The sequence below is a fragment of the Anolis carolinensis genome, chromosome 6, assembly GCF_035594765.1.
Source record: "Anolis carolinensis isolate JA03-04 chromosome 6, rAnoCar3.1.pri, whole genome shotgun sequence".
Taxonomy (NCBI): Eukaryota; Metazoa; Chordata; class Lepidosauria; order Squamata; family Dactyloidae; genus Anolis; species Anolis carolinensis.
The window spans coordinates 84,293,778-84,577,130 of NC_085846.1; the positions used below are offsets into that span (position 1 = coordinate 84,293,778).

At 39.3% G+C, this 283,353-nt stretch overlaps 1 protein-coding gene across 1 annotated transcript; it reads left to right on the plus strand.

Moving 5' to 3' along the window:
• The first annotated feature begins 68,227 nt into the window (after nucleotides 1-68,227).
• rapgef5 (Rap guanine nucleotide exchange factor 5) lies at nucleotides 68,228-232,634 on the plus strand. The gene is made up of 26 exons (XM_003222147.4): nucleotides 68,228-68,597; nucleotides 100,812-100,862; nucleotides 101,189-101,295; nucleotides 103,912-104,033; nucleotides 106,113-106,281; nucleotides 108,292-108,358; nucleotides 120,254-120,302; nucleotides 129,204-129,280; nucleotides 133,332-133,457; nucleotides 161,381-161,499; nucleotides 161,888-161,976; nucleotides 199,480-199,558; nucleotides 199,958-200,102; nucleotides 202,320-202,417; nucleotides 204,238-204,268; nucleotides 204,977-205,055; nucleotides 207,350-207,499; nucleotides 209,886-209,983; nucleotides 210,949-211,071; nucleotides 212,138-212,316; nucleotides 217,538-217,628; nucleotides 218,898-218,948; nucleotides 219,226-219,313; nucleotides 224,566-224,630; nucleotides 226,618-226,672; nucleotides 227,732-232,634. The coding sequence occupies exons 1-26, from the start codon at nucleotides 68,442-68,444 to the stop codon at nucleotides 227,848-227,850; spliced, it is 2,583 nt and encodes an 860-aa protein (XP_003222195.2). The 5' UTR covers nucleotides 68,228-68,441; the 3' UTR covers nucleotides 227,851-232,634.
• The last annotated feature ends 50,719 nt before the right edge of the window (nucleotides 232,635-283,353 follow it).

Consider the following 283,353-nt stretch of genomic DNA (forward strand, 5'->3'; position numbering starts at 1 on the left):
CCAAAGGCATTGTGCAGCTGCTTTTAAAATTTCCCAGTTTATCTCTCCTCATATTAGATGTATTTACACTGTAGAATTATGCAGTTTTTAGTTTGATACCTCTTTAACTGCTGTGGCTCAATGCTATGGAATCCTGGAAGTTATAATTTTAGAAGTCTTTGGTCTTCACTGTTGCAGACTGTTGGTGCCTCACCAAATTGCAGTTCTTAGGATACCATAGCAATGGGTCGTGGCAGTGAAAGTATGGTCAAACTGCATTAATTTTACAGTATTGAGAGGCACCCTGAGTCAGAGTATTCCCACTGAAATCAATATGACATCAGTTGCGCTTGTCTCAGTCAGTTCAATGGGTCTTCTCTCAGTATAATCAAGCATGGATTCAGTCCTCATGAATATGAATATTATCATTGCAAAGTCCATTCAGTGAGCTGAAACTGTTATACTGGCCAATGTAGGTAGAAATGGTTTCCCTTTACCTATGTTTATTGCTTTGTTGCCTGCCATGCTTAAATGAATAGCTTTCATTCATGTCATGATGTTTCCCCCCTTCATATTTGGCCATTTGATATAATCAAGAGATGGGATCAGAAAACTATCAACCAAACAAGCTCAATCCTCTGCATCATGGTAGAATCTTAACTCCTTACAGACCAGCCTATATGTTTATTCTATACATCTTTCAAATGGCCTTGCAGCTTTCAAAGCAGCCAGGCTTTGAAGCTGCAAGGCCATTCAATGCTAATCAAGGTGGCCAATTGCGACATTTACCCTTGCCTCCAACAGACAAGAGTTATTTCTCCCATCCTGGACATTCCACAGATATATGGATGAGTTTCCAACAGACCTCATGACCTCTGAGGATGCCTGCCATAGGTGTAGGCGAAGTGTCAGAAGAGAATGCTTCTGGAACATGGTCATACAGCCTGGAAAACTCACAGCAACCCAGTGATACGGCCATGAAAGCCATTGACAACACATCTTTCAATTCATTTTTCTTTTTCTCCTCCTCTGCTCTCCTTCTTGTATTTATAACCTTTTCCCTCCAGTATTGGGACCCAAAGCAGCTCGCAACTTAAAAGGCACTACTGTTAAAACACATGCAAAAGGTAAAATGTATTCAAATGGAGACTTCCATCCTAAGTGTGTTGTTTCTTTCTACTTTATTGTATTAAATACAGCATGTACTTTGCATGGCTTTCATTACATCATTATTTTAAGAAAGGGTTTGAATCAGGATTTCCCATGCCCAGATCCAACACACCAATATTCCTTCGTCATGCATCTGAGTTTTGATATTTCATCATTTCAATAGGAAGTGTAATTGTTAGTTGCTTCAAGTGCCCAGGCTAAAAATAGCCAGAGGCTCTTGTTTTGGGGAAAGTTACTGCTTTTCCTTCTTGTTATTATAGTTCCGAAAATAATTTCCCCAGAGGAAATCATTTTTTTAAATGACAAAAGATAAATGAGAATATGCTGATGAAAGAGAATGACAGCTAGTTGTTACAAATGCCCGACTTCCTCTGGGTAAGACATTTCAAGGCATCACTTTCATAGGGTTTGTGCATTGGGTTGTTGTGTGTTTTCCAGGTTGTATGGCCATGTTCCGGAAGTATTATCTCCTGATGTTTCCCCCACATCTATGGCAGGTATCCTTAGAGGTTTTGGGGAGGCCTTGCTCTCTGTACTGCCTCCTTCGCAGGTGCGACTGGCGGGGACGAGAAACAGGGCCTTCTTCGTGGTGGCACCTTGGCTGTAGAATTCCTTTCCCAGAGAAATTAGATCAAATCCCTCCCTCCTGACCATCAGAAAGAAACTGAAAACTTGGCTATGGGACCAAACCTTTGGAGAACAGCCAGTGCAATAGGCGGCAATGAAATAAGCGTAATACAGTTGGAATGGCCCCTAGACTATGACTTTGGATTCGTGTGATTTTAATAGCTGTTTTAATGTATTAATATAATGTTTTAATATGCTATGATTTTTAGTTTTAATGTTTTATATTTATGTATATTGTATCTGTTGTTGTATGGCATTGAATATTACCTACTTGAAAGCTACTCTGAATCCCCTTCGGGGTGAGAAGAGCAGGGTAAAAACATAGCAAATAAATAAATAATAAAATCTTTAGCCTTCTCTACCAAAAATTCTAGTGCCTCATCAAACTACAACTCCCATGATTCCTTAACACTGAATCATGGCGGTTAAAGTAGTGTCAAAATGCATTAATACTGCAGTGTAGATGCATCCTAGGTCTCTGAATAAGAAAACCCAGGATACCCATTGTGAATTCCTGTGTATCATGGAGATAGACAGTGGCAGATTCATGTTGCATCTGGGCCAGTGCGTAGCTGTAGAAGCTGAACAATGAAAAAAAAGTTCATTGGAAGAAATATAATGCTGAAGAAGGCTTCAGGGATACCATAGGTTACAAAACAACAACAACAACAACAACAACAACAACAACAACAGCAGCAACAAAATAGGTCCTAGAGCAAAGGAAGCATGAACTTTCCCTAGAAGCCAAGGTGTCGCATCTCAGGATAGCTTCACCTTGCTGTATACACCAAACTGCACACAGGTTGAAGTCTTTTTAGTTTATTAGAAAATAGAAGATAAAAACTTCTTTAAAAGAAAAAGTAAAGTTCCAAAAGATCGTTACAAAATAAAGCCTTAGAGCATAATTCAAGATATCACCAGAAATAAACAAAGTCCCAAGACATTAACACAAGAGCTGCAAGATAATCCAGGAAAATGAGAGCTTGCTTCTTGGTTGAACGAAAAGTTGCTTTGACAAAGGTTTGTCTCCAAACACATTGCTTTAATACCCTTTGCAAAACATGAAAGCATTTCTTTGGCCTCTGACCTCCTTCTTGTTTGCTATTCTCACACTCCTTGAAACTCTGAATTCCAAATGGTCAGCTCGATCTAAGGTTCCCGTTTCATCAAGGTCAGGCTGCTCGTTAGTGTCATCCTGCTTGCTATCAGATGGAGAACTGTCCTCCTTTTCTAAGTCAAGTTGCACCTGGCTAGTTTCAGTATCAACAACATCATTCCTTGCTGTGGGAAAATGAACTTGCACTCTATGTTCCTCATCTTCTACAACAGGGACATTTTGAACCTGAATCCCATCATCCTCATCAGAGTCAATCTGAGGTTCCAGCTGAGTCACAACACAAGGTGACGAAGCTGAGACCTTTGTACTTTGGCCATATCATGATGAACAGACATGACTTACTAAAAAAGACCATCATGCTTATTTTTTTTAATCGTGTCAGAAGCTACTTGAGAACATATGGTAAGTCACTTCTGGTGTTGCAAGCCATTGTTGTTCCCTAACAGTGTGAAAGAATTGGCCGTCTACAGAGACGTTGCCCAGGGGAAGCCTGGATGTGTTATCAAAGGCTTTTCTCATGTCCCCGCAAGCTAGAGCTGACAGACAGGAGCTCACCCCATCTCGAGTATTCGATCCGCCAACTTCTGGCCAGCAACCCAGCCTTCAGGTCAGCAGTTCAGCTGGCACAAGGGTTTAACCCATTGCGCCACTGTGCATCTCATGCATGGTAAGATGAAGGCAATAAGAAATGAGGAGGACCATATTCCAGATGAATAAATTCAACCCAGGAAGCCATGGCCCTGAGTTTGCAAGAACTGATCAGGGCTGTTGAAGATAGGATGACCTGGAAGTTTGGCGTTCATTGGGTTGTAGTAAGCAGAGCCGGCCCTAGGTATTTTTCAAGTGTAGGCGAACAGAAATTTCGCACCCCCCCCCAAACCAATCACTGAAAAATAAAAGCGTTGGATAAGCGAAAATGTTGGATAGTAAGGAGAGATCAAGGGAAAGCCTATTAAACATCAAATTACATTAAGATTTTACAAACTAATCACCAAAACATGTTTTACAACAAATCAACAGAAAAAGCAGTCTCGACTGCGCCCCCATATGTTTTGCACCACAGGCGACTGCCTAATTTGCCTCATTGTTGGACCGCCTCTGGTAGTAAGTTGAAGTCAACTTAACAGCAGTTCAATAAGCTTTCAACAACAACTTGACAGCAGTTAATAAAAATGTGTATACTGTAGTACGAAACCTGTTTCCAATTTCAATGTAGAGAAACGATTCAGAAAGAGAAACTGATAATAAATGCTTAGTGATTTATGCCATGACCTCTGAGCTATGTGCTCAATAGCATGAAATGTATCTTGGCATGTGACAAGCATCCCACTCATTCCAGGCCATTTTTGACGCAGATGATTCTTCCTTGTAAAAAGCAAAATAATGGCAATAGACATTAACATCAATGTGACATTTTATATTCTTGGAGCAAAAATAAACAAATAATATTATCTTGCTCTGATAGAGAGAGTAAGTAACAATGTTACTGTCCTCATTTCACTTGTTTTACCTTCAGATATTTAAGGAGAAGTAGCACAAATGCCATTGCTTAGATGTTATCATTTGCAGATCACAAGAAATTGAATCTGTCTGATCCTATTGTCTGGCCTGTTGCTTGATCTTATTAACCATCATGTATCTGGATCTTGTTTATGACTCTTGTCCATTCCTCATAACTCATTCCTGACGTTATAACATTAGCTTTTCCTTTATGGCAGTTTCATACAATGCAAGTGAATGAATCACTTTAAAATCTATTGATATACTGTACCTAATTTATTATAAACTATTGAATGCATATGAGATTAATATTTTGTTCTATATTAAAGATGTTTTAAACCAGATTTAGTTAGAAATCAGGCATGTGAAAAGCATCCGTGGGGGTGTATAATTTGCACAAAGTGAATTCTCACTACAGAATCCATATCCATGACGGATTCCAAAGGTCTACAAAAGATTTTGCTAAGACAGTATGACACCTGTGTGACTGTTAATGGGGTTTCATTTACCCAGATCTGACAAAATATGTAATCTCTAGGCATTTTCTAGGTCCCCTAGCTTGACTATTGGGCTAAAAGTCCTTCATTTCAGCAGGATTTTGCTATTGTCCATAGTTTCACGTATCCACATAAAGTTTTAGACGGTGTGTCCTGTGGATACAGGGATCATATCATATTATATGTTTATTATATTAAGCAATAAAACATTGTGTTTGAACATGTTAAAATGGTGTTCATTGTGATAAAGGTCTTGATTCTGTTTACTCTATTAATGACTTTTTTCAAGCTTTAGCAGCCATATCAGGAAGAAATGCTCACCTACAGGATATTGTTCTTCAGAAGGAATAATTGTTTTGAACAGATGCCATAGTTACTGAAGGGGAATTTGTTATTTAATAAAATATGACAGCTGCGATTGCAAAATTATGAAAAATCCAGAAAATGAATAGTGGTTTGATTTCCTGTCCCTCTTAACACTGGACTTCAGAAATTTACTCTTCCAGTGCTAGGACCAATGGAATATTTGCAACATAGCAGCATAAGACGTCACTAAAGGATAAGTGGATAGAATGTCAAAACCCCAAAGCATGGTGCAATGTAAATGTATTTTTCTTCTTTTCTCAACAGGAAGCTAAACATCTCAGATTCTAACTAAAAAAACCTAAAAATGATGGAGAGTTTTCTACCCTTTTTGATTTTATTAGTTGACTAGCTGTGCCTGGCCACATGTTGCTGTGGCTTATGGGAATCATTTGTTGGCCAGGTGGAATAGCAGTGAATAGCCTTGCAGCCTCAAAGCCTGGCCATTTTCTTCTTATAGGAATCCTTGTTTGATGAGCTGGAATACAATGGAATAGGCTTGCTACTTGGAAGCCTGGGTACTTGCATTCAAGGGAAATGGTTTTTTGGGCTGCTAGAATTGCAATGAATAGCCTCACTACTTCAAAGCCTGGCTGCTTGGTACCTAGGGGAATCTTTGGTTGGCCATCTTCACTATTGTAGAGTATCATCGCTGCTTCAAACCTGGCCACCTTCTACCAAGGTTAATCTTTTGTTAGTCTGGTTGAATTACAGCCTTGCAACTTCAATGCCTTGCTGTGTTATACCTAGGGGAATCCTTGTCTGGAGCTGGATTAGAACCCCCAATCAAAGAGCCGCTTTGAAGCCTGGCTGCTTCCTTTGTAGGGGAATCCTTGTTTGTCCAGCTTGAATTGCACTGAATAGTCTTACAGCTTAAAAGCCTGGCTGCTTTCTACATAGGGCATCCTTGCTAGGCCAGGCTGAATGGGATGGAGCAGCTTTGTGGCTTCAAAGCCTGGGAGTTTTCTACCTAGGGGAAATCTTGGTTGGCCAGGTTGAATAGCAATGAATAGTCTCGGTGCGACAAGAATGAATGCTGCAACAAGTCACCTTGAATAGCATTTAATGGCCTTGCAGCTTCAAAGCCTGGCTGCTTTGTCCCTGGGGAATCCTTTGTTGGGAGGTGTTAGCTGGCTCTGGTTGTTTCCTTTCTGGAATTCCCCTGTTTTCAGAGTGTTGCTCTTTATTTACTGTCCTGATTTTAGAGATTATATTATGCTGTGTTATTATACCACAGTAATTATTATATATTATATTTATAATCTTATATTATTGTCCTGTTTTGTCTTTCAAGAACAGTCTTAAAACACTGTGATAAGTAAATAAAAACTGTTTTACTTCAGCAAGACATAAAGTACAGCACACTCAGTGGAATAATGCAAAAGGAAGCAAGGAAGTCTTAGGGTATTTACAGTTCTTAGTCTCTGTTAAATTCCCAAATCAAATAGCAGTCTTACTTCAGACAAAGAAACAGCAATAAATCCTTAGGAGCAGTTTCCCAGATGCAGACTTGAAGCAGGCATAAGGGGAGCGAAGAGTCAATTTGTTACCAGCAAGAACTGGCTGCACTTGCTTCTGCTTTATAGCCCTGAGTGCCCTCACAGTTGCTAGGGCAGTTCCTAATTACTCAGCTGCATTTCTGGCAGCTATTCTAGCTGAACGACATTTCTGCTCTGTTTCCTTTTGCCTTTCCTGAAATGTGGGTACTTGCAAAATCTCCTCCTCAGATTCCAATACACCCTCAGATTCATGAACACTTTCCTGCTCCCCCTCCTCTTCTGAAGAAGAGGAATCCCTAACAATTATCTACTTAGAACTGGATTATATGAGGCCCCTTCTGCACAGCTGTATAAAATCCACACTGAACTGATTATATGGCAGTGTGGACTCAAGATAATCCAGTTCAAAGCAGATACTGTGGATTATGTGCCTTGGCATTCTGGGTTATATAGCTGTGTGGAAGGGCTTTGAGTCTACACTGCCATATAATCCAGTTCAAATCAGATAATTTGTATTTTATAGGCAGTGTGGAAGAGGCCTAAGTGAATCCTGTCTGTCCCCTGGTTGCCATTGTGGCTGAGGGGGTTGTTATGACACGAAGGTGGTGGGGCCTACCCTTCTGACTGGCAGCCAAGGGGAGAACGGCTCTTCCACATCCTTCCCCCTTCCCGCTTTCTAATTGGAGGTCTATGTGTTCCTGTGTGTGTGAGGAGGGAGGGAAGCCCCTTCAAGAAGAACAGCTGGCTCTCTCTCTACCTGCTCTTCTTCACCTGCTGGGCTCCCCCCCCCCCCAGCTGTAAACACAGTTGCCCCCCTCAGGGCAAGTGCGGAGAGTGAAAGGAAAAGAGGGGAGTGTACCATTTTGGCCAAAAAATGAGGGGGAAACGTGAAAAATAGGTATAGGCCAATCCAGGGGATTGGGGGGGGGGGCGTTGAGTGAAGGACATACCTTGGATGTGTTGATGTATTATAGCCAAATTTGGTGTGATTTGGCCCATTGGTTTTGTTGTTAACTCGGTCCTACTTATGCACATTACATTTTTATATATATAGATTGTGGGTTCTCCTTTTCCATCTGAAATTAATGGCTCAAAAATTCAAAGCTGCTGGAAAGAAAGATGAGCAAGGGCCAGAGAAAGCTTATTACTTAATTTTAATAGATAAAACTTACTATGGGGCCTACCTTTATGCAATGTAGGCATACTCACATAATTGATAGGGGTTGGGCAGGAAACAGCATAGATTAGGCCATTTGTAATTATTACATATACATGGAGCAAATTAGACTGCCAGTTTACTGGAATTTTCCTTGCTACTGCTTGGCTCTTAAAAGAAGTACAGCAGAGTCTCACTTATCCAACATTCGCTTATCCAACGTTCAGGATTATCCAACGTATTTTCGTAGTCAATGTTTTCAATACATTGTGATATTTTGGTGCTAAATTCGTAAATACAGTAATTACTACATAGCATTACTGCCTACTGAACTACTTTTTCTGTCAAATTTGTTGTATAACATGATGTTTTTGTACTTAATTTGTAAAATCATAACCTCTTTTGGTGTTTAATAGGCTTCTCCTTAATCTCTCCTTATTGTCCAACATATTCGCTTATCCAACATTCTGCTGGCCCGTTTATGTTGGATAAGTGAGACTCTACTGTAATTGGGAAATACAAGACAGAAAATAAACTCCTCTCTATGTTTCCTCTCTATAATCCTATATGTATGTAACCACAGAGTAAGAGCTATTTAACTCAGAAAAGTTTAATTCTGAATATACAGTAGAGTCTCATTTATCCAAGCTAAATGGGCCGGCAGAACCTTGGATAAGCGAATATCTTGGATAATAAGGAGGGATTAAGGAAAAGCCTATTAAACATCAAATTAGGTTATGATTTTACAAATTAAGCACCAAAACATCATGTTATACAACAAATTTGACAGAAAAGGTAGTTCAATATGCAGTAATGTTATATTGTAATTACTGTATTTACAAATTTAGCACCAAAATATCACGACATATTGAAAACATTGACTACAAAAATTCCTTGGATAATCCAGAACCTTGGATAAGTGAGACTCTACTGTACATGCATAGCAGGGAATTTGACTATATGCCCTTGTATTTGCCAAGATTCTATAATCTTTGAAGATTCAAAGGCTTGAAAACATTACTTTTTTCAACTATATCTCTGAACTAGCATGCCTAATGGTGAATTGGGGTATTGTAGTCCAAAACCAAAATTTTCCATGTTCTGATAGGATTAGGTGTAATTTGCCATATATTTCATTTGGTTTGTAGGTCAAAATAATTTTGCAATCCATACAAAGAGGTAACTTTTTGGAAATTCCATTATATTTAGTGTAATGTACCAGCAATAGTTTTGAATCAGAGTAATTTGGATCAACCTATGGGAGAAGAGGAATGCAGGGAGGAAATATAATGTCATAGGAATTACAGATTTGTGAGGGTTTTTTTGTCTTCCTATCTTTTCAGCAGTCATCAAAATACAATATTGTGTAGACAGCACTGAATGAGAATTGGCGTGTTTACTCATCTCAGACTGCCTTGCCCTGCTGTTGAACTGACACCTGATGCTCCATGTTGTGTTTAATAATTTATTTTTTTATCTATGAGTCATAATTTTATAATTTATTAGCAATGCCTTTTTCCATAGAAAAGATCTTCCCACAATGTCTCTCAGGATAAAGCATCTGAGAACTTCAGATAACACTTAATTAGTTGTGATTCAGATGTCCTTACTACTTCCTGCGAAATTTGTGAGTGATTGATTCTCTCCTGAGATGCCTTTCTATCAATTGCCCCATGTCAGTTTCTGTTTGGAGGGGAGGTTTTTTTCCTTAGTTTTATTTCTTGATTATTTTTTACAATTGCTAAAAATAGCACTTTTAACTTGCAAAACAGCATTTAAAAAAACAATATTTTGTGTATTTTCCAACATGTAACCCCCTTTCCCATCTGCCTTGCCTTCAAGCCCTGGAGTGCTGTGTCTGCTTTGGGGTTACACTAAAGGAAGGAGGGAGAAATTGCAAAAATAGGCTCCCTTCCTTTTTCTGTTTAAATAAATTTCTGCCAGACCAAAAAGCTGTTTGTCAGCAGACAGTCGTCAGCTAGATGTAACTTAAATTCCTTAGAATCTACAGAGCTAACCTATGTATTTACTTAGGTGATCCCTTGTAGCGTGAGGATAATGGTCCTCCAAGTGTAGTGTCTTGGCGGTGGATGCGTAAGTGGCTGTGGAGACCTTTTATTGACCTGCATATTCTTCCGCAATGAAGGCATAAGTTTCCAGACGGAAGGTGGTCCCAGTCAGAGGCGGTCCAACCATAAGGCGAAATAGGCATTTGCCTGTGGCGCCATCGTCCCGGGGGCACCATCGTCCTGGGAGGAGGGCACCACTCTCCACCTCCTTCTCTTTCGGGCCTTCCGGCCGGCGCAGACCCACCTTCGCACCACGCAAGCCCACCTTTGGGGCCTTCAGAGATTGTGAGGTCTGTAGGAACTTGGAAGCTAGGTATGTGGGGTTTATATATCTGTAGAAGGTCCAGGGTGGGAGAAAGAACTTTTCTTTGAAGCAGGTGTGAATGTTGTAATTAATCACCTTGATTAGCATTTAATGGCCCTGTGGCTTCAAGGCCTGGCTTCTTCTTGCCTGGGAGAATCTTTTTTTGGGAGGAGTTAGCTGTCCCTGATTGTTTACTGTCTGGATTTCTTCTGTTTTCAGAGTGTTGTTCTTTATTTATTGTCCTGATTTTAGAGTTTTTTTTTTTAATACTGAGGGCTATTTGGGTTATCTAAGTCCACACTGCCCTATATCCCTGTTCAATGTTTAGTGCTAAATTTGCAAATATAGTAATTCCTACATAACATTACCATGTATTGAACTGCTTTTTCTATTGATTTGTTGTAAAACATGATGTTTTGGTGCTTAATTTTTAAAATCATAATGTAATTTGATGTTTTATAGGCTTTTCCTTTATACTTCCTTATTATCCAACATTTTTGCTTATCCAACGCTTTTATTTTTCAGTGATTGGTTTGGGGGGGCGCCAAAATTCTGTTCGCCTACACTTGAAAAATACCTAGGGCTGGCTCTGGTCCCGGTCAGGGTTGGCTTGACGTGCCTTCCTCTTGGTACATTTCTACCTTAAGCCCTCTATTCGTGTCTCTTCGAATTCTGCAGCACTGCTGGTCTCAGCTGACCTCCAGTCAGAGAGCTCAGGGGCCAGGGCTTCCTAGTTCTCAGTGTCTATGCCACAATTTTTAAGGTTGGCTTTGAGCCCGTCTTTAAATCTCTTTTCATGTCCACCAACATTACGTTTCCTATTCTTGAATTGGGAGTATAGTAATTGCTTTGGGAGATGGTGACTAGGCATTTGGACAACGTGGCCAGTCCAGCGGAGGTGATGGCGTAGGAACATTGTTTTAGTGCTGGTGGTCTTTGCTTCTTCCAGCACACTGACATTTGTACACCTGTCTTCCCAACAGAGTTGCAGGATTTTTCGGAAGCAACGCTGATGGAATCTTCCCAGGAGTTGAGTAGACAGACCATGTTTCACAGGCATATAACAGGGTTGGGAGGATAATAGCTTTATAGACAAGCACCTTGGTCACCTTACAGATGTCCCAGTCCTCAAACACTCTCTGCTTTATTCGGAGAAATGCTGCACTTGCAGAGCTCATGCGATGTTATATTTCAGCATCAATGTTGACTTTTGTAGAGAGGTGGCTACCAAGGTAGCGGAAATGGTCAGACTGAAAGCCAAAACCAAGGTCACAACAATATCTGTTATATAACTCCAATATTAATATGAGAATATAGTCTATGCGCATTCAGAAGAAGATATACAAGCCACTTTAAACACCTTTGCAGACACATATGAGAAGCTTGGCCCCTCATTGAACATCGAGAAAACCAAAGTGCTCTTCCAGCAGTCATCAGCCAATCTCTCTGCAATGCCAGGAATACAGCTTAACTGTGTAAAATTAGAAAATGTTGACCATGTTAGAAAAAAACATATGCACATGCTGCACTGGTCCATAGTCTATAGTTTTGCTGCACTAGTTGTTGAATGCAGAATGTGTTGCTGCTGTAGCTGTTCTACTGATGAGGACACATTGATGAAATATCTATCTAGAAAAATGTTTTGTTATCAGGGTAAAAAGAAATTGTTGGATACTACTTCTGGGGATACATTCCAAAATATATCTCCCTTCTGTGCATACCTGAAATCTTGGATTATGGTGAACCCTATATTTTTACTATACTTGGGCTAGAGGCATATATATCATACAATCTCACTGTAGGAGCTAGAGAGCCTGCACACACTTTGGGAGTACTGTATATACTCGAGTATAAGCCAAGTTTTTCAGTCTTTTTTCAGCTGAAAAAGTCCCCCACGGCTTATACTTGAGTGAGGGTCCTGACCAGTTTATATTTGAGTCGACTTATATTCGAGTATATAGATTATCAGAGTTCGACAGTCTTATCTTATTAAAATCTTATTACTACCTTAAATTAAAGTTTATGTAAATATTCAAAAACATTTAACTTACGGATACCTCAATTAATGTAATTTTTTTGGGATCTATTTTTATTTTCATTTTTGAAGTTTACCAGTAGCTGCTGCATTTTCCACCTTTGTCTTACACTTGAGTCAATATGTTTTCCCAGTTTTTTGTGATCGGCTTATATTCAGGTCATCTTATACTCAAGTTTATATGGTATATTTATTGTAGTGTGGGTTACGTGAATCTACAGACATAAAACCTGTAGATAAATGGGCCAAATTGTATATAATGTATCAACTATTAGAGTATACAGGGAAGTTCATATTAATCTTCAGTTTTCACTGATTGTAGCTGTTATTCTAGCAATGTATTTAATATTATTGAAGAAGCAATAAAATATTGAGTTTCCCAAAGGCTTGTTTGATTCCAAAAATACTATTTTGGCAACACACAAAAAAAGATTGAAGTTCTCTTTCCAAGAAATTTATTCTTATTTCCATTTTTGTTCTGAGGAATGATTCATTATCTCAACTGACAAATCACTCATCTGTGTCACATGGTTTTAAAACCTTCAGGATGCTCTAAATATTATAGCTGTATTGGATCTTGCAAAATCTCAGAAAAAAGATATTTTAGCAAGATAACTACATATTGGAGAGTAAGATCCTCTGGAGAGGCCCTGCTCTCATTCCCACCTTCTTCACAGGTGAGGTTGGTGGGGACGAAAGACAGGGCTTTTCAGTGGTGGCTCCTCGGCTGTGGAACTCCCTCTCCAGTGATATTAGATAATAATAATAATAATAATAATAATAATAATAATAATAATAATCTTTATTTATACCCCGCCACCATCTCCCCAACTCAATCCCCTCTCTCCTGGACTTCAGAAAGAAAGTAAAAAAGTGGCTATGAGACCAAGCCTTCGGATAGAAACTGTAGTGCAATAAATGGATATGGAATATGTGCAATGACAACTGGAATGGCTCCGGACTACAATCTTGGACTGTGTGGTTTTAATAATTGGTGTAATGTTTACATGTTTTTAATTCTTTGGTTTTAATGTAAATGAAATGTTTGTTTTAATTGTATGTTGTTTCTATGGCATTGAATTGTTGCCTATGTTTAAGGCCGCTCTGAGTCCCCTTTGGGGTGAGAAGGGCGGGGTTTAAATGTGGTAAATAAATAAATAAATAAGCTGTTGTTGTTGTTGTTGTTGTTGTTGTTGTTGTTGTTGTATGTCTTCAGGTAATTTTCAAGTTATGGCAACCATAAGGTGAAACTGTCTGTTTCACCCAGGCAAGGAAGGGAAAGTTCCGGGAGAAACAGAAAAAGGCGGCATAGAGGAAGAAGAAAAAGAGTTGGGATCCACAAGATAAGTGATCTTGCAGCCATTCATGTGGCCTACTCCTACTCCTCCTTCTATCTGTGGTATGCTTCTGTTTTACCCAGTACCTCTTTTCCTTTGCCCAAGCAAATTAGACACTTACAACAGACTGGAAGTGGAGGTGGAGCAAGATGCATGTGCTACCTATTCCATGGATTCTGGCTCCTCCTTCCTGTGTGCTGCAAATGTCTGTTTCTCTTGGGAAAAAGAAGGGAAGTACTGGGGAAAACAGGAATGCACTGGCACAGGATGAAAAAAAGGAGCTGTGATACGCGGAGTAATTGAAATGGTAGCCACATGTGGGACATGTTCCTCCTGAGACCACGGAGACCACAGCAGTGGTGCCCTATTCTCCCTACCAATGAGAAATGTGTGTTTTTCTGCAAAAGCGGAGGGCTGACTATCTTCCATTTTTTGGAGATTAAAAAAATTACTTAGTGAAATACAGCCACTACTGGACAGTGAAGCAACAGCTCCCCCTGTGGCTGGAATCGTGAAGCTGGGAAAAAATGTTAAATGCCTCTGTGTCTGTCTATATATGTTGTTTGTCTGTTGGCATTGAATGTTTGCCATATATGTGTTCATTGTAATCCGCCCTGAGTCCCCTTCGGGGTGAGAAGGGCGGAATATAAATACTGTAAATAAATAATAATAATAATAATAAATAAATAAATATTCTGCATGATAGAAGCCCCCGATGGCATAATGGGTTAAATTGCTGAGCTGCTGAACTTCCTGACCAAAAGGTCAGCAGTTTGAATGCAGGAGCGGAGTGAGCTCACACTGTTAGTCCCAGCTTCTGCCAACCTAGCAATTCGAAAACATGCAAATGTGAGTAAATCAATAAGTACCGCTCTGGCGGGAAGATAACAGCGCTCCATGCAGTCATGCCGGCCACATGACCTTAGAGGCATCTATGGACAACGCTGGCTCTTCGGCTTAGAAATGGAGATGAGCACCAACCCTCAGAGTCAGACACAACTAGATCTAATGTCAGGGGAAAACCTTTACCTTAATATGTGGAATTCTCTTTAAAGTATGCAAACTTACCATAACAGTGGTAAGTACCTCTTCAGTGAAGCACAAATCCTTCAGCCAAATATCAGAGAGAAAAAAAATCTTTCATTTGAGATTGCACTGTATGTACAGTAGAGTCTCACTTATCCAACGTTCTGGATTATTCAATGCATTTTTGTAGTCAGTTTTTTCAAAACATTGTGATATTTTGGTGCTAAATTCGTAAATACAGTACTACATAGCATTACTGCGTATTAAACTACTTTTTCTGTCAAATTTGTTGTATAACATGATGTTTTGGTGCTTAATTTGTAAAATCATAACCTAATTTGATGTTTAATAGTCTTTTCCTTAATCCCTCCTTATTATCGAACATATTCACTTATCCAACGTTCTGCTGGCCCGTTTATGCTGGATAAGTGAGACTCTACTGTATATGAATGGTTGTGCATTAACTAAATGCATATTAGAAACTGTAGAATGTTACAGTGCGATGCATCAAGACATTATGTGCAACCATATGTTTCATGATTTGATGGATCATTTTTATATGCTCTACTGATTACAATATATACTTGCAATGAAACCAGAGGGAGCAATTTCAATACCTAAGGCTGTAGCTTGAGCATCTGTTCTGTAGGAAGTGCCATTTGGAACCTTGTGAGCAACACCAGCAACAAGCACAGCGCCAAACAACAAAAACAGGTCCAATGTAAACATTTGATTATCTAATAGTGGGAAAAATCTATGCCTGAGAATTCCGATATTTGAATTCACCAAAATGAACTCAGTTGAAAAAGCTGTTGGACAATGCAATATAGTATCAACGTCTGACAAAATATATTCTTTTAAAACATTTTCTCAGTATTTCAGCACGACTTTACGGAATTATTGAGCTAGAAGTCCTTCATTTTAGTTGGGTTCACTATTATCCATGGTTTCGGGTATCCACATGAAGTCTAGGACTGTATCATCCATGGATACAAGGGTCATACTGTACATATAAGCAATGCCAAAAGGAAATGATGAATAGGGAATTGATGTTAATCTGTGTGCCTGTTTCATCAGATGTGGTTGATCAACTGAAGGGGTTGCAAAAGCCATTTTTATATCATTATAAATTTGCAATTAGACAGTTGATACTGCATCATTCTTTGAGCACTGTGACAGGGCTATCATCAGGACATGTGCAGAAACAAGGGTGTTCAGAAACATAATCGTGTTGATCATGTAAAATATGCTCTTAAACCTAGGTAATATTAATACTGAAAATAAGGAAGTTCATTATATAGCCACAAAGGCTTGATACGCATATGAGCATTACAGATGTAACAAATTTACCACAAATTGTAAATGTTGGTGGTATCACTAAGCAGGATTTACATATATCTGGGAAGTAAAATATCAGAAACTATATCACTGTATGTATATGTCATAATTGCCACACAATCAAAATATAACTTTTTGAACCAGGACCAGCTTTTTACAGAAATTGAGCATGAAATCATGCTAACATCAAATAATGTGAAGCAAAATGCACAGTTAAATGGGAATTGTTGTGTGCCCTCAAGCTATTTCCAACTTTTAATGACCTTAAGGCAACCATGTCATGCATTTGTTTATAGAGGGAGATTGTTTTCACCTTCGTCTTAGGCTCCAAGAATAATTTGTCTAAGGTTACCCGAGATTTCCATGGGTGAATGAGGATTTGAACCCTGGTTCTCCAGAGTTAGAGTCCAATGCTCAAAACACATCATGCTCGCTCTCTTAAATGGAAATCAAAGCTATTATATATCGGGAATGAAATATACTGAAATCAAAGATAAGTAACTAAAAGTGGATAGAAGACTGCTGTAATTTTTTGAAGTCCTTCTACAGTTTCTCATTTATAAGCAAAAATAAGAGATCCTAGACATTGTATTCTATGGACAATATTTCAAAACAACTTCCTCACAAAAGCAACTTTTAAGTGGTACAGTATTTCCTATATTACAGAATGCAGTGAACGCCACAAGTTAATGCCAGTTTAAGGGGTGGTGACGGCGGCAGGAAATGTTGTAGTGAAGTGCATTTCTGTATCCAAGGCTCTGCGTGTGGGAAGCATTCTTTTATCATTTTGCTTTCATTCACAAATTCACATAGGGTCAGCTGCTCCCATTGCCCAATCATATTATGGTAGTTGTAAAGTGTTGCCACACCAATCTTATGTCATCTCCGGTTGTTTCGCTTTAACTAGAAGATAAAGGAAGCGTCACAGTTGTCTTCTGCTGACTTAACCTCTCTGGGCTTCCCTTTTTCAGGAGTGAGCACCATTAAGTCAATAGTATGTACTTGTATCTGAGTAGACACACTTAGAATGGCATTGCTATAGATTTATGCAAGTTGAGGATTTGATATTTTGAAAAATAGCCTGAACAGACATTTTTCTCCATTAATAAAGAGTGAGATACAAATATGAAGATGGTTAGATTGAATTTTTTTTAACCTTGCATACTCACTGCCTTTTTTTTAGAAAATAAAAAAAAAACTGTTCTCAGTTGGAGATCTGGTGTATGGGCCTTTCAAGGATTTGTCTCATCTTCTCAGCAGTTGAGAAAAGATTCTTAGAGATTGGAACAAGTCTTCTAGGTTAAGAACAGCCTAGCATGAATAGCCTAGCAGATTCCTTCCTCTTGTGGAGATTAGATCTATGATGGGTGTCCTAAGAGATGTCTAGAGTTAGACTATTCTGGTAAGGGGCTTATTTTTCTCCAGTGGGTTAAACCGCTGAGCTGCTGAACTTGATGACCGAAAGGTCAGCTGTTCGAATTTGAGGAGTGTGGTGAGCTGTCGCTATTAGCCCCAGCTCCTGCCAACCTAGCAGTTTGAAAACATGCAAAATGTGAGTAGTTCAATTGGTACTGCTCTGGTGGGAAGGCAATGGTGCTCCATGCAGTCATGCTGGCCACATGACCTTGGAGGCATCTATGGACAACACCAGCTCTTCAGCTTAGAAACTGAGATGAGCACCAACCCCCAGAGTTGGACTTGACTAGACTTATTGCCAGGGTAAAACCTTTACCTTTACCTTTCTAAGAAATGTGTTAACGGAGATGAGACATAAAGATATAAGCTACATATGAGATTTGCATATAAGGAAAACACTTTTTGTTATTCTCTATGGAAGGAATTGGCGACCTGGTTTGGATCGTGTCTTCGCACTCCTAGCCAACAAGTGACTACAAGACACTATTGTTGATTTAAAGCTAAGGAAGTACATTACATTGGAATTAAGCCCAATTGTATCTGGACTTCATGTTAGAGTAGATTGATTGAAATTAGTGGATTGACATAAGTAATGACTAACATAAGTCCCACTGGTTTTACTGGGTCTACTCTTAAATACGACTACATCCTCATCCAACTTAGTGAAACTTATTTCTCAGCATATATGTAAAGCATTGCCCTGTTAGAGCCTTATGCAAAATCACTCTTTTAAGATGGCTGAATCTTTTTAAAAATTGGATCCATTTTTAAACCCCTTAGAAGTCATTACATTTCTTCTTATATAAGTAGAATGCTTTCTATCAACTCATCAGGGTTTCCCCCCCCGATCAGTTGATAGAAACCCAAACTGTGGCATTCTTGGAGAGGTAAAATGAAAATGGAGAAAGCAGTCTCAAGCAAATCAAGCCCCTTGATAGTTCTTAGTCCATTATTTGCAAGTTGAGAGTTAATGGCTTGTAAAAAGTAAAAGTCTGATTCTCAAAAGAGGTGTTGCAAATAGGTGAGCGAATAGTGAACGAATCTAATCTTACATTCCCCTTGACTTTAAAGACTTTAAAAACAACCCTATTAATCCTGGAACAAATAGTTATGCCTTTAAGCGATACTAAATAGCCTCTAAGGGCTATTACTTCATGTACCGATTTAATGCCAAGAGCAAATGTATTGTCACAAAAGAAATTCACAGCACTGCTCAATTTGTGAAGAGTATGAGTTTAAAAATACAACTGCTCACATCTATGTAGCAAATGCCTCCTCCCACTGGGCCAATTGTTCCTTGCAAGCTTCACAGTATAATATCCATGCCTGATTCAGAGTGCACAGTATGGGTCCTTGTTACGACATCTTTCCTCATTTGCCCTGTGCTCTGAAGTTCCACAGATTACTCAAATGTGAGTCTGAGAAGCAAAATGTGCACCACAGAAGTACAGTATCACTGAACTACAGCCACTTTCTGGGAGAAAGCATGACAGCAATTTATCTAAGGATAGAATCTACTTTGGTTTTGTTTTTTCAGCTGTGTCCTTTTCAAAAAGATGAAGCATATATGTATATTTGAAATGCCCTTTCTGAAGAATTAATGAGAATTGCATGATTTAAGGCTAGTCAGAAAGCCTCAGGTCCTCCTTCACTCATGTGTGTTAAACATAAAGCAAGTGTTCAACCTGATTTTACGAGGGTTATCCAGAAAGTAGATTACGTTTTGGAATTAAAAATGAACAAAGTATAGGAGAAATCATTTACCATATGCAGTTGAAAGCCACACCCAAATACCACTTCTCAACATAATCGCCATTCAAATCTAGGCACTTATCATAGCGATGAATGAGCTTGGCAACTCCTTCCCCACAAAACTCTGCCACTTGCATCCTCAACCAGTCGGTCACCCCTTTCCGCAGCTGCGCATCATCTTCAAAATGCTGCATTGAGGACTCAAGCGGCAGAGTTTTGTGGGGAAGGAATTGCCAAGCTCATTCATCACTATGATAAGTGCCTAGATTTGAATGGCGACTATGTTGAAAAGTGGTATTTGGGTGTGACTTTCAACTGCATATGGTAAATATTTTCTCCTATACTTTGTTCATTTTTAATTCCAAAACGTAATCTACTTTCTGGATAACCTTCGTACATTTGAGACATGAGGGCTGCGTCTCTTGATGCCTTGTTGCTCTGCATATGTCAAAAGCAAACTCATTATGTGAGTCCTTGTATTACCAAAATAGCACTATTCATGCACAAGAGAGAAAGGTATCGACAATCTTGGGGAAAACTTCAATATTTGCAGAAGTAAAAAAAAAATATTTAGCAAAAAAAGCCCCAAGGGTAGGAGACTTTCCCTACTGGTAGATTCCCTTCTTTACAAGGATTTCCTGCCCCAGTCCCCTGAAATTCTGAAAATCTGCAACTTGTAAGATTACACTTTTAGACATAATGTAGGTCCACAAATGGACAAGCTGTGGCCTCTGGATCATTCATAGTCATTGCCTGAGGCCTGTTGCAAGTGTCAACTCCAGTAAATTCCCTTTAAAACACACGTTAAAGCTTCCATTTATCATCATCAATCCATAATAATTTCTGTCCTGGTCTGATCACCTGCTTGCGAAGTTCTAAGTCTTCCTGTCAAAACCCCATATCATTAGTCCAGGTTTTGAACACCCCACTCTAAACCCCACAGTGTTTTGGAATTGATTTCTCAAACACAGAAGTGACAGAATTAACAGTCTTTTGACATAACCTTAAAACATATTGAGTAGCTCAGTAATAATGCTGTCTTCCATATGGGTAATGTTTTAGTGAGAAACCACCATTTAACACATCTCCAAATATTTATATTTCAAAAGAAATTTATGGGACAGAGGTAAAGAAGAAACAGTATAAGTAAGGCACCAAATCACACCCAGAGACTTGCAAATTAAGTTTAATGGAATCAGCTTTAACTAAGGGTCCTTTAGAACTATATAATTATATAGCACTATGGTTTCACCTTAACTGCTATGGATGATTCATTTGGAATCCTGGGATATGTCATTTGAGGAAGCATGATTGGAGCTGTCCAGCTGAGATTCTGAATATGTACTTTTCCCTGAACTCCGGTCCACAGGATTCAGTGGGATATAACCATGACAAAATGGAATCATAGCGCCATAATTCGAAGCACTGCCATCTTCATCAGTGACTAAGGACCTAGTACCAACCTTTGAAGCTTTGGGGCTCTCATTACTCAAGACTCGCCCTACTCATCGGGCTGGTCACACTCTAGACTTGATTTTTAATATCGGAGTACAAACATCTCTATCCGCGGTAATTGATGTTCCCTGATCTGATCACGCTGTCCTGAAGGCCCGGATTGAGATTCCATCTCCTCCTCTCCATCTTGCCAAACCAATCTTTGCTCGGCCCAGGAAACTCATGGAACCTGCTAGGTTCTTGAATGCCCTTAAGGGCCTGGGAACTGCGTGCGCCACTTTCAATGAGCTAGTCGACAACTGGAATGTCAGTTTGTTGGCTACCTTGGATGAGATTGCCCCCAGACGCCTCCTTCGCCCTCGCCAGAATCGCTCCCCCTGGTACACTAACGAGCTACGGACGATGAAGCAAGCACGAAAGTGGCTGGAACATCGGTGGCGACGGAAATCCGATGAGGTGTCACTGTCCGCTTTCAAGGCTTTTTGCAGGTCCTACGAATCAGCCGTCAAGGACGCTAAAAAATCTTACAATTCCTCCTTAATAGCCTCTGCTAGATCGCGCCCAGCGCAAATATTCAAAATTGTTCGTGCTCTGACCACTCCGGCTCCCTTAGTCCAAAACCCAGCAACCACGGCTCTCACAGCAGTGGCATTCCAGAAGTTTTTCACTAGCAAAATCACCGTGCTTCGGCAAGAACTGCCCCCTACAGTTGATACCTTGAGAGAGCTCGAGACTTTGTGGCCGCTTAGTGGGCCTATCTTTGACCCATTTACTCCGCTTGACAGGGAAGATGTCGCTAGAATCCTGGCTGTTGCAAAACCAACCACCTGTTCCCTTGATCCGTGCCCCTCTTGTTTGGTGAAGAGCTGCCTGGAAGGTCTACTCGATCTGTTGAGTAATATAATCAATGGCTCTCTTGAACAGGGGGTCTTCCCGGACAACCTAAAAGAGGCAAGGGTTCGTCCCTTGCTAAAGAAGCCTAGCTTAGATCCCATGACCCTTGCCAACTATCGTCCTGTCTCCAACCTCCCATTCTTGGGTAAGATGATAGAGCGGGCTGTACTGGGACAATTGCAACAATTTCTGGATGATACAGCCGGCCTGGACCCTTTCCAGTCAGGCTTCCGCCCTGGCCATGGGACGGAGACAGTCCTGGTTGCCATCACAGATGAACTCCGTCGTCAGTCTGATAGCGGCGGATCAGCGCTTCTGGTACTTCTCGACCTTTCTGCAGCGTTTGACACCGTTGACTATGACCTAATGATTCACCATCTTGCCATGTCCGTAGTTTGCGGTCAGGCCCTCAATTGGTTCAAATCATTTCTTCGAAACCGGAGTCAATGTGTGAAGTATATGGATCAAGTCTCTGACAGATCTTCCCTCCTATGTGGGGTACCCCTAGGTGCAATTCTCTCCCCTCTTCTCTTCAACATCTACGTTAGACCCCTTGCTAGTTTGGCTCGGAGTTTCGGCCAAGATTGCTATCAATATGCGGACGACACCCAACTCCACCTTATGTCTGGAGGCTCTGTCGAACTGGCTACGTGCTAATAGACTGAAGGTGAACCCGGCGAAGACTGAGATTCTTTGGCATGGCCACTCGACTGGTCTGACCCACTTGCTACCCACCTTCGATGGTACTGCCTTATCTCCTTCGCCTACCGTTAAGAGCCTGGGTGTCGTTTTGGATTCGCAGCTGACAATGGAAGCTCAGGTCGCTGCTGCCAGCAAACAGGCCTTTTTCCATCTACGACAAGCGAGGCAACTGGCACCCTATCTATCTGATGAGACTCTGGCAACAGTCATCCATGCCACGGTCACGTCTAGGCTGGACTATTGCAACGCCCTGTATGTTGGCCTTCCAATGTCCACGACCCGAAAGCTCCGTATTGTTCAGAATGCGGCAGCCAGGCTACTCACAAGAACACCCATGAAATGCCACATAACACCAGTGTTGCAGCATCTGCATTGGCTTCCAACTGATTACCGTGGTCTATATAAGATGCTAGTTCTGACCTTTAAAATTCTTTACGGCCAGGGCCCATTGTACCTTAGGGACCGTCTCTCCTTCTCCCATCATCAGAGGTCGCAACGACCATCTCAACGCGACTTACTTTACATACCAGGTCCTAGGGAAGTGCACTTGGAAAGGACCAGATGCAGAGCTTTTTCTATCTCTGCCCCTGCCTTATGGAATGCCTTGCCGCCCTACATGAGAGCCATGCGTGAGTTAGGGCCTTTTACCCTTGCACTCAAGACCTGGCTCTTTACTAGAGCTTTTAATCTATGCTAATTTTATCAATATTTGTATGTATGTATTTTTATCCTTTACTATTTTATCTTGTAAATCGCCTAGAGCATCTTGGATGGAGGGCGATTAAAAAGTAATTAAATGATGATGATGATGATGATGATGATGATGATTCTGTAATTATTTAGTAGAGCTCTGGCACAATTCTCACAGAGTATGTGTAAGTGCCGTCAAGTTCCCTATTGACTTATAGCAACTACACAAATTTCATAGGGTTTTCTTAGGCAAAGTCCCTTCCTCTGAAATACAGCACAGATTATTCATTGGTGATCTTCTATCCAGAGACTAACCCAGGGCTGACATGATACAGGATATCTCTTGCAGAGCTTGCAAAGAGTACCTAAAGTGCAAATGTTATGGGAGAGGTTTTGCTTTTATTATAGCGTATCATTCATCACAATCTTTCATTCCTGCCCTCCCAACAGATCTTTGTGGTCATAGGGGGCTGCAGGCAGGAGAAAGAACAATAAAAAATGTGCCACGAATGGAGAATTCTAGTCTGTAAAGTTCTTCTCTGCCCAGATTTAGAGCCAAGTGATAGATTACCAGAAGAAATGCACCACTTTCTAGGGAACCATTTGTGTGTTCACTTAGGCAATCCAACACAGATGATTGCATTGATAAAAGGAACATTTAGCAACACATTATGAATTAAACATTCTTTATGACATATCAAGAATGAAGCAAATGTTATCCCTCCGATGCATCATACCTGATTCATGTTCTGAATACTGTACAGACATTTAGTTTCCCTCATGATTAGAGTAACAGTGCTTGTCCTGAGATGCTTTGTGTGTACAAAGGCAGTGTTTGTGTGAGCTGTAAACTCACATATTCCTATGAGTAGCTTTTAAAAAATATTTTAATTGATAGTATATTTTGTTTTGTGAGTATATTTGCACATTTAATACATACACATGGTTAATCTATAACCACATTTCTCCACTCTCTTCCATTCTATATTATCCGCTCACTTATCTAATATATCTTAGATCTATTTACTCTTTTGTTTTTTCCTTCCCTTTCCCCACAATTTACATTAAAATTTACACCCATGAGCTCAACTTTTCCCATCTCTGTGCAATATTTACATTGGCTTCGCCTCTTTTTATCCATTCCGAATATAGCAACCATTTCTCTTTAATTGTGCTTATTTTATCTTCCTTCTTATCCACACAGGTTACATTTGCAATAATTTCTGATTGGACCCGATCAAACAAATAATTGTTCTAAATTACCATATTTCCAGCTCCAGGCTATTGCGGCTTTCCTTGCAAGAATCATCATTTTGAATAAATCTTGATATTCTACATGATCTTATTGTGTCCTAATATTCCTGTAAACATCAATTCCATATTTACTTGAAGTGGTATTTAAAATATTTTCTCAATTTTTTCCATTATTTGTTCCCAAAATGTTTTTGCCTTTGGACATTCCCACCACATGTGAGCATACCATCCTTTGCTTAATCCACAATGCCAACATATTTATTCCTATGAGTAGCTTATCCTTAATTGAACTTAGTCAACTAGGACAGTATGTTATTGTTGTTTCTAAAATTCTTGCGCCTATTGTGCGACAGAGCTGATATTCTGGTATGAATGTTCTACTTTCTTTGGCCGCTTCCATACAGCGTCAAAACACGGGATGAAAAAGAGGGACCAAAAAACCCAGAACCTCAACAGGTCTCCACACAGACCTGCCGGTCATGAGATTTCTTCCTCCGCCATCCTCACTGGCTTCTCTTCTGTGTCTAGGGATAAATGGAGGGCAGACGAGGGACATGTGGTGGACTTTTAAAAAAATGCGCTGATCCGTATATGTGCACATGCACATATCAAAAATACAAGTAGATTCACATGTGTGCATATAAAGTTCAGCACGTAATATGGGGGCCCTGGTGGCACAGTGTGTTAAAGTGCTGAGCTGCTGAACTTGCGGACCAAAAGGGCCCAGGTTCAAATCCTGGGAGCGGAATGAGCGCCCGCTGTTAGCCCCAGCTCCTGCCAACCTAGCAGTTCAAAAACATGTAAATGTGAGTAGATCAATAGGTACTGCTCCGGCAGGAAGGTAATGACGTTCCATGCAGTCATGTCGGACACATGACTTTGGAGGTGTCTATGGACAACGCCGGTTCTTCGGCTTAGAAATGGAGATGAGCACCAACCCCCAGAGTCGGTCACGACTGGACTTAATGTCAGGGGAAACCTTTACCTTTTTTTTTACATAATAGAGTGAGTTAAAAAAAAGTCTGTTGGATTTCTCCCTTTCCTAATTATTTATTAAAGCTCTGTTTAATATTATGCAGTGTAAAATAAAGACTTTCAGAGAGTTCTAATGGTTCGCTGTTCGTGCTTCCTTTAAATCAGCTTTGCATCCATTTGACAGTCCAATCAGCTGATCAGCTTTTCTGGGCTTTTTAAAAGGGACAGACACCAGCTGGAATGATCTCCACAGGGGGAGAGAAGGAAAATAAGTGTTTTTTAGAATGCAGGGTCATACAGACTTACAGAGATGTGCATCTTTTAGCCAGAAACAGAATAAAAAAGGACCTCTTTATCCAGCGGTTTCCCTCCTTTGTAGCAATTCAGCATGTATTTAGTGCTGATGTTGTCTAGCCATCCTTATTGAAATGGGAACTCCCGTGTTTAAAGCCCAGTCTGGATGGGTCCACAGTTACATTAAGAAAGAACAGGTGTTAAGTCAGTTTATAATGGAGCTACTTTTAGCACTTAGACCCTAGCTAACTTTATGATCCCAGTAGCAATGTCTATACTAAGCTAGCAACATGGTATTTCTTTATATATTAGTCTATATCTCCTGTCATCACAGTCAGCAGTATTGAGAGCCGTAGCCCAACTCATCTGAAGACACCTAGATGGCAAAAGAAATTTAGTGACTAGAATTAGTGATGCAGAATAAAAAGAACCAACCTGATGCAGGGGTTTGAGCACTAAATTATGACTCTGGAGACCAGGGTTAAATCAGTCATGGAAACACACAGTACTGAATTGGTAGTGGGTATATTTGAGGAAGGGCTTCTTTGCGTAGATTGTGTGGGTCAGAATTCCCCCCCCCCCCCCCAATTTTATTCTCCCTCTCACTTATGTGTATTTAGCTTTCTAAGATGTATAGCAGCAAAGGAAAGCATGGAAAAACAACAGGGGAAAAAACATCCTTCAAAATCACGACCAAAATATTTTAACTAAAGACAATGCATATATGTGGAGCCCCCGGTGGCGTAGTGGATTAAAGCCTTGTGACTTGAAGGTTGGGTTGCTGATCTGAAAGCTGCCAGGTTCGAATCCCACCTGGGGAGAGCGCGGATGAGCTCCCTCTATCAGCTCCAGCTCCATGCAGGGACATGAGGGAAGCCTCCCTCAAGGATGACAAAAACATCAAAACATCCGGGCGTCCCCTGGGCAATGACCTTGCAAACGGCCAGTTCTCTCACACCAGAAGTGACTTGCAGTTTCTCAAGTCACTCCTGACATGAAAAAAATGCATATATAATAGACAACCTTACCAGAAAGCCCAGGCTAAGCATCCCACTTTGCAAGGCTTCCACCACGAAAGAGGGAGAAGCGGGGTGACACTGTCACCCCATGCACATCTGCTGTACAATTCACGTTATCAAAGCAGATAATCCACATTGTATGCTTTGAACTGGATTATATGAGTCTACATTGCCATATAATCCAGTTCAAAGCAGATTATTTGGATTTTATATGGCAGTATAGCAGGGGCTTCAGTGTGGTGTAGTGGGCTAAAAATTGGAATTTGACTCTGAAGACCAGGGTTCAAAATCAGTCATGGAAACCTGATGTTGGGTTACCTCGGACATGTCACACACTCTCAATTTAGGAGAAAACAAAGGCAAATCCCTTCTAAACCCTGTGATAGGTTCGTTACAGGGTCATCATAAGTAAAAAATGACTTGTAGGCATATAACACACACATGCAGATTAAAAAATGACGTGCAAGAAACCAGCACTGTTATCTTCATGTCAGTCAAGGCAAAACTTAGATAAGTTACTTTTAAAGATTACAATGGAAAAAATCATCCAGCTACCATTGTCTTCCAAAGCTCTGAAAGTGACAAGTGGATATATGATTGAATAATTAGAAATACTTGAATGACTATGGCTTGGATGGAAGCAAATATCTTCTCTCTCTCTTTCTCTTTCTCTCTCTCTCTCATGAGACAAAGCAGAAGGGGAGCAGCTGACACTGTAGAAAATCTGTGGCAAATACACTGTGGTAAGTTCCTTCACAGTGTTGATTATCCTAAAGCACTGCCTTTTTTGTGGCTGCATATTCAGATCTTGGCTAGGGGACTGCCCTGGGAAATACGGTCCAGACTGTTTGTTGATGAGATGAACTCATGCTGTTCAGTGGTCAGAAAAATGACTTGGTTTTGGGTTGACCTTTCATCAGACAAGATTAGAGTTATTCCAACAAACTTTGATTCACTTAATACTTCTCTGGGGACATGAATGTAGATCCTGTCCATTGAACTTGTGCAGTTATATGGCAACAGATTGAGATGAAGACTTGATATCGGGAGAGACTCTATTCAGCCCTTCATTTCCATACTATTTGCTTTCCTTCACTCCACCCCCTTGCAAAGAAAGTTTCCATTCTGGAAAAGAGCCAGAACATATAGGGACTACAATGAATTTCACTGCAATAAGGATAATATTTTTCAGGCTTGACATGTTGAGCTTAAATCAGTTGAGAAAAATATGTTGTTCCAAGAAGGCAACTTTAATGAATCCCTATCAATCATCTGCTTTTTGTTTCCGATCTACATGTATTTTTAGATAAGTCTTTTGTTATGTAGTCAGATTGCACTATTCACAAATTTGATGATGGTGGTGAGACGTCATCCGTAACCTTCCTGTATTTTCTTTTTTTGTCTTTTCTCCCTTTACGGGGGAAAGATTAGTACAGTAGAGTGTCACTTATCCAACACTCGCTTATCCAACATTCTGGATTATCCTCCCCCTCCTGGCCCCTCCTTCTCCCAGGCCATCTCCCTCCCGACTGGCACCACAATGTGGCCCCAAGGCAAAAAAGTTTGCCCATGCCTGGTATAGATTCTAGAAGCACCATTTGGCTCTGGACAACCCTCTCTATAAGTTGCAGCTCTGCTGGAAAAGTGACCCTTACTGTCGTTACAACATTCTCAAAATGTATTAATGCCATTACACCATTCAGTATGGTATAATAGGGAAAGTCCATAACCTATACTTGCATGCCTAGATTTGTATTTGTGTTTGTCATAAATAGAACCTAAGTGGCTAGTGGGTCAAAAGGTTTTAGAAATGCTGATCAGAGCTGTTTCTAGATTTTAAAGTACACCTATAACTCAGTTAACAATGCCTCTGGACAAAGAATATATATATTTTTACAAAGTCTCTTTTATGCCCAGTTTCTCTTTTTTGAGTTTTCTATCTAGGAGCCCTGATGGCGAAGTGTGTTAAAGCACTGAGCTGCCGAACTTGCAGACAGAAAGGTCCCAGGTTCAAACCCCGGGAGCAGCGTGAGCGGCCTCTGTTAGCTCCAGCTTCTGCCAACCTAGCAGTTCGAAAACATGCCAATGTGAGTAGATCAATAGGTACCGCTCCGGTGGGAAGGTAACAGAGCTCCATGCAGTCATGCTGGGGAAAGCTTTACCTTTTATCTAGTTGGAAGGTTTTGCAGCATTGGCATTAGGAGGATGGTAAAGGAGGGATGGAGAAACACAGATGGAGAAACAATGCTTGGTTGTAGCAGCATTGTCTGCCCTAAACAATGCAACAAGGTTTCTCTTGGGAAAGAATGGAATTCTCCTCTGAGTGATCTGACTGTAGCTGTATTTTTTAGAAACCAGCTCAAATCCACCCCCCCCCCCTTTCCCTACACTTCAGAGACAGTTTAGAGATGAAGCAGCATGGGTGAGAGGTGGAAGCCCCCTTGCGTTGTATGATGGAATTTGTGTTGCTTTGTCTATGAACTGTTTAAGAAGTGTGTGGAAATGGGGGAGATCTTGCATGTGATGAAGTCCTTAGAGTTGTTTGCAAACAGGGGTAACTTGCGATCTATGTATGTGTGTGCATGCATTTATGTGTAGATCTCATACTGAAATTGTGGAGAGAGGCACCTGTTTTCTCCGATGATGAACCAAAGCACCAGTGATTATAAGTAGATGAGTATAAAAATGACAATGACAAGCAAGACATGCAACAGAATAGTACAATGGAGTTCTCCCTCTTTAGTATCCTAATTTCTCCACTCTTTTCACTCTTCCCTGTTTTTTTCTGTTCAAAGCTGACCAACACCAAGCTTGCGCACCGAACATGCAAAATTATCCTTGGTCTGTTCTTCTTTTTATGTTTTAATGTCTCCCCCACCCATACTTTGGCAACAATGGGGTTCCCCTTATTTTGCTGATACTTCACTCTTGAGTGTGGATAGTGTTAGTTTTTCCAGTTGAAGAGAGATGATCATATTGAGTAAAGGGATATACCCAGATTGCCTTTATAGATACTCTAAGAATGAGTGACAGAGACAAAATTTCTTTTACCAGTTTTGGCAGATGCTTCTTGTTTGCATGTATGAAAAGTGTGACTGGGAACATACGTTGGTACAAAGATAACTTCCAAATGTTGATCCATGCCTTACAGCCTCTGAGGATGCCTGCCATAGATGTGGGCGAAACGTCAGGAGAGACTACTTCTGGAACATGGCCACACAGCCCGAAAGACATACAACAACCCTGTGATCCCAGCCATGAAAGCCTTCGACAACAGAATGCATTTTCTTGTTGGTTCAAATTTCTTTACATGTCCTCAACCCTTGCTACACTGAGTTTCACAACATTTTCTTTTTCTTTTTTTGAAAACTACTTCTTGCAAATGCTTTAGTGATTTGAGTGATGGCCTGGACTCGGGGGGGGGGGGGGGCAGAATCCAAATTCCTCTTGTATGGGTAAACCCACTGGGTGATTATGAGCAGGTCACATTCTCTCAGTTTAGACGGAGGTGCTGGTAAACCCCCTCTGAGCAAATTTCACAAAGAAAACCCATGTTAGTTTTGTCTTGTGATTGCCATAAGTCAAAAATGACTTAACAACCACCTTGAGAGAACAAGCCTTTCACACCCACTTACTGGGCATCCATCTTGTGCTGAAGTCACACAGTTTTAGGAATAGAATTCAGTGTGGCCAGTGACATTCTCATGTTCCTGAGGATGCCACATGAGACTTCTACACCATTACCTGAGGGTGGTTCCATGCAACGGAAAAGTCCATGCCGAACAGGGTTTAAAAAACCCTGAGTTGGAGTGGACTTTAATACTCACATCATCCCCAAAAGCCTGTGCTTTCCACACTGGATGTCTAGTAATCCTCTTGGTATCTTCCGGGAGAACACCCAGACACCCAAGAATCCGTATCTTGCACCAAGCTTTCCCAGCTTTTTAGATCTCACCAGAGCTGGTCTTACCACAAAGCCTGGTGAAACAAAACAAATGTGTTGCTGCTCTCCTAGGTTGCTATCACCTCTGCCCTCAAAGGTCCCATTTTGGTTTGGAGAGTTGCCACTATAGCTCTCCAAAGCTGCCAATATTTTGGAATAATTTGCTTCAACAAGAGCCAATAAATTATTGGGATGGTGAACTGGGAAATTGTATCTGCTACAGGATAGGCTTTGAGCCTCTTTGAGTCCCCTTCAGGGGAGATAAAGCAGGGTATAAATAAATAGAACAACAACAACAACGGGCAATTTACTGGTCACATCTCCTATTTCAACTGGTCTTTGTGTTGATGGGATACTGTTGTCTACTTCTCTGGCAATCTACACTAGCGCCTATGGAAACAGAGAAGGAGGAAGTAGTATGAAAAAACTCTGGAAATCTTTATATTGTGCTTTTTAAATGGGCCAAATAGCAGCAACCATGCACAGGGTGAAGGCATCTGCGTGTTGCTGAGGCTCAAGGGAGCTATCCAGTACTTGAAAAAATTGAGTGAAAAAAATCCCTTACTATAGCCATCAGGAGAAAGGGCTGATCATACTTGGTAGATATGGGTTGGAAAATGTGGGTAGGCGGAAAAAGGAGAACACAGGCTGGATCTATTTGGCCATACAATCCAGGTTGTCAAATCATAACAAATCACATAAACATAGTAGAACAACAGCTAAATTAAAATCAGGGTAAAAGCCAAACCAATTAAACAATTCAGAATACACTGTATTGTGACATTGGATGCCTTTACATTGTAGAATTAATGGCAGCTTGGCATCACTTTAACTGCTGTGGCTCAATGATATGGAATCCTGGGAGTTGTAATTTGATGAGATGCCAGAACACTTTGGCAGAGAAAGTCAAATAATTTGTAAAACTAAAAATCCCAGGATTCCATAGCATTAAGCCATGTCAAACTGCATTCATTCTGCAGTGTGTATGCACATTTTGTTTCAGTTTTGTAAGTTTAATCTCGTGTTTCTGAATTGACTTCAAAGTACTTCCCTGCCACAAAAAAGGAACCGAAATTATGGTATATCCTGCCTCTTGCATGTCACATTGCCAAAAGCAATGAATTCATTCATGTTCTCCCTTGCTGGAAATTATTCTTTGCCCATGTCTGCCCATTCAATTCCATTTGGCAGTTCCTGTTTTGGACAGTTAGGTTTGTACACAGTTGGGTAATAATGTGACTCAGCCATTCATTTGAAGCTACAAGTCATTCTCCTACTGCTCTCAGTACAGAGAATGGATTAGCAGTCAGCAGGTAGTGATGAGGAAATTAAAGCAGTTCCTAGAGCTAAAGATGAAAGAAACCGCTGGTAACCTCAAGGCTGCACTTCTGCAATGCACTATACATTGGACTTTCTCTCTACCAAGTCTGGAAACTCCAGTGGGTTTAAAACATGGCAGACAGATTGGTTACTGGTATATCTAGGAATGATCACATGACATGTATATTAAACCCATTCCATCAGCTGCCAATGAGTTTCCAGGCAAAGTGTTGATTATTATCTTTAAAGCCCTACATGGCTGGGTCCAGGTTACCTATGGGAGCAACTCCTCCCATATAACCCACTCTGTATAGTCAGATCCTTTAGGACGTGTTTGCTCAGTTCAGCCAAAACAAGGCAACAGTAATTCAGATGACTTTTTCTGTCTCTAGACTATGAAATGAGCTGCCTGAATAGATTGGATAGCTGAATATACTGTCTGAATAGGTAAAGGTAAAGGTTTTCCCCTGACATTAAGTCTAGTTGCGTCCGACTCTCAGGGTTGGTGTTCATCTCCATTTCTAAGCCGAACAGCCAGTGTTGTCCGTAGACACCTCCAAGGTCATGTGGCCGGCATGACTGCATTGAGCACCATTATCTTCCCGCCAGAGCAGTACCTATTGATCTACTCACATTTGCATGTTTTCGAATTGCTAGGTTGGCAGAAGCTAGGGCTAATAGTGGGAGCTTACCCTGCTTCCTGGATTTGAACTGCCAACCTTTTGGTCAGCAAGTTCAGCAGCTCAGCGGTTTAACCTGCTGCGCCATTGGGGGCTCCCTGTCTGAATAAAACAGTATTAAAAACCAGTCTTTTCTGGCAGGACTTTTCTGATATTAATAATTTAATACATAGTGATCTTACATGTACTTTTATAATAGAATAGCCTTATTTGTCATTGTGCTATTCCACAACGAAATCAGACACCTTCATCACCACCACACAACCCCCAATGCCACATCAACGTGAAACCACAGAGTTCAACATAGCCACAGCGCTAGGATAAAAACTATTCTTCAGTCTGTTTGTCCTTGTCTTTGTCACCCTGTACCGTCTGCCAGATACCAATAATTTTTTAAAAAGACTATGCCGGGTGAGATGGATACCCAAGAATGCTCTGAGCTTTCTTATGGCAGCAGAAATTATAAAGTTCTTTCAAGGAAGGGAGAGGGCAGCCTATGATTCGCTATGCAGAAGTGATGACCATTTGGAGCGCCTTCCTATCTGCCACTGTGCAGCTACCGAACCATGTGCAGATGCAGTAGGTTAGGATACTCTCTATAGAGTATAGCCCAGCAGTAGAAAGTCACCAGCAGTTTTTCATTCAGTTGGTAGTGCCTTAGGAGTCTTTGGTAGCACAGTCTGCTATATGATGCTGATGCTATATGTTTTAACTGGTTTATGTTAGCCTTGCATACTACATATGCTACTATGACTACTATTTATTATTATTATTATTATTATTATTATTATTATTATTATTATTATTATTAGTCCATTATTGAGACATAAACAGAAAGGAGCAATGGATCAACATGGGTACCTATCTTTTGGACTCTTCTTGTGGATTAATGTGATGAATACAGTCAGCCCTCCTTATCCACAGAGTCCGAATCCATGGACTCTACCATCCATGGCTTGAAATATCTATTTATCTACCCTGTTTCCCTGAAAATAAGACATCCCCAGAAAATAAGACTTAGTAGAGGTTTTGCTGAATTGCTAAATATAAGGCCTCCTCCGAAAGTAAGACCTAGTAAAGTTTTTGTTTGGAAGCATGCAGGATTGGTAAATGTACATACCATAGATTGTTGTACGTGGAAATAAAGATAGTAACAAGAAGTAATAATAATATTATAATAACATTATTCTTGTATCCCCAGGAGGGACTCAGGGCAGCTTACACAGGGACAAGCCCAACAACAACATACATTTACATACGAACAGAAACTTAAAACATAAATTTAAAAACAGTATAGCAATAAAATATAATATAGAAATTCTTGAAAGGATTCACAGTTTTGTTATGCTGGTTTGTGATGACAACTACTGTACAGTAAATAATAAATTTTCATTTTTTTAAAATTCAACCATAAATGTGAATTCTTCTTTGTGGAAAAATAAGGCATCCCCTGAAAATAAGACCTAGCGCATCTTTGAGAGCAAAAATTAATATAAGACACTGTCTTATTTTCGGTGAAACAGGGTATCTATCTCTATCTATAGATTTTTTCCCCCATTTTATATAAGGGACACTATTTTATTCTTCCATTTCATACAATGGGACTAGAGCATCCATGAATTTTGATGTCCGTGGGAGATCCTAGAATCAAACCCAGTAGATATCAATGGTTTACTCATTATATCTCACTTTCCCCTGCTTAATGGGAAAGTAAATGGACACTATGTTGGAATGCTTTTCCTTTTAGAATTTTAGATTGTACTGCGGAGGCTGTAGAAATTCCACACTGTTGTTGCTTCTGAACTGTGTGGCAGATCTGTCTCCTGGTGAAAGATGCAGCAATTCCTTCAATAAAACACCGACACTGTTGAGTGAACAAATAAGCACTGGGTCTATAAAGCTGCAGGCTAGACATCTTTTGTCCTGTGTTTTACCACAGTTCCAAGTGCTGTGTTTCTATGCTAGCTTTTATGCACATTCATTCCTCCATGAAGCTGTAAACCAGGCAGAACACTGGAAGATGTCACTGTGATATTCTCTCCAGATCAGTGAGTTGACTCAGAGGAAATACATTCCCTGAGTAATGCTGATTTTGTTCAAGGATATTCTACATAAAAAGGTATGTATGAGCAAGAGAAGGTAGGGGAGTGTTTTCTTGGGTAAAGAATGCCATACATATTTAATACCCAAATATTTAAGGCCATACATATTTAATACCCAGAGCACTACAAAATAAAAAAAGTAGAATACAAAAAATTGAACAAAATATAGGTTCTATTTTTGTACAATATATATATATTTATTTTTTTAAGTGGTAGTGCTGGCTTTAAGAAAAAAAATCAAAACTTTAATTATTCTATCATAGCTTTACTAGGGCAAACAAATAGGCTCCCATTAGTACAGTAGAGTCTCACTTATCCAACATAAAAGGGCTGGCAGAATGTTGGATAAGCGAATATGTTAGATAATAAGGAGAGATTAAGGAGAAGCCTATTAAACATCAAATTAGGTTATGATTTTACAAATTAAGCACCCAAACATCATGTTATACAACAAATTTGACAGAAAAAGTAGTTCAATACGCAGTCATGCTACTTAATAATTACTGTATTTACGAATTTAGCACCAAAATATCACGATGTATTGAAAACATTGACTACAAAAATGCGTTGGATAATCCAGAATGTTGGATAAGCGAATGTTGGATAAGTGAAACTCTACTGTATTTCACTTGGCGATTGTAAATGTTGATGATACCTGAACTGAAACTGAATATTTAGGGAAACAACATTGCAATGTTCACTCAGCATCAAAGAACCATTGACATCTACAGATCTTTTCCCAATTGTGCACACTAGATGGTGCTAGCTTCCTTGCTGCTCTTTCTTTGGAGGACAAAGAAGAGAAATAAAAGCTGGGAGAAGGCTGTTGAATAAAAGAGGAGCTTAAACTTGCTGCTATTCTTTTACATCCATGTGCCTGTCCTTCATGGCATTCAGATCCATAAAATCAAATTGATGTTAGAATTATTTGGGATATACACACTAGTTCTTATTGGTTAGGATTGTCTGACTCATATGTGGATAAAGATTTGTAGTATCTCCTTGTACACAGAGCCAGTGTGCGTAGTGGTCTGAGCATTGGACTATGGTTGGATCATAGAATCATAGAGTTGGAAGAGACCTCATGGGCAATCCAGGATAATGCGGGATAATCGCATTCAAAGCACCCCCGACAGATGTCCATACAGCTTGTGCTTTAAAGTCTCCAAAGAAGGAGCCTCCACCACACTCCGGGACAAAGAGTTCCAGTGCCGAACAGCTCTCACAGTGAGGAAGTTCTTCCTAATGTTCAGGTGGAATCTCCTTTCCTGTAGTTTAAAGCCATTGTTCTGTGTCCTAGTCTCCAGGGCAGCAGAAAACAAGCTTGCTCCCTCCTCCCTATGACTTCCCCTCACATATTTAAACTTGGCTATCATGTCTCCTCTCAGCCTTATCTTCTGCAGGCTAAACATGCCCAGATCTTTGAGCCGCTCCTCATAGGACTTGTTCTCCAGACCCTTGATCATTTTAGTCGCCCTCCTCTGAACACATTCCAACTTGTCAACATCTCCCTTAAACTGTGGTGCCCAGAATTGGACACAGTATTCCAGGTGTGGCCTGACCAAGGCAGAATAGAGGAGTAGCATAACTTCCCTGGATCTAGATACTATACTCCTGTTTATGCAGGCCAAAATCCCATTGGCCTTTTTTGCCGCTGCATCACATTGTAGGCTCATGTTTAACTTGTTCCCCACGAGGTCTCCAAGATCTTTTTCACACGTACTGCTGTCGAGCCAGGCGTCCCCCATTCTGTATCTTTGCATTTCATGTTTTCTGCCTAAGTGGAGTATCTTGCATTTGTCCCTGTTGAACTTCATTTTGTTAATTTCGGCCCATCATTCTAGTCTGTCAAGATCATTTAGAATTTTGCTCCTGTCTTCTGGAGTATTGGCTATCCCTCCCAATTTGGTGTCATCTGCAAACTTGATGACCGTGCCTTCTAGCTCTTCATCTAAGCAATGTGGGTTTCCACATTTTTGGCCTTCAACTCCCAGAAACCTCAACAGCTGGTAAACTGGCTGGGATTTCTGGGAGTTGTAGGCCAAAATACCTGGGGACCCATAGGTTGAGAACCACTGATCTAAGTAATTAATAAAGATGCTGAACAGAATCGGGCCCAGGACAGAACCATGTGGCACTCCACTTGTCACTTATTTCCAGGATGAAGAGGAAGCACTGGATTTCCGTTGTTGTTGTTGTTGTTGTTGTTGTTATTATTATTATTTATTAATGTATACACCGCTTAATCTCTCCCGAAGGATACGCAAAGCGTCTTAACATAAAAGCATTAGCATATAATTTAAAATATACAAATATGCAAACATTTAAACAGAATTAAATATAAACAGTATTTTAAAAATTCACAGTTAAAAACATTGCCCTATATCCCAGGATCTGATCCCAGTTTATCCGCTTATCCCAGATTATCTGACATTTTAGACTCATATAATCCAGTTCAAAGCAAATAATCTGGGATCGGATCCTGGGGTATAAGGCAGTGTAGATCCAGCCTTAGACTTTGGAAACTAGGGTTTGAGTCCCCATTCACCCATGGAAACCCACTGTTTGTTTTTTTTTAATGTCAGGAGTGACTTAAGAAAAAGCAAGTCGCTTCTGGTGTGAAATAATTGGCTATCTGCAAGGATGTTGCCCATGGGACTCCCGGATGTTTAATGTTTTACCATCCTGTGAGTGGCTTCTCTCATGTCCCCATATGAGGAGCTGGAGCTAACAGAGGGAGCTCACTGACTCTCCCCTGATTTGAACCACCAACCTTTCGATCAGCAGTCCTGCTGGCACAAAGATTTAACCTCTACTGGGGTAACCTTATACAAGTAATCCATTCTTAGCTCCAGAAAATGAATTATGTAGGCAACAGGTTCCAAAAACACGATTCGCCTTTTTAAAATCAGCACCCTTCCCACCTTTTATAGATAGAAGGCTTTTATCTGTTAGGGCAGGAAAAAACTATTTCCCCTGAAATCTGAAGTACCACACTAGTCAAAATTAGCAAGACTAAATTAGATCAACTAATTGTTTGACTCAGTTTAAGGCAACTTTCTAAGTTCATGTGCTTTCTATCCAAGGAGAGCTCGACCAGCCTTCTTATTCCCTTCTCATATAGGAGCCCTCTAGCTATCATACAGAAATGTGAGGCTAGTTGTAATGGAAAAGTAATCTGCATATTTTAACATTCATTATTTAGAAATATGTGTGATCTAAATGAGACAAGATCATCTATGGATAACAAAGGCAAAAGAAATCAGAGAAGATAACCAATGCAAAGAAAGTTTATTAATTAGAACACTCAGGAAGACATAGAAAATTATGTGGTAGAAGAAATGTGGAAACATTTTTGAATTAGTAATTTCTTTAACTTTGAACGTTGGTCATTAAAAAAAGGTAACTGTGGGAGGCTGGGGGCTGCATTAACCTTGAAGAAGAACTTGTGGGTCTTTAGCCCTCCACCACATGCCCTGAAACCCCTCCCAATTTTTACCCCCAATGTTGTTTAGGGGTCATTTTAATATAAAACATTTTTGCACCTAGGAGATGGATCCCCCAGTGGTGCAATGGGTTGAACCCTTGTGCCGGCGGGACTGCTGACCAGCAGGTCAGCGGTTCAAACATGGAGAGAGAGGGTTGAGCTCCCTCTGTCAGGTCTATCTCCCATGCCAAGACATGAGAAAAGCCTCCCACAAGGATGGTAAAATATCAAATATCTGGGCATCCCCTGGGCAACATCCTTGCAGGCAGCCAATTCTTTCACATCAGAAGTTACTTACAGTTTTACAAGTTGCTCCTGACATGAAAAAAAAAACTTAGGAGGTAAAGGTTTCCCCCTGACATTAAGTCTAGTTGTGTCCAACTCTGGGGGTTGGTGCTCATCTCCATTTCTAAGCCGAAGAGCCAGCGTTGTCCGCTGACACCTCCAAGATCATGTGGCCAGCATGACTGCATGGAGCACTGTTACCTTCCCACTGCAGCGGTACCTACTGATCTACTCACATTTGAATGTTTTTGAACTGCTAGGTTGGCAGATGCTGGGGCTAACAGCGGGAGCTTATCCCGCTCCCTGGATCCAAACTGCTAACCTTTCAGTCAGGAAGTTCAGCAGCTCAGCAGTTTAACCTGCTGTGCCACCACGGGGGCACAAAAATAGGCCTGGGCCCCCCACAAGCTGTCTGTGTAACCCACTTTGCCCACCCCTGCATTAAAACATTCCCTCAATAATCCTGGGATTTCAGTGAAGACAAAACTGAGAAAGGGTCTTTACAAGTAGGAATTGTGTAGCCCTGCAAATTTTGAATTGTAACTCCTAACATCCCTCAACATTGATTATGCTTCCTGGAATCGTTGAGAGTTGCAGTCTGATAGAATTTCAAGAGTCACCAATTTCACACCACAATTCCATAACCCAGCTAAGCATTATAAGTTCAAGTTGGAAAAACTATGATGTAAATGATCAGCTGCAAAACAGTTTAGCAGACGTGGTAGTAGTTGTGTTTAGCTTGAATTTATTGTTTCAAAACTCACCTTCTTCTCATATTAGGAGCTGGCAGGAGTCTTGGATTTTAATCAAAAACAAACAAACCCGGCAGGAAGAACATGGCTTATGCTGTGCAATTTTGATTTTCTGGTCGGCAAAGAGAATATTGTAATGACAGAGGCTGTATGGAACATCAGAACATATGTTTTGCCTGGAGGAAGTCTTAGGTTTGGTTGTAGCATATCCAACTTGAAAGGGTCTCATCTGATAGTCGGAGGATCTTGGAGACCTGCTGGCAGTTATAGCAAAGCTCTTTCTTTCTAATCACAACTGGCCACCACTAGTTATGTTGGCTGCAAGATTCTAGGAGGCCTAGTCCAACCTCTGAGTCAGAACTGTAGCTAGCAAAGTGGTAGATGAATTAACTACCTGGCAGTATGGTTGAAGTAAAGGTAAAGGCTGGTCATACCATTCAACATTGATTTTTTTTCAGACAGCAGATTTGGGATATCATAGAAGTACATTAGAGTATTAGTTATTTTGACACATCATTTCCTGCCATAGGATTTGATGCCATGTAGGAGAATGTACTTTGACTGAGTAATGAGTACGGTATATTTGTAGGGGCTCACATTGTGCTTTGCTTCTGGCAGAAAAATGTCTTGGGCCAGTTCTGCTTGTGCACATGTGTCCTAAAGACGTTGTTCTGAGGTGCATAGCCCAAATTCTTCAACATGACCCTATGGGCAGGATTTGGTTAAAGATTTAAGAGCCAATATAAGGACAGAAGGCTGAATTTATCACAGCAGTTACAAATATATAACCTAGATACGCATTTGAGGGTGTTTGTATCCACAATACCTATGTATTTGCTGCTTTGTGAAATAATAGTAAAGTTAAAGGTTTTCCCCTGACATTAAGTCTAGTCGTGTCCAACTCTGGGGATTGATGCTCATCTCCATTTCTACACCGAAGAGCCGGCATTATCCATAGACACCTCCAAGGTCATGTGGCCAGGATGACTGCATGGAGTGCCATTAATAATAGAAACTGTGAAAATCCCACAATCCTTAATTACTTGACAATGGCTGATGGGTGTGTGTGCCTGTTCCCATTGATCAGGAAGCAGCTGACTGATATTCCCACCCAACTCCTCATGCAAGTGATCTCTAGTGTGTGTGGGAATTACAACAATGACCCTCTGCTTCTTCCTGTAGCAACAGAGGTCACTCATAGGAAGGTGTGGTAATGTCAGTCAGCTGCTTCCCAATTGACAGGGGAAGAGACCCTTGTTGCAGTGGTTGTCGCCTGGTAAGCATGGATTGAGGAGCTGGGCCATCCCATGCTACATAGGTATGTAACTGCAGTGGTTTCATAACCACTATGGACTAATCTACACTGATTATTTGATGCAGATACAAACCGACTCAAAACTGTGATGGCCACAAAATGAATGCAGCCCATATGCACTGCAGCGTAGATTAAAGGATACACAGAGCATTCAAGAAAGTTGCAGGAAACTCTGAAATAACCCGTTTAATGCACTGTAGCAGATCCCAATATATCCCAGACTACAGGATAAAATCGGCTCCATAGAATGTGGAGCACAATCTAGAGACCTGTCTTTGCCAAAGCATTTTGTAGGATTTGGAACATGGAGCAATGGGGCTGCTAGAAATTCCCCCAAGGGTATGATCGGCTAGTATGTGTCTAACTGACCCCATGGGAGGGGAAATTGATTGCCTCCAATCTTGTCTCTTTCTCTTTTCCACTTCTGGAGCACTGGTGTGCAGCTCTCCAAGAAATGGGTGAAAAAAACCCACAGAATGGTTTGAGGCCAAGTTCTGTAGTTAATTGTCTTCCTGACCTCAAACCAGTTCTAGACTTGTCAATCAAATCATCTGCACAGTGAAACGGGTTTCTCCCAAACACATTCCAAGCCGCATTAGAGTGTCAGTATAGATGTGCCATATGTAGCTTATAAAGAATTCTAGTCATCAAAAGCTTCTCCAATATGTGTTAATGTGAGATGCTATTGTTGGGTTAGAATTACCTCTCACAATCATATTTATCAGATGATACCACTCTGATGGCTGAAAGTGAGGAGGAGCTGAGGAGCCTTATCACCAAGGGGAAAGAAGAAAGTGCAAAAGCTGGGTTGCAGTTAAACATCAAGAAAACCAAGATTATGGCAACCGGACTGAATAATAATAATAATAATAATAATAATAATAATAATAATAATAATACTTTATTTATATACCGCCTTATCTCCCGGATGGGACTCAGGGCAGTTTACAGTCATAAAAGCAAACACAAACATTACATAACATCATAATACACATTATTAAACAAAGTAAAACAATACAATTCAATTATAACAATAAATCACTGGCAAATAGAGGGAGAAAACTAGAGGCAGTGACAGACTTTGTATTTCTAGGCACGAAGATCACTGCAGATGCAGACTGCAGCCAGGAAATCAGAAGACGTTTACTTCTTGGGAGGAGAGCAATGGCCAACCTCGATAAAATACTGAAAAGCAGAGGCATCACACTGGCAACAAAGGTCCGCATAGTGAAAGGTATTCCCCATAGTAACCTATGGATGCGAGAGCTGGACCATAAGGAAGGCTGAGCGAAGGAAGATAGATGCTTTTGAACTTTGGTGCTGGAGGAAAATCCTGAGAGTGCCTTGGACCGCAAGAAGATCCAACCAGTCCATCCTCCAGGAAATAATGCCCGGCTGCTCACTGGAGGGAAGGATATTAGAGGCAAGGATAAAGTATTTTGGCCACATCATGAGAAGACAGGAAAGCTTGGAAAAGATCATGATGTTGGGGAAAATGGAAGGAAAAAGGAAGAGGGGCCGACCAAGGGCGAGATGTCTGGATGGGATCCTTGAAGTGACTGGCTTGACCTTGGGTGCGGCAACGGCCAACAGAGAGCTGTGGCATGGACTGGTCCATGAGGTCACAAAGAATCAGAAACAACTGAATGAATAAAGAAGGAAGAAGAAGAATAATCATATTTAGCCATACTAAATGGATAAACTATGCATTACTTTTCAAACCGTTACCTTTTCCAGTTCTGTATAGAGAGTTGCTGTATGTAATCAGATATGAAATGAGAGAGCTAAACTGAAGCAAATTTTGGATGGATAGTAAGGCTATCATTATGCTCCAGTCTGTAATTTAACCCAGTGGTTTTGATCCTGCTCCATTGTTAAATTAGCCATGTGCAAAAGACTGTTGTTGTGTTCTGTGATAATCTCTGAAATTAGACCTTTTCTTGAAGAGATTTCCCCCAACTATTCTATTCCTCAAGTAATTACTTTTGTCTGTCTCAGTGCTTGTGCCAATAATCCTCTCTTGTAAATTAAGCCTGAGGTAAGTAACACAGGACAAAGAAGCACACATTTCTTTCTCTGCATCAACACAATTTCCTGTTCTCCAAACATGCCTTTTTCTATTGTCTACTTATTTTGTTCCAAAGTTCCTGGAAGAAATCAAGGTACAAGGTTACAACAAATCCCAGGAACACCTCTTGGCTGTAACTGCTGAAATCTTCAGCCAGTTCAATCATGTTTGTTTGCTTCAGGTCATGGATTTTACGCTTCTGTTTAAAATGAATTGAATATCTGCAGGGATTAATGCCAGGCAGTATCGGGAATTCCTTCAGATCTTGAAATTTCTAGTGCTAGGGCTTCTCTGAAGCTACTACCAATGAAATAAAACCCTTGAAGATAATTATATTTTTACTCCGCAATAAAACTACTTCACCTCTCCTCTGTATTTTAGATCTGCTCTTGAAATGTGATTTTCCTTCAGGGAACGGTTCCAAAATTGAAATGGAAGTATTAATTTCCAACTTGGGTCCAATTCAAAGGACTATTTCTTCTTAACAACGTGCAGCCCTCATTTTAAGGAGTTTTCCAGCAAAGAGCTGCAGCCTTGGCACATGTCAGACTTGCTCACAAGACTTATCACCCAACCAAACACATCCTCTCAAAATGGGCTGGCTCTGTTGAAAATAAAAAGGGCCTCAAGCTTTAATTCACTAATCAGCACAATTAATCAACAGTGGCTGTGATCCAAAGAAGTGTTAAGATGATGCAGGGGAGAACCACACACAGAGCCAAAGTTGCTCTAGCTGTTTCCACTGGGAAAAGAAAAACTCTACTATTCAGTTTTACAAGCATCTTAGTGAAATCTGCTGCGATAGAAACATCAAGCAACGTTCTGGCTCTGCACAACTAAAGATAGTTGGTGAAGCCTTCCTGGTTTCTATCCAAAGTACAGAATGCTGTCCCCCAACAGAGTAGTCCCTGTAAATATACATTCCTGAATATATTTACTACTCCACTGGCCTCATCTACACTGTCAAATAATGCAGTTTGAAACTGGGCCGGGCTGTGGCGCAGGCTGTTGAGCAACCAGCTGCAGCCAGCTGCAACATATCACTCTGACCAAGAGGTCATGAGTTCGAGGCCAGTTCGGAGCCCTGCGTTTGTCTTGTCTTTGTTCTATGTTAAGGCATTGAATGTTTGCCTTATATGTGTAATGTGATCCGCCCTGAGTCCCCTTCGGGGTGAGAAGGGCGGAATATAAATACTGTAAATAAATAAATAAATAAATAAATAAATAAATAAATAAATTATATAGTTAGTAGGCTTATGCATTTGTATAGAATTGCTATCCATTTCTGTTTGTTTCATTTGTAAGCCCCTGTTTTTGTTTTCATGTGCTTCCCAAAAACGGGTGCCTTTCCAAATGGGCACTTTTGTTCCGCATCTGAAAAAACCATTTTTTGACCCATTGGCTACTATGGGCAGGCTTCCCTAGGCTCCCTTTCTCCTCAGTTTTAGGGCTAGAGGGGTGAAAATCACCACACATGGAGGGCCATCTACCACTTTTAGCCCACCAAGTTTTATAATGTTTGGGTCATCCCCTGATTTTTAGGGATTTTTTTTCTTTCTATGAATAAAATCTCCTTATAAACATTATTTCTTTCTCCCCTCTAACTTCTCCAGGAGCAGCAGGAGGAGGAAGGCAGGGCAGGGCACCATTCCTTCATGCCAAATGTCAAAGATGCTCCACACACGACACACACAGTCCAGTGCCCAGCCCCACAATTTCACTTCTTTAACTGACGGCAATGGAGGAGGGGAAATTCCCCTCCTCTTCCCATCATTTTTGACAATGGCATGGTTTGTCTTGGAGCTGCTGCCTTGGGTTCTTGCTTGCTTCTGCTGCTGCTGCCTAGCTGGGCACCTTCCTCTCCTCCTCCGCCATCTCTCATGCAAGGACGGCACATCTAGCCTCCCTCCTCTTCCTCCTTCATGCCTTTAGAGTAATAGGTGTGAATGAGGAAGAGTAGGGGGCTGGAGGCGCCTTCCTTGCATGAGAGATGGAGGAGGAGAAGGAGAGGAAGGTGCTCAGCCATGTAGCAGCAGCAACAACTCAAGGCGGCAGCTCCAAGAACTAGGGAGGAAGAGAGGACCTTGGTCACCATGTACTCTCCAAGAAATTTAAACAGGCTTCCCTCTTCCAGGTAAGGAAGAGTGATGACCTCCTGCAAGAGGAGAGTAAATGAAAGTTTACTTTTTGTTTGCTGGGGGATTAATAAAAAAGATTAACCATGCTCACAAAAAGCTCACACTTTTTTCCTTTTGAGCTAATTTTTGTTGGGGGGGGGGCGTTTCCATTTTGGGTAGAAGCCCGAAACAAAAGAAATGAAATGGGAGAAACAGGTACCACACACACCACTAATGGTTAACACATAAACTGCTTTTTCAATCATCTCTTGAGTTTATAACTCCAGATTCCAGACTCAGTGTAATAGGAAAATCTATAACTAATGAGATCTTCTGGGAATAACATGCACTGCTTGAAATTAACTTTTGCTGATATCTGGCTATGATGCTAGAGCTGGTTGGTGTAGGCCAAAACTACTTGTTGGACCATTATTATTCTTTCCTTCTATAGCTTCATACACTTTTCTGCCTCCTTTCCTATCAGACAGTATAATTGCATTGTTTTTTAATGCCTGCCAAGCAAAAATGCAACAAAAAACTACTCTGTTTACGTCATTCTTAAATATGCTTTTCTCGGTTTAGGAATTAGAATTACAGTATTAAAATACTTGATTACATGCCATTGTTTTCATCCAAAGATGTGCTTTTTGTGCAGTTTTACAATCTTTTCTAAGAAACAAGAATTTCCATAGTGCTATTCAATGCATGCAAGTTTAACTGCAGTATTGTTGACTTCAATCACTGCAATTGTCCATTTAGGCACTAACCTTAAATTACTCAGACAGAATGTACAAGAAATTGCCTTTGTTTGGTGGCAACTTTGTCTTGTCTGGGGCCTTGGGTTATAAATTCAGCTTTTAAAAGCGGTTCTTGCCTTTGTGAAATGTAGCTATGGCTAAAAATAAAAATGAAAAGGAAAATACAGCTTATGTCATGCACATCTTGTCACATCCAATAAAAGTAAATATGTCTATTAACCTTTTAGTGTGACTCCCCAGCTATTTGATTGTTTCTGCAGTCAAAAGCAAGAACCACAGTATGGAGCTTAATCAAGTCCATGGCAAGTCACCATAATCAAGTTCCTGATGAGCCATCTGATTGGTCACCATAGCTGATATGTCTCTGGTTATATATACCATAAGTTAGAAATCAGTTGTGATTTTTGAATCTATAGATATACCAGAACTATGGCAAAGTTGGCTCCTAAAAATGAGAATGAAAGCTATGCCAAGAGTAGGTCTGGGAGCTGTCTGCCCAAAAATGGTCCCAAACTTTAATTTCGGGTCCCTTTTATCATCACACAGATTCATTGATACTACCTGTGGTTGAAGTACATACACCAACAAAGTACAGGAAAACAACATGGCACGTTGAAGACCCACTATCCTGAAGGTGGAAAATGCATAATTTTAGGTGTTGTTCAAACTGTGTAGGCCACTGATCTACCACAAAAGGTTGTTGAGAAGATAAAGTGGCTCGTAAGAGATCCATGTATGTTTCCCTGAGGTCAGTGTAGGTGAGGTACATATGTAACTAACCAAATTGAGTTATACATTAGTTAGTTCACCTCTGACAAAGAAGCTCCTTTTAAAATAAAGTATTTTATGCCTCCTTGTCCTCTGCCTCCTTGTCCTAGAAGTTTTTAGCAGCATTGGCATTGGGAGATGAACTGTGACCATGTTGCCACCATTGCTGCTCCCAACTGGCCACAAAGCTCCATGCAAGCTGCTGGTTGTCACGAATACCCTGTTCTGACTTGTCGTATGTCAGCCACCCATGCAAACCATTTTGAAATTCAAAGGATTTTGGAATTACTGATAAGGGACACCCAACCTATATATACATGGTTTCATATTGTTCTAACTCAGTGGTTCTCCACTTGTGGGTCCCCAGGTGTTTTGGCCTACAGCTCCCAGAAATCCCAGCCAGTTTACCAGCTGTTGGGATTTCTGGGAGTTGAAGGCCAAAACATCTGGGGACCCACAGGTTGAGAACAACGGTTCTAACTTATTGACTTGCTTGATGTGTATTGGAAACTGTTTCCCAACAAAGCATTCTCTTTAGACTCCTCCACCTATTTGATATTAGTACAATGCCAATGAACATCTACTTCATACATGCTGCATCTAAAACCTTCTTCATTTACTCAATCATTCCGTGATAGATTTGTAACCAAACAACCATAATATGTGACCAGAAAATCTTTCAGGTGTGTTTGCAGGTTCATAAAAAACTCGTCCTTCTTTTCTCCTTCTCTTTGTTCCTCTCTCAAGAGCCTTTGAGAGTGAAAGCTCAAGAGATGCTCCTCTTCTTGACACTTTCCTGTAGTGAGCCAGGACTTAGGCACTATATGTATGTATGCTTGAATGTAGCTTTCAATGTAAACTTTTTAGTTATGAAATTTGCATGCTGTTTGCCTTACTTTACTTAATCGACTCTCAGAGATCCCTAAGAGGCTCAGTGTTTCCATTTGCTAAAGGAGACTGTGGGCCGGGGGCATATATGTGGTAGAAATAATGCAGTTGGATATCAATTTAACTGCTATTGCTAATGCTATGGAATTATGGGAGTTGTATTTAGGTGAGGTACCAGGACTCTTTGGCAGAGAAGACTCAAGATCTTGTAAAACTACAATTCTCATTTTTTTTCTGTCAGGAGTGATTTGAGAAACTGCAAGTCGCTTCTGGTGCGAGAGAATTGGCTGTCTGCAAGGACGTTGCCCAGGAGACGCTTGGATGTTTTACCATTCTGTGGGAAGGCTACTTTCATGTTCCCACATGGGAAGCTGGAGCTGACAGACAGGAGCTCACCCCGTTCTCTGAATTCAAATTGCTGACCTTTTGGTCAGCAGTCCTGTCGGCACAAGGTTTTAACCCATTGTGCCACTGGGGCTTCTACATCTCTCATAATCATATAGTATTGAACCATGGTGGTTAAAGTAAAATCAAATAGCCTTATGCAGATTGCCTTATGCAATGTAGAAGCACCTTCAGTCTTTTCAACTAGTTTCCTTCTTTTCCCAAAAAAGGGGGTTTTACCAGGGGAATCTACTTGTAATACAATGATCTGTTTTTCTAGAAATTGTAAATTATTTTGATTGTTCTAGATTCATGTATTATTACACAAATTAAATTGCTTATTTGGTTTTTGTTGCAAGCTGCCCAAAGATTTTGTAATATCGCAGCAGGTAGAAATATTTGAAATGCATACAATAATTAAGTCGCAGAGCCCAAAAGATAGCTTTTGTCTATTCCCACATTTCTTTGGTGACATGTTTGTCCATTTTATCTGATAGTTTTCCTGGGTAATTCTACTTTCATGTATATTATGGTATGAGATGCATATCTGAAAGTAATCCCTGTTGAATTCTGGCTTACTTGTGAATATACTGCATTAGATTTCACTGTCAACCTGTTACACAACTCTGTGTAAAATTTACACAGAAAATGTGCCAAAATGTGTGCAGTTATGCAAAACAATATAATATTGATTTTGGAAGTTCTGATCTGTCACATGAGAATAAGGATATTGTAGAGGGGGAACATATCTAGCCATTTCGGTTTGGCATCTGGTATAATTGCACAGATTTATCTTCATTATATAGCAAATAATAGCATAAACTGGGACTCTGATTCTAACTTTGTATGCATTTGTGGCTATGCATTTGTTTTCAGATTTCTATCTCAATTTACAGTCCAACAGTGAAATTCTGCACATGTCAGGTAGGAAGTAAGCATGACTTATTCTCAAGTCAGTTATCTATAGAACTACAATCAAAATCCATTCTGTGTCCAACCAGCAAATTGGCATCCATTGTCATGACATGCTATGTTGTTTACAAAACTGTGGAAAGTCACTTTTTTGAACTATAGTCACACAACCTCCAGTCAGTACAACCATAGGTCTTTCCAGCTGTGGATTCTTGGAGTTATAGTCTAAAAGTTACTTTTCCATACTGTGGTTGTCCATCAGTGCCTATTACAGATGAGGAAGATATTACTAATGGGTTGCACATTGACTGTAAAACTACACAAAACATAAAATAGCCTGCTTATTCAGCAGTTTAACAATTTCCTTCTATAACTACTCCAAAACAAGGGTGAAATAGATGAAAACAAACCTGAATAGGAACTGGAAGTGATATAATATCACTTGGTGACATATCCCACCAAGGGTATGCATTGACACATATTGGCATCTACTCCCCATGCAATGGCTCCTGCTCTCTGATAAAAGATGCGGAATATGATAAGAACCTCTCTGAAAGCACACTGTCCTTTAGAAGAATTGGAACCCATTGCTTACACAGGCTGTGGGCTGACATTTACCAGGTTCATCATGGGTAATTAATTCTGAATGAAGTATGCAGATAAGCTGTTATCTTTCCTTCCTAATGGCAGTTCCAAGGATGAGAGTCATATGCCAAAGGAGGAAGTCTAACACTCTGAAATGCATAACTGCAAGGTCACATATGCGCCTGTCATCCACCTGTGTGTTTGACCTATTTGGCTCCCTTTGTTTAAGCAGTTAGAACATTCGGCAAAGTGTCCACAATATTTCAGACTCTTGCAGGTGGTGGGAAGCAAGAATGGACAATGAAGCACACATGGGCAGAAAGTTCTTTCTCCTCCCTTCCTCTTCCTTTCCTTTCCCTTTTGAGGCTATAAGCCAAGTTCTATGATCCTTATCTGCAGCCTGCAGAGCCCTTTGAATGAGGTCATCCAGGATGTTTAATCAATCTTATATCATTGTCATCACATCCTAGACGTCTGTGTAGTCAAACTCTGCCTGCTACCATGATCTAATTTATAACACCAGCCAGCACATCTGTTAAAAACTTACAGTGTCCAGGCTCACAGGCCTCTCACACTGATATTGAAAAACATTAGCCACATGGAAGAGGAAAGGCTTTGCCTTGATTTTGGATTAGTGATGGGATCTGGAATGTGAAGAATGCGTGGAGCAATGTATACTAGCCTTTGATATGGCATACCAATATCCACTTTATAGGAGAGAATATTGACCTCATCAAGTCTTTTCTGCATTTACTCCCCATTTCTCTATGCTGCCAAAATTGAGTCCCACAAAGTCCATCACATGACGTAAGGCAACTTCCAGTAGGATTCCATGTGGCTTCATTTTGGCAGCATAGAGAAATGGAGTCCAGAGTGCCTTTTGAAGAGTTGGATGTTACCCCGCTCCTAATTGGAGAACATGGGGAGGAAGCGGAGAAAGGACAAGAAACAATGGGATGGGAGGCTATCCCAGAAGACAGGGAAATATGCTAGAGAATGAAGGGGGATGGCTCCCTTTGTTTCCTCCACTTTCCCCTGCCCATCTGATGAAGTCCTAAAACTCACATGCTTTACATCTAGGAGGTCCCACATTCAGTCACTGGCATCTCCAATGGAGATGCCAGAAAACAGGCAGGCAGAAAATAGTTTTGTCTACCTAAGATTTTGAAAATCAGACTAGATGGCCCAACCTAATATATGACACTGTTTCCTCAGTTCTACCTGGGCATCAGACAAGGCCTGAAGTTCCTATAGGAGTTATGAGCAATGTAGAAGGAACTTAGAAATGTCAAACGGCCATCCACTCAAGGATTCCTAAAATGGGCATCATGCATTCTTTCGGGATATTTCCACATTGCTGGGAATCATAGTTCAGAAAAATCTGAAGGGCTTCATGATTACTGATATTTTGATAACAACGATTGAGCAGCCCCTTTGTGTGACTTTCATGGTCTACCAAAAGGCTAGTATTAGTCTAAAGGTGGATTCAGCATTGCATTTATTTTGAAGACACTAATTTCATGCACAAACTAAGCTAACTGCATGGTAAAAGGAAATGCGGCACACACAGCACCTGGAAAGGGAATCCCTGATGGACAGATAGGTAGCAGCTTCTTCCAGAGAAAGAATCATTTGCCCAATGATGAAATGGGTATTAGTATTAGGATACTAGATCGTAAGCCTAATAAGGGAAGTGAACTGTTTCCTTGTCTTTTACTTGTAAGTAAAAGGTAAAGGTTTCCCCTGACGTTAAGTCCAGTCATGTCTGACTCTGGGGGTTGGTGCTCATCTCCATTTCTAAGCCGAAGAGCCGGCGTTGTCCATAGACATCTCCAAGGTCATGTGGCCGGCATGACTGCATGGAGTGCCGTTACCTTCCCACCAGAGCGGTACCTATTGATCTACTCACATTGGCATGTTTTCGAACTGCTAGGTTGGCAGGAGCTGGAGCTAACAGCGGCCGCTCACGCCGCTCCCAGGGCTTGAACCCAGCAGCTCAGTGCTTTAATGCACTTTGCACCCGGGCCATCTAAAATGATGCTGCTCTATAAATAAATGATAACAACATTTTAAATGACCCAGGGTATGCTAATTGGGAAATTCTAATAATTCTAATATTAATTCCCAGATAGTATAGTCAGTGCAATTTAAAGTGCTAGGACTGGTGAATGCTTTCTCCTACTTTTGGTAAACAGGTTTCTACAATGTGAGTTTAGCAGTGACATGACAAATGCCAAATTCCATTTGGAAAGGCTGAATGTCACCATGAGCAATGAACTTACAATGAGTAGAGATGCAGAAAGAAGTGGTTATCTTTGATGATGTAGGGATTCTAGTGTTGAAGCAGAGAGACCTACTATCAAATCTGCCCTCTGCCAGGAGACTCATTGAGTACTCCAGGACCACTTGTTCCCTCTCAGTCTAAGGACGTCATCACATTGAGGTTACAATTACGGGCAATAGCGGGGGGATTCGCCATGGATCGTGGTGAATCCGGCATAGGGGAATGGGGAACCCAGCACCCCCCACATTGTCCCTCACCTCATTCCACAGGGAGAAGCATCACTGCCCGGCTTTCCCCACTTCTTCTCTATGCAACATGGGAAGCCTCTCATGTTCTTGCTGATGCTTTTTATGGCAGTTTCACCTCATTTCAGCCATGGAGCACTGTTGGAAGTAGATCAACCTTGTGTGATGGGATCCATGCCTGAAGTTGGTTGAACTGTCCAAGGATGAGTAATTTTACCCATGTTATGAAGTTGTTAGTTAGCTGGGTGGTTAAAAAATTGGAGTCAAGAACCAACTATCCAAATCTGTCAGGGGCAGTCCCAATTAATCCTCTCTTATCCCACTTTTTTCAGCTGGTTTGTTTTAAAATTGTTCCTGTTTTTCTCATCTCCTCTACTTTCTCTCTTTGAGCCAGGGGACAACGTATGGAAATGATGCCACTATATAAACAAATTTAAAAAACAACACTTTTTAATTACACTTTAATAACTGTAATAATAATTCCTAGCTAGCATAGCCAGTGTTTTTGTCCTAGGGAGCAAAGTTGTTGGAACCCAGTTTGAAGTGCAAAAATTGGATTGCTTCTCAGGAAGAGAAGATGATGGGAGATGTAGCCCTTTCCATTAGCTTCAGAAAAAATCAAATTGCTGCAGATGTTCCTGATATGTTATTTGCCATTTTAACCATTTCCTGATGTTGCTTGGTCACATGGGGGGGGTGGTGGTCCTGATTTTAACCCATGAAATGCTGGAAGGTTTGGGAACCATATATATTGCCCTAAACAACATGAAAGAAGGGTTGATAAAAATATAAATAAGTGTTTGAATAATTATTATTCTTGCAATGTTGCATAGCCTGTTTTGCATGATGATGGATCCAAATATTCAAATTGTTTTGCTATAACTAGAATAAAAGTTTACCTTGATCCAAAAATAAGCCAGACATTGAGTTAAAAGTGAAATCAATATATATCCATAGCAAGAAAAGTAATAAAGAGGTGAGGAAAATCATTAGCCAAGGGCAAAAGGTTTATTTATATTTTTTTTATAAAAAGTTCTAGGGCTTAGGAGGTGCCTGTTTGCCATTGCACACCTGTCAGGTTTCTACAATTAGAGCTATGCATGCAAAATGTGTGTGCATTCAGCAAACTTGCCTTTATTGTGTGGGGAGCAGAAGGGCAGGGGAGGTCCTGCACCATCTTTTCATTTGTCACAGAGACTTGAAAGACCTATTGTTCCTTATGTTACTGCTTTGGTTTTACATTGAAATTAATCACCCAGGAGTGCCTGGGGCTCTGCTGGGCTGAATGTACGCTGCCTGCCCACAGTGGAAACACAAGTACCTTGCTGATTGGTGTGGTTTTAACAATTGCTGGATCGAGTGAGACTGACACAGCTGTCGGAAGCTGTCGGTGGGTTGTCTCCCAGTAAGCGTCTTTGACCTTGAAGGCTATTTGCATCCTGTTCTAGATTACTGCCCTAACTGGGTCATATTTAAACAGCCAGCATAGAACAGGAAATGCAACTTGACAGCCTTCTTCTGTGAATTGTTCCCGGTAAAGTTTTAATCTATTCAGAACTCCAGGCTACATTGTTGCTGCCGTTATCATCTACATTGTTCTCCTAATATGTAGCCAGAATGTGACAAAATACTGTAGATCATTCTGCTGAGAAGTGTATGTTTCACACAGAACTTGGAAAATTACTTTCGATCAGTAACCATTTGTTGCCGTTTCAAGGCCTCCCAAAGTCATCACCCTTATAGCAGCAATTTAGAAAACAAACTCTTTTATTAGTAAAAATCCTACACTGTTTCCTCATTATCATGTTACAAGCCAACAGCCTGTGATATAAAACACATATAAGTAATAAGGTCACAGATACTCTGTAGCCGCAAAAGTTACTAAAACAGCTACTTTCAATTGTATCTGACTTCTCACAAAAATACATTATTTATTTATTTATTTACAGCATTTATATTCCGCCCTTCTCACCCCGAAGGGGACTCAGGGCGGATCACATTACACATATAGGCAAACATTCAATGCCTTTTAACATAGAACAAAGACAAGACAAACATAGGCTCCGAGCGGGCCTCGAACTCATGACCTCCTGGTCAGAGTGATTCATTGCAGCTGGTTGCAGCTGGCTTGCTCTCCCGCCTGCACCACAGCCCGGGCCCTACTTAATTTGTTAAGTAGAATAATGTGTTTATATCATATAAATATGGCTTACAAGCTTTTAATGGCATCAAAAGTCTAATGCCATTTTTCACCTGTTTGTTTCCATTGTTTAATGAGAAAGGACCTGAAATTTCACATGGGTTTATAAATAAATGAGAGCTCATTGTCACAGTAAACTCAAATCACCTCTTGTTGTGTCTGAAACACAACAATAGTGGCTGGCGAGGTATATGTCTTTGGAGTGGTGAATCCATTGTGGGTCTTACTTCAGAGCATTATGCAAATACAGTAGAGTCTCACTTATCCAACATAAATGGGGTGGCAGAACGTTGGATAAGCGAATATGTTGGATAATAAGGAGGGATTAAGGAAAAGCCTATTAAACATCAAATTAGGCTATGATTTTACAAATTAAGCACCAAAACATCATGTTATACAACAAATTTGACAGAAAAAGTAGTTCAATACGCAGTAATGCTATTAGTAATTACTGTATTTACGAATTTAGCACCAAAATATCACGATGTATTGAAAACATTGGCTACAAAAATGCGTTGCATAATCCAGAATGTTGGATAAGTAAGACTCTACTGTATATGAATATACTCATTTCTATTTAATATCACTAACAGTTGAGTATTAGTGGACTGATGTAGATATGCAAGCTAACTATCAGACCAATCCAGAAGAGAATGGTCAATAGAAGTCAGTATGCCATCTATGGCTTTTTTATATAGTGTTATCCTATCACTCTTATCAGCCCTACCCAGCATAGCTAATGGTGAGGAAATATTTTATACAACCAGAGAATCATAAGTTGTTCTTCTTTGGTCTACATAGGCATTCCCTGAAATTCTTGCGTTGCTTAACAAACATTGCCCATTTGTATAGAAGCAAACAAGGTCCAAGGTCAAAGAGAATTTAATAGGCAAATTAATGCTCCAACATACCATCTTTTCACAATGGCTTGTGCATCATATCCAGTAATGCACATCATGAAAAATATGGAAGAGTAATTTGTAAGCCAAACATATATGTAAAGCATATGAAAGCATGAAAATTGGAGGAAGGAATAACAACACTTTCAGATGCAATTACAGATGACTCCATACTACTAGCTGAAAATAGCAAAGACAGGTTTACAGTTGACCATTAAGAAAACAAAAATCCATAGATGATTTGTTGTTGTTTATTTGTTCAGCTGCTTCCAACTCTTCATGACCTCATGGATCATTCCATGCCAGAGCTCCCTGTCAGCTGTCACCATCCCCAGCTCCTTCAAGGTCAAGCCAGTCACTTCAAAGATACCATCCATCCATCTTGCCCTTGGTCAGCCCCTCTTCCTTTTTCCTTCCATTTTCCTCAGTATCATTATCTTCTCCAAGCTTTCCTGTCTTCTTATTATGTGGCCAAAATACTTCATCTTTGCCTCTAATATCCTTCCTTCCAGTGAGCAGTCAGGCATTATTTCCCAGAGTGTGGACTGGTTGGATCTTCTTGCGGTCCAAGGCACTCTCAGAATTTTCCTCCAACACCACAGTTCAAAAGTGTCTATCTTCCTTTGCTTAGCCTTCCTTATGGCCCAGCTCTCACATCCATAGGTTACTATGGGGAATACCATTGCTTTAACTATGCGGACCTTTGTTGCCAGTGTGATGTCTCTACTCCTCACCATTTTATTGAGATTGGTCATGGCTCTCCTCCCAAGAAATAAACATCTTCTGATTTCCTGGCTGCAGCCTGCGTCTGCAGTAATCTTCGTGCCTAAAAATATAGTCTGTCACTGCCTCCACGTTTTCTCCTTCAGATGATTTACAGAACTGTAAAGACGACAGCATTGAAACTGGTCAACATGTTTCATACCTTGGCTCAGTCATTAATCAGAATTGACATTGTAGTTAAGAAATCAGAAAAAGACTAGGAATTGGAAGGACAGAAATGAAGGAACTAAACAAGATCCTGAAGTAGAAAGATTATATAATTGAATACTAAACTTGAATTATCCATGTCATTCTGTTTCCAATTTCTATGCATGGTTGTGAACACTGGGCGATGAAGAAAATTGGTAGAAAGAAGAACAACTTGTATGAAATGTGTTACTGGAGAAGAGTTCTGTGGATACCAAAACAAATAAATGGGTAGTGGTTTGACTAGGACTTCAGAGATCGGGGTTTGAATCAGCCATGCAAAACTACTGAGTGACTTTGGGCAAATCATATTTTCTCAGTCTCAGAAAAAGGCAAGCCCAATCTGACCAAATCTTTCCAAGAAAGCATAGTAGCAAGTTCACCTTAGAGTTGCTGTTAAGTCAAAACATGATTCGAAGACAAGCAATATCAAGAAAAGTAAATCAAGCCTGGACTCTTCCCTAGAAACCTAAATGTCTAAACTGAGATTGTTGTTCTTTAGCCATATCATAAGAAGACATTACTCACTGGGAAATACAATAATGTTTGGTAAAGTAGAAGACAGTAGGAAAAGAGGTGAGTAGGTAAGGTAGAAGGCATTCTGGATGAACTCAGTCAGGGAAGCTTTATCCCTGATTGTCCAAGATCTGGCTGTTGACAATAGAGTGACTTGGAAGTCCTTCATTCATAAGGTTGCCATGAATTGAATTTGACTTGATGGCAGTTAACAATAATAACAACGAAGTGAAAAAGCAAAACCAAGGAGTTCCAATTACACGAAGCAAGAGAAACTGGAGAGGAGGGGCAGCTGATGACTTGCATGTCAACAGGTGGCAAATTTGCTCCAGTTTTTTTTTGTTCAGAATTTAAAGGATCTGTTAGATGATGCTGAATTATAGACCCTACAAAGATAAAGTCTGGCTAAAACCCAAAGTGGTTTTATCACTCCATGATCAAGCAACTAGATACTAATGCTATTAGGGGAGGGGGTAGAGGCTGGAACCCAATTGTTTGGAATGCACATACACACTTATCTGCTTCTCCTTTTGACAAGGGAGGTAAGAAATACTACTTTAATACTGTTTCTATTCTTTGGTGAGGATGTGGAGAGGAAAACGTATTGGTTTATGTATAAACTAATTAGGTTTTGTAAAAGAAAGTAGATTTTAGAAAGAGAATTTAATGCACAATCACCATAATGCTTTTGGGACTTTACATCTTTGTAAGTAGATTTACTTGTGCAGGAATTAGAAACACACAGTTGCGTAACATTCAAAGCTTGTAGAGGACAACTATTACAATATTATATAGTAGAGCTGGCAAAGTGTCCTGTGTGCTTCAGTGTACAGTGGACATCCGTGCATGATGTGTATTTGTGCGCATCATGCACCAGGGTACATTATGCACTGGTGCACATTGGACTATCTTCCTGGTGTTCTGTTATGCTCCTTTGCAAATCAATATTGTGGATATATTTAAAGTTACTAGATATATGTAAAGTTATGCAATATACCAAATCATGTAGAATTCTGGCAGTCATTTTAAAAAAGCCAGGGAATCTGCCAAATGAAGGAATTGTCATAGTCGTGATTAAACAACAGAAGAGGGAAAGTTGAATAATTCTAGGGTGCCTGCAAGGCACAGTAGATTTTTGAAAAGTATCTTTTTATTACTGATGTCAAATCTGACGGAAGGAAATGAGATTTCACAACTTAGTCAAAAATAGCAAAGGTAAAAATAGACCATGAAGTTGGTTGGGAGACAGGAGGAACAAAGGCATTTACAGTTGCAGTTCTAGGCACACAAAAAAGGAATTCTCATTTAACCCAGTGCTTACTTTTGAGTAGACCTATACAAGATTGCCCCAGAAAATGTGGTTTACTCCTGACTCCTATAATGTATAACTGAAAATATTCACTCAGTTCCCAAATTATAAAAACAAAACATGGAAACTTCTTAAAATAATAAAACAGAATTAAAAAGAGACATTCCTCAGAATGCTGTAGATAATGGTCTTTCATTTACTAGAAATCCTAGTGAAATTCAACTTTTAAATGTTCTTGGAATTCATGTACTCATAGAAGTTCAAAAGGTCACATTTACTCTTCTTCAAATGGCAAAGAAATCTTGTATATTCCTAAACTAGATAACATACAATGAAAGATGACCTGCCCCACTGTCATGTGGCAAACAATCCCTACATTCGTGTTGGAATATAGGCTTTCCAGCTATTATAATATTGATGACCATTAGATTGATTGGTTTTAAAAGAGGATAAGACAAATGGAAGCAAGGTTTACCAATACGGGCAGTTACAAGATAGGTTCTATCTATATATATAAAAATGTAATGTTCGTTTTACTATGGAGTAAACAACAAAACCACTGAACTGAAACACACAAAATTTGGCCACAAAAGACATAGTAATAATAATAATAATAATAATAATAATAATAATAATAAAACTTTATTTATAACCCGCCACCATCTCCCCGATGGGGACTCGGGGCGGCTTATTTAGTCATCCAAAATATGTCTTTCAATTAAAAAAACCTAGAAAAATAGTCCAAATTACAGAGGACGAGGAAGAGCCTTTCTCCCCCTAGCTGCCAGTTAGAAAGGTAGGCTCTGCTGCCTTTAGCCCCCCCTCCCACTGCCTTTAGGCCCCACCCCCTTCATATCCTAGCAACTCCCTCAGCCAAAATGGCACCCAGGACACAGGCAGAGTGCACGTAGGCCTGATCCACACTGCTTATAAAATATAGATTATCTGATTTGAACTGGATTATATGGCATTGTATATGGCAAGGTTCTTCCACACAGCTATATTACCCATTTATAATCTTATATTATGTGTTTTGAACTGGATTGTCTTGAGTCCACACTGCCATATAATCCACTTCAGTGTGGATTTTATACAGCTGTGTAGAAGGGGCCTCATATAATCCAGTTCTAAGCAGATAATATAAGATTATAAATATAATATGAAATAATTACTGTGGTATAATAATACAGAAGAATATAATCTCTAAAACCAGGACAGTAAATAGAGAGCAACACTCTGAAAGCAGGGAAATTGGGAACTCCAGAAAGGAAACAATCAGGGCCAGCTAACACTTCCCAACAAAGGATTTCCCCAGGCAGGAAGCAGCCAGGCTTTGAAGCTGCAATGCCATTAAATGCTAATCAAGGTGGCTAATTGCAGCATTCATACCTGCCACACCGAGACTTTTAATTGATATTCAAACTGGCCAACCAAGGATTTTGCAAGGTAGAAAGCGGCCAGGCTTGCAAGCAGCAAAGCTATTCAGTGCTTTTCAACCTGGCCAACCAAGATTTCCCCTAGGTGAAAAATCCCCCGGCTTTGAAGCCACAAGGCTACTCTGTCCCATTCAACCTGACCTAGCAAAGATGCCCTATGTAGACAGCAGCAAGGCTTTTAAGCTGCAAGACTATTCAGTGCAATTCAATCTGGCCAAACAATGATTCCCCTACAAAGGAAGTCGCCAGGCTTCAAAGCGGCTCTTTGATTGAGGGTGCTACTCCAGCTACTCCAGAAAATGGCCAGGCTTTGAGGCTGCAAGGCTATTCACTGCCATTCCACCTGGCCAACAAATGATTCCCATAAGCCACAGCAACGCATGGCCGGGCAAAGCTAGTAGTTTTATATAGGCATTGAATGTTTGCATGTTGTGTTGGAAACTGTCCTGAGTCCCCACGGGGAGATAGGAAAGGATACAAATAAAGTTATGATTGTTTTTATTGTTATTATTATTTAGGTTTGTTCCCAAGTTGAATTTGTTTGTAAGTCGGAACATGTGCATTTTAAAGTGTAACTCCAGCCAGTGTGTGTGTGTGTGTGTGTGTGTGTGTGTGTGCATGTATGTATCTTGAGCTAGCATAGGGAGGAGTTAATTCCCTGTGGTGTTTGTTTTGCTGTCTGTGCCCCTGTTCAGAAGATTTCACCTCACTTTCTGTTCCTGTGATCACTGGATTTTGAAAATTTTGGCTTGTTGTGGAAACAAGAATTGGTGATAAAGCTTCAGTGGAGACACCTTTTCAGGAGTGGATTTCCCTTCTTAGGGGTAGATTTTTCTCATTTCCTGTGCCTTACCTCAATTCTTAACTATAAGCCATTCGTAAGTTAGATGTTTGTAATTCAAGGATTACCTGTAGAGGGAAATGTTTGCAATATAAGAAACAACATAATAGGTAATAATCAGTAGTATCTTGGTGTAACACCATTGTGTAAAAGACCTTATATTTGGGGCAACAGAGAAGGTAAACTGCATCAAGTGGGAAGGTATGGCTGAAAAAGTATGTGAAGTGGATCTTAACATTGATGTCTTTGGCCCTTTCAGCCCTAAATGTAAAAGTTGACCATCTCTCTCTGGTTAGCAAAATGGAAATTGTACAAGCAATAGAGACTGGTAAACGAAAAAGTTAGCCTTAGGTGTATTTGGAAGAAGGTCTTGAGAACAACCTCCAAAGGCCCAAACACTTTCATTCATTTATGCATGGCTTTTTTGACCTGTTAGTTTCATTTTCAGACATGGGTATTTTTGGATAAATGGTTTGCTGAAACATGTCGAATTTCTCTTCTCTTCTTTAGCACAGGAACCTATTTTATGATATTTCTGTCTGTGGTATCAAAGTTTCTATTAAAGAAGGGACACCCAGAAATGCATCTACTTCATTAACTGAATAATGTGCCTGAAATAAGAGAGCAGAAAGGTTTTTCCTATGATACTAAACAGCCGCAAGATGCAATACTTAGATGGGGAACTACGTGGGACTGCTACAAGCTACATTTTGAGGGCAGGAGCCAGAGGTCCTCACATGTACATGCTTGTCACGCAGTAATTCAGTCCCTAACATTTCCAATGACAAGTAATAGATTATGGGAAGGACCCCTTACCAAGAATCTTGGAAAAAAAAGAGAGCTGAGATTCAATAATAAGGAAGCCTTGTACTCTCATAAAACTCGAGCATATTTTTTCAGTCATACTCTCTCATAAATATTTTAGCAAACATACTTCTTAAGTGCTAAGTACTAAGGCAGCAGTTTTGAGATGGTAATTCTAGAAACCATAGTTGCCTTGTATTTAGCCTCATTCTGCTTCAGCAGATAAGCCCTATCATCAGGATAACACTACTCTTCTGTGAATCAGGTGTAGCACTGTACTACCTTTCAACTGTGAAGGTACTTTAAATACACTGTAGAAGTTACAGCATTTTTTTGTATCTGTGTGAACCCCGTTGTCCACTAAACAGGCTTGAGGGCTTCCACTTTGCAGGCATCCTCAGAGGTTGTGAGGTCTGTTGGAAACTAGGCAAGTGGAATCTGTGGAAGGTCCAGTGTGGGAGAAAGAACTCTTGTCTGCTTGAGGCAAGTGTGAATGTTGCAACTGGCTGCCTTGATAACATTTAATAGTATTGCAGCTTCAAAACCTGTCTGCTTCCTGCCTGGGGGAATCTTTTGTTGTGAGGTGTTAGCTGGCCCTGATTGTTTCCTACCTGGAATTCCTCTGTTTTCTGAGTGTTGTTCTTTATTTACTGTGCTGATTCTAGAGTTTTTAAATACTGGTAGCCAGATTTTGTTCGTTTTCATGGTTTCCTCCTTTTTGCTGAAATTGTCCACATGCTTGTGGATTTCAGTGGCTTCTCTGTGTAGTCTGACATAGTAGTTGTTGGAGTGGTCCAGCATGTATGTGTTCTGAAATAATATGCTGTGTCCAGGTTGGTTCACCAAGTACTCTGCCATGGCCGACTTCTCTGGCTGAATGAATCTGCAGTGCTTTTCATGTTCCTTGTTTTGTATTTGTGGGCTGGGTTTGGTGGTCCCTATGTAGACTTGTCCACAGCTGCATGGTATATGGTAGACCATACAGCATGGGATTCCAGACAGGAAACAATGTTGAGTTTAGGAAACAATCAGGGCCAGCTAACACCTCCCAAAAAAGCATTCCCCCAGGCAGGAAGCAGCCAGGCTTTGAAGCTGCAAGGCTATTGAATGCCAAGAATTAAATTATTAAAGCAATGGGTAATGTTAACACTAATAACATGTTCACTTTTTAATAATACAGTACTAATAAGCTCTGGTTTTTATTACCACTATGTAAGTATAAAGGGTCTCAATTGCTCACCTTGAAATAGAAGCAACCTGATATAGGTGAAAAATCGCCTATAGTTAGGCCCTCAAACTGTTTTCTGCTGTGAAAGATTTAAAACAGCATTTTAAAATTGGTTTCAAAATGAACTAGCAAACAGTGTAGTTGGCACAGAGGTGTTTGTGTGTTACACATGATCTAGCTGTCTATCTCTGCAGTGCACACCAAGTGAATTTTCTGGACTGTCTTTAAAAATGCAACACCTATGTCCTTTCCCTCTTGCATTGCTTCTTGTATAAAGGTGGTGAATTATTTGGGAATATCATAATTATTTACAAGAGCAGAGATACAAAGACAAAGCAAAAATATAGGCAGATGACGGAAGACTATTTGCACAGTGCCTGATTTGGATAGAAGGTGATAACACAAATATTTGGATAGAGCTTCTACAGCTTTTGTATTATTAAACACTGCTACCATTTAGGAAGGCTTCTCTCGCACATGCTTGAGCTACCTGAAATTCCCAGGGACTCCAGCTGAGTCTACTTCAATGCTTTCCTGAAGGCAGACTGTCAAATTGGAATCCTTCTAAACCAAGGAACGAGGTGTTAATGTACGGCTGAGAGAGGCATAAATTTATTTTGGGTTTTTTTTGCTTCAGGGAAGGTTAGTAGCACTAGCAAATATATCTAAATATTCTCCTTTTATGAGCTGCATTGCCAATAACTCTATTTAGGCCGTTTTAAACTGAGGCATGCATAGGGATACAAACATGACTTACTGCAAAATTGCAAGCAATTAAACACTAGTATAAATTTAAACAAAATTTATGCCAGCAACACAGAAAACTACACTACCTTTATCACTTTTGTTATGACCATGTATATTGTTGAGTTCTATTTCTTTAATCTAAAACAGAGAAGTTTCTAGCCACTATGTGTTGATTTATTGAAAATATGTCTATTTTTCCATTCATCATCTCCAGCACTAGTAAAAAAAAGGCTTTTTAAGCACCCATTTTTCTTTAAGGAACTTGAAAAAGAAACTGTAAAATTACAGTACATATAGAGCTAAACTCACTGTACTCTAGGTATGGAAATAACTTGGCTTTCAAGATGTTGCACTCCAATTCCCACCAACCCTAGACAGCATAGCCAATGGTAAGGAATGCTGGGAGCTGTACTCTAATTAACTCTATAGGATAAAGGTAAAGGTTTTCCCCTGACATTAAGTCTAGTTGTGTCCAATTCTGGGGGATGGTGCTCATCTCCATTTCTAAGCCGAAGAGCCGGCGTTGTCCGTAGACACCTCCAAGGTCATGTGGCCGGCATGACTGCATGGAGCGCCATTACCTTCCCGCCAGAGTGGTACCTACAGATCTACTCATATTCGCATGTTTTTGAACTCTTAGGTTGGCTGGAGCTGGGGCTAATAGCATGAGCTCACCCTGTTATCTGGATTTGAACCGCCGACCTTTCAGTCAGCAAGTTTAGCAGCTCAGCAGTTTAATCCACTGCACCACTGGGGGCTCCAATTAACTCTATAGGGCTGCATAATTTCTATCTCCATTGAACGCTATGGTCCAGATTATGGGCATCTGCATACATATGCATGCAAAGGCCACAATGGAAAAAAACCCCAGCCTTAATACTGCATTTCTGTTTCCTATATATTTGACATATGGACATGGGATCTTGCGTGTCATAAATCCTTGATTTATTTGTAAGCATTCTGTATATGTTGTTCATTGTACATTTTTTCTTAAAACAAATTGTGTTTGGAAAAGAAATGGTGAAAAATTGCCATCAACGCAATACTTTTCTGTAATTCAACCTTGATCTGCAGGGCAAGTGCAGTATATCAGCAGTGGCATTTTTATGACACAGAGGCAGAGACTCCCAATAAAATTGTTAACAGATTTAATTTCCCTGAAGGGTCATAACAACCCAAACCTCTTCCTCTAATATGTTAAAATGACAATATTATTGGTGGTATGAGCCAATATTTGTAGCTGAGGTATTGAAAATTGTGGTCCAAAGCAGTTTTCCTGTTTAGACCAATGTTTTAGATATATTGAAATACATGCACATTTCTGCAGCATGGTTAGTAGAGGTCAAGTGCTGTCAGTAACCCATTCTATACATTTTGACTAAATATTTCAGTTAAAAATTGCAGATAACCAATTAAAAGAAAACATTTAATAGGTTATTCTATATTCACAATATATGAGCCACGGTGGCGCAATGGGTTAAACCTTTGTGATGACTGAATTGCTGATCTCGCTGGTTCAAATCCACGAGATGGGGTGAGCTCCCGTCTGTCAGCTCTAGCCTGTGGGTACATGAGAGAAGCCTCCCAGCAACACATCCAGGCACACTTCTGGGCAACGTCTCTGTAGACAGCCAATTCTCTCACACCAGAAGTGACTTGCAGTATTCTCAACTTCTGACACGATAAAAAATTCACAATCTGTACACCAAAACTGATATAAATGTTATAGAAAATTATATCTGAGCTTCCACTAAATCCTACAGCCTTCAGATCTTCGTTGTTAGAATTGTCTCCTTTTCCTCCAACATATGAAAGGTCCTATAGATAAAGTTGTGTGTAAAGTCATCTGACAATTTAAGGTGACCCCATGAATTTCATAGTATTTTCTTAGGAAAGGAATACATCAAATACATTTTGCCAGTTCCTTTCTCATATATATATATATATATATATATATATATATATATATATATATATATATATTCATTCTACAGCACTTTGTGTTCACGGGCAGCCTTCCATCCAAGTACAGAGTTAAAACATCTGACTTACAAATTAATCATAGTTAAGAGAAGGGGTGAGACAACAAGAAGTGAGGGAAATCTACTCCGCTGAAGGGGAATTTACTCCTGGATGAGTAATCTTGGGGAAAAGTTGTCGCCACTGAAGTTTTATCACCAATTTATCAGGAGAAAACTGTTTTTGGTAACAATGCATACTTATGGCTGAACAAATCTGTGATAACATAAACATGCGAAATGGTCTTGAAGGCCTGTGGGAATTGCAGATATCGAGGATCCCATGAAAATCTCCTCCGCTTATATGTCTTACCAGCTAATAAGCCAAATCTGGTCTATGGATCATTATGGTCTTTGCTGGTTTCCAAAATAGCAGATAAGATAGCACATCAATTTCTGTTGTATGGGAAACCCAAGATTGCCACCACACTAAGAAGGAAACCCATAGTCAGACAACCAGATGATGAGAACAACAACCTTTGTGAACCTTTTACACCTACTGAATTGTAAATGGCTCCCAATAAATGTAAAAATGGCAAAGTAGCTGTTCTGGACGATCTACGGATGGAACAAATTAAGAATTTTGGTCCAAAGGAAAGTGGTGGCTGCTGAAGTTGATAAACAATTGCATTGCATCTTGTCAGATCCCCAAAATCTGGAGGAAAGCAAGAGTCATAGCCATTTTGAAACCAGGCATGATGATAATACAGTTGAGTCTCACTTATCCAACATAAACGGGCTGGCAGAACATTGGGTAAGCGAAAATGTTGGCTAATAAGGAGGGATTAAGGAAAAGCTTATTAAATGTCAAATTATGTTATGATTTTACAAATTAAGCACCAAAACATTGTTTTACAACAATTTGACAGAAAAAGCAGTTCAATACACAGTAACATTATGTAGTAATTACTGTATTTATGGATTTAGCACCAAAAAATCGCAATGTATTGAAAACATTGACTACAAATAAAGATAGAATTGCATGAAATGAACTTATAGTGACAACATTGTCGGAAATTATTAAATCCATAAAAAGTTTAATCCTTGCTGCCTAGAGAAACAGCTGCAGACTGCGTTGGATAATCCAGAACGTTGGATAAGTGAGATTCTACTGTAGTAGTAAGAACTCCCCCCAAAAATTGTCCTTTCCCAAATTGGAATGCCTAGAATACAAGATGGGCAACTCTTCTTTTTGGATACTAATCTTTATTTCTAACACTTCTTTTATTGGGTTGTTGTATGTTTTCTGGGCTGTATGGCCATGTTCCAGAAGTATTGCCATACAGCCCGGAAAACATACAACAACCCTGTGATCCCGGCCATGAAAGCCCTTGACAACACTTCTTTTATTCAACAATACAGAAGCCTGGTGTGCCATGTTGATTTGAAGCTTCTGTGTCTCAACAGAGAGAGAAAAGTGGGACAATAATAATACTACTTACAATGTTGGTGTGTTTTGACTGTGCTGTGACCCGCCTCCAGCCAGGAGGAGAGATGGGTAAAAAATAAAATTACAGTAGAGTCTCACTTATCCAAGATTCTGTATTATCCAAGGCAGTCTGCCTTTTAGTAGTCATTGTTTTAGTAGTAAATGTTGCTATGTTTTGGTGCTAAATTCGTAAATACAGTAATTACTACATAACATTACTGCGTATTGAACTGCTTTTTCTGTCAAATTTGTTGTATAACATGATGTTTTGGTGCTTAATTTGTAAAATCATAACCTAATTTGATGTTTAAAAGGCTTTTCCTTAATCCCTCCTTATTATCCAACATATTCGCTTATCCAACGTTCTGCCGGCCCGTTTATGTTGCATAAGTGAGACTCTACTGTATAATGATTCTGAGAATTCCAAATTATCAGTTGCAACATTACAATGCTTAGGATACAAGTGGGGAAATTCTTTCTGAAAACTCATTTTTTTAAAAAACACTTTTACTCAGTTTTTAAAAAACAATTCTGGAGGAAGGAGGTGAGCAGAGCTTCCCACCTGGGCAGGCTTTGGCTTTGTTTGTTTTGCAAACAGAGGCAGTGAAACAAAGTCAACTGCGAATGGAGGCGGGGAGGGAAGAAGGCAGGAAGCAGGGTTGTTGTATTTCTTTCGGGCTGTGTGGCCATGTTCCAGAAGTATTCTCTCCTGACGTTTCACCCACATCTATGGCAGGCATCCTTAGAGGTTGTGAGGTATGGATAAACTAAGTAAGGTAAGGAAAGAATATATATCTGTGTAGAGTCTGGGGTGTGGCAAGAGTCCTTTAATAATAATAATAATAATAATAATAACTTTATTTATATACCGCCCTATCTCCCGGATGGGACTCAGGGCGGTTTACAGTCATAAAAGCAAACACAAACATTACATAACAACATAATACACATTATTAAACAAAGTAAAATAATACAATTATAACAATAAATCACACTTACATGACCAGATCAAGGGAACGGGAACCATAAAACCAATATATTAAAATGTATCATTTTAGGCTACGGAAATCCTGTGCAATATATTCAGGCCCAGAAATCGGCGGTAGTCCAATGTAATTACTCAAAAACCTGCCGACACCACCAGGTCTTCAGTTCCTTACGGAAATTGGATAATGTAGGGGATTGCCTGGTCTCTTTTGGCAATGCATTCCAGAACCGGGGGGCCACTGCTGAGAAGGCTCGTCCCCTCGTCCCCACCAGCCGCACTTGAGACGGTGGTGGGAGCGAGAAGAGCCTCCCCGGAAGATCTCAAGGTCCGCACTGGCTCATAGGAGGAGATGCGATCACAGAGATAGGTAGGGCCCGAGCTGTATAGGGCTTTATAGGTCAAAACCTGCACCTTGAATTGGGCCCGGCAGTTTATCGGCAGCCAGAGGAGCTGCTTTAATAGGGGCATTGTGTGCTCCCTATAGCCGGCTTTCGTTAGAAATCTGGGAAGCCAGCATTAATGTTTCAGTTAATCACCCTAATTAGCACTGGAAAGGTTTTCCAGTGTCCTCTAGCCTCAGAGTGATGGTTCCCATCTACTGTTTTGATTTTAGAGTTTTTGTTAATACTGGTAGCCAGATTTTGTTCATTTTCATGGTTTCTTCCTTTCTGTCAAAGTTGTCTATTCTGCCTTGGTCAGACCACACCTGGAATACTGTGTCCAATTTTGGGCACCACAGTTGAAGGGAGATGTTGACAAGCTGGAAAGCGTCCAGAGGAGGGCGACTAAAATGATTAAGGGTCTGGAGAACAAGCCCTATGAGGAGCGGCTTAAAGAGCTGGGCATGTTTAGCCTGCAGAAGAGAAGGCTGAGAGGAGACATGATAGCCATGTCCAAATACGTGAAGGGAAGTCATAGGGAGGAGGGAGCAAGCTTGTTTTCTGCTGCCCTGCAGACTAGGACACGGAACAATGGCTTCAAACTACAGGAAGGGAGATTCCACCTGAACATCAGGAAGAACTTCCTCACTGTGAGGGCTGTTCGACAGTGGAACTCTCTCCCCGGGGCCGTGGTGGAGGCTCCTTCTTTGGAGACTTTTAAGCAGAGGCTGGATGGCCATCTGTCGGGGGTGCTTTGAAATGCGATTTCCTGCTTCTTAGCAGGGGGTTGGACTGGATGGCCCATGAGGTCTCTTCCAACACTACTATTCTATGATTCTACATGCTTGTGGATTTCAATGGCTTCTCTGTGTAGTCTGACCTGATAGGCAGGAAGGCTTCGAAGCCAATGGAGGATGCCTTCTGAAGTTCACCCTGCGTTTTTTTGTTGTCTCCCGCTCCTGAGGCGGGTTTGGCGCGCCGTGTGGCTTCGAGGCCTTTCTCTACTGAGGGAGAAGGAAAAGGTGGGGCGCACCTGTGGGAGGAACGCCTCTTTTCCTCTCAGGGAAAAGCAAGGCGGCGTTTTTTCCCCTCATAGTTGGCCCCTCCTCCCCGCGCAATTCCAACTCCGCGGTGCCCTCCCCTCGCTGTTTCCCTCAGAGGAAGGGAAGGAAGGTGGACGGCGGGAGAGGTGGGCCGTGGCCACTGCAGCAGGAGGAGAAAGAAGGCAAAGAAAAGGTGGCGAAGGAGGAGAGAGCTAGGGAAGGAGGAAGAGAAGGCATGCCCATGCCTTCCCTCCCGGAGGCTCCTCCGCCAAGATGCAGCCCGCGCTCCTCGCCCAGAGCCACGCCGGAGCCCGAGACCACGAACAACAGCAGCAGCAAGTGCAGCTGCGGCAGAAGCTGAGGGAATTGCCGGCGCTGCTCCGGAGCGGGCTCACTCTGCGGAGGAAAAACTCCACCGCCGGAGGACGGGTGAGTGAGTGAGGAAGGGAGAGGAAGGTGCATGGCGCAGGCCTACAGAGCTACGAAAAGCCGGAGAAATAGCCCCGGAGGGAGGGAAGAGAGGGTTGGGTCTTCAGGCAGGATGCGGGGAATAGGAACCGGAGCCTGGGAGCATCTCAGGCTGCATCTCCATTGCCACGTCATACAGGTGACTCTACACTGCCATATAATCCAGTTCAGTGCAGTCAGGACCTCATAGAACATGGGCCAACTTGGGCCCTCCTTCATTCCAAGTGTTTTGGACTTCAACTCCCAGCATTCCTCACAGCCTCAGGCCCCTTCCTTTTCCCCCTCAGCCGCTTAAGCGGCTGAGGGGGAAAAGGAAAGGGCCTGAGGCTGTGAGGAATGCTGGGAGTTGAAGTCCAAAACACCTGGAGGGAGAGCCCAAGTTGGCCCATACCTGTCATAGAATCATAGAGTTGCAAGAGGCCTTATGGGCCATCCAGTCCAACCCCCTTCCAGGAAGCAGGAAAATTGCATTCAAAGCACCCCCCCCCCCCATAGATAGCAATCCAGTCTCTACTTAAAGGCCTCCAAAGTAGGAGCCTCCACCACACTCCGGGGCAGAGAGTTCCACTGCTGAACAGCTGTCTCAGTTATTTATTTATCTCATTTCTACCCTGCCTTTCTCTATCCCGAGGGGGACTCGAGGCGGCTTACACATGGCAACCATTAGATGCCTTTAAAATGCATACATATTCAATATTAAAATCGCATTGTCTGAAAATCATAAATTCAAGGCCATTCCGTGTGAATTTTAAAATTCTGATTTAAAATACAAATCTAGAAAACACATATAAAGGTGGAGGCTGGGTGTAATGTACAAGACAAATTACTATTTAAGATATAAATCGGTAAGGTCAGCAGGCTTTAGATGGAAGTCGATATATATATGTACACTGGGGGGGTTAAGGTGTATGGTGTGACATATACATATATATATGTATACTAGCTGTGCCCGGCCACGCGTTGCTGTGGCGAAGTCTGGTGGTATGGGAAATAAAGTATTGAGGAATTGGTGGTAGTTAAGGTCAAGGGTAAACGTTTTCCCCTGACATTAAGTCCAGTCGTGTCTGATTCTGGGGGTTGGTGCTCATCTCCATTTCTAAGCCGAAGAGCCGGCGTTGTCCGTAGACTCCTCCAAGGTCATGTGGGATGACTACATGGAGCGGCGTTACCTTCCCGCCGGAGCAGTACCTATTGATGCACTCACATTTGCATGTTTTCGAACTTCTGGGTTGGCAGAAGCTGGGGCTAACAGTGGGGGCTCTCTCCGCTCCCCCAATTCAAACCTGTGGCCTTTCGGTCCAGAAGTTCAGCAGCTCAGCGCTTTAACACGCTGCGCCATCAGGGGATATTATTTCCTAAAGGTTGTGAATATACAATATTTCTGATTGGTTTTTTTTGTTTGTTGGAGGCAAGTATGAATGTTGCAATTAGGAAAAATGATTAGGATGTAATGGCCTTGCAGCTTTAAAGCCTGGCTGTTTCCTCCCTGAGTGATTTTTTTGTTGGGAGGTGTTAGCTGGCCCTGATTGTTTCCTGTCTGGAATTCCCTTGTTTTCAGAGTAGTGTTGTTTGCGATATTTTATATGCTTCTACTGTCTGTGGCCCTGAGAAAACAGGATTTGCCAGACTTTGATGATGGGAATACTTTGTTGGGAGGTGTTAGCTGGCCCCGATTGTTTCCTGTGTGGAATTCCCCTGTTTATTTACTGTACTGGTTTTAGAGATTATATTGTTCTGCATTATTCTATCCCAGTAATTATTTCATATTAAAGAAGAATCTCACTTATCCAACATTCGCTTATACAATGTTCTGGATTATCCAACGCAATCTGCCTTTTCATAATCAATGTTTTTGTAGTCAGTGTTTTAAATTCATTGTGATATTTTAGTGGTAAATTTGTAAATACAGTACAGTAGAGTCTCACTTATCCAACATAAACGGGCCGGCAGAACGTTGGATAAGCGAATATGTTGGATAAGGAGGAATTAAGGATAACCCTATTAAACATCAAATTAAGTTATCATTTTACAAATGAGGCACCAAAACATCATGTTAGACAACAAATTTGTCAGAAAAAGTAGTTCAATACACAGTAATGCTATATAGTAATTATTGTATTTATGAATTTAGCACCAAAATATCACGATATATTGAAAGCATTGACTACAAAAATGCGTTGGATAATCCAGAACGTTGGATAAGCGAGTGTTGGATAAGTGAGACTCTACTGTAAATACTATATAGCATTACTGCGCATGGAACTACTTTTTCTGTCAAATTTGTTGTATAATATGATGTTTTGGTGCTTAATTTGTATAACGATTACCTAATTTGATGTTTAATTGGCTTTTCCTGAATCCCTTCTTATTATCCAACATATTCACTTATCCTGCCGGCCTGTTTACGTTGGATAAGTGAGACTCTACTGTATATTGATAATCTTATATTATCTGCTTAGAACTGGATTATATGAGGCCCCTTCTTCACAGCTGTATAAAATGCACACTGAAGTGGATTATATGGCAGTGTGGAGTCAAGGTAATCCAGTGCAAAGCAGATAATATAAGATTATAAATGGGTTATATAGCTGTGTTGAAGGGCCTTGAGTCTACACTGCCATATAATCCAGTGCAAATTAGATAATCTGTGGAAGAAGTCTAAGTGAGGCCTAAATCTGCCTGTCCCCTAACTGAAACCTGGCTGTCCCTTGGTTGCTAGGCAACCAAGTGGGCAGAGATTAGCCCTCTAAACTGGCAGCAATTGGATAAAAAAAATTATTGCTCTCCCTCTAATTAGGACTTTATTTTTCTTTTCTTTTTGTTGTATCAACCTTGAGGCGTGGATGATGGGTTGTGTTGTCAAATTTTGAGGTTGGGGGGCCTGTACTTTTGTTGTTTTGTGAATTGCTGTGATGCCATCACTCTTTTATATATATAGATATACAGACATATAAAGGGTAATGAAATTTCGGTCTAGGACAAAAACAACAAAACTACACATTCCAGAAACTAAACTTGGCAGCACAACCCCTCATCCATGCCTCTACGTTCATACAACAAAAAGAAAAGAAAAATAAAGTCCTAATTAGAGGGAGAAGAATAATTGTCTTTATCCAATTATCCAATTTATCAGCCCAGGGGACAGGCAGAGTTAGGCCTCACTTAGGTCTCTTCCACACTGCCTATAAAATACAGATTATCTGATTTTAACTGGATTATATGGCAGTGTAGACTCAAGGCCCTTCCACACAGCTATATAACCCATTTATAATGGACTTAATGTCAGGAGAAAACCTTTACCCTTTACCTTAACTACCACCAATTGCTCAATACTTTATTCCCCATACCACCATACTTCGCCACAGCAACGCGTGGCCGGCAACAGCTAGTATATATATATATATATATTCACACATTTTCCATATATGTAGTCATGTGTTTCCATCCATTGTCTTGTTTTTCCTTTTTATTTTTATTTTTTTTCTCTTTTTTGTCCTTGGTTTGTTTCTTTTTGTTTTTTGTTTTGTTTTTCTATGGTTTAATTCACTGTGGAGAGCACGAAGTCTATGTCTGTTATTGTTTTTATGTGTATTCTTTATATTTTCAATTTTATTCGTGTGTCACTTTCCTGGAAAATCACTAATTAAAAAAATACATACAGCAGAAACTAAAAAAATCAATTAAAATTTAAAATTAATACATATTAATACAAGTCCAAAACATCTGAAGGCTGTTTGGGAACCACTGCACTAGAGAATGGATCCACTTTAAATCCAGTTGCTGCCTCCTGCAGAATTCTGGGATTTGTAGGTTAGTGGTGCCCAGGATTTATCTGGCTGAGCAGTTTAAAGGCCCCTTCCTAAACTACAAGCCCCAGAATTCTGCATGTGGCAGCAACTGAATTTAAAGTGTATCTGTGCTCTAGTGCAGGCATGGGCAAACTTCGGCCCTCCAGGTGTTTTGGATTTCAGCTTCCACTATTCCTAAGAGTCTACTGGCTCTAATGTGATGAGGTGGTCAGTCTGTATTTTGAAATTGTGTTACAAGCAGTCTGCTAGTTACCAACAAGATAGAATCTGTAGATTTGTTAAGTTGGATTTGAATGTAAGTCATTTCAGGTACATTTTTAAGTGTAACTCCAGCCAAATACACACACATATATCTACAGTAGAGTCTCGCTTATCCAACATAAATGAGTCGGCAGAACGTTGGATAAGTGAAAGTGTTGGATAATAAGGAGGGATTAAGGAAAAGCCTATTAAACGTCAAATTATGTTATGATTTTACAAATTAAACACCAAAACATTATATTTTACAACAAATCGACCGAAAAAGCAGTTCAATACACGGTAATGTTATGTACAGTATAATTACTGTATGAATTTAGCACCAAAACATCACAATGTATTAAAACATTGACTACTAAAAGGCAGATTGCATTGGATAATACAGAACTTTGGATGAGCAAAGGTTGGATAAGCGGGACTGTATCTATCTATAAATGGTTTGGACAGCTTAGGGAAGGGTTGACACCCCAATTGTGTTTGTTGTGCTCTCTGTGCCCCTGCTCAGAAGATTTCACCATACTTTCTGTCCCCGTGGCAATTGGATCTTGAAAATTTAGGTTTGTTGTGGAAACAAAGATTGGAGAGAAAGCTTCATTGAAGACACCTTTTCCTCATGTTAACCCTTTCAGGAGTTGATTTCCCTTCTCAAGGGTAGATTTCTCTCACTTGCTGTTGTCTCAATCCACCCCCCCCCCCCCCCCAGTTCGCAATGATGAGTCCTTTGTAAGTCAGGTTTCTGTAACTCAGGGGCTTCCTGTATATGGCAGTAGGGATCCAGCCACAGTCATCAGCCCCACATCCAGATTCATGGGCTCACCCCAACCCAACAGGAAAGTCACAAGGATAGTCAAAGAAGGTGATGTCCATGAGATCGTTGGAGAAAGATTCAGGTATTCCCTTATGCAAAGTGAGAACAGTGGTTCTCTGGCCTTGCTGTATGGATTTCCTGGTTCAGTGACTGTAAAAAGAAGGAAGCGGCTGATTTCCCTTAGGGCAATGGTGTCATTTTCATCAAGGGCTACATCAGCCATAGGGTTGCCTTTAAAGGGTTATTGAATCTGTGGATGGAGAATCCTTGAATGCGAAGGAGGGCCAACTATAATTTTTTAACATGGCGATTTGTTGCTCTTTAGTTTTTACCCAGTTTTGATCCCCAGATGTTATTGAATGACAACTCCCATCACTTTTGATTATCCACTATGTGGATTAGGACTGCAACTGAACAGCACTTGTGGCTCTGAGGTTGGGGAAAGGTGTAAGGACATCTTGAAGTCAAACATAATCCACAAACCCCACTATCCTGACTGAACAGAACAAACAGCAGCCTTACAGATGTTATTGCATCACAACTCCTATTAGCTGTAGTCATGTTGTCTAATGATAAGAAATATAGGAGTTGCAATCCAGCATTTGGAAGGCCATATAAAATGACATGGCGTACCTGATTTGGCCCATGAGCCTTGAATTTGACACATGTGTTTTAGGAAATGGTTTCTTGGAGAATAATGGGGCTTGCTGACCAGCCTTAGCCTTGTTTGCTGAGGAATAATGCGCAGAGATCAGTGAGGTTTTCAATGCCAGGTTCTGTAAGGTTATTTGAGAGGAAGGAACTGGCAAAACCATCTCTGTGGATTCCTTTCCTAGGAAAATCTTATGAAATCCGTGGGGTCATCATAGGTGGACAGTGAATAAGAAAAAAACTATTTGGTTTTGAGGCCTGCTGAAAGAGTGGCTTGGGGATACTTTCCTAAATGTTGTGGTACCGTGGAGACTTAGCAGTACAAGTTTTTGCTAGGCAATGTGTTTAATGTTGGCACATGCATCTGATGTATGTTTTTTTGCTCTATGCAACAAAATACTAGTTTGTTTATAGTAGGAGTGAATAACATTCAACTTACAGGCCACATACAAACTGAAACTCCTTTTTAAGGCTTCCAACTCTGCCATGACAGCCAAAGCCGCCAACCACCATTTTAAAAAAAAAACCTGGCAAAAAACTCTTCCTGAAAATTGTTTAAACCAAAAATGTACTGAAATGGTATAGTTTGATTTGTGTCTGCAGCTCACTAAAATGGATAAAATGTTTCAAAACCAAAAGTAAGCTAAATCAAAACTGTTGTGGCCTCATGGTTTCCATATGTGTGTGTAAACAAAAATCACCCAGTCTTAGTCTATAAGCATTTAATTAATTCTTCTGTAAATTAAAATAAATTTGAATTTATTTAAACAAACAAACAAACAAATGTACAAAAGTGTTTGTGGACCTCTTTAGACCCTCCCATGGTATCCTTCCAGCCCAAGTACACTCAACTATAGGGTTCACTGTTATCCACAGTTTCAGGTATCTATAGTGGATTCTTGGAATGTATCCTCCACAGATTTGAGGGTTGTATTGTACTCCCAGTCATTTTGTATGCATTTTCTGTACAATGTAATGCATCAGTTCTCATGTCTTGAAGTGCTGGACATTGTATCTGAATTTGTTACCATTGTCAGCCCCAAATCAAAGACTTGCAACAATAAAAACAGCCTGTACAGGCAGTCCCCAAGTTATGAACAAGATAGGTTCTGTAGGTTATATATATGCTTTGGATATCATAGGGAAGGGTTTGTAACTTGGGGATTACACTGTCTAGAGCACTGCTTCTTAAATTATTTGATGGAACAAACTGACAATTCCCACCCATCTCCCTTATTTCAAGAACTGGAACCATATTTATGCCCATTAACCACAACTATTTATTTTCTAGAAGGTCTCCATGGATCAGAACCCGGTAGCTCACAGACTGACACTACTTTGGGTAGCACTGCTTTAGACTCTATAGTGTAGTATTTAGTTGGAAGGTATCCCAAGGGTCTTCCAGCCCAGATCTCTACCATGCAGGAATACCCGATCAAAATATTTGCAAGAGATGGGCATCCAGTCTCTGTTTAAAAATCTCAAGAGAAGGCAACTCCTTCACAATGCAAGGCAGCATATTCATCTTTTGGACAGCTCTGAGTGTCATGGTTTCTTCCTAATACTTAGGTAGAATGCCTTGCTCTAGTCCAGTGGTTCTCAACCTGGGGTCCCAATATGCTATTGGCCTACAACTCCTAGAAATCCTAGCCAGTTTACCAGCTGTTAGAATTTCTGGGAGTTGAAGGCCCAAAACATCTGGGGACCCCATGTTGAGAATCACTGCTCTAGTCTCTAGAGCAGCAGAAAACATTCTTGCCCCCTTCTCAATGTGACACTCTTTCAAATATTTAAACATGGCTAACATGTCGGCTCATAAGGTTCTCTTCAAGGAACTTTCCAGGATAGCTGAGGCTGTTTGTCACTAATCCTTTGTTCTATCATATTTTCTTTGATTTGTGTGCAGTGTCTCTTCTACTGTTGAACTATAATCTGCTTGATTCCAGAAAGTGTAACTGTGTAAGTTTTAAATCCCATACATGGGAGCAAGAGTCTTCATCTCAGTGAGAGCTAATTCTTAATAGCCTTGTATAGGATTGCGCTGTTTATTAATCTTGCATAAGGTAACATGATTCTGAAACAAGAGGCACACTTGTTCCTAATAACGTACTCATGCACTGATGTCCTTTTAGTGGAGGAGACATTCTCATATCCTGTAAGGGAAATAAGAATATTTACAGTGTTTTGTATTTGTCATCTGTTTTTTTTAAACACTCGTATTTTTTAAAAAAAATGTGAAACCTTTTGGCTGCTCAAGAAATGGATGCCTCTATTTGTTTTAAAAATGGATTAGACACTCTAGTACAGGCATGGACAAACCGCAGCCCGCCAGGTGCTTTGGACTTCAACCCTCACAATTCCTAACAGCCAGTAGCATTATTAATAGTCCTGCTTTCTTTTGAGATCTTTAGATAGATCCATTGTTTTCAATCCTAACTAGAGGATTTGTTTTAGTGGTCTGCTGAACTAAAACAATTTGCTTTTCGAGGTACTGTGTAAATTCAGTGGTAGAAATTATCATGATTAATTTCAGAAACATTACAGAATGTTACAAAAGTGGAAAAGCTCATTGTTTTAAAACTCTGAGGATTGTTCACAGTTAAGCCTTGGGCTTGTGTCATTTGGGAACATATGAATAATGAATAAGATTGAAAATTAGATGCCTTACGGTAGCCTTCCCAAACCTATTGTCCTCAAATATTTTATTTAACCTACAGCTCCTATAATCCCTAGCCATTTGTCAGGGCTTGTAGGAGTTATAGTTCAAAATATCCAGAGAAAATCTTATGGGGATAAACAACATGTAGTGTTTAAATGCTGATGTAAGTAAGTGTCATCATTTTAATTCCCTCAAACATTCTGTGTCTTCCTAAACCTTTATACAAACAGTAATTAATTATGAAAATTATACTTGTATGGCATCAGGAAGCTTTGGAACTAGATTGCTCACAAATAAAACTTTTGCCAAGTCCTTGTTAAAGACAGTTGTTCATTAGTCTACGAGTTGTGAAATAGTAATTACTATTGTGCTAGTCTTATATTGCAACATGAGACAGACACATACAAAAACACAGAGGCATACATTCATGCACAAAGTCAGAAAAAGTGACACAACTGGAAATGTATCCCAACTTTCTTGCCTCCCAGTCATGTATTTCAGAAGGTAGTTATTAATTATTAGTCTTCTATTATGTGTATCTTAAACCTTGATGCAAATAGATTGTAAAATGGGAAGCTTGATATGTATAGGTGGTAGGGTTTGGTTTGTATTTGCAACATTAAATACATATTAATGGTATACACAGTTTACTTAATTCACTGGGCAATGAGTACCTTTGAAAGACTTGAATTGTCAGACTTAAGTTGCTGGACAGCAAATCAAGAACATGAATAATAAGTGAAAGTTAGTAGTAATGCAAAAATATCTTAATTTTACAATATATTTTTAAAAAAATCTGTATTCCAAGATTAAGGTCTTTTAGTGGGTATATATTTACGAGTTGTTTCCAGGAAGGGCACACCCTCATAGAGATCTCCTTATCATAATTATGTTTTGTTGAATGAAATTGTTATCTTGTGTAGGCATGTGCAGAAATGGCATTGTAAGTGCCGGGCAGGAAATAATGCAGCAATCCAAATGTTGTTGTGCTACAGCTCCCAGGATTCCTGCACATTAGGTTTGCTGGCTTTGGCTGTTAGGACCTTCTTTCCAGCAACATCTATAATATCATGTAATTCCTACTTTATTATGTCAAGAATTACAGGAAAGCCTGGCAACTTATTTAAATTGTTGTAATTGGAAGCTATCTGTAGCAGCAATACACCTTCTTGCTCTAAGAACATCCTTGGGGCATTGAATATATGGTTCCAGGCCAGCATCTCTGATGCAGGGGATGGTTAATGTGACCAGATTTCAAATACTTCTGTATATGATGGATTTCGATAAGTATAGCTTGCCATTTTGGTTTGTCTCATCATAGGACTTTAATGATAAAAGACTTTCAGAAATGTTTTACTGGTGTTACCTCCTGTAAAAGCTGGGTTATCGTTGAATGTGAAGGAAATGTAATTACCTCAGATGATTTATATGACTTTACAGTGGATGATGAAGACATCAGAACACTAAAAAGAATTTTTGTTCTTCGCTCAGCCATTAATTAAAATGGAGATGTAGCCAACAAATCAGGACTTTACACTTGGAAGAACTCCTGTGAGAGAAGTAAATAAGATACTGTACTCAGGTGTAAAGATATGTCAAGTCAGAATCATCCATACCATAGTATTTCTGATTATTTTGTGCAATTATGAAAGCTGCTGAGATGAATGGAATTGACAGGTAGACAATTAAGTTGTTTTAAATGTGATGTTGGAGAAGAGTTCTGTGGATACTATGGGCATATATAAGAGTCCAAGAACAAATCAAGCATGAACTCTCACTAGAAGCCAAAATTATCAAATTGAGACCATTCTACTTTGGGCATATCATGAGATGCCCTGACAACATTGCCTGGTAAAGTTGAAGGCAAGAACTGTTGAAGGTGGCATTACAGGTGGATAGATTCAAATGAGGAAGCCGTGGTCTTGACTCTGCAAGACTTGGCCAGGGTTGTTGAGGAACAGGATTCGTGGAGGTTTCTTATTAATAGGGTAACCAGGTATCAAAGCTGATAGGGAAGCAACACAAGTATAGCTTGGTTTACTAGCTGAAATTCCTTCCTTGATAATTCATTTATACTGTAATTCTTAGAGTTGTTAGACATGGTGTGGGAAGGAGTTGCTACTGAGTACAGGTGCCAAACTCTTGTAAAAAAAGATATAGGACAGATGGGATGCCAGCTTGTTCAGTAGTGGTGCAACTGTAGTATGACTGTACAATTTAATGATTTGGGAATGTAATCAGATGAGGCTTAATGGATAATAATGGCTCATAGATGGAATGCACAAAAATATTATTGTGATTGAATGTAACTAGCATGTTGTTATTGAAACGCCCTGGTTGTTATTGTTGTTATACCTTTAGTAACAATTGGCGATAATCCTAGATAGTATACAGCAAGTTTATTGTAACATTCCTACGAGAAATGCTGTCTAGTGACTACTCTCTCAAATTGTGTGAAAGTGAGAGATCATTATTCCTAAATTGTGGACAGTGCAGAGACACCTCTTCGTCTGTGCTGATGAGTTACTTTAACACTTGTATTTCACACTTCGAGCCTTAGTTTGTGTGTATAACTACAGTACATCAGCAGCAACTACAGTACACCTGAAACTACATGAAATAAAAAGTAGAAATAGCAGCAAAGGGGAAAATGTATTCTGTTCTTTGGTCTGCTATGACAGTTGCTATTTGACTAGAATCATAGAATTAGAGAGTTGGAAGAGACCTCATGGGCCATCCAGTCCAATCCCCTTCCAAAAAGCAAGAAAACTGCATTCAAAGCACCCTCGACAGACGGCCATTCAGCCTCTGCTTAAAAGCCTCCAAAGAAGAAGCCTCTACCACACTCCGGGGCAGAGAGTTCCACTGCTGAACAGCTCTCACAGTTAATTCTATTAATATTTGAAACTTGTGATATAGTTCAGAGTGCTTTCTTTAAAGCTTTGTAATGGTGACCTTTACTTGAGCCTGAGCATTTATTGCCATGGAGATTCAATTTCTATCATTTGTAGTAGGTGTCATTATGTGAATAAAAATAGACCAAGTATATAATGCTGAGATTTTCCTATTGTAATCCTCCACTTTTATACTCCACAAATAAAATATACGAAGATGAACATCTTTTACCTTTTCCTGCTTGTTTTCCTTTTCCTCCCAACTAGCCTATAAATGATCAAATATTATATATTTATTCACTGTTCAATAACTAAGCTGCCACCTACTGTTAAATATCTGTGGGTTTAACAAGCAGCAATATCCACATTTTAGGTGGTGGTTGTTTCTGTTGCCTTGTTAAGGGACTATCTGATTCTCATTGGTATCATGCTAGCGCTTAGCCTTTTAAGATGCATTGGGTTGTCTGTTGGCTGAGAAATGGTCTCTAATAGGGAAAATACAGCACAACCCACAAAATGTGCCAAAATGAAGAGACTTCATCACATAAGATTTTGAAGTTTTACTGCAGAGCTTTCCAAATTGTGTCAGGATAGACTAGTGTGACTCTTGCAGTCCCTAGGTGTGCCGCCTGAAAAATGCTCCCTCCCACTCCTGCCTCCACAAACAAAGGTCGAGCCAAGGAGAATGAGGAGGAAGAAAAAGGTGTCAGGGTTTCAAATGCATGAAGCTGATTGGCTGAGTTTATAAGGACCTGGGGAATTGGTTTGTAACTGTTGCTATCCTGCTGCTGGAGAACCAGTTTGAACAGGTTTCTCTGTGAGTGTGTGTGAGAGTTACTGGCTGGAAAGAAGATGGCTCTGTACTCAGAGAGGCCTGACTATTTCTGAGGCCTCATTTGCTGCTGATCTTCACTGAAGCAGATTAATGGGCAAAGAAAGGATTGCCTATGACTGCTGATTTCTGTAAGCAATCAGAGGGACTATTGTAAATATCAATGTTCTGTTGATCTCTTGAATTAAGCAAACGTTCCTGTGTTACTTCGTTCTGCAAAGCTGAGTAGTGCATCATTCTGCAGGGTTTCTCTGGGTCACTGGCACATGTAAGAGCTTCCATCTATCATCCACAATCCCCAACAGAAGGGACTCCCAAAGGCCATCTAGTCCAAACCGTTTCAGCCGGGAGGGAAGCCAGTCAAAGTCCTCCCAACAGACAACCATCCCACCTCAATTAAAAAACCTCAAGAGAAGGAGACTCAACAGGAAATGACCCCCAAAGGGCATCCAGCCCAACCCCATTCAGCCAGGCAGGAACACACAGTCAAAGCACCCCAACAGATGGCTATCCAGCCTTGGTTTAAAAACCCCCATAGAGTTCTAATCACTACATAAGTGGAGTGCTGATGTAGTTCAAGTGTAAGTACTGTTATAGCGTTTATAACTTGCACAATTTTATGATTGAATTGCAGTAATTACCACTAAAATTGATCAGTTTATAAGTAAGAAAAGAAAATATGTTGGCAGTGATGTCTGAAATGAACCACTTGGAGTGGCTATAGAGCAGTGGTTCTCAACCTGTGGGTCCTCAGGTGTTTTGGCCTACAACTCCCAGAAATCCCAGACAGTTAGGATTTCAGGCTGTTAGGATTTCTGGGAATTGAAGGCTAAAACATCTGGGGACCCACAGGTTGAGAACCACTGCTATAGAAGAACTAACACAAGAATTAACTGTAGGACATAAGACGTGTAAAGGAAAAAATCCAAACTTAATTTAAACAAAAAGGATTATATGATACACACACACACATATAATATGTTAAATATATTGTATGAAACTTTTATAAGGGGTTGGTTTTATCTCTGGCTTGCTAGTAAAATTGAATTACCATGTTACGATAGGATGCTTGGCTAAAAAGCATAGCAACATGAAAAGTTTGGAAAGCTCTGCTTTACTGGTCTCTTCCTCATTCTTCTTCGTATTCCTTTCTCATATTATATTGAGTCTTATTCTGTTTTTTAATAGTGAGGTGAATGAATTCTGCTGAAGGTCTTTAGGCTCATTTCCATCAATACCTGACACCAGAAACAGACAACCGCAGAAGCAGCCTGGGACATTTTGCTGCCTGGGGCAAAGGACATAATATCTTGCATTCCACTTTCTGACTGGACTGGCTGTTGAATCCTGTTTGAAAATTGGCAACCGGGCAGGGCTCCCACTGCATCCAGCAAGGGTCAGAGTTGTACATCCTTTAGATGTTGGTTGACTGGATCAGTGCTCTTGCTCTGATTTTTAAAAAGCAGGATAGGGCATGAACAACTCTTTACCTTTTGCACCAAATTCATTGTCTTTGCATGCAATGCTTCGTTTAGACTTGCTAAGCATTCACTCTACAGTGGCTTCAAGCTAATTCCCTGCTATCTCTGGTGCAAAGCGTAATGTGTATAATTTGATTTATTTGTGCTTCTGCAGTTGAGACATGATCTTTTGTTGGATTGGGATGTTACTTCAGTCATGCATTTTCAAAATTTGAGATAAGTCGTATTCACAGACATGGATAACCACAAGCTCTCCCTTCGTAATTATTAGCAAACAACAGTGGAGCAATTTGGCAGACTATGGCTGCGTGCCCAAACATACTTCAAAAACATAGAAAGTAAGGAATGCCTGCTTTAAAAAAAGCTCAAAACAATATGTTATGACACCAAATTTCCCTTTCTTTGTGGAAGCTTCAGACCTCTTGCAAATCTAATAGACATGCATATATTTCTTCCGGCTATGCTTTAATATACTTTTATGCATCCAGACACTAAACAAAATAGTATATGGTTTTGTAAATGTTCTTTACAACCCTATATATGCAATCATTCTTATTATTGGCATTATAATACATTTATGTAGCATTTTCATGCATTGAAGCACTTTGCACGTGTTGCCTGTTTTTACTCCTTGTAGCAGCTGTTCAAATATTATTACCCATATGGTGAAAGCTGGAAGAGAAACATGTGTTCCTCCAGATGTTGCAGGATTGCAAGTCACATCATTGAACACTTTTGGTTTTTCTGAATGCTGGGATATGCTGTTCAACAATATTTGGAGGATAAGAATATCATGACGAAGACAACCGTATGAATTCCCAGCAGACAGAAGATTCAAATTAGGGGCTTTCTGGTTTGTACATCAGGCTCATCACCACTCCAATTTCCTCAAATAGCATGGGGATTTCCTTTCTTCTTTTTCACTCTTAGTTAATGACATTGTTGTAGTGTTATATTGTCTTTTTATTAAATGTGGTCAAGATCCAAAAGGACTTTGGTATCCAGTGCTTCCAGAGTATGGGACTCTCTTTTCCACTCTGGTTACAATTTTCCTACTAAAATAATATTTTGCCAAGCCTCATTAAATAAATTAATATTTATCTCCAGGATTAGGTGTTGCTTCACACTCTGGGCATAATAGGAATGTAATGTTATAGTTTTGGTATGTCTCTTTGAAATAAAGGCTGCTTTCACACATATTAAACCCACATCTTATTTTAAGGATGAGCTGAAGTAAACCTTAGGCGTATGCATGACAGAGAGGAGGAGATTGAATACCACTTACAGTAGAGTCACACTTATCCAACACTCACTTATCCAACGTTCTGGATTATCCAACACATTTTTGTAGTCAATGTTTTCAACATATCGTGATATTTTGGTGCTAAATTCGTAAATACAGTACTTACTACATGGCATTACTGCGTATTGAACTACTTTTTCTGTCAAATTTGTTGTATAACATGATGTTTTGGTGCTTAATTTGTAAAATCAAAAACTAATTTGATGTTTAATAGGCTTTTCCTTAATGCCTCCTTATTATTCAACATATTCGCTTATCCAACGTTCTGCCGGCCCGTTTATGTTGGATAAGTGAGACTCTACTGTGTCTTTTTTTGTGGGAAATGTAAAGATTGTGTTTTATGATTTACTTTGTTATTAATGTATATTACTTCTGAAATCTATAGATAGAAAGAGTTTGTATAACTCACAATTAAACAAAAGGATTCAATGTTTATATTAGATTAATAGTGGCTAAGGGCATGTTTGAATCTAAACTGTAGCTAATCTTACACTGTATATGTTTTATTGAAGTAAATGCTGTTCATAACCAATGGTTTGAAGGTGGCTTTTTCTTATGAACATGAACCACAATTTGAATCACCAAATGGCTCATCTTTGTATCCAACTGCAGGGGAAAGCATAAGGAACACAAAACTTGCTGTGGCTTGGCCGCATAATGCTAGATAGTACTTGTTTATAACAATGAGGCTAATGTAGACATAGCAGTGTAACAGAATGATTGTATCCTAAAGAGAATGTTACGGGATGGGGCAAATATCTCATAGAAAATGAGGAAAGTAGCTCATTATAACTGAATTGTTTCCTCTTGTACCCTATATTGAAGGGGGAGACAATCTTTATTAATGTTATATAAAGAATTCTTAGTATTCTGTAAAGTATAAGAAGCAGTGTTTGAACATATCACAATCGATACAATGTGGAGAACATGATAAAAGAATATTAGCTTTAAAATGAGAGGTTCAAAAATGGTCAAGGCATTTTGAACAGAAGGGTTTTTTTAACCAAATAGTCCTGGCAGAATTCCAGGTTGAATAATTACATTTTCCTATGTAATATTTCCCTGGACATTTTAGACATAATGATGGCCATTTACAGACATAAATGTTAAACAGCTGCTTCAGTTCATCCTGTAAGTAGTTGCATTTCAGCACTTCATGAAATCATTTTTGGGTATCGGTTGTCATATGACATGAACACGTGCTCCTGGTTTCTTTGAATCACGTGCATTTTAAAACTCAGTGTAACAGTAAAAATAATATTAGTTATGTTGCTTAATGTTCATATGCAGTTTACCAAATAACACAATTTAAGGGCTAGGTTTATTAAGTGTGAAACAGTTGCTTTTTCATTAGGCTTCTCTTTACAACTCTGCCATCTCCAATTAATTTGATCTGTAAACCTTAGCATTGCCATGCTATAGGGCCATCCATACTGTTAGAAATAGGAGACATCCATCCCAGGCAGTAGATGCTAGCAGTTCTCAACCTGTGAGTCCCCAAATGTTTTGGCCTTCAACTCCCAGAAATCCTAACAGCTGGTAAACTGGCTGGGGTTTCCGGGAGTTGTAGGCCAAAACTCCCAGAAAGCCCTCCTGGGGACCCACAGGTTGAGAACCACTGTGCTAGAGAGATGGGAAAATGTAGTGAATTGTCAGAAAACAGAATTGGATGCATTGCATGCTCTAAAGCTAGGATGCTATCTGATGGAGTCACAAGCTGTCATCAGTGCTGAAGCTAGTTTGGTCAACTTCGGCATGCTATTTTGTGAACTTTGTTCCTTTCGTTTTTCTGAGCACTTTCCAAAGGTAGTCCCAAGTAGAGCACAGTACAGTAATCCACGTGGAATGTAACCAAAGCATGCTCAACAGTGGCTGATCTGACTTCTCCAGGAATGGTGCAGTTGTGTCCTAGTTACAGATTTGTGAAAATAATCCTGGGCATTGCTGAAAATGATTACTCCTCACTCAGAGCTGAATCCAGAAAAAACCTCAACTGTGAATCTGCATTTTCAACTCCATCTATCATTAGCTGAATCCCTGTTCCTAGTTCTGCCTTTTGAATGACCAGGAGTACCTCTGACTTGTCTGGATTTAGCTTCATTTCTCCATCCATCAAAGCTGCCAGGCACCAGGAATATATTCCATGGAATTAGGTGGAAAGGAGTGATAGCACTGGATATTATAGAGCATTGACAGCTGGGAGAAGATAAAACCTTGAGGTTCTCCATAACCCAACGGTCATGGTGTTGAGCAGAATCCTTAAGCATCACTCTCTGAGAGCACCCCTCCAGGAAAGAACAGAGCCAATGTAATACCTTCAAGCCCATCCCAGAGAAGTGCCTTTGAAGGATACCATTATTAATGATACCAGATGCCACTGAGAGGTCCCTTGGAACCAACAGAGGTCCCGTGGAACCACTCATCTATCCACTTGAAACAGCTTCACTGATAGTTCTGCGGGGGTGCGATAGTGTTAGCAGGAAGGCCTCTTTTGTTTCTCCACCATAGGCCTTTGGATAGATCTTAGCTTATTTTCAGCCAGACACACACTGAGATTTCTGCCATTCTCGTTCTCGCCTTCCATTTTTTATTTTGTTAATTCCAGCTCCTTAGAAGACCAAAAAGCTGGTTTAGTTTCACTCCATGAGAAGTTAGTGATTGTGTACACCACCTTGGCCAGCTCCCAATTCCAGAGATCAACCAGAGTGTTGGTAGGATTTCCTGCCAAGGCAGTAGGAAATTTCTCATGAGCTATCAGAAATCCATTCATAACCCTCCTGGGGCGGACAATCTCAATGTGTCTTCCACCTCTGCAGAGGCTCTAGGTTCTAGCAAGTCTAAACCTGGTTAAGAAGTTATCTATTCATGACAATGGAACAATAGAAAACTCATTCATTCCCATCATTCTCCCCACCTCCTGCCCATACAGAAAACAAGGTCTAGAAGAGTGCGCTTTGCATGAGTGAGGGCAGATTCCACTTGAGTCTCATGGAGAACGTGAATGGCCACTTTTGATAGGGAGCCTCAACATGGATGTTGAAATGCCCCAGCATCAGAAGTCCTGTATACATTCATTTTTCATGTCACCTCCTTTTGGCATCTGAGCATATGAAACCAATGGGAAGGAGATGAAAAGGTACAGCACCTGTAAGATATTCTAGAGTTGGCTCCTAAATTTCAGGTGTAGTAGGTAGCAATAACTTAGTTATTTGCTCTTTTGTACGGTTCCCAAAATCTCAGACCCATCTGATAGCGAGCGAATTCCATGATTGCTTAAGCAGTGTTCTCATAAGTTGAACTTGCCTTAATAACACATAGCAACAATAAACAGCAACAATGAAGCAAAGTATCCTGTTAAATACTAGCCTAGTTATAACTGAAGTTTTGACATTGTGTTTTTAAAATAATGAGTATTCCTCCCTGTTCTTTCAAAGAGGGGGATACAAATCACTGCCTTGAAAAGCACCAAAAAATGACAGCACGAAGGGGAAAGAAATGGATGGGTGCAACTGTTTTTGAAAGGGAAGTGTACAATAACAGTAATTAGGACTAGTATTCATATAGCGTTAGAGCAATTATTTCTTTTTTAAAAAGCCACTTGATAAAAGAAGTCACTTCCATTTGTGACAAAGAGCTCAAAATTTGAGACAATTTAATGTGCTTTCTTAATATCTGACCTGTTTCTTCCCTCCCTCCCTCCCTCTCTCTCATTCTGTGTTTGTGTGGTGTCAGCACTGAGGTTTATTGCAACTATATTAATATAAATACCTATTCTAGTCAATTTGCAAAGTTTTGTTGTAGAAAAGTGGTTATTGTATTCCTTAAAGTACAGTGACCCTAAGGTGAATTTATCATAGGATTTTCTTGGCAAGATTTATTCCTTCCTCAGAGGATGAGATATCTTGTCTTGCCCAAGATCACCCTGTGGATTTCCATGGTTGAGCTGCTATTTGAATGCTGGTCTCCAGAGTCATATCCAATGGTTCAACCACTACTCTGTGCTGGTTCCTTTAGCTTTAATGAAATAGTGACAAGTAACAGTTATATCAATTGCATCACATCTTTCCAGTGCTTAGAAAAAAATGTCCTACTTCTTAATACAAGAAACCAGTATTCAAGTTTCGCTTTTCTTCTATTTGTTAATCAAATATATACGGATAGAGCATAATTCATGGTAGTGTGGATACACAGATTAATTGTTTAGTTTGAATCTTATTGAAAAAGTTATTGCTGTTGAGATGACGTTTGCAAGTAAATGTGCAACAATCAATCTATTGTGTTCTCAGACATTCTTGTGACTGTCTGAATTGAACTCGTTTGAAGATACATTTTTCATTTATTACATGATGAAGGCATAATTATTTTGTTAGTCATCGTTTTGATTATATACTCCTTAGTGTTATTAATGTTGTCATCCTGTCATTATGGATATATAGATGGTACCTTTCAGCTTTTAGGTCACACATTAGGGGGGAACATAAATAAATCTCAGTATACAATGGAATGTAGTAACTGTCTTTACCTTTCCTTCTTGTCTGTGTAAGTGGTCATTGGTAGCCTTTTTAAAAATATGATCAATTTTGAATTATATTCTACAATCCTCTATCCCTGATACAGGAATTTTAAGAGCCGTGTGAGAGGTTGGGACTCCTCCTTTGAGGTTTCTCTCTAACTTCAGAGAAGAAGGAGGTGTTCAAGATTTCTCAAAATGTTACATTGTGGGGCACATAACTTTTCCACCATAGATACTCTTTAAAGATTTCTCATGCCTCATCACCATAAGTTTTATCAAAACTATATATTTTTGTTACACATCTATTTCATTTTCAGAGGCATACCCTACCTTTTAAAAATGGGAAGCAGATTGTAATTCATTAGTTAAGTTGGAGAACTAGATTTGTGTTTGAGTGCTTCAATATTTATAGAAAATATAAATAAATGTGTAACTTTGATTCACCTTCAAAACCTAGTAAATAGTTTTTGTTAAGTCAGGGTTTTTTGCTGGCTTCTCCCAGGATATCAAGGCTAGACAGGAATAGAATTTAATTTTAATAAGCTTTCACTCCCCAAAATACATACATTTCAAAGAATAGCTGACATAGTTGTTGCTTGTTAGTATTTCGTTAAAGCTAAAAGAATATAAATCATACTGAAAGTTAAAATCCTGGCCTAATTTAAAAATAAAACAAAATAATTAACTCTGTCAGTGTGAGTAATATTATCTGAAGTCTCACCTGCAATGTGTCAATATTAGGGAATATACTTATTATTAGTCGAATCAAGAGGTGTTGCTTGTTTATTGTGTATCAGATTATTCCCCCACCTGGAAATTGGATCGCTTTGAGCTCAAATGTCTTATTAACAATTGTCTACTGGGTTGCTGTGAGTTTTCCAGAAGCATTCTCTCCTGACATTTTGCCCACATCTATGGCCGGCATCCTCAGAGGTTGTGAGGTCTGTTGGAAACTAGGCAAGTGGGGTTTATATATCTGTGAAAAGTCCAAGTTGGGAGAAAGAAATCTTGTCTGTTTGAGGCAAGTGTGAATGTTGCAAATGTTTCTGGAACATGGCCATATAGCCCAGAAAACTCACAGCAACCCAGTGATTTCGGTCATGAAAGCCTTCGACAACAAATTCTCTATTGTTTCTATACTAGTATCTGGCTTATGTGTATTGGACTGTACCAATATGTCTCTTTTCAAGTGGTCTTCCCTTACATTTGAATGAGAGTATGGAATTGATGGTTTTTAATGTCGTTCGAATTCATTAGGATTTCAATATTTCTAAAACAAGATTGAAAAATCTTTTCAGTTCTTATCCAACTTCACTAATTTGTGTATGAGTTCTGAACAGAGCACAAGCAAGTTTCTATTTATTTGTTTTTTTAAAAATGTTATCTGTTTAATAACATTTAATAGTTTTAAATGCTTCCCTGGTTGCTTGGTAACCTTGAGTAAGCCACATTATCTCAGTCTCAGAGGAAGGCAAAAGCAAACTCTCTCTGAACAAATCTTGCCAAGAAAACCTCCTGATTGGCTTGTTTCATCACACAAAGAAGCTCATCACACTAGAGCAGGCATGAGCAAACTTCAGCGCTCCAGGTGTTTTGGACTTCAACTCCTACAATTTCTAGCAGCCTACCAGCTGTTAGGAATGGTGTGAGTTGAAGTCCGAAACACCTGGAGGGCTGAAGTTTGCCCATGCCTGCACTAGAGCATGGATCCACTTTAAATCCAGTTGCTGCCTTGTGAAGAATTCTAGGGTTTGTAGGTTAGTGGTGCCCAGGACCTGTCTGGCTTGAGCAGTTTAAAGGCTTCTCCCTAAACGACAAGCCCCAGAATTCTGCATGAGGCAGCAACTGGATTTAAAGTGGATCCATGCTCTAGTATGATGAAGTGTCGCCATAAGTTGGAAATGACATCAACAAAACTGTTCAGAATACATGTGAATGCATGATTGAATATGATGGCAATAGCATATTACATCTCCGTCCAATTGGTGTTAGTTGTGATCTAGGTTATGATTCTATGCAAGATTAATTGGAAGTGAAGCAAATCCCATTGAACCCATTGAGATATTATGACTGATTGGTACAAATGAATAGTTCTTGTGTTTTCAGGTTTCAGTAATATCTACTGAAAGATAAAATAAAGTTTGGTCTGTCATCTGAAAGGCAGAACAGTTATCTGTAATGCAGTGAAGGGACACAAAATATACATTATCTTTCAAGTTTTTGAAACTGTTTTCTGAAGCTTTTATATTATACTGCCAAAAGTTGTGCTTTGATCTGCTCAACTCCCTTCCAAACCTTAAAAGGCACAAAACAGTATTCAGATATGGGATAAAAACTGCAATTTTTTTACAGCACCCATTTATGTTTACATTTATGCCCACCTATACCTGACTGTGACACTTCTCTGCTTCTTTGAACTAAAATGCAAGGTCCTGGTTTCTTTAGCAGCTTCAGAAGCAAAGTGATATTGGGTTTTATCCAAGGGAATTGTCCATTTGGAAGCAGTTTGTTGAGATACACCATGTCAGATGCTTTTTTGTTTATTTCCAGTTCATTTGGGTTAAACGTTCAACAACAAATAATTAACAACTCTTATGTGATGAACATAGTAAACATTTTCTGAATACCAATTTTGTTATTATTTTCTATTTCATTTGGGAACTGTGAGGTACCGAGGTACCTTTTTGCATTTGCTGTTGTCTTATGTGAAATGGAATTCATTCAAAGGAGATAAAATAAGCAAGTACAACAGTACATTATCATAGATCCATGCCTGTATTGTGTGCAATGTAACATGCACAGATGTAAAAGATCAGGCAGAGCCTGTTAAAAACTCACAGATTGTGGTTCACAGGTGGGAATGGGAAGATGCCAGGACAGGGGAAATAATACTTGTATTTTGATTGCAAAATCTTGAAGATTGTATGTTGTTTTTTTCTCTCTTCATATATCACAATAAAAAATTACACAAAACCCCCAATTTGATTCATTTTGAGGAAGAAAAAATCATGCACAGATGATTGATGATGGAGTAATGAATTAACTATAGGAGACATGCCCTATACAGGATCCAAGTAGGAAAGTAGTTGTGTTGTGTATGTATACATATAGTCATGGTTCTGTAGAGAAGCAACAGGGGAAAACCTATGGAGGGCTGTCATGTTATGCTCAGCCTGTAAGGACAAAATTATGTAGAGGTTCAGAAGGGAAATGGAATTCTGGACTAAAAAAAAACAGTCTGTGCAGGCAAAAGGAAGATCAGGATCGAAGCAGACAGAAGGTACGTTGTGATTTACATACAGAATGTTATATAATTTGTAACAGATCGGGTGAGATTTTTGGTTTCTCAGTGTTAATTGATTAACATTAATTCCCCTGTTACCAGAAATTAGATTGCCAAAATGAAGTGGGAAATGACTGTGAACTCCCCCCTCCCAACAGTCGTGAGTTTCCATCTTTTTTCAGTAGTGCATTTCATAAATATGTGCTCTTGTCATACAACTGCACGGCAAGTCTGTAGTGATAACTATTATTTAAGAATGTGGAAGCCTTCTGAAATGGCATGCTTGTTATTCATATGACTAATAACTTCAGTGATTGAACTTATCTGCAATAAGCCCATGTATTATATTAGGGATCTGTTCCAGGCCCCTTCATGTAGTGCAATTTTTGTGTAATCTGGAACCCTTTTTTCTTACTTAAGCGTTGGCTTCCAGCTGAAGCATTACCACAAAATTGGTCTGGAGGACCCAGCAATGGCTAGAGAAATGTTCGCTCTGTACCTCCAACACAATTGCATGGTCAACTTAGTGGAATTCCAATGGAAATTGAGCATAGAATTGACGCTGAGACTTAAAGGGAACACTTGTCTAGGCATCGCCAAGTCCTCCAGAGGAATTCAGTGGTATTCAAACGTCTTTGTGTAGTAATGAAACCTGGCTCAATGAGCTCATGTAATAACTGGCCTGTTATGTTAACTGTCTCTTTATCAGGCAGTATTAGTGGATTTTTTTTAAAAAAAGGTTAGCAGACTATGAATGGAATGCATGTACCATATACATGAATCAGAACCAACAGAGTCTCTCATCAGTGACATGCTTAATTTTGCAATTTTAGTTCAAATAACATTTTAATGAAATAAGAGAATACACTACAATCCTTACATTGGATACATGGAATCTATTCCAAGGCTGCTGTGGATACATGAAAATACGGATAAATGAATCCTATGTTTTCACTATACTTAGATTGGAGGACATAGAAAAACCCACAAACAATCCTAGAGGTATGATGTATTTTTGGAGTGTAGATAAGTTAAACTGTGGATATTTAATCTGTGGACAAGGGAGTTATTTTTTATATCAAAGCAAAATGCTATCAAATTTTGGGTTGCATCAAAAAGAGTAACAGTGTTTAGGTCAAGGGAAGTCATGGTGGCTCTCTATTTTGCTTTGGTCAGACCTCACCTAAAAAAAGTTCTGAGCACCATAATTTAAATGAGATACAGTAGAGTCTCAGTTATCTGAGATAATGGCTTGGCTGAGGAAAACCCGTGGCACGCTCGTCTCTTGGAGGGACAGGTGTTTGCTGGAGAAAGGGCCTGTCCCTCTGAGAAATGCTCCACACGCCCCGGATCTCCCTCGGCCAGGCCCTTGCTGGAGGAAACTTTTTCCTCCAGCAAGGCCCTGGCCGAGGGAGATCTAGGGAGATGTCCCCACAATTGTGGGGTGCTTCTGGGGCACTTCCTCCTCCCTCTCCTTCGCTCAAGCTCCCTTCGCTCGAGAGAAGGAGAGGGAGAGGGAGGGGTGCCCCCGGCAGCCCCTCGGATGATATGGACGCTTGGTTAACTGGGGCTCGGTTAACCGATACTCTACTGTATTGGCAAGCTGGAAGGTGTCCAGAGGAGGGCAACTAAAATGATCAAAGGTCTAGAGACCATGCCTTGTGAGAAGCTGGGTATTTTTAGCCTGTAGAATAGAAGAGTGACATGATAGCCATGTATAAATATGTGAAAGGATGCCATAAAGAAAAGGGAGCAGGCTTTTTTTTCTGCTGCCCTGGAAACTAGGACTCGAAGCAATGGGTTCAAATTACATGAAAGGAAATTCAACCAGATCATTAGGAAGAACTTCCTGACTGTAAGAGATGTTCAGCAGTGGAACTCTTTGTCTTGGAGTGTGATGGAAGCTCCTTCCTTGGAAGCTTTTAAACAGAGGTTGAATGGCCATCTGTCAGGAGTACTGTGAATGTGATTTTCCTGCATGACAGGGGATTGGACTAGATGGCCCTCACAACTCTGTGATTCTATGAATACGTATTCTGTTGCCCACAGTACACTATGGGTTGCATTATAGATGCCAGTTTGCTTTCCCCTTTGGAACTGCAGAGGTCTCTGCTTCTTGCTCCTCATTTTTGTCTGCAAGTACAGATAGCATAGGGTTGCTTCCTACATCTCCCCTCCCCACTAACCTTCCAGTGAGCATCTAGTTCTAATATATTTTTTAAAAGACCCTTAGCACTCCACATTTTTCTTTGGCAGAGGTTTAGAAGTTTTTATTGCCATGGTTTTTAAATTAGATTGGTAAATGTAAAAATATTGCTGGTTCTTTTATCTCCATTTTGATTCTTCCAGTTAAAAGCTTTGGTGTACTTTATGAGGGATGTTACAATGGATTATTCTCTCTCCGGTTATGTTCTCATATTGTATTACAAAGGGTTTGTGAAAGTAATTCCCTGTGCAGTTTGCTGCAACTAATTTTTCTTTCTGTCAAAAGAATTGGATGAATTCACTCATAATAGAATGTAGAGAACATGATGTTAAAAATAGAGGTATTTCTGTACAAACCTTTGGAGGTCAGTTCTTAGCTCAATGCAATCTGACGTTCCTTTTGGTCTCTCCCTCCCTCCCTGCCTCCCTGATGTAGGCATTTCCTTCCAAAGTTTCCCTTGTTCTAGAAATGACTTCAATGTAATCTTGTAGGAAATAAGATAATGTAACTAATCCCTTCTTTCAATGATGTGTTGTGGCTCACACAAAGAATAAAGAACTTACTATTGTACTTTGGTATGCACTTCATTTTTTCAGTAATGTTTAAAAAATAGTTGTAACTATTTCGTTGATAACATTTTATGATTTGACGAATAACATCATGTCAACATGCATATTTGTAGTTTTACTATATGTAACAATATTTTTTGTAGAACCCATCATGGTGTACTGATTTGAACATAGGGCTATGATTGTGGAGACTGAATCTCTGCTTGACCATAGAAATTTGCTAGGTGACCTTGTACAAGTCACACTCTTTCAGCCTCAGAGGAAGGCAGTGGCAAACTCCTTCTGAACAAAACTTGCCAAGAAAACTCCCTGATGCCTTAAGGCAGTGGTTCTCAACCTATGGGTCCCCAGATGTTTTGACCTTCAACTCCCAGAAATGCTAACAGCTGGTAAACTGGCTAGGATTTCTGGGAGTTGTAGGCCAAAACACCTGGGAACCCACAGGTTGAGAACCACTTCCTTAGGGTCGCCAAAAGTCAGAGATGATTTGAGGGTACCTACTTTTCTCCCAAATAGCATTCAAGTGTTTGCACTATGAATTAAAATAGAGCAGTTAAAATAGTATGAAGTACAAATGTTTAAACAAGCATTAAAAAGTAGATTTAAACACTCTTTTGTAAACATTGAAATTCAAAACAATTTAACACCTAAAATTCACAATGCATATTAAAGCATCATACCTGTCTACACATCACTACATCCTGGCCAGCCAAGGCAGAAGGGCCTGCTTAAACAAGAAAGTCTTTGTCTGCTGGTGAAAAGACAGCAGTTTGACACTTACTCTGAAATCTAGCAGCCACTGAGAAGTTTCTCACCCATTTCTTTCTCTAAATAAAACTTGGGCAACTTGTATGGGGATGTACAGGCTTTTGAAATAGCTTGGGACAAAACTGTATAGGACTTTTATACCAGCCTGTTGTTCAGTCCAAAAGGAGGGTTCTTTCAGACTTCCATGGGGGGAGTTTGCAGGCCATGCAGGTGTTTGGAAGCCACCATTGTCATCTGCATAGCACAATATCTTCATCACAGATGTCTTCATGACATTTGTGTGCCCTGATCTCCAGGGGTTGGGGTGCCCAATTGGAGGAGTACATTTCTTCTCAGGTCCACCTGTAAAACATTTAACCAAGTAAATACTCCATCCTGTGAGGCATTCCAGTGTTGGCAGCCTTCCTGCCCACTTCCCATAGGCAGAGTTTACAAGGGTTTTCTTGTAATGATCATATTTCCCTTTGCTAATGCATCTTCAGTGGTTCGTAATTCAACTTGCCACTTCTCTCTCACAACCTCTGGGTTTTATGTGGTATGAGGTCAAGTTCCAGGTGCCAAGGATTCCAGTCCATGGGATCCCATTGTGGGACTTTGGCAGTGGAAATTTATAGGTAACATATTCCTTGATGGTGAAAGCACTCAGTCTCAAATGGAAGAAAACTACAAAGCGGCTACATATCTGAATGGCTTATGAATCGCCATGTCCTTCACTCATTCATAGTTTGTCCAGTATTGAAATCATTTGGTTCAGGCACTGGGCCCGTGCCTCATTCAATGCCAACCTATGTAGCTCAAACCAATGCAAAGTGTGTCCGTTTCCTGTCAGAATAAAACCTGTGTGGTGTATTTGTGTGTTAGGTGCAGCTTCCAACAGTCTTCACTAGCCTCTTGCCACTAGACCTGAACTGTAACTTTTAAGCCACCCTCAAGCACAGTCTCCCAGAGGCCATGTGGTTGTTGTGGTTGTGTGCCTTCAATACATTTCCAGTTGTGGTGACCCTATCATGGAGATTTCTTAGCAAGATTTGTTCACAGAGGTTTACTTTTACCTTCCTTTGAGGCTGAAACAATTTGACTTGTCCAAGGTCACCTAGTGGGTTTCTATGGCTGAGTGGGAATTTGAACTCTCTTCTCCAGAACTTTAGCAGCTTTGAGTCTCCTTTGTGGAGAGAAAAAAATGGGGTATAAATAAACCATCATCATCATCATCATCATCATCATCATCATCATCATCATCATCATCATCATCTTACTCCAGTGCTCAAACCACTACATGACACTGGCTCTAAACACATCATACTAGCCTAACTAGGAAGTTATTACTTTGTGAATTGTTGTAACTGTCCAGAAAAGATCATAGCTTGTGCACCAGTCAGAATTGGCATCAAGTTTTCCAAGCCACAGAACCTACATGGGCCTCTAGTGACAAGAAAGGGTACGGACTTGTAGCAGCTTTCCAGAGATTTATAATGGAGTCCAACTCTATGAGTATTTTCATATCTATGTTGGATATCAAACCAGGGACCTTTTGCATGTAAGTCACATGCTTTACTATTGAGTTATTTCTTTTGGTTCTGAGGTGAGGATGCTTGCTGGTGGCTGTAATCGTATTTACTAATGTAAGTAGTCGTTTATTTTTTTTATGTCAGGAGCGAATTGAGAAATTACAAGTTGCTTCTGGTGTGAGAGAATTGGTCGTCTGCAAGGACGTTGTCCAGGGGACACCCGAATGTTTTGATGTTTTACTATCTTTGTGAGAGGCTTCTTTCATGTCCCTACATCGGGAGTTGGTGCTTACATAGGGAGCTCATCCACACTCTCCTCGGATTTGAACTGGCAACCTTCAGGTCAGCAACCCAACCTTCAGATCAGCAGTCCTGCCAGCACAAGGGTTTAACCCATTGCGCCACCGGGGGTTAGTTTAGTTTAGTTTAGTTTATTTCGATAACATTAAAAGTTTATTTGGGAATCCTATATCAATTATTTATGAACCGTAGTCTATATCTTTATTTTGTCATATCATTAGTTTTCAATCTATCTTAGCAGCAGATCCTTTTTAAAAAGTTCATATGATTTGAATTACGCAGTATTTTGAAAATTGACTTTGAAGTACTAAAGCTGCTTGATTTAAATAAGTGCAGGCAAACAAAACTAAATGTTCATAAGTAGGATGGGTGGAGCTGCAAGTAATTGGGCTGCAGAAGCAGATGTGCTCCTTATAGTGTAGTTGAAAGGTATGTTCCTGTATTGCATGTTGAAACTTGGGTATTGATCTTTTTATTTGTTTCTCTGCTGCCGTTATAAATTGTGACTGTTCTGAAAATACTATTAGGCACAGGAAATATAAGAATGAATCACTGTGACCCATGAAAGTGGATCAAAGGGCAACTGCTAACGGGTTTTCAAAATGAATCCAGTATTTTATGCAGTGGGTGAATTTGCCTAGTTTGTATGATAATGTTGTTGGCTATAAAAGCACTTTGCCAAAGAAAAAACAAAAGGAAAGGAAGGTTCTTCTATATAATATATTGCCCCCCTTTTCATTCTTTAACTCTAAGAATATTGAGGCACTTGTACAAGCACAATTAGTGAATTGAGTAAGTAAATAAATAAACAAATTGGGTTAAAACAAAACAGAATACAAGAAAGAAATGTAGTAGTTTGGTTCATAGGTAGACTTTAAGTGTGTGAAGCAGTTCTTGTCTGATGTGATTATTGCCTATTGGGACCCAATTACATTTTCAAGTGGCATTCGTTCAAATACAGTTTAATGGGAGTTTTGACCCAATCGACCCATTTAGTTGCTTCTTCAGATGGCAAATTGTGCAGCCTCAGAATTTGGGAAAATATGTTGTCTTTGTTCTGCTACTCCCTGAACCCTCCATGCAGCGTTGTCAGTGGTGGTTGGTGGATTTTGGGTGCTGTTGTATTAAAAGTAACTTTCTCAAGCTCTGAGCATTCTAAAAGGTTCCAGGGATAATGTTTTATTGGCATGAATGAAACTGCTGCTACCGCAAGAAAAGTCATTTGGCATAATTGTGAATTATGTGACAGAAGAACAAAGGAAATCAGAAAGCAAAGCATACAGGGAGTAGGAGACTAGAGCTGGGTTAAAGGAAAGAGAATAAAATAATAAGAAGGAAAGAAAAAGCTAGAGCTGAATTTTGTGCTTTTCTTATCCATAAAAAGCGGACATGTTTATTAAGAGGAATTCAAAAAGTTGCAGAGATCTCGAAGTAGGTGTCCTCATGGTGGAGGCAAGTAGGTTAGCACAATGTTTTACTTTGATGTGGTAGTTTGGTTGGGTGTTGACACGCACACAAATTGTTAAAGGGACCAGACAAATGCCTCAAACCAGGTCATTCTGCACTGCACTGGTTTCACTTGGAGCATGGCATAGCCATCAAACAGGGCCATATATGCTCTCTTTTCTTGCCCAAAGGATGGACCTGCTTTGGGATAGTATGGCAAGACCAAAGCTTTGGGAGCCAAACAAGACATCATTCTAATAGTGCTGTTATCAACCAGATACGTTGCTGGGGCCACACTAAAAAGAGCAATGAGGTTTAACTCTTCGTATTCTAGCCATATTGACAAATATCTACTCCATGCAGCAATTAAGCATAGAAAGAGAGTTCCCTTTGATGTCAATGAAAAATGTATTGTCAAGTTTAGAAATGGATCTGCAAAAATTTGAACTAGTCATGATTAATATAAGATGTTAGTATTTATTATAATGCCCGTCATATGGTAGCATCCATAAATGAAAGTTGGTGTCAGTAATGGAAAAACTGGCATTCAAGGATAGAGGTATGAGTGGAGAAGAAGATGGTACTCGCAGACTCCTAAAAGATGGAAGCAGGGGTCTTAAACTGACTTGTTTATCTGTACAGTCATACCTCTGGATTTGATTATTCATGGACCTGATTAAATGTTATCTCTAGGTAACTCTAGGTCCTTTGGTGTGACTCTGTGCCCGTTCCTCAAGAAAGTTTTTTTTTAAAAAAAAAACCCTGAGAGAACACCTTTTGGTTTTTCAGTATACTACTCTCCCCACCACCCAGTTCATGTTGACGGGTGTCTGGACAAGATGGTTGTGAGGCCAAAGCAAATATACTTCAAATTGGCTCTATAAGAAATCCATTTGTAACAAATGACCAACAATAGACTGACTTAAAAAATGAATCATGACTTTTTTATAGCCAGCTATGTTCTTAGGCTAGTTTGCATAAAATGCATTTTCTTAACAAAAAAAGAAAAAGGGGAGAAAAGAAAAAAACATAAAAGAGATTTCCCCTGTTGCTTTGGTAATTTCCTGTGGCAATTATCTTCAGAAAACCTGCCAACTTCCATAAAAGGCTCGTAGCAGAACTGTTCTGTAAAATGTAAGTGTCATATCTCATCATAGTTCTAACCCTTCATCTGTTCATGCAGCATTCAGCAGAATAAAAAGTTCAAATATAAAAAGTATTTCCTATTTGATTTATATGCATATTCACTTTGAGGATTATTCTGCTGACAGTCTTATTTAACAACTCATTCTAAAAGTTGCCATGAGTTTTCTGGGCTGCATGGGCATTATTTTTCCGTGTCAGAAGCGACTTGAGAAACCGCAAGTCACTTCTGATGTGAGAGAATTGGCTGTCTGCAAGGATGTTGCCCAGGGGACGCCCGGATGTTTTGATGTTTTTTACCATCCTTGTGGAAAGCTTCTCTCATGTCCCCACATCGGGAGCTGGAGCTTACAGAGGGAGCTCATCCACGTTTTCCCCGGGTTGGATTAGAACCTGGCAGCCTTCAGATCAGCAACCCAACTTTCAAGTCACAACGGTTTAACCCACTGCGCTACCAGGGGCTCTTGCATGGGCATGATCCAGAGGTTGGAGTAAGCCTGCCATAGATGTGGGTGAAACATCAGGAGAGAATGCTTCTGGAACATGGCCATACAGCTTGGAAAACTCACAGCAACCCAGTGATTCCGGCCATGAAAGCTTTTGACAACACATTCTAAAGGTTTAATTTTTTTTAATTATTACTTTAAATATGTTGTGTCAATTTATAACTGCAAATATAATAGTTGTGTAAATCAATATAATCTACAGTAAAATGGTTTCTCCGTTTGTCCCATGCATTGTACATTCCACATATCTCTCCTATTGTTTTAGTTAAGGCAAAAGGAAAACATTTTAAAGCATCCTATTCACCTTCTAATGAGCAATTAGATGTTGGTGACTAAGAAAAGAGGTAGTAGATTCTGTCATTGGAGGGCCTGCACTTGCTCATTGCTCCCTGCAAAATCTTTAATTGGATCCCACCACTTATTTCAAAATTCAGTAGGCTTGTGGATATATATTTTAACACAAATATTACTTTGTTATAATTTTCTATGTAGTTAAAAGGTTTCTGGGCTACTTTAAGTTATTATTTAGTTTTACAGTTCTGAATGGCAAAAGTAGAGTAAGAGAACCTGGATTCCACAGTAGTTGAACTAAATTGAATGAAATCCTTCTTTTGCCAATCAGCTCATTAAATGATTGTCCCAGCAATGTATGCTTCTAGTGTAATTCCAGCTGCCCAAATTGTGTGAGACATAGGATGCATCTACGCAGACAATTGACCCCAAAGGCCAACTTTCACGCGTTCCTAAAGTATGGGGAACCTCCTGGGCATTCCCTGACTTTAACAAACACTGATCAAGACCATGTCAAGTTGTCTTTCCCGGCGTGTAGGACAAATCGGCTGTGTGTGTCATGTGTGCATCACCCCTTCCCTATTTTATTTGGCCCATGTAGATGGGACCCCTGCTATAAAATTTGAGCAATGCTGAGTGGGAAAGTTGGAAACAATACATTGACAATAGATCCAAGCATTTTTAAGGTAGATATGGAACTCTCCATGATTTATTATTTAGTATTTTAATTGCTGGGAATATTTCTGAAGAAAACTGTTTATATATTAACATCATCAAAAGAAATACATCATTCCATGCATAAAAATGCTAATAGCAGGAATTTAAATTCCCTTAGAAATGTCCAACAAGAATGATCTCTTAGTGCATTAGATGCTCGGCAACATCATTATGCTTCATTATAGTCAGGTTAAATAATAACAAGTAATGATAATGCATTTCTCTTGCAGATTGTATCAAGAAGGATTTCAAATCCATATCTGGAAAACCCTCCCAGCAAGGTATAGTTTTTCAAAAAAACATTTGACCCCATCCTGTAACTTATGTTTTATGTCTGCATCGTTTTGTGCTACTTTCCAAATGCTCCCTGAAGCAGAGAACATTTATTCATGTTTGAACTTATAGCAGTCATGCGGGTGAAGATTTTCTAAAGTAAATAGGTTGCAGTTTTTCTGATAGGAAATTCCATATTCATATACAAAAAGCTCAGCAAAATCATGCTGATACTTGTAGGCTGTGTTCTTGTAATTTTTATGTTGTACTAATGCTATAACCTTGTATGCTTGAATAATTTATTGTTTGCCCAATTTGTCTTTTTTTCCTTTAGATTTATGGAGAGGGTGCATCATGTGCTGCGAGAGCTCTCAGAAATGTTTTTGTTCTACAAGCTTCTGATCTGGTGAAAGACAGGATGTCTCTCATGGGGCTTTGCAGGTAACCATGTTCGCCTTGTTTTTAACAAAACTATTTCCATTTCTTCCTTCCCTCATGATGATGAGTAGGTTGACTACCACGTGTTTCTAATGTAGCAAATTTCTTTCTGGTGAGCAAAGAACAGCAAATCGTAATATTGTAAGCCATTTATTCATGAATTGATCTTATGTTCTACCGTCCTCTTTCTCGTGGCAGTTGTTGATATGATTGTATCCATATGGATTTCCTGTTTCTTATTAATTTCTTTCATTCTTGTTTTTTTGTCATTTTTTTCTGTGCTATAGTATTTATGGAAGCAACCTTTGGTCTGGTACAATAAATTATATTGACTCTAATATGCACACGTGTTTCCAAAAGATAAATATATGACAATTGAGTTGATCCTATCTCCTGTAAAATACTTTGTTAATTTGAAGAAGGAGTTTCCTGCATGTGTTATAGGATGCAGGACATGTTATAGGATTTCAGACACAGTTATTACATGTTATAGTAATAGCCATCAAAGTGAAAAGTAGCCACACAAATCTGCCCTCAGGGAGGCAGTATAGCAGTACATGTGGTTATATGCTTCTTATTGTATAAATGTTGTTACCATTTATCCTAGTTTATAACATTTTGTGTACGTCTCTTGCACAGTAATCTGAACAGAGATTTAGTTGCAAAGTATAGAATCTGAGAGCAAAACTATAGATAGCTCTATCAAATTAGACTACTTTTTAAGTATAGGAAAAATGCTCTTAAGTTTGTAAACATGTTTTCCCTTTAACTGTGAATTAGCTGCAGTTATAATAGCATGCAGATTCACTGCTCTTTCAAAATGGGGAAAACCCCCACATATTGTGACATGTCAGTTCCATGGACTGATTCAACATGTCCTAACAAAAAGAAAAGATTGGCATTTTCTGATTTACTACTTGCAGATTTCTTACGCCTTTAAAACACAGGCTATTGTGTGCTTAACTAAAAAATAATTCATTGTGTTATATGACATATCCTCAAAACACATCAGTCCTATATTAAATATCCCATTTCCCCCTAAAACCACAGTTTCTTTATGGTTCATAATCCACCCAGTCTAATAAAGGAGATTGTGGTTAATGTGTGAAAACTAGAGCTTAAAGCTAGGAGACATTAATCGGTTTGGGGCATAGTGTATGTGTCTGTGTATATGAGAGAGAGAGAAAGATGAAATAAAAGAAAAAAGTCAAATTATCTATACAGATCAGACAAAAAAGGCAGGTAGAATGTAGCCTGAGGGGAATGATTTATATACTTGAGATAATGAGGATAAGGCAAGCATTGAAGGGCTGCATGCAAGCTATTGAACCATAAGGTTAATCTTGTGTTTGAAACCTCAGCATCAGGTTTATTGAAATATACTTTCTTCTTTCTTCATAAATAGCATTGAGACTTAAGTGACATGGAGTGTCTTTCAGTTATGACTGGGAAACAAGCTACAGCTTGAGTAGAAATTGTCTTTCATTGTTGCCCGTATTCTGATAACCTTCCATTTAGATTGCGATTTACTGCAAGACTTGCCTTTGAAGATAGTTCAGAAGAATTCATAGGGCAGTTGTTTGTAATGTATTATTCAGACCATATTTCACCAGTCCTAAGTGGATCACCAAGCACTTGCTGCTAGTTTGCCTTTTGACAGATGTCTCTTCAGAGTGCTGATGTTTACCATTTAAACCAGTGGTCCCCAAGAACTAAAATATGGTCCGTGGCCTCACAGTTACTACACCATTGCAATGAAAACAACTGGTTTCACAAAATCCTTTTATAGTGCTGAAGCAATGGGGATGTCGGGAGGGGAGAGGTTGACTACCCACAAAAGGTGCGACAACAAGCCTTCTGACTGCTGCTTCTCCTCCTTCCTCCCTCTGAGTGGAACAGTTCCATGTGACGCCTGGAAATAGGGGCACCTTGGTGTTTTTGTTTTTAAGCTCGTTCCTGGGGTTATTTGGGATGTTGATTCTGAAAATTGCATTGGATAGACCACATCAGCTCTAGATTATTGAATATGGTTTCTGTGGGTGAGCAGATTGCGACTGCCGGATGGCATATGTTCTGTAACAGAAACTAGAGCTGATGTGGTCTATCCAATGCAATTTTCTGAATCAGCACCCCAAATAACTAAACTTATTGTAAAGTTCACCAGAAACTGATTCCCTAACATTTTTGGTACTAATGTTGGGAGAGTGGTCCCTGGTCAAAGTGGTCTCTGTTCAAAAAAAGGTTGGCAACCACTGACTTAAACCAATGAACATCTTACATTCCAAGTATTTAATGGATACATCATTATCATCTTGCCTCCATTAAGGAGGTCATCTACCGAGGTCCAGTGCTATATCCCTATACCATCTGAAGTTGTACATTGACTCAATACATCTGTATGTTTCAAACTTTTTCTCACTGTCAGAAAAAAATACAATTGTGATCTATAGCTCCATTAATTTTGAGAGTCTTTTTCTGGGGCTTTTATTTTATGTAGTATTCATCATTGCATTTCTGTATATGTTTATTCAAAAGTGGGTACTGAGATTTACTCTCATTTTAAACATGTTTGTGATTAGAACCTCCCTAGTCTTTACTTGTGTCTTTTTTTTTTATCAGGCGAAGCTCCATTGGATCTGAACTTGTAGACTGGCTGCTAAAGCACTGTCCTTTCATTAAGGCTAGATCTGCAGCAGCGGGCATTTGGCAGCTCCTACTGAATATGGGAATTGTGTTATCAGGTCAGTTTTATGAAAATAAGTCCATCCTGTTTTAGGAAGGTCTTTAGATTCCCCTGGATTTTTTTTTATATAAAAGATGGAAGTATGTGTTGTTCTAAAGGTAGGCTGCCCCATAATTGCTTTCATTCATAGTTATCTTTCAAAGGTTTGCCTTCCATTTTACTGTTTTCAGCAAATGGGCCTTTAATGGTGCAGCTATCGGGTATTTTTAGTATATGAATTGCATATTGTTCTCCTTTTTACAACTCTTTCCACTGCCATTGCTTTCTTTTGTTGTTCTTCTGTGTCAAATTCTGTGTTACACCTTCTGCAGAGCAGACAAGGTGCCCCACACTTTGATCGTATCTTATTTAGAAATACATTGGTTCCTGATAAATGCATTGCAGGATGGCTTTGATAAAGGCCTTGCTTCAGCTTTGTCCTTTCTCTTGCTATCTCCCATCTTCATAATCATTTATATATCCAGATCTTAACAATGGCCAAGTCCTGCCTTGTCATTGCTTTGACAAGCTGCAGGCCTTCATTTGCTGCAGAATCTCTCAGTAATCTCTCTTCTATGTTATTGTAGTCCTTTTAATGTTAGGTCTCCCTTTGGACATACATCTTGTCTTCAGACAACTCGGAATGACCTGCTTAATGTAATCTTTTGCTTTCATTTCAGTGACTATGTCTGTTCCATTCCTAAAGGCTTTGTGTAATTTCTGCATTAGATTCAATTTTCTTGGACTTTTATTTATGGCATCCTATATCTCCACCACTGATTTGTACATAACCTTAGCTGTCTGAAAATGCAGTTTATGAAGATTGCTCCTCTGATAAACTGTTTGTGTGGAATGCATTTGTGTGGTTATAATCATGCTACAGTGGTACAGTAGAGTCTCACTTATCCAAGCTTCACTTATCCAATGTTTTGTATTATCCAACACAGTCTGCCTTTTAGTATTCAATGTTTTTGTAGTAAATGTTGCAATGTTTTGGTGCTAAATTCGTAAATACAGTAACTACTACATAACATTACTGTGTATTGAACTGCTTTTTCTGTCAATTTGTTGTAAAACATGATGTTTTGGTGCTTAATTTGTAAAATCATAATTTAATTTTATGTTTAATAGGCTTTTTCCTTAATCCCTCCTTATTATTCAACATTTTCGCTTATCCAATGTTCTGCTGGCCCGTTTATGTTGGATAAGTGAGACTCTACTGTACTTCTTTTGTTTTAACTGCTTACATTGGCATTGCTAAAGTTGCATATTATCTTGCCTGTGTGGGACATATCTCTAAATGCATTTGCAAAATGCCTTTCAGAATGCATGGAATAAGCCTTGCTTTGAATATTAAAAATTTAGACTGTAGCCCGACTATAAGAAAAGTTAAGTACTCCTTGCTTCTGATGGCTTATTAAAGGGTAATATACAATGAGGTGGAATAGATTAAAATGTCAGGAAGATTTGGCATAAGGATTTGTGTGGAATCAGAAGTAGCATGAATGAAAAATTCTGTACAGTCTTGCACTTTAAAAAATGTTCACATTGTGTAAATGGATGCTCTAGACCAGGCATGGGCAAACTTTGGCCCTCCAGGTGTTTGGACTTCAACTCCCATAATTCCTAACAGTCTACCAAAACACCTGGAGGGCCAAAGTTTGCCCATGCCTGCCCTAGACTGTACAGTCGGCCCTCTACATCCAGAGATTTGCACCCACAGATTCAATAATCCATAGCTTCAAAATATTAAAAAACCAGAAATTCAAAAATTTGTCATTTTATATAAGTGACATCATTTTACTCCAATATTGTACATCATGGGACTTGAGAATCCACAGATTTTGATATCCCCAGAGTGTCCAGCCGATACCAAAGACCCATTGTATCCACTTGTAGCCGTGGTGTGTTTTCTGCAATAAAAACAGGTGTTAGGAAGAAAACATAGCTAATTTGCATACTTGATGTAGTTTTTAACTGCAGATTGAAGTAATGAATCACTAAACATTACCTTCACAATTAACCTAGGGATTTTAACCTTTGCAATGAAAAAAATGTTGTACAGTTCACCAGTTTTTGTTTCCTTTCCTTTAAACAGTGGACAGACAGGTTTGCTTCCAGGACAAGTATGTTTTCTACCAGTTCTCAGTGGATGAGTGTACATATCTTTTCTGTGAATATGAAGGAGAAGATGGGTGGAAAAACGGTGTGAAGCTTTTACTGCAGCTAGTGCCTGTTATTCCTACAAGGATTAATACGTGTAATTTGTAAGTACATCATTTGTAATTACTGTTACTGTGTATTCTTCATTTAACATCCACCTGTCTTTGTTCATTACGTAGTTTATGGAGTAGGCAGTTGCCTATGAAATTTATTCATGTATTAGATCTTTCATTTTGTAGGAGGAATGGTGCTATTGTTGTTGATGTTTCTTATCCAAATCAGACTGGAAAGAAAGAGCTGTACCCATATTATCCGCAGGGAGCAAAATTCATGAAAGTCTGCTGTATATATTTGAGCAAAAATGAAACCTTGCAACATTGACAAATGAAAAAGCAAGGGCTTGAGTACACAATGTGCACACAGTGCACAAACAGGCACTGGAAATGGAAAGAAATTTCATGGTCTAACTACAGGAGCAGCTCAGCTGTTGATAGAAAATGTTCTCTCAGATGCTGTAGCTTTTGAAGTTCCTATATCAAGGGAGAATATGGCTGTGATGTACTTATATGATAAAAAAACAACAACAGCAATCCAGAAATCTTCTCAGATTTAGACCTGGAAGCCAAAAGATATTGAGAGGTGTACCTCTCACAAACCGGTATGAATGACTTGGCCAAATATACTATGTAAAGTGAAGATGTGGTGGTTAAACCCTTTTGCAAACTGAACTGCTGACCTGAAGGTTGCCAGTTCGAATCTGCGAGATGGGGTGAGCTTCCATCTGTCAGCTCTAGCTTGTGGGGACATGAGAGAAGCCTCCCAGCAGGATGATAACACGTCCGGGCATCCCCTGGGTAACGTCTCTGTAGACAGCCAATTATCTCACACTAGAAGCGACTTGCAGTATGTTCTCAAGTCGCTTCTGACAAGATTAAAAAAAACTATGTAAACAGGCTGTCAAGGCAAAAGTGAGGTTGGGCTGGGCCTTAATATGTTCTATTCTGTGTTTATCTGTTAGTCTTGAGATGGATCTGTTTTAGCTCAGGTATGATCACCAGTCATTAATTTTGTTCTTAAAAATAAAACATGAGCGGGCATGAGGTCGTCAATGGACTGCCCCTTCTCAAGGCATTTGATTATTTTGAGTACAATTTCCAAGGAAAGGCAGCTATACTGTCTTATTGCATGCGGCAGTAAATGATGTTAGTTAATAACCCAGGATAAGAGATGGTACTCTTTGGCTTTCAGGTTTATGTCTGGTTTTCTTCTTGATCTGGACATGACTGGATAAAGTAAAGGTGCTTATTTGTAGTAATATTGGAAACACTGTCTGTTGCCATGTCTTGGTTACAGTACGAAGATCTATGTAAGTGGTGTGTAAGCAGGATAAGATTAAGTCTGTTGAGGACCTAAACTGAGTACGGCCCCCATATCTGCAGGACAAGTACCTCTGGTTTCACCTACCTGCATTGGAGAAAATATGTCATATCTAGGAACTTTCTAAGTCTTTCAGGATGAATCTATGATAACTTCCTACGAAAGTCATTTTACATTGCTTCCTTTTTCCATGGTATGTTCCAGAATGTATCACGTGTGGATATGGGATTATACTGTATCTTAACTAGACCCTATAGCCAAAAATTGAATTACATTAATACAGTATATTATTTTATAAATAGCTAAAAAGTGCATGTAACATAACATTTATTCCTGGGTTACAAATGTCGTTTCCTAATAGAAACATGGAAAAAGTTTATTAAACTGCAGAAACTTTGTTCTGGAGTATAACAATTACTTTCAAAGTAAGTACCACACAATTAAATAGGAAATAACATTTGCAAACCAGGAACAGATTGTTTTTCAATTTTTCATTTTTTTTTCAATTTTTCATTTTTTCAGATTTTTTTTCACAGCAATTTTTCCTGTGTTTGCTATTTCTACTGTTGTTGTTGTTGTTGTTGTTGTTAAGGGGCTCCTATCACAGTCTCAGGCCAAAAAAATTAGCCTACTTACCTTGTACATGAATCTGTCATTAAACTGGAACAATTCTTCTTTGACTTCAGGCAGTTTTGAGGCATTTTATTTACATTTTAATCTCTTCCTCCTTCCCAAAGGAATAACAGAAAAATAGAAGACACCACTGAAACAAATGCTGAAATTCTTGCTCGCCTCACAGCTGCGGTATGTCTTTCATATGAATTTTTTTAGTCCATTTCAAATATTTATTAAGGATGGACTGGAGTTTCGTGTTTCCATTCCAGTATTTTGTATTTGCAGCAACTGAATGGAAGTAAATTAGTGCTAGTATATTTATATCCTGGCCTTAAACCACTAAAATACAGTTAAAGTTATAATTATATAATTAAGCATGTAGCTTCAGCCCCCCCCCCCCCCGGAAATTCTCAGGGTGGTCCGCGATAAGGCCTTATTGGTACGTAGCACGTGGTGCGTGTTTATTCATATCATGATCTGATCACCATGCTCAATATGGGGGTATTGGGATAACGATACAAAAGGTTTGCTAGGGTAGATTCTCTCTCACTCAGACTCAGCCCCCCCCCCCCCCCCCAGCGCGAATCAAAATCCTGGCTATGGGCCTGCTTTACATAGTATATTGAAAGATTGGTAGTTATTAAAACTATATAAATCTAAATTCAAAAAAATGTTTAAAACACATAGTACAAGCATCTAAGAAGTCTGGACAGTTTCTTGACTTGGCAGCAAATGATAAGAAAGTTGGCCACAAGGAATCTTGTTTCAAAGGATATTTATTGGACTCTGTGATGCCACTTCGGAAGATTTCTGGTTATTATCTGTCTTACCCCATAGTGCAGGAGACATGAAAAATAGGCTTCCATAGGGATGCTGTTGGTGGAATAATTTCTCCAGCATAGTGCTAAATTAACAGTAGAATCACTGCTGTTCAACAATAGAAATCACTGTTACTCATGTTGATTGTCTGGTGACAGGAAGATATCAGCGGGGAAATCTTTTATGGAGCCAAGTGACTGTAATTATGCATTCTTGAGATATGATTTTGATTTCTCTTATTCATTGAAATAATTTGATAAAGTACTGAGAAGTGGGTTGTGGGCCAAGAAATCTAATGAAGTGAAATCTTTCACAGCAAGTGGATCACGTGTAGAAACAGGTGTGCTACATATTGGAATCATATTTGTGGTGATGATGCTCTGAAATCAAAGATTAACATGGAGGTAGGTATGGAGCCTTGGTGGCGAAGTGTGTTAAAGCACTGGGCTGCTGAACTTGCAGACCGAAAGGTCCCAGGTTCAAATCCTGGGAGCGGAGTGAGCGCCCGTTGTTAGCTCCAGCTACTGCCAACCTAGCAGTTTGAAAACATGCAAATGAGAGTAGATTAATAGGTACCGCTCCGGTGGGAAGGTAACGGTACTCCATGCAGTCATGCTCGGAGGTGTCTAAGGACAACACCGGCTCTTCAGCTTAGAAATGGAGATGAGCACCACCTCCCAGCTTGGAGAATTGAGTATTAAGAGGGGATATTATAATCAAGTTGTTTTGAAAGGATGCCTTGTTGAGGAGCTTGTCTCAGACATAGAACAATTGATTCAAACAGCAGAAAAGGCCTCCTAAACATTAGGGAACCATTCTTGATGGTAAGAGCTGTTTGACAGTGGAATATGCTGCCTCAGTGTATGGTGAACTCCTCCTTTGGGGTTTTTTAAAGAGAGACTAGATGACCATCTCTTGGGAGTGCTTTGATTGTGAGTTCATGCATGGTAGGGGTTTGGACTGGGTGCCCTTTGTGGTCTCTTCCAACCTTATGATTCCAAAATGGTGGTCAAGTTTGCTGACAGTTACAGTATTTTGATTAGGTAGAGCCAGCATAGTGTAGTGGATTGGATACTGGATTTAGGACTCTTGGAGACCAAGGTTCAAATTCCTGACTGGCCATGGAAGCCTTGGGCAAATGATGTCACTTTCAGAGGAAATCAATGGCAAACCTTTGAAAAAAATACTGCTAAGAAAATTCCACCACAGAGTTTCTGTAAATCACAGTGACTTGGAAGGTGCACAACAACATTTAGATTAGTGCAAAAAGAAAAGAAAAGAAGTTTCCAGAAGAATGTCTTGGTGGAATAAGCCTTGTAATGGATGTAAAGAAGTATGAAATGCTGTACATCACAGCAGTTTTATATATAGGTAAAGATTTTTCCCTGACATTAAATCTAGTTGTGTCTGATACTGGGGTTGGTGCTCATCTCCCTTTCTAAGTTGAGTAGCCGCCGTTGTCTGTAGACACCTCCAAGGTCATATGGCCAGCATGACTGCATGGAGCACTGTTACCTTCCCGCCAGAGCAGTACCTAGTGATCGATTCACATTTAGATGTTTTCGAACTGCTAGGTTGGCAGCAGCTGGGGCTAACAGCGGGAGCTCACTCTGCTCCCTGTATTCTAACCACCAATCTTTTAGCCAGCAAGTTCAGCAGTTTAATCCACTGCACCACTGGGGGCTCCTAGTTTTATATATACTCTGATAGAAACTGACCAAAAGAAAGACCCAACTGAAGACAAGCTCATTAACTGTGATAAAATTTTGTAACAGCATTAATTTTTTGAACAGGCCTGTGTGATGACTAATTGATTTTATATGGCTTTCAGATAGGGTATTTGTTGAAGGTAAATTTTGAAATGTTCATTCATATTACTGTATGATTCACAGATGCCAGAAACATGTTGTAAGCAATATAGACCCTCCAGGATAGCTGCAGACAGAAAAGACACCATACTTACAGTTTTCTGGAGGATCAAGCAGCTTATTAGACAGATAGACCTAGAATAAGATTAGGGAAGGTGAGGATCTGGTTATTGCCTGAACAAAGACCGGGCGGTGTGATAACATTTATTGTTGGGTCAGGTGTTGTGTATGGGGAGAGGTGATAAAGTCATTTTGTGATTGAAGTTGCCTTTTTTTTATTGCTTCACCACAAAAGGTACAAATAAATCACAAGACTCCAAGACCTAAGGTCCCAGCTGATCTTGACAATTAATGTGGCAGTGTCATTGTTTATTGGGAAATGAAATTGGCATAATAATGATTAATTATCTATTTTGACTCCATGGATATGGATTTTTTGAGCAGAAGTTGTAACTCTATACAAAATGTCTAGAAAAAGGGGAGGAAAGTGTCAGTGTTGAAATGCACACACAAAGATAATTTGCTAAGTTAAATGGTGCAGGAATACTTGGCATATAAAGTCTGGATGAATAATATAGGCATACAAATATTAAGCTTCCTGAACTAATTATGCACACATCTTTAATACAGCATTATTGTCATGTGGCACTGCTTTTCATTGGCCTTTGCTCTGTTGGTTTCCCACATAGCTGCCATATCTATAATATAGTTTTGGGAAGGACTTTCTCAGAATAATAGTACGATTCTTTTTTTGTTGATGACTCAGACCAGAACTTGTTAGCAAAGGAAATGCATGCTTGTTACATACAATGGAAGGGCAAGAGAATTTTGAATGATAATAGTCATTACTGAAACGTGCCCAGTTTGTTGGATTGCAGGAAACAACTGTAAAGGGATTACTTTTGTTCAGAAGCATTACATTTTAATATCATAACATTATACTTAGTGCTGTGATTTTTCAGAAGTGACTTTGTTTCTAATGGTGCGTATATATATGTGTTATTTTTATAAAATCCTTTTTTGAAGTATATACTGGTATATACACCCGTTGCAAAATCAAAGTAATTAGTTCATAATACAGGTACAAGATTGCTAAAGGAGGAAGCATTGGAAATGTTCTGCTTTGGTGCTTTTTTCAGATGTAGTAGGAGCTAGTGTGTTTTTGGGGCTAATTTGTAGGAGCAGGTGACCTTAAGATTTAAATAATGTCAGGATGTACCTACATTGACTCAGTGCTCAGGTTTATTTCTGTGATGTGCAGCTAAAGGGGGAGCAATATGTTGCCGTGGACCAAAATGGTCTTTTCAATGATGGTGTTGCAATTCTGGAATCTTTATTTATTTTAATATTTATTAAACCATTTTTATCTCACACTTTGCCATGGGAACTCAAAAAGAAGCAGCTCCATGTTAAATACATGAATAATTTAATCAGCATAAATCATATTAAGCTAGCAACAGTTAAAACCACTTTAAAAATTGAATAAATTTAAAACCAAGTACAGTAAAAACCCGCTAAATCGAGCCCTGCTCGTCCCGAGCGTCCGGGCAATTCGAGCCAAATTCCTCCCCCCCCCCCCTCACTCACCTCACCAGATCCCAGTGCTGCCGGAATTCAGCTGGGTGAGTGAGTGAGCGAGAGGTGGAGGGTGGGCTCTCTCTCTCGCTCCTCCGCCATGCTGGGCACCAATGCTGCCGGCCCCCCCAGCATGGCGAAGGAGCCGAGGCATGGGCGGGTGGGAGAAGGAGGAGGGCCCCAAAAGTCCTCCTCGCTCACCCACTCACTCTCTCGCTCCTCCTCCATGCTGGGCGCCAGTGCTGCCGGCTCCAGCATGACAAGGGAGCCGAGGCATGGGCAGGTAGGTGGGTGAGTGAAGAGGACTTTTGGAGCCCTCCTCACTCACCCACTCGCTGCCTGGCTCCTCCTCCATGCTGGGCGCCAGTGCTGCCGGCTCCAGCATGCGAGGGAGCCGAGGCACGGGCGGGCGGGTGAGCGAGGAGGACTTTTGGGGCCCTCCTCGCTCACCTACCCGCTTGGCTCCCTCGCTTGCTGGAGCCGGCAGCACCAGTGTCCAGCATGGAGGAGGAGTGAGCGGGTGAGCGAGGAGGGCTCCAAAAGAGCCCTTCAGTCAATGTTTTTAAAGTTAATGTTTTCAATAAATTGCGATGTTTTGATGCTAAATTAATAAATACAGTAATTACTACATAACTTTACCGTGTATTGAACTGCTTTTTCTGTGGGTTTGTTGCAATACATTATGTTTTGGTGCTAAATTAATAAATACAGTAATTACTACATAACTTTGCTGTATATTGAACTGCTTTTTCTGTGTATTTATTGCAAAACATGATGTTTTGGTGCTTAATTTGGAAAATAATAACAAAATGTGACATTTAATAGGCTTTTCCTTAATCCCTCTTATAATCCAAGTTATTCGCTAATCCAAGCTTCTGCTGGCCCGTTTAGCTTGGATGAGTGAGACTCTACTGTACATGTATACTTTGAAATAGATTAAACCCCGAAGTATTTAATAATTTAATAATAAAAAGGTGATGTTTTGGCTGAATCCTGGAAAGAAACCAATGTTGATTCCAGTTGGACCAGAAATGTGAGGGCATTTCACAGTTAGGGAGTATAATTGCAAAAAAAGCACTTCTGGCACCCTTCTTCTGCCAGGGATACACACTATTTTTATGGTCTTTTGGTCTATTTTGCTAATCTACTTTAATATGTTTTGTAGCTGCTTCCCCCCCCCCCCCAAAAAAAAAGGTGCTTGTGTATATTAAAGGTGTGTTCTTGTTCCCTGCATTTTACATTTTCGATGGCAGTTTTTTTACTATCCTGGCAATTCTGAATGAATATATATATATTGAGATAATACAAGTAAGATTCAAATACACTGAGAGAATAAATATTAACGGAGTAACAGAGCATCGCATATTTGTATAGGTTGCAGGAGGGAAGATATGTCACTCCTATGCATGCACGCACATTGTTGGGAGTGGAAAGAGAAAGAAATTGAAACAAAAAACTCTAAAGTAACAAAAGTAACTGATGTACTCACATCCCCCTGAGCACCAGTGGTGACAAATAATTGAGGACTGTATGGTCTCAGTGCCCACATATAGAGGGAACAAATATGATAGCACCATATATCTTGTATCATGTTCTGCATGCAAGAAGGTGGCACCACAATGCTCCCACCCCACGAAATTCTTGTGGCACAGCTTGCAGTAAGTTTTCTACTGCAAGACCTCATCCCTCTTTCCAAATGAAGGTTCATATCATCCTGTACTCCTCAAAAACACTGTTCTGGGGCACAGTATATAAAAGAGGAGAAAGGATACTCCACAGAACATAGTACTGTTAAGATTCCTGTGAGTTTTTAATGTCTACAGCAGATATCTTCAAACGTTTTAAGTAGAGGGCCGGTTCACAGTCCCACAGACTGTTGGGGGCCCAGATTAATGTTTGGAAAAAAAATAAACTAATTCCTATTCGCACTGCACATATCTTATTTGTAGTGCAAAACATTGAAAGATCGATACAATATTTTAAACGAACAATTCTAATCAACATAAACTTACCAATATTTCAGTGGGAAGTGTGGACCTGCTTTTGGCTGATGGTATAGTCAAGCTAATTAAGATTGTTGTTGTGTGCCTTCAAGTTGTTTCAGACTTAGGACGACCCCAAGTGTAAAGTTTAGGACAGGGGCCAGATAAATGACCTTGGAGGGCCGCATCCAGCTCATGGGCCTTAATTTGGGGATCCTTGGAAAGCATGAGCAAACTTGGGTCCTTCTGGTGTTTTGGATTTCAACTCCCACAATTACTAACAGCTTCAGGCGCCTTCCTTTGCCCCCTTAAGCTTAAGGCTGTTAGGAATTGTGAGAGTTGAAGTCCAAAACACCTGAAGGACCCAAGTGTACCCATGCCTGCTCTAGAGAGAGCATAAAAAAGCCGATATAACAGCCGATATAGTGGGTAGAGTAGCTACAGAGGACACACTCAATCATTCTAAAAGCAAGGATTGGGAATGAAGGTGAACTTTTGTCAAAAGAGAAGAGAGAGGACATTTGACAAGGGTCAACTGCAGACATGTAAACATACTGGGCAGTTCTAAGTAGAGTGTGCCCACTGAATAAATTGTTGGCTGGTGAGTCAGTGCATGTGAATGGTGAGTCCTACTGATTCAGTGGATCTACTGTAGTTGGGACCAATCATTGCATTTGGGCCACTTACAACAGCAGCCTCTAGCACCGGAATGGGAGCAAAGTGCCCCATGCTTCATTATGCAACGAACTCCGCATATTCTGCCTCAAGGTAGAAAAGAGGGCTAAGAAGTGAACAAAATCCATATGCTTTCTGGAAGCTAGGACAGTTAAAAAAACAAGCAAAATTTTATAAAATAAATGTGGTTATCTCAGGAGCCCAGTAAGTGACAATAATATATGTCGCTCATTATCATGCTTCTTGCCCTCAGCCTAGTATTAGCTCTTAACGTCCTTAAAAAAACAAAACACAAAAACAACTCACACAAACATAAACTCTAATAGAGAAGCAGTTATATTAATGTTGCCTCCTATGGCACATTGCTTTGAGACCTCATATTTTTATAGTTGCCACTACTCTTTCTCAGATCTATTCAAAGACACTTCTCCATTTTTAGTACACAGATACCATGTAATTTTGTTCTTGATTGCTAGCAACCATGGCAGGCTCTCTGTGACTATGGCATCACTCCTGATGAAATATAATTTTGCACAAAGGAACTGATAAGGAAGCAGTTAATGCTGAACATGGTTAACATCTGCTTGCAGCAGCTTTCTTTAGCTATGAAATATGAAAATGTGTATGCATGCGATTACAAGCACTGTAGAACTTGCTCTTTTCTTTCCTCCCCCTGCTGCCAATGTCCCTCCAAATCTATTCCAGATAATCCCCATCGTACTTAGTCAGATTTGCAAGAAGGCAGTCCATTCTGCAATCCATTTTGCCCATAGATACCAATATGTGATACAGTTCATGAGGTTATACAGTTTTAAGCCAATAAAAGAATTACAATATTGATTTATTATTTAACACCCCGAATGGCAACCCCCCCCCCCCCAATAAGCTAATATAAAACACACCAAAACAGTATTTTAAATGGTTTCGGTCTGTCATACACATACAATTAAAACAATTTCTATAGTTAATCTTGGTTTTGAGGACTAAAGACTATATAAAACAGTGCAATCTTGGTTACCAAGCAGGAAAGGACCTAGTTGTTTTTACAAAAGCATGTGTTGCCACCCTTCCTCCCATTTGATAGGGACAGGGTGCCAATGCATCTTGTCCTGTTCCCACCATATGAAGGGGGAAGATGGGAGGGTGCGTGGGGTGCCCCACTTCGCCCCACACACCTTCCCTTTTGCCAGCAACTGCTGGCAAAACGGCATGGCCCCAGGGACCATGTGAAGAGGTCCTAGACGTGTTATTTTAATTTCTGAGACAATTATTGTATTTGGACCACACAAGTCAGACTACCTTGTAATGAGACCAAATCAGCATGGCCCAAAGCTGTTTTCCACAACTGAATATAGTGTATTTTAGCAGCCATAACGTCTATACTTTGATTTGTTTCTTACTTAGTTTGCTTTAGTTTTTTTTATTGGTTTGGAGGGGGCAAATAGAGAATGTGAGATATATATCTCACAACCTCTGAGGATGCCTGCCATAGATGTGGGCGAAACGTCAGAAGAGAATACTTCTGGAACATGGCCATACAGCCCGGAAAATGGGATTATAATAACCAGCCATTGAATGAATATAAATGTTTAAACAGACATCTATATATATAAAAGAGTGATGGCATCAGGGCAGCGGACAAAACAACAAAACTACAGGCCCCCCAACCTTGAAATTTGACAACACAACCCACCATTCACGGCTCTAGGTTGATACAACAAAAAGGAAAGAAAAATAAAGTCCTAATTAGAGGGAGAGCAATAATAGTTTTTATCCAATTGCTGTCAGTTTGAAGGCTAAGCTCTGCCCACTTGGTCTCCTAGCAACCTACTCAGCCCAGGGGACAGGCACAGTTAGGCCTCACTTAGGCCTCTTCCACAGATTATCAGATTTGAACTGGATTATATGGCAGTGTAGACTCAAGGTCCTTCCAAACAGCTATATAACCCATTTAGAATCTTATATTATCTGCTTTGAACTGGATTATCTTGACTCCACACTGCCATATAATCCACTTCAGTGTGCATACTAAACATAAAGACAACCATACAACAGACATTCAATACCACCACTACCTCAACAATTTCTCACCAACACCACCAGACAACGCCACAGCAACGCGTGGCTGGCCACAGCTAGTAGTTATCTAAAATGGGATGTCATTTAGATGGCATATTTGCTTTCTCATGGCAAACCTCCATATCATAACAATGACACTTATTGGATAACGCTGATGTTATGAAAGCGTTTAATTTACATCTGAACTCAACATTTGGAATGAGACATTGATATAGCAGTCCTACTAACTAGACAGTTGCTTGAAATTTATAAGACAGAAATAGGAAACTGTATGAATAAATAGAAACCACAAATTGTAAGCTATTGAAATGTGGAAATGAAATTGAAAGTATTTTATTTGTGCTGGCTCTAAAGTGTATGCATATAGTGATCTTTAGAAAACTAGGTAGGACTGATCATAAAAAATAACTTCTTCATACAATATTTGGATACACAGACCTTTAGAAGCAAATCTACAAACAATTTGAATAAATATATTAACAGTACAGGATGCAAACAATGAACTCTTTGGGTTGCTGTGAGTGTTCAGAGCTGTATGACCATGTTCCAGAAGCATTTTCTCCTGTTGTTTCACCTGCATCTATGGCAGGCATCCAAGAGGTTGTGAGGTCTGTCGAAAACTATGCAAGAAGAGTTTATATATCTGTGGAATGTTCAGGACAGGATAAAGAACTCTTGTCTGTTTGAGGCAGGTGCGAATGTTTCAATTGGCCACCTTGATTAGCACTGAATAGCCATTCAGTTTCAAGGTCTGGTTGTTTACTGCCGGGGGATCCTTTGTTGGGAGGTGTTAGCTGGCCCGGATTGATTCATGTCTGGAATTCCTCTGTTTTCTGAAAATTGTTCTTTATTCACTGTCCTGAACTCTTTTCTTCACCAATCTGCTATACTTTCTCAACTGCCACCTCTAATATAATTTGATATCTAGAACAAAAGCCCATTTTTAGAACAAAAGCCAATTTCTGAAATTTCTGAATTGAATATTTGTTTCTATGTAGTTATTCATATCTTTCCAAAATAAAACAGACTTGTTCTTTAAATAGTATATCTGATATACTAAAGATTTGAAAACTACACATTTCACAAAATAGGATTTAAGTCACAAAATAGGAATTAAGTAACTGCAATCACGGAGAATATAGTTTCACATTTTCTGGTTGACCAAACACACATTTAATCTCTTATCCCTTAACTTCAAGTGGCTTACTGATGCAGGGACAGCCGTAAAAGTATTAATTGAACAGAAAACTGCTCGAGAGATAATTGATTTGGCAGTGATGTCTAATAAACCCAGCAGTCTCAAGATGAAACCTCTAGGATGTTTGATCTATAACATTAATCTTTGTTGTGTGCTCTAATACTCTAAGCATGGCATCTGACCTTTTCTACCTTGGTTATCCAGCCAGGTTTCAACTGTAGTATTTTAATTATTAAGGGGTTCATTATGATAATATCAAAGAAGTGATTTAGAGGACCAAGTAAAATATGGAAGGGCTCAACACTTGAGAGATCTGACATTAATCTCTATGTGTAAATTCCATTTTCTATAGTAAAAGGTAACATTTTGGGCTATCAAATATATTTCTGGAAACTGCATTGTTTTGTGTAGGCATAGCGTAAAAGGACCAGGGTAAAAGCACACAAAAAGTTTCCTCTCATCTTTGAATTCGCAGATTTTGATTAGAAACAAATCCCCAGCATATTCAGTAAGAATTTATGATTTATGTTGGTTTGATTTCGAGATATCAAAGTTGGGAGAAATATCATCTAAAAAAAACCCTGAAGACATTTCAAATACATTTTTTACATTTGTTTATTACAGAATTATCTTTTTTTTCCAGCTGAGGAAATTGTGAGAGTGGGGGGTTTAAGGGGGGGGGGAATCAGCATCAAACAGGATTTTGCACCATTGGATAACCAGGACTCCTTTCCTGCCACGACAGCAGCCTGGGGGCCAACCATACTGACTTTCTTGGGATAGATCCATACATTAGCCACTGGGTAAAGTGTCCCATGTAGGTGCAGCCATGGAGCCCCCCTCCAATTTGTATTGCCACAATCTCCATGCTGGCCAGCATGTTTGGCTGGTTTGGTTGTGCTCCGTGAGAGGAAACATTCAGGAGCGACTGTGTCCACTACCCTGGCCATTTCCCCATTTCAAAGGTGTGTTGAAATGCCTCTCATCTATTGACATCCAGATCAATATACTGACAGAAGATTTCATCCAACTCCTTAAATATCTGAAATATAAAGATTGTTATTGGTAAGGAAGCCAATACTTGTGCTGTGGGACATTAAACAAAAATCCTTATCTATATTGTGTTAGGTAAGCCTCCAGTTCTTCTCCTTAAACTTTTTGAGGATTGAGTAGGAAATAGTTTTACTTCTGGAACTAAATTTATTTATTATTTATTATTATGTTTGTTTATATCCCACTTTTTATGTCCATACGGAGACTCAAAGCTGCTCACAGTTAAAAGCATTAGAATATAACTTAAAATATACAAATATACGACTATTAAACAGTATTAAACATCACAACCTCTGAGGATGCCTGCCATAGATATGGGCGAAATGTCAGGAGAGAATACTTCTGCAACGTGGCCACACAGCCCAAAAGACATACAACAACCCTGTGATCCCGGCCATGAAAGCTTTCGACAACAGTATTAAACATCATTAATATTTTAAACAATTCAGGTTAAATCCAGAAAAACATATAAAATCACAGCAGATAGAATAGTTCTAAGTGGGTTCACCTGAAAAAAGCTGTCTTTGCTTTTGGCAATACAGCTGAATTTATGGCACTGATCATAGCAAAAAAATTGTGAAGATAATGTAATAACATGATTCTGTGCATATTCACTAAGATGTATTCTCTACTACTGCATTCAGTAAGATATGCATCCTGACAAATCAGTGTGAGATTTTAGCTTAATTCAATTTGAGAGTGAAATCTGCCCAGATTGTGAGTAATGTTAGTTCTTCTCGAGTACCTATATATAGTTTTAAAAGTTAGACTGCATCCATTGCAATATTTTGTTTTATCAGAACCAATGTAACACTTTATCTTTTTGGTATATTAGGTGCAGAGAGAATTGGCTACAGTTCTTGCTATGAAGGCAAGAAAATCAGGTGAGTACTCTAAACATTTGATTTGGCATTTTCTTATTGTACTATGTACAGTGCACAGACACAGAAAATAAAAAGCAAATTGAAAGTAACAGATATTTACTTTCATGCTGTTCTTCTGTCTTATTTTTCTTTTTGTATTATCTCAGTTAATGTATTGATGACGTATAAGCATAATGGAGTTGTTTGCACCAACTTCTTATACAGATCAACTGTTCCGTTTACTTCCCTTTTTGAATATGTATTCTCTCTAGTTGAAATATGTTGGTTGTGATTTTGAAGATCATTTTTTCATTGTTTTAAAGAGTCTGTGTAACCAGTGAGCTTTTGAATTATGTTTTCCAACAGTGCCAAAGGATTCCATTAAAATAAATCTTAGACGATAAAATGCAGACAACAGTTGTCAAGCTTCTATTAGCCAGATCTTTTTTCATAACACTAAATTGATATAGGGTATATTTGAGGAAGAGACACCAAGTATAAATTGTGTGGAATATACAAAGGTTCAGCTTTTCTTCTTTCCTTTCTGTTTTTGCATACATTTACACCACTTCTGCACATTGTTTTCTGATATTTATATATGCATGTAGCAAGACCATGCATATATAATTTGTGGCCACCTTCACATTAAGCAGCACCTATCATGGAACCCTGTAAAAAGTTTACTTTGTGCTATTTGTACTTAGAAAACCATTATTTCCAAAGTAAGGTGGTTGCCCTTACAATTAGTGAACAGCAACGCTAAAATGGCTGAGTTCTGTGTTGGTACAGGAATTAGAGCAGTAGGCAAAGTGTGGAGAGCCAGTGTAATCTAGTGGTTTGAGTGTTGAATGATGACTCTGGAGATGAGATTTTGAAACCTTTGGACAGTAAGAGCTTTTTGACAGTGGAAAATGCTGGCTTGCGTGTGGTAGAGCCTCATTTTCCGGAGGCTTTAAAACAGAGTTTGGATGACCATCTATCAAGAGTGTTTTGTTTGTGTATTCCCGCATGGCTGGGGGTTGGACTTGATGGCTCTTGTGGTCTCTCCAACTTTACGATTTTATGATGACCATTCCATGTGATATTGTACAGTATATATGCACAACCGATTGTCATAATGGGTTCTTACACATTTAACTATGGAAATCATCAATAATCATCTAAGCTAGCTCCAGGCAATAAATGTAAAATCCATGGAAGTCAGAACATTTTCTAGATAATAATCCAGTATATAAAAGTATTATACTTCCAGCTATCTAATATAGGCCTGGTTTCTGGTGCTTAATTTTGTGGCTCATCTCTCTTGAGGTCAATTAACAAGAATATAGAAAATGAACACTAATTAACTATCCTTGTAGCACAGTCTAAATTTTTAAATTTTAATTGTTGGGAGCTTTAAAAAACATGGGAAGTCGCTATTCATAATGTTCTGCTGTAGCTGTAATAAAATGCTTATTTCTAAATACCACAAAGCGATAGGAAGGTGCAGGTGTGTTTTGCAGAGTTGTGGGAATGGGTAGATAAAATCCTATTTCCTATTTGATATCTGAGAAATGGATCCTTTGGGAATGGCTTTCTCTCTGGAAACCAAACTAGCATAATGAGTAGCCTTCTCTGCAAATTCAATATTAGCTTTACACCTCGGGTCAAAAGAAAGTTAATGACCATTTGCACACCAGAGATAGAAAATTGCATTGCATTTCGTAGTGTCAATTTAAAAATATAGCATTACACTGAAGTAATTTATATTTAAATTGATTTAAATTACACACCATGGTCACTGAGGATACTAGAGAACAAAGGTAGAAAAATGTCCTTGCTTTTGTCAACGTCATCAAAGCAGTTGTTGTAATATTTATCTCTATAGATAAAAGATACAGAGTTAGAGATGACAGACAAATAAAAAGAAATGATATGCCTGCTGGCAAAGAGCATGCAGAAGAGATGCATATATAGGTCCTAGCATTCGACAAGCTGTTTTTGAAACAGTAGAAGACCTTATCACAGTCTTTGCATTAGCAACACATTGAAGTAGTCTATGAAAGCTTATGCTATCAACTTCTTTCTCTCAGTCTCAGACGTGACACAAGATCCCTGTGCATATAGTTCCTATAAATATCACATCTATGAATCCAGAATGGTATTTCTTACTAAGTCATTTATGTACAAGTTTGCATTTAGATTTTAATTATATTGTACATTCAAAAGTACTAATTTTTGACCATTTAACCATAACCTTTTACAGTTGCTGTCATCTGTGTGTTTTGACAAATACACAATAAATGAGTGATCCATCTTTTAGTATTACCTATCCCTGGTTTGGTAATGATTTTAACTCAGCTGAAGACTTTCCCAGTGGCATGTGTGCTAGCTAGCAGAAGGAGGGTATTTTTTATGTTTATACAGTATTCCTTCACTTATTGCTGGGGTTAGGTTCCAGGAACACCTGCAATAAGTGAAAATCCGCGAATTAGGGACACTATATTTATTTTAATATTTATACATTATTTTAGTAGTTATAGACTATTTTAAGTCTTTATCAACCAATCGTGTGTTGATAAATCGCCTCCTTCTCCTTCCATTGCCACTTGGGCTCCTTTTTTCTCCCTTTGGCTTCTCCTTCCCCCCTTCCTTAGGCTGTAAATTGTAATTTTTTATTATTTATAATAGTCTTTTAGAGGTTATTGAAAAACCGCGAAACAGTGAATCCGCGAAAAGTGAACCGCGAAGTAGTGAGGGAACACTGTATTTCAAAATATATTCATAGCTGGAGCGAAAGGAGAATTCAACTGGAACTCGGACATCAGCAGTGCTGTGCTGATTCATTGACTTTGTACTTTTTTAAAAGATAGCAAATCATATGGAATCCCAGTTTTGGGAGAAAGGAAAGATACAACAACACTTCTTTTCTCTGTATTCACCATTTGAAAAAAAAAAGCCTGGCCCTTAAATTCCAGGTTGTTACTCCAGATCTAGGAGCCCCGGTGGCGAAGTGTGTTAAAGCACTGAGCTGCTGAACTTGCAGACCGAAAGGTCCCAGGTTCAAATCCCGGGAGTGGAGTGAGCGCCCGCTGTTAGCTCCAGCTTCTGCCAACCTAGCAGTTTGAAAACATGCCAATGTGAGTAGATCAATAGGTACCGCTCCGGCGGGAAGGTAACGGCACTCCATGCAGTCATGCCGGCCACATGACCTTGGAGAAATGGAGATGAGCACCAATCCCCAGAGCCAGACATGACTGGACTTAACGTCAGGGGAAACCTTTACCTTTTTAACTCCAGATCTGCCCCTTGGACAGCCGTTCTTAAGTTGTTGAGTCTATCTTTTTGTGCAGTTTTACAATCCTTGCTATAAAATGAATGAATGATATATCACCAGCAGCCTAATTTATTTTTGGTGTTATAAAATTTACTGACTTGTGTAATGTTAGCAGATATTTTAAACATCTGCCACGTCTGGTTAGAAATGAGATGCTTCCCCTTATCTTTATGCTGTGAGGCCCCACAGTCTGAGCGGTGGAGGAAAGAGCCGCCCACTGTCCATTGTCTTTGCTCCAAATCATTATAGCCTATTAGTCTTAAATGCTTTGAAATCCCTTCCCTGCAGTTTGACGAAATATTGCTGGTGTTTGTGTAGGTCAGTAGAACTGGGTGATCTTTTCACCGAGTAGCATTGTCAGCAAGGGAACTGCCTTGTGTTTTGTGTGTCAGCCGAATCATTCCACACAGAATGGTCAGTGTTAATTGTTAACACTCTATAAAGCTAAAGGGAGGAAGCTCACACCTTCCTGGGCTTTATTGTTCCAGATTGCTTGGCAGCACAATGTGTTGCCCATAATTTATTAGTTTATGTTGAGCAGTTTATCACTTCAGCCAGAGGTGGTAATTTTTTTAATTAATTTTTTTCTGTGCAGTGCAGTAGCACACCCAAATACCACAAGTTTTATGACTCTTTATTACATGGACTCAAAGATATATAGGTTAGATTGATTGTGTTAAAATCAACTCCATTTTCAATTCTATGTGGCACAAACAAGCATATACTGTAATACCAAGCTGCTGTTAGTACTCTGGAGAATGCAATATGTTGAAGAACTTTCAATGGAGAGAAAGCTGGATTACAAATAAGCATACATACTACTCATAAATGCATAGAAACAATAATAGTGTATTATCACAGATCATCAAACATCTGGGCGTCCCCTGGGCAACGTCCCAGACGGCCAATTCTTTCGCACCAGAAGCAACTTGCAGTTTCTCAAGTCGCTCCTGACATGAAAAAAAAATCAAATGTATTGTTGAGACCTTATAATTCAGCTTTTCAAACTATGTTATCAAACAGAAGGAATTTTAATGGATTTGTTTGATAATTCTTGTGCTACAATGTATGTTATATACACTGCTGTCATCACTATGCTCTAGCATTTCTGCTTTGCTGCTGTAAGTCTCCCTGGGAGGGGGCAACCAGATGAAAAACATCTAATATGCTGCGAATATCTTTTTTCAAAATTATTTTTATTGTGTTATTAGCTGTAAATACAGTGAAAGCGAGGAAAACAAATATATAAAGATAGTAAGAAAAAATGAGGAGAAATGAGAGAGAGAAGAGAAAAAAAATTTAAAAAAGGAAAAAAAAATTAAAAAAGGGGAAAAAAGCTGCGAATATCGTTTTAAATTATTATTATTCTAGGCTGTTATATATTGTTGGGGTCTGCTTATGGCTCGAATGAACCATAACTCAATAGGAAAGATTATAATGCCTGGAAAGTGCAAAACGGTTGAAAAGGGGAAGGACTGTATCTCAATTGCATAGATTCAGTCAAGGCAGCCATAACCTGAGCTGGCAAGGCTTATCAAGACTGTTAATTGTAGCCTATTAATGGAAATTTGTCATCTACAGGTTCACCATAAGCTGAAGCTAACTTGAGGACAATTAACAACAACAGCAAAGTGGCTGAAGCATTTGGAATAATAATGATGATGATGATTATGATAATAATTCTATTGATGCTAAATTATAATTTATTTAGTTTTAGTCACGTGTTTGGCATACACCAATATATCAGCCCATGCTGTTCTCTCATAGCCTCCTGAAATCTATCAGGAAACTATGTGCTGTTCCTATTTGCTGGACTACAGTTGAGAAACTGGACAAGTGTAGATTAACAGATAGTAGGAAATAATGGCGAAAACTGTGGACCAGACTTATTGTTAGTTATAAGAAATGATTTTTTTACTGTCCATCTTAAATGAATGTTCCATTAAGGTTAGAATAGGTTATTTTGTCTCTAAGGAACCTCTGACATAATTTAATAAGCTTTTTGTGTATGGCTAGAACAGTAATCCCCTTTGGGTATAAATATATGCAGTCCCTCTGCTGGAGCAAGTCTCTATTTTATTATTGGTTTTATAGAGAATCTTGAAAGAAAAAAATCCTTCCTGTTGCCCACAAGGGAGTAAGAAAATTAAATCAAGGCATAGCCTCCTGATTTTTAAGTGACCATTTAAAAATCGACATCCTGAACTCTTTAGGCTCATTTGCAGATGGGCACATTTGGAATTGCACTTCAGCAAGCTAATGCTCATTTAAGATCCTTGCATTCTTTTATTCGTGGTGACCTTTTAAATGATTAAAACAGGAGAAACAGTATAGAAAGGGTGTGTGGTAGAAATTATCTGGACTGTCGTCTTTGCACTCCGCTTGCATTGTATGTGCCACATTAAACAGATTTGTGGTACTAATGAGCATAGCCTTTTGGTTTAAGTAATAAAAGTGTTGCCCTTTGTTTTAATATTGAGAATGAATAGAGGAAGACTGTTGATGTTGGCATGGTTAGTAGAAATTTCTACTGCTCAGCCTGCTACCTACCACCCAAAGATTGTAAGTTATGATGAATTTGAGGAAACGACTAGCATTTTCTCATCCCACCCTTTTATACAACTTGGAATCTATAAGTCAAGAACAAACACTGGTTTATGATCCCAGCTCTCAAGAAGTACAAGAAAGAGGATGCAAGGCTTAGACTATGTGCTAAATCAATTGCTTTGGCTTTGTTTTATGATTTTTTTTGTTGTGAATGCCGCATACATTGGTTCTTCTGTTATTAGGTGTTACATTTTTTGTTTTGTTTTAAGGAAACAAAAACAGAAGAGTGGGCAAGGAAACTGAAGAAATAATCCCCTTCCACCTTGAAATGCCTCTTTATATGCAGTAGAGTCTCACTTATCCAACTTTGGCTCATCCGACATTCTGTATTATCCAGCGCAGTCTGCCTCCCTCCCGGATCCACAGCTGTTTCTCTAGGCAGCAATGCAAAGCGGACCAACACGCCCAACAACAAAAGTGCAGCGACACTCCCAAAGAAGTGGAAGACTTGTTGTAAAACATAATGTTTCGGTGCTTAACTTGTAAAATCATAACATAATTTGATGTTTAATTGGCTTTTGCTTAATTCCTCCTTATTATCCAACTTTTTGCTTATCTAACGTTCTACCGGCTGGTTTATGTTGGATAAGCGAGACTCTACTGTAAATGTATGCAAAGACCCCCACAGGGGCCATTCAATGGTTTCAGTTGTATTGTTTATAGTAGCCTTTCTTTACTACTCTTACCTTGAAAAAGGTTTCTTTGGAGCCATAGTAATAAAGGAAGGTGTCTACCTGCTCCTACAGTAGCTCGCAAAACAGCGCAAGTTTTTTCAGTACTTTAAGTACCAGCAGCTGCAAAATAAAGTATTGATCTATAAATTAAGGGCTGGCAATGATCTATCCCTGAATTACAAATCCTAGGTAGATCTGACCTGTATAGCTAATGATGAGGAATAATAGGGATTGCAGTGCAACAACATTAGAAGGACTAAATGGTTCTCAAGCCTGAACTTGAATATGAAAGAAAAAGCAAAACTTGGGCCGGGCTGTGGCGCAGGCTGTTGAGCAACCAGCTGCAGCCAGCTGCAATGAATCACTCTGACCAGGGGGTCATGAGTTCGAGGCCAGCTCGGAGCCCCGTGTTTGTCTTGTCTTTGTTCTATGTTAAGGTATTGAATGTTTGCCTTATATGTGTAATGTGATCCGCCCTGAGTCCCCTTCGGGGTGAGAAGGGCGGAATATAAATACTGGAAATAAAATAAATAATAATAAATAACTGCAGTTTGAAAGCAGAAGAAATTAGACCTATAGTTGCACTAAGGCAGGCATGGGCAAACTTTGGCCCTCCAGGTGTTTTGGATGTCAACTCCCACAATTCCTAACAGCCAGGCTGGAGGGCCAAAGTTTGTCCATGCCTGCACTAAGATGATTATTAGACCAATATCTCAGTTTAATACTCTTTTTATATCCATCCTGTTTTCACCCATCTCCATTCTATTTCGACTACAGTCCTTCTTTTCTGTCCAGACCCCTGCCAAGCTACAGTGGAAACACCCCAATGGACTCCAGTCAAAAACACTCACCATATAAAGCTTTTCCCTCTGATTTGAATTTTCTCACGGCTGTAACTGAGGCTTTTAGAACATTGCAATGTGTGTTGTCTCCGTTCTACAGTATCTATACCACACAGAGTGTTCCCAGAAGTGTTTGTTGGAACTTGCGTAATTCCTTGTGCAACCAGAGGAATTCATGGCTGCCCCGACTGCGATATATATGAAAAGAGCAAAGGCGCTTAAGAAAGCTTTCTCACACAAACTTTTTCATGTATCTATGCAAATGTAGAGACAGGCATGTGTATGCACACAATAAAACCTGGGAACTGGTAGAAGTGAAAAGCACTATAATTACTTGTTAATATTTTAGGAAATACGTTTGATTTGTCTGACTTGATGCACATTGACAATTTGATAACATTAATTCTCTATTTAATGACCTAGCTAGGCACTGATATACCGTAGTTCTCAGTGCTACTTGTTTTTAATATTCTTCCTTTTCCAGTAAAAAAACATACATATTTCTTTTCACAAATGATTTTCTCCATAATACCCTTTGTGCACTTGAGATAGAGCTGTCTATCTGAGATAGATTGGAGTAGTTGTTTACAGTATACAGCAAGGATGAGATTTCCTATAGAATGCAGCTTCAAGCACTTTAGCCAACATATGTACCAGAAATAATGAGTGCTGCACTTCATTGATATGTGTACAGCCTCCTCTAATGTAGAGTGTTGGATTACAGTCAAAGAGATCTTTCTTCTGCTTTTGGAGACCATGGTGACATCACTTGCTTGATTTCGATAGTTAAAGCTTCTAAGGCTATCTGATGAGGAGAGGAGGCGGTAGTTATTTTTTTTTCCAATGTGCCATGGGCCAGCATTATGTTTGTTCCTATTAAGATTTTGGTTTCTTTCCATGAAATTTGCCAGAAACCAACAAGGATAGGCATCTGTCCAGGGGGCATTTATTAGATCTAATCTATCACAGGTAGCTGTGGTGAAGATAAAAGGAGAAAGGGCTTCTCTATATCCCTTTCTGAATTATTTGGAGGAATGGTGACATATAAATGCAATAAATTACAGAAATTTAAATATTACAAAGAATTATTTTTTATTTGAAAATGGTAAGTATTTGTAAATCATTGCAGGTGCAAGCATTTCAGAGTGAAGACCTGGAGTGAGCAAACCAAGGTCTTTTAGACATGGCTGTACTGCAAATTGGGAGATCTGATGGGAGTGGCAGTCCAGCACACTCTTTAGAGCCACAGTTTCCTAATGAGTGTGACAAGCTTCTTGCTAAAATAGATGCATGGACTCTGACTTTTGTTGAATATGGGGGGATTTGATAAAATCCCATTTAAAGTTAGTAATGCTCATACATGCCTAACTAGCTGCAGAACTTTAACCAGTGAATTTTATTCCAGGAAAAAACTGATTGTGTTTTGTGTCACTGTTGTGTTTTGAAGCCCAACTTATAAATGTTCCTAATTTCTTCTAACTAGCAATGAGTCATAACGATGAACATGGCAGTGAAGAAGCAGCCCGGCAAGAAGATCAGAAGAATGTCCATGATGCAGAGGTAGAAGATAATACTAATAAAATATTGAGATCCTTGGACCTTCTTTTGTAATAAAACATGTGCCAAAACTTGATTGTGAAGATTGCTTGGCCATGCATTAGTAACTCCATGTCTGGAGTATAAATATTCCTCAATTAACAAGGTAGATGTGTTCCCAGGTATTACTTCTTTAATAGAAATGTTGGTACTAGAGGTAGAAATAGCATGGAAAGAAGAGAATTGGGTTCCTTTGTCAAACAAAAAAGAAGAAAACGGTTCAGCATGTTTTACCAGACTAACAATATGTGTCGTGAACCAACCAAGGTGGTAAACCTTGTAAAAGTAAACAGAACTTTTTGAACCTTCTAGAGACCTCTTGAAAGTTTATTTCAAAATACATCCAGGAATGGTTTGATTTTCTTTCATAACCTCCATTTATTGTATGATTTCCATGTTGGTATTCAAGCTTATTGATCTATGCTTTCTTAATAAAACAGTGATGAGGCAGGCTTATCTGCTGCCCACTTTTCTCTCTTTTGTGCTATTCATGCCTGTTCAGTAAGGGATTTGGGAGGCAACTGCTGCTTTCCATTCCTCTGTCACCATTATCCAATGCTCCTAAACATTTGGGGAGAGAAAATGAGGAGGAAAGAGGATGAGGATGTGGCTAAAAAAGACTGTAAAAAAAGAGATGCTTTGTCAGAGGCTTTGTTGAATGAGGTATATTTGTACTGTATGACTCCCAATATACATAGGGGACCCGAAAATCACGGAAACATGAAACTATTGATATTAGTGAGCCCTACTGAAGCAAATGACATCCACCAGAAGTTATCACAGAGGTGCCCAGAAGGACCTAGATGACTCTCTTGATTTCCATCCTTTTCCTAGCAAAGCCATATTTTGTTGCATCCTGGTACTGTATATGAAACAGCAGGTAACACTCTTATGGAAACATGGATTGTAGTGAAGTACAGGCAGTCCCAAGTTATGAACAAGATAGGTTCTGTAGGTTCTTAAGTTGAATATAAGTCAGAACAGGTACATTTTAAAGTGTGATTCCAGCCACACACAAACAAGCTTTGGATAGCATAGGGAAGGGTTAACACCTGTGTGGTGTTTGTTTTGCTGTCTATGCCCCTGTTCAGATTTCATTTGGCTTGTTGTAGAAACAAAGATTGGCAATAAAGCCTCCGTTGAGAAACCTTTCCCCCATGATAACTCTTTCAGGAGTGAACTTCCCTTCCTGGGAGACAATTTATCTCACTTCTTGTTGTCTCACCCCGTACTACACCCCATAGTGTATATTTTCTTTTATTGTTGTTGTTTTATTGTTGTTTAATGTGCTATGATTTGTTGTTTTATTATATTTTGTTATATTGTATTGTTCTGGGCATGGCCCCATGTAAGCCGCCCCGAGTCCCCGTTGGGGAGATGGTGGCGGGGTATAAATAAAGATTATTATTATTATTATTATTATTATTATTATTATTATTATTATTATTATTATTATCCATGAATCATTTGTAAGTTGGATGTTTGTAACTCAGGGACTACCTGAATATTGTACATTACTATTTTTGAAATTGGTTAAAAAAAACTGCATCAAGTACAGAATGCAGTAGCCAAGGTGTCTGTCAAACATCTGGCAGCACAAATTTCACCTTCCTTGAAATAACTGTACTACCTGTTAGCTAATGAATGAAGATTATGGTGGAAAGAAATCCTACTTATTCTAGAAACTATAGACTGTCATCTAGGATCAATTTGTATACAATAGTATATTGGACACCTTTTTATACAAACTTCAAAAAATGAGCTGATTCAAAAGAGAGCCAAAATTAACTGAACTTAAACATGTCATAATAAAACCCTAAAATAAGTAGTAGTCACCACCCCAATGACAAGGATGCTATTTCATCCACAAGCAAACTGAACATACTGCATCTAAATGTTTTTAGCAGAGAACAGTTGAAATAACCAATGGGGGTTTTTTGCATTTAACATCTGTAAATATTGCCATCAGGCTGGTTCTGCTTCCTATCACAATTAGTTTATATGAATGTTCAAAGTTTTGTTGTTCAAGATTTGAAGACAAAAGAATTAATTAAGTATTCATCTGCTCTAATAAGCAGCATGCTAATAAGATTATATTGACGGAATAGGGAAAACAACAGTAATTTAATTTCACTGAATCCAGACATTCAATTTGTCTGGAAGCTACTTTGACAATTTTACAAATATTGTTGCCCTTATCTCGCTCATTGACTTCATGGAAATAATTTAGGGTATTTAAATGGAACAAAAAAGATGGCCCAGGATAATACTATATATTTGCTCATTTCTTAGTGCTAATAGAAGTTTTTCTTCTCCCTTGAAGACAAAACTTTTGATGAATATTGATGGCCATTTACCAAATGGTAACTCAGTAAGTGTGTGCAGGAAGCCAGTCAGCAGTATTTCCAAATGTGAAACAGTTTTCTGCTTCCCTGGATTTCTGATCAGGTGCCAAAATGTAAAATGATCCTGTTCCACTTAATCGTCAGATACAAATGACTGTCTTACCAAGTGTTTTTATGTATACTTGTTAAGTTAATTGTACACTTGTCACAGTTGTACACATGATCAATGGTCATCTATAGGCTAGTCAACGAATACAAAATTTAAGTTTATGGAAGCGCAGATAATTGTATTCACTCTAACAGTCAGCAGGAGTTTCTCAGAGCTAGAATATCTCTGAGACTAAATCTTGTTTGGCATTATTTTGAGCTGAATGTGATGATAGTCAGTTGCTCTCTATTTCCCAAAGGATCCACTATTTCACCTCCATGTCATTGTTAACTTATTTTTACATCAGTGTGATGGCTTTCCTCTAGGGATGTCTTTTCCAGGACTGGCTTTACAGCTAGAAGTGAATTGTCCGTGTTGTGGACCACAAGTACTTTAAATACGAAAGGAGCAAGTAGTTTTTTCCCCCCTGTAGTGTTCTGAGTGTTTCAGTACAGTTTGTTTATAAGAACACGTATTTTTTGCAGCCCACACAATGGCTGTGTATAACTTCTGCTACTTCACCATATAGAGAAGAAGATGATTTTTTTAAAAAAAAAAGCTGTCTTAAATCACAGTAGCAAAATTAGTCTGGCAGTAATTTTTATACCTCATTAGATGGACAGGTATCTTGATTCTTTTCTCTGTAATCCCCTTCTCGTATTTGAATCTATGAGTAAGACAAATAACTCTGCTTTAAATGAAGGGTAGAAGAGAGGAGGCCTTCTGTGCATAATGTTATAGGTATGATCGAGACATTAAAATTTATGGAGAAGCTATGTAGGTTAACCATTTTGCAAGTCCAGTAGATTTACCTCTTCTCTATTTGTGACTTTTTGTAGCCTAGACAAAGGTTGAACTTGCTGGTCATTCTGTCGTTTATTTACATTTATGGTAGTGTGTGCACAGGATTTTTAAAAATCACAATGTTATATTGGTTCTCTTGCTTGATATATCAACAAAACAAAACATTCACTGATGTATTTCCCAGCTCTGTGATGCATCTAAAGCAATGTGATATGTATGTTTCTTCCGATGTTTGTATTTAACATATTTCAGTGACTATATTCCCTGCATACAAAGAAGGGTGGAGTGTGAGAAACAGAAGTTTGTGCTGTTATTTTTAGGGATGACTCTCTTGCTCTCCATCCTTTTCCAGGGCTGTTCTTGGCTAACTTTCCCATGGATTTCTAACCTCTTGCTATGGCTCTCTTATGTAACAGGAAATAGGTTGACGGGAACAAACACAGAGTTAGCATATCAGCTGCACCCATAATAGTAGCTGTTTTAGTTCATGTTGTTCTCATTTTGCAAAGCAGATAGACTAGCATTAAAAAGTGGGATCTCTGAGAACATTTGTTACCATATTCCTGAAGAAACAGCTAACATTCTGTTCAGCACAAAACTGCAGAATTAAGGCAGAACGATGGAGAAAATATTTTCATTTTAAAGTTACAAGTTGGTGAATGTCATGTCCTGGGATTGTGGATTTAAGTATCTCTTCACTTTCCCTCCAACTCTCAAGGCAGGAGTTATGTGCAAGCTTCAAGAACGAGAGGATATTGGGCGTCTTGAACTTGTCCAGAAACTGGCAAATGAAAATGGCCATCTTCTATATACAGACAAAAAAGAACCAAAGAAGACAGACCAGGTAGGATATTTTTCCAGTTTGATTTTTCAATAAAGTCATTGGATGTAATCCTGCAAAGTATATCATGACTGGTTCCCATCCAGTCCATGAAATTTAATTCACAGTGAAGTCTTCTGCATGTTTATTAGGAAGTAAAATTGTTTTGCATTCAGTGAGCTTTCTTCTACTTATATTTATGCAACTGCATAAATCATATTCCTATACTCTATACCCAAAGCTTTTAATTGGCCAGTCATTACTTAAATTTTCCTGGATGTTGCCCTAGGCATCAGATTCATCCTTCTCAAAATGAAAATGCATTTCAATATAGTTTAAAAACACAAACAGAATTATCAGCAATTTCCATGAAATCCTAAAGGAGTTGCCTTCGGTTTTAAAACAACCAGCTGTGGTTTAATCACTCTGGTTATTTAAGACTTATCTGACAAATTAGCAAAAATTAAACTTCTAAAGATTCAGAGATGGACTTCTTTGAGAAAACATTATTGAAAGTTGAACACTCTTGTAAAATATAATTGTTTAAGCCTCTAAGCTAATGAGCTTGTTGTGAACTTCATCGTTGTAAGTTTTTTAAAAAACCCAATCTGAACTATTTAGTTTCATTGCTCTTCAAGGTCATTCTGAGATTAATTGGTGGTTCCTCTCTTCTCCAGCATTTTCAAATTCTTTAAAAATTTGAAAATTAATTTAGAAAAGTAACACGTTTAATTTAAGTTAATTGAAATGAGAAGGAAAATGAATGACCAATCACCTACATTAATTGGATGGTATTACCTCTTCACTTACTTCTCAAAATAAGGAGGGAGAAAACTTAACATTATATCTGTATTATAAAGTTATATTTACATCTATTTATGCCACTTCAAGAACTGTTGCTGATTCTTGCTTATTACATTTTAAAAAAGAAAAAAAGAAGTAAGTTTTAAAGAGAAAGAATACTATCAGAAGGTGACAGATTTTACCCTTGGTACAAAACTTTGCTCCAGGTGTTCTTTACCTTGATGCAGGTCTGTGTACTCTCATTGTGAAGCTTGCAACAATAATTTTTGGTTCCATGTTTATGCTTAATTAATTGATTTCCCCTCTAGAGGTGTATCTACACTGTAGATAAACTGCTATTTGATGAGTCACTAGCATTCTCAGAAAGAGAATACTAAAGACCTTGTAAAACTACAACTCCCATGAATCCATTGTATTGAGATATGACAGTTAAAATAATTATCAAACTATATTTATTTTACAGTGAATATAGTGTAGATGCACCCTACCTGAAAGGATGCTGAATAGTCTTATCATTAACAGACCGCTCACTCTGCAGTAGCTATGCATCCTAAAAATAATATGGAGTTTTGGCTGACCCGACACTGACCCTAGTAAGTAAGTGGCAGTGCAAATCACCCTCTTCCTCAGAGAGGTAATTTCTGCTGGATCCCACTTGTACAAGTGACAAGAGTCCTTCTGTTCCTAAAGATCTAACTTTGGACCCAGAACCTACTCAGTGAGGGTTGCCTAGTTGTTAAGCACAATTAACATTGTAGGGTCTAATATAATAGTTGTTGTATCCAAGAGTATCTATACAGCAGTTATTGCTTCCAGATTAAAAAATAAATAAACTCTACATGATGGAATGACTGGTTTGTAAATCTGTGGCCTCATTCCAGAAAAATCAGAGCCTGGTCCTCTTAATGTTTCTTTCTTGCTGGGAGGAAATCATACTGGTGTATTGGCTGTCCTATTAATCCTTGCTGGCTCATTCAGTTGGGCAGGAGTGTGAAAGGTGATGGGATGGGAGGAACGGGAGGAGGATGGGTGTCTATGGGGCAGATGGAGGGAGCAAAATGGGTTGGAGCAAGTAGGAGAAAGCCACTGATGTAGCCCCTTCCTGTTTCCCTTGCAGTGTTGGCCTTGATAGGTCTGGCCTTAATAGAGGTCTATTAGGCCCAGACCCAATGAGACCAGTGCTGGAAAGGAAACAGGAAAGGGTTGTGGTCCATCCTCCCTTGCAAACACTTGTTAAAGTCAAGCCCTGAAGGGAGCAGATGGGTGATCACTTTACAAATGGAAAACATCATTGAAAGGCTACTGAAATGGAGGTGTCTATATATTTGAATCAGTGCAGATCTGCTTATACACATACTCTGAACTTAGAAAAATCTATCTGTCACAATGACACTTGCTGGCTGGATGCCAAGGTAGACCTCTTTAGGACCCTTCCCGCCATGAACTTTGCACACTTCCTACCACCAAATACATTGAATGTTCTGAAAAGCAGCCTTAGTTTGTTTATTCAAGTATGCAATTATATGCATTAACACACAGAACATTTTAAAAAATGATGACATCACTCTTGCTGGACAAGGTTACCATCTTCAAACCACCCTGTTTCCATCCCAATTCTGGAATGTAAGACATTGTTTTCTTTTAAAATTCTCCTTTGGTTTCTGAAAGCAGTGTTTTCACTTCAAAACCAGGGAAACATCATGTGTTCATACAGGATCTGGATCTATATAAGGTTGGATTATTTTGCAGGTGAGGCTTCAGCCTCAGTTATCATGAAAGACAGTTATGTACTTCTTGTTTCCAAAGAAATATTAATATAAGCCCTTAATGTTTGTTTATATAAGAACTGGGGATTTTTCTTCTTTTTTCTTAGTGAAGGAAACAAAATGGAAATGAAAGTTGCATTATCATGTTTGCTTGAGGAAAGAGCATGTTGTCCTAAGTATAGCATCTATTCAAACTGTAATTATATAAAAGACTTGCTTTGTTAGATAACTTGTTTTGTCTCTTCTCAAATGTTTATGAAAGTTTTTGGATGGGAAAATTGAAAGTTATTTTTCTTAGCTGCATGATACTTTAGATCTCCAACTCTCACCACCTGGGAACAAACAAAATACAAAGTCTGTTTGAATTTTGGAATGCAATATGTGTAATTGAATATGTGCAATGTAAGTAATGTTCAGCAATATTTGCTTTAAGCCAGTCTAGTCTTAGGGAGTTCTTGTGGCAAGCTGGAAAAATAATTCTCTGAACAAAACTGTTTAGTTTTTCTACAAATAAAGTAAACATTGTTTAAGAGCTCTACAATAATATGTTCAAAAGCTTTTGTATGGAAGATGCATATAAGATGGAAGAAATTAGCCAGGCCATGTCTTCGCAACAGCTTCTTTCCGGAGCCATTGAAATTAGTTTTCATGTCAGAAGTTTTTAACATCTGTAAAATCCTTATGAATAGGAAATGGATAGATAATTATGAGATTAACTTGCCACCAAAACAGTAAAATTGCAAACCATGCAGAGTTAAGTATGATCTGTCCTGTGTTGCCTGCCTCTTACAAAGTATGTGTAAAGACGGAGGCATGATGAGAAGGATTATTTTCTTTTTATGTAATAACATGTATTTCTCCTGGTAATTTCATGTGCTTTTATTTATCCTTGAGTATGCCTTCTCTATGTCTACACACAAACAAGAGTCAAGTCAATTAGAATATTTGTTTTGTGCCTTCAATTTGTTTCAGACAGTGGCATATGCTGCCTCAGAGTCTGGTGGAGTCTCTGTCTCTGGAGGTTTTTCAGCAGAGGCACCATGGCCATCTGTTGGGAATGGCTTTGATTGTGGTGTTGTGGGGGGGGGGGAGGACTAAAAGTTGCCACCTGCCTCTTCTCTTTTCTTTACAAGGGAGGAGCTGTAGCAGAGGTAAAAACACAAGGCGGTGACGCGGGGCGGAGAAGGAGAGGAGGGAATATTTGTACATTATATGAGTGCTTTAAGTCTCCTTAAGGTGATATTACTAACGTAATTCAAGTTGTGAATCACAGAAGAATACACTGAAAGACACTGCAAAGACCATTTTGATGAAGCCCCTGCAACACAGAAAATGTTGTTTTAAGTGCACTCCTAGGTGGTAATGATATGCTGGAAGGATGGTCACTTAAATACTGATACAAAAAGAAAATGCACTGGTATAAATATGCAAAACACACTACTTTGCATAAAATGTCACGTGATCATTTGTATGTATAAACTTTTCAAAATTATTAAAATTAAAGTAGAAATAATCTCATCATAGTGGGGAAGACTAAGCAAATGATTTCTGTTCTATTCGTTCTACTGTGGAGGTGCTAACTGTTAGTGGGCAGTTTTTAAGGTCCCATCTCTCCTTTCATATGATTCTTTATGTCAATCTATAGGGGTTAAATATCCTAAAGTTGCCTGATCCTGCCTGATCTTGAAATCTAAGCAGGGTCAGCCCTGTTTAGTACTTGGATGGAAAACCACCAATGAATACCACGTGCCGCAGGGAGGAACTGCCTCCTTGGCCAAAAAAAATTAATTTATGGGACCATAGTACATTGACAGGGGATGTAAAGGCACATAAAGACCCATATATCTCAGTCCAGACCTGAACTAGAATGCCCTTAATATGGAGGATGCCTTCAGACAAAGAACTGGCCCCAGATGGGTCATTCAAGCAGACAACTACCTTCTATAATTCAAATATATGACCTTTCTGCAAGCTAGAAGGGAACACCAGAGAGTGAAGCTTGTACTAGCATGATAAATGCTGGCAATTCATGCATAACAGTGCCTTCCAACAAAATGTTAACCATGCAGATCTGATGTGATAGAAGTACTTAGTGGAAACATTTAAAAAAGTAATACGTTAAGCTTTGCAAGCAGAGTAATTTATGCAGTATAGTAATATGGATGCACTTCTATTTAATTTACATGATTACGTCTAGTCATGGAATTTGAGTTTCTCTGGCACAGGATGCCAGTCTTTGGCACAATAGCTTTACCTGCAGCGATTTTATTATATTATGAATTCTATATTGCATATATAAAATAATTGGATCTTGGAAATGGGAAAGAATTAAAACATTTTCTTGTTCATATATTCCAATTTTTGCCATTTAGTGTTGATGTTTTAAGGTAACTTTAGATGCCTTATCAAGATGAATGGCTTGTTATATCCAGCCTCAAATCTTGTCAATTTCATAAACCTCCTGCCTTAGGCTGCAGGTGTGAGAAATTCTGCCACACCAAACATAATTGAAAGAAACATTGTGCCTTAAAGGCATTATTCATTTTCTTTTGTGGTTTACCAAGAAAAACAGCAGATTATAACACTCCCTGTACTAGTTGAACATATTGCTTGCTTAGTACCTTCTGGCTTAAAGAAGCTTGTTGTTATAAAAGTTACTAAATCTGCATAAGTTATTAAATGTATAGAATTAGAAGGAACACCCTATTCCATAGACTTTTATTCACATTTAGCTTGAGAAAGTGCTTAACCTTAGCCTTTAAAAAAAGTTTCTCCTTAAAATTTTCATTAATGGGGGTAGCACCTGACATGAAATAAAGTCAAGCAGAGTCTGGAAAAAACTTTTTTTGGACTACACTTCCCAGAATCTCCAAGTCAGCATGGCTATTGATCATTATAATGAAAGTTACAGTAAAATACCATCATTAATTATAGAGATTGGGTAGTAGAATATATATATTTTTTTTAAAAAAAGAAGCACATTGAAACGTAATTGTCTTCACTAAAAGCATTATTCCTTGATCTCATACTTGTATGGTAAACCTGGTGTTTGTAAAATATTTACCAATCAAAGCTTTTTTGTTTGCTTTGAAGCAACAGCAGATGCCTGTTAACATATCTCAAAACAGACTGAAAGCAGACATTTCTTGTGCTTTATCATTACCTATTTAAGCCATAACTGGATGTAAACCATTTCCCTTTTAACAGAACGTCTCATTATTCAGAAAGTTTGTTCTAGATGCTTTTTTGATAGTTTCTTCCTGATGAGGAAATGTGTCCTTTCCTCCTTGTACTTTCCCTTAAACTCCACTGTGCTGAACTGAAGGCACTGATTGGATGTATAATGTGAAATGCTTGCCAGCACTTTCGTACCCGTAAACACACAATAGATAATAGCGTCTAACCTATTCTATTTCTCTATTTATTCCTGCCCCCTTGCCCTAATAAATTCACTAGATAAGGCTGGGAAAAATTGTCTAAAATCCTGAAATGCTGCTGACAGTTACTGCAGGCATTATTGACCTTTCATTGTCCTGTCAGAATGGAACTTGGCAGAAGAAACACAGAATGGTTGAGTGTATGCAGGGCAGGTTTACTGCATTTTGAAATTTTATTCATTTCCATCTAAAGAGTGGGGACATATGATCATTACATTCATCCTTTGAAGTTACCTAAACTGCTCTCCTTAGTGGACTAATATTCTTTTTCTGTGTAAAGCAGCTTTCTACATTTCTAGTCCCTCCAATGAAGCAGACCATAATTTTTGTTGTTACTGATTATTTGTATATAGAATATCTAAATCATATCACAACTTAGCTCTTCAGTGGTTCCTCGAGGCTCACTTGGAAGAATGTTCTCTCTTGCCCTATTGTTAGTATTAAACTGATTATTTTAAAGCATTTTCTTTTTTCTATATTTTTTCAGCTATTGTCCAAATACTGCTGCTTGAAGAGTACTGTACATATATACAATGTGAGGAGGTTCAGGTTCTGTAGGAAACCAAAGCCACAAGGTACATGACATAAGGAACAAATTTAATTATAGCCATAGTTTGTCATTGGAAATTAGCCAGAATCTTCAAAAAGATGGAGACCTATGCAGCACTTCCGCTCTAATAGATAGAAAACTCAAATAAAAAAAACTAGGCATGTCTACCACAACTTGGAACATGGCCCTTGTAGATGTAGAAGGATCTTCTAAAGTTTGAATGAGTTTTGAAAGCTATATGTGATTTCCTACCCTTCTGTGGCTCCTGAAGCATGAGATACAGAACTTGGACATAACCAGTCATGTTAAGGATGCCGTGAGTACTTACCAATACTGAATCTGGCCAGCTCCCATGCAAACATAGCTGCTCTTAAATAAGCCATAGTAATGGCATATTTGTTATCTGAATATGTAAATCCCAGTTGTAATTATGATGGATTCCCTTTAAGGCTATATATAAAGCAGATGTTGCTATATATAGCAGCACCTAGGACATATTATTGTCCATAGATTCCTGTGTATTTATGCACAAATATTGAATTTAAGCAAGATGTTTAAATTCCTATGTTTTAAAGATGTCTGCCAGGAAGAAGGCAGAGGATATAAAAAGAATATACCATACAAGTATGAGATCAAGGAATAAGTCCTTTAGTGAAGACAATTAGGGTGAATATAAAATAATAAGAAGATGCTAAATGATGTTGTAATTGGTTTGTTGCCTTGCATGAATAACATCTAATATGTAATGTGCTTAGAAAATGAAAAATCTATGTTCTTCCCTGTAGGTATTGTATATTTGTATATCTACTATGTTAATGAAATAGCCTTAGAGAATGATAAGGAGTTTGCTCATTCTTCTGTTCACATATGATGAGTTTCCAATACTTAAGAGTGCTTAGGTGGGGTTTTGATACTATTTGTTTGGACTATAACATCGGCCACAAGTTGAGAACTAGGCAGCTAGAAGGTGATGAAAGAGACCTACAAATAGATTAGAGGACAAACAGCAAAGAGCCCTCAGTCTAAAGGGAGCGGGACCTGTTTCACCAGAGCTTTTTAGTTCTAGTACAGGCAGACAGGCTTAGAAGAGTGAGATTCAAAGATACTGCTGATGTCAGGCTTCATAATAATGGTAAAGAACATATGTGTCTTTAAAATAAGTATCTGTTTTGAAACAGACTGAAAGCATCTGTTGTTGCTTTTATGTGTTGATTGGTAATTCTGGTAGTAGAAGAAATATAGCAAATGGCATACATGTCTGACCTGTTCATATTTTGCACACTAGAATGCCAGTATAGCCATACATTCATAGGTCTGTTAAGAGTAACAAAGTGTTTCATGCCGATAGTTTTGTTTTAAAATTATAAATCAACTTTCTTATCTTACGTCAGCTTAGACCTGCATCTGTTTTCAACCTTTGAAAGACCTCTCTGCTAGAGGCCTTCAGTTTCTTGTTTTGATACAGGCTTTTCCCAACTACCTTTGTAGTTGCTGAAGAGTGCATTTCCTTGAGGACAAGATGAGGTTCATTCAATTCAGAGTAGTGCAATATTCTTTGGCTTTCCTTTTCACTCATTTGACCTCTGCCCTTCTTTCATTGTCTACTTACAGTCAAAATGTAAATGGCAGGGATAGGGAATACTGAAACTTTATTTGGATCATTTGCAAGTATATTGTCTTTGGATGTATTCATTTGACCTAAGAATTTTATACATTTCCTTATACGGATTCTGTAAGGATGATTCTGACTTATGCTGACCTTTTGTTTTTTGGCTATTGGCAATAAACTACATACTTCTACATTCTACAAGTTCATATCTCAGAACTCTTTACTTATACCATTCAGAGAGTCCCATTTCTGTTCACCTCACTGTGTTAGCTTCTTTTAATTTTCTCATAGCAATGCTTTGTATATAAACTCAACACTTTTGAAAAGAAATTCACTATTTGATTGGGGGGATTTATATTGCATGTGTACTCTGTATTGTCAGATCCAGATTTACTCAAACATGGGTCTGAAGTCAGTGAGAGATGTATATAGGTCTTTTCTAACCAATTCCTGAACCACAAAATAATAAAATGGTAGGATTGTATGTAATTTCTTTCTATTGGTAAAAAAATTGAACCTCCAACAGAAAACATATTATTAAATGTTAACAGATATTAGAATAACTGGAGAGCTGAAGAATGTGAGAAATGTTAACAAATGGGCATGTCCAGCTACTGTCTTTACAACATTAAACTGTTCTCTCAAATTTGTTCCAGATGGTTGCTATGCTTCAGATAAAACAAAATAAAATCCTATTTTAAGTGCTTCTATTAGTAAGTTATTCCATATGGAGCATCAACCTCGTACAGAAGGAAATTCCACCAGAATTATATTTCAGGCAGACTGTCTTTAAAGATGGAATGACTCATGTTCAGCAATGATTTATTTCATCTTAGAAACATTTGTGAACACTCTTCGAAGAGAAGCAATGAAGTCTGTGCTATGTGTTTTTGCTATAGGAATCTATCTATCTATCTATCTATCTATCTATCTATCTATCTATCTATCTATCTAACTATCTCAGCATGATTTAATGATCTTGGATTACTCACTGCATCTTTCCTGTTGTTAAAAACCACTTTAAAGAGTAGAACGTAACACCACTTTTATATGATTTTAATTTTATTTTTTGTGTTACTTTTGAATGACATTTTTTTCTGGAATTGCACACTACCTAGTTGTAAATTTTAAAAATCCTGATAGCATCCAAGCACAGATTTTCCTTTTCTAGTAAATCTGGTGAGGATAGGAACAGCAGCAAGGTCTGAGTGCTGAGGTTACTGAGATAAGTAGACCTGTCTTCTCTGAAATGTGCAAACCAAGGCTACCTCTGCTTTCTTATTAGTACATAAACATCATGCAGAAATGATCTTTTTTTACCTGTGACTGAAATATTCAATTCTTTCCTTAGTTTACTTCATTTCTCTAATAGGCATGCTTAACATGGAGCCCTTGGTGGTGCAGCCGGTTAAACCATTGAGCTGCTGAACTTGCTGACCGAAAGGGTGGCGGTTCAAATCTGGGGAGTGGGGTGGGCTCCTGCTGTTAGCTCCACCTTCTGCCAACCTAGCAGTTCGAAAACATCCAAATGTGAGTAGATCAATAGGTACTGCTCTGGCAGGAAAGTAATGGCGCTCCATGCAGTCATGCTGGCCACATGACCTTGGAGGCGTCTACGGAAAACGCCGGCTTAACTAGACTTAATGTCAGGGACAAACCTTTACCTTTATCTTTAATATGGAGGTGAAGACGCTACCTTCCTCTTGAGTCCACTTTTATGTTTTTCTATCTATGCAACACACAAAGTAATTGGGTAACTTCAGTAACTCAACTATGAGAACAGCTCAGATCAGCTGGATTTTTTGGGGGGGAACAATTTTGGCCAATACTCTTTTCTTTCTGCAGGCAGTCTAAACGGAAAAGTTTTTGCTTTCTTTTATATATCTTAGAATCTTTCATGTCTACATTGGAAGACACTTTAGAACAAGCCATAACTCACAGATTTCCAGCTCTTCTTTTCCCTGCAGGTGCTCCAATATTTTGGAAGGTTCATTGGCCACCCAGAGCAGGGTATTGCAGAGGCTGGAAGAAAGAATCAGAGAAAATTCTTTCTCCTCCACCCATCTTCAGGGAGAAGGAGTGTCCACTCATGGGGACTGAGGATCTAACCCACTGATTTAGAAAATTCTGATTTTTTCTTAAAGTTTTACTGATCTGGAATTGCTTCAAATGCTTATGTCAATTGCATGGAATGGAATATATCTGTTATCGGTAAAGCTTTTCCCTTCAAAGAAGCATCTGTATAGTCATTTACACTGTGTAGCAGAGGTGGACAATATGTGAGCCCACATGTGTTCTGGACTGCAGTCATCATCACATGCTGACTAGGGCTCATGGGAATTGCAGCCCAGAATTTGAAGGGCCACAGCTTGGTTTCTTTTGCTCTATAGCTATAAAATGATTGTATAGATATGAAATATGGTAATGTTCCATTATCCGGGCAGAGGCCACTAGGGGCGCTAGAGAGAGAAGTCTGGTCCATTTTATGAGGGTGGAGGGTGGGTTCAAGGAGGAAAACCATTTCCCTTGTTTTTCTGTTATCCCCCCCCCCCCCATGTCCCTGTCGTGGAAACATCCCTCGTTTATGATATGGAAAGGGGAGAGGGGAATACCCAGAAAAAACAGGGGAAATGTTTTTCCTCCTTCAACTCCCCACCCACCATAAAATGACTATCCTGCTCTCTCTAGCACCCCCTTGTGACCTCAGCCTGGATAATGGAACAGTACCTGAAATAGTTTTTGTAAGCAAATAGAATTTCTTTGTATATGTGCCTTCAAGTTGTCTGTTGACTTATGGCAGCTACATGAAATTCACCAGGTTTCTTTAGGCAGGGAATACTTAGAGGTGATCCCCCCCCCCAAGTTCTTTCCTCTGAAATATAGCCTACAGCATCACCAAAGATGACTGAATTTGGTGTCCTAATAGTATTTAGGCTCCTTGGGTGCTCTATTTACTATCTGTTTACTTTTTGCAGTGTGCTATTTTTTGCTGCTACTTTGTGGAGGTTCACCAGTGATGTGGATGGCTATAGCCCCGAGACTTTTGCTATCTGTCCTTGATTGAGAATGTTCTCAGTCTGTGAAGCACATTTGCAACAATTAGCAGTTTTAGTCAGCTTTGTACTTCAGTTGCATGGCTATAAAGTTTTATGACACCAGGTGCAAGATTGTGAAATAATCGGTCCTTAGATATCAGCAGGGATTTCATCCATTGAATTAACATGGAAATTTCTCTTCATCTTTTCTAATTACTGCTTCCAGACTTGCCCACAGTATCTTTGTTTTAAACCTCATGTACAAGTCCATGAAAGTCAGAAACATGGATTTAATTATTATTAAGGAGCAAATTCTGACATCCTGGTTACTGTGAAATATTCTGATACATGAAGAATTTCCGGTCTTTTGCTAGAATTTAGCTGCTGTTAGCATTCTTTATCAATTTAAAAACAGCTGCATTCAATCAAGGCTCTATCTAGACTATTAGCATGTTATAGCAGTGGCCAGTGAGACAAGTTAGGCAAAAAAAAAATCTTCTAGAACAGGACTTCTTAAACGTTTTCCACTCATGTCCCCTTTCCACTCGAGAATTTTTTACTTGACCACAGATCAATAGATATACAAAATAGATATAAAAATCAAACATTTACTGATAACAAACCAGCATTTTCAAAGCTTGCTAAGCAGGCTGATTTTTCTTTGAATGAAGTACAGCTGAAGCATTTTCTGCAGAGTCCACCATAAACATTGAAAATGGTTACTAGGAGGTTTGTGTAAATGGATGGAATTCAGAATCATTTTAATGTTGTTGAATTTTTTGTGACCCCAAGATTGATCTAAGGAGACCCCATCTGGGGTCAAGACCTACAGTTTGACCCCAAACAGTTGCCGTAACAGTGTGGTCCAGCCCATGGCCCACGGGCCGCATGCGGCCCACCAATTCATTTTTGTTGGCCCTTGCCCTTCTTTCTGGAAAAATATTATAATTTAACATTTGGAAAAAATTGTTTGCCCTTGTTACTGCTTTAAGTTTTTAAGAAACTGCCATATAACGGCCATATTGAAGCCTCACATTCCTATACTAAAGTTTGATTGGCTCTCGGGTAACTAAAGGTTGGACCATGTATGGCTTCTGGACACTTCTGGAATTCTGTGGGGCTTAGGACCAATTTGCTATAGGTTCTGACTCAAACTTTTTAAAAAATCTGTCCCCAAAATAGGTTCAATGTATCTTTTTTAAAATCTGGATTCATGTGTCACTGGTACTCACCAAAGTCTTAATTTGTTTTTGTTTTTTAAAGAGAAACTCCCAACACGTCCCTGCATTATTTTTGTCATGTTGAATTTACCATATTTTCTTGTGGAATAGATGGGTCCTTTTGGAAATTAAACTCCTTTTTTGTATGACATAGGTATAGGATACAACATGCCAGTCCTCAAAAAGTCAATGAAAACATGAACCCTGTTTAAATAAAAGCTAGTCCAGGTTTTTCATGATTGCATCAAGTCAGAGTGTAGAGTGCATGTGTCACTTCTTTTTTTGGACAATTAATGGTTCCAATCCTTTTTATAGCCCACAAATTCCAATTTTCCGTGTACATGTTAAGTGCTGTCCCTTGCAAACTCCCCTCTTCCTTCCATAGGCAATGTGCCTAATGTTCATCAGTTGTATTGCACTGCTAAGAAGAGGAAGTGAATGTTAAACGAGCAAAGGCTTTTATGAAGATGAAAGCTAGGGAAAAATGCTTCATCATGGGGAATCAGTGCCAATATCACATGATCTCATACCTTCCTGGCAGTGGTATTATATAAACTATGGGATTTTGTTTACTTTGCTAGCTGTATTTAATATCTTGGGTTGAATTAGTTTGCCCTGCTTTAATAAGCTCCCATCAGTTGTGTGCCACTGTATTTTAGTAAATATTTTAGAGTTAAATGGAGTGAGATTTAATTCCAGTTTTCAGAATGTTTTCCTTGTAAATTCAATAGTGGACCATCTCAGGGCGTACAGTTTATTTTTTTAAGATTGCTTTTCATGCTTTCATGCAGAGTATTTGGAGTTCAAGATAATTGCCAAACAAACAGAAAAGAATAACAATAAAAACCATTTCCCATTTCTGATTTACTTGTTTCTGAATATTTATTCTTTCCCTGCTGCTTCTTCAAGATGTGATAAGATCAGGGGCTCTCTGATCTTTTGACACATGAGATAGAGCAGTTCTGGAGGTCAGTGAAGGTCTTTTGTAAGATTCAGTAGTACAAGTGTATATTTTACAGGAGACAAATGCTAATAAAGAGCGCATTTTTCTAGCTTTATAATAAATCAAAACTGACTGTAATTGTAGAATAGTATGTGAGACTAGTATTTGTATTTGTACTTAAGGTGGAGAAGGAAAAACACTATTATGTGATATTTCTAATCAGATAATTAGAGTTATAAACACTGGTATTTATAACTGCCATATTTGGTGTGAGAGACAATGTACGATGTAGATACAAAATACACTGTATGTGTAGATACAAAAGTTTGTCAAATTTAAATAAAATGGTAAATAGATTTTATGGCTTTGTACATTTTGTATTGAAATTCTCAATATGTCAGTATCAATGTGTGAAAGTAACAGATTACTAATTTTCTCCTACTAATGAAAGTATAATTACGTTACATCACAACTGTAACTAACTTAACAAATGACAAATTCACTCTAGTGGTATAAGTGTCTATTTTTCATTTGTGAGCACACTACATGGTGAAAGAGGTATATGATACAAGTCCTTCAAAACCTTGGTTCCATTGTGGATGTTGAAGAAGCAACAGGCGATTGGTCTGTTTTGTCCCACGTGATAATATAATCTAGTTTTCTAAGGATTTTAAAGTTAACTGAAAGCAACTACTATATTTCATCGATTCTAAGATGCACCCTTTCCTCCATATAAACATATCGTGTGTGTATGTGTGTGTGTGTGTATATATATATATATACACACACACACACACACACACACACACACACTATTGACAGTACTGAAATTGGAACTTGTCTAAGAATTGTTGGCAACTTAGAATTGGTGAAATACAGTATTTTAATTTCTTATAGGAAATAAGCAGGCAAGGTTTAGCTATTGCTAATTATTGAACTCATGGGACTGCGTCTAGTGGTTTCAACTACATATATCCAAAATATGACTGTTCCAGGAATTTTCTAGGTCCTCCAGATGACTCCATACTATGCTTCTGTCTGAAGTTCCTATAGAGTTAGCTGAGAAGTCCTAGCAAATTCCTAGACAGAGTACCTTTCTAGGAATGTTTTAAGTCCTCCAAAGTAATCTACAGTAATCTACAGTGGAAGTCATTCATTTCAGTACAGTTTGCTGTTACCTTCAATTTTCTGTTTTCATGGTAAATTCAGGAACATATCCCCATGGATATGAGGGTCATACTGTACCGCATTCCACAACACCGGCAGTAATGAATAGTGAAAGAGGCCAAAATTGTCCTCAGGTCGAGATCTTAAGGGCAATAGAACAGTTCTTGCATTTCAGCTAGATGACAATGTTCCTGCAAGCTGTCTCAGAGGAATTATAAATGAAATGCTTTGAATTTTTCAGAACTGAAATAGACCAGAAACAAAATGAAAGAAAGGAATAAAATAAGGGAAAAGAAGAGGAAGAAGAACACTCAAGAAACTGTTTTGTCTTGGACAAAGGCTACTATTGTGATCTCAGATATAATTTAAGGTGCTGGTGTGTTTTTGCCCAATGGATTCAGATTTTTTTTCCAACTGCAAGTTGCTTCTGGTGTGAGAGAATTGACTGTCTGCAAGGACGTTGCCCAGGGGACGCCTGTATGTTTTGATGTTTTTACAATCCTTGTGGGAGGCTTCTCTCATGTCCCTGCATGGAGCTGAAGCTGATAGAGGGAGCTCTTCCGCGCTCTCCCCAGGTTGGATTTGAACTGGCAACCTTCAGGTCAACAACCCACCCTTCAAGTCATCAGTCCTGCCGGCACAAGGGTTTAACCCACTGTGCCATCGGGATTCAGGTAATTTTGAAGGATCTTCTCTGGTAGCAACAGATGACTACTAAAGAAGTCTTTTTCATACTGCCTGCTCCTGCCCTCTGCAGTCTGTTGAATGCCCTCCCAAGCAGTAGATGATATGCTAAGACCTTCCTCTAATTATTGTTGTATTATTGTTCTTGTTGTTTAAGATTTTAATATAAAAATGTGATAACATATACGAGGGCAATGACAGTTGGATGCTGTATAAATACTTAAAATGAATGAAAGAATGAACAGACAAAAAGTATATAGCTCATGATTGTCCATGAACCATTCTATAAAGTTGTTCTTATTGTCCAAAATAATGAGGGAAATATCCTTTTCATATGAATGAATCCCTGGAAGGTTGGCTCTCATTAGAGTGCCCTTTGCATTGTTCAAGGAAAGAAAATTCATAGAGATAGCAGCACAAAACAAAACATGCCAGTGTTTACTTAAGATGCTTTGCATTCATGGCAGCTACCACGTGACTTAGTTGTTTCCATGGTAGCTATGCATTTTTCATTCCATAACTTGCATAAATGCTCAGATTGCCCTTGTTGGGATAACTTATCCCCTTCTTGAAGTTGTATACTACTGTGCAGCATAATGATTATGAATGCAGTGCCTGGAGAGAGAAGAAACTTAGTCTGTTGAAACTGATAGAATTACAAACGATATAGAATTCTGTTAGATATAAAGTAATTTGAATTATTTTGCTGCAGTGTTGTCTCAATTTTATCATTGGGAACAGTGCTAGTGAAAGTAAGATGCTATTGCATTGTTATAGCATTATTAGATTTATCTCCTCTACTATAATTTTCCCTATGTAAGATTTTAGAAGTTAAAATAAATTGTAGTTTATGCCCATATGTTCTCATTCTCACCAGAATTTCTTGTGCACATGCTTTACTGGCATAGATGGAGTACGTAATTTCCATCCATTACAGTAGAGTGTATGGATGAAATATAGGAAGTTTTGCTCAGTTTCTGCATTTGATGCAGGCCATGGCAATGAAGAGCAAGATTTCTGTGCTGATTGCTGTGTCAAACATCAGCAATAGTTCTTCCTAATCTTCCCTACTACAAAAATGGCGAACAAATGAGTAGGATTTGTTTTTTAAATTTTGAATAAGATTTGTTATTTTTTTTTCATCTGTTACACATTTTTACAAACTTGTGGTCTTTAATTAAAGTTTGTTCAGACCTTAGGGAAGGAGAAGGATACCAGAGCTGCTGAAATTGCAGAGCCGGTACAAATGCAGTTTGTCCTTTTATTGTAGGTACACTGGAGTCAGATTTATTGGGCTGAAGTAGGTAATGTCATACTGCATCAATCTTGTTAACATTGTTTTATATACAAGGAGTTCCAAATCCCCACAACCAAATAAAAACTGAGAAGGGTTCAGTCTCACAAATAATTTCTTACACAGGTGAATGTAAAAAAACACCAAATAGCAAATGGTGGTAGCGTTCTTTAAAAAAAGGAATCTTGAAATATTCTGTTTTTCATACTTTGCTCTCATGTAAGGGGAATATTTTGTTGAGTTACTGAAGTAATGGAGGAATCGGAGAAATACAGTAGAGTCTTGCTTATCCAACGTAAATGGGCCAGCAGAACGTTGGATAAGTGAATATGTTGGATAATAAGGAGAGATTAAGGAAAAGCCTATTAAACATCAAATTAGGTTATGATTATACAAATTAAGTACCAAAATATCATGTTATACAACAAATTTGACAGAAAAAGTAGTTCAATACACAGTAATGCTGTGTAGTAATTACTGTATTTATAAATTTAGCACCAAAATATCACAATGTATTGAAAACATTGACTACAAAAATGCATTGGATAATCCAGAATGTTGGATAAGCGAGTGTTGGATAAGTGAGACTCTACTGTATATGATAAAATCTGGATAAGTCTTTTGTCATGACACATTTATGCCTGTGTGATTGACATGCAATAGCATGGACATTTAAGTCTCAAAGGAAAAATAAGGGTGGAAAGCTCAGTATCGTATCCTTCATGGTGCCTGCTAAAATGAAAGAGATACAGAGCTCTCATTGCTATGCCAAATCACACAGTGATGTGAGCAAGCATTTTTTTCACAGATTAAGAAATGATGGAGTGGACCCTGGTGATGAGAACAGGATGCTAATTTCTTTCTGGGTTCAGTTCTTGCTTCCTATTCCTGTGTCATGCACATAGTTTTTCAATTTTTGACAGCCTGAAATGGTGTATTATCAAAGGTATTGCAGGCCAAACTTGTTCTGCAGTAGCTTTTGTGAGGTGAGCAGAGTAAAATTGTTGACAGCCACATCCTACTTTACTACAAACCTACATGTGCAAATAAGTGTAGTGGGACAAGGTCATTAAAGAAGAAATAGTCTTTATGGCTTGAATGTGGCCCCTCTGTTCATGTATACTAGTGGTTCCGAACCTGCGGTCCATGGACCACCAGTGCTCCGAAAGAACTAAAATATGGTCCACGTTCTCACTGTTACTACTACGGATAATAAACAGCACAACAAAAAAAATGTTCTTGGTGTCTTTATGTTTAGGCCTGTTACTGGGGTTATTTGTGATGCTGATTCAGAAAATTACATTGGATAGACCACATCAGCTCTAGATTATTAAATATGGTTTTCTGTAGACAAGCGGACTACTGGGTGGCATATGTTCTGTATCAGAAACTAGAACTGTTGTGGTCTATCCAATGCAATGTTTTGAATTAGCACCCCAAATAACCAAACTGAATCTAAAATTGTCCAAAAACTGATTTGGTACTAATGTTGGAGAGTGATCCCTGGTCAAGTGGCCCCTGGTCAAAAAAAGGTTGGAAACCACTGATGTATAACCTGGAGCCCCTTATACTGCATTGGATTACATTCTTACAGAAGTTTCTGTCACATCTCACTTGTGGGCTCACAATAGAGATCCGGTTTGCTATGTTGTGAATAGAACGATGGAAGACAAGATAGGCCTTTGCTCTAATCTAGCATGGTTCTTCTTTCATTCTGCCATAAAGAATGAAGCAGAGATATTTATTTAAGAGATAAACTGGTTGCTGCAAAAAGGCCCTTGCCATCACCTCCACAACTTGCCTTGATGTTATTAAAATAATTTGGCCTCTTTGAATGAGCCTAGCTCAGTTTTGCATTTATTTTCATAGTCTGAGTGGTTTTGAGATCACGTCTTCCTTTGAAAGAGAATGTACTAGTTTATTGATGTAGGAACTGCTGTGAGCAAACAAAGACTTCATGTAATAGCAATGCTTTAATTTTAAGAATTTATTTTAAGCCAAAGCCAGCTGTGATTCAATTGTTTGCTAAGCACTTTATCGTGAAAATTTTCTTTTTGTCCCATAGATATTTGAAAAGCAAAGTCCAGGTGGTGGGCAAGTGAATCTCATAGTATTAATACATATCCCATGTGCCTTAGATTAACATCTCAAATATGTATACTTGGACGTAAGATAGATGGAGGTCAGTGAGATGTGTTTCCAACTAAATTTGTTTGTGTCCCTCTCTCTCCTTAATATAATGATACAGTTTCTAGTCATGTAACATTATGTTGCATAATGTTGTTAGTATTGCTTCCTGTCAGGTCATTTCAAGAGATTTTTTAAAATTTAGGGAAATACATCATTAGCCTGAGGAAAGCAATTATTACTCTGGGTAATGGAAGACACAGCAGTGACATTTTGAGGGCCATGTCATCTAATATGCAGTACTGAATTCTGTAGTACTGAATTCTGTGACATACATACTTTTATGTAAAATGTATTTATCTATTTATTTCATTTCTATTCTGCCAGTGATCCAAAAACTTGAATAGAGGGAAAGCTGAGAGATTCCAAGGGCCAAATCCCCCTGTATCTATTATCACCATGAAAGCTTTAGGGCAGGGGCCCTCAAGCATTTTAATCAGAGAACCGGTTCATGGTCCCCCAGACTAGTGGTTCTCAACCTGTGGGTCCCCAGGAGTCTACAACTCCCAGAAATCCTAGCAGGTTGAAGGCCAAAACATTTGGCCTAGAGTTGAAGGCCAAAACATTTGGGGACCCACAGGTTGAGAACCACTGCCCCAGACTGTTGGGGGGGGGGGCGGGGCGGATTATAGTTTAAAAAAAAAACAACCATAGATTCCTATGCACATTATACATATCTTATTGGTAGTCCAATAAAAACATGAAAGAACAATACACTGTTTAAAATTGAGAACAATTTTAACTAATATAAACATCAGTAATGTGGGTCTATTTTTGGCTGATGATGTAGTCAAGCTAATTGGGATTGTTGTTGTGTGCCTTCAGATCTTTAGACCTTAAGTCTTGGAGGGCTTCATTCGGAGGGCTGACCTTGGAGAGCTGCATCTGGCCAGTGGGCCTTAGTTTGGGGATCTCTGTTTTAGGAAGCACCTTCAGTGTTATTATTCCTTCTATTGCAGATGGAGGACGGAAGATAAGGCTAAGAGAGAGTGGGTTGTGTAAGCACAGCTATGGTATTAAGTAGATGGCACAGGTGACTTTGAAACTGGGGACTTCTTGATCATTTTAAAAACTTGTGCATGTGAACTAAAATTTGATTCTTCCCCACATTTCATTATTTAATAGAATGCTATTTCTAGTTTCTGTAAAAAAGTAAATCATATAGTACTTCAAAAAACAGGTTGGCTGGCAGGATTTTGTACTCTGGCATCCCAAGAAGTGTAGTTTTGTGAGGTTTTAGAAATCTCAGTGTTTCAGTAAAATATAAATTCCCGAGTTTTATACAATGTAGTAATTGCAATTAATTTTTTTCTGCATTGTTTCTAGATTCTCTAATATATTATATTTGTTTCTAAAATATCTAATATGTACTGTCAAGTCATCAAAACATTTTGGGAGAGAGTGGGATATAAATAAAATAAAATAAATCTGTCAATAAGATTTCACATGAAAGCTCTGCCTCAATTTTTATTTATCTGTTCCTTACAAAATTTGCCAAATTGATTCATTACTGTTTTGATTCATTAATTATTCAGGTGTGGGCAATGGCATAGCTTTCACATTTACCTTGTTCCATATCATGATCATCTTGGGCCAATAGGGGCAGTTTTTAAACTTGAAGGGTTTTTTTCTTCCTGAAAAAGTTTGGTGTGACTTATTAATGTAGAAGATATGGCCCCTCTGTCCTTGTTTTCTTTAAAAGGATTTCATTAATAATACCTTTATTATAAACTAACCACCAAGGTGATTATATCAGCAGTTTGGGGGAAAGTGCTTGGTGTGCACATTTTCTCATTTGATCTTGTAGGGCTTTTTTAAAAAAAATCTTGGCAACAGAGCAGTTTTGACTTATTTTAGATAAGCAGGGTTTTCTTCTCTTACCATTGTTTTTCATTAATGTTGATATTTTATGGTGGCTGGGTTCCGTTGATATAAGACAAGGGTTTTTTTTTTTTTTTTAAAAATAGAAGCAATATATCTATCTACACTCGTGTATATTTTGTAGTCATTAAACAGTGTCAGACTTGGGAGTGAGTTTGCTTTTGAAGCTTTTCTTTTCATGCTTCCAAAGACTTCTTAAATCTGTCCTAATTTTCAGTGCACTGGGTTATGTTCCAACAAAAGTTAGAGAGTCATGCTATGCTTTCAGCGATAAAAGACTGTGCAGACTAGGATTTGTTTTTATCTGATACTCTGAAGTCAGTCTTGCAGAAAACCAGCCTCATTTTGGAAATACAATCTTATGTAGAAGCTTTCAGATTTTTTTTCTTAATATCAGTTCACTTCTGAGAGATCATCAGCAGCCCCTTTCTCCTTATTATATAATGAGCTAATCATATGAATTTTCATAAGTGGTTGGAGGGTCAAATTAGTATACAGCTGGCCATCCACATTCATAACAATTCATAAAATTGCCAGGCCCCTAGAAATAGAAGCTGGAAGGTTGATGAATCATCTATCTGCCACCTCCCGACAAGAGGAAAGCACGGGGAACATTCCCAAGCCATTTCCACCATCAGGAGATCAGCAGTGGCAGGTTGGGATGGACCTCTTCCCCACCACCATCTACTGATGATGGGAGTATCTTGAGAATATTCCAAAGATGCTCCCACCCATGGATGATGGCTGTCATGGGCAGTGCTAGGTCCTCTGCTGCTTCTATCTCTTGGGGATGGTGGTATCTTTGGGACATCCCAAAGATGTCCCCATCCATGGGAAATTACTGGTGGGGGAGGCGATATATATCTCTCCCCCTGCCATGTCATGAGGATGGCAGTGTCTTCAGATGTTCTTTGGGTGCCCCATTTTTGGGAAACAGCATCATGGTGGTGGTGGGAGAATGGGCCATGAATGTGGAGGCTGGCTGTACTTCTCTACTTAGTAGGTGAATGGTAATGTTTCTTACTCCCATCTGAAACTTTAAATGTGGCCTAAAAGGTATTGTGTCCTTATGAGTGTCCCATTCATTGCCGTGGATCTTGTGGTTAGTCTCATTGAAACTTTTATTGAATACCGAATCAACAAATCTGTAGTCTTGTATGAAGGACTCAGGCCTTTTCATGACCCAGACCACTCTAAATATATGATGGGACTGAGCAGGAAAAGAAGACAAGGGGGTGGTAAATATCTCCCAGGATCCCATAATGAGCTTTCTCTTCAATACAAATGGTGTACATTTTCCATTTGTATCTGGGGAGCAGCATCCTTAATCTAGCAAATTATATTTTTATGTAGAGAGATTGGTTGAGAAGATTTAATCTTCCCCACAGTCCTACATGCACAATGAAGACTGCATCTCTGATTCCAGCTCTCTCTGTCACTCTGGCAAGCTATGCATCCTTTTTGGTCCTCATCTTCAGAGCAAAATGTTTAACCTGCTAAACTGTTCCCCTCAAAGGTGGAATGCAAAACACACTGTTTGTGGGTGCCTTTTGAGAAGGTGGAAAAGAAGGAGCCATTTACACATTTTACGATGGTTAATTTGACCAGAAATGTTAGGCCTGAACAGTGCAGTGTCTTGAAATAATTTAGCTACAGTATTTATAATTGAACAAACTATCATTCTTAAGCAGGCAGTAGATTCCTAAACCACAACTTTGGCAGTTCTGCATGCATAGCCAAAATGATAACTATCTCTAGCTTTCTCTGTGTCTGGGCCAAACCAATGTTTTGTGGTTTTCTGAAAAAGTTTTATGGTGTGATGATTGGGTTGGAACTGGATATGGGAGATATGTGTGTGTATGTTAGTGCTCATGTGTATTGACAATTTTCTCATGAGACTGACTGGTGGATCTCTGATTCAAAAGACTGAATTGGAAACTTACCAATAGGATGAATGGTTAGATTCATTACCTTTCTCTGTTGCTGCAAAAATTTTAAAAGTTGTGTGCTATCTTAAAGACTAATGTAATTAATTGTGACTGTTTAAGGCTACAGCCTACTTCCTCTGATGTTAATTTATACTATGCTAATTAGGGATGTGTGAGAAATTCTTTCCATCAGGGTTTTAAAAAATGTATTCACCTGAAGTTCACCTTCTAAGCCAAATATAGGAAGAGATGCAGTTTTGCAGTGAGAAATATATACATTTCCAGGTTTGTGATGCACTGCATGAAAGACAAAATGTCTTCAACAACAACAAAATAAAATAAAAATGTTCCATACATTTCTGTAATGTGCCAAAATGTACATATTCCTATTTGAAATAATAATACAAAAGGAAAAGGGACTCTGGTGTTATCTTTTGTCTGGAGGAAATATTGTACAATGTAGGATCTACATTGGCCTATGATGAAGACTGCAAGTTGAGAAATGTCTGGTTTCTGTTTAGATAAACAATGAAATAAGACCTTTGACCATCTTTTTTATTTCAACAAATGATGTATGTCCTATGGACATGTTTTCAATATACCTTTATATATATGTATGCATGCACATACACATTTTATATTCATTCTATAATTCTTTCTGTTAACTTTTAACTTCTATATTACATGATTTTTTAAAAAAAGATTACCAAAGTTCTTAGATTTGTTTTATATTTTTACCCACACTCAGACATTTTCTTGTTGTAATTCTCCCTGTTTACCTTTTACATTCTATGTACATATATTATTTTTGTTTAAAACAATACAAAATTGTGGAGAATCATACCCTTGGTGTCTGCTGTGTTTAATGGCATAGCAAAATAGTAACTCTTGTAGAAAATTGTGAGGTCAATATTTACTTTTTGGAATTTTTGGTTGGGGGGATATTTTGAAACAATGGATGGTTGAATCTGTGGATATGGAGGTGAACTCTGTTTGATAGCTTCTACTTTGTTCTTCTTTTCACTGTGAGGAGCTGAAATAACCAGAAATCAAAAGTTTAGTGCTATATTTGAAATAGAATTTCTTGTTTCGTGTTTTCCTGGAAAGCCTTTGTCTGAAGCTGTTCTTATCCTGTCCTCTTACCCTGGTTTCAAGTTCCTGAAATGTTTGGAAGGAATAACCATAGATCTTAGTTTGGACATATTGTTATGCTTCTGCTGGGTTTTCTTTTTCTGTCCCACCCCACTAAGCTAGCAATTGTTGCTGACTTTACTAAAAATATTGCATCAGTTGAAATGTAAGGGAGGGCACTGAAAATTATGTCCTCTTTGTTCTCTGTGCAAAGAGATCCTAGTACTCAAGGACCTCTTTGCAAACTCAAGGCCCGTGGCCTAAATCTGGCCCATCATGTCATTTTATGTGGCCTCCCAGATGCTGTACTATAACTCCAGTATTCCTCATCATTAGAAAACAAAGATTTCAGAGAAACATCAAGCCACTAGTATATGTCATCTTTCTTGAGCATGCTACTTTTTAATAGGGGCGCTCTGTACGTATTACCTACTTTCCAAATATGCTGGCATATTTCTCCGAATGTACTCTGCTTTATCACTCAAGGTTACGTGTTGGTACCAGCATCAAATTATGGGAAGATTAGAAAAGCAGATCAGCAGGAGATGCATCAGCAATATTGAGCTGGCTGCATCAGTTTCAACAAATGCAGCTGTGAAAACAAAAGTCTCACACATTGTTTGGCTTATGCTAAAGGTGCTTCTTTTGCTATTGACAACAGTATAAGGCTGGTATGTTCTAAACACTTCAGTTTGCTACCTCTATCTATGGAAAACATTTTGTAGATGTCAAAATCATTGCTCGTGATTCATAAAGTTGATTTACAAGTTGTATAGCTTTGTTCAGTTCATTTAGCCATTTGAATTATGTCTTTATCCTTTCCTCTGGCTCTTCCTAGATTATCAGGATCAGAAATGTCCTCTTAACTCTCCAGTAATGTTCTCCTATCTCAGGGCCTTGACCTTCTTCTCTGGTGTTCAGGGCAATGGAGAGGAATCTCAGGGCAAGAGTACCATCTTGAAAAAACATGTGCATATGTATTTGTTTCATTTGTTAAACTTGTTAGATTTAATTTTGATTTAAATGATTTACTTTTAACCTCTGGCTAATGCTTAATGTAAGGAGCCCCAGTTGTAGTTTTGTAGTGCAAAAAAAGAAGAAAGAACAATACAATATTTAAAATAAAGAACAATTTTAACAGACATAAACTTACCAGTAGCTCAATGGAAGAGCCCCGGTGGCGGAGTGTGTAAAAGCACTGAGCTGGAGACTGAAAGGTCCCAGGTTCAAACCCCGGGAGCGGCGTGAGCGGCCCCTGTTAGCTCCAGCTCCTGCCAACCTAGCAGTTCGAAAACATGCCAATGTGAGTAGATCAATAGGTACCGCTCCGGCGGGAAGGTAACGGCGCTCCATGCAGTCATGCCGGCCACATGACTTTGGAGGTGTCTACGGACAACACTGGCTCTTCGGCTTAGAAATGGAGATGAGCACCAACCCCCAGAGTCAGACATGACTGGATTTAATGTCAGGGGAAACCTTTACCTACTAATGCTTAATGTATCCTGCTTAATGACAGCATCACTACATGACTCTTGTAACATCACTAGGGGTCATCTCAGGCTTGGGCTTTAAAATCTCAGGTTCTAATTCTGACCTTGGAATTCTATCTTTTTTCACTGAGATAAATAGAAAAAGAGACTTTTTCATTTGCAAGTGATGTGCTAGGAAGAGGAAATAGCATATGCTGTCTTCAGGATCCTTGGAATACTGACAAAAGTCACCCACTTTCAAGAATATACCCACGCATACACTCCATTTCTCTCTTCCTCCTTCATGCATTGGTTCATCAACCAGCTTAAAGCTCATGAAACAATTATCCCTTCTAGTTATTTAAATAAGATCTATCTGAATTTAAAGTGTGCCCTATGAAAAGTTCAGTTCATTTAGGGAATGTGATCATGTCAACGTTAATCACTTCTATGGCCAACCTAGTGCCAATGAGTGACATTTAAATACAGTAGAGTCTCACTTATCCGACACTCGCTTATCCAACGTTCTGGATTATCCAACACATTTTTGTAGTCAATGTTTTCAATACATCGTGATATTTTGGTGCTAAATTCATAAATACAGCATTACTGTGTATTGAACTACTTTTTCTGTCAAATTTGTTGTATAACATGATGTTTTGGTGCTTAATTGGTAAAATCATAACCTAATTTGATGTTTAATAGGCTTTTCCTTAATCCCTCTTTATTATCCAACATATTCGCTTATCCAACATTCTGCCGGCCCGTTTATGTTGGATAAGTGAGACTCTACTGTACATGCTTAGATCTCAATTGACATCAGTGGGAACTTCAGCTGGATTGAGCCCTTTTGGTTCTCACTAATTACATGCATAAAATTGACACTGAGAGAGTGTATCCTTTTAATATTGTCAATAGGGAGAGATAGTACAGAAGTTTCTGACTGTAGACCTTCTCTGTCATTGAACCTAAAAAGGTGGTGATGGTTCATGAGAGTTTCTTACTTTTCCTTTTTGCACATTTTTAACAGATTGTAATATAACTATTCCTTCCTTTCTGCGTATTTTTAAGACATAAAAAGACTAACTTAGTAACACAGAAAAGAGTTCTGCAGTGGGAAAATTAAGCTGTTTCAAGCATCAGATTAAACAGTTCTCTTTAATCCTTCTGACCAGTGGTTCAGTTGCTTAGATGACAACTTTCTTTCTAAAATATTGATAAATCACAGTTCATTCTCAGTAAGTATGTGGATACTTTGAAAAAATAAATTAAGAAAACTGTGTGCGGAAACTTCTTATAAATGAATAATTTTAGGTTATAGCCTGTGCTTATCTCATTCTTTTATGGCTGTGCAGTAAATTGTAGGCAGCAAATGCATATACCGTGAAATGGAAGATTACAATTATGCATCAGTATTCCTGCAACATGATGTCTCGCTAATGTCCCCAGGGAATTTTTCAACAAATAACCTATGTTAATTGGCTTAGTACCTGTATGTCTGACATGGCAGAAATTTAATAATTTCTGTGTGTGTGTGTGTGTGTGTGTGTGTGTGTGTGTGTGCGTGTGTGCGTGCATCTGTGTGATAAAATAAATAAAGGGCAAGTTCCTGAACTGAAAGCTCTTTGGGGCAAAACTATATCCTTGTACTGGTTCTGCTTGTGTCTAACGGAGCGTGGTTCTGATGCTGATTAGTTTCTGAATTCCTTCATGCCATTAAGATGTAATGGAGAAGAAGAGAGTTAACCATCAAATGACATTGCTTTGCAAAATTGCTGTGGCTATTTAACTTGGGTTTTTTTCTTCCCTTACTGGAGACCAGTTTAATTATTTAAGACTGCTTTGATATTATCCATTGTTGGTATCGTTTCAGCCTGTACAAAGAAGCATCCTATATATTAGCCAGTACAATCGCAAATCAAATTACTGTTAAGCATTTGACTTAATTAGAATATTATCCGGCTACGGTTGTTTACCAGGTCTCTTGCCACTGGGATTTATCTTGAAGACTCTTGAAAGGAACTAATGAGACCTTGTCACCAGTCAGTATATTTTATGGCAAAGCATTCAGTCAGTAATCTGTACTCTGCAAAATCACTCTTTGAGAGGATCAGTATTAACAGTATGTGCAAAAATAGTTATATTTACTTCCTTTTAGTTTATGCTCCTTTGGTTGGAAAAAGTCACCATATTAGGTTTTGCTAGTTCACATAAAAGCTTGTTAAGGATACCTTTTAAAATAAGTTTGGGCAAACCATAAAGGTTTTGTTTTCAAATTTTGATTGTAGTAAGTAAATTCAAGAAACAATATTACAGTTTTTTTTCTGACTGGTTTCACTATTTCTCTCCAAGAATGGGAGTAGCTCTATAGGACACAGTATGTTTTGTTTGCATAGTAGCAGGTGCATTTCTGTTGAAATATTATAAAGTGCTCAGTGGCGGTTGCAACGTCCTTGTTGGCTTTCATTCAATATGTTTAGCGACGGCTAAACAACCAGACCAACAGCAGCAAAACATAATGTGGATAAAGCAGAAAAGACAGGCAGTCTTTTATTAACTCTGCCCTCTCCTTTGATATATTTAATGCCATCTCTTGTAGTTACAACATGCTCACAACATCCCCTGGAATGGAAAAAGCTGCTCAAATTCTGGTGCATTGAGAATTTCCAGAATATAAATCAAGGGCAGCGGCTGCTGCTTCTGTGGCTGCATATGGCAACAGTGATAGAGAGAAAATGTAGCTCTAATCACGGTTTCCTCCCACCCCTTCCCTTCCTCAGTCCCCTGGAGATTTTACTCATTTCCCCCCTCTTTGTTGTTTGTCCCCCTCTCCAAATTAAAGCTGGATGATGAAGTGACTACTATTCAAGTGAAGGAACTGGACCAAGATGTGCTGGTGCTTAAGAAGGTGTCGTCACATAGCCCAGCCCCCACAACAGGGAGTGCCGAAAGTGATTGGAGGTAAGAAGGGTTTTTTTCCTTGGGTGCTGAGCCACAGCCTTCTCTCTCTCTCTGTCTTTTTCTCTTTCACATACAAGCCGACTGCAGAGCACTAGGCAGCTATATGAACTCGCTTACCGGCAACAGAACTGAGAGAGGAAGATAGAGCAGTATGTAGGGAATGCCTTTGTTATTTTCCCTACAGTATGGGAAGTTCCAGGCTGAGGATCTTTGACCCTCCCATAGAAAGGAAGGATTTTGCTTTGCTTGTAGGCAGGGAACTGCCTCTGCCTACCTTCGATGTGCCTTATTTTAAATACATTGATGAAGAAGATGAAGAGGATGAATGGAGCAGTCGCTCTCAGTCTTCAACAGAGGATGACTCTGTGGACTCTCTCCTTTCTGACAGATATGTGGTGGTGTCCGGGACTCCCGAGAAGATTTTGGAGCATCTTTTGAATGACTTGCACCTGGAAGAAGTACAGGACAAAGAGACAGGTAAGTTGCAGCTGCACCATTTCCTGAATAGTAGACATCTCCATGGGGTTTTTAAGTGTACATAGCTGATCAAATACTATGCAAATATGATGTATTATGACATTTTCATACTGGCATTTGAACATTAAATGATTACAGTTGGAGTGAATTCAGGATACTGTTGCTTCATACATGCTGCAGTTACATTGATTTTTTATCATCTTATGTTAATGTGTTTGATAGGGGCTCAGATCTGGACAGGAAAAGTTAACCTTGACAAAATGTGTTCACTAGCAAGCCAATCTGTAATGCAAATAACCGTGTGACATGCAGGAAGTAATAAACTAAAATATAGAGATGTAGGATGTGAATGTCAACAATTAAAGTACTCAGCATTTATGTGTTCAGTACCAACTTCTGCTTCTTATTTTGCTTTTTATATGTAGCTTACCTATTGCACCCCAGTATATGAATTAATTTACTGAATATGACATTAAGTATTTTCCCTTACAATTCTTTGTATGTGAAGCTATCCGTCTGTTGATCAGATGACTTAATGTACATTTTATTTAGCAGACACACACACACACACACGTATATTCACATTTTTCTACCCATCAAATTGCCTGTGATTTGATATAGCATTTGATTTTCCCTACAGCACAATATGCATCTGTAGTGCTTGGTTGTCTTTAACCTGGGATTGTAATTTTGTTCCAGCCTGGAGCAATTATTATATTGATCAGGTTGCTTGACATGCAGGTTATTTTTCAGCTTGATTCCCAGCTTTAATGTACACCTCGCTGTCACTGGAGTTCCTTTGGTAGTTTGTCAGGATCACTTGCAATTTATCCACAGTTTTAATTAAAGCAGTCCTGTGGCTCTCCTTTAAGAGTTTTTAGTATAATTGCAGAAAAGCTGTGATATATAGCAGGTTTGCATGGAGTTGACATGGGTTTTGTTCTTGTTCTTAGGGGAGCTAAAATGCACATCCTTAGTGCTCTTTTCTAAATGAGATTACTAAAAATAAACACATTTACCAGGATTAAAAGGATTAAAAGCAGGAATAACATCTGTGAATTCCTTTAGCATTCTTGAATCGGGTCTCTGGTCTTAAAATTTGTGCACAATGTAGCTAAAAGACAGACCCTGTATCTCACTTATTGTTCCTTCCACTGAGCTGTTTCTCTATGTCTAAAGATTCATACATGGTGCAGAGAAAGCACTGCTGTCTGATTGCTGTGCTTCCTCAGGCTTAATCATAATAATTTCACTGATGCCAGATCATAGGCTATATAACAGAGGTGGTTCAGGGCAGGATACTTTTGGCTATGCTATGTGGATCCTAAAGAACAGGAGGTATCCCTTCTGAATTGTTCTGTATTCAAATGGTTCACTTATCATGTAGACTCACTGCTGCCTGCTTTATTGATATACCTTTTGGGTTTTATTGAACAATGATAGATTCTTTAGAATTTACTATATTATTCTCAGATACTCTTTAACTTCCAGAAAGTCTTTCAAAATGTTGTGCTGGCTTTAAACATTAAGTGTATAGCAAGTCTCATTTTATTCATTGTTCTCTTCCTTGTTTCTCAAACTTAAGCTCAGCTGTTCATTAACATTTCATTGTTACAGATTGTAGGTGAAAAATGGCTATCTGAGCATGACTGGCAGTGATGATAATGAATTCAGTGGTTGGTTCATTTCCTCTACATTTTACCATCCGTAATTACATTTGTCAAGAGCTCAGACAGTCAGTGCTGTCCTAAGCTTGGTGTGTTTGTAAGAGTGATAAAGAATTCTGCATTGTTTTATTTTCAATTACTGTCCTTAAAGTTCACTAATAAAGTGGCCCAAGAAGCTAACATGATGCATATATCACGGGTACATTGCAGATAGAGACATTAGAAGAAGTTTGAAGATGTGCAGAAGTAAAGCACTATGTCTTTGGTGGTTGCTGTAATCTTATTTGTTACTTTTGGAACCTGCAAAGGCTCTTCCAATAGTGATGGGGTGATTTAGCCCATGAAATTTTGTAAAGCTGCCCTGTAAATGTGTCTCCTTCACAAGCCCTTTGACAGACACGGCTTCATCAGGCTTAAACAGGCTGATGGATCTAAGCAATTCACTGATGACCAGATGCATCCTCTTTAAAGCTACTCTCTGAATGTGCTTCAGTCTCCTACACGGCTTGACCTCTGAGGAAAAATTAGGGACTTCCAACTGAATGCCTGTTCCTGTGCTTGCTTTCTGCTTACATCACAGAAGTCAGTTGGAGAGGACACCTGATTACTGATCATGTAGAACTGATTCTTCTCTAATGACTTGAGTCTCCACAAGCCCTTCACTTTTTTCAGTTGTCACCTACCCCTGGCTGGGAGCCCAGTGATACTTTGGCAGCATCCCAACAAATGCTCTCATTGCTTTACTCACCTTGAAATTTGCCAATTTGCTTTGAGAAATAATGTTCCAAAGTGTCACGTGCAATTTCAAAACTAGCACATGGGATGTGTGAGTTATACTGTTTGCTAGCCTTTGTGGAATCATTTGGTTTTGTCTGGAGAAGTTTTGATTTAGTTTTAAGGTTTTACATTTACCTTAAAAATTGTGTTATTTAAGTTCTGCCTTAACACCAGAGTCCAGGAAATCTACTTTTTTGAATTGTAGCATTCCCCATGTAGCATAGTCAAGTTTTTCCCCCCAAGTCCTGTGTTTCATTAAGTAATATAGCTTAATGTCATGTCACATTCAATCTGTGTAGTTTTGGAAGTTAGGCAGGGCCTTAGAGTCTGAATTGTAGAGTTGGAAATAGCCTCATGTACCAGCTAGTCCAACTCACTGATAAATGCAATCTCCAGCTATATCATCTCCAGCAGTAGGTAGTTGACCACCCTCTTTTAAAGACATCCAGAGAAGGAAACTTCAAATCAACACTAGGCAGTTGATTCCATTGCCAAACCACTTCTACTGTCAAAAATGTTCTGTTGAAATCTACTCCCTGTAACTTCAAACCATTAGACTTGGCCCTATTCTCTAGGGCAGCAGAGAACAGGTCTGCCCCCTTGAGGTAGTTAAAGATTGATTATTCACCCTCCATCTTCTCTTCACCAAGCAAAACATGCCTAGCTCCTTCAACCTTCCCTCATATATTTTATTCTCCATATGTATTATTATTCTTGCTCTTCTGAGAACCTGTTTGTCTATATTAAGCATGGGCAAACGTTTTTGCCCAGGAGCCATATTGTGGGTCTAGTTTGGAGGGTTGGGCCAGGACGGAGGGAGGGTGTAGCCAAATGGGGTGTGGCTGGAGCTGGGAGGGGCCCTCAGGCTACTCGCCCCATCATTATGCCGGGAGGTGTGCAAGGTAGGCAGTGTCTGAAAGGGCTTTGCAACTCTTTCAGATGCTGCCTGCCTTCCTAGTTTGAGCCATTCTCACTGGAGAAGGAAGCAGCTCCCCCTTCCTTCTGCTGAGAGAAGGGCAAAACAAGGAAGCACCAGTTGAGAAGAGGAGACATCTGTTGCCGAGAGCTCTCTCTTGACAATGGCCTATCCCTCCCGCGGCTCTCCTTTCAACCTAGGGAGGCAGTGGCCCACTGCTTTCCCAGGCAGAGAGGAGGAGGAGGAGGAGACGTGCCATTGCTAGAGTTTTCTCTGGCAGTGGCCTGCCTCCCCCTCAGCACGCTTTTCCGCCTGGGGAGACGGCAGCCTGCCACGTTCCCAGGCAAGGAGGAGGAGGAGAACATGGTTTATGAGAGCTCTTGAGAGCTCTTGGCATCTCCGTGTTTCTTCCTTGGTCCTCCTCTGAGCCTGGGAATGGTGGGTTGCCACTTCCACTGAGATGAGGGAGATGGGGGTTGGGTGTGAGACCTCAAAAGGCTGCATCCAGCCAGCAGGCCTTGGTTTGCCCATGCCTGATCTATATCCTTCTTAAAATGAGGCACTGAATGCAATACTCCAGATGAGGGATGAGTGCTGACCAGTGGAGAATATAATGGGATATCATTTTCCTTAACCTGAAAACTAATATTATATTAATGCAGGATAAAATAGCTTTCATCCTTTTTGTTGCTGCAGTACCTGCTGGCCCATGTTCAGCATATGATCAACAACAATATCAAGATCATTTTTGCATGTAGTACTGCTAAATCATGTATCCCCCATTCTGTAGCTCTTCATTTGTTTTTTGTGGCTTAAATGTGGAAAGCCTTCGACAACACATTAAATGTGGAACTTTGCATATGTCTCCTTCCTTCCATACATACTTCTTTTTCTTTACACATCCTCCTTGATTTTACTGTGTTACCACATTGGCTTTTCCAGATGTTTCCCTTTTTCCTTTTTCCATAGGATTATTTGTGATTGTACATTTTGCAACTATTTTTTTCAAAAATCCCTACCCTTGCTGGATGCCTGTTTTCTTTATTATGTTTAACCATAGAATTCCACCCAATAATTACATGAACTGGGTAAAATTAACTTTCCTGAAATTCAAAATCTGTGTTTGATTATGTTGTTCCCTGTCCACAATTTGATGATGTTGTGCGCTATCCCACAATTGTGAATTTTTGCATTACATGGTCACTTCTCAACAGGAGCAAGTCCAGGATTGTCAACTTCCTTGTTCCTTCCTCTGTCTTTTGAAAGACAAAATTAGCTAGAGGGCACATCAGGAATTTCTTGGAGATCCATGCTTAGCAGAGTTAGTCTGCTACCTCATAACTTCTAATTCTTGTATCTTTGAGATTTCTGAAGCTTGATTCTGAAAAGCATTTGCAACCTCTTCTTGGTTTGGTGACCTGTAGTAAACCCCTACTACAACACTGCATTTCTTTATTTCTCTGTTTATTTTCAACAAAATTCTCTCAAATTGGTTGACTCTGATCACTCTCATGGATTTCTGCACAAATTTGTCTTTGACATATAAAGCTATTTTCTCCTACTTTTTCTGCCGCACCTATTTGAATATACCCTTCAATTGTAATATCCCAATCATGGGAGTCATCTCATCAAGCCTCTGTTATGCTGATAAAACCATATTTACCTTCCTGCACTAGGACCTCGAGCTCATCTTGTTTGTTTCCCAAACTCTGTGATGGTGTTATAGACACCTGTAGCTTTGTTCATAGTCTGAAATGAACTGCTCAAAGTCTTGGTTGTGTAATTGGTGCCGACATAAATAAGGAGAAAGAGAAACTGATCTGTGTTCTTGATGAGCTTTGACAAGTTGTCAGTGACATCCTGGATGGGTGCTTCGAGGAAGAGAGCACACTTACTGATTCATCTTGTCAGGCTGGCAAAATGATGCCTCTATACCCCCAAGCAATGAGTCCCCAACCACTAGTACCTTTTTTTCTTCTTCTTGAAGTTGATAGTTACCTTGAGTCCTTTTTTGGCATGCAGTATATCTTATTGTTGGCTTCCTGTTTGTGCATCTTCACTGCTGCTATTCTCTACTTGGTGCAGAAAATACGCCAGAGGTTGGAGCAAATATGTGCAGAAAGATTACACTGTTTTCAAACTGTTAACTTTAGAAAAAGGGTGACTAAGGAGGGAGCATATGACAAAGTTATATAATATGCCAGATGTCAAGAAAATGGGTAGATGTTTTACTTATAATCCTGGAAGTTGAATGGTGGATTTAGCACAGATGAAAGGAAATGCTACTTTATTCAGTACAGGAGTTGTGGAATTTACTTTATGATACTTTAGTGAAGGTCATCAAATTCGTTGTTTTCAAGGCTGTTCTAACATCAAATTTGTGAGGATAAGCTTTTCCATGACAGTATATTTTCAGCACACCTTTGTGCATCAGCTGCTGTTGTTGTTGTTACTGTTATTATTGACACAACAACATTGTATGACACAGCAAACATGATAGATATGCTGGATTTTGTATCACAAAATCACAAGTCGAACACTTCCCAAATGTTTAGGACTGTGCAATGTATTTTCGGATGATGCGTGCAGATCCCAGTAGGGTGGCCTTTTGCAATTGACAGATTGTAATTTTGTCAATGTCTATTGTTTCCAAATGCCAGCTGAGATCTTTTGCCACGGCACCCAATGTGCCGATCACCACTGGGACCACCTGTACTGGTTTCTGCCAGAATCTTTGAAGTTCGATCTTGAGGTCCTGATAGCGGCTGAGTTTTTCCTGTTTTTCATCAAGGCGACTGTCATCTGGTATGGCGATATCAATAATCCAACCCTTTTTCTTTTCCACAACTGTGAGGTCTGATGTGTTGTGTTCCAGAACTTTGTCAGCCTGGATGATTTATTATTATTATTATTATTATTATTATTATTATTATTATTATTATTATTATATCCCACCTTTCTTCCTGTGGGGACTCAAGGCGGATAACACTCCACCCTAGACAAGTTTAAAAGGTACAGCTTTTGGAAAACATGCATGGAGGGGTGCTTCTTCATGCTGCATGGGTCTTATCTGTGAATTTTTCACACCTATTTACCCACTGTGAAGACTAATGAAGACTATAGGTATTTAGCCTGATTCAGCAGGACTCTGCTTATCAACTTATGTTTGGATCCCTTCTGTATTCTAATGATATGCTCTCCCCAGGTTATGTATATATATTATTAAGGGATATCAACAAGTGTATGCAGAAGTTAGTTTTGGCAAATTATTAATTATGCATCAGGTGTCTTCAGTGATAACTGTATCTTAATAAATGTAGGAATGTACATTTATAGAGAACTATAGGCACTGGCTGCATTAAAGTGGAGATGGCTTCACCAAAAAGTGATGATACTGTTGTGAAGATCTCATCAGATCAGCAATGTCAGGACTCTTTGATACCTTGTCTTGATCTTTCACATTTAGGGCAGCCTGTTCTGCCCTTATAGCTAGTGTTTACAGGTAATCTTTATATTCAGTAGTATATTTTAATCCAATTATTGCCTGAAATGCTTCTTTCCAATGCAGGTTGAGTAACCCTTCTCCGAAATGTTTGGGATCAGTAGTGTTTTAGATTATGGATTTTAATTTTTTTAATTTTTAATTTTTTAAAAAATAGTTACATTTGCATATACATATATACTGTACACAATGACATATCTTAGAGATAGGACCCTTATACACCTTGTAAATACAACCTGAAGGCAATTTCTTTGCATGCCCTAATATTATGATGAGTCCTGTTTCTTTTTCTCACATTTCATCTACAGTCTAGTTCTGCAAAGAAATCTCTGCCTGTAATTGAAAATACCACTTCTCCTCTTGTATCTTGAAATATTTCCCGAAGCAGTAAAAACATTTATTTTGCAACTTTAGAGTGAACATCCATAGTAGTAGTTTTATAACCATAAGCTCATCATAGTAGCCTGCAGCTTTCAATTAGTATAACTCAGTTAGAACCCATGATTCTGAGAATAGTTGCTGTGCATACTGAATTTTGGTCTGAATACAGGTTTCAAAATCTATTATTCTAAAAACTGTAAGGTGAGGAAAATGGGAGTTAGCAGAGAAATAGGAATGCAACACTGTTATCCTGGTTGAAGCAACATAATCAGTACTATGAAGAAGAGCCCCCGGTGGCACAGCGGGTTAAACTGCTGAGCTGCTGAACTTGCTCACTGAAAGGTTGGTGATTCGAATCCAGGGAGCGGGGTGAGCTCCTGCCGTTAGCCCTAGCTTCTGCCAACCTAGCAGTTTGAAAACATGCAAATGTGAGTAGATCAATAGGTACTGCTCTGGCAGTACTTTGGAGGTGTCTATGGACAAGGCTGGCGGTTCGGCTTAGAAATTGAGATTAGCACCAACCCACAGAGTCGGGCACCACTAGACTTAATTTCAAGGGAAAACCTTTACCTTTACCTATGAAGAAGAGAGAGTACAGTGTGGAAGAAGAGAGAGAGAGACTTCGTACACAAATGTTAACTCATAATGGATCTCAGTTGATGCTGGTTGCCTTTAAGTCTTTTCTGATTTATCACCCTGAGCCTATAATGTGTTTTCTTAGCAAGAACTGTTGAGAATTGGTTTCTCATTGCCTTCCTCTGAGGCTGAAAGAGTATGATTACTTAGCCCTAGGTCACATAGTGGGTTCCCGTGATAGAGTGAGGAGTTGAACCCTGGTTTTATGAAGTTCTGGTCTAACACTTAAACCACTGTACCACACTAGCTCCTGAAATTGATATAAGGAAGGGAAAATAATAATAATAATAATTAATAATAATTGTGCGGTTTTCTGGCATTGTATATTTTTGCCGCTTCTGTGACTGTTCATTTGGGTTTTGATGATTCCGTAGCCCACTTGTCGATGGATGTCCAGAATCAGCAGCATCCACCGCGGTCCTTTTTATCCTGGGCGACGACCGAACCAGTATAGACTTCGTTTGGGTTTGTTTCTCCATAATGCTAATGGGTTAGGTGCTCTTAGTTCTGCACCTCAGCTGAGGCCTCTCTGGCTTGGTTGGACCTACCGGTAGTTACACTACCGCCAGCACAGCCCTCAGTCATCATTGGAGCAGTTAAGCCCCCCCACCACATCAAGGTGGCACCTGCACAACAAAACACTGCATGGAAAGTTCCTTGACAAAATTGAAGGAAAAGCTGATAAAGAGAAGACCTGGCTGTGGCTCACGAATGGGACCCTGAAGAAGGAGACAGAAGGCCTGATCCTTGCAGCCCAGGAGCAAGCCATCAGAACAAATGCAATCAAGGCCAAGATCGAAAAATCAGCTGATGACCCAAAGTGCAGACTGTGCAAGGAAACCGATGAAACCATTGATCATATCCTCAGCTGCTGTAAGAAAATTGCACAGACAGACTACAAACAGAGGCACAACTATGTGGCCCAAATGATTCATTGGAACTTATGCCTCAAGTATCACCTCCCTGCAGTTAAGAACTGGTGGGATCACAAACCTGCAAAGGTTGTGGAAAATGAACACGCAAAGATACTGTGGGACTTCCGAATCCAGACTGACAAAGTTCTGGAACACAACACACCAGACATCACAGTTGTGGAAAAGAACAAGGTTTGGATCATTGATGTTGCCATCCCAGGTGACAGTCGCATTGAAGAAAAACAACAGGAAAAACTCAGCCGCTATCAGGACCTCAAGATTGAACTTCAAAGACTCTGGCAGAAACCAGTGCAGGTGGTCCCAGTGGTGATGGGCACACTGGGTGCCGTGCCAAAAGATCTCAGCCGGCATTTGGAAACAATAGACATTGACAAAATTACGATCTGCCAACTGCAAAAGGCCACCCTGCTGGGATCTGCACGCATCATCCGAAAATACATCACACAGTCCTAGACACTTGGGAAGTGTTCGACTTGTGATTTTGTGAAACGAAATCCAGCATATCTATCTTGTTTGCTGTGTCATACAACGTCGTTGTGTCAATAATAATAATAATAATAATAATAATAATAATAATAATAATAATACTTTGTCACAGCAGTGTCATGCAATAACTCACTTGAACTGTTAAAAGTTAAAAAAAGGTCTCCCTCAGTTTGACTTGAATTGTGTGCTACAAGCAAATGGAAGGTGAATTGAAATTCAGATTGCTGTTGTCAAAGAGTAGCAAGCAATTCAGTTTGCTGTTGTGGAGACAAATTCTTGGGTGATTGCCTTGAAGCTGTTTGTTCCTTTTAGTAGTGCGCTTCCTTAAGCATTCCATCTGCAGGCCTCCAACAATGAAGTCGCTAGAATGTAAGGTAATGCCATCCCCTGAAGCATCCAAGCCATTACTTTTTGGAGATGTTGTAACCTTGCCAGCAACTGGTTGACAGCACTTACTGTCCTTTAGTTGAGAATTACCAGTTGTATGTACAGGCAAAATGTCTTTTTATTGCTGTAAATCTTAAACAAATTCCCTTGTCTGACATGTGGTGATCATTCTGCTCTTGCCCTACCCTTTAGGCATACTGTGGCAGCAACTGTTTTAAAACACACAATTCAGCAGGATTTCTATAAATGAAGCAGACATGAAATCTATGTCCTGATATTACCCAGCACCAGAAAGATAAGCAAGCAGAGCCCCATTTGGCATGGGTTCCAGGAATGCACATTTATTTAGTGCATTATATATAAGAATATTATAGAATGTGTTTAGTATATAAGGATACCGAATACATCAAAAACTACAGAACAGAATCCTAACTTTTAGTCTTGACAGCACAACCAAGTTACTGTGTTCATTGTGTACATTCATTTCAGTGTTTCCAGTGTCGCCTAGGCTCAAAGGTTTTTAGTACAAAGATGTTTTTTGTTTGTAGTGTTTTCTGTCAAATATAAAAGAGCATATTCATTCCCGTTCCATAGCATGCAAAGAATGGCAGAGTTGAATACAAACTGCTCCATTGCAACTTGTGTATTAACATCAACCAGAACTTTTATCCATTCTCTCTCTGGGAATTGTGTTCAAATTCTGAAAGCAGCCACAGCTTTGTAACATGTGCCACACAGAATTCTCTTCCTACGAACAAAGAATAGCATTTAGTTTTAAAATTTGACCACTTTCCTGTTACTTCCTTAGTTTCAGCCTTGTATCCTTACAGCTCCTTCTGGTTGGGCTTCTGGAAGTAAATAGATAATTGATAACTAAATTATGCAATAAATAAGGAATATAAACAACATTTATGCAGTAAAATACAAAAATCTTTTTGTATGAGTTAGTGAGACTTTGCCAAGGTAACAGAGGAGTTTATGTTGATATGGGCAAAATGGTCTGATTCTCATGTCTTATTATTATGTGTGTCTTATTTTATTTCACATTAAGAATCACTGACAGGAAATGTCTCCTCAGATTGTTTAATGGGTCTGAGAAATGATAACTGGGCTAGTATCATAGCTACTGAGTGCATAGACCATGGCCTGAATCTTATAGTTAGCCTTGACTAAAGTAAATGAATCAGTTAGATTTAGCTATTTGTTGACTCACCACACAATTGAGTTCTACTCTAGTTTGGATTAACCAGCAGGAATCTAGACTGCATGTGTCACTTCAGCATTCAGAAGCAGTGTGTTTAAATTGTCAAAATTTGCATATGGAAATACCTAAAAGGTTATCGGCATTGATTAGCATTTTCTTTATCTCCTTGAATGGATAAGCCTATACATACAATTTTCATCTTTGTAATGTAATTGGCATGCAACATAGGATCATACAGCCTATCTTTTCTCTTGTGCCAGTTCCTTCTGCTTCTTTGATTCGTCATTATTTCTGACTATTGCTAATCAGTCCTGGTTACCTGCTTGAAATCTTCCCATTCTGTATTCAGCTTTTAACCAGAGGTACCTCTTGGATATAAGGCAGTAGGGAATTTGTATACAAAGAAGGAAGGGGTGGATAATTCTTTAGTCTATTTCCAAAAGATATTGTGCCACTTGTACAGTATTGGTCTTTGGAATACTGTTGAGATCATAAATGAAACACATATATTGTAGGGATATACATTTTTGTTTATTTTATTCTTGCATGCAAGAATGAAAGAGTTCAGAAGTGTTCTTCCCAAGATTGTAAGAATGTGTGTACATTTCTTGCTTTTGGAACTTCTAAAATTATGAATTTAAGAATTCTTAAGACATAAAGTGCTAGTGTAGTGAAATCTCTGTCTATATGAAACTTCGCCTGACACAAGAAGTTATTTAAAGCAATGGGGTTTTGCAACCTTTTAGGTCACCATCAGTACCACCACCACTACTTTTTTCTTTCTTTCAGTAAATTACATATCTGGGAAGCTGCCGGGAATGTTGAGTTGCTATTTGAGTAGATTGTATGCAACTATGCTGTTTACCATAAAATAACAGCAATGCTTTTTTTTATAACTGGAGTGGTCTTCTGTCCACTTCCAATTTTGGTTTTTTGTAGGGGAAGTCTCAAAACTGGACCTGCCTGATTTGAGCCCACCACAATGTAAACCATTGTACAAGTAAAAACAAATCTAAATCAATGCTGTGCAGTTTAGGATACAACTGAGGTCAAATCTCTTTAAAGATGGAAATGTAACTTGACCGGCATCAAAATAAAAGAGCTCTTTCATGAAGGTGTAGCATTAATCTGTTGCGTGGAGCAGATGGCTGAATGGAACAATGAAAGCTGTACAATGGATCTTTGCATAGTAATACTGTGCTTTTTCTGTTTGAAATTGTATCTTTGGCAGTGGTCGTGAATAGCCTTAGGCAAATAAAACACAAATAATGTTTGCCCTGCTTGCATCTCTGTGTATCATCTTTAAACAGAACAAGCAAAGACCTTTATTATTCCTTTTACTGCAGTATCAGTATATGGCTGTAACATTAGCCTATAGTTTGAAGCTGTCATAGATTTCTTGTGTGGAAGGAAATCTCTCAGTGTATTTCCATGCCTTTGTCATTAATAATAGTGCAGATTGTCTTTTTAATTATGTATTAGCCTGCATTGATATGGCATATTTGCATTTGTGTGCCGTACTGTTTCATGTCCCCTGTAATAACTATGCATGTAATACCTTCATTAATGTTTACAAGGTTTAAAAGAAATTTAGATTGGAATAATCAGAGCGTACACAGAAATTTAGTTACTTTGTTGTTATAGTTTGATGTTCATTTAGCTTAGATCAAGACCATTTTTTCCATGGAGTAACAATAGAAGCTATGCTAATGCATTATTTTCTCTGGCCAGAAGGCCTTTACAAAGAAAATAAAAATAGTTTTGGATGTCATTTCAGTGAGGTCTAATTTTAAAATATGATACAGGACCTGCTTCAGGCACTGCAGATATGAAGAGACACTCTGCGGAGGATTTGAAAGCATCTCCTTATTGTTGATTCTGATTCTAACATACATTTCTGACCCTACCTCATGTAGACATCTATTTGGAAGCAGGGCAGTGCATGTAGGTATTCTTCCTGTGCCGTCCGCCAGACAATAAAAAACTATAAAACTGAAACGTGCTGTCCTTTATCCGGGCGAACTGCAAATCCCTATAAGCTGTCCTATAGATATTGAACGACTGAGTCTGGATAACTTCAAAAAAGAATGTTTATTCATACAAGGTTGTAAACCTGGCACAGATCTTAAAGTTGCAGAAAATGAAACAAATTTCTATAGGTTTTAGTCACAGAATTATCCCTGGTTCCAGAAGGCAAAAGTGATTATAAAACCACTATACCCTAATCACGCTGCCTATATTAGAAGGAGAAACTCTTTCCTTCCCTATCTTTACAGCAAAGATTAGTTCTAGAAGCGATGGAATAACTTTGCTCCTCTAACTAGATTTCCTATTCCAGATCAATATAATTCAATACTTATCTAATTTGGATAGGCTTAGATTGGCCTGGTTTTGAGGATGATTTGTCCCAGTTAGCCTTGCACAGCTCCAGCACGTTGGAAGACTATAGCCAGAATGAAACTCTAAAATGGAGACTAGACCCTGGTAAAAAGGGCGGTCCTAAGATGTTGTACTCTTTGACCAATCATTGCAAAGAAAACTGCAGCCAGCTCTTGCAGACTTCAAGCCACCTTTCCTGGGCTTTTGCAGCCAGAGGCTGAAACAAAATGCAAAGGAGGGAAAACAAACAAACGACCAATAAGTAAGGCAAACCATCGTCCTGGGGGACGGAACACTCCCCGCTTAAATTCCCAGGATGTGGGAATTTACCACTCAAAAACATACAAACACCTTTGTATACACAACAATACAAACACTAGAACTTTAAACATCTCCAATAAGCAACACGAGGTCACTAATTGGTCTGTCCAAAATGGACACTTTGCCTCTGTTGCAAGTCTTTAATTGAACTTTCCTGACCTTACCGTCCGGGCAAGGAAAGGTCTTTAATACAATGCCCATGGGCCATGCATGGCGGGGCAAGTCTTTGTCCTTTAACAACACAACGTTGTTAACCTCAATGTTGTCCTGTGGGCTTTGCCAGATTCTTCTAGCTTGAAGCTGGCTTAAGTACTCAGCTTTCCACCTTTTCCAAAAGTGGTTGGCCAAGGACTGCACCTGTTTCCACAGGGCACGGTGAGTTCCGTCCGGAACTGGCAACATGATGTCCTTCCATCCTGGCACCTTTTGTGTCAAAATAAGTGCAGGAGTCAGTGGTTGTAAGTTCTCAGGGTCACTGGTAAGGGGAACCAGCGGCCGGTTGTTGATAATTGCGGTAACTTCCGCCATAAGTGTCACCAAAACATCATGCGTCAATGACCTATGACTCAAAAGCATGGCATTAAGGATTTTGCGACTAATACCAATCATCCTCTCCCAAACACCACCCATATGGGAGGCGTGGGGAACATTGAAAGTCTACATAATTTGTTCAGTATTCGTAAAGTTCTGAACCTTTGGGTCTCTCCCAAACCTAGACACACAATTGAGTTCTTTGGTCGCACCTACAAAATTGGTGCCACAGTCTGACCGAATTGACTTAATTGGCCCTCTGAGGGCTATGAACCTTTTTAATGCGTTTAAAAATGATGAAGTGTCCATCCCTTCTATGACTTCTATATGGACAGCTCGTATTACTAAACAAGTAAACAAAACTGCCCACCTCTTGTTATTTACAACACCACCCCTGGTTTTCCTAGTGACAACCTCCCAAGGACCAAACACATCGATTCCCACATGGGAAAAGGGTGGGTCTGTCAAAGTCCTATCCTGAGGTAGTTCTGCCATCAACTGACTTTGACAGTTTCGCCTAAGGCGCCTGCATTTAACACATTTGAAAATACAACTGTTGACCAACCTTTTGGCATTAACTACCCACAGACCTTCATTTCTAAGGGCTGCCTCAGTTAGAGTTCTACCCTGATGATGGATCCTTTCATGGTGATGCCGAACGAGCAGCAATGCAGTGTGACTATTAGGGGGTATGATGATGGGGTTTTTTATGCACGCCTTGAGTTTAGCTTTGGCTAACCTTCCTCCAACTCTCAAAATACCCTCCTTGTCTAGAAATGGGTTTAACTCATTTAGAAGACTTTGATTAGGGATGTTGAGCCCTTGCTCTAGCCTAGCTATTTCCTGCTTGAAAGCAGATCTCTGTACTGACTTGAATATGACGCTCTTAGCCTTTATCATATCCTGGACCTGTAAAGGCTCACTATCTTTGCAAGCTAAACGATGTATAAGCCTAGCAACTGCTCTAAGAAGACTGTGCCACTCCGAAAAACATTCAAAACGGTGTGGTTCCAGGCAAGATCTTTGGCCCATCTTGATTTCTGTGGTCATCTTGCAAACTTTCACCTCTGGAACGGACTCGGGCAATTCTGTATTTTCGGTGGGAGAAAAGGCTGATGGAAAATTGACTTCGGTCAAGCATCTGGGGCCTGTCAGCCAACTTGAACTTAACACTCGTTGAGTTGAAGCTCCTCTGGAAGCGATGTCAGCTGGGTTGTTGCTGGTGGCGACGTGGTGCCACTGGCTAGGCGTAGAATTGGATAGAATGTTGTTGATTCTATTAGCCACATACACCTTGGGGTCTTTCTGCATCTTCTTCTTCAGTGACCAGAGTCTATTTTCTGCCACATGCCTGTTGTTTGGCAAAGTGGGTTTTTCTGCTTTAAAAGGCAGAGGGGCTATCCAATTTCCCTCGGGACTCCGGGAAACTTGAGAGTTCATGATCTCTAAAAACCTCTGTTCATCTTTGGAAAGCGCTGTAGTTTCATCCCTTTCGGAGACTTCAAAGATGGAAGAATACTCTGGTGTTATCCCCTGACAATAGACCGAGATATGACTCAAACAGCTATGCATTAGTGTGGGGCGACTGCCTTGAAGCACGTGCGCTTGACGAGTGCCCACCGACGATGGAGGGTGCATCCTATTTATGCACACTGGGCCTGTAACTGTCCAGCCTAGTGGTAGCAGCTGAGCAATGGGCGCCCCTGGAGGTCCCTTAACTTGGTCGTTCACATAGAACAAGTTCGGACAGTCCGCACCAAGCAGAAGGGCAATGTCCACATCTGGACGGAAAGCAGGTAAGGCGTTCTTCAGCTTTCGCAAGTGAGGATGGGCTTCCACGACTTCTCTGGTGACAATCTGCCTTTTGTTCCGGGGAATAGAGGAACACTCAATGAGGTCTGGTAACTCGAACAGTCTCTTCTGGTCACAAGAGGAGACAACAAAGCCGGATGCTATGCGACCCTGCAACTTCTTCTTCCCTACACAGGTGGACATGGTGTAGTCGACCGTCTGGGTTTTTATGTCAAACAGTTGGAAAAACTCTGGAGTCGCCAGGGAGGCGTCGCTTTGTGAATCCAAAGCCACGTAAAGTCTCTTTTTAAGCCAAGGTCTTCTGGCTGGATATACATCTGCTAGGCAGATGGGATGGCAGACTCTGAACTGGTGCACGTCAGAGCATAGTTCAGTACAGGCGACCGATGGAGCATCCTCCTGCATCCGTGACGCGGTCTGCATGTTGGTGGCTTCAGTAGATGACCCTTCTTTGGAAGACGTGTCCCCTTTGGCGCGGGAGACAGCGTCAGAGTTGTGCATCGCGGTGCAATGCTTAAGGCTGTTACACCTTGCGCATTTGACGTCCTCTTTGCAGTTGGATGCAAAGTGAGGAGTAGCTCCACAGCACCTAAAACATATGCCCAGCTTCTGAACAATCTGTTGTCTTTCTTTATAAGGCTTCTTGCCAAATTCCCGGCAGTTGGCCAAACTGTGAGGCTTTTGGTGAATGGGGCAGAGCACCTCCTTCACCTCTGACTTGGATTCGTTGGCCCTGTGCTGAGTTTCAACAGCCTTAACACTAACCGGTCTTTTGGCCTCTCTGGATGGTTTTTTCTCCACTTTAGGTGCCTTCTCTGGCTGGGTCCCTTGGTATAAGGTGGGGAGGCCCGTCTGCGGATCATTCCTTTCTCTGGCCGCCCTGGTGATGAACTGGACCAAATGAGAAAATGGAGGGTATGCCTGGGAGTGGGCCTCCTTGTAGTTGAAGACCTCCTGTCCCCAGCGTTCTTGCAAAGTGAAGGGCAGCTTGGTCAAGATCTGCCTCTGGGACAGGTGCTGATCGAGGCACTTCAAACCGGGCAGTTCTGGATTCTCCTTGGCCGACTCTAATTCCGTAAGGAGATCGCTGAGGTCCCACAAGAGTTTGAAGTCTTTGAGTTTCAAAGCTGGGAACCTTTGGAGCTTGTCCATAAGAGATGCTTCAATCTCTGTGCTGGCCCCATACCTCTGCTGCAACCTGGCCCAGGCCTTTTCCAGGGCTTTGTCGGGATCGGCTACGTGGGCTGCGTAGATCTTCTTAACTTGTGAGGATGAGGCTGGGCCCAACCATGCAGCCAGAAGAGTCAGTTCTTCCTCAGGCAATAACTTTAAGTCTCTGATTGCTCTCTGGAAGGTGGCCTTCCAGAGAAGAAATTCCTCAGGCTTGTCCGAAAACTTTTCGACACCCTTGTCCTTAAGATCTCTTCTGGGGCTTCTGATGATGGAGACAAGCTGGGACTCTGGCGTCGAAGGGAACAATTGAGGAGTTTGCTGTTGTGGAGTGGACTCCCACCGTGCACCTTGCGTCAACCTTTGGCCTCTTGGAGGGATGACATCGACCACTGACGAATCGGTGGCTCCCTGTGCAGCTGTCTGTAAGGGCCAACTAGCACTTGGCCTTGAGGCCCTGATTGACTGACCTAGGGATTTAGCAGGAGGCACAGGTAGCTCGGGCAAGGGTGAGCTCCCCGCTATGACGCTCTGCTCTGCAGGAAACTCAAAAGTGACTTTGGGGCCCTGCTCTGGGTAAGGAGAGAAGTCTTCCTGTTCCTCATCCGAAAACTGGCTGTTTAAGCTATTAAGATGCACAAGCACCTTGGAAGAAGGGTCCTGCTTCGGCAACTGACTTACATTTTCTTCTGTGAGTGGCTCAATTAGGGCCTTGGCCAAAGTCTCAGCCCTTACCTTTTTGGCAGTAGCATCCATCCTTATTCTAAGCATTTCTATTTCACCTTGCCTTTGGGCCTGTTCCATTTGCATTTCGCTTTGTCTACGGGCCTGTTCTATTTGCATTTCGCTTTGTCTACGGGCCTGTTCTATTTGCAGTCGTTGCTCTTCTTCTTTAAAGGGAAGGGTGAGATCAGCTGCCTTAGCATCAGCCTCCGCCCCCGCTACCTTGCTCTTTAGCTGTAGACGTGCAGCCTCCTTAATGTGCAAGGCAGCTAGGGAAGAGATGGCACTCCCAGCAGCAGAAGACTTGCTAGAGTGGCTATGTTTAGATGATGCACACTCCCTTAGCTTAGATACCTGGCTAGAGCGGTTGGACTTAAGACTAAGTGCCACAGCAGGTGATTTTAAAAGATTGGTCTCATGGCTGCATAAGGAAGACTGATTTCCTTTTGGCTCAGACCTTAGATTAACAGATGGAGAACTAAATTCCAAGGCATCTAGAATTGCCCTCACCTTATTTTCTTTCTCATTAGTGTCAGCTAAGACACTCACTATTTCTAACTCTGAATCCTTGGCGTTAATGCGCTCGAGGACCTGGACTATCTTAGACACCAAACCCCTCCAAATACCGAAGGTCTCTTCAAGGTCTGTCTGTAATATGGATGGCACCCTTGTAATACCCAAGCTCTCAATTCTGTCCATTAATGTTACAATTCGCTCCCATGCCGAACCTAACCTCACATGGAGGAGCTCCTTTTCATCTATTAGATGGGCTAGCATCTTGGCTGAAGGGTGCTTTATCCTTTGGGGCCTTTCATTCCTACTTTCAGCCTCAGAAGGAGGTATACCATCTGCATCATCTTGAAATTGCATAGACATGATGTATTCTTAATAGCAAGTAAATTTACAACAAAGGCAAATGCAATATACCTGCAAGTAAATTTACAATAAAAGCAAATTCAGTATATAATACAATTCACAGCACTTAACCATAGCAATATATATCACTAAGTAACTATACTTTACAAAGATTGTGACCTTTGGCGCCAAACTTTGGTAGGCAAGCTGCAAAATGCCAACTGACAGCAACTTGCCACTTGATACCTCCCTTGCCCGAGTGACGTAAACTGCCAAAATGGCGACTTCGCCAAATTTTCAAGCACCTTGTGCTCCGCGGCTCGAGGCCTGCCGCCGAAGGAGCACCGAGGCTGGCTTTGGAAAGGAGGAGAGAAGAGACGCCTCCTCCCCGCTGTGAAGGGAGGTCACCACCGCAGGACGATGAGACAGGTCACCACCGCAGGTCAATGAGGCAGGTCACCACCGCAGGATGATGAGACAGGTCACCGCCGCAGGTCAATGAGGCAGGTCACCACCGCAGGATGATGAGGCAGGTCACCACCGCCGGACCATGAGGCAGGTCACCACCGCCGGGCGACTGTCCCGGCCGAGATCCTAGCCACTGTGAAGACTCAGCCAGAACTTTCTTTTGGAGTTGCCAGGCTTATCTGGGTCCTGGCCTGGTGCTTCTGGACTCACCACCTCTGTGTGAGCCCAAAGACTGCTGCTGGAGCTCCGCGGCTCGATACCTGCCACCGAAGGAGCTCGGGGTAGATTGCTGGGTTTTGCACAGCCGTGCAATTGCAGAAACAGCCGCAGCTGAAGAGCAGGATACTGCAGAGGCTGAAGGAATGGCAGCAAGCTTCACTGCCACAGACCAACAAAATCAAAGTCTCTATGGCCGTGCAGGCTAGCTCAAGCGGAAAACTGCTGATCGTCCTCAAAACTGTGCCGTCCGCCAGACAATAAAAAACTATAAAACTGAAACGTGCTGTCCTTTATCCGGGCGAACTGCAAATCCCTATAAGCTGTCCTATAGATATTGAACGACTGAGTCTGGATAACTTCAAAAAAGAATGTTTATTCATACAAGGTTGTAAACCTGGCACAGATCTTAAAGTTGCAGAAAATGAAACAAATTTCTATAGGTTTTAGTCACAGAATTATCCCTGGTTCCAGAAGGCAAAAGTGATTATAAAACCACTATACCCTAATCACGCTGCCTATATTAGAAGGAGAAACTCTTTCCTTCCCTATCTTTACAGCAAAGATTAGTTCTAGAAGCGATGGAATAACTTTGCTCCTCTAACTAGATTTCCTATTCCAGATCAATATAATTCAATACTTATCTAATTTGGATAGGCTTAGATTGGCCTGGTTTTGAGGATGATTTGTCCCAGTTAGCCTTGCACAGCTCCAGCACGTTGGAAGACTATAGCCAGAATGAAACTCTAAAATGGAGACTAGACCCTGGTAAAAAGGGCGGTCCTAAGATGTTGTACTCTTTGACCAATCATTGCAAAGAAAACTGCAGCCAGCTCTTGCAGACTTCAAGCCACCTTTCCTGGGCTTTTGCAGCCAGAGGCTGAAACAAAATGCAAAGGAGGGAAAACAAACAAACGACCAATAAGTAAGGCAAACCATCGTCCTGGGGGACGGAACACTTCCTGATAGGACCCTGTGTATTTTAACTCATGTGCACTGATTTTTTTTGACAAGTACATAGACATCCAGGGGCATGGAGCCAGCTAGGGGATTCCGGGAAGGCATTTTTTTTCAATATGTTGATTATGTAGAAATAATAGTTTTCAAAATGCCAATGAGTTTATGTCTGGAGGACCTCAGTCATCCTACTTTGTAATTTCATGTGATAGACTTTTTATCCCACTCTAAACATTGATAATGGATATGTGTGGACATAGTTCTTAATGTCTAGAAGGAACAGTGGGACTATGTTGCTCACTTTTCACTTGCGCACCTAGACTGAAGATCTGTACAGACAAGCCTATGTGGCTAGAAGCTTTTCCTGCTGTCTGGAAACCAATTTGTGCAGTGTTCAGATGAAGTGTTGAAGTCTAGCATCTGAGTAGGAAACCTCAGGCTTTCAGGTTTTCTACACAAAATATGGCCATTAATTCTTTTAGCTAACAGTGGCGCCACATATTATTGGATACTCTTGAACTGCGAGAAGCTTCAGAATAGTTGTCCAATGTAACCAAAGGAACTGCTGTAGATATAAAAAGAGAAGTAGCAGCCCCAGTGTCTTGTGGGTTGTAGTGTTGGTGAAGAATGACTATAAAGACTTTGTCTTTTTGTGGCCTGAGGCTGTTTCAGGAATATTCCAATATAACTGGGCTGATCTGGCCATCATTGTCCAGCTGGTCTGTTCATAAAGAATTTAGTTGCTCTGTATGTCTCAGGTGCTTTCTCTCCTCCCAAACCCTATAAAGAAAGAAAGGCGATCCAGAAGATATCTGGGGAAACACAAAAGAAACAATATAGTATGTCAGATGACTGCAGTTGGTTTCACAATGAGAGAAATCACCATGGCAGGGTGTGGTAGCTCAGCACCTGTTTTCCTCCATCCTCCCTAATCTCGTATTGCTTGATGAAAGCATGCTTTTCCCAAACACTTTTGAACAAACATTATATTTCCACTAATTTCAATTTTTAAAAGCTTTATTTTTTAAAGCTTCAGTTACAAAGCGTAGACTCCAGAAGTCTAATATAAAGGCTATTTATAGTTTTGTGCTCTTGGCTTTCTCTTCTAAGAAAGAGCTAATCATTTTCTGCCTGCTGAACAAAAAAGAACCACTTGCTAAATTTCATTTTGTAAGTGCCAGACTCACAAATGCTACTTATTTTAATGCACTGTTTGTTGGCTTGGGCATAAGCTGTTGATGCCTTCTGTTCGAACTAAAGGAAGTCAGTTTTGGCACGAGTAGGCAATAGTTCTGTCCAGCATATCATTAGCGTCTTTATTCTGTTTAAAATTTCTGCACTGAAAAGGAATATAGTTGCCAGCTGTGAGCAAAACAATTGGTAAAGCTTAGATGCTTAAATTATAAGACTTTTTGGCTGATATCTCTAAGTCATAAATCAATATGAGTATGGAGAAAATAGTCAATAGCAGCTCAAGAAAAGCAATATGCCAATTTCTTTTGCTGTCATTTGCTATGGACTGAGCGTGTAGTGCAAGTGGGACTGGTTGATAGAAAGCAGGTCTTCTGAGGATGGGGCAGGGTTAAATATTTTTTGTGTACCTCAGTCGTGAAAGCAAGTATAACCAATATATAGCTGCTTTGCCAAGGGTCTTTTAAAAATGCTTGGAAACCCTCACTGTTTTTCTAAAATAACTGGAAAAAGAATAAACTTGTAGTGCAGTACTAAGATAAATTCCATCAAGTTTAGGGAGGCTTATTTTCAGATAAAACTAGGATTGTACTTATATCCGATTTCATCCTTCATGATTTCTAAACTGATATATGAAAAACTTAAGACAGTGGTTGATAGGAATAGAATACAGTAGGTGTAAATATATTAACAATAGTATACATAAAACTCCAATATTTATGCAAATGAACCTTGTAATAAAATGTTCATGTTAGACTAGACTTATAAGCTTATGATTGATTTCTGGGAAAGTTTTCTGAGTGATGTCTGTTACCTGCAAGGGAGTCATAGGACAGCATCCCAGACGCATAACTTCATTCCACTCAGAATTAAGGGACATAACTAGCACAGTAATAAAATCCTGGTTATACAGTTTTCTTCACAAGGCAGTGGGCTATTCAGTAATCAGCAAGGGCTGAAAGTTTTGAGCATCCAAAATATGCCTCTTTTTGCTTGGCTACACAATATTCTATTGTTACAGAGCTGTAAGAAAATATTCAACATTCAGCATACACATTTTATGAGGTGTGTTTTGCCTGGGATAAACTTGGGCAGTGTATTCTGAGCACCTCTTTTACCAAGAAGCCTATAAGGTCCCCTTTGCATGCTATATCCAAATGTAACAAAAGCAGGGCTATATAAAAATCTATCTCATCTATTACTAAGCCAGGAGCTGCAGCAGGAAAGTAAAAACATTGGTAAGTCTTTTGTGCTGTTTCTAACACATATAATCTATTGCTTCCCTCTAGAACCTGCAGAGGTATTAGTTATGCGTAGATTAATGGACAGTTGGACAAATGTGATAAAAATGGGTCCTATTGGGGTATAGAAGAGGTGTGTCAAACTCTTTTTTACTCAGTAAGGTAAAAAATTCTTCTTGATGTCCTACCTCACTTTCTGTCCCAAAAGCCAGTTTAGGGAAGTATTGAAATGCCTTCCTTGCACAGAATCAGACTGGGAAGCCTGGCATAGAAGAGGAAGAGACTTATATTGTACTTATTAGCTAGAGGTTAAGAAATAATGTTTATTATGAGAAAGAGCGGCAAAGGATCTTGATGATTTCTCATACTCCTGTGATAGAATCTCCTGTGATCTTGGCCTCTGGTCTACATGGGTGGGTCAGTTAGTCTTCCTGACCCTGTTTTGCTCACCTGAGTACTTGGATCAGCACCATCATAGATAGGGGAAACATTAGATAATGGTGTGATAAATAGGGATTCCACTGTTCTCACCAGGAAAAAAACTATTCCAGTGTGAGACTGGAGGATTTCTATCTAGTGTTGGTCCATAGAGGCAGAATAGGGATACTTCTGATGTAGCATTCATGCTAGTAGCCTAGCAACCTCTGATTTGATAACCATTGAGTTTTTTCAATATGTCACCAGTCTATCACTACTTCTTTTAACATCTCTTTGACAAATAAGAGTCTTGGAGCTTCCAAACATCTGTGTGAAGCATTATCAAGGTATTTTGTGGATAACTTATTTCTCTTTATTCCAGTTTAGATGTTGCACTTGATACATACTAAAATGTTTCCAGCAGCTAGTTTTGTGGGATCCATTCCAGCTTTTGAAACTTCAGGAGATGGCACAGTGCTTGAAATTCTGAATCCAACCACTTGCCCTCTCAAATATTTTCCGTTCTCACATCTGAACCAGCCAGATGCAATTGATATGTTCAGTTCCTTATGTGCTAAACATGTCATTTCAGGATGAGCAGGTGTCTGATGCCTTAAGAAACACACATGAGACTAAGAAGCTCTTAACAGCTGTTGCCTGCTCGCTTGAACCCTCTTACTAGGGATGAGACTTAAGAATGTGGTGACAACATAGCTTCAGATGCTTGTTAAAGATGCTTCTTAGAAGAGATTGTCAGAAATCCTTCCTTTTTCCATATTAAATGTCCCATTCTTCTAAGCCAGATTTGTGAGTTGGAATTTGGGAGCATAGTATGAAAGTGATTACAGGCCAGCCTATTGGACCAAGTCTTGAGTTTTGCATTGGGTGAAAAATCCTGGCTCTGTGGCAATTAAACAGTGGAAATTCAAGGTATTCTGTTCTGCCCCGATGCTGTTCAACATCTATATGAAAGTGCTGGAGTTGGTCATTGGAATAAAATCCCAATGCTTGTGATATGCATCTTTATGCCCTTGTATCACCATAATTGCTGACGCAACATGTCTAATCTGTTCCCCTGTCTCCCAGTACATTGTAAACCACACATAAGGAGCTTGTATTGGTGTTTAAAGTCCAAAATGGTTTAGGACCTACACATCCAGTGGAGTGACATCTCCTTTAACATTTCTGCCAAGATATTAAGATCTAGAGGGATTTCGTCTGGATTGTGTTGTATCTGTTACAGTTTTAATGTGTGGGCATTCTGATTATAGGCACTACAAGGGTGAACTTTCACCTCCCCCACTAAGTTATGCCTACCATGAAGTCTTAAAGGCATTGAATACTATGGTTTTGATTATACATTACAAATGGTTGTTTGGTTGTTTTGTTGCACGATTTCAATGTGATTCATTTGTATTGTACTTGATGGTGCTTTTCCCAATGATTGGGAAATATGGAAATAATTCAAAAGTAATAAGGAATTTCTTTTTGTATAATGACTAATGAAAACGAAATGGTGAAAATTAATCAGGAAGTATTTGCAAGCTATCTATACTGAATAACTGTCAATAGTTTTGAAATGTGATCTGTAGGTTTACATTCCCCTTATTGTCTGCAAGCAACAACAGCCTTGTTTTAGCTTTGGTCAATAAAAATAAAATGCAAACAATATAATCGGAATATATTTAAGGAAGAATATTTTTGTCTAGTATTCATTCTCCTCAAGAATAGTAATAAGATGTTGCTTACACTGCTGTGTAAAACATTAGATAATATATTTTCAAGTTGACAGACTTGAGAATTGGGCAGCTGCATTTAATAGTGGCAATTACTTTACTGATGACCATTGATTTCCCCTTTCAAAATGATGGTTTCAAAGTAATGTCAGAAACATTGAGTAGAGCTTCTTACGCATTCTCAGAAGTGTGTTCTGTACTGTTAAAGATTTTTGGCAACACAAACTAAATAACCTCATCTTGCTACTCAAATGTCTAAAACAAATTACTCACTCCTTTGGTGCATAGAGATTTGTTGCTAGAAGATATAACAATTATTTTCATGCATTATCAGCACACAACACATTGGTGTCCTTTTGTTCCTGGCCTTTCTCTCAATGTTATTTTCATCTTTTCATTATATTATGCACACTTTTTTAATATTACAATCTAGTGTTTCACTTTTTGGGTGTTTTTTTTCTCCCATACACGGAATCTATACTTATAATTATACACATCTGTGAAAAATGTGTATATGCTAATAACATTTCTGCACTTAAACTATTGTAAATCATATAACACAAAGTATAACGGTGTGATAGCTGAAAGTCCAGTTCATATGTACACTTGACCATCTTTGAAGGAGATTTTGCTATCTCATCTTCATGATAGTTCTGAGCATTAGAGCTACTCAGAGTTCCCGCTCTAGGTTTTGAAGCCAGCCTTATAGGGATTTGAAACCAAGTAGTAAAGCTGGGTATAAATCTTGATTAATTATGCTTCAAGATAATTTGATTTTTATTTAATCTGGGTGCCAACATAAAACCTATTAGCAAATGGAGGAATTCATTTCTGACAGGCGTGAAGGATGAGAAGGCATTAGAAGAATGTCTGCATTGGTTTATTTAATATTGACCTAAGTGTAACCAGTGTTAGCATCAAGTTGCATGCTGCAATTTCAGTGTAGTTCTTATTTGGAATAAATCTTTTTTTATCTCTTTCTCAATTGCTAATTATTTACTAATCATTTACTAATTTTCTAGTTATTTGGCTTAAGTCTTATGGGATTCTTTTCTAGTTTACTAATACTGTAGCTGCAGAATAATACATAGCTACATGCTTTGATACTATCACTTTCTTCCCTCAATCCCTTGAAAAAAACAAGTCATGTGAGCATCGCATAAGTAAATCAAAGTATTTTGAAATGTTACTGATAATTTGAAGGCTTCTTCTGAAATGCACCTAGGAATTTTTTTTCTTTTACCAGATCCCATTTAAATTGTTGTGATGATCTTGGTACCCAAATATACCAATCTATGTTTATTTTAATATGCTGCGTTAGGTAGCTGGTACCTTTCTCTCTGTTTAACTGTTACGAAGGCTCAGTAAGGAATTCTGGAGGGCAGAGAGGGGCTCTTTATCTGTGCTTTAAAGAGCAACTGGCACACAGAGCCACCATAAGGTTAGCTACAGTAAAATCCCTAAAATCACTTTCCCAGTTCAAGCATATTTACTGCAGACATGCTCCTGAAACCCAACACCCAAACCCAAGTCTGTGTTCCTCCAACCAGAACCATAGCCAGAAAAAAAATTGATGGGGTGGGGGTTGAATTTTTTTAAAGCGAATCCTGAAGAGTAGTTCCATAACACAAAGTAATTTAGAAATCAGGCTCTATTGATAAACTTCAGGGGACACTCATGAGGATTTGGTTAATCAGTTAAAATTCATGAGTAAGCCACGCTTTTTTAAACCTGAAAAATTGGGGGGGGGGGAGGTTGAACCCCTGACCACCAACCCCCCCCCCCCCCCAGCTACAGCCCTGCCTCCAACCCTTCTTCACCATCCTTCCAATACCAGTGCTGGTAAAAGAACTTCCAATTAGAAAGAAAACAAGGAGGTGGGACCGAGCAGCTATCAAAAGACCTTGTAAAAATGAGTTTCTTTGTCAGAGTGCTTATTAACTGAGAGATATCTGTACTGATGCACTTGATTATTACCATTATATGTCATTGGATGTTAAAAAAAGGTTTTCCCCTGATGTTAAGTCCAGTCATGTCTGACTCTGGGGGTTGGTGATCATCTCCATTTCTAAGCCGAAGAGCCGCCGTTGTCCGTAGACACCTCCAAGGTCATGTGGCCGGCATGACTGCATGGAGCGCCGTTACCTTTCCGCCAGAGCGGTACCTATTGATCTACTCACACTGGCATGTTTTCGAACTGCTAGGTTGGCAGGAGCTGGAGGTAACAGCGGCCGCTCCCGCCGCTCCCGGGGCTTGAACCTGGGACCAAAGATGCCCTGGTTCTGACGTTCATTCAGAGTTAAACAGTCTTCCCCACTGTTCGTCTAAAGTGTGGTTCTAAAATCTGTGTGTATTCTAAATGCAGTTAAATTATTATACATTTCAGTATTTATTTCAAAGTTTCAACAAAGATCAAAACAAATGTTTAGCAGCTTGTGATATATCAACTTATTCTATCTACTGCTATGAATGCCTTAAAATAAGCTCCATTGTTCTAAATCTTCTCTTAAATTTCCTTGTTAATAGTTCTTTTCAGATTTTAAAAATTTTCCCTTATTCAAATAAGTAGGTAATAAGGCATAAAGGTAGGATGGAGGTCAATCTGTATTCAAGAATGGCAGAAGAAAAGATGCAGTTGGCTTCAAAGAGTCACAGTATTTCTGCAAATGCCAGTATTTCAGACAAGTTCTGGGTCATTTGTATGATTTTTGATTTAGCCTGTTACATGTCGTATTACAAGTTAGCATTCTCTCCCAAGTCCCTGGCTATGGCTCTGTGTCGATTTAATGAGAATTATAAGTCTGTATTACATCTACATATTGAAATTAGAAAGCCTAGTGTGAAACTGTCTTGGGTTCAGAGTGCTGTTGTGGTTTCAAAGAAAGCTGATAATCATGAGCTATTGTTCTGCAGAATGTAAAGATGTTATAAAGCTCTCATCTGCCAGCAATCCAGGTGGTCTTAAGATATGGATGTGCCGAAATAGCTGCTTAATGTTGGAAATTACTTTTTTGTAACATAAATTGTTTTTACTGAAATGAAAATATGCAAATAGAGCTAAGAAACATAAACGGGATTTCTAGGAATGAAAGGATAAATGGAATTATACAAAGCAAGAGCATCCATATGCTTAAGATGTATCAATTATCAAGAAGCTATCCTAGAAAATTCAATTTAGGACTTTGTGTTCTATTTGTTGGAACTATTGGAAGTACAGTTGGCACAAAGGGAATTCAGATGTCAGATACTCTATCCTCATTCTTGCCAATTCCTAGTTCGCGTTTTTAACCTCCAGTAGTGACAATACATCATGGCCAGCACTAGTTTCTGACGGTCCATTTTTTCTATGTGAGAGTCTATTCCTGGACCAGACTGTTATGAATGTATGAATCATAGAGGGGTGCTGGATCAGATCAGGGCCCTATCTAGTCCAGCACATGTTTTGAAAAAATGTATATACAGTATATATGCAATGATGATCTCATTTATCTCTATATATAAAAGGGTAATGAAATTTCGTCCTAGGACAAAACAACAAAACTACACATTCCAGAAACACTAAACTTGGCAGCACAACCCCTCATCCATGCCTCTACGTTCATACAACAAAAAGAAAAGAAAAATAAAGTCCTAATTAGAGGGAGAGGAATAATTGTTTTTATCCAATTGCTGCCAGTTAGAAGGCTAGGCTCCGCCCACTTGGTCTCCTAGCAACCCACTCAGCCCAGGGGACAGGCAGAGTTAGGCCTCACTTAGGCCTCTTCCACACTGCCTATAAAATACAGATTATCTGATTTTAACTGGATTATATGGCAGTGTAGACTCAAGGCCCTTCCACACAGCTATATAACCCATTTATAATGGACTTAATGTCAGAGGAAAACCTTTACCCTTTACCTTAACTACCACCAATTCCTCAATACTTTATTTCCAATATCATCATACTTCGCCACAGCAACGCGTGGCCAAGCACAGCTAATATATTATAATATTCTAACGTTGAAGAAAGATGAGAAGAAAAAAAATATTCATGCACTTCTATATAAGCAGAACTAAAGTATAAATATAAGTCCACTCCATTTGCAAGCTATGTCTTTATACCACCTCCCATTTACAACTCTTAAATGGGTCCAGTTCCTTTCCATTACAGCTTTCTGACATAAGAATGACACTACTCAAACACATAGGATATCCATTTGTTCTCCTCTGTTCATTTGTGTCCAAGGCGCAACGAATTGACATGTTCTCAAGGATAATTTCCCCCAGTGCTTCTTGGACCAGTGTCCTACTGCAATCTGTATCTATTAAAGCCCCCGTTTCCTGTGTATTTATCTTCATAGACACTGGTAGACACCCCCTTACATGCATAGTCTCCTAAATGTCATAACTAGGCACTCTTTTCATACATGCCCTTCAAGGCTACAGGTAAAAGAGATGTATTTCTATTGGCTCAAAGACGTCCGCTCACCCTGTTGTATTGCCCATCTTTGAGGGTCTTTCAAAGTCTTTGGAAGGGATATTGAGTTTCCTGGGAAGGTTATCTTCTTCTCCCTCCAGCTTAGGTCCTTCATCTGCTATTAGGACCTAACTGGTTTACAGGAATCAAGAGGTTCAGCACTCTTCCCAGCTTCCACTGGAAACTTTTTTTATCTTCATTTCATGAGGATAATTGCTCCCTCCAAATCTTGTGTCACTGACAATGAACTCGTCCTCAATTTGTAGCTGGTAGGGCCAACTCATATAATTCTCTCAGAATGAGTTCTACCATCTCTGTTGCTGTTGTATGTCTAGTTTTGGATTTCATAAACCATTGGCATTTCAAGTGGGTGTGAAAAACCAATTTTCCTTGACTGCATACATTCTAAGACATATGTAAATATTTCTTTAAAAATATATACACAACTAAATATCAAAGAACTTTTTAATATCAAATGTATTCATGTAATGACTTCTGCTAAAATAAGGAGGATAATTCCACAATATATGAGTAAGAGAAGTATTAGCAGTATTACATCTCTAAGCTATTCATTGATTTGGATAAGCCTTTATTCAAAAGATGTCCTTGTGGCCAGTATACCTGAAACAGCGATTTTTGTTGTATAAGATGTAATCAAGTTTCTAAAACTGTGCTTATTATAGATGCTAAAACAGAAAACAATTGTTTGGTCAACATTGGGCTTTCAAGTTCCCAATTCAATTCCTTGCAGATATAGAATTTTAATTGATTTAAAAATATTACTGGAAATCCAAAATTGGGTAGTGTGGTAAAAGAAAAGTCCAATGCATTTCTTCACCTGAAGAAATAAGGAATAATATACTGTACTCTGGTCTCTCTTTAGATTATATGAACCTTTTATTTTTTACTAAGCTTTTTCCCATGTTGATCATCAGATATTTTTAGAAAACCTTGACAAGATGTGAAGCTAACAGACTTAATCTCTCCCCAACAACTCCTAATTAGTTCCCCAGAAGTTGGAGGTTCTACTTAGCTTCTCTGAAAAGAGCTTAGATAGCTTTAATATGGGATTCAGTGAAGAAGGGTAAGTGATTAGTATCCAGAAACATATTTTGTAGCTGTAGCATTTCAAGGAAAGTCCTTCAACCCTAATAGTTTTGGTTACTCTCTTTTCATTAAAAAAACAACAACATTTTCCAACACTATTTATGTTCCTTTCCTGTTATTCTTTCCTCCCTTCCTTTTTTTCTCCCTTTTTTGAGATGATGACAAGAATAACAGACAATATTCTAACAAGGAAGAGCACCAGAGGCAGAGGGAACTAGAGTACATGCTTTTGTATTGACAAGTGGGATTACTATTAGCTTTTGAGTGCCTTTTTTCAAAGGAGTGTTTCCTCTCTTTTATCTTTCTTCTTCTTCTTTTTTTACCTCAAAAGGGGTGGGGGGAGTGCAAAAGCAGTTATATGGATTGGAAAAATAATACTTCACCCACTTAAACCCCAAACTTCTTTCAAATTAGTTGTAACTATTACTACCACTTTTTATTTCTTTTTTAAACTTTTAAAATAGTATTTTAAAAGAATGTTTTATCAGTTTTTATTCTGTTGTACATCACTTCAGGAGTTCTGGTAGGTTGAAAGTCGAACAAATACTGATATTAATGATGACATTTCTTGAAATTTGATGATTTCAGAACATGTTTTAATATTAATATTTTTTCAGAGGAACTAAAGAAGCGAGCTCTTGTCTATTCTTATTTTTAATGCTTGATCTGCATGTTCAAGTATCACTGGACCTTATTTCTTAATATGGAAATACTTCAGCTACTTGACCCAGCCCTCTGTTGATGGGTCAGTGCTTTTGGCTTAAAGATATAGGCTGTCCTGAGAGGAAATTCATTCTTGAGACTTAGTTTCAATGATTTTGAGTATGACCAGATCTGCCAAAAATGCTGTATGAAGTGACTGATGTGCATTTCCATCAGATAATGTGTTTAGCAAGGATATTCAGGATGAAACTACCTATTTTGTAAGACTGTAGTCTTGCTTTTGGTGCCTTGCAAGAATGGGAGATGAGCAACTGGAATGATTGATCTTATATATCCATTTTAATCAAAAGTATGTATAAGTCTGCTGAATTTTCTGACCGAAAGGTTGGCGGTTTGAATTGGGGGAACCGGGTGAGCTCCTGCTGTTAGCCCCAGCTTCTGCCAACCTAGCAGTTCAAAAACATGCAAATATGAGTAGATCAACAGGTACCACTCCGGGGGGAAGGTAACGGCTCTCCATGCAGTCATGCCAGCCACATGACCTAGGAGATGTCTATGAACATCTTTTCGGCTTAGATATGGAGATGAGCACTGACACCCAGAGTCAGACATGACTAGACTTAATGTGTGGGGAAAACCTTTACCTATGTATAAGTCTGAATTAATGGTAGGGGTGGCAGTGTGTATTTGAATGCATGCATGTATGTAAGTGTACTTTGTTAGAAGCTGTTTAAGTGTACTTCAACCTTGCAGTGGAAGAGGCTAGGTTAGATGTAGAGATTGTTCTTCACCCCATGAACTGTAATGAAGACCATATACCACTGCAAATGGTAACAGGATTGAAAGGTGAGAATACATTGATTATATTATTAAGCCAATATGTTCACTTCTTGAAGCTAGTGGTCTCAGAAGGTGATAACTGACATGGGTTCAAAGCAGGAGATTGGGTCTAGTTTCCATTTCAATTTCCCAGAATACCCCAGGGTGATGTTACATTTCCATTCTGAGAAAATAAAGTGATGGCTAGACCTCGCTTTCTGGTTCTGTATCATTACTTTACCTACTTTTCATATAGAGGAGGAAGCCAAGTAGAAGGCATTCACAGACTTGATGCTGGTCCTGCCAATACAACTTGAATGGAACATATAGTTGTGTGTTGCTGCAACATCCATGTTTTCTATTTACTCCACCTTTCTGTAGTAGTAACGGGCAGAAATGGCATCCAGAAGCAGAAAGATAACAGCAATCCTGATTGTGCTTGGCTCTTCCTAAAACAATTGTGAATGTGTCCCCCACTCCATTTTAATTCATAACATTGAGATTAGAACATTAGGATGTCCAAGCTGGAAAAATGCTCAGCCGAGGGAAAGAAGGGACTGGGAGATTCCTGTGATAAATTATATGCAATCAACCATCCCACTTAAGGGTCACAGGAGATATGTTTGTAAAATGACACTCTTCACACCTCTGCATACTAAGCTTTGCTTCTTTTATGTCTGTGCTGTCAATTGGCTACTGTTCTGCCATGCTATCCCCTCTTTACATTAAACTTTAATTCTGTCACAATCCATCATAAAGGATTAAAGCTGTAACTGAAATGTATATACATAGTTCTTGCAGAGAAACATGCCTGAAACCTGCCAAGCATAAAAGAAATCCCAGCACGGTTCCTCAAGGCAATTCCAGGACATAAAACGTATCATGTTTTTCATCTCCCCCTACCCTGCACAGTTTAAAAAAGCAAAAATATGTTATTGTTTATTTTTCATAGGATCATGCTATAGGATGAGTTGTAGACTTGGAACAGAAATAAAGAAGAAACACTGCATATATCATACAATTTTAATGAACTTGATAGTAGTTCTCTTTGATACCTGTGATAATTACCCTTTAATACCTGCGATAATTACTAGACATTTAAGTCATTTCTGCAATGATAGGACTATCAATGGCTATTACCCATGGTCATTGCTTGCAGAAGCTTCTTATCCAAATTGTGTAGATAAAGTCCCATCACAATACATATGAAAACAAAACAAATAATACATTGGAGTTCTTCTTGGAAATTTACAGATCCAATATTCTATTAAAAACAGAATGAGTGATAGTAGACAAAACAAAATTACATAGTTTAATTTCTTTCACCTGTAGACTGTACATAATTCAAACAGTTTATTGAATCCCATCATTTTGAGTCACTTTCTCCCATCCTCAAACCCAGCTGCTGATTTGGTCTGAATCCTATTTGGCAAGTTTCGTTATGCATTTTTCTTACCGCTTTCACACATTTCTCAAGCAGGTTTTATGAGATATGTTGCATAAAGCTATTCTAAATACATTTTGCAGTGAGGCTCTTTAATCCTTCTTGACTTTATGTTCTTGTATATTGCCGTAAATCAACAGGCTTGTCTTAAGTTCTTCCTCACTTACCAACATGATTTCCTAACAAAAAGCAGCTATTTTTGCTTTGTTTATATATGTATGTGTGTGTGTGTGATGGATAACTTCCACTTACCTCAAATGGTTTGATTTTTTCCTGAGGTACAAGTTTGACTAGGCTTTAAGTCCTCTTACAAATTTAAGTACAGTAGTACTATTCTGTTATATATTTTAGTAAAGCCTCACATATCTAAATAGTCTTCAAAATAAACATCTTTTGATATTAGCTTTATGTTTTTAATATTTATCCATACAAATAAAGAAAAATGGGAAGAAATGTTAATTTCCTTCCCAGATAATCACTGCATTAAACCATGTAAGTAAAAGATATATGCAAGACATGATAGTATATCTGAAAACTGGCTTCAGAGGCTATGAGGCATTTATGTTAAATTTACATTATTCTCGTTGCTAATTTGATAAGAATTTCATATCCAGTTTTATTGTATTATAAATATTATCTATTACAAATGTGTACCCGAGGAAAAGCAGCTTTTTAAAGCTACCATAATATACGGTAAATGTTACAATGCAATTTCCCTTCTGAAGAAATGAGAGCATAAAATAATTGTTAGTTAGCACCACATATATTTTCATACCTGATTAAGACTGCAGTTTGTTGGAATCCTGTTCCTATTGTTCAGTGAATAATTGCAAATTTGTGGTGAATAAAGTTTACCTTGTGGAATATCTGTCAGTAGAATGTTTATAGCTGCGCCTCAAAAGCATCCAAAATATTTTACATATATTTATTTCTGCTTTAGTGTCATGTTATATTGTCTCATCATTATTTCATCTTCTGTTCAAAGAACAGTTTTATACATAGCTTTAATCAGATAGTGGCCATATTTCATTCACTGGATTTTATGAGGGTTTCAGACATTGTCACCTGCCATTTGTAACTACCCTCCCTCCCTTAGGTTTTCTATGCTTCTTTGTCCTTATCACAGAAAAAGAGAAAAAGATTAATAGCTGCATTATTGCTACTCAGGGAGCCACAGATCCTACTTATAGTTGGCTCTTTCCTTGTATGCCTACTGTAGTATCTAGTTCCCTTTTGAGGAAAGTAGATAATAAAGTACTAGTACTTATCTCTGCCCATATCTATATATCTGATAAAGACTATAGTAGTTGGAATCTTGTTCATATTTGTTTACACCAAGTTTGGGTATCCCATAATGCTACAGTTCTCTCTATTGTTCAAGCAGTGATTGGTAAAATATGTAGATACAAAACCTGTGCATGCTGAGGGCTGACTATAGTTCAGTCAGAACCAAAAAGCCCTGTTAAGGGCAGTGCAGCTTCCTCCTATATTTTGTGTACAACCAAGAAGCTCCTGCAATAGTAAAAGTATGAAAGTGTAGCATACGTTCGGATCCAAATTTAATAAGCTAACACACTTCTTTATTTTGGCTAAGGTGGAAGCATTGCAGAAAAACAAAGAGCCTGGGGCTGTCATCAGATGTATTTGAAGCAGTTTGGAGGAAGTCCCATATTATACTTTCATCAGTGCCCTGGAATAAAATATAAAATGTTTTAGTTGTCAAGGGAAAGTACAATGGACCCTGGAGCATCAGAAGTTGCCCCATTCAGGTCCTAATGTTTATACCTTCCTATTACCTTGGTGTAGAAAAATTTTTATTACCATGTTTTTAATTAAGACTAAACCAAGAAGTTTTGATTGAATGAGTTAGGATATACAGAGGAGCATGAATTTAAATGCTACCTAAGAGACAGCATGGTGTAGTGGTTTGAGGGTTTGAACTCCAATCTGGAGAACAGAGTTCAAATCTCTACTAGGTGGGAAGTCACACTCTTAGCCACAGAGCAAAGCAAAGGCAAAACCCTTCTGAAGAAATCTTGCCAAGAAAACCCTTGTGATAGGTTCACTTTAGGATCTCATGAAGCCGGAAACGACTTGAAGGCATGCAACAATAATGAACCTATATGCAACCTCTTTCTTATAACATTGCTTCTCTTTTCATGCAAGAAAGGCTTGCCAAGCTAGGTCTTTTATTGTCTGTGACTTGTAAACACAATTAAGCCAGCCTTTTTGTTTTCAGCAACAAATAAGCATTTGTTGTTGATGAGTTTAGGTTTAAAGTTGGCACATAAATCATGGCTTACTTGCAAACAATCTTTGTAGTTTACAGTGAGGAAAAATGATAGATGGAAATTTAGTTAGACTGGATAATCTCAACCAAAGTAGCTCACGATAATTTGTTGTGGAAAATGTACACTTTACCAGTATGTTTGCAAGGTGCGTGTTTAAAATGAGAACAGCTACAGTGGAAATAATTTATAAACTATGGATGCCTGCCATAGATGTGGGCGAAACGTCAGGAGAGAATACTTCTGGGACATGGCCACACAGCCCGAAAGACTTGCAACAACCCTACACAAACATGCTTTGGTTAATGGGAGAAAGGTGCAGAAATTAGGAAAATTGAACAGATGAATGATCAGCTTAGGAAAGATGTGTAAAAAAGGCAATTGGACCTTAATTTAAGAATAAAATATGGTGCCCTGCAATCCAATTTGAAAGAAGAATGACAAGAAAATTCATATGGGATTTTGGAGAAGCTCAAAGAAATTGAGACTGGAAGATATATGAAAAGGAAGCTATGTTTGTTTGATTAGCTTGGTTATGTAAAGGAGTAGTTTGTCTGTATGGTGCTCATGTATTGGTTTTGGGGTTCATAGGTCAGAGTATTAGAACAGGGCAAGATTTCCATAAGGATTGTTCCGTCTCTGCATCAAAAGTGATCCCTTAGATTGTCCTTCCTTACTTCCTTTGCTCTCTCAATTCCCGTGGAAGCATTTGCAGCTGGCATTCTTGTTATATGCTGAGGGTCACTCCCACTCCCTGGAAAAGAACATGCCCTTCTTCTTCAGTATAGTGATTAGGGAATTCTGAAAGTTAAACCTCCTGAGGTCTTATTATCCAGTCAATTTCACACACACATGTAGAGTTCAGTGGAAACAGGAATGTGCAAATGATGCGGAAATTGGACCCATGGAGTTTCATGGCTCTAACATGGCACTCTTTCTATCTAAAGCATAAAAGCTCTTAGGTGGTTTTAACTAGAAATTTCTACTTTGAAGTTGGTGGAATTGAAGAGGCTGCCAGAATAATGAAAGCTCAATTAATATACCTTTTTCTGAATTTGAGCTGGTAAAAAAGACAATGCTAGATGATTTAGTGTTTGAAATCGTATGTAGAATTGATGGCCACGCTATAGGTATTAATGTATTCAACATTTCAAAAGGCATTCAGTTTCATTTTGATTATGCAGAGGAATTTCATTATGTGCATTGTTTAATAGCAGTAAATCTAGTATCACACACAAACCTCTTAAATCCTTTATCATAGTCCTGTCAACCAGCTATTTTTTTAAAAAAAAATGATGAATATTTAACTTGAATTTTTAAAATCAAGTACAGTACATGTACTATCTGCAAAGTTACAATTACTGCTACATAAAATATTAAAGATACTGTGTTACTTATTTTGGATGTGGTTCTTTATGTTGTAACTTGGAGTAACCAAAAACAAACAAACAAAAAAGTGAAGGGATAAAATTAAAAGGGTACTTAGAGTTTGTGTCTTTAAAAGAAAATGAATTTGATTATGAAATAACACTCTAAAGCAGTTGTTCTCAACCTGTGACCTCAGGTGTTTTTGTCTACAGTTTACCAGCTGTTAGGATTTATGGGAGTTGAAGGCCAAAACATCTGGGGACCCACAGGTTGAGAACCACTGTTCTGAAGTATGGTTTATAAATGTACTTGAAATTCTAGGTGTATGCTATGTCCCCAGTGTATAGTACTGAATATTCTTTATTGTTACTGTCATTTTTGCTATCATAGACAAATTAGTTAACATGTATTTTTAAAAGCAATCAAACAAACATGTAACTTTCTTTGCAGAGACGCTCCTGGATGACTTTCTTCTCACATACACAGTCTTCATGACAACTGATGACTTGTGCCAAGCTCTCTTAAGGCAATATCCTTCACTAGTACAATAAAATGGACTTCATAATCTTCCTGTCTTGGAACATTGTGTTTACTGATCTCTGTTGGTTAGAATTAATAGCAATAATTATTTCTCATTAATTATTGCAATTAATTAATTGCATGGTTATTCTGGTTCTAGAAAAGATGCCTCAGTTTGAGTATGTGTTTGCCGAGTGGTTTCATTAGCATCAAGTTGTATCCTGTTGTTTCTCTAGTGAACTCAAGGCGTTATACGGTTTTTCTCTAAACCCCATGTGGTAGTCAGACTGTCAGTGACTGGTTCGAGTTCACCCAGTGAATGTTATGCCTCCAATACAGTATAAAATAAAAATTGTACTGTAACTTTTGAAGCGTTAGTCCTGATTTCATGTTCCTTAGCTTAACGTACTTATTGTGCTAAGAACCATCAAGGGAAAGAAGAGAGGTCAGATGTTCCCTGCAGAAAACGAAAAGTCTTACATTTGGTGTCTCAGTGGACTTCGCTCTACAAAGATTGGTTACATGAAGATGAGCATTTAAAGCAGTTTCTAAAGGTAATTATGCCCAAATTCATTTCAGTGCTATGTGGGTTTTTTATTTTACATATATTTGTGTCTTGGAAAAGCAGTGGCAAACTAAAACCTTTAAGTGAAATTGCCCAAAACATTTGCAGATTGACTTTGTTATACCCTTAGTTAGGAAGTGACAAAATAATTTGTGGCAATCCTGAAACATATTGAAATAAGTGTCCATTTTATTTTTTAAAAAAATGCCCAGTTAATTATGTAGAAACTCTTTCACCCTTAAAGCATTTCCTGGATTAAGATATTATACTATCTGGTAACTAAAGGCATAAAGAATATCCTCAAATGATCTTGTCCTGAGTGGAAAAGCCCAGAATGAAAAAGAATGTCAATGATTGTAAGTTTTTCCCCCAAATAGTGACTTTTGAACAAATTGCACAAAGTACGTTTTGGGACATTTTTGCAACAACAGCAACAATAGTCCTGATATGTGACAAATCATTTTAAATATATGAAAACTCATCCAACTGGAATAAAACATTGCATGTGACCACAGAGCAAAGAATAAAGTTAGGGCTATGCTCAAGGGAGAATATGGACAATAATTCCTCAGCAGTCCATTACAGTTTTTGTAACATGTAGTCACATTATGTATGCCATTTTCCTGTGATTTAATCCTTTAAGGGTATTATGTTTCAGCAAAGTGATTAACCTAAAGCCTGTGTGTCCTCCACATAGTGGTCTCAAGGCAAACGACTGGACTGTGTTGTCCGCTTTCCTCTCCTGACCTTTCTGAGTGGCCACTTCCTTTCCCCTCAGACTTTGAAACAGATGCTTCTCAGGACTATATGGTTAGCTGGCTTTCTGTATGTGTTTTAAAATTGACATGTTCCCTCTTGTGGGGGAAGTAAGTACCCATGGCTGACATCCTGTTAGGGACATGTGCTCAAATTGCTCATGTAAGTTTCCCCTACATGAGTGTATGTCCCTTCTTGAGTCTTGTGTGGATTGTTGTTCCCATCCTTCTGTCATGCTCAAGTCTCTTAGCTAACTTACTGAACGTCTGGAGCTCCCCCGCATGACCCCCCACATGACCATTGTGTGCTTAATGGGGGATAGACAAGATTGCTGAAGTGTCTGGGTATGTCCCCATAGCCAGATGTGAAATGGTAACGTGTGTTGAGATTCACTGGACATCTCAGTGCTGCTATAATCCTTTTTGTCTGGCTACAGAACATAGCCATATGTTTCCATATGTTTCCCACTATGGCTTCTCAGACTGCTTATCAGAAATCATGTTTTTTTATGCCAGAACCAATTATATATATAGTTTTTTATTGATTAGCTCTTATAACATATCACAATACCAAACCAAACAACAAGGCTTGATAAGACTTGATCACACTCAATGTAGTATGTTAAAATAAGGCACTTATCACAATAAAGTAAATAAATATGATAAAACTGAATATATACATCATATTTCCTTATTTCCCCTACAGTTTATCCCAATGAACCCCACATATGTGGTTCTCAGATGTATTGTTTTGCTTAAATACAGAGCTGTTTCTTCTCAGAAATCATAGAATGTCTGTGTAGGGAAAGAAGGCTTCAGAGGCCATTCAAGCCCCAGCTACACTACCATATAAAATCCAGATAATCTGCTTTGAACTGGATTATATGGCAGTGTAGATTCATATAATCCAGTTCAAAGCAGATAATCCAGAGTCTGATTTGATAATCTGGATTATATAGCCGTGTAGATCCAGCCTCAGTAAGTCATAGGGTATATCTCAGAGTGGCTTTTCATTCTACATTCTTGTAAGGCTAAACAATCTAAATTAGGATATCAGGGTTTGAAATTAATTCCTAAATTTCAGATATTGATCTAATCTAATTGCTGAATGGGGGTAATGTGATGACTTTAGTGTATTCATGTTGAAAGGAGAAATGGTTAGAAGCTTATGGAAGGATTTAAGTAATGCCCTGAGATGTTACTATAAAATATTGTCACACACGAAAAAGAATTGACAAATGTACAAAGGCATGATACAGTGTCTCTTAAGGCATCAACTATCACTGACTGGTGGGTATTTTTAAAAACAGAAAATATGTATCAAGATTTTTTTCTTAAAAGCAATTTTGAAGCAACAAACTTTTGAAAGACAATTGTATGATACTTTGTACTCTATCCTCAGATCAGGTTGGTTGATCTCTTTTTCTCTCTGTCCTTTTTCTGTTTCAAAGACAATATACAGGAATGTGTTGGATGATGTATATGAATACCCTATGCTTGAAAAAGACCTGAAAGAATTCCAGAAATTACTTGGAATGCACCGTCGTCAGTGAGTTCTATTTTTTGAATATTTTTGGAGGGGTATAATTAATTTTGCTTTGACAACTTGCTTTCTTTTTATTTGAGTGAAGTGGTGCCAAATGTAGACTAAATACAATTTCATGCACTTAATATTTGTTTAGATAAGCTTTTTTCCTACAGTTACAAAGGAATGATTTGAAATGACGCTTTTGATTCACACAGTGCAGACAGAAAGAAGAATATTCATATACCATGAAACTATAATTTAATGTTCAACTATGGCTATTACTGTAAATAGAAGATTTGTCGTTAGTTGTCCTTGCAATTTAAAACACTAATATTTACAGGGAGTAACTTCCAGATACTAAGATTTGGCTGTAATTTACATGTGTACATAGAATACTGTAGCGCCTGATTCTTATCAGAATTCAATTTTATTATTCTCACCCCTCGTTTCCCTTATGTACGAACCAAAAAGAATCGCTCTATTGAAAGGAAATAACTGTTTGCTAACCATTAACCACTAACGTCATATTCCTCATGATTTTTCAAATTTTCTTGTTACTTCTACTAGTGGTTCCTAAACTTTGGTGCAGTGCCTCCACTTTGTTTAATCCACATACCAGTCCTTCTGAGTCATTCTCTTTTTCTTTCACTATCTACTATTACACAGTTTTGTTGTTGTGTAACTTTAAGTTGTTTCTGACATATGACTTGTCATAGGGTTTTTTGGGCAATTTCTTTTTCTAATCAAAAATCTTAAACCTACTGACAAACTGTTTTGTTACAGAAAAATTAATTTAATTTTTGACTCTTACCTTATGTCTTTGGGTAAAAACCAAACATTTAATCATAAATAATTAATGATATAATAACAAATTAATAAAACTTTATTTATATTTCACCCTATCTTCCTGGGGGAACTTAGTGTGGATTCCAAACATAAAAGGCAGACATTAAATGCCTGAACATAATGACAACACACCCATGATAACGAAATGGACAAATCAACATATAAAAACAAATTATGACTTAACATAGGATATGCATTTGTTATTTTTCCATAAAACACAAGTATTAGTGGTTATCTAATGATCAAAGATATACTAATAAATATTGTCAAAACACAAACAGGCTAATTGAGAATTATGCTGTACTATACATACATCCAACATGGGGTAGTGGTTTTATTGTTGGACTAGATAACTGGGAGACTAGAGTTTGAATCCCTGCTCAGCCATGGAAACATGGAAACCCATTGGTTGACCCTGGGCAAGTCAGACTCTCCCAGTATCAGAGGAAAGCAGGGATAACCTCACTCTGAAAAATTCTACCAAGAAAACCAACAATAGGCTTTAGAGTTATCTAGGTTAGAAATGACTTGAAGGCACACAACCACCACCTGTGATCATCTTTAGAATGCTGTTTTGCACAGAGTGTTCAATAAAACATATACCTGCACAGGTATCTTTTTAATTTTAGTATACAGTCAGGGTCTGCATTTTTGTGTTCCATGGCAAAATTACATGCTGAATACCTTGTAAAATCCATTTCTGCTTTGTAGCAACAATTGCCCTTTCAGGGTGAGAGCTGATACAATGCATTGCTAGATTATGTATAATTGAGGTCACTTCTAGTGTCATATTCAGCTCCACTTCTAAGACTGCAATCCAATGTATATACTAGAACATATTCTATTGAATACAGTGGAAATTGTTTCCTAGTAAACACATATAGCATCAGTCTGCACTTGTTTTTTGGATATAACTTTTAATGTCATCTCTCTGTACCTATTACATTTAGAGTGTTTCAGGAGACAAAAAGTAATACATTGTCTTTTTATTTCAGCACTGTTGATGAATATTCACCTCACAGAAAGGCAAGTAACCATAAAACAAAACCTGGGCTAGGCTGATAGCATTACTAAAATGGTTCTTTCCTGTCACTGTAACTCTGTTTCAAGCCCCATAAACTAACCCAACGTGTCTGTGCCATTATTAGTATTTAACAGGTATGTTCTGAGATGCCAGGATACCATATAAATCAATCAGCGTATCATTGTCAGTCTAGTTAGACAGCTTCGAATTCAAGTAGACGTGGTTGAACAAATCTGGACAGAGATGTTAATTACAAATGTCATGCACTCAGTTGAAGTGAAGGATGGATGTTGGATAGTGATGAGAAAGAAAAAGACAGCACCTGTACAAGTAATGAGGAGGAAATGGTTTCCTAAAATTTAGACACACATTTCTTACTTTAAAAATGTAGGTTGTGATTTTTTTAAAATAGCTAAATTGAAGTGCATTGGTACAGTAAATTTTAAAATATAGGATATAGTTACACAGATGCAAGAAATAGGATAGGTGATTTTTTTTTCACAGAACACATTTACAGTTGTTTTTCATGTCTAGTCTATGCTTTATCTGTTTTGTCCATGAATACAACTCCCCAGATGGTTCGATTTTCCTTTTCATTTCCCTTTTCAAATTATGCAACAATTTTGAGAAGGGGGTGGGGGGGGGGGAAAGGAAATACTTATTTTAAATTTGTTAGCTAATGAATGACATTCACTGTATCTTTCCCATAGCATAAAGCCATTTTGCATCAGTTCAGCCTAAAGGAGAACTGGCTTCAGAACAGAGGGACTGTGACTGAAACAGAGGAAGGTAAGCAAGTAATATGTTGTCGAAGGCTTTCATTGCCAGAAGCACTGGGTTGTTGTGAGTTTTCCGGGCTGTATAGCCATGTTTCATAAGCATTCTCTCCTGACATTTCGCCCACATCTATGGCAGGCATCCTCAGAGGTTGTGAGGTCTGTTGGAAACTAAGCAAGCAGGGTTTATATATCTGTGGAAAGTCCAGGTTGGGAGAAAGAACTCTTGTCTGCTTGAGGGAAGTGTGAATGTTGCAATTGGCCATTTTGATTAGCATTGAATGGCCTTGCAGCTTCAAAGTCTGGCTGCTTCCTGCCGGGGGAATCCTTTGTTGGGAGGTGTTTGCTAGTCCTGATTGTTTCATGCCTGGAATTACTCTGTCTTCTGAATGTTGATCTTTATTTACTGTCCTGATTTTAGAGTTTTTTTAAAATACTGGTAGCCAGATTTTGTTCATTTTCACAGTTTCCCCCTTTCTGTTGAAATTGTCCACATACTTATGGATTTCAGTGGCTTCTCTGTGTAGTCTGACATGGTGGTTGTTAGAGTGGCCAGCATTTCTGTGTTCTCAAATAATATGCTGTGTCCAGGTTGGTTCATGTAGTGCTCTGCTATGGCTGACTTCTCTGGTTAAGTTAGTCTGCAGTGCCTTTCATGTTCCTTGATTCGTGTTTGGGCAATGCTGCATTTGGTGGTCCCTATGTAGACTTGTCCACACCTGCATGGTATATGGAAGACTCTTGCAGAGTCTCTTGTCCTTCACTGTCCTTCACGGAACCTGCCTCCCTAGCTTAATACCTATTGCATAGTAACTTTCCAAATCCTCAATGGGCATGCATTTCTGGTCTTGCCTTTGCTGATTTAAAATACCCATCTAATACTGCAATGCTGCTCTGGCATGCACTTGCCACGTGTTTTTGTTGTTATGTGTCTCCAAGTGATCTCTGATCTATATTGCCTCTACCATAGAGTTTGGCAAGAGTTATTGCAAGGACATGTTCCGTTGCCTTCTGATAAAGGCCAAGACAATTTGACTTACCAAAGGTCATCTAATGAGGGAGAAAAGGAAAGGGCCTGAGGCTATTAGGAGTTGTGGGAGTTGAAGTTCAAAACACCTGGAGGGCCCAAGTTTGCTCATGTCTGCTCTAGGCTCTTGTGTCATAGGGTGTATGTATGCCAGGATCTCTTCACTTTAGTCTCAATTGGGAATGCCTTCTAGCTTGCCCATGCCTGTGTTTGGTAGCTATTAGCTGTCTTTTTTGAAGAAAGGTAACCATAATGTATGCATATATGGCATATAAACTGAAAATATTAAGAGTATATTGCTATACTTGCACCGGGTTGTGGCGCAGGCTGGTGAGCAGCCTGCTGCAATAAATCACTCTGACCATGAGGTCATGAATTCGAGGCCAGCCTGTGGCAAAGTGAGCATCCATCAATTAAAAAATAAAAAAAATAGCCCCTGCTCGTTGCTGACCTAGCAACCTGAAAGATAGTTGCATCTATCAAGTAGGAAATAAGGTACCACTTATAAAAAAAAGTGGGGAGGCAAATTTAACTAATTTACGATGTTGGAATGAGGAAGTGCCGCCACAGTGGATGATGAAGCAGCTGCTCCCCCCCGGTGGCCAGAATCAAACATCCCCTCAGGAGAAGGTTAAATTGCCTCTGTGTCTGTCTCTGTCTTGGTTCTATGTGTATATGGGCTTTGAATATTTGCCCTATATGTATATAATGTGATCCGCCCCAAGTCCCCTTCGGGGTGAGAAGGGCGGAATATAAATACTGTAAATAAATAAATTTTGGGATTGGAAAATATTAAGCGTATATTGCTATACAGTAGAGTCTCGCTTATCCAACCTTCACTCATCCAATGCTCTGTATTATCCAACGCAGTCTGCCTCCCGCCCGGATTCACAACTCTAGGCAATGCGCAGCTGCCAACATGCCCAACAACAACACAAATGTAGCCATGCTTCCAAACAAGTGGCAGACTTGTTGTAAAACATGATGTTTTGGTGCTTAGTTTGTAAAATCATAATGTAATTTGACATTTAATAGGCTTTTCCTTAATCCCTTCTTAGTATCTAACATTTTTGCTTATCTCAACGTTCCGCCAGCCCGTTTACGTTGGATAAGTGCCACTCTACTGTACTTGTATTTTTGGATCGGAAAATATTAAGAATATATTGCTATTCTTGTATTTTTCTGTTGGAAGAAAAATGTGCCAGGTCTGTGAAGACCTTTGAGATTTCGGTTAAGTTTTTCTCCTTCTATTGATGGCATTCCCTCTTCTCCTTTTGCAGTTTTTTGCCGTGTGTATATAACAGAGCATTCTTATGTCAGCGTAAAGACTAAAGTAGCCACTTCAGCACAGGAGATCTTGAAAATTGTGGCAGAAAAGCTCCAGTGTTCGCAGGAAGACTTGGCTCTAGTGGCGCTCTCGTTCTCTGGAGGTAAATGGTTTTTCGGCTATCTCTGTTCCCACTTTCTTCCTCTCCTTCTGAATCTTATCTGTGAAGAGAGGCTGGCACTTTCTAGTGCGAGGAGGAGAGGGCCGTTTGTTCCCTTACAGACCCACAGCTGGAAGGCCGAGCTCCAAGAAGAAGCCGCTAAGCAGAGCAGTTTCCATGGCAACCGCTAAATCATCAGTCCTGTTGGATAATGCGTTTCCACTCCAGGTCTGGATCGTGAGGGCCTTTTCCCTTTGCAAGGCTTGCCGCCACAGATATGCCGCCCACCTCTTCATTTTAAAATAAGCCGTGAAGCTAATTGAAGATACATTTGAAAGGGGAAGGTGTTCCAGCAACTTGATCCTCAACTACATCTGTCATTCATCAAGGCAACCAGATACGAGAAACTAGAAAAATATATATTCTGTAAAATTAGTGTTGTCTGAGGAAATGGAAGTAATGCCTCTCCCAGTATAGAAGATTCTTAGTCAAGAACTTGTATACTATTTTATAGCACTTTTTAAATGTTTAATTTAAAAATAAAATAAAATGCAACACTCAGTCACCTGTCTCTTTGTAATGCAGTGCTTCTGCCCTTGATCTGTTTGAACTACCTGATTTCATATTTTATTGTAACACTGTGGGAGTCTCAAGAAAGCTGTTTTATTGCATCAAAATATTATACAAGGAGAAAACAGTTGTGGCAGAAATTCTGCTGGGATATTATACTGAAATAACTATGCCAGCATATATGGAGGTGCTGTGGGATGGATGAAAAAGGCTCTGAGTAGAGCAAAGAAGAAGGCAAAGTCATTATTGTCAGCAGGGAAGTCTGCTGGCATTCAGTGGCTTATTTCCCTAATGCCTGACTTTGGGGATGGAGGTTATTTGTGTCTCCTTGTAGCCTGGGGGTCTGGGGAGGTTAGGTTGGAAAGGTACTTGTCTATACGTGACAGAAATAGCAGTGCTGGTCCGGAGTGGGTTACTCCAGATTGGTGCAAGTGAAATCCGCATTTCCAGCCACTAAGCCCGCTCAGAGGCTGGCAGATGTCCATACTGTGACTGGATGGCATCCATATGACCCAGCAGTGTCTGTTGTGCCCCATGAAGACCCTCACTGCTTACCCCTAGTTAAGCCCTTTTTAGTTAGAGGGATTAATATTTTATATACAGTTTCTGGGGGGTCAGTCTAGACAGCCTCCTTGCATTTGAAGCCTCCATCTCCCTGCCCCTTTAAGAATCCCCTTGGGGATGGAGTCTCAGGCAAGGCACTTCTGGTTCTTGGAAGAATCAGCCTTTTTGTGACTGGAAGGTGAAGAGAGAGGAAGGCCGAAAAGTCTACAAATACCACGTCCAGTCAGAGCTGTATGAATTGTATTCAAGTCCAGTTGGAGTTAAATATTGATATCATCTTAGAGGCAGCTGAACAGTATACAAGAAAGAGACAATAAGAAGAAATAAAGATTCAAGAGCCTCTGTTCAGCCAGAACTCAAAGATTTTACTTCTCCTCATAAAGACTTTTTAGTGAGACTCAGGAGGAGAGAAAGTCTAAAATTCTTGTCAGTTAATAAATTCTTGTTTGATTCAACTATATAGTTTCCGATCTGTTCCCTGCACAGCCAGTTCACGTTCCAAGTAGTTTAGATAGCATGGGGGCAGAACAGTGTCAGAACTGGTTTTGCGCTGCTGGACCACCACCCTTACCTTCCCCTTGTCAATCTGGCCTTCATAGTGACCACCGCAAAAATGGTGGTGACCACCATTCAGTGCCTGTAGTGATAATGGCTGCAGTGACAAATTGTTCTCTCCTTTCCACCCTCCCTTCTCTCATCCTTTGTTGCCTTGGCTATCATCACTACAGTCTCCGAGCAGCAATTTCTGTCATTTTCATGATAGATAGTTACTGCTAAGGCTGGAACATGGGGAAAGGAAAGTGCCATCCCCTGCCCCATGCTGCCCGAGCCCAAGTAAAGCAGGGTGGCAGTGTGAACAACTGCAACCACTTCTGAATAGAAAGCAGCCCAACTGTTTACATTGGCCCAAACCACAGGTGAATTCCAGAGCTTCAGGGAAGCTTTGGACTATTTTTCAAACATGGGACAATGTTGCATTAGCAGTCTTCTCCCAACCCAAGGGGAATGGAGCCCATGCATTGTGTGGATGCCATACAGTCCGTTCTTTCTCTAGGTAGGCAGCACTTGTCTATTCCACTAGAAGAAATAAGATGAAATGAATAAGATTCTGTGTTAATAGATCTCTAAGAGATTTTATGGCTTCAGAAATTGACATTCATGTGGGGATAGTAACTATAGATTAAGTAAAATTTTATTTTAAAACTTCTTACAGACAAAATACAACTTTCATATTATTTTTCCTGTGCTGTTTTAGAAAAACATGAATTACAACCCAATGACCATGCCATTTCCAAATCCCTTGAGTTATCTGCTCGCATGTTTGTGTTTCGAAAGGATCTGACAGATACTCTAGTAAGTATGTGTGTTATGAATTGTACAGATTTCTGCTCCATCTAAAAAGTCTAGAGGGGCCCAAATTGCTAAAATGACACTGTATAAACTTTTTATATTTGGTTCTTTGTATCATCATTTTATCTTATTGAGGATCAGCATGAACAAATGATGTACAGTACATCTTCATCGGACAGATGAAGATGAATAATTATTGTAGCATTTTCCTTTGAACATATCAAAGTGTTCTGGAGGATATTTTGAGTGCATAAAAATATGTAAAGGGTTCTGTGCAAAATCCACATTTATTATGTGAAAACACTTTCCTATGGTGCCATATAACTTCATTGCATTTACAAAAAAAATATCGGCATAAATATCTGTAGTATCTTATCTGACTTCTCAATTATTTTGTAGCCTATTAAGATTATGATCCTATGAATGCTTACCTAGGAATACATCCATTTTAGGTTAATGGGAGCTGCCTCTGTAGGATAGCTTGCACTGGAAGATTATTTTCTGTTTGAATAATTAAGTTATATTAAAAAATCATGCCATTTTCTATAGAATTATAAATGTCTGATAAGACTGAAGCAAAATAAATAAAATCTGTTATTTTTAAATAATAGGGTTGCACTATCTAATAATGTATTAAGACATATATATTTTGAAGCACAATTTTTCATTTTTCATTTCTGCTTGTCAAGTTTATTTGGAACAAGCCACTTTTATCATAGAATTGACAGTTTTATGAAGTTGTGGTTTTGGTTGATGCTTTTTAAAAATAATTTATCTTAGAGTGGTGGTCTCTCCTAACATAATAAGAATGCATTGATTCTTATTGATATTGAAACTATTTCAGTCTTGGGAGGCCATAATTCTTTCACAACAAAAATGTTAGAGAAAATAAGATACTTAGCTTTATGGCTGGTATTTCAGTTGTACATGATGCTTCAGGATCTCTTTCTGTCTTTCCGTTGGTTTAGAATCCTTTCGCTGAAAATGATGAAACTCAGCAACGTTCAGTGAGGATTCTGGGAATTAACACTTGGGACCTTGCTCTGGAGTTAACAAATTTTGATTGGAATCTTTTCAACTTGGTTCATGAAGTAAGATGAACTGGCTACTTATGCTTACTCTAAGTTTTGTTCAGTACTCTCTTTTAATTTGGGTTGATTTTGATATAATGTAACAGTATGATACATTTGTTGGCAGAAGGTGGATTCAAGAAGAGGTGATTATTTCCTCCACACAGCCTTCACATATCTTCTTTTGGAGGGTTGGAAAACCTTCCAGGTTTGGGTTTTATGTGGTGTGGAGGGCTGCAGGGAATGAAAGCAAGTGAAATGTCTGGTGGACTTAGATATACTCAATTGCATCTGCAGATGTACCCAATGGGATCCTATTCTAGACTTTCGTTTTTAGACATGAAATGCATGCCAACCTTTGTGTTAGAATTGATGGGTAGAATGCAGAATTAATCATGCTTAGAATGAAATCATTGAAATTTATAGGATTTGTCGTAAGTATGGATAAATTTGTACCCAACCCAATTGTGTACGTGATAAAGAATGAATGTTTATAAAACGACCAAAATCATCCAAAAAACCTGAGTCAATGTTGGAAATATTTTATGCTCCATGTTATTTTGACATCTTGAAGTGAGGGCTGTGGCCATGTTTAATAGAGTCTTCATGTCTAAATTTCATGAGGCTTGCCTTGTGTTGTTTGCAGAGAGACTAATAGTCCTAATAAAAATGGCTACCACCACTTTGCTTCAAGGATTTAAATCAGTGGTTCTCAATCTGGGGTCCCCAGATGTTTTGGCCTTCAACTCCCAGAACTCCTAACAGCTGGTAAACTGGCTGGGATTTCAGGGAGTTGTAGGCCATAACACTTGGGGACCCAAAGGTTGAGAGCTACTGATTTAGACGGTAATAGATGCCAATTCAGAAACAAACTGGTCTTGCATTTTTCATAACTGCAACTAGAGCAATTATTGCTGATAAATGCCCCAAATTACTTGTGATTATGAACTCTTTCTGAACTGCTTGAGGTATCTTCATAAATTATTAAATAGAGATGTCTGACCAAGTGTCAACAGTTACATTTTTTAGATAGTTAAATTCTGATTTGCATTTTTAGAGGCCTAATTACTCTTTAACTGTTTTCCAGCAAGAGCTGATATACTTCACCTTCAGCAGGCAGGGCAGTGGGGAAAACACTGTGAATCTTAGTCTTCTGCTTCAAAGATGCAATGAAGTTCAACTCTGGGTTGCCACAGAAATATTGCTCTGCAACCAGCTCTGTAAACGTGTACAGCTTGTGAAAAAGTTCATCAAAATTGCTGCTCAGTAAGTAAAACAACAGTTACATGAACATTGCCACAAAGCTACTTTGTTGAAAATGTTTAATATTTTCAAATTGTATTGGAGGATTGTAAAATAATGATGATGATGATGATGATGATGATGATGATGATGATGATGATGATGATGATGATAATAATAATAATAATAATAGTGTTCAACTTGTGATTTTGTGATACGAAATCCAGCATATATATCTCGTTTGCTGTGTCATACTATGTTTTTGTGTCAATAATAGTTTATTTTTAACCTGTCGACTCTCCCCAAAGGGACTCGGGTGGCTTCCAAACATAAAACATAAAATTGGCCATCAACTAAAACTAGGTGGTTATACCACGTGTTTTGTCTGCCTTGTAAGGTTCATATTATACCGTATATTACAATCAACTAGAAGAATACATTTTATCATCTGGATTTTGGCCAGAACTTGGATAAAAAGCCACATCTCATTAAAGCATTATTAATAAATGAAAAGTATTTGTTGCATTATATTCCCTGTTGCCAAGAACTATTAATAATGTGTTTCAGCATAGTACTTAAAAATTATTGAATGTTTTGTCATCTAAAATAAAATCTGTCACGGAGAGGCTTCTGATAAATCACTCAGAACTGCAATTGCCTGTGAACATGCCACTGAGCAGCACATTCATTTCCATATTTATCACATAGGAAGTTTGATTCTTTTGCATACAAATTTTGTAGAGAGTGTGATATTCCATTATTTCATATCTTTATTATTATTATTTAAAAACTTATAATAGATGGATAGAGTTTGTCTGGTAAAAGAAGAAATATCTTTGTTAGTTTAGTCTCTTTGGGAAGAGGTCAGTAGTCAGTCAGTAGATAAAAAAACTTGCATTTTCCCTGTGCTTTATTTAGAGTACTCCATATATTTCTAATATATTAACAATCTAAATGTAGGCATTAGTACCTTTTTGCAAGTTGTGATATTGATGTTGTTCATTAATGTTGTAGAAACTGATTCAGTAAAAAAATTCATTGGGAATGCACATATACTATGTTCACTTTCACATTGTTTAAAATAATAATAATAAATAATTAGCAACAGGTCCAGATATTAAAAGTTATGAAAATAAAATATTGATAGCTTTCCTGTATCAGTTGATGTGCTTCATTCATATTAAAAAATGTTTTAAATTTACTTCCCATTATGGAAGTACATATTATGTTTACACCCTTTCCCTGGACAGTGTTTAAGTGTAGAGTATGAAGAAGCCTTTGAAGAAATAAATATTTGAAGTAGAAATTTAGATCTCAAAGAACCCCTGGTGCTGCACTGAACCGCTGAACTGCTCAACTTGCTGACTCAAAGGTTGGTGGTTCAAATCTGGGGAGTGAGGTGAGCTTCCGCTGTTAGCCCCAGCTTCTGCCAAACTAGCAGTTCAAAAACATGCAATTGTGAATAGATCAATAGGTACCACTCAGGCGGGAAGGTAACAGCACTCCATGCAGTCATGCCGGCCACATGAACTTGGAGGTGTTTACAGACAAAGCCGGCTCTTCAGCTTAGAAATGGAGATGGGCACCAACCCCTAGAGTCGGACATGACTATACTTAATGTCAGGGGAAAACCTTTACCTTTACCTATTTTGATTTCAATAGATTATTGTTAAAATTAAACCTTGTAGGTAAGCTGAAGTAAATATTTTTTCATATGGTCACTTTGTGGTTGAATATAATGTGCAAATGATAAAGGTAAAGGTAAAGGTTTTCCCTGACATTAAGTCCAGTCGTCACTGACTCTGGGGGTTGGTGCTCATCTTCATTGCTAAGCTTAAGAGACATCTCCAAGGTCATGTGGCTGGCATGACTGCATGGAGTGCCGTTACCTTCCCGCTGGAGCGGAACCTATTGATCTACTCACATTTGCATGTTTTCGAACTGCTAGGTTGGCAGGAGCTAGGGCTAACAGTGGGTTCTCATTCCACTCCCGGGATTTGAACCTGGGACCTTTTGGTCCATAAGTTCAGCAGCTCAGCAGTTTAACACACTGTGCCACCAGGGGCCCAATGATATTTATTTGATATATGATATCCGTGCAAATTCCTACAAGGTAATGCTGCCTATACAGAAATCGTACTTTTTCTAAGCATGCAAATTGAAATTTTATGTTGATAGAAAAGCAATATTCTCTCATCAGACAACACTAAAATTGTTAATACAATTGCTGTGTGGAATAGTCTGTGTCAGTATCAAAAAGATGCCTTTTTATAATGCTTGTTATGTGAGTATATCTAATAACGACTCAACAGAATCTAAAGATTGCATGATAATTAGATTTTCAGTAAAAAAAATATCCCTGCAGCATATATTGAAAAATGTGGAAAAACAAAATGAAGGGTGATTTAAGGTTTGTAAGGGCATGTGCAAGCAACAGTGAGCAAGATTTAATTTAGATAAACTCCAATCTGTGCAGCCAGGGAATACTAATTGCAAGGTAAAGAAATAGGGTAAAGGAAGAGGAACAAGATTGTGTATTAATGATATTTGAGTGTTAATAATGGAGAAATTAAGCATTGGGAAAAAAAAGAATGCTTCATACTTTCCAATATGTCTGTGATTTATGCTTAAGAGTATTAAATTACATAAAGTAAAATTAGGACTGAATTCTTTTTAGTGCAGATTTGCCTAAAATTTGAATAGTCAGTGAACTAATTGATGCCAAATGAAATTGGGAAGGAAAGGATTTTAGCACCATTTGGGAAATCACTAGACACTCAAAAACTCACTAAAATATTTGTATGGGTGGGTTGAAATGGACAGTTGAAATGGCAATATGTCATTGTGAGAAACCTGTCCTTTATTTCACTATTTACTCTATCAGATGTAAGAATCTGCCAAATATCTGCTGCCAACATATATGAAAACCTCCACAATCTCGCTGTTACTACTATGTGAGAAGACTTTTCCATATCCCCATCTCTACTACCAACATAAGGACATTCTCCAGCTCCACATCTGTGGTCATCACTGAAGGCACCTACTTGATAATCCTTAAGGTTCATGTGAAAACTATGCAACTTCTATCCCCACCAACTCTCTCTATCCTTTGCTGTCAATACAGATACAGTATCTGAACCCAATCCTTACATGTATCATATTCCCAGAGCCCAAAGGCATGTTACACAAAAAACTCTCTTAACAGAAGTTGAACAAAATAAATTAATAATTTAATACATTAAAGTAAATGACTCACTCTCATTCATATTCTTTTCTTAAAACTACAAAGTCAGACTCTTAAATCCCACTCATTGATTCCTAAATCTGACTGATTTAATTTTAAGCCTCACTCATTCACCCCACTCACTGCATCAAAGTCTCTCAATCCAATTGTCAACTACTATCCCCATTCAGAACTTTTCAACGATTTCACGAATCACCATTCACTCAGCCCTTCCTGACAGCTTCTCACTTGTTTATCTCTATTATTCAATTCATACAAAACCAAATTACTTTAATATAAAAAGTCTATGGCATCACAGTCATCAACTCCAGCCAGGTCTTTCACAACATGCTATGTTTCTCCAAAACCAATCTCCTTGGCTCCTGATTGAAACCCAACACTTTTGGCTCTTAAAATAATTACAATTAACTTATTATTGTCTCTTAAAATAATTATTGACTCTTAAAATAAAATAATTATTTTAGAGACAATAATATGTTAATTGTAATAGTTATTATTTTAAGAGTGAAAAGTGATGGGTTTCAATCAGGAGCCAAGGAGATTATTATTTTAGGAGCCAAAGTTAAGTCAATTGTAGCTCGGCTTCTTTTGTTCCTGCCAATGAGCCATGGTACTTTTAGCAGTTTCAGGTTCATTTGATAGGTATTTGGGGAGTGTGCTGTGGGAGTGGTGTATGGGATGGGCACACATACTGTATACCGTGGAAAGATTCTCAGTTTACTTCTGGTCAGAGAGGTAAACAATCATAGATAGTGCTGGTGTGTGCCCAGTTTGGTTTTGCATGATTCAACAGTCATAAGTTTGCAGCAGGGTGTTATGCCATCTCGACTGATGGAAAAAGAAGCAACCTTAGCCTTATTGAGGAAAAAAAATCACTGTGGTTTTCAGAGACCCATAAAAAATTAAAACTTCTTTTGACTTCCCAAAGTCAGGAATCAGATGGAGCATTGCAAAGTGCTGCAATTGTGTGCCTTTGCGTTTTTGGCTCCATCTATCATACTGTCTTGGGGTTGACATGGTGTGACAACACATTTCAGCTGTTTTTAAAATATTAAATAAAGCGATGTATTTAACTGGTGGCACCTGCTTTTTCAGAAATAGAAGCTACCACACATGACTGAAAGGGTATTAAAGAATGCTGTGATGGAGAAATGCTATAATTGCTCACTTTGGGTACATCGTTTTAAAAAGAAAAGATGGACTATTTTGGTGTATACTCATGTCGTATAACAGGGCAGAGAAGCTGAATGAAAAAATGGTATGATTGTGACTGGAGGTATACTTCCAGGAAAGAACTAGAATAGTAAATTGGTACAGTGGAAGACACACTTTCCCGCCAGCCTTCCAAAATCTTTCTATATTGGAGAAGAAAATATAAAAAAACATAGTTGTGTTGCGGGAATGAACTTGGAAAAGAAATCCAATTCCAATTACAAAGACAATGCGAAAAATCCCTATAAATAGACTTAGGTAGCTTTAACAAAAGAAATGCATATATTTATGGTTTCAAATTAAGGCTTTTAAATATTCACAGCAGTGGGTGAAAGGAAGAATTTGAATAGCTCTCAGCTCAAATTTGTGTGGGCATGGTGGACAATGTGCAAACCCATTTCCATTTTCTCTCAAATGGCACAAAAATAGCAGTAGTACAGGCCCATATGCTCCATAGAGATCCCAAAAAGATTGTGAAACTCAATTTTGTATTTAAAAAGCCTATTAAGTGTTATTTGAGCTGTGTTTGTCAGTGTATATATGTCAGAATCCTGTTACTGTTTGAACATAAAGGCTGGCTTAGTGTTATTCAAGTTAAAGCAATAAAAAAATCTTAGGAAACTTTCTTGGACTTAAATCAGCACATCTAAATGAGTCACGACAATGAATAACTTTCTATGAAAGTTATTATAATTATATCTGTTAATCTTGTGTATTTCTGCAACTCACTAATTGAAGATTTTATATTAAAAGGAGCTGAAACCATGTTCTCTTTTTTTAATTTCTTAGCTGCAAAGCTCAAAGAAACCTGAATTCTTTTTTTGCCATTGTTATGGGTCTCAACACTGCATCAGTCAGCCGACTTTCTCAAACATGGGAGGTAATAGCAGTCTTTCATTATTGTTTTTAACTGGTTGACATTTCCTTTTGGTTATTTTGGATTTTATTCAAACTAAGTCATCTATTAAAAGGATCCACTGAAAACAATGGGATTAATTAGTTTTGGTAAGTCCCCCTTACGATCTCATCAGATGGAATGAAATCAGCATCCTAGGATGCTTTCACCCCATCTGGGGAATAGAGGCCAACGCTGGACATCACACGTTGTCATGTGACTTCCGGCATAGGCATTGATCGAGGCTTTCACCCCAACATGGGTGGCTTCTTGTGTTGTGCTGGCTCCAATGGAGTCCCACTACTTCCTCTTTCCTTGCCAGAAGTTTATATTTAAATTAGGGCTATTATAACTTTCTAGGAACAGGTGCAAGTAATTGAGGTAAAATTTGTAACAATTAATTTAGACAAAGTAAATGATAATTTTAATTGATAGCGTATTTGTTATACATTGAGCCTTCATTATCCACAGGAGTTTGGTTGCCTGCAGATAACAAAAACTGTGGATATCTAAGAAGTGGTTCCAGGGTAGTAGCACAGGCTGCAGTGGTAAGGCCCAAGCACCAGGCATACGTTCCTCCTGCTTCAGCTGCAGTGGCGATTCTGCTCTTTCCTCCTTTCTTCAGTGAGCTACAGTTCACATATTCCTCGCAGAAAAAGGGAAGAATGAATATGCCACTGTTGCATACCACTCTTGGCTGCTGGAGAGCAATCTCACCAAGGGCTTGACAGGGGAGACAGCAGTGGCAAGTACTTGGCAATCGGGACTTTAGCCTCAATCACTCCTGCACTCCCAACTTCTGGAAGGCAATCCTATTAAACACCTGAAGATCAGAACTTTCATTATTATCATCAGACAGGGTCTTCCATGTCATCTGGAACACAAGAATATTGCTTCAAGAGTATTGACCTACTATTGCAAACTTAGATTATCACTTAATACTTTTTAAAAAACGCACTGCTAAAAATGCAGCCGTTAAAACAGTTCATAAGACAAATGGCACAGGGAGGAAAGAAGTTGAAGACAAGTCATGAAACAATGATCATAGAAATTATGAATGGGGAATCCCAAAAGACAAAAAGGTTTACATCTCTCTTAAACATTATTCATAATGGGGAATCTAAGGAAAGCAGTCACTGGTAGAGGAAGTGGCTTCTTGATTTTTTTTACTTGATGTGCCATATATATGAGTCACTAAAAGAAATATTAAATATTTCTTTCACATTTATTATGATTTCCCCCCTTATATCACAGAGAATCCCTGGAAAGTTTAAGAAACTCTTCACCGAACTTGAAAGTCTGACAGTAAGTAGGCTTTCTATGGAAAAAGATCTCAATTTCCCTATTTGTGTCATCTTCTTCCTAGCTTCACATCATCTCAAATGGTGCGTCTCTGTGTGTGGATGATATCCCAAAACTGAATGAGTGCACATTAGCCCTCTTTCCCTGTCTGCCTCATTTCCAATTAAACTTTTTATATTTAAATTATGTTAAGCTTATGAATATATAGTAGAGTTGAAATTGCCCTTCTTAGAAAGTGTATTGGTTTTCTTCATTTATTTCATTGCAACCATTTTTACAGGATCCTTCTTTGAATCATAAAGCCTACAGGGATACATTCAAGAAAATGAAGTCTCCAAAAATTCCCTTCATGCCTTTACTACTGAAAGGTAATACTACTTGTTCATATCAACTTCTTTAACGCAGTTACCGCACAAAGGTTAAACCCATGTTTCTTCATAACTAAGTGTCTCTGTGTAGTTTGATTCATGACATATAAAAAGGTTTAGGATTAGAGTTTTAGTTACTTAAAGGATACATGTTTTTGAAAACATTTTGCTTGGTTAAACTGCAGTCCTGACCACTAAGAACCACTGAACACAGTGAATTTTGCTTTCAAGTTAATGTAAATAGGATTATATCATCTTCTTCTTCTTCTTCTTCTTCTTCTTCTTCTTCTTCTTCTTCTTCTTCTTCTTATTATTATTATTATTATTATTTGTTGTTGTTGTTGTTGTTGTTGTTGTTGTGTTTAGTGTTTGTTTTACACTAGTACTGTGTACATATTGTGAAATAATATGTGGCTCGTGTTGTGGGTCATCTCCTAGGACTTATCAATGACTAGCCAGGAGCATCAATTATGGAACCAGGATGTTGTAAAGTTGAGATGGACTAAGTTGCCTTCATATAAGCTTTTAATTGAGCTACAGGTTTATTGAGCTGCAAGGTTGTTAGTTTGATTACAATCTATTATAGACATAGTGTTTTGCCTCAAGAAAATAATTTCCTTGTTCATATATCTGAATTACTAGATTTCCTGGTTTAAGTGAAAATTGTGCCCTAAAGTTGAATATCATCCTACCGTGTGCACATCAATACAGCTTTAACTGATAGAATCTTTGCATGTTTTCTCTTTTGTCTTCCCCTAATGAACTTGGGATTCTGCTGTGTTCTCTGCATGTCTTCTGCTATTGTATCATGTGCCATACTCAGTCTCATCTATTCTTGTTCTCATATTATTTTCCTTCATGATAGAGTCTAGTAGTGGGTGGCTCAGATCCAAATGTGCCTAAAGTGCTTTGACATGCCTAAGGTTGTATATTCAATCCCTAGAGCAGGCCTGGACAACTCGGTAGTAGTAAGGGGATAAAATTAAAATAAGCTACACTTCTTTGGGCCACATGCCCAGGACAGGGCTGAGGGGGGCACTTGGGGAACTTGTCTTCCGAGCCCTTGGCATTCCTCCAGCAGTCCTGAGCAGGGAGCTTCCTGTAAGCTCTCCATGGCTACCAGGAAAGCGACCTCCTCTGAGCCCCCCACCCCCACTCCTTGTTCCCTTATGCCACTTGTGACTCAGTATGTTCAATCCTCGGCACTTCAGAGTGGGTACACACTGCCCAAGGGAACCCGAGCTGCCAGGCAGAAGAGGGACAGCCAAACAGCCAGCTATCTTGTTTGCCCGGCATCTCCTATTTCCCAGCAGAAACCTAGACCCTCTGAGGGCAGCACTTGCGGAGGGATAGAGCATGACAGTGAGGGGCAGCTGAAGAGAAGTCTCATTTAGAGGCGTAGAAGAGGAAGCGTGGAAGAGGAGGCACTGGGGCTGGCTCTTTCTCTTGGTTCTGGCTTGACGAGAGGCGTGGCATTGGCATTGGTCACATTGTTGTTTTCTAGAGCATGCTCCACTTTGTAACTGTTGCAGGCCACCTAAAATCCTTTGGAGGACTGCATGCAGCCCATGGGCTATTTGTCCCATAAGTCTGCCCTAGAATTTCCAGCAATTTTATAAGGCATCACCACATTGTAGTTTCAGCATTATCACTGAATATCCTGCTTCCCTCAATAGTTCTGGTTTACTGTATGGTTTTAATCACCCTTTGATTTCTTCTTCCCAAACATTTTTGAGGTGTTGGAAAGGGCAAGATGTATGTAGATCTTTATGATGAGTAGGCTTTGGGAAAAAAGGAAGAAAATAAATAAAGGAGTGCAGTATAATATGTCATATACCGTAATCACTGCAGCTTCATTTTCTTATCTTTTAAATCTTCAGGCAAAGGAATAAAATGCGAACACTTAGATATACATGTTGTCCTTGAAATAATAGGATTTGCTTGCAATTTATCAGGACCAGTTTGGAAAATTATAAAAATTACTGGATATACAGAGATTTTTTTTCAGCTTAGCTCCAGAATGCATTCTTTAAAAAGAGCACTGCTGCACTATACTCTTCTTTTACTTCATCTCATATAAGAAACTAAGCCTTAGCCTATCCCAGAGGTTGTCCAGCAATGTACCTAGACTTTGGCCATAGCCTGAATTCAAAAAACTTACCAAAATGGGAATATAGCATTAAAGGTAGTTTTAATTATCCCAACATATCATAGTATGGTCATTGGTCTCAGTAGGTCTCTGGATTCCATGTGAGTCTGGTTTGCAAAACAGATTTTGCAAAGCTTTGATTGGTTCTTTGTGAGTATTGTCTACTTACAATAAATCCAGATGCATTTTGAATCATGTGTGTGGCCAGGGAAACATATAAATATAGCTTTTTATACTTTACTTTTTCTCCACCAAAGTTTCTACTCAAGACCTGTCATGAGGAAATTTTGTGACAGCAGCCCTAGGTAACAGTGACACTGCTGGTGTGGAATTGTTCCACATGAATAGCCTGATCAATGTGACATCGCTTTAGAAAAGATAGAGATTTCATGGTGCAGAAATGGGTATCAGCTGTTACTGTGCAGAATACTCAAATTATGTTTGACATTGCCCTAAATGCATGAAGCATTTCTGGCCATTTTAGATCTCCCTTTATTATGTTTCTATTCCACCTATTCTTCAATAATGTATGGATATGCGTAGGATTTAAATGAGGTCTCCCTTAGATGCATTTACTAGAAGCAAACATTCTTAGCTTCAGAAAGTTTGCTGTGTTGCTTACTTTTTAGGTTGTAACCTGAGACTATACAGCTAATATTTTGTATGTCTGTCTGCATCTCAGGAAGTAGATGTGTATCTATGAAAGCTTATGCTACCACCTTCATTCTCTCAGTCTCTATAGTGCTACAAGATCGCTTGGCATACTGATATTCCTGACTAACATGGTTCTGTCTTTGAATTGTATCTATCTCGGAATCTGTTCCATATTGATTAGCCTTGTGTTGGGGCTTCAAAGAAACCTGAGATGGAGAATGTAAAGAAATTAACATGTCCTAAGTATAAATAAGCAATGTGGACTTTCAACAGAAATATGAAATAATACCTTTTAACCACAATGTCCTCTTTAAGGTTATAACATTTTTACAGCAAATCCTGCTGTTTTATGATGATGCTTTTGAAAACCTGGCTGATTTTTCAAATATTTAATAAAACACTGTTTTGTTCCTACAGCGTAGCTCATATGCAATTTTCTGCTCCACTGAATTTATCTAGGTTCATAGTTGTCAGCAGCGCAGAAAATTTATTTCCTTCTTTCCTCTCCCCCATTCTCCCCTCTGGAAATGTTTGCAAGACTCTCAGAGCTATCTTGAAAGAGCAAGCAGAAAAATAACCTGCCCAGGCTTTTTAGTAGAAAACCGTTTTTTATTAGTATTGACAGTAGCAGTTTCGACTCCTTCATTTGTTTTAGTAAATGGGATTGGTAATAAGAACATGTAGGATCCATTGCAATAGGGGTGCATTATATGAAATGGTTCTGGGAGTGAAGGCTGGAGAAAGCCCATTAGGAAGAAGATGGGTGAGTAGGAGTCAAGGTACCCATCTGTCAGGAGCCAACTCTGAAAGAACTTGAAAAAGCAAAAGCGTTTAAGAGTGCATTTGCATTTTATATATGATGGCCTGGCATATTGATGCTAACACTGGAAGCAGAAGATTAAAAGAGGGGAAGAGGAAAACAGTAAAGGGTGATGTTGGCATGATACATCATTGTGATGAATTCATTTGTGGGGAGAAAACTGTCTTCTCTACTACTGCATTTTCTAGAGATTCATCGTTTACATTGATCTGGGAGCAAAATTTGTAAATTTTACCCCTTTGAATTGCTGCTGCCGGCGTTGTTGTCATTGTGTGCCTTAAAGTTATTCCAAACTTATGAATCCCATAAGGTGAACTTTCCATGTGGTTTTCTGGGTAAGACTCATTTAGAGGGGAGTCTTTGTCGTCTTCTGAGGATGACTTGCCCAGGATCACTCAGAAATTTGAACCCTAGTTTCCAGAGCCATAGTCCAACATTCAGACCATGACATCATGCTGGCTTCTAGCATCTCCCAGCAATAGAATACCAGGAACTGTAGTCTAATAAAGGTATTGAAAATCTGTTTAGAGGAATTGTGCCATACATGTATGTTCTCAGGACTCAGATCGAGAACTGCAAGGTCATGTAAATAAAGTATTTACACTTTAATTAACAAAGCTATAACTACCTCTACAGGTCTCTTCTGTTAATGAGCTGGCAAATTGTAGTCTTAGGCTGGATCTACACTGCCCCATATCCCAGGATCTGATTCCAGATTGTCTGTCTATCCCAGATTATCTGGCAATGTAGACTCATATAATCCAGTTCAAAGCAGATAACCTGGGATCAGATCCTGGGATAAAGGGCAGTGCAAATTCAGCCTAATCTAACCGACCTGTTTTTGCTCATGACTTCCAGGTGCTGATCTCTGCTTTGAGTAAACCATTAACTTGAGTCTCCTTAAAGTTGTAACTGTGTTTTAGCCTTTGCAGCTCTTCTAATACTTAGTCACGGTCAAATTACCAGACTGAATCTACATATGTCATGGATTCCTCTTGCTTAGGGATAATCCTATTGTTGGGGACAGTTCTATTTCTTTTAATGTGTTGTCGAAGGCTTTAATGGCCGGGATCGCAGGGTTGTTGTATGTCACAGCCCGAAAGACATACAACAACTCTATTTCTTTTAGTTTATAAGCTCTACCTTGAATCCTGATTTGGCTAGAAAACCAAGATACAAATAAAGTTACTAAAGATTAAACAAGGATGATGGTGTAAAATAATAATCTTCAAATAATACTATGATGCCCATCTTCTAAAGAATCTGAATTATGTATGATGGGAAGAACACTCTGATGTGAAATAGCAGATGCTCATGAATTGTGGATTTCAGTGGGAATTATTTTAACAAGTGATGTTATATCCATTATATTTATTGAAATGTGTAGCATTTGAAGTGTACACAGTTACATCATTTTATAAACTATGAACTTCTAGCATCTACTCCCACCAAAATGCTTTTTTAAAAAAGGTGGTGTGTTTCAGTTTTTCATAGTTCTATGTAGACAAGTATCTTTTATTTAGAAGGAGATTAATTAACAATGTTAATTAATATGTTTCATTCCTGTCGCCATGCAATCCTACAGTGCATAAAAGTGGGAAAACTAAATACATTTGTTTTCCTTTTTAGATGTAACATTTATACATGAAGGAAATAAAACATTTCTGGATAACCTTGTTAACTTTGAAAAACTGGTATGTAAAATTTTCTGTTTTGAAAACAATATATTAATGGGGAAGAAAGCTGTGGCCACAATGTCAATCACCCTTCTTCCATTTGTACCCCTGTAATGTTATTTCTTCTTCCTCTTGAAAACTCTGGCTTTAGCCCACGTGTGAGTTTCATTGAGATTCAACATTAGAAGATAATTTTGCTTGCTCTGTGGTTTCAAGTAATTTCTGACTTAAGGCAACTATCACAGTATTTTCTTAGCAAGACTTCTTCAAAGGGAGTTGTCTTTGCCGTCCTCTGAAGCTGAGTGTGACTTGCCCAAAGTCAACCTACTTCAAGGCTGAGAAGCAATTCGAAACCTGGTCTCTCAGGGTCTTAAAACCATTACATCACTCTGGCACTCTGACAGATTCATTAACTTTAACCAAATAATTAGACTGTCATTTTACTATCTTTCCAGCATTTGGTAAAATATTTGCCTAGTCATCTTTTCTGTTGACTAGCAAAGCAACAGCCATTGCTGCACCACCCATCATTCGCAGCACAAAATGCCAGTTCTGTCTCTGCTGGACTAAACTCCAAAAAATCCGTAGATACCAGCTAAAGATGCTGTGGACTATATAGTCCAATGCATTTGAACTGCACCAAATTTGAAAAGGCTATTCGAAGTAGTTTGGGCTTATGCATTTGTATTTGGAAGGGATGAGGAAGTCATTAAAAAGATATTTTTGTGCTGCCACTTAAATCTGTTATAAGGCTGACAAAAGTGCATATATTCACTTATTAAATTAAACATTTCTCTATCCAAAATCATTTCTATGTCACATTTAGCTATCATATACAAAGTCACATTAATATTCATTAATCCCTTTTTAACGTATTTGGTCTTTGATTAACTGTTTATTGTGATTTTATTCTCACACTGTCCTGCTGGCCTTTTAGTTATTTCTGTTGATGAATTAGGGCAGTGATTCTCAACCTGTGGTGTTTTGGCCTACAACTCTCAGAAATACCAGACAGTTCACCAGCTGTTAGGATTTCTGGGTTGAGGGCCAAAACATCTGGGGACTCACAGGTTGAGAACCACTGAATTAGGGTTTCAACAAGCTTTGTCATTCCTTCCTTGTTTTACTGCTGAATTTAGAGATGATGAATCTCAGCATGTCAATGGAAATAGAGTATATTTGAAATAGAGCATATTGCAATTGTGAAAACATGGTTTTAACAAACAATGGGAAAATATTTATATAAAGTGATTATCAGGTTTCACCTTAAATTAGAACCTGATGTTTGATGAAGAACAGCATTCTTATAACTCATGTTATTTCTATGGAATAAGCTATTAACATGTTATAGCAAACAAACATACTTCAATTTTCTAAGTAATTTTCTTTTTCTTTAGATATTAAGCAGTGTTTTCCCCTCCCTTTCTTTCTATTCTGCCAGTGTAGCTTTGGCTAATTGTAGATAGGTTGCTTTAGTTTAGTTACTCTGGAAAGTTAAATTGTTTTGGTCCAATTGATTGCACCCACTGCTTAGATTGCAACTGTGATCAAATAATAATTGCAGAAAAAACATTAGACCAAGCTCTCAACAGGAATAAATCAATACAGTTCAATGGATCGTGCCAGTTCAAATCATCCTGAGATCTGACTATACATGTCCAGTGAAATTGAAAAGGTTTCCCTCTTTCTCTAATCGGTGCAGCCATCTGTGACCTATATCGCCTAGGAAAAGAACAGCATAGGAAGGAAATCTTTTCTCAGCAGCTATTTATACTAAGCCATTGCAATTCCTAAGGCATAACAGAGGGTATGTTTCCCCTGACTTTAAGAATCCTTTGCCTTTTAATGTTTTCTGTGTGTTCCATATTAAATGGAAGCTCTATTTATCTGAATGGCAGTTTGACTTTTAACAAAACATATAGAGGCTACATTGTGAGTCAACTGTTGAAAACAATACTTATGGCACACATGCATGTAATATTTTTCTAATATTTCATCTCCAAAGCATATGATTGCAGACACAGTCCGATCACTGAGACATTGCAGGTGCAACCAGTTTGGTGAGTAAATTGCGTTTTAGGAGGTTTTTTTATTGAAAAGCTAAGAGATCAACTTTTATATTGGTTTTAGTAGATATTCTATTCAGTAGTTCATGATAAAAACTCAAAAGAATATTGATTGTACATATATATACACACATACACACACACACAATTATATGTATATATAAAAGTGAAAAATTCTGTGTATGCTAATATGTACATATGTATATTCCAAGATGGCTGCTAAATGCTTGAGGGATCTGGACCAAACTTGGTACACACACCCATCATGATCCATTCTAAAATACTGGCGAGGTTTTGTGAGGGACTGATTATCCACTAACATCTGGAACGCCGTGTGAATTCCACTGACAATAGTCCAAACTCGGTACCCACCACAATCAATTTAATATACTAATGAGGTTCAGGGGCATTGACAGAGGATGATTGGACTTACAGTCCACCCACATCTGGAGAACTGTGTGAAACCCACTAACAATAAATCTGGACCAAACATGTCACACATGCCCATCATGACCAACTTAACATCCTGGGGAATTATTGGGGTGTGGGGTGGGGGGGTGACAGAGGATGATGGAAGTTGAAGTCCATCCACATACAGCTGTGTGAATCCCACACACAATGGATCTGGACCATTTCCAGCCAGCCAGATTTGGGGCTGATGGGATTTGCGGCTGGCCAGATCTAGGGCTGATAGGAGTTCCATTTGACCACATCTCAAGCTGATGGGAATTACAGCTTGACCATGTCTTGGGCTAATGGGAATACCAATCCATCACCTGTGCAATTTTTAAAAAGATCCTATTATATTGTTGTACATTTTCTAAAAGGACTGCTCATAAAAGCTAACAATGAGTATTTCTAATAAACAGCATCAGAAAATGCGTACCTGACAACTCCAGGTACATAAGCTAGTACATAATAAACTTTACATAATACATAGGAGTCAATGTCACTGGAAATGAAAGGAATATTCCAGTTTACGGTGGTTAGCATTTGAGATGTATATTCTGAGTTGTTACTGTTTTATTAATTTTTCTTTTCTTGAAACTTCAGGAAATGAAGTGCCAGCAAAAGAGCATCAGGAGCTGAAGTCGTACGTCCATCACTTGCACATCATTGATAACCAGCAGATGTTGTTTGAGCTTTCTCATAGGATAGAGCCTCGTGTGTGAACGCAGGCAGACTCACCTAACTGCTGCACTTTCAATCAAGTGAATGTTTATGCCAAGCATGTTGCTTCCCTAGGAGAGAGATGGTTTACTGAGTTTTATCAGTAACTGATGCCATAATGTGCATGCATCTCTTGGAAAGTAAGAAGAGGAGCTCTTTGAAGCAGCCTTCTGTGAGGAGGGAATGCCAAATACGTTCAACTGCAGGACAGAGAAAAAAGGAATAGCTTTCTCCACTTTCAGACATATGGCTTCTTTGGAAATATATCTTGGTCCAGAGTTGCTTTCAGTCCAGATTCTGTCAGTGTTAAATTGAAATAAAATGTCATGTTACTATGAAGGGACTTTTCAACAAGCAGCATTGTGTGAGAAAGGTGTAGATGATTTTCTGCATAAGGATGTGCACCTGACTGATTCTAAGCTGCCAAAGTATTGACTGTTGCCAAAAAGTAATAATGGGACCTCTGAGTAGTCTTCCTTGGGTATGTATGTATCAACCACTGCACAATTGAAATATTGACAAATGACAACTTGTACTAACAGAATTCAAACAAATTGTAAAATTGTAGCAAAACACCAGTTGATAATTTATTTTAGCATGCCTTACATTTACAGCGAACTTCCCATATTATTGTGGTAATACATACAGTGCTTTTACACTGGATTGAGTCAAACAGTGCTTTGAGCATTTTTTTTATAGTTAGTGTTATTTAAATTAGAGGATCATCTTTTTCCATCTCCTTGCACAGTTATTTTAATTCAGGCATCCAATTTTCACTACAGTTCAATGAGCCACTAGCTTTATTAGAGGTCACATTCTCAGGTGTCACTGCCATCAGTAACTACAGCAGAGACTCGCTTATCCAACATAAAAGGGGAGGCAGAAATCGACAGAAAAAGCAGTTCAATACACAGTAATGTTATATAGTAATTACTGTATTTACGAATTTAGCACCAAACTATCTGAATGTATTGAAAACATTGACTACAAAAACACTGACTACTAAAAGACAGACTGCATTGGATAATACAAAATGTTTGATAAGCGAAGGTTGAATAAGTGAGATTTTACTTTATGTTGAATCTGCTGTGTACATATTCTACCATTTTGAAGTACCAAAAGACCGAAGAGATTATTCAGGCACTTAGTTCAAGCCTCAACCCTACTGCTTTTTAACCTTTGTTGTGAGTATCCTGCCAGTTCCTCTTCAGAGTTGAAGGAGATAGTATTGCCGTGTTTGGGGCAATATTGCCTTCTCCTTAACTGAATGCTGGATATGGACTCTAGGATACAACAGGTAAAATGGTGAGATTACAAAAATGAAAATCCAACTGAAACCAAATTGGGAACATGTTCAAGGGAAAGATTTTGGAACCACTTCCCAAGTAAAGCCAGATGTGAAGTCTTTGTCAGTTTTCTCTCATTAGGATGCAACTTAATAGCTCAGGCAAAATTTGAAGTGACTGCTGAACCTTAATCTGATGTGAGATAGGGTTTCATCATGATGAGAGATCAGCATTTTTTTTGAAAGACAGATGTTGCTGATAACACAAATAATATGATACAGTGTGGTGGAAACTCTTTCCTTGAAGGCTTTTAAACAGAGGTTGGATGGCCATCTGTCAGGGGTACTTTGATTGTGTTTTTCCTGCATGGCAGGGAATTGGACTAGATGGCCCATGTGGTCTCTTCCAACTCTATTTTCTATTATTCCAATAATATAATGCCCTTTGAGACATCTGGGTCCCATGCAACACATGTCAAATCGTTGTCCAGGTGCTTGTGTCAAAAGGTAAATCCTGAGATTTCAAAACATGACTCAGAAGCAAACATTTCCATCTAAATCATTCTCCTTCAACATCTTGTTTCCGTTTTATAGATCAAAGCAACATGTTAATATTCCCAGAAATCATATATATTCCATTTTAATTGAGAATACCTTCATTGCTGTGGCATTGAGTTCTGCACAGAATGATTGGTAAATATGATGCAAGGCAATATATTTCACTGTCAAAATTTATTTATATGTAACTTTGTACATACTCCTTTATAGCAGCAGTGTGTGTATATTGCTTTGCAGGAGAGAAGATTTAGCTAAAAATACAAATCTTCTGAATCATTTGAACTCTTTTCCCCTTGTTATTTGTGGACGTTAGGACATTACCTTCATTAATGTCATTCTATTAAAAAGAAGCTTTAAGTGGTAGGGTTTGGCGGATATTTTATTTTTTATTTTGGGGCAGTGAAGATTGGCTTCACCAATATGAAAATTGTGAAAATACTGTACAGGTATAGTGTAAAGACAATGTATGTTTCAGAAATGTAATTTATTGTACATTCTGTAATGGATATATTATATTATTTCTCTGAATAGCATTTACCTGGTAAAAAAGGGGAGGAAACTGATAAATATCTGTTGTTCAGATGGTTGCACCTATCAGTAACAAGTCAGATAAACTATTCAAGCAAATGAATGGAGCTTACTGTTAAACATCCTACTGCAACTGAATTGGAAGGGCAAGATATGTTTAATTGAGTGGATGAGCAGTGAATGAGCTATACATGTTGGCTGTATGCATGATTTCTGCCCACACACATAAACTGTTGTAAATAACTCTTAAAAACCATAGAAGCAAACCAGACCTTCAGAGAATAGAAATAAATATTACAAAAGAAGGGATTGCATGATGCCTGCCTCATGCAGAGTAGCGTTTGCAGGGGACAATTAGATGAGTTGCTTAACCTGTACAATATTGTAAACCAATTTTAAGATTTTTTTTCTAGAAAGTGGGAATCTAAAAATAAAAAGAAACTCTTCTCACACCTACAGTTTACCCGAGAAAGTGTACCTACGGTTTTTAAAAAATAGATTAGTCTCTTTTCCAGACTCGGGACGATATGCTCAGTTATGGGGAGAAATGGAGAGGTTGGTGATGAATGGATATACAAAAGAAGACATGTAGTCATTCTTACCTGCAAGTGCTTTCTCCCCCTTGCATGTACATTAACTGGCACATGTTTGCTGGGAAAATATGTTGTTTCTTCCACAGTTAAAAATAGCTCTAATGCACTAATTCTTTTCCTGCACAAATCTGGTAAGGCAATAATGTAAGTCAATTGGTTTCCTTGATTAGTTGTGTTCTGAATTCCACCAGAAAAACTAATCAGTTATTCCTAGACCATTTTCTCATTCCATGTTTTACTAGTTTTTTCTACACTCCATAGGCAGTTCAATGAAGCAATGGATAAATCTCAAAAGTGATACAGAAGCCACTTGGCTGGTGTTTGACCAAAAATGCTAGTCAAAATTAAGTTCTGAATCAAACTATTTTATGATGCCAGAGATGGACTAATATTACAGCTTTGACTTAGCAAATGCAAAGATTAAGATGGTTGATTAACATCTGGATAATATATTTATGGCTGTGCAATGTCAAACGCATCAGTTTTGAGAGACAAAATCAAAAACCCTTTGTGTCATTTAAAAAAATTGATATGCAGGACAGTGTTAAATTAAACTAAATATATTATTAATAAGCAAACTATATAAGACCATTACCTTCAGATATCATCTTACTACTAAAGAACCAAATAGTATTGTTTCTTCAAAAATAGGGTCAGACTCTAGTCTGTTTAAAGTGGAAAACATCATCCAAGGTTGAGCTCAGGAAAACCTCATTTTGTAAATTTGCAGCCAAAGCCAGTTGTGGATGACATTGTTAGACAGCTGCCTACGTATGTACAAGCCCACTTCTCAGTTCCTGGAACACTTTTAAAAATTGTGATACAGAATCGCATCTTATACATCAAATGAATGTTTAAATAAAAGCAAGTATAGGTTACAAACAAAATAAGAGATGGGCTGACTTCTGGAAACATGATGGAATAATTAGGACTATTGACTGAACCAGTGTTTTGGTAGATAGTGTACCTATCCTTCATGTATGTTGTGAATTGGTTGAGCCCCATGGCAAGCAAAGGGTTTCAGAAAAGAAATTTGAATGTCTGCTTAATTTCTTCCTAAGAGCAATGGGAACATAATGGGATTGGTTTCGAGCAAACATGCATTAGATTGCACTATAAATTTTTCTGGATTAAGCATCCTATTAATTGTAGCTATCAAGAGACTCAGCAATTAGTGGAGGAGAGGAAACTAAACAACTTTGCAATACTTGTATTCCGAGTCACTTTATCAATTTAACATATTTTGCGCCCTCATGAGCAAAGAAATACTCAACAAATTGAATAACATACAAATACACATACATCAAATAATAGTTGGATTAAAAATGTAAGCAAAGTGAGTTGTACATATTAACCTTTTTAGCAAATGACTGTTTCCATAGCGTATTTATTTGTATTCTTCTTCTTCCATTAGATACTGAATACAGTCAATAAACAGGGGTAAGGCACTTGTCCTGTCAATTCTGGTCTCTCTGAAGTGCTAACTTGCTGTCAACTTGTATTAATGCTAACAGGATACATTGCCCAAACCAAGGTTATTTGCTTAACTTCTCAGGGACCACATTACGTACTTACCCGCTGATATTTGAACTGCTGTGTATAAAATGCTCCCGATTGACCAGGAACATGGTTGCCAATGTATTCCTTGCTTGTTGGCCTCTGTATATATCATTGTGTTGTGTATTTATGAGAGCTAGTAAGCAATAATTTATATGTCAAAATGGCCAAGCAATACAAAGACAAAACTTGTAAAAGCAAATGTTATGTTTAAACTTTTTTTAAATATTGCTTTTCAAAATACAAACTGTACTAATGAAACCTGTCTCTGGGTCTGTCTTGAACTGTAATTGATCTAATACATCCTAGCAAGATCTAGTGGGGCTTGCAGCAGCGTGAGTCCTTTCTCACTGCAGAGCCTAGAACACTCACAAAACTGCTTACAGAAGGGAGATTCATTGTGTCAGACAGCGAATTGTTGAACTTTTATCAATGCCATACTGAGTTGCATTCCCAGCCACTTGTCTTTGCATTTTAGTAGCCTAACCTTGAAAGTTATTACTGTGTGTCATCAAGTTGTTCCTGACTTATGACAACCCTAAGGCAAAACTATCTTGGGTTTTTCTGAGGCTGAGTGTGTGATTTACTCAAGATCACTCAGTTGGTTCCCATGGCTGAGCTGGAATTCAAATCCTCCAGCGTTGTCATCCAGCTCAAACCACTATGCCACATTGGATTAATTCAGCAGCTAAAATTAGAATTTTATTCAAATCAGAAATATACCCCATCCCTGCATTTTTGTGTCTAAAGAAGCCAGGTTCTAGTGGGAAATCTCTGGTCTGTGTACATGATGTAACTTGTCGGTTTCTCTAGAGCAGTAGTTTCCAAATTTTTGTCCTCTAGCATTTTCAGACTTTGGCTCCCAGAATTCCTGATTATTACCAAACTAGCTGAGGCTTCTGGGAATTGAAGCACAACATCTGCGGGACCAAGTCTTGACAACCACTGTTCTAGACAGAAAGTTCTGCAGAATAATAGAAAAAAGATTCTGCAATGGAGCTGTGAGGAATTCTATCAAACCTGGCATTATTGGATTTTTTTTTTAGCCATCAAGCGGATTCCCCTTGCCTTGCCTCACTTTGGATATTATCTCCCTCTGCATCCTTCCTCCTGCCCAAATTTCTGAAAGATGGCTTGATTTGTATCTGCTCTGCATACTGACTTTGTCACTGAATTGACTTTCTTATGAATGCAACCCAACACATCTAACCTGAAGACAATATAGTGATCCAAACAGTCTTGTCTAGATATGTTAGAAGTAAATGAATATGGGGGAGTTTTTCAGCCTTAGAGGAATAGAAAGATAAACTATCTCTGAATAAGTCTTGTCACAAATGCTCTGCTAAAGCTGACTTCTCTGGTTGAGTTAGTCGACAGTGCCTTTCATGTTCTTTGAATCAAAGAACATGAAAGGCACTGCAGACTTAATTCAAGGCACTGCAGACTAACTCAACCAGAGAAGTCAGCCATAGCAGACCACTTGATGATCCAGCCTGGACACAATATTATTTGAGAACACAGACATGCAGGACCACTCTGACAACCATCATGTCAGATTACACAGAGAAGCCATTGAATTTCAACAGAAAGGAGGACACTATGAAAATTAACAAAATCTGGTTACCAGTATTAAGAAAACACCAGAATTAAGACAGTAAATAAAGAAGACTGCTTAGAAATAGAATTTCAGACAGCAATCAAGTGCCAGTTAACTTTTTCCAAACAAAGGATGGTCCCAGGCAGCAACAGCCAGGCTACCTCTATGCAAATCCGCTCACTGATTGACTCTGCAGTTGCAAGGCTACTCAATACAAATCACGCTTGCTAATTGCAACATTCACACTTGCTTCAAATAGACAAGAGTTATTTCTCCCACCCTGGACACTCCATAGATATACACTCCACTTGCCTCCTTTCCAATAGACCTCTGAACAAACCTCTGAGGATGCTTGCCATAGATGCAGGTGAAACGTCAGGCGAGAATGCTACTGGAACATGGCCATACAGCCTGAAAAACTCACAGCAACCCAGTGATTCCGGTCATGAAAGCCTTTGACAACGCATTACATTTCCAAAGCTTGCAAAACAAAATATTTTCGCTTAAATTACCTTTCAATGTGTAAACCTCCAGGATGGGACTGCACTATTACAGACATCACTGCCCTCTAGCGTCTCAAAACAGGAACCTTGTTGGCTGCTTCAGCTGCGATTATGAGAATTCCCTGGAGGAGGAGATACTGTGCTCCACTGAGTGGAATGTGATACATTTGTTACAGTTTACATTGTTAGAGAACTGATGAAGCTTATCTCTTGAGCCTTTCATCCTGCGTGGGTTCCAAAAAGTTGAGCTTTCAGTGTTATGATGAAAGAAGCCAATGGGAGCGGTGCATGGTATTCTGATGTGTCAAAGTCGCTAGTCAGTGTCTCGGCTGATGTTTGGTGCACTGTGAGCAGTTTGTTGTGTGCACTGCCTTCTGACAAATATGGAATATCCAGTGACAGTTGATACGGACACCTAGGACAGATTTCATTACTTCCTGTCAGTGGAATAGTCAATCTGCTCTAGATGTCAGTCTGAACTTTAAAGGCGCTATCCAAGCTTTTGAACTTATTTTAGAGTTAAGGTTCTGCACCATGACTCCATTGTACATTGAAGTTGTCTTGCTATTGTACAATTCTAAACAACCGCAGGACTTGGGGTTATCTGTAGCTCTTACCAACTTTTCACATGTCAAAGGCTTGAAAGAGTTGCTTTTCTCAGATAAACCTGTACAGCTCTTACTTGGGTACATCAACATCTTCAAGCCTTGTCCGCATCTACTATGAGTGAATCCATGCTCTCCTGATATCCAAGGCATGTTATGTGCCTGTTTTACTATAATGGAGGTGTTGTAGTTGGGCCAGGGGGCAATGATACTACTACTAGTAAAATTACTAGCAGGAGGAAAAGAGCTAATGGTGAGCAGGTGTTTAATGAGGAACAGCAAACAAAGCGGCTCTGGGAAATACTTATGGCTCCTGCTGAGGAAGAAACGTTTGAAGGGTTCTCTAGCGATGAGGAGTCAATGCTGGAAGAAGATGGGTTAACAGAGAGTAGAGGAACTAAAAGGACAACTCGGGAGCAAGAGTCAGATGAGGAAAGGGAAAGGAAGAAGATCCGGGATTTACTCACTGCTCCCACGGAAGATGAAACATTTGAGGGTTTTTCTGGGAGTGATGGGTCTGGGAGTGAGATGGAAAGTGCTGCAGATTGGACTCAAGTAAATGTGGATGCAGAGCCAGTTTCTGGGGATGCATCAAGGGATTGGCAAACTACTGATACACCAGGGACATGGGGAAATCTAAGTCTTGAACAAAGATGGAGGGACTGGAGAGTTGACGGGCGAGGTTCACGTGTGGGGTCAAGATCAGCTGTGGATAATGATAACAGGGCGGAGACCTCATCATCATCGGATAGCGATGTGTAAGATAAAAGTGGATTTGGAAGTAAAGACTCTTTGCAGAAGGCAATGTGTCGTTCTGGACATTGGGTTGTCGCTGCCTGTTCTTCTGTTGGGCTTGGGTCCTGGCTGTACAGCTTCGTGTTCCTGAATTCGGTTTGGCTCCTGACGACGGCATCGCTCGTTCCTGGTTTGGCATTTCCTGGCTTCCTCTTGGTTCCTGAATTCAGCCTGGCTCCTGACGACGGCATCGCTACTCCTGGTTGGCTTCTCCTTGGTTCCTGAATTTGGTTTGGCTCCTGACGACGGCATCGCTTCTCCCGGTTGGCTTTTCTTGGTTCCTAAATTCGATTTGGCTCCTGACGATGGCATTGCTTTTTCCTGTTGGTTTTCCTTCGGTTCCTGAATTTGGCTTGGCTTTTGACAGTAGCATCGCTACTCCCGGTTGGTTTTCCTTCGGTTCCTGAATTCGGCTTGGCTTTTGGACAATGGCGTCGCCTGCTCTCGCTACAGGTGTGCGTTTGGCTCTCTCTCTGGGCTTTCCGTACCGTAGTTGGGCGTGACCACAGTTTCAGTGACTCTTGGCTGAAGTTAAACCGGATTATCGAGCAAGAGAATCTGGATTATTTTCTGTTCCCGCATTTTTGCCTTTCTTGAAGCAAAAGACATTTACTTTTACTAGGAACACTGAAGTTAAGTGTTCCTAGGTTCAGAATATCATTTATTAAACGTTTATTGTTCATACTTTTTGTGTGTGGCTTTTTCAAAGGAGTCTGTGTCCTGACAGGAGGTTGCATGTCCCTAAGGGAGTGGTTCCCAACCTGTGGTCTGTAGACCACCAGTGGTCCCCAAGAACTAAAATATGGTCTGCGGCCTCACCGTTACTATACCATTGCAACGAGAGTGATTGGTCTCGTGAAACCCTCTTACAGTGCCAAGGCAATGAGGATATTGGGAGGGGAGAGGCTGACTACCCATGAAAGATGTGACAACAAGCCTCCTGAGTGCTGCTTCTCCTCCTCCTCCCTGCCCCTGAGCAGAAGCGTTCCATGTGGTACCCAGTGTCTTCATTTTTAGACCTGTTCCTGGGGTTATTTGGGGTGCTGTGCTGATCCAGAAAATTGCACTGGATAGACCACATCAGCTCTAGATTATTAAATATAGTTTTCTGTGGGCAGATGGTGACTACTGGATGGCATATGTTCTGTATCAAACTAGAGCTGATGTGGTCTATCCAATGCAATTTTCTGAATCAGCACCCTAAATAACCATACGTAATCTAAAGTTGACCAAAAACTGATTTGTAACCCTTTGGTGAGGAGTGGCCCCTGGTCAAAAAAAGGTTGAGAACTACTGCCCTAGAGGGATCTCCACTTCCTTTGGACAATCACTTGTGCAGATCTATCAATAGCTGGGAAGCAGAGGACTTCCTTTGGACACTGCAGCATTGGGATCTGGGCAACCATCTGGGATACCTGGGTGTCATCAGTGGGGACCCTCAAGTGGGCTCAGCTTCATGCAACCCGTGATCAGCCCTGTCATATCTGGTGGTTCTCTCTGCATATGCGCTGATCTGAGTTGGTTTAGGTTAAATAACTGAGCCAAAATGTGTACGTTAAAGGGAAAGGGCCTTCATGAGGTTGGGGTTTGCTGCTAGTCCGGGAAGGGTGGAGGAAGGTCTCATGTCATGGGCAGGAGCTGTTGCAGTTCATCCTAGCCCTGCCCCTTGGGAAACTATAACTTCAATTCAGTGTCAAACTATATCTCTCTTTTATTAGCGGTGGTAGTAGGCATGTTCAATAACAAGCTGACTCGCAGAGCTTGGAAATGTTACTTTTTGACTATGATTATCAAGATCTTCTAGCCAGCATGGGAAATCCTGAGAGAGGTAGCCCAAAATCAAAAAAAGTAACCCAGTTTTTAGAGGAATAAACAAAACCAATCAACTACCACTAGTGCTAGATGGTGTTTATCTCTCCTACTCTCCCTTGAATCTTACAATAACAAAACAGGCCAGGAAAAAAATGATGTCGGCTAAAGATAATGTGACAGATGCCGCATGGATGAGCACCAGTTGATGCTTCCTGCTGTCTGCATGGCACGGCTTGGCTTCTGTATTTTCAGACAACAGCTTCCTTTTCCCTGCAGGACAAAGACCTGATTGCTTGGTCATTTGCGCTTTGTCAAAAGAGCTGGATTGGGTTTGCTTGCTGTAATCTCACCCCTCCAGTTTACAATTGGCCTTTATTAGTGGCTTGCTCTTCCCTCCCTCCCTCCCTCTTGGTGATAGAATTGAATTTTCAGTACCTATACTGTCTTGCTATGATTCAGCTGTTTTCTTTCTATATGTCACCATTTTCATGGTAGTTGAGGTGGTCCAGGAACGTGTTTAATTCTTCTCCATGGCTCCAAATGGTGAAGGTGTCGTCCACATATCTGAACCATATAGTGCAGTGGTTCTCAACCTGTGGGTCCCCAGGTACTTTGGCCAGAACTCCCAGAAATCCCATCCAGTTTACCAGCTGTTACGATTTCTGGGAGTTGAAGGTCAAAAACATCTGAGGACCCACAGGTTGAGAACCATTGATATAGTGTTGCTGTTTCCAATACTTGTTTTCAAAGTTTTACTCTAAAATCAGAACAGTAAATAAAGAACACCACTCAGAAAACACCACTCAGAATTCCAGATATGAAACAATCAGGGCCAGCTAACACCTCCCAACAAAGGATCCCCCCAGGCAGAATGAAGCCAGACTTTAAAATTGCAAAGCCACCCAATGCTAATCAAGGTGACCAGTTGCACCATTCACACTTGTCCCAAACAGACAAGAGTTCTTTATCCCACCATGGACCTTCCACAGATACACAAACCCTACTTGCATCGTTTTCCAACAGACCTCACAACCTCTGAGAATGCCTGCCATAGATGTGGGTGAAATATCGAGAGAGAATGCTTCTGGAACATGGCTATACAGCCTGGAAAACTCCCAGCAACCCAGTGATTCTGGCTATGAAAGCCGTCAATAACACAGCTATAAAGGAATTTGGAAATCATGTGTCCTCCCTGCCTGAGGAACTGACCAGCCAACCATTATCAGAAGCCGAGAATTGAGGTAACAAAAAGATATTTTGCTGTTTTGAAACCTGTTCCCTTAAAATGCTTCATTAGCTGTCTTCATTCTTACCTGGTCAATGGTTTCCTGGATCCTGTGACCTATGCAGGCAGAGACGGGAATGAATTAAGATCCCAAGGGCCAGTGATATCTTATTTTAACATTTGTTCAGCAGCCATGCTGTTTTATTTTAATTTTTTTAAATGACACTCACAAGAGGTTCCTTTTTGCGGAAGGCGGGGTTTAATCCTTTCATCAAAATAATGATTGAATATCTGTATAACAATGCACACTGCCATCAATAGATCCCTTTTTCAAATGCTAAACTAGTCAGTGTCATTTTCACAGGGCTTGTGGTTATGAAAGGAGGAGACAAAACCCGTCCTCCCAAAGAATCCTGCATACAAAATATTGTCATACAAAACAAACCTAGTTCCAAACAATCTTCAGTGTGGATCTTGACAAGTCAGGGAGGTAGAGCATTGGCTTACCTTTTAAGGGACACTTTTATAACATTGGTGTGGTTTTAATATGGCACATCTTGCTGCCTATTTTAATTTTAAAAATATTATCATTTTCTTGTAAATTGCTTTGGGATTCCCTTTGGCTAATCACTAACTGAAGTAACTAAACTGGCTGACGAAGGGTGGATAAAAAACTCTCAGGACAGAAATCCCAAGCAGTGTTGCTGAATGAACATGGTCAGAGTAGATGCACTGCTGAGAAAGGAACAGAAAAGAGGAAAATGCCAGGGGAAGAAGAAAGAGGCTGATGGTATAAAAGGACTTTGTATTTTCAGCGTAAGGCTGGAAATCGGGCAGTTGACACTCTTGGCATTTTATCATTCTGATATATCTGACTCCTGGGAGATATATCAGGGAATCAGCACAGAGCGCAATGACACAGGAAGAAGAGCTTTAATATGCTACCTTCGGGAACAATTCTGGAAGCTGTAGTCCCTTATTTTTTCCTCAAGCTTTGGAAATAAATGCTGGTCACTGCTGGCACTGAGTGGGTCTGTCTCTAGTCTCTGTACGACAAAGCAGATGAGAGAAATGGAAATTGTGTGGATGCAGAGATAGCAATGTGTACATTTGTGTCCTGTGTAACCTACCTTAGGATTCAATTGTTGCAAGACAAGAGGCTTGGCAAAAGCTCAGAATCAAACAGAAGTAATCATTTAAGGAAGTGTGGTCCGACATTTAGTTACCTGAGGGCCAAGAAGGCACATCACGGATTGTAACGGTCGAAGTGAAGCTTCAATATGGTGGTTATATGGCTGTTTCTTAAAAACTTACGCAATAAGAAGGGTAAACAATTTTTCCCAAGTGTTAAATTAAAGTATTTTTCCAGTGAGAAGGGCAAGGGCCAACAAAAATGAATTCGTGGGTTGCATGCAGCTCATGGGCCGCAGATTGGATCACACTGATTTAAGGAAAGGAACAGAGGTGGAGCTGTTCTTAAAGAAAAATATAATTTCAATTCAATCATAGTCTTCACCTTGAGGATAAAAGGATAATAGAGCAGAATGAGGAGCCCCTGGTGGTGCAGCAAGTTAATCTGCTGAGCTGCTTAACTTGCTGACCAAAAGGTCGGCAGTTCAAATCCAGGGAGTGGGGTGAGCTCCCGCGGTTAACCCCAGCTTCTGCTAACCTAGCAGTTCAAAAACATGCAAATGTGAGTAGGTCAAAAGTTACCGCTCCGGCAGGAAGGTAACAGCATTCCATGCAGTCATGTCGGCCACATGACCTTGGAAGTCTCTACGGACAATGGCTTAGAAATGGAAATGAGCACCAACGCCCAGAGTTAGACACAACTAGATTTAATGTCAGGGAAAACCTTTATCTTTTACTAGAGCAGAATTAAAGTCCTGCTTTAGATTGCAGACTGGACTATATTATTTATTATTACAGTAGAGTCTCACTTATCCAAGCTAAACGGGCAGAAGCTTGGATAAGCAAATATCTTGGATAATAAGGAGGGATTAAGGAAAAGCCTATTAAACATCAAATTAGGTTATGATTTTACAAATTAAGCACCAAAACATCATGTTATACAACAAATTTGACAGAAAAATTAGTTCAATACGCAGTAATGTTATGTTGTAATTACTGTATTTACGAATTTAGCACCAAAATATCACGATATATTAAAACATTGACGACAAAAATGGCTTGGATTATCCAGAGGCTTGGATAAGTGAGGCTTGGATAAGTGAGACTCTACTGTATTATTATTTACAGCATTTATATTCCGCCCTTCTCACCCCGAAGGGGACTCAGGGCGGATCACATTACACATATAGGCAAACATTCAATGCCTTTTAACATAGAACAAAGACAAGACAAACATAGGCTCCGAGCGGGCCTCAAACTCATAACCTCCTGGTCAGAGTGATTCATTGCAGCTGGTTGCAGCTGGCTTGCTCTCCAGCCTGCGCCACACCAGGAGTGTAGTGTCTAGATCCAGGTAAGTCATGCTACCCTTCTTATCTGCCTTGGTCAGACCACACCTGGAATACTGTGTCCAATTCTGGGCACCACAGTTGAAGGGAGATGTTGACAAGCTGGAAGGTGTCCAGAGGAGGGCAACTAAACTGATCAAGGGTCTGGAGAACAAGCCCTATGAGGAATGGCTTAAAGAACAGCGTCGGGCAAGGAGGTTCTACCTGAATATTAGGAAGAACTTCCTGTGAGAGCTGTTCAGCAGTGGAACTCTCTGCCCTGGAGTGTGGTGGAGGGTCCATCTTTGGAGGCTTTTAAGCAGAGGCTGGATGGCCATCTGTCGGGGGTGCTTTGAATGCAATTTTCCTGCTTCTTGGCAGGGGGTTGGACTGGATGGTCCACGAGGTCGCTTCCAACTCTATGATTCTATGAAATTACGATTCACTAGTGTGTTAAATCATCTCAAATGTGAATAATTAGGAAAGTGGTGGTTGAACAAATCAGATCGCATGACATTGCATTTGAGGCACTTCCAGATAAGTACTTTATGTACAACAATCTGCCTAATCCTTAAAAGTTTAGTGTGAGTGGGAGGTTCAAACAATGCTGTTCAGAATGTCTTATATTTCCCATTGCTTTGTTCATTTCTGTCTCTCTTCTCATAAGATGGCAATATTTAAAAATGAAATCAAAATAAGATTCTCTTGTGGACATAGGCCTTCTTATGTCTGTAACAGACATGGCGCAATGCTTGTGTGAGAGGAGTGACAGGCACTATCCATCAGAGAGTACAGTAGAGTCTCACTTATCCAAGCTAAATGGGCCGGCAGAACCTTGGATAAGTGAATATCTTGGATAATAAGGAGGGATTAAGGAAAAGCCTATTAAACATCAAATTAGGTTATGATTTTACAAATTAAGCATCAAAACATTATGTTATACAACAAATTTGACAGAAAAAGTAGTTCAATACGCAGTAATGTTACGTTGCAATTACTGTATTTACGAATTTAGCACCAAAATATCACGATATATTGAAAACATTGACTACAAAAATGCATTGGATAATCCAGAACCTTGGATAAGCGAGTCTTGGATAAGTAAGACTCTATTGTACTTGTTTTCTCATGTGTCAAAGTGTTACATTGATATCCTTTTCTTAAACTACAATGTAATACCAAAAACACATCATTCTGTAAGAGAGTCTTTTTTTCACCTGGGACTGGACATGAGATTCAAGTGAAGTACTCTAAATGCATTCATAATTTTGTTTGATCTGTTCCTATTTTTGTTTTGCTAAACTTCAGAGGTTGCTAATATTTCCACATTTCCAAAAGGAAAACACCAGCACCATCTAGTGGTTTTTAAACACTATTTACTCTGCTGTAACAACACAGATGTTTCAGTGGATGCAACCAAATTTTACTGACAAGACTGATGAATATGCAATAAGGAATCTTGTAGCCTTTTAGGCTGGATCTATACTGTTATATATTCTAGTTCAAAGCAGATAATCTGGATTTTATATGGCAGTGCAGAAGGGACCTTAGAGATTGACTGAGAGAATGAAGTTGGTGAACCCAACTAAGGATTCCCCCAGGCAGGAAACAGCCAGACTTTGAAGCTGAAAGGCCATTTAATGTTAATCAAGGTGGCCAATTGCTACATTCACATTTGCCTCAGGCAGACAAAAGTTCTTTCTGCCACCCTAAACATTCCACAGATATATAAACCCTACTTGCATAGTTTCCAACAGACCTCACAACCTCTGTGCATGCCTGCCATAGATGTGGGTGAAATGTCAGGAGAGAATGCTTCTGGTACATGGCCATACAGCCCAGAAAACTCACAGCAACCCAGTGACTCCAGCCATGCAAACCTTCGACGGTACATTAATTCTACTGTGTAGACTCAGCCTGTGTTTGAATAGCCATAGAAATGCAATATTTGTGGCTATGGTAATAGGGTGACCAGCTCAGTTATGATGACAGTCATTGTGGGAGCATAAAAGAGAGAAGATCTAAAACTAAGATGAAAGAATAACCATATCAATGATGGAGGGGGACACTGAAATGTGGTGTGATGCTGTCTGGGAACCTGAAAGGCAATGTGATAAACTGGCCAAGAAGGACCTCACGAGGCTGGGTTGTATACAAGAGTAATGTGCCAGAAAGATTGAGGAATGCCTTCTAGGGAGGAAATATTAGTAAATTTTACTTTTAGTGGGTCAATTAAATCTGCATACTTTTTATGTCCAAAAATACTTGAGAGGCAAAAGGCACACTTTCTTTCAGTTTTTGTTGAATAATGTAAACACGCTGTTTCAAATAAAATTTCAACCAACTTTCCTTTCCAGAAAACAATTCCATTTCAACTATAGCACTTGTCTTTGCTTTTAAGAATTAATATTAATGTTCAAAATCTACCTCTGCACAAATCAGTGCATTTCAGTTGATGAAATGTTTTTAAAATTTTTCAGCTTTTTTTGTTAGTGTATAATCTCTTTATGTAAAGGATTTGCTTTAACCTTCCAAATAATGATCGTTAATGAGTGATGTATCATTATATAATTCCAAATGACATTGCAAGCAAGCAAGTAAACAGCCACACCAGAGGCACTCCAAGTGGCCAGCTTCTGGTCAAAGGACATGTACGAGGGTTGAATGAAAAGTAATGCCTCCGCCTTCGTAACTCCTCAACAGATGGCAGTACTGATATGAGGCAGGTAATGGCCTGTTCAGTAGACTCTCCTCTACAGTTCTATTTGGCGGGAAGCCTTAGCATTGAATGTTTGTGTTGTTAAAGTGCAAAATATGGAACCCTGCGCAGACGGTTGGTCAATGCAACTTAAGCAACGTGCATTCATTGAATTCTTGACAGCAGAAGGTGTCACCGCAAAGGAGATTCATCAGAGAATTCAAGCTGTTTATGCTGATTGTATTGATGTGAGCACTGTGCGTTGTTGGGTGAGTAAGTTTAAAGATGTTGAGGTGGGAACATCTGACTTGCATGACAGACAAAGAGTTGGACGTCCTGTGGCAGCAACCACTGAGTTTCACAAGCAAAAGGTTGACAGATTGATTCAGGATGATTGTCGTATCATTCAGAGAGAAATTACAAGCATGACCACAGTCACACTTATGTAATCATGCAAATGCTCCATCCCCAATCATAGACCAGGAGCAACAGGAACATCCTTCGGAGAGTAATGGGCTCTCGGATGTATCTCAATGGATTGTCATTGATGAATGCACTGGGGATGTTGAGGAGGAGGACAACACTTTACACCTACATGATTCACTTCAACAGGAACACTCTTCAGGGGACATACACACTGTCTTGCACAAAAGGGACCCTGTCAATCCTCAAAGGAAACAGGTCTTGGTAGTAGGTGACTCCCTCCTTAGAGGAACGGAAGCCATCATTTCCAGACCGGATGGGATGGCTCGAGAAACATGCTGCCTCCCGGGGGCAAAAATACACCATATCACTCAGAGGCTCAGCAGGCTCCTAAAGCCCCATCACCCTCCCCACCTTATGTTGATTCATGTAGGTACCAATGACACCGCTAGGCATACTTTTCAAAAGATCACAAATGATTTTCGAGCTCTGGGAACAAAGCTAAAACTGTATAATGTACATGTGATCTTTTCATCCCTCCTCCCCGTTGTAGGACATGGCTCTACAAGGGCCGGAAAAATAGTACAGGTCAATAACTGGCTCAGAAAATGGTGTCAAGAGGAGCATTTTGGCTTCCTTGACCATGGTCTACTCTTCCAAGAGGATGGACTACTGGCAAGCGATGGGGTGCATCTCACACAAGTAGGAAAACATCTTTTTGCACACAGACTCACAAACCTCATCAGGCGCACTTTAAACTAAATCCACTGGGGGAGGGGAACAACAGCCTGGCGAACACTATATTACCCACGACCACAGGGAACCGCCGTAAGGCTAAACGGAGGGCTGCACAAACACAGCAAGGACCAAGTACAGAGAGCACAATAATCCCAAATAAACAGTTCGAGGGGAGGTCACAGGGGCTTACATGTCTTTACACTAATGCTCAGAGCATGGGAAATAAGCAAGACGAACTCCAACTCCTAGCACAGCACCACACATACGATGTCATAGGCATCACTGAAACCTGGTGGGATGACTCCCATCACTGGAATGTAGCCATGGAGGGCTATAACCTCTTTCACAGAAATAGAACAAAGGGGAGAGGAGGGGGAGTAGCTTTATATGTCAAAAACAGTTACGTTGCAGAAGAAATGCAAGACTGTAATCCGGGAAACCAGCTTGAAAGCATCTGGATAAGAATCAAGGGAACCGGGACTCAAAAAGATCTTGTCGTGGGTGTCTACTACAGACCTCCGAGTCAGGATGAAGGACTTGATGAAGCCTTCTGTCAACAGCTGACCAAACAGGCACAAAGAAGAGATATAGTAGTCATGGGCGATTTCAATTATCCCGATATCTGCTGGAAAACAAACTCAGCCAAGAGTACAAAGTCCAACAAATTCCTCACTTGCCTTGCAGATAATTTTATGGTCCAGAAGGTAGAAGAGGCAACAAGGGGATCAGCAACTCTTGATCTAATCTTAACAAATGTGGAAGACCTGATCAATACAGTTGAAGTGGTTGGATCCTTAGGGGCAAGTGACCATGTGCTCCTGCAGTTTGCAATACAAAGGAATGCTGAAACTAAGACAAGTCAAACACGCATTCTGGACTTTAAGAGAGCTGACTTCCAAAAAATGAAGGAATTACTGAGCGGCATTCCATGGACGCCGATATTAAAAAACAAGGGAGTTAAGGATGGATGGGAGTTTTTCAAAAGTGAAATACTCAAGGCGCAAATGCAAACAGTGCCAACAAAGAAGAAAAATAAGACAAGTGCAAAGAAGCCAGAATGGATGTCCAAAGAACTTCTAACTGAGCTAAAGCTCAAAAGTGACATGCACAAGAAGTGGAAAAGGGGAGAAATCACCAAAGAAGAATTCAAACGTATAGCCAACTCCTGTAGGGAAAAGGTTCGCAAGGCTAAAGCGCAAAATGAGCTCAGGCTTGCCAGGGACATAAAAAACAACAAAAAAGGTTTTTTTGCTTATGTTGGTAGAAAAAGGAAGAAAAAGGAGGCGATAGGGCCACTGCAAGGAGTAGATGGGGTGATGGTGACAGGGGATAGGGAAAAGGCAGAACTGCTTAATGCCTTCTTTGCCTCGGTCTTCTCACAAAAAGAAAGCCATCTTCAACCTCAGCAACATGGAATGGACGAAGGATTGGGGGAAATCCAACCCCAAATAGGGAAACAAGTTGTCCAGGAACACCTGGCCACTCTAAACGAATTCAAGTCCCCAGGGCCAGATCAGCTACATCCAAGAGTATTGAAGGAACTAGCGGAAGTTATTTCAGAACCACTGGCAATCATCTTCGAGAGTTCTTGGAGAACAGGAGAAGTCCCAGCAGATTGGAGGAGGGCGAATGTGGTCCCTATCTTCAAGAAGGGAAAAAAGAACGACCCAAACAATTACCGTCCGGTCAGCCTCACATCAATACCAGGCAAGATTCTGGAAAAGATCATTAAGGAAGTGGTCTGCAAACACTTAGAAACAAATGCGGTCATTGCTAATAGTCAACACGGATTTACCAAAAACAAGTCATGCCAGACTAATCTGATCTCTTTTTTCGATAGAGTTACGAGTTGGGTCGATACAGGGAATGCCGTGGATGTAGCATATCTAGATTTCAGTAAGGCCTTCGACAAAGTCCCCCACGACCTTCTGGCAAACAAACTAGTAAAATGTGGGCTAGACAAAACTACGGTTAGGTGGATCTGTAATTGGCTAAGCGAACGAACCCAAAGGGTGCTCACCAATGTGTCGTCTTCATCATGGAAAGAAGTGACAAGTGGAGTGCCGCAGGGCTCCGTCCTGGGCCCGGTTCTGTTCAACATCTTTATTAACGACTTAGACGAAGGGTTAGAAGGCACGATCATCAAGTTTGCAGATGACACCAAACTCGGAGGGATAGCTAACACTCCAGAAGACAGGAGCAGAATTCAAAACGATCTTGACAGACTAGAGAGATGGGCCGAAACTAACAAAATGAAGTTCAACAGGGACAAATGCAAGATACTTCACTTCGGCAGAAAAAATGGAAATCAAAGATACAGAATGGGGGACGCCTGGCTTGACAGCAGTGTGTGCGAAAAAGATCTTGGAGTCCTCGTGGACAACAAGTTAAACATGAGCCTACAATGTGATGCGGCAGCTAAAAAAGCCAATGGGATTTTGGCCTGCATCAATAGGGGAATAACGTCTAGATCCAGGGAAGTCATGCTCCCCCTCTATTCTGCCTTGGTCAGACCACACCTGGAATACTGTGTCCAGTTTTGGGCACCGCAGATGAAGGGAGATGCTGACAAGCTGGAAAGCGTCCAGAGGAGGGCAACTAAAATGATTAAGGGTCTGGAGAACAAGCCCTATGAGGAGAGGCTTAAAGAGCTGGGCATGTTTAGCCTGCAGAAGAGAAGGCTGAGAGGAGACATGATAGCCATGTACAAATATGTGAGGGGAAGTCATAGGGAGGAGGGAGCAAGCTTATTTTCTGCTGCCCTGCAGACTAGGACATGGAACAATGGCTTCAAACTACAGGAAAGGAGATTCCACCTGAACATCAGGAAGAACTTCCTCACTGTGAGGGCTGTTCGGCAGTGGAACTCTCTCCCCCGGGCCGTGGTGGAGGCTCCTTCTTTGGAGGCTTTTAAGCAGAGGCTGGATGGCCATCTGTCGGGGGTGCTTTGAATGCAATTTCCTGCTTCTTAGCGGGGGGTTGGACTAGATGGCCCTTGAGGTCTCTTCCAACTCTACTATTCTATGATTCTATGATTCTATGATAACTGGCATTTCACAAGAATGTGTAGGTCACATTATTGCTTTGCTTGGCTATCGGAAGATCTGTGCACATTGGGTACTGTGAGATGCTGGTTGTGGAAACAGAGTGCTGACTTCTTCCGTGACGGCTTCAGAAAACTTGTTCATCGTTGGCAGAAATGTATCCAATTGTCTGGTGATTATGTGGAAAAGCGAATAGGGGTAGTTAAAGAGCACATTCTAAGGATTATTTCTGCATTTGATTTATTAAAATATTCCCATCCAAACCCAAGTAACGAAGGTGGAGGCATTACTTTTCATTCAACCCTCATAGTATAATGCCAAATTTTTAACTTTGTGAGTTTTTATACATTATAACTGTAGTCTCAATTCACTTCTGACACGATAAATAAATATACATTATAACTGTATTCTCAATTTGCTTCGGACACAATAAATACCGTCCTATTGGTGCAGGTAAGGTTATTAACAACACATGGATTCCACTATAATGCATGAATTCAGGATAATCAATAATAAACAGTTAATAATAAATAAAATAAATACAAACTTTAGCAGCCAATAATAATTAATGAAATAAATAAAAACTCCAACAACCAATTAGCCAAATATATACCATACAATTGAAAAGCACCTGAACATTCATGTATATGCAACCTAAAATGTATGCCATTCAAAAGAAGTATTACTGTATATACTCGAGTATAAGCCTAGTTTTTCAGCCCTTTTTTAAAGACTGAAAAAGCCCCCCTTGGCTTATACTCGGGTGAGGGTCCTGTTTGGATTATATTTGGGTCAGTTTATACTCGAGAATATATGGTACATTTATTATTTTCTCTATTATTAATGGTATTATTACATTTATTATTTTTCTCTATTATTGTTGCTACTATTACATTTATTTTACTCTATTTTATTATTATTGATACATTTATTATTCCACTCTGATCTTATTATTATGATTGCACTTATTATTTTACTCTATTTATTATTACTTGTATTATTTTCCTGTATTTATTATTATTATTATTATTATTATTATTATTATTATTATTATTATTATTATGACACAGCAACCAAGATAGATATGCTGGATTTCATATCACAAAATTACAAGTCGAACACTTCCCAAGTGTCTAGGACTGTGTGATGTATTTTTGGATGATGCGTGCAGATCCCAGTGGGGTGGCCTTTTGCAGTTGACAGATCGTAATTTTGTCAATGTCTATTGTTTCCAAATGCCAGCTGAGATCTTTTGGCATGGCACCCAGTGTGCCCATCACCACCGGGACCACCTGCACTGGTTTCTGCCAGAGTCTTTGAAGTTCAATCTTGAGGTCCTGATTATTATTATTATTATTATTATTACATGTATTATTTTACTCTATTATTATTAAAAGGATGCATAAGCACATTGACATTGAAGAAGATGAGAATAATGATTTGATTAGAGTTGGACAGTCTTATCTTAAATTTGAGCTTTATGTAAATATTCAAAAACATTTAACCTGCTGATGCCTCAATTAATGTAATTTTATTGGTATCTATTTTTATTTCTGAAATTTACCACCCTCGGCTTATATTGGAGTCAATGTTTTCCCAGTTTTTTTGTGTGGTAAAATTAGGTGCATCGGCTTATATTTGGGTCGGCTTATACTCGAGTATATACGGTATTTTATTTATTTTATTTACAGTATTTATACCCTGCTCATCTCACCCTGCAGGGGACTCATTTATGGATTTTGGTATCTACGGGGGCCCCGTGGATACTGAGGACTCACAGCACTTTAGATCTTTTATGCTTTCTCTCAAAATATGCTCGTGCATTAACAAGGGACAAAAACAACAGCTGCTAAGAAATATTGATATATCTTTATCCTTCCTTTACATTCCACTCAGTGGCTCTTTGTTTCTTTGGTGCCTTAATGTGGTGATGGAGGGTGAGTTTATAATGACAATGTGTAGGATTTTTCCTTGTTGTGAACATGCCAGCTGTGCTGGGTAATATATTGGGAAGCAAGTACCCAAAGCTCTGCAGTTTGCAGCGAGTGGGAGGAGAGCTCTTGTTGTAATGCAACTCATGTACCAGACAATCTCAGCAGGTGTCACTATCGCAGGGGAAGTGTGGCTTCATTACACTGCAGTCAATAGCTACAGCTGTGAGATAATGGAGAAACAAAGCTAAAAAGAGTCCACAAAAATGCCAATGTAATTGAAATTTTAAAATTACCAAACAGCAAATATTTAAAGTTATCGTAACTCTTTCTTCTGATTGCACAGCTTCCATTGCTACAGTTGGCATTCTTTGTGTTGATTTCCTAAAGCTGTGAAAAAGTGAGCGCAAAACAAAACGTTCCAAATTAACTAACATCACTGCAAATTTTTCACATCAAGTAATGTGTATACAGTGGGCCCCTGGTATTCACTGGGGTTTTGTTTCAAGCCACCCAGTGGATACTAAAATCCGTATATGCTCCAATCCTATGACATACAATAGTGTAGTAAAATGCTGTCCCTTGAGTCAAACGGCACAATCAAGGTTTGCTTTTTGGAGTTGCTTTTAATTTTTTTTAGCCCCTGGTGGCACAGCGGATTAAACATGATGACCAAAAGGTCAGCATTTCAAATCTGGGGAGCGGGATGAGTTCTTGATGTTAGATCCAGCTTCTGCCAACCTAGCAGTTCGAAACCATGCAAAATGTGAGTAGATCAATAGGTACTGGAAGGTAATGGCACTCCATGCAGTCATGCCAGCCACATGACCTTGGAGGTGTCTACGGACAATGCCGGCTCATCGGCTTAGAAATGGAGATGACCACCAACCCCCAGAGTCAGACATTACTAGACTTAACGTCAGGGAAAACTTTTACCTTTACCTTAATATTTTCAAGCTCAGTTTGCTGAATTCATGACTGGTTGAATGGGTGGATATGGCATCATTTTAAAGTAAGAAGACATTGTTGTGTACCATCATTTCTGACCTATGGAGAAACCTACCATGGCATTTCCTTGCCAGAATTTGCTAAGAAGAGATTTTGCCTTGCCTTCTTCTGAGGCAGTATTCAGTGGCTTTCCATGACCGAATGTTGATTCAAACCCGGGTTCTCTAGACTCTTAGTTCAACACTCAAACCACTATACCATACTGACTCTATTGGAGTCCCAACCAAATAGTTTACTATCATGTCTGTGTGTGCACACTGGGAGTTGGGAGAGGAATCTGTTTTAAATCATGTGCTTGCAGAAGTCGGTGGCATCCATTGATTGGAAGCCTGATTTTTGTGGTCTAATTTTCTTGGGAAAGTATTTTTGATTCTACAGCACATGCCTTTTATTTGAGCCTCAACTTTTAGTCTTCATCCCCATTTATTTGTTTCACTGCACAGCTGTAGAGAGAACATATTATGTGTACCTATGGGTGGGTCTGTCCTGCCATATACTGCAGTTTGGAACCGCATTGTATGGTCAGTGTAGAGCAATCTCACTGCAACAAATTGAATTATATGGTTCCATCTACATTGCCATATAATGCAGCTAAAACTGCATTATATGGCCAATATAGACTCATATAATGCAGTATGGAGCCCCCGATGGCACAATGGGTTAAACCCTTGTGTCGGCAGAACTGCTGACTTGAAGGTTGGGTTGCTGGTTCAAATCCAACCCGGGGAGAGCACGGATGAGCTCCCTCTGTCAGCTCCAGCTCCCCAGGCGGGGACATGAGAGAAGCCTCCCAAAAGGATGGTAAAAACATCAAACATCTGGGCATCACCTGGGCAACATCCTTGCAGACGGCCAATTCCCTCACACCAGAAGTGACTTGCAGTTTCTCAAGTCACTCTTGACACGAAAAAATATAATGCAGTTTAACGCATTGGAGTGTATTGTATGAGTCTACAGTGACCATATAATGCAGTTTCAAACTGCATTATATGGCAGTGGAAATAGGGCCCCAGCATATGCATGAACTCATATCTATATGCATGGAAATTAATAAATAGGGTGACTCTGTTTGTGTGTGTGTGTTGGTGCTGTTTATGAGGTACATGATTTTGGTGTGGTTTAGAGGCATGGGGAGTGTTAGGCTGGATCTAAGCTGCCATATAATCCTGTTTCTGAATCCAGAGTATCTACTTTGAACTAGATTATATGAGCATACACTGCCATATAATACAGTTTAAAGCAGACAATCTGGATTCAGAAACTGGATTATATTATATGGCAGTGTAGCTTCAGCTTAACACACCCTATGCCTGTAAACCACACCCAGGCCCGGTTCTTTATGGAGGCCCATGAAGCCGCCGCTTTGGGCGCAGCCCTTGCTGGGCGCACTCGAAGCAGTGGTGGAGGCGGCAGCGGTGGCAGCGGCGACTATTGGGTTGCTCGCCGAACAAGGAGGTACTTGGTATTCTCGATCAGGGCTTTCCAAACTTTCCATATTGCTGACATGCTTTTTAGAGATAATTAAACATCTCTGGATGTTTTTAAATGGAAGCTAAATGGCTCTCTTTTGTGAGGCCCTTTACTGTGCATTCCTGCCTGACTGATGGGGGTTGGACTAAATGCCTTTTGGCAATCCCTTCCAACTCTAGTGAAATATTGACTGCTTGGGAATCTAGTGGAGTCTCCTTCCTTTATTTTCCGGATCAGCACCCCAAATAACCAAACCGAATCTAAAGTTGACCAAAAACTGATTCGTAACTCTTTTGGTACTAATGTTGGAGAGTGGTTCTTGGTCAAAGTGGCCCTTGTCAAAAAATGGCTGGGAACCACTGCTCAAGCTGGACAGAGGATGAGGAAGAAATGAAAAGCTGGGTGGCCATGAAATACTTTGTAAAAAGGAGCTTCTTTTTCAGAGGCTTTGTTAACTGAGGCGTGCCTGTATATTGTTAACTCTCTACCGGAACTATAAAAAAAAAAGGTAAAGGTTTCCCCTGACGTTAAGTCTAGTCATGTCTGACTCTGGGGGTTGGTGCTCATCTCCATTTCTAAGCCGAAGAGCCGCCGTTGTCCATAGACACCTCCAAGGTCATGTGGCTGACATGACTGCATGGAGCACTGTTACCTTCCCGCCGGAGCGGTACCTATTGATCTACTCACATTTGCATGTTTTCGAACTGCTAGGTTGGCAGGAGCTGGGGCTAACAGCGGGCGCTCAAGCCGCTCCCGGGATTTGAACCTGCGACCTTTCAGTCTGCAAGTCCAGCAGCTCAGCACTTTAACGCACTTCGCCACCAGGTCTCCCACCGGAACTATAAGAGTAACTAATTATACATTAAATCTAATTTTCAATCTTCTGTGAGTCCTGAAGACCGACTCCAAAATATTCCTCAAGGCAATCTTTTCAGTTCTCTGGCCACATTTTAGAATATTAGCAGATACAGTAGACTCACAGTTAACTGGCACCCATTGGGATTGGTAGATGCCAGCTAAATGTAGTTTCTGATTGTTTGCAAGGTACTATTAAAAATAAGCCTAATTTTATACCACATACTATACCATAAACTCTGTATTGATTTGATATTAATGTTGAAATTAAAAGCAAATTAAGATGAATAAAGATACACTTAACTTAATGTAACATAGTTTTACTATTTTACTGTATTATAAAAGCAGTATTATTTCTTTAATATTGTTTGCTGGTTGCTTGAGAGTTCCGATTGCTTGAGTTCCGGTTAACTGAGAGCCTACATTCTTTATTTCTCAGTATATGGCAGATCCTCATCTCTCTTCCCCATATAAGCATCCTAGGGAAACTCAGATCTCTTTTCTATTCTGATAAAGGGTAGAATCACAGAATCTATTCATAGGAAAATAGTTGGGTCGGGCTCTTTGTGTCTTTTTGTTTGTGCTCCACGGGGTGGCTAATAGCTCTGCAGGGGTAGGAATCCAGTCACATAAGCAACCTACACTATATACTGCCAACTATCCCCCCAAAAGTGTTAATTAAAGGGTGTCAAATCTGAGAAAGAGTCAGAAGTGGTTTGGGGAAGGGGTGCGGGGACACATTTTCCATACATAAGTAAGTATAGAAGAGATGTCTTTTTACCAGTATTTATTTATATTGTCATTTTGCAGTGCATATCATTTGGGCGAATTTACTACATGACTGGGTACAAGCTAGCCCAGAAGTTATGGCAGATACACACTGCATCCTCTTTATTTCCATTGTTTAATACTGATAAATATAATTAAACTTGCACAATACATTCCACACAGAGAGAAGGAGCTTTATCTAAACAGCGAATGCTTTTCAAGATTTTCTCGGAAGTGTGTATTTATGCCGAAATGTTTCTTTTGAATCCCTTGTGCAATTTTTGACATACCAAAGCTGTAGTTTTCACTTTGTGTTTCAAAGCACTGTGCAATTAGCTACAAAAGATACAAAGGAAATAAATGTGTCCTAAATTCTGTTTGTGCCACATAAATCAGATTTGTACATAAATGATGTTATGTCTTCAAAGGGATTTAAATTTTACATGTTTATTTCTTGTAAAATGAATGGATTGAAATTGCTGGGGTTAATTTCTTTCCTGAATGAAGTCTTGGTAGAAAAGAAAAATAATAAAATATTTTTCTTATTTTTAATTGTGTATAGTGCTACTACAGACGCAAAATTTTACAAGCATTCAAAACATTTTCCATTGGTAAGACATGTTTACATCATTTACCCTCTTTTTCCCTCCCTCCTCTCCCTGGGAAGAGTTTACTAATTTTACTGTAGTTATTATGATTGTTTGATCATGAGGATAATCTTGTTTAATTCCTTAAATTTATCTTTCCCCTTTATTCTTGAAATAAGACCTTTCCATTTTGCCTCCCAGGTCTTTCTGATTTGGCCCTTCCTGTAATAATATTTCCTTTTGTTAATATAATCTTGGAGGAGACAGTCAGCTAAACATTTATACCAAGTTTTTGTATCCCATTTCTTTTGGTTGTTCCAGCCTAGGGCAACTGAGGCTTTAAATGCATCAAACATGTGTTTTATTTGTCCCTCCCATTCTTTAAATCCCCTGTTGCCCTCAATTTTCTGGAGGAAAAATTGTGTCTTATTCCAATCTATTTTTCCCAAATAGCGCCTCCACTTCCTTCTTAATTATTTTATGAAACATTTGTATTTTTTTTCACAATCCCACTACATGTGGGTGTATGTTCCGGTTTTCCCACAGTTGTGTCAACTTTGTTTTGGAGAGGTTCTCATTATGTAAGCCAATTGCACAGGGGTTCTATACCATTTTGTCTGTATTTTCTGTTGCATTTCCTTAATCTTTAAATGTTTTATTTTATTAATTGAATTTATCTAATTAATTATCTTTTTCTCTCTCACTGCAATTAGTTCCTCCTTCTAGACTTCTATCAAAGTATTTTTATTGTTTTCCTGTGATTATTTTGTATATGAATCCCATGATTCCTTTTCCTTTTTCTACTTTCCATTTTATTATTTTGTCAAGATCTGTTCATGGGGTTTCCTTACTCTTCCATTCTGTTAACTTTTTGAACAATCCTCTCTATAGTAGCCATGTCCATGCCTGCACTTATCTTTTATCTCCACCCATTGTGTTACTGTTCCATTGGGTTTCAACACCTCCTTGATCTTTGTTATGCCATGTTGTTCAAATTTCTTTAACATGTTCCGATATAACTGGGATTTTCTATTCTCTGTGAATCCTTTGGGAGTATGTCTATTTTGTTTATTGGAAGTTTGTCTTGCCATTATTCTCAGCATGCCATTGTTGAGGTCAAAGGACCTCCTTTTAGAATTTTTAGTTCTTTCCCCCCGATTTTCCCCATTAGACACAATCCGTATTTCTATCCATTTATTAATTTCTCTAGTCTAACCTATCTTTTGGGTCGGCCAATGTCCAGTTCAAGTAAACTGACCAATTGACAAGCTTCAAAGTAGTTCTGGAGGCAAGGTGTTCCCCAGCCTCCATTTTCTTCTAAATATTATTATTATTATTATTATTATTATTATTATTATTATTATTAATAATAATAATAGAATAACCCAGCCATTCATGTTATAATACCTCCGTATAAAATATGAGATGTTTTTGTAATGATGTATAAAATAGTGAGGTCCATGAATAGTTTATGCAGCCAGATTTCCAACTTCTGTGTATGGCTATGAAAGCTGGACAATGAAGAAAGCTGATAGAAAGAAAATCAACTGATTTGAAATATGTCGACTTGACAACAAGTTAACAACAACAACAGTGTAAGATGTTATATACATATTTATAGGCAGAAGCGGGGAATATATTATCATATAATGCCATACTGAATTATTAACTGAATAGCAAAAATAGCTTTACTTATCACGTGACTGTCAGGGTACATACTGCATATTGCGGTCCCTTCTACACTATACTAAAACATGAGCAGAAATGGGTTAAAATAACCCGCTTCCACTTATGTTCTAGTCTTAACCCCTGACCCAAACTACAGGCTTTCTCTGCAAGGGTGATTAGATACTATCCCAATTTAAATTGAGAAAGCATAAAGCCATTCTGAAGCCCCACATTTCCCCCTAAAACTTACTAAATTGGGTCCCTGTTAGCCATGCAGCTTCTGCTTGCGTCCCCCGCAACTATCATGAAAGAGAATGTTTCAATGATTTTCTAAAGGAAATCTGGCTTTGAAACAAACCATGAAGTAAAAACAATTAGTAAAGCAGACAATATTGATCTGAACTGTAAATAAGGGGAGATAAAAAAGTGTGAGAAAAAAGCCCCTCTTGCAATATAAATAACATTTAAACTGAATTATAATACAAGTGTTTGGTTAAGTAATTTAAGAAGAATCTTGCCTAATTGTGATTTATAATTTGCCAGTCCAAAGAGAAGAATTATGGTGCCTTGTGAATTTGACTTTGAAAAAGCTGTTTAAGAAATTTTGTGAAATGATATTAACTAATAAGATTGGAATGGGCTATATAAAATGGATTGGTTATGTAGAATTATAACATTCGATGTACCATATATACTCAAAGATAAGCTCAGTTTTTCAGCCCATTTTATGAGCTGAAAAAGCCTCCCCTGGCTTATAATCGGGTTAAGGTCAAGCTGGCAGCTGAGCCTGGAGGCCGTTGCTTGAAATATATGATATATTTATCTCTCATCTTACCCTCCCTTATCAGTGTTTACTTTTCCAAAGCTTCCCTCGCTCTTAACCAAGGGAATGTTTCATGCTTGAACCTGTATAGATCCACTTTAAACAATATTTGAGATAGCTCAAATATTGTGATTCTAGGAGGAATGAGATATAGAAAAGGTTAATTTATACTTTAAATATTTTTTTAAATAACTGAGATGGTTATACAGTTGGCCATCCCCATTTACAGATTTCACTTTTGTCGGTTTGATTAATTTCTTCTCTCTAGGGATGCCAAAATCCTTCAATATGACTCTATAGTCAACCTCTGATTAAAGTTACCCATAGAGTTCCACTGAAGGAACCAAGATTCTTCCAGTTAAAAAGATTGATATATTTGATATATTTCAAAGCGAAATTGAATGCATTAAAGCAAATACGTTTTCTTACTGAGCTATCCTTTTATCAATCTTCTAATCTCAGTTCCATGTGAATATAGTAATGTATTAATACTTAGACCATAGACCATTCCTATACAAGATAAAGAAGTACAAGTGCAACAAAATAAAAGAACTATGTAAAATAAATAGCATACAGATCTTGAGTATACAGTAGAGTCTCACTTATCCAAGCTAAACGGGCCGGCAGAAGCTTGGATAAGCGAATATCTTGGATAATAAGGAGGGATTAAGAAAAAGCCTATTAAACATCAAATTAGGTTATGATTGTACAAATTAAGCACCAAAATATCATGTTTTACAACAAATTTGATAGAAAAAGCAGTTCAATACGCAGTAATGTTATGTTGTAATTACTGTATTTACAAATTTAGCACCAAAATATCATGATATATTGAAAACATTGACTACAAAAATGGCTTGGATAATCCAGAAACTTGGATAAGCGAGGCTTGGATAAGTGAGACTCTACTGTACATATTTTTTAAAAAATCAATATGATTAAAACACATTGAGTATGAATAACAATACTATGATTAGATAAGAGCATTCCCAGAGCAATCATCTGCAATATGTGTGATAAATCTAATTTCATTGCTGCCTGAGCAAAAAGAGAAGCCTTGCAAGTCATCATGGTCAATATCAGAGACAAGATAGAGAAACTTTTCTCGAACAGTATTTGACTGTAGATAAAAAGATCCCCAAATTTTTGTTCTTGCTTCAGAATATAATGAGCAAAATAACAAATAATGAGGCAAATCCTCAGTTTGTGGTGCCCACATATGGAGGCATGAGAATATCTCCCATCAATCATGATTTGAAAGTGAAGGATTGTAAAAGCTTCCCTAAATTTGGGGGTTTTAAGCTTTGCCAGGTTTAAAGTGATGGCCTCAACATAGTAAATTCCCAGTCCTCCAGCCATAATTGTCCCCACTCATTCTCAGAAAGAGCCTGGGTAAGGTTTCACCATAGACAAGGTGGTGGTAATTAAACAGTCACCAAGCCAGTCACTGGGATAAGCAGAAGTGTGAATGACACAGTACAGATTTCAGACAAGACTACAAGCTGATTCCAAATGTCACTGAATTAGGAAGCACTGGGGAGGGTCCTGCCCTTGAGGAATGGCAATGCTCATGTATAAGTCATACAGGAATATGCTCATGTATGAGTCAATCTCGTACAGGGCCATAGCCAGAAAAAAATTCGGGGGTGGGGGTTGAAACTTTTTTTAGCAAATCATGAAGAGTAGTTCCATAATGCAAAATAATTTATTTATTTATTTATTTACAGTATTTATATTCCGCCCTTCTCACCCCGAAGGGGACTCAGGGCGGATCACATTACACATATAAGGCAAACATTCAATGCCTTGACATAGAACAAAGACAAACGCAGGCTCCGAGCTGGCCTCGAACTCATGACCTCTTGGTCAGAGTGATTGGTCTCAGCTGGCTGCTCACCAGCTTGCGTCACAGCCCGGGCCTAGAAATCAGGCTCCATCGATAAACTTCTGTGGACTCTCAACACAGATAAACTTCAGTGGACACTCATGGGGATTTGGTTAACCAATTAAAATTCATGAGTAAAATTCATGATTTTTTGGGGGGGTGGGGGGGTGGGAGGTTGAACACCTCCCCTCCCCATGGCTACAGCCCTGATCTCATATACAGGTCAAGGGCAAGTATGGGGGCTAAAATTATGGATTTTGATATGACCCATGGCTAAGTTGAGAGAAATCACAAGTGCTACCTCAAGGGGCCTGCTGACCCTCATTGCTGCCATTACTATTTTCCCACCCAGGCATTCAAAAAGGCTAGAAAGGACACCACAGCAGAGATAATAGAGCGAGTCTGTGATTTTAAAGGTTCTCCAGGGAAGACGAAGCCCTACTCATAGCAGGAGATGGTTAATTTTTAATAAGAATGAAAGTGCAGTACTTACATTGACCCAGCCATTTTTATCTACAATATCTAAACTTATACACGACTATATATGGTGAGCTGCACAGCTGAAGATCATTGGATAGAAGAGCTAATGTACTTAGGGGCTCTAAGGACTTCATCAGATGGGCCGGGGGAAAGAGGAGGAAGTGGAGGGAACCATCTTACCCTGCTCTCTACTGTCCTTCCTGTTGCACCTCAGGTTAGCTTCACCTTGCTAGAGACACCAGACTGGACACAGAACGTAGTCTTTTGTGGTTTATTGGAAAATAAGGAAAAGATAGATCATAAAAGGTAAAAGTTCGGTTCCATTAAATAGTTACAAAAACAAGGCTGATCGAAATAAATCCAAGGAAACATTAGGCATGAAACAAGGTCCTTAAAATGAAGCCAAAGTCCCAGAAACGTGGATACATCCAGACTACAAAGTAACCCAGGAAAGCAGACTTGGTTCTTGATTCAAGCGAGGAAATTGCTTTGACGAATTTCTCCTTCTCAACAGACTGTTTTAATAGCATAACATAAAGGTATTTCTTTGCCCTTTGAACTCCCTCTTATTTGCTATTCGGAGACTTCTACGCAACCCCTTAAATTCCAGATGACTAGCCCGATCTAAAGACATAGCCTCATTGCTCTTGCTTTCATGGCCACTGGGCTTGTTAGTGTTATCAAACAGAGGCTGGGAGCTGTTCTCCCTTTCTGCTTCTTGCACCTGAAAACCATCATCATTAACAACTACATTCCTTCCTGTGGGAGAACCTCCCTCTTCCTCATCTCCCACAGCAGGAACACTCTGCACCTGAATCCCATAATTCCCATCAGAGTCATCTTGGAACTCATCCTGAACCTGAATCCCATCATCTTGAAACTGCATCCCAGAATCTTCAAACTGCACCCCAGAGTCACACAAAGTCTGAGTCACAACATTTCCCTGTCTTCTGGAATGGCCAGGCATCCCACGTCCTTTTTCTGTCTTTCCCTGTTTTTACCCACTTTCCCTTACTTTCTCAGATTTGGAGTTGGGTAATTCCTGACTCCTGAAGATGAACTTCTGGCTCAGTTTCAATGCACTGCAGAAACAGAGCCCCACGGGGTTCCACCAGAAGTGATTTTATATCAAGGGATGGCCTCCATGGAGCTCCCTTGGGGCGGTGTTTCCGAAGCACATAGAAACAGAGCCAGAAGTTCATCTGATGGGGTTCTATGTGTCCTTTCAAAAATACAAGCCTACTGTGCACTACATGTAATACAGTTTCAATTAAGTTTGAGAACATGTGAGTAAACTGGTTTGATGCTGATGCATAAACTATATAATCACTTTAAAACTATTTACACATATGGTTATGAACAAAACATAAACGGGCATAATGTATATGCCCGTTTGACATATTTTGGAAAATAGGTATCAAGTCTTAGCATGCAGTAAATACTTTTGGTGCAAGATATCTACTAAGTGTACTCTTTCAAGAATATGGTCAACAATCCTGCTCACTTTTCTCTTTTCTCCTTCCATACTGAGTGCTGTATGTTTGCGGTTTGCTAATACAACAGCCATTGCTGAGAGGCATCCCAACAGAAACCACATCAATATGACACGAAACCCTTAATTACAGTAATGTATGTACTGAAGATGCCTCCTCCTTCTCCCCTGGCATCTCCACCCTGAGCCTTTCTTCGTTCCCTTGGGCACAGTCTCCAAACTGAGGCATCTCCAACCCATCACAGCGCCATGCAACTTAAAACGGCTGCAGGAAATTTGTTTTACAAGACTGGTGTTAACTGAACTACCTGCTGTGCGCCACATTGCTGCTGTTTGGGAAATGAATGATGGGAGAAGCAAGTCTGTGATTTCATTTGTTCAGACCGATTAGTCACACGTTGCATACGGTATCATTTGCTTGTCACTTAATGACTGACCAGCCTGCCTGAATCATTAGTGCCGTAGCGCAATGAAAGGAAGACATACGCATAATGAGGAGCCAAAGGAAAGTGGAGTGCTGTTTTACCTAAAAGAAATGGTGCACAGAAATCCAGCACAGCTGCAGGTGTTCCAATGACAATGTGGGAAGCAGTTAGCTTCCAATTTAGCAGAAAATTAAGAGCGAAAAAACTGTTATTTGTGTGAGAAGATACTCATGGCAAGCAATCATCCATGCTCTATATCCACAAGATGAGCATTCAGCTGTCTTTGTCGTGACTTAAAACAATTGGTGTCTTGGGCAGCATTCAACACCAGATTGGTGCTTATTATCTGCAGTTTATTCTTTCTTGGGATATTTTGTTTTTCTCTCCAACCCCCCTTCCCCATTTTATGGTTAATTTGCTTGCATGAATGTAAAGCCATTAAAGCTGAAAAAATCTGGATTCTGGCTTATCATTGTGCTCTGAGCTGTGTGATGCAACATAATTGGCAACTTTCAGATTCATAATTCATTTTGATTCATGCAGCCCTCATGCAAAGCCCACTTCTCAAACCAAACAAGCTAGATTGCAGTCTATAGATTCCTTTAGTCAAATAGCACAAGTCAGAGACTCTTTGAGAAGTCAAATTATGGATTTTGGCAAGACACGTAAATTCTATTTCCCAAATCCAAAAGTCTAGGGAAGATATTTTGTGTATGATTTTAACAAGGGACTTGTGATTAACATGCTAGTTTAACATTTAAATGTCTTGCTTCCTACTGTCATTTTTCATTTCCTTGTACAGTAATGAACAAATTACTTAACTCCTGTTCAGGCAGATGAAAAAATATTATTTACATTTTTTTCATCAAGTGAAAATACTTGTATGGCTGGCTCCATAGTTTTTAGACTCCTTTTTGGTAAAGGCTGTATTTTTACTGATGACCTCCAACTTGTTAAATGACCTTGAGTTGATTAATAGATTTATTTCAAATGGTTTTTTTAAATTTTTTAAAATCAGTGTGGTATCAGTACATTGCTATAAGTAAGATAGACCCGAATGAGTTGATTTAACCTCAGCCTTTCAGAAATAAATGTTGTTTGAAAAGTATAGCCTTTAAGGGTGTATCCACACACACTGCAGAATTATAGCAGTTTAATATCACATTCACTGCTATGTTCAATGCTATACATTCTGGAATTTATGGTTTGGTGGTATGTTTACTCCTTTCTTTCAGAGAGCTCTGGTGCCACAATGAACTACAAATCCCAGCATTCCATAGGATGGCACTACAGTAGTCAAGCTGCTATAATTTTGCAGTGTGGATGGGAAGCAAGCCTTTTCTATCTGTGATCTGTACTATCGGTATGGCAGTTGCTGCGAGTTTAGTCAAAATATATTTAAGTTAACCAAATGGTGAACATTAGGCATTTGTAGTTTATTGTGTATTTTGAAGTTTGTTTAATTGAACTCCACTTTAAAACAATCCAATGCTGATGGTGGACATTTTGGCAAAATCCAGTATTCTGCTGTGAACATCTTTGGCCCTTTTGTCTTCTCTCCTATACAGCATCATGTCTCACTGAAAATAAGTTCCAAAGAGCTCCCAGTCCTACAGAGGTAGCTTTGTGGTACACAGAAAGACTGCAATGTAGGGGTGAAATTGCTCCTTTCCAGTTCTACTGGCATTTGTAACTCCCCCGTCCGATTGTTAATCATTTGGCAGGTAATTCCTATGCTATGTGCTATCAAAACACATACTACAGCTACAGAAGGAGGAAGAGAGAGAAGATTCACTGTTAACACACACAAGTTTTACTATTTGTCCTCATTTTTACACAGCCCTGATCTTAAACTGTATCTTTTCACAAACTGTATAGAACAATACTATATCCTTGTTTAATGCGCACTTATTGCATGTGATCTTTATGCCTCATTCTTTCTTATAAGCCTGTGCAATAACACCCAGTTTGAATTGGAAGAGCAATTTGGATCTGAATCTAATTTACGACCTTATCAGATGGTGCTTTTTTCAGTGGCATATGACGGTTCAGCAATAGTTTGGCCACTGAGCCCACTGGCTCCCATCCCATAGTATAATACTACTTCCGGTGGGGCTCCATGGCTAAACTATAGTGGAAGCGACATATACTACTGTGGCAACAAGACAGGCAGCTTTCCATGTTGCACTAGCAACAATGGGGGGAAGCTGGTTGGCCAACACTTCCCTCTGTGGGATGGAGTTATTGGCCCTACCCTGTTTCCCCCAAAATAAGCCAGTGTCTTATATTAATTTCTGCTCCCAAAGATGTGCTAGGTCTTATTTTCAGGAGATGTCTTATTTTTCCACAAAGACGAATTCACATTTATGGTTGAATTTTTAAAAATGAAAATTTATTATCTACTGTACAGTAGTTGTCATCACAAAACAGCATAACCAAACTGTGAATCCTTTCAAGAATTTCTATATTATATTTTATTGCTATACTGTTTTAAAATTACTGTTTTAAATTTCTGTTCGTATGTAAATTTATGTTGTTGTTGGGCTTATCCCTGTGTAAGCTGCCCCGAGTCCCTTCTGGGAGGTGGAGGTGGGATACAAGAATAAAGTTATTATTATTATTTCTTGTTGCTACCTTTATTTCAATGTACAACAATCTATGGTATGTACATCTACCGATACTGCATGCTTCCAAACAAAAACTTTACTAGGTCTTACTTTCGGAGGAGGCCTTATATTTAGCAATTCAGCAAAACCTCTACTAGGTCTTATTTTCTGGGGATGTCTTATTTTCAGGGAAACAGGGTATCAGGTAATGTGGGGTGTGGAGCAACAGGTTCCCCACACACCCTGCTGGGCACTGCCGAATTCATCAGGATCTGTGGCGGTTCTGGCAGCCTGTATGATAAGGTCACTAGTCTAGATAAATCTGGGTTTAATTCAATCAAGGACACATCTGCAGTTACATGTATTTTCTGACTTCAGCTAGCCAGGGCCAGTAAGGCTGTTGAGTGACCCCAATTCAAGTTGCTTGCCCTGAAGAGAGTAATGCAGGGTTAGTGCTCGGACACTCTGACATGGCCAGGGCTGACTTGATATTTGATTTATTTTTTGTCCTGCTAATCCAGCATGTGGGACACGAGATCAGTGTCCCCACAGGGACTCCCCCAGTTGCTGCAGAGCTGAGATGGAGTCTCCATTATTGTGCCAAACATAATGAGCCTGATTTGGTCGACTTTGCTTTGAGAATCAGTGGAATTTTTGGCACAGTCCTACTATACTGCCCCCTTTTTACAACTTCTCTCTACTTGTATACAAAAACAAAAACAAAAAAACTGGAGATATTTAGTATGACAACTTCCAGAATATCCAAGCCAGTCACATTGTACTTTGGCTATCATTGCCTCCATGTGTATAAGTGGAATGTTATGTTCTATCAGATCTTGAACTTAGTTTCTAGTACTCACATAGTCAACTCTCTCCAATCCAACATCCCAACAATTTAGGGTAAATATCCACATGTATATCTAGATAATTTGATTGACATATGCTTCCTTGGCTTTCTTATAAGCTTCTGATGCCATGGCACGTGGCCATTGCATGTTTCATAATGAGCAGGCAGTTTCAAAGAACTACCAGACTATGATTTATACCAGTGTTGAGAAGCCTGGATGTCCCCTGTGGATCTTAGTGCTGATGTCATCATTTTAAGGGATGTAACCAGACACTTTTCTGAACCTACCTAGTATTCAGGAATACAGAATGGCTATACAGGGTAGCATATGGAGTTTATCTGTAGGTGCAGGAAAAAAGAAAATGCCAGTCCCCCAAAGCATCAGACACTTACATGCATAAGGAAAACAAATGCCTGCAAATGTTCCTAACATAATTCTGGCCTATGTTTGTAAAATGTTTGCAAAATGATAATGATTACAACATTCTGAATTTGTATAATCACAGCAGGTAATATTCCTTAGCTCTCCACATACTATCTATCATAGCTTTATAGCTTCCTTTTGCTCACTGTCTGTTCTCACCAGCTGGTCAGGGAAAATGTTCAGCTACACCTTATTTCCCTTTGCCTAATAGACATGCCGTCCCATTCTGCTAATTTTGTGTATAATAATACCTTTCCCTCCGTATTCATTTCTAGCACACTGGTGAGCTCTCAGCAGCTACTTCATTAAGCATAGACTATCAGCAGTTTATGAAGGAGATTTTATGAGTTGGGCCAAAAGAGTTCCATACAATATTCTATCTATGCTATCTGTGCATAGTTATACAAATCTATAATTTCTTGGTTCTAGTCTTTTATTTGCTTTTTTTGATGTGGGCATGAACTGCAATCTGCCAAGTTTGATAGGCTTTCCAGTTAAGGATTAGTGTTAAAGCCACAACCTGACTTGCCTTAGCAATTTTACATGTTGGCTAAATATTGCTACATGAATAACCCAAAAAGTCCAGCACTGTACACCAATAAGAACCAATATACTAATAACTATCAAATCAGTCACCAAGCTGTTATGGCTGTGTATACTCATGCATAAGTCGTTGGTAGGTTTTGGGGCAAAATTATGCATTTTGATATGTCTGGATAAGTTATGGGTCATTCCACAGAGAGGAAAAAGTACCAACATTGATTTGGGTCATCTGACCTACCCAGGCATTCAGAAAGACCAAAAAAAGTACCATGGCAAAGAGATTAGAGGGAGATCAATGCACCTTTTAGGTTCTCCTGGACAGACTACATTTCTACCTTTCAGCATTCTACTCAGAGAAGGGAAAGGTTCCTTTTTAGTAAGAATTGAGGTATGGTACTCACACTGGCCCATGGATAAGTCAAAATAGGTTTTTTGGGTCCATTTTGTGCTAAATTTTCTAGATTTATCCATGAGTATTTAGGATACTCTATTTGAGTACCCCTTTATCTGTTAGCAATTAGGGGAGAGGAGGTGTGCAGAGTAACTGTCCCAAAGGTAGGGGTGTGGGATTAAAGAGGGGGTTGTTTCTTGAAAGGAATGAAATTGGAGCTAACCTTATTAAGTTTCCCTCTCCCTATCATGGGTTTCACAATTCCATATGCAGAACCAACTTTCGCTTGCTTAGGAATAGAAAGGGGAAAGAAGCTGGAGAGGAGGAAAATCATTCCCTATCGCTCAAGCAGTGATATTAGGAAACATTGATAGGTTTTTCCTGTTAGTGAAAAGATGTACTCCGCCAATTATTTAAATGGAAAGAGATTTGCAGGATTTTTTGGAGGCAACACTGATGGAATTGTTCCAGGAGCTGATTGTGACCTCTGTAGATGGTCCACGTTTCACAGGCATATAACAGGGTTGAATGGACAATAGCTTTATAAACAAGCACCTTCGGATGTCCCGATCCTGAAACACTCTCTGCTTCATTTGGAAAATTGCTACACTCACAGAGCTCAGGCGTTGTTGTATTTCAGTGTCATTGTTGACTTTTGTGGAGAGGTGGCTGCCAAGGTAGAGGAAATGGTCAACATTTTTCTAACATTACACCCTTAAGTTTCTAACATTACACCCTTATGTTGTATTTCTGGCATTGCAGAGGGATTGGCTGGTGACTGATGGAAGAGCATTTTGGTTTTCTCGATGTTTAATGAGAATCGAGCTTCTCGTATGCTTCTGCGAAGGTGTTCAGAGTGGCTTGTAGGTCTTCTTCTGAATGCGCACAGACTACATTATCAGAGTGGAGCCTCCGATGGCCTAGGGGATAAAAGCCTTGTGACTTGAAGGTTGGGTTGCTGACCTAAAGGCTGCCAGGTCCGAATCCCACCCGGGGATGGCACGGATGAGCTCCCTTTATCAGTTCCAGCTCCATGTGGGGACATGAGAGAAGCCTCCCACAAGGATGGTAAAACATCAAAACATCCGGGCATCCCCTGGGCAACGTCCTTGCAGATGGCCAATTCTCTCTAGAAGCAACTCCGGTTGCTCCTGACATGAAAAAAAAAACATATTGGAGTTATGGTTATGGTTTTGGCTTTCAGTTTGCTGAGGTTAAATAGCTTGCCATCTGTCTGACGGATGATGTCAACTCCAGTGGGAAGCTTCCCATCAACAAGGTGAATTATCATAGCGATGAAGATGGAAAATAAGGTAGGGGCTGTTTGACATCCCTGTTTGACACCTGATTCCACCTTAAATGGGTCACTTTGGGAGCCATTGCTGTCCAAGACTGTTGCCATCATGTCATCGTGGGGGAGCTGCTGGATGTTCATAAATTTGTCAGGGCACCCAATTTTTTGGAGGATGGTCCAGAGAGCGCTGCGATTCACTGTGTCAAATGCCTTTACAAGGTTGATTAGTGCCAGGTACAGAGGTTGATTTTGTTCCCTGCATTTTTCTTGGAGCTGTCATGCAGTGAAGATCATGTCCACTGTTCCTCTGGAGGGGCGGAAGCCATTCTGGGATTCTGGAAGGGTGTCTTCTGAGACAGGGAGAAGGCGGTTTGCAAGGATTCTTGTGAGGATTTTCCCAGCGGAGATTAGAAGGGAAATACCCCGATAATTTCCTCAGTCTGTTCTAGCCCTTTTCTGAAAAGGGTGATGATGGTGGCATCCTTGAAGTCTGCTGGAATAGGCAGACAAATATCAGTGTGCTGGAAAAAGCAAAGACCACTAGCATTGAAGTAATGCTCCTTCGCCACTAACTCCATTGGACTGGTCATGTTGTCCGAACGCAGTCATCTATGTATCCATTGCCAGGACACTACACCTGGAAGACAATCATACTCAGAAAACGAGGGATCACCTAAGTCCAAGTAAATGGAAAGCAGCAATGTGAGAGACACAACGTCTTGTGATAAGTAGAGGTTACAGACACTATGATCCTGCTGTGAATGTGATTAATATTCCCTGTGTGATAGTCCTTAATACAAGACTGTTTCATTTCTGAATACAGTTTTTTTGACTGAATGTACCTGTAGAAGTAACAACAAGCATGTATGTGTAAGTTTCCTCTGGTGAGTGCCTTTGACCCCAATCCAACGGTTCATTCACACAGAACATTTAAGATAAGTAAGCAACAGTCATAATAATCAACCATATGGTAAGAAAGGAGCTGGTGAGGAAATCTAGAAAATTCAGGCCCTGCTCTCTAAAAAGCAACTGATTGTCAGAGATTAAACCACACATATATACACAAATACATCGTGAAAGAGAAAGATGAAACAATTTAGTGGTGCTAGTTTTAAATCGCTAAATTTGGTAAATGTAAAATACTACTTATGCATCTTGTTCATTCCTGGTTTTGCAGCTATACTTCAGAATGTATTGACTTGTAAAATGTTGATGTGACAGTGAAATAAATTGAACCCACCTGCTGGGGGCAAAAACCTACTGGGATGGATGAATGAAAGCAGCCTCTTATAATCTCCGAATTGATTACTTTCTCCTCTTCCTGCCCTCCCTCCTTACACAACAGTATTTACTCATTTCTGCTTTTCAGCTTTCAAAATCTAAATAAAAAGGAGAAACACACATACAAATGTTTTTTAACCACTAGCAGATCCATTTAGAAGCATCATGAGTGATGATGACACTTTCCTCTCCCAGGGCCAAATTCTTCTCTCACTTACACTGGCAAGATTGCTTCAGTGTAAAGTGGGATAAAATCTCTTGCTCCTGCTGTGATAAAAAAAATAAAATTGTCTCAAGGAAAGCATGCATGTGATGTGTTAGGGGTTTCCCCACAGGGGAAATTGTTTGTCAAAATTGCATGAACCATTGTATTCATCCCCAAGTTAAGTCCCCCTACTGTGGGTTTATGTTCAATTGAGTCATCCTGGTGGGAAAACAGATCTCAAAAGAAATAGATGGCTAAGTGGATATTATTATTATTAACTATTCTTCATCGGTGAAGCTATATTGATTTAAGCTCCTTATTAAAGGATTCCTTGGAAAAGTGACTACATTCCCACAGCAAAGATTCCTCCTAAAACATCTCTCTTTTACATACTTCCACTTTTTTGTGTGTGTCAGGAGTGACTTGAGAAATTGCAATTCGTTTCTGGTGCGAGAGAATTGGTCGTCTGCTAGAACGTTGTCCAGGGGATGCCTGGATGTTTGATGTTTTACCATCCTTGTGGGAGGCCTTGTGTTTGATGTTTTACCATCCTTGTGAGACACCATCTGTGTCCCCGCATGGAGCTGGAGCTGAGAGAGGGAGTGATCTGCACTCTCCTTGGGTCAGATTCGACTGACAACCTTCAGGTCAGCAACCCAACCTTCAAGCCAGCAGTTGGCTGGCACAAGGGTTTAACACATTGCACCACTGAGGGCTCCACCATGTAAAGATGATGTAGCAATGGCAGCCCATGTGAACCATGTGAACACCTGGTGCATGCCCTTGACAATTGCCCCTGCTTCTGTATTTACCACTTGATCTTTATTCATTCAGTCATTTCCGATTCTGTTTTTTCCCCCTTTTAAAATTTTTATTTGCTACATCCCAACAATTTACAATTTTTGCCCTACATGACTTATTTCAGTATACATTATTCCAAAAGTAACTATTCCTTAAATGACAATTTAAACAATCCATAAAAATGTATCCTCCACCACTCCACCCTTCCCCAGTTCCTCCTACCCCCCGGAACAGCAATTCAAAATGTTATCATTGTATCAGTTTAACCATGTGGAACGCCTGATTCATGGTTCTATATCTTTCGTCTCCGTCTATTTTGTCTGTTAGCACTGACCATTTCTGTTGGAACACAGGCGCCTTAAAGAGCCACACACACAATACTCAGTTTTAACAAAAGATTTATTGCAACTCAAAAACAGGCTCAGAGACTCTTAACTGCAGTGTCTCTGAACAAAACTCAAAATATTAGCCCAAACTGGGCTCAAAAGGAAGAATGGAAAATAATCCGGATTAAATGGGTGGATAATCCAGATTAAAATGCAGTCAATGGAATTGGCAGCAAACAGCGCTGAAATAGACTTCCTGGAAGGCAGCGCTGTGCTCAGAAAGTAAACAAAACTAGTTCAAAAAAGCAGCAGAACGGAAGAAACAAACTAACGATGTCCTCAAGGTGTTTACACAAGCCGCAGTCCAGTCAAAGCAGGAGCCAGGAGCAGGGGAAAGCTGCACTCACAATAGCCAATCCAAAGGTAGTTTTCCGAAGAGGGTAACCCAGAGCTGAAGTGAAGTCAAACCGAAGCCAGGAAGGGAGAAACCTGCAACCACGATAAGCCAATCCAAGTGTCGTTACCGGAGGTCATCAAACAGAGCCGAAGTCGCCAGTCCAAAGGTCCAGGAAGGGAAAAAAGCACATTCACGACAGTCCAGTCCAAATCCAAGAATCACAGGAACCAGGAACGCCAAGCTGTAGAGCCAGGACCCAAAGCCCAACAGGAAAAACAGGCAGGGACAAACCTACGCCAAAACGACACTTTGCCTTCTGCAAAGGATCCCCCGTTTCAGCCCCTACTTTTATCTTACACATTATTATCAGAAGATGAGCTGGCCTCCACCCCATCATCATCCCCCACAGCTGTTCCTGTTGTTACACGTGAACCCTGCCCATCATCCCTCCAGTTCCTCCATCTCCCTTCAAGACTTAGGTCTCCCCATGCCCTGGGTGTATCAGCTGTTTACCAATCCTCCTGCCCCAAAACCCCCACAAACATATCACCAGAAGTTGGCTCTGCAAACACATCCCTCATTTCTTGTACCCTAGTCCAGTCCGATGTGCCCTCTACATTTTCATCACTCCCAGACCCATCATCCCCAGAAAAACCCAAAAACAACTCCTCCTCTGTGGGAGCTTCTTCCTCTCCCCTTCCTCATCTGATTCGTACTCCTGAGTAACCCTTTTAGGTCCTCTATTCACATCCATCCCGTCTCCTTCTTCAATCATTGACTCCTCATCATTTTTCTATTTTTATGCCCACTTTTGTGAATGTGATATGAAATTGATTGATTCATTGATTGATTGCCTGTTTCACAAATGTATCATCAACAAAGGTTATTGAGTAGTTGTTAGAGGAAAGGCATGCTTTCTTTGTTGCCAGAGCAAGAGAATATGTTACTGCTGTAGAGAAGATGAGAGTGTCATATGTACAGTGGGCGTTTGACATCCAATGGGCTTGGCTCCAGGACACCACAGGGAACCCAAAATTCATGGATGCTCAAGTCCCATTATATATAATGGCATAGTAAAATGGCATCCTTTGTATAAAATGGCAAACAACTCAAATGAGTGCCAGAAAAAAACTGAAAATCTTTGAAATGGCGAGAGGTAACAGCACAGTTTTTAGCTCCTGACAAAATCAGAGTTTGCTTTTGGAATTATTTTATTAAAAATATTTTCAGGTTATATATGGTTGAATCCATGAAAGCAGAACCTGTGGATATGGAGAGCTGACTGTAATCTGAAGATCTGTAGCAAGGATTTATATGACAGCTTCCTTAAATTACATGATGCCATACTAAGCAATGGATAGTTCCAAATGATTGATGCATTAAATCTGGATTTTACAATCAGGAAGAGTGCTGGGTCAAAATAAAAAGTATGTTTCTTGATTAAGATAATATATATGAAAGAAGATATAAATTTAATTTGCTGCTTATTTGCTTGCATTAGCTTCTCATTGTTCTTACATTTTGGAAGGTTTTCTTTCTGGGAAATTTTTTGTCTAGTCCAACAACATCTGGACTTAGGACCTCATCATATTGTTCGGTTTTAATTTGAAGTTAGATTTTTAATGTTATTTTCATATGCAGGGTTTCTCTGGGACTGTATGTGTTTGTTTTATGGAGGCATTGAACGTTTGCCGTTGTGTGTTGGAATCCGCCCTGAGTTCCCTCAGGGAGCTAGGGCAGAATACAAATAAAGTTTTTATTATTATTATTATTATTATTATTATTATTATTATTATTATTATTATTATATGTGTCATGTGATGGCAAGATCTGTGGCCGAAGAGGAGTAAGGGACCTTGTGTTATGAGGTGGCTAGAATTTGATTTTCTTTTTCAATGCACACTGACATATTAAAATACATATGATATGAGAAAAATGAGATAGTGTGGTTTTTCAGTTGTATCAAGTGGGTTATATGGCCAAGATTTTTAAGGTTTTTTTTTTTGGTCTGGCTGGAAATTGTGGATTTATGAAGAGATTTTTCCCCTGAAGCTTTTTCCGTGGCTAATGGAATTCCTCAAGAGAGAGTAGTTAGTTCCACTCTCTTTAATGTGATGATTAATTATCTAATTCTGTTATTCCCAGTAGGAGCACTGCATAGTCTTACAAGGATGGCTATGCTTCATGAGGGTGTAGCAGCTTACTTCAAGCTGCTTAAATGCAGCTTCATTGGAATAAGTTCAAAGAATTCAAAGTTTCTTAGGGTTTTTGTTTTAATTTGCTCCTTGGCCAAAAAAAGTAGGTGTGTTTAAATGAAGAGGATCAAGAAGTATTTATTAGCAGTTGTATAAGGTAATATAAGGGAAATATTTGAATAGTAACCAGTTTTGTGTTTGGAAAAATTATTTTAGATAGTACCTTACTTGGAAGCAGCATAATTAGTCCATGAAACATGAATATAATCTCTCTCTCTCTCTCTCTCTCTCTATATATATATATATATATATATGGGCCCCTGGTGGCACAGTGTGTTAAAGCGCTGAGCTGCTGAACTTATGGACCAAAAGGTCCCAGGTTCAAATCCTGGGAGCGGAATGAGCTTCCACTGTTAGCCCCAGCTCCTGCCAACCTAGCAGTTCGAAAACATGCAAATGTGAGTAGATCAATACATACCGCTCCGGCGGGACAACGCCGGCTCTTCGGCCTAGAAATGGAGATGAGCACCAACCCTCAGAGTCGATCACAACTGGACTTTATGTCAGGGGAAACCTTTACCTTCATATACACACACACACACACACACACACACACACACACACACACACACACACTAGCTGTGCCCGGCCACGTGTTGTTGTGGCAAAGTATGGTGGTATGGGAAATAAAGTATTGAGGAATTGGTGGTAGTTAAGGTAAAGGGTAAAGGTTTTCCCCTGACATTAAGTCCATTATAAATGGGTTATATAGCTGTGTGGGAGGGCCTTGAGTCTACACTGTCATATAATCCAGTTAAAATCAGATAATCTGTATTTTATAGGCAGTGTGGAAGAGGCCTAAGTGAGGCCTAACTCTGCCTGTCCTCTGGGGTGAGTGGGTTGCTAGGAGACCAAGTGGGCGGAGTTTAGCCTTCTAACTGGCAGCAATTGGATAAAAACAATTATTCATCTCCCTCTAATTAGGACTTTGTTTTTCTTTTCTTTTTTTTTGTTGTATGAACGTAGAGGCATGGATGAGGGGTTGTGCTGCCAAGTTTAGTGTTTCTGGGATGTGTAGTTTTGTTGTTTTGTCCTAGGCCGAAATTTCAGTACCCTTTTATATATATAGATATCCCATTGGCTAAATGTATTAACCTTTTAAACCAAGATATCTTTCAACTAATACACTTAATAGTTTCACAGCATTTCAAGAGTGTCAAAAGTGATGCAATGTTCTTTTTTATGTATGCCTGGAAAAAATTATGCAATAAAGATTATATTTTAAAAAAGAGTGTCAAAAGTGGATTTCATTTTTCCTTATTTTTAATGTTTTTCAAGATTGTCTTATTCTTAATTGTCTTAATATAAACCAGTGGGATATATTCTTGTTATTTTCTCTATTGTCTGTTAAAATACAATGAGAAAATATGACATTTAGAAAGATGTATCTGGCTTGTTCCTGAGGCACCTTCCTTATCTGAAATAACATTTTTAATAGTTCTAAACGTCCTTGTTGTATTGGTTTGCTGTATTTATGTGTGTGATTTTTAAAAAAACCCAATATTTAATATATAAGTAATCCATAAAACATGCGATAAGGCAGAATTAAAACCATCACAGCAAGACCTAGGAATGAAAAAGAAAGCTGCATTCTAGACTTATTGCAGTGCCTGACCAGCCTGACTCTGGCAGATCAAGGCAGGATCATATCCCATATCATATCCCATTTCAAATATTTAAACATGGCCATCATATTGCCTCTTAACCTTCTCTTCTTCAAGCTAAATAAACCCAGCTTCATTAGCCACTCCTTATTGGGCTTAGCTTCCACACTTTTTTACCATTTTTTGTCACTTTTCTCTGGATATGTGCTAGGTTGTCAATATCCTTCTTGAATTGTGATGCCCAGAACTGTACACAGATTTCCTAGTTGAGATCTGACCAAAGCAGAATAGAATGGGACTTTGACTTCCTTCAGTCTAGATCAGTGGTTCTCAACCTTCCTAATGCCACAACCACTTAATACAGTTCCTCATGTTGTGGTGACCCCCAACCATAAAATTATATTCGTCGTTACTTCATAATTGTAATTTTGCTACTGTTGTGAGTTGTAATGTAAATATCTGATATGCAGGATGTATTTTCATTCATTGTACCACATTTGGCACAAATACCCGATACGCCCAAATTTGAATACTGGTGGGGTTTGGGGGATTGATTTTGTTATTCAGGAGTTGTAGTTGCTGGGATTTATAGTTCACCTTTAATCAAAGAGCATTCTGAACTCCACCAAGGATAGAATTGAACTAAACTTGGCATACACAGCTCCCATGACCAACAGGAAATACTGGAAGGGTTTGGTGGGCCTGAGTTTTGGACTTGTAGTTCACCTACACCCAGAGAGCACTATGGACTCAAACAATAATGGACCTGGACCAAACTTGGCATGAATATTCAATATGCCCAAATGTGAACACTGGTGGATTTTGGGGAAAATAGACCTTGACATTTGGGAGTTGTAGTTGCTGGGATTTATAGTTCATCTACAATCAAAGAGCCCTCTGAACCCCACCAATGATAGCTTTGGGCCAAACTTCCAACACAAAACCCCAATGACCAAAAGAAAATACTGGAGGAATTTGGATTCCTAAGACCATCAGAAATATGTGTTTTCTGATGGTCTTTGGCAACCCCTCTGAAACCCCCTCGTGACCCCCCAGGGGTCCCGACCAGGTTGAGAAATGCTGGTCAAGATACTATATATCTATTTTTATATCTAAAAAAAAGATACTATATATCTATTGATGCATCTTAGAACTACATTGGAATCGACTGCTGAGAACTTTAGACTATTCTCTTAACTTGAATCGGTCTGAAATCTTTGGAGAATTGAAGGGTGCTGCAGTGTCTTTCTCCCAAGAAAATTCTGTGTTCCCAAACCTTGCCAATGATGCACAGAGAGACCATTAAATTCAAATATGAAGACTGAAGAGGCCTGGCACACCTGTATGAGTGCTATTCTTTTGTGCCAGACGTTGCTTGTGCTGGAAGCCTGTGTTACACTAGTCACTGAATACAGTGAAAGGAAAAACCAAAATTGCAGCTGAACACAGCGACAATGGATGATTATACTACAGAGGAAACTATTTCTAGCAACAAAGGCCCTGAACAGATTAACTCATTCAGTGAATTGCATTGTGTATAATTCTTGCTTACACTCGCTGTCATGTGCCGTAGTTAAAATTTACACTCTTTTATTGGACATGAGAAGATATTTTTATTTATACTCTCTTTTGTTAGCCATTTGGCTTCATAATAATTAATCAAGTCACCAAAGCAGTATCATAGTAGGGAGTGAGGAGGACTTATTTGCATTATTAAGATATTCTAACAGGGTATCACAGTGTGTTAACAGCTCAGCTACAATATGGGCCTCTTGTTTTATGACAAGTTGCAATTTTCTTGTAATGTTAGCTGAAGTTCATCTCAATAATTATGCTAAATTAAGGAGTCTTGAATATATAGAAATAAACATTAAAATGCATTAAATTGAAGAGAAGAATGTAATTGAATCCCTTTGCAACTAAATGGAAGTCAGCACCACAAATGTCAGTTAGTCCTCATTTCACCCATAAGGCCTGATATGCACAGAATCATCCTTTTCTTGGGCGTCCTTCACATAAATGTACACACCAGAATTGGAAGTGTGCAGCATGGTGTCTGTGGATAATATTACAGATTAATGATGATGGATGGAAACTCTTACGTGTGCCCGCAATCCAGAGTCACCCGCAGAACAATAACATGCCACTCAATTTTGTGGAACGAAAATACAGAAACTTTACTGGTTCCAAGAGATAAAAAAGTAGTATTTACAATGGTCCCTCTGATCACTTACAGAAGCCCACAGTCATAAACTGTCCTTTCTCAGTCCTCAAATCTGCTTCAGAGAAGTTCTGGTTCTTCACCCTCGTTTCTCAACAGCAAACAGGCCTCAAAATAGCAAGGCCTCTCTGAGTACACTCTCTTCCCCAACAGTACTCAGTCAGCACTGACAGACTTGTCCAAACTGGTTCTGCAGCAGCAGAACAGAAACAGTGTCAAATCAATCCCCAGGTTTTTGCAGGCTCAGCCAATCGGCTTCATGCACATCATTTTCCAGTTAACACACACACAGCACAGTGCCTTTACAAATCATGACAGATAATCCAATCACAAGAATGGTCTCATCATGCCTGAATGCACAGAGAAATAAGGGTCTATGAATTGGAGGATAAAGCTAGTCTTGATATATGTTCCCTACCTCCCCAGTCAGGTGCAACCTTCTTTACAATGCCAGTTGCTGTGTAATAAAATTGGGAGAAAGATATTGCTGTTATGAACTGTGTCTTCTCTTTGCAGAGGCAACTGGGCAAGATATTGGTCTCATCCAGCCAATCTCCTATGTTCCCAGTGTGGCTGTCTTGGGTCATAGCTTAGTACTGAAAGCTGTGGTAAACCATTTAATCCCTGGGTTAAACAAACACAGGTAAAAATCAGAATCTTCCAAGAAGATCCAGACTTTACCAGTGCTCTGGAAATGCAAACTGCCATCTTGGATCACCATGTGCGATCCCAGATGGCATCTCCACAGCCATCCCATGCTCCCATGCTCAGGCAGCTTGAGGAGGTGAGAAGGCAGTGGCTATGGAGATGCCATCTGGCCACGCCCAGTCTTGCAGAACCAGGTTTGGCATGGCTGGGCTACATGGCCGCTATCTTGTCCCTGTCCCTTTCTTCCACCTAGACCCAGTTACTACTCTTCTTCCGGTCCATTCAGTTGAGGGTTATAAGATATTGCACACAGACAACATTTGCCTTGCCCCCAGTGGAATATGTTCACTGCGCCTGACTAGTAGTTATTGTTTGAGTATGTTTTAATGTATTATATGTTTTATGATGTATATGCTTTGAATGTATTTATGTAATTGTATTTTATTGTGTATTGCTGGGCTTGGTCCCCATGTGAGCCGCCCTGAGTTCCTTCAGGGAGATGGGGTGAGATATAAGAATAAAGTTATTATTATATTGTATGACACAGCTAACAAGATAGATATGCTGGATTTCGTATCACAAAATCACAAGTCAAACACTTCCCAAGTGTCTAGGACTGTGTGATGTATTTTCGGATGATGCACACAGATCCCAGTAGGGTGGCCTTTTGCAGTTGGCAGATTGTAATTTTGTCAATTTCTGTTGTTTCCAAATGCTGGCTGAGATCTTTTGGCACGGCACCCAATGTGCCGATCACTACTGGGACCACCTGAACTGGTTTCTGCCAGAGTCTTTGAAGTTCAATCTTGAGGTCCTGATAGCGGCTGAGTTTTTCCTGTTGTTTTTCGTCAATGCGACTGTCACCTGGAATGGCAACATCAATGATCCAAACCTTTTTCTTTTCCACAACTGTGATGTCTGGTGTGTTGTGTTCCAGAACTTTGTCAGTCTGGATTCGGAAGTCCCACAGTATCTTTGCGTGCTCATTTTCCAATACTTTTGCAGGTTTGTGGTCCCACCAGTTCTTTACTGCTGGGAAGTGGTACTTGAGGCATAAGTTCCAATGAATCATTTGGGCCACATAGTTGTGCCTCTGTTTGTAGTCTGTCTGTGCGATTTTCTTACAGCAGCTGAGGATATGATCAATGGTTTCATCGGTTTCCTTGCAGAGTCTGCATTTTGGGTCTTCAGCTGATTTTTCGATCTTGGCCTTGATTGCATTTGTTCTGATGGCTTGCTCCTGGGCTGCAAGGATCAGGCCTTCTGTCTCCTTCTTCAGTGTCCCATTTGTGAGCCAGAGCCAGGTCTTCTCCTTATCAGCTTTTCCTTCAATTTTGTCAAGGAACTTTCCATGCAATGTTTTGTTGTGCCAGCTGTCAGCTCTAGTTTGTAGTGCGGTTTTCTTGTACTGGTTTTTTGTCTGCTGTGCTTTGAGGAGTTTCTGAATTTTTACGACAAGGTGGCACCCCCCCCCCCTTAGGTGCCACCTTGTCGTGATGGGGGGGGGCATGACTGCTCCAATGATGCTGAGAGCTGTGCTGACGATACTGTAACTACTGGCAGGTCCAACCAAGCCAGAGAGGTCTCAGCTGAGGAGTGGAACTAAGAGCCCCTAACCCATTAGCATTATGGAGAATCAAACCAAAATGAAGTCTATACTGGCTCAGTCGTCGCCCAGGATAAAAAGGACCGCGGTGGATGCTGCTGATTCTGGACATCCATTGACAAGTGGGCTACGGAATCAAAATACAAATGAACAGTCACAGAAGCGGCAGAAATATACAATGCCAGAAAACCGCACTTGAGTAAATACATAGGATAGCATTGCAAAATCTACAAGGGCTATTACATCAATAGACACAGCTATTTCTATGATACCTTCTACACTGCCATATAAAGGAGTTTGAAACTTCATTATGTAGTCAGTGTAGACTCTTAATGCAGTTTAATTTTACTGAAATGCATTATATGAGTCTACACTGACCATATAATGCAGTTTCAAACTGCAGTAAATGGCAGCATAGATGGGACCTATGTTCTGAATTCAAGCTCTGTTGTGAAAAAGAGGACTCAACTCACATTTGCTGTTTAGCCACATTGGACTGTTTTGCAAAGAAAAGAGATTATCATTCCTAGATCTTTGTATCATTTGACAGCTAATGGTGTTTGCTCAATGGGCGCTGATGATCTATTAATGTTCCTAGAATCTGGAAGGCAAACCACATTGTTTTGCCAAGTTGGTATGGCAAGGGAGATGGAAAAAAAAACAGTTTTATAACTAATGTGTGTCATTGGGCATGTGTGTAGGAATCTGTTCAAAGGAACAGAATGAATATTTTGGATTTGGCTGTCGTGAAGCCTTTTTGGGAAAGCAGGGATCCTTAAAGTGTCCTTGCTTATAGGGCACTGATACTGATTCATGGTCACAGTCTTTTCTTAGAATTCCTTCGTGGAGGTGGACCGTTCTGCGATGTGTGATGTGACTTTCCAAGTTACTTCATGGTTGCCATGGATTCATCATCACCCAATCATCTTTCCAAAACATGGAAGATGCCAGGCCATTTATTTGGCATTCTATTTAGCAGGCATCTGGTCTTAGTATTGCTAAGTGCTCACATTTACCAAGCCAGACGTGTGAGTCTCCACAACATTCCGTCAAGCCAGAAGTACAGAGGAGGAAAAAAGCGGGATTTAATAGCAAAAACATTACTGTTTTGCAAAATGGGAACCCTCTAGTCAGACACTTTAATGTGCAACACACAGATATGTGATTAAATATCTTAAAATTAGCCAGACTGTACTTTCTACATCACTACCTTCCCTACATTTCTATCCCCAAACCATAATTTATAACTATAATGTCAAGAACCTTAATTTAGAAGAAACCTCCTGTAATTAGTTTGATCAGTGTTTTAATAGTGGCTTTGCAAGTCAAGTAATGATTCTGCTGCAGAAGGACACTGAATTTCATCTTTGGAAAAATATGTATAGGGAGACGGTAATCGTATTCATTTTATTAGTATTACTAAGCTTCTGCTGTTAAAAGATATTGCTTGGTTGTTTTCAACACCTCTGTCCTGTTTTTTATTTTAAAAAAAATCTGAGGTGGTGAACATTATGTAAAAAATGTAAAATACATAAAATATTATAAAATTTATAAAAAGTTCGAAGAAGACAAAGATAACAATAAAATATTGATATAAGTATGCTCGGAGCCCCTGATGGCGCAGCGGGTTAAACCGCTGAACTGCTGAACTTGCTGACCAAAAGGTTGGCAATTTGAATCCAGGGAGTGGGGTGAGCTCCCGTTGTTAGCCCCGGCTTCTGCTAACCTAGCAGTTCGAAAACATGCAAATGTGAATAGATCAACAGGTACCGCTCTGGCGGGAAGGTAATGACACCATGCCGGCCACGTGACCTTGGAGGCACCTATGGACAACACCGGCTCTTCGGCTTAGAAATGTAGATGAGCACCAACCCCCAGAGTCTGACATGACTAGACTTAATATCAGGGGAAAACCTTTGCCTTTATCTAAGCATAATCAGACATCTCTTTGTTTTTGAACGGTATCTAAAAAGCATTGAAAGATGTATGTCTGTGTTTCTCAAACTGTACTCCTCCAGGTGTTTTGGACTTCAGCTCCCAGAAATCCCACTCAGCTTACCAGTTGTTAGGAATTGTGGGAGCTGAAGTCCTAAACATCTGGAGGAACACAGTTTGAGAAATTCTGGTGTATGTCAATAATAATAATGATGGTACTAATACCACTAATAATAATTCTTACCCACCTCTCCCTACGGATCAGAAGAGTAAACAAAAAATTAACCACAACAAATAGACGCATAACATAAACACCTATAAAAACATGAACATCAATTAAAAATGCATAATCTGTTAAAAGAGTGCAGCTGGTGCGCCACATTTGCTGATTTAACATTTTTAGGTTAGATTATTCATGGATTTGAATAATATGTTTGTGCCGTCACGCCTGGGGCTGTACTCTTAGTGAAAGAGGCATGGACGTGACATCTTTCCCCAGGGGATTGCTTCTTGCCCTCCTTTAGGGAAACTGGAACTCCCAAGGACCAAAACACTGTAGATAACTCAAAAACTGGGTTTATTGTTCACAAAGGGGGTAAAAGAAAATATACATTTCAGTCTTTGATTGTTTAAGTCTGTGAAGCCTTCTAGATCCCTCTTTCTCTGGCTGTGAATGCCGGAGCAAACTCAGCCTCAGTCCAATGACCTATATCTGAAGACAAGAGTCTTCCTCTGTTGCCAAAGGACTGATGTGAAGGCGCTCGAGACTCCTCAACGTTGTTCAGGTTGGCCCTGAACATGAAGACAGGAGCAGAATTCAAAACGATCTTGACAGACTAGAGAGATGGGCCAAAACTAACAAAATGAAGTTCAACAGGGACAAATGCAAGATACTTCACTTCGGCAGAAAAAATGGAAATCAAAGATACAGAATGGGGGACGCCTGGCTTGACAGCAGTGTGTGCGAAAAAGACCTTGGAGTCCTCGTGGACAACAAGTTAAACATGAGCCAACAATGTGATGCGGCTGCTAAAAAAGCCAATGGGATTCTGGCCTGCATCAATAGGGGAATAGCGTCTAGATCCAGGGAAGTTATGCTCCCCCTCTATTCTGCCTTGGTCAGACCACACCTGGAATACTGTGTCCAATTTTGGGCACCACAGTTGAAGGGAGATGTTGACAAACTGGAAAGCGTCCAGAGGAGGGCGACTAAAATGATTAAGGGTCTGGAGAACAAGCCCTATGAGGAGCGGCTTAAAGAGCTGGGCATGTTTAGCCTGCAGAAGAGAAGGCTGAGAGGAGACATGATAGCCATGTACAAATACGTGAAGGGAAGTCATAGGGAAGAGGGAGCAAGCTTGTTTTCTGCTGCCCTGCAGACTAGGACACGGAACAATGGCTTCAAACTACAGGAAAGGAGATTCCACTTGAACATCAGGAAGAACTTCCTCACTGTGAGAGCTGTTCGACAGTGGAACTCTCTCCCCGGGGCCGTGGTGGAGGCTCCTTCCTTGGAGGCTTTTAAGCAGAGGCTGGATGGCCATCTGTCGGGGGTGCTTTGAATGCGATTTCCTGCTTCTTAGCAGGGGGTTGGACTAGATGGCCCATGTGGTCTCTTCCAACTCTACTATTCTATGATTCTATGATTCTATGATTCTATGAAGTGTGAGTCCCAAGGGTAAGATCCTCAGAATTGGTGCGGAGAGGTAACTTTTGAAGGGCTTTTTGAGCAAAGTCTCTCTCTCACGTCCATCTGGTAGAGAGCTTGCTGGTGGAATGAAAAGGAGGAAACACAGTCCTACTCCAGAAAGAGGTGGAGCCAAACAGTTTTGCTGAGTGAGCAATATAACAGGTACAAACAACATTGATTGACAGATATAAATAACCAATCCAACTACATTTACAGGGTAAGGGCAAAATCAGGCATGATACAACAATTCAAATCTTGAAACTTATAGTTTCACATATAGATGGCGCCACTCGCGCCGTCACAATGTTCTCTCTAGGGATCTCTAGAGAGTCACATTGGAGGACGTAGAGATTCCCAGAGAGGCATTCTCTCAGGTTAAAAAAAAACATTTTTCATCTATTTATTTATTTACAGTATTTATATTCTGCCCTTCTCACCTCGAAGGGGAATCAGAGCGGATCACAGAACATACATATGCGGCAAACATTCAGTGCCGTTTATACCCTGACAAGACAGACAATTGTACACAGATAAAGGTATACTGTATATATGCTTTTTCCATCTTCGGCATCTTGGAGACTTGTGTTCAGTTCCTGCCATGGTGGTGGTGGTGGGTGGG

What these genes read in the sequence shown, in the direction of transcription:
- rapgef5 (XM_003222147.4), top strand. Translation starts at nt 68,442, where the DNA reads ATGCAGCCCGCGCTCCTCGCCCAGAGCCACGCCGGAGCCCGAGACCAC. An exon ending in ACTCCACCGCCGGAGGACGG is followed by an intron (nt 68,598 to 100,811) that starts GTGAGTGAGTGA and finishes TTTCTCTTGCAG; the next exon opens with ATTGTATCAAGAAGGATTTC. An exon ending in GGCGCTCTCGTTCTCTGGAG is followed by an intron (nt 207,500 to 209,885) that starts GTAAATGGTTTT and finishes GTGCTGTTTTAG; the next exon opens with AAAAACATGAATTACAACCC.